Below are 279730 nucleotides of genomic sequence, written 5' to 3' on the forward strand. Positions count from 1 at the left end.
GGCCTTTGTCCCCTCCTGTCAATCTATTTTTGGGTGTGGGCTGTCTCTGGAAGGAGGTATGACCTTGGGCAAGGTGATTTTCTTCAGCCAATATAATTCCTGAAGAAGGTTGATAGTAGGGACAGTGTTTTGGGAGCAGACCCAGCTGTTGGGGGCATGAGCCCTTCATTCCTCAGGAAGGATCTGGGTGGCACATCACAGCACCCACCATGAAGGCATGTCATAATAGATTAGTTGGCTGAAGGATGGCTTGTCATATTTCATGATTTTCAAAATGAAGTTTAGCTTTGGAAGTTGTGGTGCTCTGTTCAGTTCACCTTTCCTCATCTATCTTAGAGATGAAGCAGGCTGTGACCCCCCCAGCCTGGAGCTTCTTCTGGGAGAGAGGTGGGCTGTTGGAGGGGTATCACTCAGTATCCAGACAGAAAGACAGAAACTGCTCTGGATGGTTTACATGGAGGGGGATGAATAGAGAAAAATTTTACAAAGAAACTAGAAGGGCTGGGGGCAGCACAAAAAGGAGCGAGTTGTTCCGCAGAGATCAGGATGCTGGTTTTGACTGGGGTTGGAGCCTGCAGGCCCACACTCTCTGCTGAGCTGCTGTTGCTGCTACAATTGTTGTTGGATCTGTGCTGTTCCCTCTGAACGGGAACCCAGGATGCCACATTTTGATGCTGCTGAGACCAGGGCTGACACTGCCAGAGCTCAGATTCAACTGGAAGCTTCTGGGCCCCATCGTTGCTGGTCCCCTTACTATTGTTGTTAATGGTACTGCCAGCAATGTGCAAAAAAGCCTCTTCTTCCCCATATCTTCTAGTTTCCCCTGTAGCAAGCAGACTGGCTCCCAGTCCCCTGCTGTAGAGAGGAGAGCATGGAAGAACAGGTAGGAGTCTGGGACATCAGACGATAGTCCTCTGTGGGGCCACTCTGAGGGACGCTGGTCAATCAATGGTGCTGAGAAGGAGGACCAGTGACTAGGAATGGAGCATCACAGAGAAATGGCCAGGAAGCTCCTTCCCAGGTCTGAGGAGGGGACCCATCCACAGAGTAGTGCACAACTTCAGAATTTGATTCATCTTCTTCTCACTACTGTCTATTTCCTGTTCCACATCTCTCTATTCCCCCTGAGGAGAAGAGAAGTTTCCCAACCTATCTCATGCCAAGGCCATCTTGGTAAAAAGGAGCTTTGTTTTGAGAGGTTATGTTAATTATGATCTTGTAGAAACCAAGGCTACTAGCTCTCAGCCAATATTCTCTTGACCACATCATGTCACTGCTGCAGCCTTGCTTTCCTTTTCCTTTCTTTCCAGTTCTTAATAGGAATGCTGGGTCACCATGAAGCACAATGTGACATTGACCACAGAAGTGCCTACTTGATCAACAAAACTACCCAGGCCCTTCAGTTAAATACCTAGGAAGGTAAGAATTTCTGGTTATTTGATTGTATTCACCAAATAAATGTTCTTTGGACACATTTATTTCTCTGGGACATTAATAAAATAATAGCATCTACCTTATCATAAATAAAATTTCTTGTGTTTATTGTCTATTAGCTTTTTCAAAGTGATTTTACATCATTCTCTCAGTAGCCTTATGATACATTCTAAGTTGCCCTTCATTCATCCATTTGTTTCTTCAGGAAATATTTCCTGGGTGCCAACTACGGGTAAGTGTTTATGTTACATATAGAAGAAGAATACAAAGAAAAAGAAGAGGAAGAAGGAGGAGGAGAGGAGAGGAAGGAGGATGAGGAAGGGGAAATATTTCCTGGGTGCCAACTACGGGTAAGTGTTTATGTTACATATAGAAGAAGAATACAAAGAAAAAGAAGAGGAAGAAGGAGGAGGAGAGGAGAGGAAGGAGGATGAGGAAGGGGAAGGAGAAGAAGAAATATCCTTATAAAAGCATCTATCTTTACAAAGAAGGAATCTGCTTTTACAAATAAAGCAACTAAATTTCAGAAAGAAAACTTGTCAATGATACCAAAATTTTAGATGGGCAAACCCAAGCCATTTGGATGAACAACTCCTATCTCATTGAAAACTAAGATGACATGTTCAGTAGCATTCAATTCCAAAGATTCTAGTTAATGTCTCTTATTATCTCAAATGTCATTGATTATAGATTGATATGTGCTTGGTATAAGGTTACTATGATGATTTTCATTTGTCCTCATGGAAGGTGACAGAGCAGGCTTGATGTTTTCCACATTGCTTCTCTCTGTAGATACAAAATAAGCAATATATTGTATTCCTTCTGCCTAAGCATGTGGTTGGTATAATTTTTCCACAGACAGCTGAACTCAACAGCCTGTGCGTGGTGGTTCAACAGGAGTACAAAATGGTAGGTGATAAAAGTTGTTAGAAAAGATTCCTGGGACTTCACTAGGCACTGCTACCAGAGCCACCCAGTCAGATTACATGGCAAGCTCAAAGGTGCTGCCAACTCTTACAGACCAGATTCTTCTCACCTAGAATTTAACCCACCAACCAGATCCCATATTGCTCCTGAATTTTAGAGACTTGGTGAGAATTTTATCAAGCCAACACTGCAGTTAGTAACCACCAAGAACATTATTTTAGCCAGCTAGCAATTTCTTTCAATCATGAGATATCTTTGAGTATTTCTTCAAATCATACTTCTGATTTCAAATAATAAGCTGAACACATTCTTCTCTCTTTTGAGCTATCAGTGCGCTCAGCAGAGGCACTGATGTTACCATGGTTTCCTTAGTGATGCAGGTGTTAGGAAGGGGAGAGAGAGTGTGGTTGGAGGAGGCAGAGAATGAGTAGAGAAAGGGACCTTGATATTCTTTGTCGGGGGTGCCAGCAAGATTGCACTCTGCATGTTGGGAATGAGGGTCCCACTGGTGAAAATCACCCTGGCAACGGAAGCTTTGTTCCGCTTACTTAAAAATTGTGAAGCATATTCTGTGAGGCAGGTATTTTTTTATTTTAACTCCTAGAATAGACAACTAATTTTTCCTGATACATCTGGGATGTTTCCTTAAGACCACAAAGAAGAGAAGGCAGTTTTGTGTTGCCACAGTTGTATATGGGTTTAATTTGAAACTATTAGTTTCATTAGTCTTTATATTCTAATTATATCTCTACATTTCACCCTGTAACACTTTATTGCTCAAACAATTTGGCTCAGAAAGTAATTGCCATGCTCTTGCATAGAGAATATACAAAACAAAGGATTATTGTGCCAGGGCTGGAAGGAGTGTTTTTTGATTAATTGTCATCCCCTTTGGTGTTTTCAGTAGGAGCCAGCCCCGAATGTTCAGGAAGGTATCTGAGTGTTTGGGAGCCATCAAGCAAGCCCTGCTAGGGTATGGGCTTCCCTGGACAGGTTTCTGACTAATCACCCACTCCTATCAGGACTTAAGGACAACATTTATTAAGGTTTTCTTAGGATGCTAGGAAATCTGTTGTCCCGACAGAATGAGAGAAGATATTTACAAATGACATATCAGATAAAGGGCTAGTATCCAAAATCTGTAAAGAACTTCTCAAACTCAACACCCAAAGAACAAATAATCCAATCACAAAATGGGCAGAAGATACGAACAGACGTTTCTGCAAAGAAGACATCCAAATGGCCAACAGACACATGAAAAAGTGCTTAACATCACCCGGCATCAGGGAAATACAAATCAAAACCACAATGAGATACCACCTTACACCAGTCAGAATGGCTAAAATTAACAAGTCGGGAAATGACAGTTGTTGGTGAGGATGGGGAGAAAGGGGAACTCTCCTATACTGTTGGTGGGAATGCAAGCTTGTGCAGCCACTCTGGAAAACAGTATGGAGGTTCCTCAAAAAGTTGGAAATAGAGCTACCTTACAACCTAGCAATTGCACTAATGGGTATTTACCCTAAATATACAAATGTTATGATCTGAGGGGCATGTGCACCCCAATGTTTGCAACAGCAATGTCCACAATAGCCAAACTATAGAAAGAGCTGAGATGTTCATTAACAGAAGAATGGATAAAGAAGATGTTTTATACACACACACACACACACACACACACACACACACACACACACAAATCATATGTAATTGTCTTTCTCTGATGCTAAGCAAACAAATCAATCAGAGAAAAACAGTTATCATATGATCTCACTGATATGAGGGATTTGAGAAAAAAGACAGAGGATCATAGGGGAAGGGAGGGAAAAATGAAACAAGAGAAAACCAGAGAGGGAGACAAACCATAAGAGACTCTTAATCTCAGAAAACAAACTGAGGGTTGCTGGAGTGGAGGAGGGTAGGAGGCATGGGGTTGCTGGGTGATGGACATTGGGGAGGGTATGTGCTATGGTGAGGACTGTGAATTGTGTAAGACTGATGAATCACAGACCTGTATCCCTTAAACAAGTAATATATTATGTGTTAATTTAAAAAAATCTGTTGTCTATTTCTGAGATATTCTTCCCTTGGTTGAAGTACCTAGATGTTGCCACAAGGTCCATGGAGTGTGAAGACCACCCGGAGATTTGACTTTCCTAATAGTCCCCTTTCATCTTGTAAGTCAGAGTAACTCTGCAATAATGTAATAAAATAATATTAAAATTAAATAAAATACACATAAGATTCACCATCTAACCTGTCCTTGGGTATACAGTTCAGTAAAATTCATTCACACCATTGAATACTTGATCTCCAGAACTCTTTTAATCTTGCAAAATGGAAACTCCTGAGCCATTAAACAGCAACAACCCATTTTTCTCTCCCACCAGTCCCTGGACACCAGCTTTCTACCTTCTGTCTCTATGAATTTGACCATTTTCATACAGTATTTTTTTTTTCTTTTGTGACTGGTTTATTTCACTTAGCCTAATGTCCTCAAGGTTCATCCATGTTGGAGCACGTCGGAGTATGTATCAGAATTCCCTTCCCTTTTTAGGCTAGATACAATATTCTGTTGTATGTATATGGCATATTTTGTTTATTTTATTTATCTGTTCACCCACTGATGGGCACTTGGGTTGCTTCTACTTTTTGGCTTTTGTGAATAATGCTGCTAGGGACATGGTGTACAAATACCTCTTCAAGACCCTGCTTTTAATTCTTTTGGCTATATACCCAGAAGTAGAATTGCTCGATCATGTGTCAGTCTTATTGTCAATTTTTGATTGTCGATTTTTGAGGAACCTCCATACTGTTCTCTATGGCAGCTATATAAGTAATTCCCACCAACCGGGCACAAAGCTTCCAATTTCTGTTCCTCCTTGTCAACACTTCTCTTCTGTTGGTTTGTGCTAGCCATCCTACTGAGTATGAGTGACCCTGGGTTGTATACTGAGCATGTGCATTTTCTCTCACGAGCTATAATTGTCTTTCTTTGTCATTTACGAAGGCATAGTGGAATACAGGGGCTTTTGAGTGACTTTGAAAGGCTGAGAACTTGAGTCTGCTCTAATTTGTCTTTTGTAAAGGAACTCATTCCCACATTTTGGTATTGTAAGTAACAACTTATTTGTGATATTCCTCATGAGTTATTGAGATGGAGCAGTCAGTCATGGCATCACAATTGAGAATCATTCCTCACTGAATTGAGTTTTTAATTCACCATGGATTCTTGTCATACACCCAAAGAAAACAGTACATTCTCCCTTAGATGGCTGCTACAAAAAGGGAGGGTGAAAGCAAAAGGACAAAAGGAAGCCCATCATGTAATGAGATTTTATTTCCCCCCAAGTGGTTTAATCAGGGACGCTTATTAGAAACAATGTCTCTCATCATCTACAGAAACTCTGAAGTCCAAGGTTTGGAACCCAAACCAGAACATCTATCACTTCTCTCATGTCAGTATTTAGTGATTATGTTTTTGAGAGTGAGTCCTACCTATCCAACTTGGTTATTCAGTAGCATCCAGAGAGAAAAAGTTATGATGATAAATTTTTTCCAAGGTTTGTTTTATTCAAACAGCCTTTGTTTAGTTGAGCAGAAATTTATGGGCTCCCCTCCACACCCCCCCAGCAAGGAATTTACATCTGAAGAGTGCTGCAGATCACTTAAATAGCATTCCAAATGCACAGTGGCTCTTCAGGCTCTGCAAAGACCACAAAAAGCCCAGGATGACAAATGTTAGAACGTAGCAAAAAGAAAAAAAAAAAAAAAATGGAAGAGCAAAAGGACAGGCACTTGGCTGGGGTATCTGGTGTAAACTTGTTTCCCAGCAATTTGCCTTCAAGGCCAAGGGGAAGAAGACAAGGTATGTAGGTAGGATGATGCCAGAAATGCCAACAAAATATTCCAGTGTGTTCTGTGACTGAATGATTTCCAGTATTGCTTTACCTAACTGCTTTAACTATAGTCAATGAGTCCTTAGGTAATTAAGGCAGAACACTTTTTTGTTTTGTTTTTTATTTTTGTCTTCAGCTGTAGTTTGCATTTTAAAGAAAGACTCAAGGATACTGGAAACTCAAGGCTGAGTGTTTTAAGGCAGGAGATAAGAATGCGAGACAATGACATCCCTGGGAAACCCTTCCTTTACTTATCCAGTACTCAGAACAAATTAAAGAACAGAGGGAAGTCCAGGATTCTGTGCTCGGCTTGTCCCATGATCCTGTGTGTGGAGCACAGCTAACCATCCAGTCCTACAGATAGGCTTCCAAGTAGAGGCCATCTTACTTGACCCTCCCACACTCACTTCTTTGTTCAGATTATTTCCCAAGACTGGCCTGACATCTCTCTCTCTACCTAGTTTTTTCTCTTTTTAAATGTGTAATTTTGCCTTTAGGAAACCTTGCAAGAGTAACAGTGAACACACACTCAAAACTCAAAAACTACTGTCCTGGAGAAGTGGTATAGGGTAGTGGTTACGTTGGGGGTTTCTGGGTCAGACCACATGTGCTCAAATCCTGGGTGTCCCATTTGCAAGCTATGTGAACTTGGGCAAGTCTTGTGAACCCTCTGGGCCACAAGTTTCACATCCATCAGAGAAGGATAGTGATACAGTCCTGTGCCCCTTTCCTCCCTACCCCCAGGGTTGCTGTGAGCACTGAATCATGAAAAACACTCACAAGAGCATCTGCATGTAGTATGTGTCATGCAAGTATCCGGTGTTATTGCCTCCTGGGCCCTCTGTTCCATTTCTTCCTGCTCGGTTGGTGCAGGGGAAAGTACAAAATCCAGCTTTGTGATCTCTACATAATTCACACTTTTAATCTCTTCGTATTCCATTGAGGTGAAGTCTGGGAATTTATTCACTTTTCAGGCTTTCAAAATATTAATGACCTGACTATGAAATGGCCTTTACTTACTCATGAGTTATTCTCCTCTTCTCCTCTTTCCTTTTTATTTTCCACTTTTTTCTTCTCCTTTTTTTTTTTTTTTTAATTTATTTGACACAGAGAGATGACAAGCAGGCAGAGAGGCAGGCAGAGAGAGAGGAGGAAGCAGGCTCCCTGCTGAGCAAAGAGCCTGATGCGGGGCTCGATCCCAGGACCCTGAGATCATGACCTGAGCTGAAGGCAGCGGCCTAACCCACTGAGCCACCCAGGTGCCCCTCTTCTCCCTTTTTTGATTTATCCTCATACCAGAAGATATTACAATCTTCCCCACCCCTCTATGCTCCAGAGGTGTGGAGGAAATAGAAGTTTAACTCCAGTATGTATGCTTTGCTTTACTCGAAAACTGGAGAAATTAATTTAGCTTGATTTTTGTTAAATATGCTAGGTTTAAAAAAAATTTTTCGTGTTTCTGTTATTGTTGCTGTTGTGGGTTTTTTGTTTTGTTTTGTTTTGTTTTGTTTTTTTGTCTCTAGGAAAGAAAAGGGAAGAGTGGCTGTTTTACAATGAGGGCACTACCCAGAGACACACACATCACACACATTCAAGTGTTTATTTTATCCTTATATAGAGTTGGCCCAACCTGAGAGCCAAAGGCAACCGTGGTGGCCCAAGAAGGTCCGGCAAGAGAAGAAGACTGATGATTCTTTCTGAGGAGGGCTTTAGGGAATGGCACTGCCTCTGGCATAACCTTCCAGAACCTCCAGAACATTCTCTGTTCCTCCTTGACCTACCTTTGGGGTCCTTCAGGCTCTGACGCCCTCTCAGCACCTCCCAGAATTTTCTAGAGATCCCACCACTCTACATGCCCACACGAGTATCAGTCCTGTGAGGATCCTACTTGTTGGCACTACCTCAATCACTGCCCACAGGCCTAGTGCCCAGTAACCATCCTCACAAATAGACCTGGATGGCCAGATAAGTCCTGGTGACAACAGCCTGCAGGCCGTGACAGGACCTCACCAGATGGGAGGCCATCCTTGTACACCCTGGTGCCCATTCCATATGGGAACCTGAATCCAGAAGAAGACCTGTTTGGTTGAGCTGGGGACAACGGAGACTCCGTCCCAGACAGCAACAGCAGGACACCCATCCCACCCCCACCCCAGGCTCCTGCTCCCTGCTTAGAAAGGAATGAGGGACTGGGGGGCTTCTCTGGGGATTCCCAGGCTGGGTAAGTGCAGAAGCATTCTGATGAGTCAGCTTTCTGGTTGTGGACTGGGAACCCTGCCTGGGAATTAAGCCCTTCGGTAATGATATGACAATTGTTCCCTTCTGTGACATGTTGGCTGTGTTGTCAGCACAACCGGGACACAAAGCTCTTGTACATATGTACTGTCTTGTTTAAAACAGGACACGCTGGGGATTGTTCTTATTATCACTCTACAATAAATTTAATTCTGCCCTGATTTTTAAGAGCCAAGGACATTAGATTCTGTATTCGTACCCTCAGAATGCAAGTTGGCCCTTGAAATACTGGACACATAGGATGCATCTTTTTGAAGCTTTAGTTCTTAATATGTAAGTAATATAAGATACTAGCCTTGGACTAACTGTCCAGGTGATGGGTTGCTTCTGTCTTTGGGAGAACTTGGTAGAAAAACATGAGAAGTGTTTTTGTGATTTGGTGACTAGTGACCTTGACTGTCTCTCTGGTTATTCTTGGAAGAGCAGTGATTTCTTGCGCACCCCATGCCCAGCAAAACTGGGAGGTAGGGTTTTGGAGAAAATGCCAATGAGATTCTAATCTGATAAAATTTCTGATACATGGTTATGTTATCAGAGCTATTCCCACTATGGTAGTCATTATTGCTCTGATGTAATAAAAGGACAGATGGCCCAGAAATGGTGATGAGATCACCTTGCCTATGCACTGAGAACCAGTGTTCTTCAACGTGGTTCTCTCCAGATTTTAATTTTTTCCAGTCAGCAGAGCATGTAAATTCACAAATATGAAAACAATTTTGTTCCAAAAATGTGTCTCAATTTACAATTATTTTGTGCCTGCATGCAACCATACTACACTCAGACTGTCTAATGAATGGTAACATTGATTACTTTGATCTTTATGTTTTTCTCAAGAGTCCAGGCAGGAAGGTTTGCACTGGGTACTAAGGAGCTGGTAACACACGGGGTGGTTCACATACCACATTAATAAGCTCTAGATACTTCTTCTGGACAGCAATATCAGCCAGTTATACATAGGTTCAGTTGGAGATTTTCACCTGCAGAGGAAAAGAATGCCACTGCTGTCCTTCAGTTGTCAGCAACTGGGAGGAGTGACAGGCATTTAAGTGCGGACACAGCCTTATTTTTCACACAGGTGGACATTGTGGTCAGTTTCTGCTGTTACACACCAAATACATAGTGGCAGCCTCTTCCCAGTCCTTATGCACCTAGCCAAGCTACAGCCCTGGGCAAGTAGCTCTCAGATAGAGAGAGGACACACATCGAGCTTCCAATTTTTTCTATCATTTACTACTGCATTTGACTTTGAGCAAGAAACTTCATTTCTTGGAGTATCAGTTTGTATAATGGTAAGATATGATATCAACTTTAAGAGATGATGATTATCTTTAAATGAGATCACATGTGTGTTATGGACTGAGCACAGAGCCTGGCATGTAGTAGGTGAACGAGAAACTCTAAGACCTCCATAGTGGGTAGCAGCAAAGAGGTTAACATTATTTTCTCGCTCTCCAAACAAGCATATAACCTCCCCTCCCCCACAACTCACAAATGCAGCCATGCAGAAGGCTGGATTCCAGCATATTCTGAAGACAGGAGAGAGTATCCTCTACACAGACACCCTGTGACTGGTCATCCCTCTTGTGCTGTCCCAGTGAGACACAAGGATCAGGCATTAGCATTCTGCTCATAGAGAATATGTCCATCTTTAAGCTGGTTAATAAGCCACAAGGAATTTAACTTACCCTGTGACATTGGCTAATACCAGTTTCTCTTTTAGACAAGACAGGCTGTTGCCTCTGTATCATCACTAATGAGGCCATTACCATCTGCATCTGAGAGGGACTGTGACTCTCTTCCGAAGCTCAGGCAGAGCTATAGGCCACACTGCCACGATTCATCTCCTGTTTAGTAATCTTGGCAACTCTCTTGGTTGGGCACTGCTGCCTCAGTGAAGGGAAGAGGCAGAGAAGAAGGGGGCGGAGGGGAGGATGATGGGACACTGGGATCCCTGCTGTATTCTGTAAAATTGTTAGTCTTCATTACCATGAGAGCACCTCCATTTCTGCACAATACTTTATACTCAATTAGTTCCTGGCGACATCACCAGAGATTGATGTGTGCCTACCAAATAAGCTTGGGAATTTTTAATGTTGTTATTTGTTTAGATCATATTTTTGCCGACAACACTACTATTTTAATTGTTGTCAGGCGCACAGAATAGCTGTGCTGAATAGCTATCCTGAAACTATAACTTTTTTTTTTTTTAATGAAGCCATTATTCTTTATTTGATTTGGTTCATTGCCACTGGCAATGGGGACCAAGAGCTGAGAATCCTACCTGAACAGATTTTTGTGGGTGAGACTTGGGAATGTTTACTCATTTTTAAGTTTCAACTTTTTTAGATCAAAAACTGGGATGAGAAATGACCACTAGAGAGTCTGAAACCTTTGAGATTGCCTGACGTGAAGACACCGTGGCCACATAAAACATGGCAGTGGGCACCCAAGTCCCCAGGCCCTTACTGATCCAGATGGCATCTGACCATTTAAATCCTTACTTGGTTTCAGTGCCCAGTTAATGTAGGAGTTTATATGTTTCATAAATTTGTATCAGACAGCTGTTGATTGCTGATATGGAATTCAAAGTGCCTGTGCCAAAGGGGCAGCCCAGGCCTCAGTTGCGGGATTCGTGTTCTCCCTGGAGGGTTAGAAGTACTTTCTATGTAGATGGGCCCACTATTCCTGCTGGGTGGGCACAAGTCCCTTCCCTCTGCATTAGCTGTTGGAATGACTGAACAGACAGATCTCGAGGTCTGCACAGAAACCAGTAACCTCCTCTCCAGCCAGTCTTTGGTAATGGGTTTTCGCTCCTTCGTCTCTTGCTCAGTTGCTAACATCAACTGTGCTTAGTGATGTGGAAGAAGGCACTGACTGGAGCACCACTGTGCTTAGTGGGGACCCTTTTCTTCCTCATCTGAAGGAGTCAGAAAACAAGCAGGTTTTCTCTCTGAGACTCTCTCAGTGTCATTCTGGGTCCTAATAAGGTATTGGGTTAGATTTCAGAAGAATTGTTTCATCCTTTGAGCAATTAGTACCTTTTAAAAATGCAGACATCTTCCAGACCCTGTCCCACATGCCCCCCTGAAATGCTTTGGTCAGGATGGCTCACCCGTCCTGGGTCATGTTCAGCTGCTCAGGCTGGCAGCAGAGAGAAAACACTTAGGTGTATGGTTCAGACACTACCTTTTTATCAGAGCAAAATCTATGTGAAAATACCTCAGTTTTTAAAAGTCAATCAGTGCATATGATGTCAGAATGTTTACTGTTTCTCTCCTGGGGACATTTTCTTGGCATCTCAGTCTGATCTAGGTGTGCCTTATTGTTCCAAAGGCACAGCTCTGTGAGTTTGATTTTGCCTGCAGAAAAAAAAAGAAAAAAGCCCTATTCCAACGTCAGGGAACAATCTTCAACTTCCCTCTCAGTTCTCACCTTTGAATTTCTATGAAGCCTCCGACTTTAAAGTCTTTTGGCGGCTAAGTATAAAAGCATCATTTCCCAGTCAGCCCCAGAGACTGACTTTCAGTATCTTTGAACTTGCCCTGAAGAACAAGGACCATTCAGAATTGGCCTCATCACTTGGACTTTTAAGCACGTTCATAACCCAGAGCTAAAAGGGAAAAAAAAAAGAGAGGGAAGAAAGGAAATTTTCGCTGATTTTTCTCTTTGTGGATGCTTACGTGACCCTTTCCTGAAGGCTTTTGTGGGGGCGTTGCAGCAAAAGATAGTTTTGCCTCAGACAGCAATTCTGTTGAAATACAACAGGCTCATTTTCCTGAAGCTGAAATAAGCATTTCAACATTGATGTTTAAGGCTCCCTCAGAGCCTGATCTCAGGGAAGCAGGAAGCTACTATTTTTAGCTGGGAAAAATATCAACATAAGATGAAGAGAATCGGGTCATGGCCAAGATTCTACTGTTTCTTCAGATTACTCAAGGTTAAAAGATACTTGCTGGGGTGCCTGGGTGGCTCGGTGGGTTAAAGCCTCTGCCTTCGGCTCGGGTCATGATCTCAGAGGGATGGAGCCCCACATCGGGCTTTCTGCTTAGCGGGGAGCCTGCTTCCCCCACTCTCTCTGCCTGCTTCTCTGCCTGTGATCCCTCTTTTTTTTTTTTTTTTTTTTTTTTTTTTTTTTTTTTTTTTTTTTTTTTAAGATACTTGCTAAGCAATAGGCTGTAACCCTCTGGTCAGTTTTTGGGACATGATTAGGTACTCAAGTAATGTAACAAAGCCAGCAAATTCCAGCCAGGGTAGACATATCTATGAAGAACCTTCCTCTTGAGAACTACCTTCTTAATGTAGGAGGCTACAGCCCCTCCCTGCTACCTCCCCATCCCCCGTGAAGAGTATTCAAGGTGTGTGAGCCTGGGAGGCTCTGCTCCAAGCGTTGGGGTTTCTATGGCTATCAATTCTTCCCACAGTGGCCTGGCCCAGTCTTCCTGCTTATAGAGAAGGCCTCTCTTCTTGCTTTGGAGAGTGCCCCCCAACATGGCTCTGACAGTCATTCAGCCACCAATCTTCCCTTACCAGCCCATTTGAATTGCTGTTGAAGCACTTATAAATAGTCCATTCTCAATGATCAACACTCACAGAAGAAAGCAGAGCAGTAAAACAGAAGACATGCCCAAACCTTCAAATTCCAAAACTTTTGCTTTTGAATAGCTATGCTTTCTACTGGCAGGGTATAATCTTTCTTACCATCAGCATAAATCCCGACCAAGCAGCCTTTTCTCATAATATCTAGTTTTTGCTAGATATTATTACCATTTTTGCAGATGTCAAAGCCAAAGAAGACCCTTAAAAAGGTTTACAGGGGTGCTGTGTCAGTTACAAGTAAAAAAAACTCAAAAAGGCTTAAGTGGGAAAGGGCATTTATGGATGAGAGGCAGTCAGGGTTCAGGAATGACAGACTTTAGTCTGGGGACTTAGTTGGGGTAATCAGGACTGCTATTGTCATCATCATGTTTTGGCTTATCTTTTTGTTAGCTTAAAACTCTCAATTCCGTGTGATCACATGCAACTAGGTTCAAATGCAGTAAGCAAGAAGAATGACAATCCCTCTGACAAACACCTCAGCAAAAATATCAAGATATCTCATAGACCCTTAGGATCATGTGCCCTTCCTAAGCCAATTATTGAGAAATGCAATGGTCCATTTGGATAACCTTCATCACATGTCACAATGAGCTTGGGGTAGAACCATCTTCCCCAGAACCCTATGGACTGAAAAGAGATGAGCAGGTTTCTAAATGGAAATGTGGCTGTTTCTACAAGAAGCAGAGTGGAAACTCAGTGTTTTGAAGAACACACAGGTCCACTATATGGACAGATACATCTAAGGAGCTATGCTCAGAAATGGTGCCAACTTCATGGCAGACACTGGACTAAGTCCGGGTGAAACGGAAAGAAGAGGCAGATAGGTGCCAAGATGAAGAAAGCAGAATCTTTGCCACTGAGGAACGCAGCATCTTAAATTTTGTTTAGGCCAGAAATAGCAAATTCATGGTTCAGGTGCCAACACTTCTTGTGGTGTCTGCCTCTTGTGCCCGTGGCAGACACCACTGGTGAGCCCTTCTTGTTGAGCCTGGGTACGGTTTTAGAATTCTTCACTCACTGCACTCCAGGTAGCCATTATAAATCAACAGTCACTGGCACCTGAGAAAATACTTTTTTGCAACCTTAGATTGATATTGAGTGACTTGGACCAAACGAACATTCACTATGGTTAGGTGAAGCGGGTTTGGTGGGAGCTAGAGTAGAATATAGCTGGTCAACAGTTGATCACCAGTTACCAGTTGTCTGGAAAACCCCAAAGCTGTGTGAGGATAATAGTAACTTGACTGTATTTCAAGGTTAGCAGATCTCTAGCTTCCTTCAAATAGGTCGATGCAGATCATGCTCATTCCTTTTCAAAGCATTTTAAATAATACTACATGAAAATAATGTGGATAACTAAGCTATTTTTTAATACACTTTTGTTGAGTGACATCTGTGTGGGATGTACAGGGAGTTCTCATTTTGCCTAACTATAGCAGAATTAATCTAGCTCTCTACTCTCAATATTTAGAAATCACATTCAGTTAGTCTGATTGGTGAGTCAAAGGCTAAATCTGTGATAGAGTGATATATAAAGCCAGGAAGAATACACTAGGTACACTGTAGGAACTCATGGTTGGAGGTATAAACACATTGGAGGGGCAGACGTTTTCAGAGCTCTGAGGACAACCATGAAACCATGTTAACTGGAAGAATATGAAATGATATCCTTAAATATGTCTTAAATGTTAGAGGTAAGCCCTTTTCAACTCATCTAGATAAGAAAGCAAATTGACAACCATTCATTGAGGTGTTACCATGTGCAAGTTATTCTTAAAGGCTTTGGGAGTTACAAAGAGAATAAATTTGTCTCTTTTCAAAGAAGAGGCAAGAAAAAATTGAAGACATAAGATTTACAAATATGAACTTAAAAAATTTAAAAATAAATAGTAATTGAAGAGATGTCAGTAGACAGTGTGTGGTAAATTAGCAAAGGAATTAGATTAATAATTATGGGAAATTTTTAGGATGGAGTGACTAGTTCAAACTAGAGAACGAGGAAACTCATTAAGTAAGGGGGAAATGATCTTAGTCCTAGGAGTCAGATTCGGGTTAGGAAAACAGTACTGGTGGGAAAAGCAACCTATGAAAAAGCAAGATGAATGAAAGGAGCAGACTGTATTTGGAAGAGAATGAGCAAATAGACGTGTCTATGGTTGATGTTTTGTGTAGAGGACTAGAATGGAGGGGAGGTTGTAAAAATATATTGGGACCAATTGTGAAGGCCTGACTGTAGGTTTTAGCGGGTAATCCAGTAAGCAATGAGGAGTCATGGAAGGTCTCTGAGAGACAGAGTGGCACTGGTCCAATCAAACTGTCTTGGGGATGAACAATTTGACATAGATGTGGGGAATAAAAATGGAAGTTAACAGAAACCAGAGCTAAGAAGACTGGAAGGGAGGTTGTTCAATAGTATTAGGAAAGGTAAAAGGGTCCATTTTGGGTGTGTTGGTGGTAGAACTGTAATCAGTATTGTGAAATAAAAGCAAGGTGTGGTCACTAACTAGATACTCTTTGTAGAGGAGGGAGGAAACATACAATTGAGATTTCAGTCTCAAGAGACTGGAATAATGGAGAAATCTGAAGAGAAGACCATTCTGGGGTCAGATGGTAAACTTAGGCCTAGATGTGGAGGCTTAAGTGAAGGCCCCAGTGACCAAGTACAGTGTCCAACACCTCACTGTGTTGATGGTCAGTCAAGTTTTGGCTGGAGCTTCAGGAGTCATCTGCACAGAGGAGATGCTTGAAATAATACTTCCCATCCAGTCTCAATAATTACTGTATCTGGTCAGTCTTGTTTCACCCACTCTGTCACTTATCCCCCCCACCCCACCATTTATTGTCTTGGATGAGGGAATATGCTGGCTGCCTTTTCTTATGACTCATTGAGGGTCAACCCTTTTCTTTCTAGCATAGAGCATATTGTTTAACATAAATTTGGGGTAAAAATGATGAAGGTGAGATTTAAGCAAGAAAAAACCATTATCTCCCTTTGGAATTTTTTGACTGTTTATAACTATCGCAAAATAAAGTAGTTGACATATCCTATTCTGGGGCCTTCCCCAGCTTCAGATCATGATGTCCCTAAGCTTAAGATGGTGTATGCATGTGGTATGAACTGCCACTTGGGAAACCCTCTGCTGAGGGCAGATAAGCATCCAGCCTTCTCCATTAACTCTGGCAGGACTGTGTGACAGGCATCTTCTTGCTGACAGTCACTAAATCAGAATCGAAGTGTGGAAAATGGGCAGAACGAATAGTTCTGGTCTCTGTGGAAAGCAGGAGTCAGAGTTAATTGACCTCTGCTCATCCTCCTTTTCTCTTTTACCATCCGAGGTATCCAAAGCCATAAAGAGAGTGAGATCTGCTCACAGGAGGTCACCATCAGTACAGTGACAGCAGTTACTGTGAGGTTTTCAGCAAGGCAGCAGAAACCTGGGTCTGCATCACAAGTCAGTTTTAATTTGTGCTTCTTGTCAGGGTTTGTGCTCCAGAAAGATTGAAAGAGGATAAATTTATTAATTGGTCATCTTCATTTTCAATGTCTCTTTTACCTTTTATAGAAGCATAACACGAAGAAAAATGTGGATGAATTTCCAAACTGAACACACCTGTGTCACCAGCACACAGGTCAGGAGGGAGCACGTCACCTGCCCCCAGGAGTGTCCCTGAGTCACTGCCCAGTCACCACTCAGGGGCAACTGTTCTCCTCACTTCTGGCAGCGTGCATCACCAGCAATGCTTTTTATAATAAAATGGTGGTGAAAAGGACCTTTTTTTTCAGGTCCCTTCCCCTCCCCACCTCTAAAAAGTAAGCCAACAATCCCAGCACTGTGGGAAGTGATCAGGTAGCAAGCAACAGACATTGGTTAAGAGCATTGCTATGATCTCTTCCTGAATCCATGGTGGAGTTTCACCTTAGCGGCTGCCTTTCTATTCGTGACTACCCCCCAGGCAACTCTCTGTAGAAGACTGCCGTCCCTGACTATAAAGAATGTATTCCTGATGCTTTGCAGCACTCCATAGAATATGCTGGAGTTATTCAATCTTCCATGCTTGATGGCAGAGGAGGAGACTTGGTGGGCTGAGCTGATTGTATGACAGTCACCCAACCTGAGGACATTTGCTTCTGAGTTTCCCTAAGTCCCCCATCAGCAGATGCACAGCCAGCTTCTGTGTGGTCCAAGTTTCTACCCACAAGGAAACAAACACAGGTAGGGTAGACACATGGGCAAACAGTTCTTGGTCTCTCTCCAGTCGAGGGTCCAAGAAGAACGGCAAAAAGGAGTAGAGGTGATGAGTGAGGGTGTTGGGCAGTCACTGGCTTCTGTCTTCTCTTACCTTGTGTATAATACAGGAACTTAATAATATCCACCTCAGAGGGTTGAGATGAGACTCAAACATGACCATGCATGTGAAGTGCTGGGCAGAGTACATGGCGTATGGTGAATGTTCCATGAACATGGGACTGAGTTACTGAGCATTCACTGAGTTACAAGAATCATTCTTCCAATAAAGAATAAGGCATTTTAGGTAGTCAGGATGCAACACTTCACAGTCTTTGGAATACCTCAAACAACTAATCAGAATTTAATTAGAGTGTTTCTATCCATACAAACCTCTGGGTCATGTTTCCAAAATTCAATTGTCATTTTACGGCACTAGTGTCTCAGAGGTACCACTCCCTGCACAAAGCTCTGAGACAATGGAGGCCTCCACGTGGGCAAAGATCTGCATTTTTAGGAATGGAAGACCCCCAAGGATGAGAAGAGGTTTTGGCCAAAATTATCAAGAAGAAAACCATGCTTTCCAAGTTTATAGTAAGAAGGGGAGACTGGATTGATTTTCCCTTTAGACCAGTTGTAAGTTAAAATGCAGCCTCTTGACCACAGAATAGTCAAAGTTGCATTGTCTTTTGGGCATGGACCTGGAATTCCTTTGGTTCTCTAACAGCACCAGGGGTACAAGTCTGTGAATCGCCATGTTTACACACCTCATAGCACATACTTTCCCCAATGTCCATAACCCTACCACCATCTCCCTACCCGCCTCCTCCTGGCAACCCTGTTTGTTTTGTAATATTAAGAGTCTGTTATGGTTTGTCTCTGCCCCCCCCCCCCCCGATCCCTTGTTTCATTTATTCTTATCCTACCCCTCAAACCCCCCATGTTGCCTCTCAACTTCTTGATATCAGGGGGATCATATCATAATTGTCTTTCTCTGATTGACTTATTTCGCTAAGCATAATACCCTCTAGTTCCATCCACGTCGTCACAAATGGCAAGATTTCATTTCTTTTGATGGCTGCATAGTATTCCATTATAGATATACCCCATCTTCTTTATCCATTCATCTGTTGATGGGACATCTAGGTTCTTTCCATAGTTTGGCTATTGTGGACATTGCTGCGATAAACATTTGGGTGCATGTGCCCCTTAGGTTCACTACATTTGTATCTTTAGGGTAAATACCCAGTAGTGCAATTTCTGGGTTGTAAGGTAGCTCTATTTTCAACTTTTTGAGGAACATCCATAGCATATTTCTTTTGATATTAAGTCATGTGGTTGCATGTATCAGTAGTTCATTCCTTTTTGTCATTGAGTGGTATATTGCACTATAGCCCAGTCTGTTTTTCCATTTACCAGTTGGTAGACATTTAGGTGGTTTCTACTCTTTGGCTATTATGAACAATGCCATTAAGAGCATTCATATATGAGTTTTTGCCCAGACATATGTTTTTATTTCACATGAGTAAGTATCTAGGAGGGAGGATGCTAGTTTGTAGAGTAAGTATGTTTAACTTTGGATGAAACCTTCAGTCTGTTTTGCAAAGTGGCTGAACCATTTTATATTCTCACCAGCAGATTTTGAGAGCTCCAGCTCCCCATTCTCAACCATATGGTTAATCTTCCTGATTTTAGCCATCCTGGGGGGTATATAGTTGTCTTGAGCTTTCAATTTTCATTTCCCAAGTGACTTTGGTGTTAAATACCTTTTCACATGCTTAGAGGCCACTTCTACATCTTCTTTGGGGAAAGATCTCTTAAATATTTTTCCCATTTACTTTTATCAGCATGTTTGTCTTATTATTGTATAATAAGACTTATTCATGTATTATAAATGTTCTTTAGTAGACATATGTCCTGCAACTACTTTTTCCTGGTCTATTCCTTGCCTTTTCATTTTCTTAACAGTATCTTTTGAAGAGCAGAAGTTTTTAATTTTGATGAAGTTCAATTTATCACTTTATTTATTTTTATTTATTTGACAGACAGAGATCACAAGTAGGCAGAGAGGCAGGCAGAGAAAGAGAGAGGAGGAAGCAGGCTCCCCACTGAGCAGAAAGCCCGATGCGGGGCTCGATCCCAGGACCCTGAGATCATTACCTAAGAGGAAGGCAGTGGCTTTAACCCACTGAGCCACCCAGGCGCCCCCAATTTATCACTTAAAAAATAGACTGTATTTTTTGTATTCCTCCTAAGAATCTGGTCCAACTAAGAATCTGTATTCCACCTAAGAATCAAGATCATATTTTCTCTCATGTTTTCTTGTAGAATTTTATGCGTTTTATGTGTTTTTAACTTTTAGGCCCAAGATTACTTTGAATGAATTATTTCCTAAGGTATGGCCAATAATGAGATTCATTTATTTGTACTTGTTTTTTTAAGCCAGCACCATTTGCTAAAGTCTACCTCTAAAGTACCTTGACATACCTGATAATTTTAAGAGCTGAAGTTTTCTTTTTTTCAGTTATGTCAGAATATCTTCTTCTAAAGGATGTGACAAATTTTTGTGTACCATTTTTAAAAATTAGAAAAGTATTGAAAATGTACCCAAAGTACAATGAATAATTGTACAGTACTGTTTATAATAGCAAAAACTGAAAGCTAAATATCTACCAGTAGAAAGTAAGTTAAATAAACTATGGCACATTCATATAGTATAATATTGCAGCCCCTAAGAACCCGAATGTTGATCTATATATATAAACAGGGAAAGATATTCACAATATGTTTTAAAGGAACACATATGGATCACAAATAGAATGTCTTATATTCTAATTTGCAAAAATGGAAGCAATAAAAATTATAATCATTTAAGGTAGGTAGAGAAATGAAGAATATAGAATATCCTTTAATAATATTGTGTGTTCACACTTAGTATATATACTGATTTTAGCAACTTTTCTGGAGGAAGAAAGAGTCAGGGGGAGAGGAAGAGAGAGTAATCTTAAGCAGGCTCAATATCCAGCACAGAGTCTGATGCAGGGCTCAATCCCATGACCCATAAGATCACGACTTGAGCTGAAACCAAGAGCTGGACGATTAACCAACTGAGTCACCCAGGCACCCCTTTATGTTTCTCTTTCCAATAATATAGATGACCTTTAAAATCAGGGAAAAACACTTCTTTACAAAAAAGAATCATGTACTTGTTGTGCCAAATTAAGAATTCCTCATACATGTGGCTTCACATATCAATGTATGATAGTCTCACCTGGAATGCATTTAGGTAGAAACCTAGACACCAGCTGAAATCTGGTTTGCTCAAGCTAGAGAGACCCACAAAAGGCTTACTGAAGAAAAGGAGGCATTTGAAGCTTCATTTCCATTAAAATGCAAATTGGAATTAAGGTTACCCATCTGGTGATGCATCTCATTTTCCCCCAATGCTCTTTCTAACCAAATAAGAGCTAATTTCTATTTTTGAATTCTTTAATGATGTAACTGCTCACAGTTATAAGAATATGTAATAGGCTCTATTTTTCTATCAATAGCCCAGATAGATGCATCTGATCACTCACATGGCCATATGGTGTGATGAGACACGAATCTACTTTTAAAAGTTTTATTTTCCCAGAATATATTCTGCCTTCAGCTGCATGTACATCATCACTCAGCTTTTTGGAGGTGTCTCTCAGAACTTTGGCTAAAGCCAGAACAAAGCTAGACCGGAATATTCCATGAAGATAAGGTTCTGTATCACCTAGCACTATGCCAGAGTCCCAGCAGCCACAATAAAATGTCTATTGAGAATATGAACTGGAGAAGAACAGAATTCTTGATTTAAGAACCAGGGTCATGTGTATACTGATGATCAAAGAAAAGAATGTCTTAACTTTGGGGGTCCTTTTATGATGTGAAAATTAGAATCCTTAGCATTATCTTATTTACCACATGACAGACCTTATGCCTCCTGTTTCCCCCCCCCCCAGAATATCTATCTATCTATCTATCTATCTATCTATTTATCATCTGTCTATCTAACATTGAGGTTAGTATTTCCTCCTGGTTTTCTGAATGTGAGGAAACTGACACCTGGGTAGAAAGTATCCGAATGTAGACTCTTCCCAGGTTTTCCTGGGTTTAAAGTCCTGTGCATTCACTTACCTCCTCCTTCCTGTAGGTCCTCAGCCCCAGGAGCTCACCATCTCCCACTCCAACCTTATTCCAAGAAAATAGCCAAGAAATGGCTTAATATGAAACTGTATATACATACAGTGCAATGGCCCAAAATGTTTTAATCACATTTTATAAAAAATAATGTGTAGAAAAATGTGTAGAAAGACCACAAAACTAAGGAAAGTGAATCTGGTCACTGCCTAATTGTAGGCAACTCAGAAAGAGCTTATACTACGAAGCAATTAGCTGATTCAATGAGTACTGATTGCATACTTACCATGTATCGGGCACATGGTAAATATATCACATTCGCACTTATACTCAGTGCAAGAAATTTGTTGGTGATGGCTTAAACACATATTGAGTTATTTGATGTCAAGAAACTTATGGGTAGATAAGAAGGCTCAGTTATTGCATATGAAAATACATGTAAAATAAGTAATATACTTATATTTTTCAAATGATGTATTCATCTGACTGGATTCACACAATATCTAGGATGAGAGAAACAGGTGTTGGCCTGTTTTCCCAACAAAGAAACTGAGGCTCAGAAGGTCAAGGACTGTTTCTAACTAATAAATATGTGGTCTTAATTTTCTGAATCTTAGGTGTTCCTGCAACTTATTTTAAGGCTTTGTTTGGACAAGTTCATATTCTTGTTTTAAGAGAGGTCGAATTATGTATGCCAAAACAGACAAGCAAATGAATAATGAGCTTGGCAGAATCTCCCTTTCTTAGAATGGGTGTAGCAAGCTATAACATACAGTGCTTGAGGGCCATGGCAAAGCAGCCACGTTGTGATTACCCCTGCTCAGAACTGTTGGGGGAAAGGCAGACAGACACCGGCCTGGCACATGGGAGGCCCTCTTTCTTAATTTGAAAACCTTATAAAAAACCCAAAGAGCTACGTCCAGTCTGATCCTTGCAAATGCCTACTCTGTTTATGAGTAGAAAGAGAACCCAGATGCTACAGCCCTGTTTGAGAATGGTTTTGGGGAAGTATCAGAGTGCTGTCATGCTTTGAGCCCAAGCAGTGGCTGGAATGACCAGTCAAAATGGATCCCATGGTGGACACTGTTGACCTAAGTTCCAAGAAGTTCATGGAGCTTCTGTTCTCTCATGGATGTCACAATTCAGGGGAAAAAGCAGGTGTAGGGGAATATATGGGAACTAGAAAGGTCAGGTAAGGTGGCACCAGGTGGACATCCTGCTAACAGAGTTGAACAGTTTGGGGAAGGGGTGAGAAGAGCTCTCCAGGAGTCATTAATAAAGATAAAAATTGTTTCTAGAGAAATGTTAATGTCAAGATATGATGACTAAGTATTAATAACATCATAACTCGATCTTGTGCCTCTTACCACCATTTTCTCTTTTTAAATTTTTGGTTATTTGCTTCCTCTCCAATGCTTAAATTCCAGAATACAGATTCATTTTGGCCAGTTGAACCAAAAACCCAATTTACTGGTGTGAAATCAGAAACAGAAGATCTTTTTTGAGAATAGTTTATTCAGGGTAGCAATATCTGCTCGTCTTTATGACCTTGCTTCCAATATTCTCCATTTATTCATCAGTCACGAAGACATAAGCACCAGGTGATGTGCTGAGCACCATGGGGGGGGATCCAAAGTGAATGAGAGCCAGCTGTCTGGTCCTCCCTAGGTTTGCAAATGAGCAGAACACACACATGACACAGGCTCTCATGATGAGTCAGGGACTGAGCCCAGTGCCAAGACTCTCCCTATTAAGAATAAGGGAAGAAAGGTACAGTGGTATGGAATTTGAGCTGAAACCTAAAGAATGGGAAAAATATGATAGTCTAAGGAATGGAGAAGGATTTTAGTTCAGGAAGTGGTCAAAAAGGATGGAGTTCTTTTCCCGAAGCAGTGAGTTTTCTGGTTTGGGTAAAGGTCTAGGAAAGGAAATGGCAAGACATAAGAGTAATGGGTAAGCTGCAGCCAAATTATGGATGGCTTCAGGTGTCAGGCTGAGGAATTTTACCAAGCAGTCCTTTTAAAAGCAAAGGACTTTTGCTGAAGGCAGATGCAAACAAGACTGGGTTTGTAACGATTAACTAGTATATTGGATGAATTGAAATGGAGGAATGTTGCAGGGAGAGGGACCAGTGAGGTGGGAGGATATTGCAATAGATCAGAGGAAAGATCACATGAGCCTGAGCTAAGAAAGGTGAGCTCATTAGCTATTGGAGAATTAAAATCAGTGGGCCTTGGGGGATGATAACATGCAGAGGATGACGGAGAAGGAAGAGTCACTGATCAGCCAAGAGGGAATAAGTCAGAAAAGGAGCATGTCTGGGAAACAGCACAGTGGTTTCAGCTTGGAACATGTGTTAATTTACCAGGGCTGCCATAACAAAATATCACCCAGGACGTGGCTTTAACAACAATTTTTTTTCCTGACAATTCTTCAAGCCATAAGTCCACGATCACAGAGTTGGGCAGGTTTGGTTTCTCCCGAGGCCTCTCTGCTTGGCTTGTAGATGGCTGCCTTCCGTCTGTGTCCTCACCTGGTCTCTCCTCTGTGAGTGTGCCCCTGGTATCTCTGTGTGTGTCCCAGTTTTCTCATCTTCTAAGGACACCAGAGTTAGATTGGATTAGGGCTCATCCTAATGGCCTCATTTTAAGTCAATCACTTCTTTAAAGCCTATGTCCCAATGCATTTTGAGGTTGGGCTCCTACCTAAGCAATTTGGGAGGAGAACTCAGTCCATAACAGGACCTGAAGTTTGAAGTGCCTGTGGATATTCCAGAGAAACTGTCTAGTAGACAGTTTGTAGTATCAACTGGAGCTCAAGGTAGAGGTCAAGGCTGGGGCCATAGAGGTGAGCAACATGAACCAAGATAGGAGCTGAGTTCAGGGGAGAAGATGAGAAGAGCTTGTTCTGGCGGTGATGGTAACAGAGATAATCATAAAGTAGCAATAGCTGCCGAATAGTACATTTTCCATATATTAGCACTGGGCTAGTTCTTCTGCATGCCTGGAACAACAATTCTGTAGGAGAGTGATTATTGTTGTTATCACTTCCCCTCATTTTACAGAAGACAAAGCTGAATCCTGGAAAGGTGAAGTGCTTTTCTAAGGTTTGTGAGCTATAAGTAGTAAAACAGAATAGAAACTTCAAGCAGGTCTGAATCTAAAGATGTGTGCCTGACTGTCTCCAGGGAGGGCGAGTAGAAGGGAAAGAGAAGCAAGTCAGGGGGCAGAATCAATATTTAGAAGCAAGGCAGAGGGAGAGGGAAAGGCTGGTCAGAAGACAGAGTAGCCAGGCAGAAATGGTGAGCTCAGAGACAATTTGGTTGTTGGGGCATAGACAATAAGGCCAAATGTGGCAGCAAGATGAGAAACAAAAGTATGCTGAGGGTGGGGACAGGGAGGTCGCCGGTAACCTTTGTGAGAGCTGGTTTTCTGGAGCGTTGGAGGCAGATGACAGATGGCCGTGTGTTGAGGAGAGAATGGGAAGTGAGAAGAGGAGGTGGCAAGCCTCGTCATCATGGGAAGGAACAGGAGAGAAAGTGCTCTGGTGGGAAGGGAAAGCGGAATCAAGAGAAAGTTGTTTTTAGAATGGGACAGAGAGATTGCAAAACCTTGGGAGGCGGAGAGTGGGGGGAGCATCCTTTGAAGATAGGAGAGAAGAAATACTTTAATGAGCAAGGCTCCGGAAGAAGTTGGGCTGGTAGGAATGGACTTAAGTTTGAAAATGGCTTTAAAAAGCAACAGGGACTCTTCCTCTGAGACAAGAGGGGTTAATTAAGGATGGGTGATGACATGGAGCCCCAAGGTTGGCTAAGTTAGAATGAGACAAGCCAAAATACAATAACTAGAATAGAAGCTGAAGAAAGTTATCAGCACAAAAGATGAGTTCCTAAGCTGCAAGCTGTATTAATGGAGAAAAGGTTCTCTTTTCTCCGTCTATGTCTTGGGCTAATTCTGAGACTAGGGCAAAGCTGAACCAGAGAGTGGACTGAAAGTGCTTTTGTTGAAAGAATTATTGGCCTAGGATCAATAAATATTTGCATGTAGACATTGAGAAACATTTCCAATGAGCTAATATTGATAGAATGGCCTCTCTGTGCAAAGCATGATAAATTCTTGGGAGAGTGATTTTACATAGGTTTCCCCAGCTTGGCTTCCTGTGTAAATTAATCCTGTTTTAGCCTCTGACATAACACAGAAGCAAATGTGGAACCTGGATTAGTTAGGAATGGTTCCATGCTGGTCCCTGGTCTTCTCAACACTGTCTTTACAGATATTTATAATTTGTCAGGGTTGGCAAATCCTATAGTAAAGGGACTCCACCTCTAGCAATCTGGCTTGGCAACATGAGAGCCAATTAATTAGGAGGTGATTTAATGACCTGCTTTTAAATCATCCACATGATGTAACAGAGGATTCTGGGCTTTTCAAAGTGATAGGTGTTGTCTGGGGTAAATGCAGGTATGAGTATTTAACCATGTGGGAGTGAGGAGGACGCAGATCTCCGCTGTTCTATGGCCCTTTCCCAGGCTCCCACAAGAGCAGTCACTAGTGGTTGGAGCATTGTTCTGGTCATGTTTGGGTGCTTGCTTTGTGGGCAACGAGAATGGCCTATTTCTTCCAAGGAAGTCTCCTGCTGGTGTGGGAAGAGATTGGCTTCAGTGGCCAGGTCTATACGAAGTGGATGTTCAGATGGTGAAGCAGAGGAAGGTTTGTACAGATGTCACAAAGTCGGGTGGACCACATAAAAAAACCAAAAGGGAGTCTGGCTAAGGCTGTCACGATTTTCCCCAGGGGCTGGCAATAGCTCACTGGCATTTGCTTCCTTGAGGGCATCTGAGAGTTGGCTTCTTAAGTACTTAGAAGCAAATTAGTGCTGTGGAACTTGGCTCAAGGATTCCTGGGTCTGGCATTCCAAGCTGCACCATAATTAACCCAGGGAAGACTTGACAGCCAAAACCTGAGCTTCCAGAGAAAACATCAGACATATTTCCCTCATCTTTCAGTCTCCACACACCTTTGGCAATTTTAAGTAGGCATTGTTTTAAAAGGACAAATGATACAACATGAATTTCAAGAAAATTCAGCATGGCTTCTCTGGGAGGTAGGGTGGGGAATGCAGGTACCTAGAGAAACATTCTCCAAAATAAGATCCTTATGGAATATACAATACACAGTTTAAAAGGAAAGTTCTGCTTTTTAAAAGGAAAGACCAGCGATATTTAGAGGCCATGATTCTCGCCCAGGTGAAAAGGAAGAAGAAACCAATTGCACGCCCCTGTGACCCTTTGTTCCCGAATAGCCCAGGCTTGGACAGAGGAGGAGCCCTGTCTGTGTTTGCTGAATGAAGGAGTGAATGAACTTCTCTCTCTTTCTCCCTTTCCTAATCACCAGTCCACCAGGTTGTCTGAACTGACTACTTGGCACATATTTTTGAAATGCCTTATATTAACAAACACAGGTTCAATATATCTGAAAGGCATTTAAATGAAAATTAAAACCTTATAGTCAATTAATATAGGGTGGGATAAGGTGGTGGCATCGGAGAGATAGTTACACCAGAAACTTAAGACTAAGGAATGCTACTAATATTGAATGCAAAACACAACTGAGTCACCTATCAGTCAAATTAAAAAAAAAAAAAAAGAAGAAGATGGATTCATGAGATCTTATTTTTAAGAAGTGTGCCATTTCACAAAGAGAAACATTTTCCAAGTACCAAGAGGAATTTGGTATAAGAATTATTATGTAACAACCAGCTATAAATATGGCTATTTTTAACTTTGCTTCTTAGTAAAAATGCTGAATATGCTCTTAGGTTACAGTGATGTGAAGGAACTTTAAAGGAAATTTAGTGGTAAAGTCTGATCTGTCTTTCAGGAGTGAGTGGCATTCCTTTAGGTGACATTTCTTCCAGGAATTAACCTGGGATGGCAGGGAGGACTAAGCCCCCAATGAACAGAGAGCACAACTAAGGACGCTCACTTTATCCCAATACGAGTTTGTGTATATGTGGGGGGTGGGCAACAATTTGAACTGTTCAACTGGTATCTTGAAATACTACTTGTTAAAACAAGCATGGGTATATTATGATATATGTTATTTAACAACAGCAACAGAGTCACAGTAGTATTTGTATGATGAAATCTCTACAGAAATTTCTTTACTTAACAGGACAAGTCAGGCTACACCCCCAGAACTTCTGATAATTATATTTATTCTCTGCTGACATTGGTAATGATTGGAAGGCAGAATCTGAAAACTCTCTCAAATATGTTTTTTTGTTTTGTTTTGTTTTGTTTTGACCTGAACTGTTAATAGGAACTATAAGGTCGACAATTCAAAATTAGAGGACCCCAAGTTGAAAAGCAGACATTGTACACTGAGAAAGGATCCCCAAGTCCTTTGTCCCAAGCAGACAGGCAGGAAAGATGAGATCTTGTTGTTAAATGGATGCATCCCTCATCATTGCTCCTAAGCAAAGAAGCTTTATTCTAACCAATGCACAGATGCTGGCAAACCGAAGCATGCCTAGATTGGGAAACAGATAAGCTGTGACTTAACAGTCACTATTCTAGTTTAAAATCTATGTGATTCTGTGAAGGGTTTTGAATTTGCCTATAATAGTCTTTGCTGTCATTTTAATCTTCACACTAAAAATGGGGCTTTACATTTAATTACTTTGAGCCATGGCCAGGGTTGAAGAAGAGAATAGGGTTTCAAGCAGGGCAGAGATTCCCTCTGTTTGGTATGGGAACATTCCATTTAAATCCGGGGATGTGGGAGCAGCAGATTCTGCTGCTTTTCATTATGGGAGTAGTCCCACACTTTCACAACTCTTTGGTTCAGACTGTTACTGGGTGTCCCTGCCCCAGGCTTGCTATTGGTAAGATCCTTGGAAAATGCCCATTCCATATGCAAAACTCCCCAACGGTTTCCCCTCACACACTTGGAATAAAATCTACAGGCTCGTCCATGGTCCACAAGGCCCCACAGGGTCTGGCTCATGGCCGCCTCTCTCCTCCCTTTGCCACCCACTCCTAGTTGGCTCCTCTTCAGCCACAGTGGCCAACAGCTCCTCAGATGAGCCAAGTTTCCTCCCTCTCTGGCTCAGCTTTCTATCCGGAGCACTCTTCCCAGCTATCGACATGTCTCCATCCCCCACCTACAAGTACTGACTCAATTTTCACTTCCTCACTGTACCTTTCCTGACTGCCTATCTCTTCCACCTCACCAAGACTTGCTTTCTCCTTCAAGGCACTGTAACTAACATATAATCCATCCGTTTGGTGATTTGATTCATTGCCTATCTCTTCCCACTAGAATGTAAACTCCCCAAGGGTAGGAAACTCTTCTGTTGGGTTCATCTTTATGCTCTCATTATCTAGACAAGTACCTGATCCAGAGTAGGTGCCAATAATTTATTTGGGAAAAAATAAGTCACTACCTGCTATCCTTGTTCATCTACGGATGATAAAAGGCAATAACAATCTGTGGGTTTTTCTCAACTATATTGAAGTCATGGGTAATGTCAATTAGAATATGAGGTCAAAATTAAAATAATGAGGATAATTATGTGACTCTGAGATAATTTCGTCTAAAAGCAAAGGCAGAGCTTGTACCTCCTCAGCTCTAACAATTAGATATCTCCACTGGACTCTCAAATTTTAAAAATTACTCAAGGGCCCTCATTAGCATCTAAAATATTGTGACTTGCCCAAGGTCATAGCAAGTTGTTGGTAAGTTATTGGCAATGTGTTTGGACTGGAATCCTGGGTGTCGTGCCTCCCATGTTGGTGCTCTGGATGGGATATGAACAGTTTCCCATGGAGTCTACTCACAAGCCAGCTCTGCCCATGTTATTTTCTTAGAGGCCGATAGATAGAGCTGTTATTTACTAAGCATGTACCACGTCTGTGTTGAGCAGTTTTCCTAAATGTGTTAAGATTCTTAAAACAGCCTTTGGGATGGGCACCGTTACCCTCATTTACTAAAGAAAAAGGGGTACAGAGAGTTTGAGTAACTTGCTCAAAAGCTCATGACTAGTGAGTGTGAGAGTTAGGATTTTCACCCATGTTTTCCTGCTTCAAAGACTATGTTCTTTGTCATACCTTACTGCCATGACACCCAGTGCCTTGTCTTGACTCATCTACTAAGAGACTATGACCTGGAGTGGTGGTCATTTAAAATTATTTCAATGATGGAACCTGTCCCCTAAGTAGGCTGGTTACAGAAAGCACTGCCTCTTCAATCCACTGCTTTCTAAACCCCAGGGAGGTCAGGAGACAATGTAGAAAAAAGATGCCTGGTAAGGTGGGAGAGCTCCTTTAGAGCAGGATGAACTCTTCAGCTCAAGTTATTTCTACAGTCACCCAAATCCCCTTAATTTTCCACAGCTTTTCTACCTCCTTCCTTTGTTCATCCTCCTCTTTTACACACACTATATATTATTTATGTCACAATGATCTGGAAGTCTTTCTAAGAATCACATTTTCTGGCTATTTTTAAGGACTACATGATCTTCTCTTTCACACAAGTTGCCTCTCTGAGGATTGGCAGATGGAGAACATTTCAAGCAGTGGTCACAAATGTTTAGAATCTATAAAGGTCATATCTATTGCCTAATGAATATTTGGTTTCTGATAATGGACTTGTGACAAACACCTATCATTTAAATACTAATTACTATGATTTATATTGAATTCTCATTGGCTGCCTCACCAGTTGATGTTCCAGAAAGTCCCTGCTGAGTGAAAGACACAGAATCATGTCTGGCATTGAGATGTTAAAAGGAAAACAGTACACTTTGTTCTTTTGGCGTATTCCCATTGAACTGACAAATCTGTTGAGCTGGAGAAGCTTTGTTTAAGTAAGGAATAAGGAATGATTTAGTTCCTGTGACAATCTAAATATGTTATTTCCAAGATGGGCCAGGAGGGAGATGTCTGACCTCTTTTTTCTAAAGGGAAGAAGTGTATCTTGGTGAGAACGGCATCAACTTTATGAGAAGAAAGAATTTTTAATTCCAGTGTCCCTGTTCATTATTATTATTGCTGTTGTAAGTAACAATAAAAAAATACTATAGCTTACATCACACTTATAACCAATATTCTAGATGCTTGCCCGAATTACCTTATTTAATCATTGCAACAATTCTATGATGTATTATCATTAGGTATTATTAGTCATCTCTATTTTATAAGTGAGAAGACCAAAGCATTGATTGTGGATCAGTCAGGGTCCTGGCAGACAGCAGAACCGAATTCAGATGGTTCCAATAAGGAACATTTAATAAAAAGACTTATTTCAGGGGTGGAGCAAGGATAAGAGAACCAACAATGGCGGATGTGGCACTGAAGACTGCAGCCTCTGTAAACTATTACCAACTCTAGTGCTGAAAGGGCAAAAGGAGGAGACAGGGAACACTAGCATGTGGAGGAGGGCTTTGTGGTGGGAGCTGATGTCACAGACGCATGCTGTGACAGCCAGAAATGGGCCATAACATCAAGGAGGAAGTAGGGAGGAGTGCCTCAAACTCTCTCTCTTCTTCCCCAGATCTCTCATCCATGCCTTGTGCTGATGAGATCCCATGGGAAGCCAGAGGGCAAGAGAGGAGGAGGAGGATGGTTTGCAGATCAGATTTCCTGGGCACAAACAACTTAGAGGATGAGGAAAATGAATTGAGGGTTGGACACCCTGAAGCAGAATAGACCGTACCTAAAATTCGGTTTGAATGTTAAGACTAATGATACCACATATATACTAAGAGGGTATGAAAAGGGTTAACTAATATAAGGAGGCTTTCTGGGAGAGCATGGGTGTCCCAAGCAGGTCCAAAAATGGCTTGAGAGAGCAGAGAAAGGAGATGAGCATGGTATTTTTATGGTTTGGTGGTGGGGCCAGAGTGAGGACCCCATGCGTGGTTTAAATTTCCAGCCAGTCCCACAGAAGACAGCACCCAGGCTTTCTGGTCATCTTGCCCAAATGTAGGGCAGAAGGAGAAGAGGGAGGGGGTGGAGTTTTAAAAGTTCAGATTCTTTGTTATAAGGCATCAGAAGTGATTAAACAACAGAGAGAAACTCAGTGTTGTGCCCTAAATCGCTTAACCAGTAAGTGACAAAGCTGGATTTTCAACCCAAGTCAGTCTTTGGCCAAAACCCATGCTATTTACTACCATGTTAACTGGCTTTGTTTTCTTGAGCCAATGTCTTCAGCCCTCTGAGCCTTGGTTTTCTCACCAATAAAATGGAAATCACATCTCTCTGTCTGTTCCATGGCAGGTGATCCATTAATGACAATGATTTATGTTAGCCCTTTTATTTCTGTTGGTGCTTGTTCTTGCTGACATTACTTCCCACTCATATCTTGCCTATCTCCATCAGAGTTGGATACCCTGGTATTCTAGTGTCTCTTTAAGAAAAGTCTGGCACATATTTTGCTCCTATTTCCCCAAGGAAAATATACTTGGGTACCAAACTATTACCTTTTTCTCAAGATAAAGCTGAGAAGAATCATCTTGCCGAGTGAATCAAAAGACCACTGTAACATCCATCTTCCTGGTGAGCTTCAGAAAGGAGGCCGCAAAGCTTCAGTTATTCAGACACCACAGCAATGGGACTGAGGAGCTGAGAAGGGAAAGGGACCCCAGTCTATCCTTGGCTATCCACTTTGAAATATTGTCTTTCTAAGATGTTAGGTAAGAAAAGGTGGGCAATTTTCCCCCAGTGATCCTAGAATATCATGTGATTCTAGAATTCTCTGTTTCTCTAATACTACTCCAGCTTACACATCTCATGGGCTATAAGGTGTTTTGCACATAATCACTTCTTAATTCATCTTTGTTGAATTAAAATGAACACAAAGACTGATTGTGAACCAATGTCCTATCAACTAAGCCACCAAGGGCTATGTGTTTTTTCTTTTGTTTTTGTTTTTTTACAATGAGTCTAACAAGATTAATTTTAAAAATAAAGGGTGTTTCAGAAAGTATTTTGCTAGCAGCCATCTTTTCACATGTGGGAACTGAAACAACTTCTGAAAAATTCCAGGTCCCTAGACTGAATGCATATGAATAATGTATTAATCAGGTGATGACATCACCCCATGGCCTAGAACTGGGTAGGTAAGGGGTCTGCAAATGCCCATTGTTTTCAGCCAAGGGCCTAAAGATGTAAGACAAAAATTATTCTCAAAAAGCTGTGATAGGAACTTTACTGGGAATTTTAAAAATCATTGGGGAAAAAAAAAAAAATCCTGGCCTTTGTGGTTTAGCCAGCAGCCCTGTTGTGGATGAGAACAGATGCTACTCCGGCTAAGTAAAAAGCACAACATGAGCCTTTTTCTTTCTGCTTTTTAAACCAGAAAACACCATCCATGGCAGGCCAAAACAAGACAGGTGGCATCCATTCGAATTGGAAATGAGGCACAGAGATAATAGATTGTGGGATCCACTGTGGCTGGCCTCAAGGGAGTGGCTCCGGTCAGAGGGCTCATTGTTTTTCTCTTTTAATGAGCAGACTCTATAAAATGTACAGCTCCTGATGCCACTTTGATTCCCTAAATTTTATTAATCATTCTTTTGTGTGCTCTCATTTGCACAATTTACTTTTGATGAACCACGAGTGTTCATCAGGACTGGACAGGGCAGCCTTTCACAGAGATCCTGGGTTTTCGGTGAAGCAACAAGGAAAGAAGCGGTTCTATGTGGGGTGATTCCCAAGGAGTCTGGGAAGTTCTGAAAGCACCTCTGTCACCTCCTTGGCACAGTCCCTTAGAGTCCAAGAACCTTTGGAGCTGGGGGAGTTGGCATTTACAGACAAAGAAAGCCAGAGGATCCTTAGCTGTCTTCCGACTGGGAAAAGCAGAACTGTGTAAAATTCGTGAGCAGGTGGTGGTCCTTTCCTAGCCTCCATCAATGACCTGTCTTCTTTCTGCCATCCTAGGTTGATGTCCACAGTAATGCCTTCCTGGTCTCTTGCTTCATGTGAAGTGGGGTGGGGAGAGTTGGGGGAACAAGTTCCAAGTTTCAAATTTCCACCCTTTAACATTGTTCCTCATCTTTATGTACACAACCCCAACAAATATACACCCACACTTGCTGGCGCTCTGAGTTCACAGAGGGGTTCCCCCGTTGAAGGAAAGCTTTCACTTAAAACATTAATGCCTCTTTATGGTGTCTGCTTTCTAGCCTTGGTAATGGTGACTCTGATATTTTCAGAGCATCCTCTGTGCTCATAACCAAAGCAGGGTGAAGTGGATTTTAGTTATCAAGAAAGAACAGGTTTTGAAACTATTTGGAAATAAGGAGTATCTTTCTGTTTCTCAGAGCCCCACAAATGAAGCCCTAAGGACTTGGTGTTAGACAGTGTGGCCCCTTGAAAGAAAAATGGGAGCTGCTATGTATTAAGAAGCTCAAGATTTTCATACTTTTGATCTCGTAGCTGTAGCTCTAAGTGATCTAGCCTGAAGAGGAAATATTCAGAAATGCAGACAAAGCTTTATGTGTAAATATGTTTGTTTCAATAGTGTTTTTCAACTAGGAAAATAATTATTCTAAGTGCTAGCAAATAATCCCTTTAAGAGAGAAAACTGCTTTTGGTTAGGGTCACAACTTCTGGGGTAGTTATGGATATAAAGATGAAGCCATCAGGTGATGGACAGCAATAGACCAAGAGGAACTCAACTTCTGTGCCTATGATGATTATGGGAATCCGGGGGTCAAGAAAAAGTGACAATAGAACAAAGAGGGGGAAGAAATGTGAATTAGGAACAGAGCATCTGAAGGGGGGGTGCAGAAGAGCTATGTAGACACATCTGGGCTTGGGTACCTGGCTGGCTCAGTCAGTGGAGCATGCGACTCTTGATCTTGGGGTTGTGAGTTTTAGCCCCATGTTGAATGTAGAGATTACTAAAAAAATAATAATCATAAATTAAAAAAAAAAAAAACAAAGAGGCAATGACCTGAGCCGAAATCAAGAGTCAGGCTTATGGGTTAAGTTGAGGGAATATGTAGCCATTAAGTATCAATCTGTATGTTGAAGGGGAGAGAAAGAAGGGGAAAAAGGAGACAAGTTGGATGGGGAAGATAAAAATATCTACCTGGGTTCCTCCTTGGGCAGAGCTCTAAGGCTTAAGCAGAACCGTGTTCACAGAGAACTTTTAGAGCCTTGCTACCCAAAGCATGTGCTGGGGTCATCAGCATCAGCCTCATCTAGGAGCATTTGGACCCATGCAAGACCTCATGAACCAAGATCTGCATTTTAACAAGATCCCAGGTTGATTTGTGTGCACACTGAAGTATGGGAAGTGCTGCCCTGAGAGACCCAGGGTATCCAAGAGAGTGAGAAAGAGCAGCATACCCCTACATCTGCCTAGAGTATTGCTCTGGGTTGGGACCCAGTACCAGAGGGGCCAACCAGGGCCTTGGATCTCATGAAGAGTGAACAGTAGAGCACAGTCCTCCAGTGATTTTTTAGAACCTGGAAACCCGTTAAATGGACTAAGAGAAAAATATGCAGAGAAGACTTCAGAACAAACATAAGGTATGCTGGGAGGTCTCAAAAATAATACTGAGCTTTGGAGAAAGGAAGGATCTTATGTCACATACAAAACCTCTTTGGGTTCATACTGTCAACAGGACCACTGGAAAGGCCTTGGGAAGACTGGGTGGCAGGTGCAGCTAGTATGATCTTCGTGAGAAGCCATATATGTAGACAAAGGAATATTATATTGCCTATAATATTGTTCTTAAAATATGCTCAGAAAAAAAGCTAGAAATGAAATGCTTGAATTTTTAAAAAGATTCATTTATTTATTTAAAGACTTATTATTTATAAATAATAAAGATTATTTATTATTTGAGAGAGAGAGAGTACACAAGCTGGGGGAGGGATAGAGGGAGAAGGAGAGAGAGAATCTCAACCAGACTCCCTGTTGAGCGCAGAGCCTCACTTGACGCCCCATCCCATGACCCTGAGGCAATGACCTGAGCCGAAATCAAGAGTCAAATGCTAACCACTGAGCCATCCAGGTGCCCCTTAGTTTCTAAAATTTTCTTTGGTAAATCTAGCTGCTATACTTCTGAGGTACTGGCAATCTTCTATCTTGTGATCATGGTTATTCTATTTTTTGACTGGGGTTCTTCATTTCTTTATGTACATACATGTTTTATATGCTCTTCTGGGTATGTTATCTTTCATAATAAATTTTTGTTTCAATGTTCTTACTTCTCAAACATGGTGAAACAGTTTTTACTAATTAAAAAAATCATCTATTTATCCTGTTCCTTCTTTTCCCTCCTCTCCCCCACAAATGTTATGATATGAGTAAAAAATGTATTCCAATTATGGGTGAAGCAATTAATGCTCAAAAGTTGAGTAACTTGTCCATGATTACAGACCTGGCAAGTGGTAAAACTGAGTTGAGCCGGAGTCTGCAGACCCTAATGTCTGTGGTCCTAACCACTGTAAAATGCCTGTAAAGACAAAAAAAACCTCCAAAAACAAAAAACCCAACAAAACTCCACCCCCCCCCAAAATCTAACCACAATCTGGACACTTACATAAATGGTTGTCCTTAGAGCAAGGGATGGTTGAATCACTCTGACAATGGAATAGTGAGCAAAAAGTTTTTTAAAAGAGAACAGAAGGAATCAATAGACACCAACACTGAGATGTCACATGTGTGGGGGAAATTATCTGACAAGGATTCTAAAGTAGCCATCACAAAAATGCTGTGAATTTGCTTGAAACAATGAAAAAGTCTCAGCAAGGAAAAAAAAAATGAACCAAATAAAAATTTTAGAAACCAAAATACAATTTAAAAAAACTGAAAATGTAACGGGGTTCAGTAGAATGGAGAGGGCAAAGAAGGAACCCATGAACTTGAAGATAGAATAGGAATGATCCAATCTGAGCAACAGAGAAAATATAGGCTAAAAAATGTAAAATGAACAGAACCTTTCAGGGTTCTGTGGGACTATTACAAAGGATCTGGCATTCATGTCATCAGAGTCTCAGTGAGGAGAAAGAGGGTAAGATGGAGGGTAAGATGGAAAAAATACCCAGAGAAATCATGGCTGAAAACTACCCCAAATTGACAAAAAATGAGAAACATCCAAAGAAATCAACACTAAGACATAATCAAACATCAGAAAACCAAAAGCAAAAACAAAGAATCTTGAAAAGCAACAAACGAGAAATGCCATTTTACCAATACAGGGAAAACAGTTTGAATGACAGTAGATTCCTCATCAGAAACAGGGGAGGGGGTAGGAAAGGGGCAGAAAGAAGTAGCAAAACATTTTTCAAGAACTGAAAGAAAAGAACTGTCAACCACAAATTTTATATCCTGTGAAATTATCCTTGAGGAAGAGAAGGATTCTTCGATGAAGGAAAACCAAGAGAATCTGTCGTTAACAAACCTACCTGGAAAACATGGCTAAAGAAAGTTCTTAAAACAGAAAGGAATAAATTCTAGAACATCTGGAAGGAAGAGAGAAAAAAGCAGGAGTAAAAATATGAATAAATAAAATAGACTTTCCTTTAGTTTTCTAAATTATATTTGTTAGTCAAAGCAAAAGGCATAACATTGTCTGAGGTGGATTGCAATGTATGTGGGGGAAATATTTGAGACAATTATATTGTAAATCATGGCAGTAGGTGGGGAGGACAAGGGGACTTAAAGGGAGGTAAGATTTCTACACTTCACTCAAACTGGTGATATACTGGTGCCAGGAGATCTTTGTGGTGATCCGTATCTTGATTGTGCTACTGCTTACAGGAATGTATACATATGATAAAATGGAACAAAACTATACATACAATGTATCAGTGTCAACTTCCTGGTTTTAATATCATGATAGAGTTAAGCAAGATGTAACAGCTGAGGTAATGAGGTCAAGGGTACATGGGAACTATCTGTCATATCTTTGCAATTGCTTGTGAATCTGCAACTACTTCAAAATACAAGGTCGAGAGAGAGAGAGAGAATGAGCAGAGGACTACAATTCTCATGTTTTTACAGTTGTAGTTGTTTGACTTTAGGCTGTCTAGGAAAAGCCCAAGTGCTTTTACAACGTCTGAGTTCAGTTCTGGCTGGACAGAGACTACACTACCCGAACTGAGACATCTGTGGTCAGCCTCAAACAAGAGGATGTTGTGCCTGAAACACATGTTGGTTTCCTGTGCCCTTTCAAGGGAATCAATACATTGATTTCCATTTACCCAGCCCTATGTGGTCAGGAGCTGGTTTATTGAGAGATGCCCATTCTTTCTCTGTATCAAAAGACAGGGAGGGGGCTGATTGGGAGGCGCACACAGTTTTCCTAGAGAACAGGTCACGAGACAGAGCCCTTTGGAATTTCCTCTTCCACTGTGCCCACCGTCTAGCCCACCCACCATCTAGCCCGTCTGGCTAATGTGCACAGACGTACGTAAGCTCAGACCCTCTGTAATCCGTCTCAGCTCTGCCTTCAAACTATACTTCGTGTTTCTACACTTCTTTGTCCATTGCCTTCTTCCTCATCTGAGTTACCTCGTTGTCCTTGTGAACCACTTCAATATTCCCTTCTCCATCTCCTTCTTCTGTCTTACACCCTTCAAGTGCATTCTCCGCATGTCAGAGTGAAATTCTGACAGCGTATGTCAGGTCATGCTGCACTCCTGCTGAGCACCTCTAACTGCTCCCCCTAGCACGTGGCATAAAGTGTGCACTTATTACACTAGCCTGCAGGATCCTGCATGACCTGGCCCCTGCCTCTTTTTCCGACTTTATCTCAGAGATTCATTTTGTCTTAGGTACAGTGGCCACTTTTCTGTTCCTTCACTGTCCAGCTATTCACATGAGAAGGCCTCACCCCTCTCCTTGGAATAGGTTTCTTGCTGTTTTTTATGCTGCTCGTCCTTTCTGAATGTGGGCACCCCAGCGGGAAAATCCCACATCTGAGTGGCCTTCCTTGACCTCCTGCCTACAGCAGCTTCCACCCCACTGACTGCCCATTGCATCAGCCTCGTCATTTTCTCCAAGCATTTCTTATGCTTTCTAGTGATCCTAGCTGTTTTCTTGTTTCTTGTCTGTCAGTCTCCCAGAAAGTCGGCTATATGAGGGCAGGGACTCTGCAATCCCAGTCACCGTAACAGCCCCAACTCAATACATATGGATCCAAAAAGTGAATGAATAAATGAATGAATGAAGAATGGCAGACTAGGAGACCTGGCAGGGTCCTTCTTTCCCCAAGACAAGAAACCCCCTGGGGACACATGGAAGATGCCATGGAGAGAAGATAATGACAGAAATCTGACCTGTGTCTATAGCACCTTGGAGTTTATAGAGTATTTTGAATTATCCTGCCCTCATTTAACTAATAAGAAGAAGTGCTTCCGGGGCACCTGGGTGGCTCAGTGGGTTAAGCCGCTGCCTTTGGCTCAGGTCATGATCTCAGAGTCCTGGGATCGAGTCCTGCATCGGGCTCTCTGCTCAGCGGAGAGCCTGCTTCCCTTTCTCTCTCTCTGCCTGCCTCTCCATCTACTTGTGATTTCTCTCTGTCAAATAAATAAATAAAATCTTTAAAAAAAAAAAAAAGAATCTCTAAAAAAAAAGAAGAAGTGCTTCCTGGGGGTCACACGGCTTGTAGCAGCCAAGAGCCTCGATTCTGGGAGTACAGTTTAGCTTGCCAGCACACAGGCGTCTGGCAGAGGGCTTTGGAACAAGTGTCCCCACCGCTGCCAACTGAGCAGTTGTCACTGCTCACCCAGCTACACCAACCCTGTCACCTGAATCTCTGGCAAACCTGAGGAAGAATTCCCCAGGGAGAGAAATGACCTCAAGAAGCAATGGAGACATGCTGGAGGGATGTGGAGAGAAGAGAGGAAGAAGCAGGAACATAGGTGGTAAATAAACAAATGGAAGCATTTTTAAAACTAAGCTTGGGTCCTGGAGGCTTCTCTGCACCAAGCCCTCACATGCGCTCATGCATTCCACAGAATAATCAGAGCAGGACCTGGTTTCTGCCCCTGGAGAGCCTCATGGTGCCAAGAACACAAAGGGGTGCCCATGGTGCTGGATGGTGCTCATATATGGTTCTCTGTTTCCTCTGTCCTTCTGCAAAGATTGCATAAGGGTGAAAGAACTTCAAAAGGGTCTCTTTGTTGTTGTTCTTCTCCTGTTTCAAAAGAGTCATAGTATTCAAGTGACTAACAATCCCAGTCTCCAAAAAGCATCCATTTGAGTGAGAATGTTACCACAGAAATTCCACTTGCATATACCTTTAATCATGTGGCAAATTACCTTATTAACCACCAGGGAGTCTAGTCTTATTACTTAATTAAACCATCTCTTTCTTTTTTTCTTATTAAAACCACATGGGTTGAAACTTCTGTGTGGTTTTAGACTCTTTTACTCGTTCTTGGGATGTCTGTGTAATAATGGCTGCATGAAAGAATTTCTGTTATTTTGTGTTGATAACTAAAGGGTTTGCTAGATGAACTAAAAGGGAGGGAGGCATGGTAGAGATAGTCTGGATAGGCTCACCCTGGCCAGTGATGTAACAGCCACTTGGGTGGTATGAAAGTCTGAGATGTGTACCCGTCACTTACTGCTTCTCTCGCCAAAACATCTGGAATACAAAATCCTGTCATTAGACAGCCCACATGTTAGAAAAACAAAAGAAGAGAGGAGGGGGAAAAAAAAAAAGAAAGAAAGAAAGAAAGAAAAAACCTCAGTCCCCCAAAATGGCTGGATAAAGCCTCATTATTACTGGTAGGAAATTAGACATTTAAGGTTATACTTCAAAGCAACTATTTTTATTACAAGAGGCTCAACATTTTGATTTATTGGGCAGCAGAACAAGATTGTGACAAATATTTCCACCTCAAAGAACAGACAAATCAGGCCTCTGAGAAGTCATATATTAAGTAGTTTAAAAATAAAGTTTGCTGCAACAATAGTCATAATGATGGAAACTGCATGCTTTTGGTCATAGCCCCAAATAAATGACTGCTTTAGCATACTTGCCAAGAAGAAGAAATAAGTTCATCTTGTGGAAATTTCCTTCTAATCAAAGGAAAGTACTAAAATTTTATAAAGCAAAACGGCTGAAATTGTGAGTAAGTCTGTGCTACCTTTCTTCTAGGGTCACCACCAAGTGGGCCTGTTTACAATCCTATATCTCTGTCTGAGCTGCACCATTCAAGAGAGATGTTAAGAATGTAGTTTGGGTTCTGAGGAATGTATAAAGATAATTAAAGAATAAAACATAGGGTTTTGAGACAAAGCTGAAAAATTTAGAATATTCAGCCTTGTTAAACACACACACACACACACACACACACACACACACACACACACACACAAAACCTAGAGGGTTAGGTTATTACCCATTTTAAGCAGAAGTGGTATGCTGCCTTGACCAGTGATCACCTTAATGTTACCTTCTCTGTCTGGAATATGACCTTTTTTCTTAAGACTTGGGCAGTTCTGAATAGTTAAGATAAAGTCAGAGGAAGGCTTCAGGCTGAGTGTGCACAACTGAAACTGGAAAATGAACTTCTTGGACAGGCTGTAAAGCTATCTTCTCTATAGGTCTCCGAATAAAGAAGCGCTTGTCTGCCCAGGTATGGAAACAGAGTTTCGTGGAAGGACCAGAGGCTGTAGATAAGAGGCTCATAGCTTGGGAGTCTAGTCTCAGCTCCTCTGTTAATGAACTCTGTGACTTCTGGCCAAATCACTGAACTTCTCTGGGTCTTGGTTTCTCAACCATAAAGTAAGACTGGACTAGGAAATCTAAAAGACTTCATGCATCAGATTTCAATTCTAAGAGGAAGGCAGAATGACCAGAGAAGAGCAAGAAGGTCCTTCTTTATTTTATTCTTATAACTCTACTTGCTTGGGAGGTAAGTTTAAGCATATGTGCACAGGTGTGTGTGTGTGTGTGTGTGTGTGTGTGTGTGTGTGTGTGTATGTTTGTGGGCGTGGTCGAAGTGGAGGAAAGGGAATGGAGACTGTATGCTCCATAAGTATGTTCATAAAACTGTAGGTGTAGTTTGAACTTAGGTAAATTACTTTCCCCTTTAAATGCTATGTAAAGAAATTCTAAAGATGAACACTTTGTAAATGGAATAATTACTGCCACATGTATTTGTTTTGTAAACACACATTTTTATTAGTTGGGGGCCTGCTGTAAGTCTGAATGCCATGGTGAGTTCCATCAATATGTGTATGAATTAGCTTCCAGGTGGCATCGCCCTGAACGCTTCCCCAATCCTTCCTAAGAAATGAGATGATGGAGCTTCAACAAAGTGGGCTGGAAATGCTGCTGGATTCTGATGTATATTTTAAGTCACCCAAAGATAAGTAAATCTTGCTCAGTACCCTCTTTCCCCTTCCTTTGAATGGCTCTTCACTGAGTACAGCATTGCTAGCACTTCATAAAGGCACAGAGAATCTTGAGGAGACAGTGTCCTGGGAGTGGGGAGAGAGGAGGAAAGCCGACCCAGTGCTATCGTGCCCTCCAATGGTTCCCCCAGACTCATCAGCTGACAATGACTGGGCTCCCAACTCCGGACTTGAAGACATTTGGAAAATGTTCATAAACATGTTCAGAATCCCATGGTGTAAGTAAAACATTTTTATAAGATTATAAAATAAAGAAAACTGGCACACATTTTGTTTGGACAAGTGTGCCGGCGATTTCTTTTCCTAAGGTGAGGGACTCTTAAACAAGTCTTAGTAATTGCTCTGAGGGAATTTGGCCTCTTAATTTTTGAAAACATAATAAAATACATGCAAATCTCTAAACCTTGTAGATGACAGATCCTAAACCTCAGGCATATGTGGAAAAAATCTGAACGAAAGAGGACCCTGATCATGTTATAGTTTGAGAAACAGAATTAAAACAGAGACAATGGGATTCTTGCTTTGATCCTTGCTTATAGGGAAACATGAGAATTTGGGAGGATTTCTTCATCCAGAGAACTCCCACAGACTCCTCTAGGAGGTAAGTAGGACTAATCATTCATAAACCAGTTGTTTCCAGAGGAATGAAGCATAAAATGTCATTGTTGGGGCTTAATTCATATTAATTGCCACTATTAAAAGTTCAAAGCTTAAAAGCAAAAAAGGGTGGGAAACAGAATTACTTTTTTGTGACTAGATACAATAGAAATTATACATAATTTCCCCCTTTCCCCTGTTTAAGAAATTTCCTAAAGCCCCAGGAAATGCCACCTCTGCTGGGATTCGCCCAAGGGCTGGGGAAGACAGCACGGAATTACCACTTGAGGAAGTTGTGGCTGGGACCTTCAGTTTTCCTCCTCTGGCTTTTGTTGACTAGTTTCAAAGGCATTCCTCTTAGTGGGGGCAACAACCCTGGTCTTGGAGCTCTTCTGAGGGAAGTTGGGAGAATGGGTGCTTTTCCTTCCAGGAAAAGAGAACAATAGGAGGAGATCAATTTAAGCGAGGAATAGTGGTACTCTGTTAACAGGCAGCCCTGGGTCTCTAGGTTTTCCTTTAATGACCAAGCCTGAGGAGGGGCAACAAGATCAAAGTTGCTTTAGGGCAAAATTGCTGACATTCCTGAAATAGCCCCATATTCCTCACATCTCAGTAAGCAAGAATCAAGTTCACTCACTTGTGAAGAGAACCCGCTATAGCCTTCAGTTCTTTTGTTACCTTGACTTTTAGCTCATTGTCCTGTCTGACCTCCTCTTAAATCAAAGAGTAATGATTGCTGATTTGACCACTGTTCTCTTCATATAAAGATGTCAGGGGTCAAGATGAGTAGCTACAGAGAATCCAACGTTCCAGGAGAACACTAAGAGATGGCTCTAAATATTTAGACATGTAACGACATGTAAAAGTAATGGGAAAGAAAAATCAAAGGAAGTGAGAATCATAATTATCCTACTAAGGTTTGAGAAGATTCAGAGATGACAATGCACGCATCATCTAAAAACCTAGAACTTTTTCAGGATACAGGTGGGAAGATGTGTTACCTAGCAATACTATGTACCAATTTAGAGTCTGCAGTCTCTTTTCTCATTCATTATAATATTAATGCCAATGGAAGAGCTCCATTTTATGTATTCTAGTTTTCCAAAAGAAACAGGAGTAAAAAACCAAGAAGTCCAGAGTTGCTCGTAAAATTATCTAAAGAACAATTTTAGCATTAAAAAAAATAACCAAATATTAACAAGATACCCCCCTACACTGGAAAGTGATTGTTATGAGCCTTTGTGCAGACACATGTTTTTTATTCACCTCAGGTGAACACGGAGGCATGGGATTGGGTTATATGTATGTGTATCAGAAACTGCCAAACTCCCCTCCAAAATGACGCTACCATTTTGCATTGCCAAGAGCAATGTATGCAAATTTCAGTTGCTCCACATCCTTGACAACCTTTGGTATTGTTAGTTTAAAATATTTAAAACAATTTTGATCTACTATTTTCTGCAGCTACAAATGAAATCACAACGGTATCTATAATTCTTAGTTCCTTTTTCCCCACTTGCTTATGAAGAATCTTGTTTTCCACCATTCAAGTGTTTTGTTCCTAGGTATTTCTTAGTAATCCTAAAGAGAAGTTCCCGTTTTGGGGGGGGGCAGCGTATGAGCCATAATCTGTCCCTCACTGTGAGCTGTGGACTCCCTCTGTGCCTCAGCTGCACCCACTGTCTGCTGTCCAACCATGTGCCCGGCTGTGTGAAAATGCTCATGTTCACATGAAGTGCTGTTTCCTCAGTGTTAAAGGGGCCAGGTTCCATGTAGCAATGGGGACACTGGCTTTCTTCTCAAATCAAGGACTCTGAGGCTTAAAGTAGCTTTGTCTTTGCCTAGAGTCTCACAAGTCTCTCAGAAATCCAGCTCTTTAACTTGCTGTTCTAACCCCAGTCTGCAGGTTGCTTAACAGCAGCAAAGGGTAGGGTTGAGGAACAGATAACGAGTGTTCCTCCATGTGACCTGTCTCTTCACGCTCTCTCAGAGCTGAAGGCACTGAAAAACTCAAATAAATGTACAAGCCCTCTCAATGTTCTTCCTCCACTTTCAGCCTCCAAAACAAAATACTCCATGCCTATCAACTCAAGGCAAATGAATGCTAATAATAATAATCATTATTAACATTATTGTTCCTTAAAAACAGTTATCCCAGCCTACCAGATCCGAATATTGAGTCTCCATATTTGGGAACAAGGGGAATTCTCTGTTTCTCATCTTATGGTCATGAACATGTAGACAGGAAGTGATTTTATTTGTGGTCATGTAACACAGAAGTGGTTGTTGGACTCAGGTATGGTGACCCTTAGGTCATCACCATGACAAGCCCCATAAATTGCTGATTTTCATATTCATTCAGTCAGTCAAAGGAAGATTCACCTCAGGGAGGCAATCATTAGTCCATTCTGATATTTGCATAAAGCAAATGATCAGCTTGCTCAAAATGGCCACACAGTGACCCCCAAAGTCTCTGTGTTGGAAGAGAAATGTTGCAAGACTTCTCGAATGTATTTCTTAATTTCTTAATAGTCATTTTGTGGCTTTGAGGTAACAATTTAGCAAGAGAGACTTTCATGTAACACTGGGAGACTTCTCAAAGGTATTTCTGGGACATTGCTTGGAAGGTTAATGAAAATATATGTATTTAGTTTTGTCAGAAGCATCCTGGTGTGTGCAGTAGGGGGTGTGCAATCCATCAAATCAAAGAATAATCAAAGGCATAATGTGAAGAAATATAATTATAACTTATACTTACTTTCACAGTCCAGACCTCACCCTTGCAACCTCCCACTTCAAACTCAAATGAAAATGAAAGCAAATCTGCTATCCTTCAGACAAAGCAGCATTAGACTTATGAGTGAGAATGTTGGTCGGGGGATGGGTCTGTGGGGAAGACTTAATTGTATAACTGAAGGACTCCACTGAGTAAACCACTCCAAGTATTATAGAATCCAGACCCAGTCCCTGTAAGGATAATGCTCCCACTGATTTCCAGACACATAATAATCCATTCAGGGAGAAAATGCTGTTCCACTCACTGAGACTATAGTCCTTATTGATTACAATTCAATAGCATTCTCACATACCCGGCAGATAAAGATAGAGGACACATTTATTCTCTCTCCTTTAGTCAATAGCAAATACTGTACTCTCTTTCTCTCTTTTTAAAAAATTTTAGGTCATCTTTATCCCCAACATGGGCTCAAACTCACAACCCTGATATTAAGAGTCACACTTCTACTGACTAAGCTGGCCAGGTGCATAAGCCAGGTACATAAACACTGTACTCTTAAGAAAATAAATCTCTGGGGACTGAAGCTCAGGTGCCCACTTTTAGGCCAGATTCTCTTTCTGCTCTCAAGGACTGGTTGAGGGCTATCAGAGATATGGTTTTTTCATAATCTTAGGGACCAGGTACCAAAAATCAAACTCTCAGAAACAAGGCTCAGGGGAAAGGGCAAGGAGTTGTGGCCAGGAGGAAAGAACATGCTTCACTGAAATCATACTTTAGGGTTCCTTAGAGGATAGAACTGCTGGGTGTTACCTAAAGTTATCACAAATCCTATTACCATCAAGTCTTCTGGACCCTGCTTACTTCCATCTTCTATAATTCTAGTAGGTCCTGGACCTTCCACTTCAGAAAGGTAAAGATGATTTGATACCCAAAGACCCCCTATCCCATGTCCTTTAATGGGGCCGTCAGAGAATCTACCACATGTCTGGAGTGAACATGTCTCAGGTGGAGAATTACCTCCTAGGAATCCTGAGAGCCCAGAACAACAGAATCTTGGTCTAAACATGAACTGCAACTCTGTTCCCCACTACTAGGTGTTTGGGCACAAAAACTGTCTTTCTGCCAAGCAGTTGCTTCAATGTACAGGTGGGCAGTCGGCTCTATTGTCATGGTGTATCTGTGGCTGCGATGGGCAAAGACTAGAGGCAGAGGCTGCTGCTGGCTAGTACCGTTATCTTCACAAGTGGAGAAGGCCAACTATGATGCTACAGGACCTAGATTCACTTCCTGGTGACCTCCAAATTAAGACCATGTCCCTACGGTGATTTTTTACTTGGCCTAGTAGAGATTTGTACCATGATTTTTCCAGGAATGACCGGGAGGGCCTTAGAGAGGCAGTAATTACTAAGAAAAGCTTAAAATGTTTTCTAAGTATACCTCCTGTCTGTACCCAGGCACTGCCACCCCTACCCCACTCCAAAACACACACACACACACACACACACACCCCAAAACCCACACACCAAAACCCGCACACCAGGTAGCAAGGCCAAGGAAAACCTTCCTGAAGCCAATCCTATTTGGGAAGATTGTCACCTGTATTCCTCATACCCAAGCTCTTCTCCTTTGCCAAGTATTGCCTTAATGAATTTTAAATATGCACCAGGAAATCATCTTGGAATTTTAAAGGCACCAGATCATTTGAATAGGGGCTAAGAGAAAAAGTGAAGAGAAGGAAGGAACAGAGTACTGAAGAAATCCCTGACCCACACAGTCAGAGTGGGCCAGGTTGCAATTTTCTCCTCAAAAATAGGCAAGACTAATTGCCTCCACCCAAAGTAATTTTCCAAGCAGCAAATTAAGAAGCTTAAAAAGAAATAAGCCTCACTCAGTATGGATTAGTAGATGAGCAACTTTGTAGTATGAGAGCCTGATTGATGGGATAGAGAGTTAAATGTGAGAGCTGGAGGCCAAGCTGATACTTTCTGAGAAATGATGAGGGAGCAGCCCCTCCCCCTGCAGTGAAAAGGAGCAATTCGGGGGTTTTCTGCAAGCCTCAGTAAGGAGGAGATTTATGTAAGTCCGAGGATTTTCTAGCCAGCCCAGCCATGCCACTTGAAATGCACCAGGGGCTGCTCCTAGAGACACTGTCATCCTGCAGATTTAGGTCAACAGCATTTAAGTAGAAAGCTTGGGATTCTGCCCATTGATCTTAAAGAAGGAGTTGCTCAGGTTTTCCTCAGAGGATCATTCTTCCTCCTCCTAAAGCAGTGTAGTAGGCAGAGAGATAAAGAAGTTCTATAAGGACTATCTCGATGGGCAAATTCCTCTGTGCTTTTCAGTCATTCCTGACCGGGTTCTTCTCTGTCCTCTAGATCCCATTAATGTCCTCAGAGTAATCAAGGCCAGCACTTACCCAACACTCATTTTGTGGCAGGATTTGTTTGGGCCTCACATTTACTTTGTTTATCTTTATAACCACACCAGGCAGTAAGTACTATGGTTATACCCATTTTACAGATGGGAAAACTAAGGTACCAGAGACCTAAGTAACCCACCCAAAGGTTTACAGCTACTAAGAGACAGAGAAGAGATTTAAGCAGAGCTTGAGGTCTTGACCATCATACATGTTTCTCTATCTGTATCCTTGCCCTCACAGTATTCTCATCTGCCTCCATGGAATCAAGCTGCTCTCTTTATGAACACCCAGCCAATCGTTAGCACTTTTCTTGGCCCTTCTGAGCTTCCGTTCTATGATTGTCTGCTGCCCAAGGTGTACTGAGGCTCACCCACCTAAATCCAGATATCTTTTTTTCCCTTAAACTTGCTTCCTATCTTTAAAACTTTCATTTTGCAATTTTTATGTGAGACTATATGATTAATAAAAGCTAACACCTGTTGGGTGCCTGTATGTGCCAGACACTGTTCCACACACTTCATATATACAAACTCATTCCACCCTCCTAACAACCTAATGAAGTAGGTGTTATTATTAATTCTATTTTACAGAGAATGAAACAGATTACAGCTAGTGGGCTGGGAAGCCAGGTTTGGGCTCAAACATTTTGGCTCAGGGCCCACACCTTAAAGACGGAGACTTCCCATCTCCCAATTTATCATCATCTACCCAGTCTCCCATGCTCAAGATCCTGGTGTCAGTCACTGACGTTTGTCTCTTTTTCTCTCACCAGCCATCAAATCCTTGTCTTACTTCATCCTAATACCTTCTTGCATACACCCAACTCTTTCATCCTGTGAGGTTAGAGACCCTCACTAGTATTTATGAGGCCTGTCCGGACCATCTCCTGACTGGCTGCCCCACTCTGATCTCCTTCCTTCCAGATGATCCTGAGTGCTGCTTCCACCTCAATTTTCCTAAAATTTTCCCTTCCTTAGAAACCCTAAATACATTGCTTCCCAAGTGAAGTTCTGGTTTTTTATAGAGGTCTCCACACTCTACCGAAAGTGTCAACTGTCGCCCATGGGCCATATTCACTCACTACCTGTTTTTGTTTACCTCATGAGCTCAGAAAGATTTTTGTAATTTTTAACAGCAGGAAAAAAAAATCGAAAGAATACTATCTTGTGACAACATGAAAATGACATAAAATCAAAAATCCAGGGTTCCAAAATAAAGTTTTATTGGCATACACTTACCCTCATGTTTCACTTCTGGTCTGTGGCTGCTTCTGAGCCGTAAGGGCAACATGGAAGAGCTGCAACAAGAGCGTCAGGCCCACAAAGCCCAAGATTATCATCTGACTCTTTCCAGAAAAAGTTTGCCAAGCTATGATTGAAATCCTGTTTTTCCACTCAGTCTCCACTACCTAGACAAACTAGTGTTCTTACCAGTATTTGAAGACATATCAGGTACTTTTCTCTCTTAGGCCTTTTTTTTTTCTTTTTCCCCTTCCTGCTTTTCTCATTCTTTGGCTTTGATTTGAGATGGGCCAAGTTTTTCTGTAAAGTTCCAGATGGCAAATCCAAATAGAACCCTCATGGTTTGCTAATTAGAGAATAAACTTGTACAAATACTTTGTGCACCCCTCAGCAATATCCACTAGAACCGAATGTAAATATACCTTATATAACAGAAATTACACCTCTAGAGATCACACCAACAGAAATTCTACCATAGGTGTGCCCAAAGATATGTCCTGGCAGCCTTATTTGTAAGAACCAGCAATTAGACCACATCTAGACCTAACATGCTCTCAAGAGTGAAAATGTAAATGTGCCAAGGTGTGTTTAAAGACTACTCAACCACACCAAAAAGAACAAACTACTTTTGTACAAAATGACGCCTGTGAATCCCATATACATGATGTTGAACAACAACAACAACAAAAACAGAAAAGAGTAGATGCTTCCGTTCATTATAAAGCTTGAAATCACATGGAACAATCCATGAAGTTGGAAGTTAGGCTAGTGGTATTGTAGCTTCAGTTGCCTAGGAAGCCCAGGTCTACGTGCCGGAAACTTTGTCGGGAGTGCTCTGGGGGTCAGTGCCTGTGAGGGAATGAAGGAAGGTGCCTAGGGCAGAGCAAGGAGATCATGATAATGCTGCCAACAAAGTCTTCAGCTAACCTGAAAAGGAGCTCTGAAACTGCTCTTTTGAATTGGATGGATGATGCCCTCAGGAGGGTGCGTGAACCTGAGTAAGGGTCCCTTTATCCTGAGGAAGTCTGCAGGGAGACTAAGCTGAGAGGATTTGGCCACCAACATTCCCAGTAGGTGGTTGGGAATGAATGCTTCATTTCTGGAGGTAACCCCACAGCATCCCCTATATGGGTGATGACTTCTCAGCAAGGGTAATGAGTGGAAGAGGGCACCAAGGTTAGGGTCTTCTATGATACTGGTGATGTTTTTTTTTATCATGTAGGCTTAGAAGGATGAACATCTATGAACTTGCATGATTTTTGCACTTTTGTACATTACATTCTATATCAATAAAAAAGATTAAGAATGAAAGGAAGGGGACGCCTGGGTGGCTCAGTTGGTTGGACGACTGCCTTCGGCTCAGGTCATGATCCTGGAGTCCCGGGATCGAGTCCCGCATCAGGCTCCCAGCTCCATGGGGAGTCTGCTTCTCTCTCTGACCTTCTTCTCGTTCATGCTCTCTCTCACTGTCTCTCTCTCAAGTAAATAAATAAAATCTTTAAAAAAAAAAAAAAACAGAATGAAAGGAAGGAGGGAGCAAGAATGTCAAGAGCTGCTGAGAGGTCAGGAAGGACAAGGACTGCAAACTATTCTTAGGGTTTTAAAGCAGGATGACCCTGCTCAGCCTTAAAAGGGCAGTTGTCTCCGGGTGGCAGTCAGCCTGGAAGGGTTGAGGAGAAGGGAAGGGATGGAGAGAGTACGGGGGTGACTCTTTCAAGGTGTTAGCCTGGAAAGGGGGGTGGTTGGAGGAGCCATTAGGGGGCAGTGAGGATTTTCTTTTAAATGGAAAGTACTTGAACATCTTTTTTTTTTTTTTTAAAGATTTTATTTATTTATTTGACAGAGAGAGAGAGAGAGATCACAAGTAGGCAGAGAGGCAGGCAGAGAGAGAGAGAGAGGAAGCAGGCTCCTTGTTGAGCAGAGAGCCCAATGCGGGGCTCGATCCCAGGACCCTGAGATCATGACCTGAGCCAAAGGCAGAGGCTTAACCCACTGAGCCACCCAGGCACCCCGGTACGTGAACATCTTAATCTGATCCAAAATATCCAAGGAGAGGAACTGATTGTATAGACGGGAGAGATAGGGGGTGGTTGGTGGGGGTTCTGAAGAATGTGGAAGAAAATGGAGTTCAAACAGAGGGTATTAGCTTTATACACAAGGAGGGCATTTCAAACACATGACTGCACCAACTATTCAGGCCCCTCGCTTGGTCTCTAGCCCTGGAAGCCTCATGTCCTTAGCTCTCTATTTACATGGAAGATTTTTATCTTTCAACAAAATCCTCTTGAGAACCATGACTGTGAGCCCTTGTGTCCCTATTGATTAGTTTGCACAATGCTTTGTACACTGGTGGTGTTCAACAAGGGTGCTGTGGTAGGAGATGAGGGCAATGATGGTTGAAATAAGAACAAAAAGGGAACTTAACCGTTTGCTCAGAGCTGACGTGGAACTTAAGGCAAGGTAGGTTAAGAAGAATTCCCTCTGAAAAAAAAAAAAGAAGAAGAAGAAGAATTCCCTCTGAAAAACTGACATTTTTCAAATGTTTGCTTTTATTTGTATAGCGTATGTATCTGAAGATGGGATGAAAGGGTCAGGGAGGTGACCAAAGTGAGCATCCCAATTCAGGCAGCTAGAAGTTGTAATTCACTGTCTCAGTTCCTTGCTTTGCTGCAAGACTCAAGAGTCTGGAGGAAGAGCTGACCAAAGCACATGAGAGACATAGCCCTTCCTCACTCTGTAAAGCGCCTTCACAATTCCACATGTTCTGAGAACTTTGGCCACTTGTCCCAGGCCACAGAGCTGTGGGTGGAAGCAGGCCTGGCATCCAGGTCGCTTTCCCCAGCAGCTCCATAGCCTGTCTGCCTCCACTGACCATGTGTTCCAGATGGACCGCACATGCTGGGGTGTGAACATGCTGGGCCAGGAAATCTACAATGTGTGTTTGATCAATGAAAGCGAGGGCTTGGTCCTTGATGAAAACCCACTTCTCCCTTGGACTTGTCTCTCCAGACATATTTGTATTATGATGACAATTAGTAATTATACGGAGTCTTTCAACCCTGAAGACCTCAAACCTTTTTTAGGTTGTAAATACACGCGTGCCTTCTGTTTGGCTTCATGAGTCACTCTGCAGGCCCAAGCCCCATGGAGGTGGCCAGCATATGGACATCCACGGCTGAAGCATGGGTAGAAAATCCAAAGCAGAGAAAGGAAAATCTGGAGGTGAAATCTTTATACCACTAATGTCTGAATTTATTGTCACAGATATTTCGGATCATAACATTTCAAACAACAGTATTCTACACAGTTTGATTACAGATTGCAGTTAATTTTCTCCTTGCCTTTTCTTTGTGTTGGTAATATTACAATTAAGTGAAAAATGAGTGCTTTGTATTTTCTCTGGTAACTGAATCAAACTGCAGCTTTCTTTGTTAACCCTTTCTTTCCTATTAACCTGGTATTGTTTGCCTTTTTCCTTTTGTTATCTAGTAAAGATGACTTCTGAGGAAGGCACCACAGCCTCAGATGACATGCCATTTGGGTTCCCCTACAGCTGAGGTGGACAGCTCCCCACCTCAAGCATGGAGACTCTATTAGGCTTCTTTCTGCCTGAGGGCTTTCTATGGCACCAAGTCCTCAATAATAAATAAGTGCAGGCCAAGGATAAGTAGCCCAGGGTTGCCCAGATGCCAAGTGGCTTTATTGAGAGGGAAATACAAGATGTCTGGTTTCAGAGTATATTCTCTTACACAGGACACTGTGACATGTCTCATACTCATGGGACTGGAAGACCAGGGGAAGCTTGGTGGAGAATGGGGCATTGACCTTGGAAAAATAGGTGGGAGTGGGATGTTTAGAAACAGGTGCAGGGCATTTCAGCTAAATGGTAGGAATATATTCTAGATGCTAATACACCTGAGACTCTGTCCTCTGTTTCTTTTGTATGACCTAATATTGCTAAGTGAGGGACTCAATTTCCATTTCAGAAAGGATAAATTAATAAAATCTACTGATTTTCCTAGTTTTCTTTTCTTTCTTTCTTTTTTTTCTTCTTCTCCATGACGCTTTGCTGCAAGACTCAAGAGTCTGGAGGAAGAGCTGACCAAAGGGCATGAGAGAACAGTATATTGTGGGAATGCAGGATTTCTTCCTTCAGACCTACTTCCAGTGGAAATCCCCGTGCAGATCCTGTCTTCCATCTGTCTGCTGGGATGCAAAGATCAATGCCACGACAGGAGGGAAAGGGAAATGTTTTTTAAAACATCAAAATGCTTGAAAGCAGAAAATCTTGTAGGGCTTAAAAAGACTTTTATCTCTCAGATTCATTTCTCCAGAGAGCATGAACCGCCCTCAGATTTAATATCACCCTTGAGTGACCAGGATGCAGCAACTGGTAAAACTATTTTCATGGTTTCTGCCAAGTCCCTGAAACACCAAGAGCCCAATTCCTCAAAAGAAAACATGCAAATGGCAATTAGGACACGTAGGGCAGCAAGGAAGGTGGGAAGCATGTTTTCTCTGGGTAAGAATCACAGGTGGATTTTACTGGCTTTGAGTTGATGCCTCAGAAGAGCAAGGTCTGAATGCTTCTCAGGTATCAAAGCTGTGTTCCATGCCACGGGACCCAGAAAGCATTCGTGTCATGCTTATCAGCTAAGACTTGGGACTCCAGGTTCCGAGCTGTGTTCACCAATTGCCTAATTACTTTTGCATGGCTCCTCTTGCTCCCTCCCTTCCAATTGTTGCAGCCGGGAATGATAACCCTGATTGTTCCAGGCTGTTTCTTGAACACTTATGGGTTTCCCTTAACTGGAAAAATACGGCGCGGCCGCCTCCCTTCTGGGACAGGGAAGAGGAGATATTTTGTAAGCTTGTCTCATCCTCTGAAACACACAGAGGGAACTCTTTCCCTGACCCTTCCCACACACTGTCCTCCTTCTCTGAATGCACAATCACTCCCTCCCAGTCCTACTCTCACCCCCAGAGCGAGAAAGAATGAAAACCTAGTCCCAGGATGAGTTTCCCTGCTGTGATGCCTCTCTTGAATTTTAACTATAGGACAAATGTATTCAGTTTTCCAGTTTCATAGAAACAACTGGCCCCTTACTCTGGATGTATATGAATCCAAGGTAGAAATGCACATTTTAATTCATCAAGAGTAAAATTCTGAGTTCCTATAAGGTAATTCTTCTTCTTCTTCTTCTTTTTTTTTTTTTTTTTTTGCAAAGACTGGTGTGAGCCAGGGCCAGGCATGGCCTGCCTTGCCATTCCAGTAGCCAGATGGCTAGTGGCCAAGCCTTCTGGTAGAGCACTGGGGAGCTGACCCTAGAGCAGGGGCCCCAGACTGGGAGAAGGCTGAGCGCTGCTTTCTGGGAACTCTTGACAAGCCTCCTCCTGCCACCCTCTGAGCAGCTGCTGGGGCACATTCATCCATCCAGAAACTGGGGCCCTGTATCATGCCTGCTTAACATTTATCTTCCTGACAAGCTCATCACGTAGGTTCAATGGGAGTAAATCCAGGCAGGGCCTCGTCCTGGTGACTGCCAACCAGTGACTTCAGTGTCTCTACCTTCGGAGAAGCCCGTGGAAACCTCCGTTTCCTTCCAAGACAAGGTTCATTTTTCTTCTTTCTAATGGGGATGAGTGGTGGTGAAAACGGATTCTTTTCTGCAGAAGTCACTTCATGTGACTGCGCCCTGGGAAACTCTGGTGTAGGTTTGGCTCTGATGCCATCATCTTTTTCTCTTCCACCCCTTCCCCTGCTTCTTAAAACAATAGGTATCCCTTGCATTTTCCCTGTCATTGTATTTTTGAGTGTGTATTACACAAACATTACAAAAGCATGAATCCAAGTCGAAGCAAAAGGCAAGAAAAGCCACCCACAGCCCCACCCCCACTGGCAGTCAAACTGCGCTCACATTTTCGTCACCCTATCCTATCCAGGGCCATATGAATATGGAACTTGACCGGCATAACTAGAGCAGAGATTCATTTTTGCATCCACTTTTTTTTTAATTGAACAGTATATGGTAGGCCTTTTTCCATGTCATCGCCAAGCATTTATATTTATCTTTCTATTCGCCATTCTGTTGGGTAAATATAATGTAATTGATTTAACCATTTTCCTACACTTCATCAATTCCAACAGTTTCCAGCTCCTTGCAGTTCCTTCAGGGAACTGTGAAAGCACTGTGCTTTTTCCCTTCAGGGCCTTTGCCTCAGGATAACTTCCTAAAAGTTTCTTCCCTATTTTGGTTTGGCCTCCAGAGGTAAGTGTTATTTTCCTGTTTATCATGTCTTCCTTGGTCTGACTGAAGCCTGGGAGTCTGGGTGGGAACTTTCTCCCCTGATGTCTTCAGCCATGGGACATGGGCAGGGGTGGAAGAGGGGGCACAGGCCTTAATCAGGAAGTGGAGAAAACTCAGTGTGCAGCTAATTAGAAAGTGCTATGAAGCAAGTCCAAACTTTACGGCTCTCCTCGAATTGATGACGGTGTCTGACCAGGCCTGTCTGTCCTCTTGCAGGTGTGTGCGCCCTCCAAGACCATATGGTTTTCGGCTACCCTGGGCCTCATTCTTTGTTCAGCCCAGGATCTTGTAACTGAATATCAGTTAATAACTTTTCATAATAATGTAGCTTGGATCAGCTTTGAGGTCCAGAAAGAGAGCCTGTACAGAGCTCTGTCTTTTCCAGACTCCTCCTGCCTCCTCTCCGGCACACCTGCCAGGAGATGTGGGCCCCACGGCTGTCCCCAAGGCAACAGTAACATCCTAAGTTCACAGAGGGCCAGCTGCATAGTCAGCAAGTAGAGACACCAGGGCACAGAGCTCATTCTTCGGCAGTAACTTGTCTCTGCTGGGATCTGCTAGGAAGGTTGGGGGTCCTATGACTTAAAGAAAACAAGGGCCAGAGCTTTTGATGGAAAGATATTTTAAAGCAGTTTACAATACACAGGCAGTCTCTGGCTCATGAACATTGATTTACAGGCACTCCCAAGAGGCCTGAGGTCACCTGGGATCTTGAGAATGGCTGTGTCAGCCGTGGAAAAAGGAATCCTCCAGTCTTCCCATTAGCTGTGGGATTTCATCTTCTTTTGTGCCCCCTCTCCCACCTCACCTTCTGCTTAAGGGGGTCCCACTGTCTTTCCTGCTGTTCCGTTTCCCCCGATTGGAGACTCCATCATGGATGTAATCTGCCTCCCCATTCCAGCACCTGAGTCTTCACCCTCCACCCAGATGTCTGGCAGTGCTCGCAGACTGCAGTGGCCAGCAGTCCCAGGAAGATGGGTGTCCCTTTGATCCTAATGGAAGCTGTCTGATCATCAGAATCACCCAGGAATTTTAGAAGAATACTCCTGCCTGAACCTCACTGCAGACACACTAAATTGAAATTTCTCAGGTGAGTGCCAGAGATGTCCTTGACTCACTATCTTCATAAGCTTGTGCTTTGATGCTTCATATAAAGCAAGGACAACATTATTTGACACACACCAATGTCTTTCCCTCGGTTTGGTAGTGGTGAGGGGCATGGCAAGGTTTTCATGACCATGGGAGTATGACCCTCCCACTGTTACCAAGCAGAAAAATGCCCTTGAAAACTGTCTGCCAGAGATGGGGACAAGGGGAAGCAGGAAACTCTTCAACTTGGCAGTCACCTGGAGAGGGAGAGATGGGCCAACTTGAAGGAATAGACAGATGGGCAGATATATCCTGAAGCCCTGTGTGGGAAACAAAGTGCTGGGAAATAATTCTGGGGTTTGGGGGTGTCTAGGATCCTGCCTGGCAGGATGTCCTCATCCCTTAAATGCTTTCCTTCACTTAGCTGGACCTATGCCAGCCAGACATCCCAGCACCCAGGGCCTGAGAGGCAGCTGAGCAAGGCGGGGAGTTTCCTAGATCTTTCATCTTCACTCATGCCACATGCCAGCAGCCAGCACAGAGCCTGGCCATGCTTAATCAAGACTCACTGGATATTAGACTCGGTATTTATTGAAGTATTGGCAGTGATCTAGGAACTGTACAAACCATTTTGCTTGTATTATCTCATCTAATCATCACCACAACCCTAGAGGGTAGATACTGTTTTTAGTCCCTGTGTCAGGGATGAAGCTCGGGAAAACTGAGATCAGGCAATTTACTCAAGGTCTGGGAAAAGAAGAGCTGGGATTAGATCCCAGGCCATGGGGTTCCTGCTTTCTCTGTGTCATGGCCATTTGGCTGGCAGGTTTTGTTCCAAGAATCAGCCCCTAAACTAAAAAACCTCATGAATCACACAGGTTTTTGTGAGTATCTTTGGTGTTTGACCACAGTGTGTGACATTGTTTTTACAGAAAAATGTTCTCATCATTCCAAACATAAGGCTTAAGAAAATCCTTCTGGAACCTAGCCAGTGGATAAAGGGTAAGCATAATTTGGGGTCCTCAGTATTACTAAACATGATCATCCTGGACGATAGTTCCAAGAAATAAAACTAAAAGGAAGCTTTGATTAACTACTGTACTGGTTCCTAAAACATCTACCTTCCCTTCCAACCCCCTTTTCTCTCCTTGTGACCACTCTAGGGACAACTCAGAGGTCAGACTGATTCTGGTTAAGACCTGGGTGTGATAGGACAGAGGTCAGATTACAAGGGAGGGATAGCTCAGCCTTCAGCAATAATTTAGAATAGGATGTGAAAGGAATGAATCTGAAAGTATGTATGTGGTGTGGGAAGGAGGGCAGGTTAAAAATTTGGGAAGGCATGGAGCCATTCGAAAGTTGGAAAGGGTAGACTTTCGCTCCCGAAGCAATGTCCCCAGAGGCAACAGTGACTTTCTGGCAATGCAATTTTCCTTTTCTATTCACCTAAAACCCCTTTCTTCTTTCTAGTTAGCAAATATAAGTGAATGCTAATAATTTCATGTTATATACCAGTCTAAACATATTGGAAGAGCCATTGGTTTATGGTGTAGACATGTAGAATCTTCAAAAAATGAGAAGCATGTGTGTGTAGTGTGTAGTGTCATAGTAGGTATTGTGTGTCTCCCTGGAAGGAAGACTTCTTGCTTCCACGTATTAGGTGAGACTGCACATTAAAGGTAAACAGCAAATATCCCTTAATATGATTCTTCTGGTACGTGTTTTCCATCACAGATGACGTCAAGCAGACATCATAAACTGGAGAAAATGCTAGATGACAAAGGTTTTTGGGATTTATTTTAAAGAAAATGATACCTATGTTCATCTTTAATTCCCTGGTAATAGGATTGGTGTTCTATGAAGACAGTAACATGTAATGATACACAGGAATCTGGACAAGGAGGACATTCTTAAGGACTGGCCAGCACACCTGTACCTGCTCTTCTCAATTTCAGCTCAGCTAGCCTGTGACATCACCATGGTGCTGCCCCATGACCTCCAACTGGTGTAGTTGGCAATAGGCTTCTGACCCCACTGGGGTAGGAGGTAAGGACTGACCTGCCCAAGGCAAGGTGGGGTTGCAGAAAGGGCAAAAGCAGGGTGCCTGGGTGGCTCAGTCATTAAGCGGCTACCTTCAGCTCAGGTCATGATCCCAGGGTCCTAGAATTGAGCCCCACATTGGGCTTCCTGTTCAGTGGGAAGCCTGCTTCTCCCTCTCCCACTCTCCCTGCTTCTGTTGCCTCTCTCGCTGTGTCTCTCTCTGTCAAAAAATTAAAAAGAAAGAAAGAAGGAAGGAAGGAAGGAAGGAAGGAAGGAAGGAAGGAAGGAAGGAAGGAAGGAAGGAAAAAAGAAAGAGCAGGCAAATGCTAGGAAGTGCTCACCAGTCCTACCCCATAGGTGGTTCCCCATCCTTCTGCCTAATCCTCTGTCAATATCCAACAACTTCATCTCTCCCATGGGTTTGTCTTTGGTTTTGTGTTAGGCTCTGGGATTCTCGATTTCCCTCTCACTTTCCAGTATTTTTAAGAACTGAGTTTACTCTGCCATATTGTTCAGAACAGTAAAGATTTTTTACTTTTGATTATTTATTTTAAAACCAGCCACATTATCGCATTACTGATCTATTTATCTGTCAAGATTGGGAGCCATTATTCGACTCCCTTAGTATAGGAAACTCTGATAATCTTATATATTTCCATTTTGAATGTAGTTCATTTTATATAGTATACCAAAATGTTTGTGGGGTTTCATAGTCTTTAAATGCAAATTGCAATGTCGATAGTATCACTAAAGCATACCTATGTGTGGAACTTTCTTTCTCAAATAATTTGTATCCTTTTGATTAGAAGTCTTGAGTCTTTCTACAAGGACATTATTACTTTTCTTTCCCAGAAGGAAAAAAAAAAAAAGTCTTCCTCTATTTGTCCTCTACATCTCTTATAGCTTGGTACATTGTGAATTTTCCTTATCCTTTCCCTGGGAATAGTGACAAATTTCTCATCTTATTATTCTCATTTATGAGTTTAGCATCTAGTTTGTTCTCTGTATTACCTGTCTTGTCTCCACTGAATCTTGAGTTTGCTAACTTTTAAAAAAATCTCAAAGCAATTTTTAATTATCTTAGATTATATCTTCTCAGATTTCAACTTGTGCATGGGTCTCATATTTTTTTAAGTGCTTTCTGTGATTTTTAGGAGTGGGAATCATATTTACTCCAGGTCTTAAGAATAGCCCTTTGTTTTGAACAACTTTAGTTTTTTTGCATTCCCAGTGATCTGTCTTCCTTCTTCCCTCCCTTCCGCCTTCCCTCCTTTCTTTCTCAACCAGAGGGAAGTTTATGCATGTCTAATATTAGATGCTGAGATAGATTTTATCAGGGTTTTTGTAGGTACTTATCCAAATATTTTAGTCCCGACTAAAGGGGAATATTGAAAGTTTAGACTTCCTCTAGTCTACTTTAATCAAACCAAGATTCTCATTGTCTATGAAGCATAGGGAGGGCACAAGATCAGAGGCAGCCACGGGCAGGACTCTGAGAAGCATTTCCTGGGCATACATGCTGTGGCACACTGAAATTAACTGCTCTTGTTTTTATCTTTTTTTTTTTTTTTTTTTTTTTAGATTTTATTTATTTATTTGACAGAGCTCACAAGCAGGCAGAGAGAGAGGAAGGGAAGCTAGCTCCCTGCTGAGCAGAGAGTCCAATGCAGGGCTAGATCCCAGGACCCCGGGATCATGACCTGAGCTGAAGGCAGAGGCTTTAACCCACTGTATCTGAGGCGAATACTCTCTTGAAGAGGTAGCTGAAACAATGTCCCATTTTTCCTGGTTCTTTACTACACATCAGGTGACATTTTAATGGAATCCCTGGGGTGAGCTGCTTCATATGTGGGGTAGGGATGTTTGCAAACCTTTTTGCCCTCACCTTAGCCCAACTCCTAGCCTCTGTTCCATTCACCTTGAAGGTAAATTCTGGCTACACTGTTAGTGATCACAGGCACTTCCTCCAATTGTGTTTTTCTGCATAAATTTGACAAATTGCATTTTCAAAATGGCCACAAGCCATCCTTGCCCGGAAGGATGCATCTCCTCATATCATAAAAGGACAAGCAGTCCCCTTCTCCTTGAGCATGACTGAGCCTCTAGGAATAGAATGTGGTGGAAGTGACACTGCATGACTTCATCAGCTAGAACAGAAAAGGTGACAGGGCTTCAGCCTGATTTTCTCTCTCCCTCTGTCTCCCCATACACCTTGGAAGAAGTCTGCTGCCCCAAAGCCTCAGTGCTGGAGCTACAGTATGGAGTGACCACAGAAACAAAGAGGTGTCCCAGGCCCCTCAAACTTCCCAGCAAGCACCCCTAAACCTGTGAGGGAGCAAGTCTTCAGAAGATTCCATGCTTCAGCCCTTAAGCTACCCCAGCTGATGTACATACAGGGGATCAGAGATAAGCTGATTCTGGCAAGCCTTGCACCACGTGCAGATCCATGAGTGAAAGAAATGCTGTACATTCACTAAGTTCAGGGTGTTTGGTCACACAGCAGTAGGTAAGTAACACATGTGAACTTGCAGGCAGGGACCTCTGCAGTCCCATCCCACTTCTATACATTGCAGACATTTTCCAAAGTGTTTGGCCTTTCATGCTTCCCTTTCCTGTTTCATATTGGTAAAGATATTATTTTATTTTCATATTTGTTATTTTATTTATGTAAAAAGACTTTATACCATTGTTATTTCTCATTGGTCATATCATTAAAATTATAGGTGAAGAGAAGATAAAAATATGGCCTCAAATTGCCACCTTGAACAGAAACTTGTGGTTCAGTTTCTAAGTAAGATGCTGGGTGACATCCATAAGTGCAAAACCTCTAATCATGGGTCAGGGTGACTGAGTTTAGTGGATGAGCTGTTGTCATTTAGCAAGCTCACTCTGTTGGACTCTCTAGTCCTGCCTGATGTTAATTTATAATTTAGGGGGACTTCTGCATGTTCCTCTCCTTGACAGTTGAATATATTGCCTCTAAATATTAATCCGTCAAGGTGGCTTGGCAGAAAATAACCAGAGTGGACTGTTATATAAGGATAAATAAAAGTAAAAATGCCCTTCTAATTTCATGTAGAATCAACAGTTCCACAATCACCAGAATCTGTTAACGGAATGTCAAAATGAAAAGATTAAAATCCCTGAAAAATTACAGTTGAGTTAAATTGGTAATCAACAGTTGGTCATCTTCCATCTGGATTGGCAGATGGTTTTTAATGTTTATTCTTGATCCTGCTGCATTACAGGTGCTTTTCACTGCCATCTTGTCCGGGTCGATGTCCAGAAGTTGAGCCCTTGGAACATTCTTTTCTCTTTCCTAATCAGTACTTCTTTCTTGTGTCCACCCCCCACTTTTTTAAAAGATTTTTTATTTATTTGACAGACAGAGATCACAAGTAGGCAGAGGCAGGCAGAAAAAGAGGGAGAAGCAGGCTCCCTGCTGAGCAGACAGCTGGATGTGGGGCTCAATCCCAGGACCCTGGGATCATGACCCGAGCTGAAGGCAGAGGTTTTAACCCACTGAGCCACCCAGGTGCCCTTGTGTTTCCCCTTTTTATGAGGACACCTGAACAAGATGTAGACCATCTCAGTGTTTGGGGGAAATAAGCTCTCCATAGTGAAGAGGAGAGATGGGTGTGGCAGAGAATCACCCGACAGGATGGAAAGGGCACAGATTCTGAGACTGGACCAGAACTAAGATCGGATCAAGGGTACTGCCTCTTACAGGTTTGTGATCTTGAGCTGTCTGTTTCCTTCCCTGAAGAGCAGGCATAATCAAATGCATTATTCATGGGCTGCATGACAGAGTACCACACACTGGGTAGATGAAACAACCGAAATTTATTTTCTTACAGATAGGGAGGCTAGAAGTCCAAGATCAAGGTGTTGGCAGGGTTAGTTTCTTCTAAGGCCTCTCTATACTTAGTGTGTAGACAGCTATTCTCCCCTGTTTCATCACAGCCTTCCCTCGGTGCATGTCTGTGTCCTAATCGCCCCTTACAAGGACCCCAGCCAGTCATGTTGGGTTAGGCCTTCCCATAATGACCTCATTTTAACTTGATTGCCTCTTAAAGACCCTTTAACTTGATTGCCTCTTTAAAGACCCTTTCTCCAAATGCAGTCACATTCTAAGGTTAGGGCTTCAACATATGAATTTTGGGGAGGATACAATTCAGCCCATAACATACATCTGTCCTAAACAGATATCAGAAATAAAGTTCCTGGTATACGATAAAGATGCTAAAAATGTTAGTTCTCTTTTGACCTTGGTGGTAGAAGAGAGTGCATTTCCTTTACCTTCAATCTAATTTCCCATCTTTTTCCTTTCTAAGAAATTATTTGTGAGAAATGATGGAAAGATGATCTTAGTATTTTTCTTTCTCAAAGATGCTACCTTATTAGTCTCAAATGGAATTCTAACCATTTCCCTCTTTTCTCAGAACATGGACACGAACTGTATTAGCTATCCTGACACTAGAAGGTGAGCTTGGGCATGGAAACCCCTCATAAGGTGCAGAAGTAAAAAACCGGTATGACAGCTGACTGCAGTTAGGAGCACTGCTGTGTAGGCACATGCACATCAATCCGTGTTCCGCAGGAGAGGGAGGAGCAGACAGGACTGGAGTAGACATGGAGGCAGGGCTAAGGGATAAAATAAGACCACTAGACAGGAGGTGGATCATGGACAGTTTACCAGTCCACTATAAGAATTTGAAAACTAATCTAACTGAAATGGACAGTCATGATCAAAATGCATTTTTCAAACCCTGGTATTGCTTAAAGAAAGCAAGTATTGTTGGGGGCAGCGCAAGTGTAGAGGAAGAAAGCCCATTTAGGAAACTCGTGACTTACTATAGGAAGGAGTCACTTGGACTAAAGTAGCAACAGCGCAGAGGGAAGAAATGTATTTTGGAGATAGAACCAACAAGATTTGTTGATTGGATGTAGCGTCTTGGGGGTAGGAAGGGTCAATGATGACATGCAATCATCTGGTTTTAATGATTAAGCAGATGGACGGTGTTAATTAAAGAGATGGGGATGGAAGAAGGAGAGCTGGGTACTTGGGGGACGGGGGGATGGGATGAAGTTTTAGTTATTTAAATTTTGGGGAGCTGACAATATACAAGTGTTAGTATTAACTAAGGAGTTGTCTATGAGTCTAGAACTCAGGGGAGAGGCTCAAGCCAGAAACATAAATTTTGGAGTCATTGCTGTGAAGCAACATCAGAAACCATGGGATTGGATAAGAACATCTAAGGAAACACATATGAACGGAGATGTTCTGCAATGAACCTTGATGAGCTCTAGTCTTTTAAAGGTGTCTGGCAAAGGAAGATTCAGGAAAATAGCCTGGTAAGAGTGGCCACTGAGGGAAAAGGGAAAATAAAAATGTGGTGTCCTGGAAGCCAAGGAAAGCTACAGAAGGCAATTCTTTAACAAGGGTAATGCTGTTGAGAGTAGAAGGATAGAGCAGTGAAGTGCTCACTGGGTTTGGCAAGATGGGGGTAGTCTCTGATGCTGACAAGACAGAGCGGGTCAGTGAGTGAATAGGAGGTGAGGAAGTGAAGGGAGTGTGCAAAGATACTTCTGAGTTTCCCTATAAAGGGAAGCAGCAAAATGGAGCTATAGCCAGAGGAAGATGTGGGATCAAAAAAGAATTTAAAAGTTGGCAAGATACTGAGCATTTTCATATGCTGATGGGATGTATCAAGGAGAGAGGGAGAGTGGTGATAAATGAGACAGAGGGAATAAAGGAGAGAATGAAATCCTCAGAGAGGCCAGAGTGCAAGTTTTAGACGGGCCATGATGGGAGAAGACACAGTGTTTTGTTTTGTTTCCTAAAACTACAGTAGATACTTTTCTTAGGAAAAATTGCCAAGGTCAAGACCATGGACATTTTTTAAGGTTCCTGACCCATTTGTCAATCTGCATCCAGAAAAGTTATTGCAATTAACATCTCATTGTTAACTTATGTCCTTTTGAATATTCTTTTGTGCAGTGTCTCTTGTACCTTTTAAAAACTGGAACATTGATGATTATTAAAGTATAAGTGTATAAGTTTTTATATGTTAATAATTGTTCCGTTTGCCATGTTTATGATAAACTTATTTCCCAGTTTGTTGTTTGCCTTTTAAATTTTTTTGCATGATGCTTTTCTATGAGTTTTTCCTTTGTGATTCCTTCTGTTGATTTTATCTTGAGTATTTTTTTTCCTTCTAAGGAACAATACTTTACAGTATGATTTTGAAAGTACAACAGTGTTGTGAATTACATTACCCTGTACCTCTTTACTAGGAACATGTGGCTCAGAAATGGAGCAGTCACCTAACCCCATTACATTTCTAGCCCTAGGAAAAGAAATATTCCCAGTGAAAATGTATTATATTTCATGTCTGCAAACAGCAAAACTCAAATAATCTACACCAAAACAATTGGCCATAGAAACCTTCGCAAATGAAATTTTTGCTACAGTAGAACCGAAGCCAAGTAACAACCAACCCACATCACAAAGCCCAAAATGCTGACTCAAGTTCTCATTTTGTGTGTGTGTGTGTAAACTTGCTTTCAGTTGTTTATCTGATGAAACACTACTTTGTTTCACCCAGAGAAACTTCGGGTCTGTGATCATAACCAACTAACTTCTTTCTTTCCTTCCCCCTCTTCCTTCCTTCCTTCCTTCCAGTGTGCAGCTCAGGAAGTTACGATGGATCTATAGTTATTATCAAAGGAAAATTAGGTGTTACTGGTCTGTAAGTAGTAACATTGGTGGAGGAATAAAACATGAATCGGGCATTGACACTCACTTTTCTCCACAGTGTGGATGGTGCTGCCAATCTAGAGGAAGAATCATAGCTTGATACCCAGAAGATTATCAGGTCCCTCAAGGTACAGTGAAAGTAAAAGCCACTTTTTGAAGGATATCTTCTGTCTTCATTACCTGCTACTTCTTCCCCTCTCTAACTTCCCTGACCCTTCCTCCTCTTTTCTATCTGGTACCATCCTTAGACTTTAGCAAGATGGTTCCAGCCCTGAAGCCATGAGTCAGGATACCAGCTCTTGTTTTCCTCCTCCTCCCGCCATGGGATAAAGAATCCACAGGCCAAGGGGTCATGCCCTATACCTTGCCTCTTTTCAAGACAAGAAGTAACCAGGCACAATTCCCTGCCTCAAAGACCTTCTGTCTATTTCCAGAGACTTTATGGGCATCTTTCCTGGGTCCAGCCTCTGAGGCTAAGGTATATGTCTTAACATCTGACTGACAGCCACAGGAAGCTATTTGGCAAGGGGTATGGATGGAGCTTGGATCTTGCTCCCATGCAGCATATGAATAAAAACCCTGGTGATATGGAGAGTGGGCCAGGACGGGGAGAGAAAGGGAGCAGATTGTAGAGAGAGACCAGGGCAGGTGAACACTCTCCTTGCCTTAATGCATTCTGAAACTCTGAGGGGTTAAAGAATAGTAAATTTACCAATCTTGGACTTCCTTTTTGCTATGTCAAGGAAAGAGGAGAGGACATATTTTACTTTCCTAAGTCTTTTCACTTCTTCTCTTGTTCTATTAAGTCTTTTATTTGATGTCCAATTGATTCATAACTTTAAAACATTTAGACATATAGTAAGTGGATCTTTACTTGTCCTCTTGCCCAGTCCTGGAAATATTGGGGTAGGTTTGTCCATGCCCACTCCTCCATTTATTTCTCATGTTCTCTGCTTCTCTTTGCTTTTCAACCAATTTTGTCTTCTCCTCTGAGCCACACCACTTGGACTTTGAGTTCCGAGACTGACCTTTAGGATTGGTGTATGTGTGGAGGGGGGTCTGTTTCTCTTTCTTAATCCTTGCCTGTCCTGGATCATTTCTCCACATTGCCAGTTTGGGAATCCTGTATATAGTAGTGACCATTTCTGCAGGATAAGCAGAAACCTTGCTATAGTACTGAAAATATTAATTAATAGATGAGTAAATGGGAACAGATGCTAACCACTACTCACACAGGTTCAGGTGTTTCAGGCTTTGTTCTTTTTGGTCTGGCCAAACCATTGCTTACCTCCATGTGCCCCTCCTTTCTTATATCATTCTGGGGGTGTGGTAGGTGGGAAATGGGACAGGCACACCTATTTAGCCACACATTGGTTTTTATAAGACTCTGAGATGATTTCCTTTATTCCCTCTGCCAGAGTTTCTAGAAGCCAGTGGTTCTCAGACTTCACCATGCTTCAGAATCACATGGAAGGCTTTCAAAAACACTGGGCCCAATCCTCCGAGTTTCTGAATCAATAAGCAGGAATGAGGTGGGGCCCAACAATTTGCATTTCTAACCACATCCCAGGTAATGCTGATGTTCCTAATCCAGGTCACACTCTGAGAACCACGACTATAGGTCATCAAGTTTTACTGGATTTTCCCTGTTTGGAATCTCTACTGTTAATGTGAAATCACTTCCAACTTGTGGTCCCTGAACAGTCTCTGACTGAGCTCAGAACATTGCACAGAGACAAGCAAACTGATCTGAGACTCTAGCTCCTAAGTCCGTATGCCCCTGCCATACGGACAGGGTGGCTGCCTCGTTAGCCATGGCGGGGGAATTCTCCCACAGAGGCAACTTGAGTCTCCACTTGGCAAAATATAAAACAGCCTTGGCTATACCCTTTCCTGTAAGCTTCTCTTTAATTGCAGAAACCTGGGTGGCCTTCACACAAGTTGTTTGCACAGCAAAGGAAAAAAGATAAGTTTTGTAACCTTGGAAGACCCAATCTCCTTTTTCCCAGCCTCCTGAGAAGCAGTGCCCAGAGGAACAAACACTGTGTGTGGGAAACCAGAGAGGGGCTCTGGAGGGTGGACTGGTGAGGCCAAAAAAGGGGTGGTGTCTCTTAAAAGTCAGCGTCTCTTGATCTGCCCAAAACTATGTCCTGCTGTGTGAGAGTTCATTAGCTGGAATTCCATAAATGACAGGAGTCCAAATTTCTGTAGCTCAACTCCAGGCCCTGATTCTTCTTACCAGGCTATGATCCCAAAGAAAAACAATCTTGGCTCTGACAGCTGGGTTACGGAATCCAGTCCAAAATATGGCTCTTCCAAAGTGACTCTCATAGGCATTTGCATCTTATAGGGGCAAAGAATTCTCTTCTCTGTCAACAACTAACCACACAGGCTTCAGGGCACTGACTCACGTGCCTTAAGCTCAGTCATCAGCTGGGGTACCTGGGATCTAGTCTCTACTCGCCCACTTTCTCTTGTGCAAATCTATAGGTCAATCATTTGCTTCGTTTTTCCAACCCCACCTTTTCCAGGTGACTTTTGTTGTAGGTTGCTGAGTCTATCCCAGATCCATCATGCTGTGAGAGCCTTCTTGCAATGAGATAGTTTCGATTTCATAATAACAATAACAGTAGTCAGAGGTTCTGGTTAGTGAACTCTGTACCAGGGCCCAGGCCACGCATTCTTACCCATGATCTAATATAGTTCCTACAATAATTCTAGGGTGTGATGTTTAATTGCCTCCAATCTACAGATGACAAAACTGAGGCTCAGAAGCTAGTTAAGTAACTTTCCCAAGACGACACAGCCTATAAGACGCAGCCTTGACAGACACCCAAACTGGTGCCAACATCCACACTTTTATATTTTATACTTGATAAATGTTCATTAATCTAGGTCAGTTAGCATATCTACATATGCATTAGGGAGAATTCCAGGGGCAGGTTCTAACCTCCTAAATTATTTAGAAACAGGAAACTCACTTAACCAAACACTCCATTTCCCAGCCCAAGTCACTTAACCTGAACTGTTAACAGTCTAATCAATACTCAATCACTTGCATCATGGGAAGCAGCATTAATGGAAATGGAAACTGTGGATAATCAATACGGCTGTATTTGAGAGGGGACTCAGCTGCTTAGTACATGAAAATGTGGTGTAAAGCATACATCAGGCTACCTGAGGGTTGGAGTCAGTGGGAGACGAACCCCTTTTCCTAGGAGAACTTGCGATGGGCATTTTATCAGCAACCCCTTCCCACAGGCGTAGGAGACTCCATGATAAGCTTCACTGCTTCCCGAAACAAAGCCCATGCTCTTGCCATCATCCTGCTGCTTTCACACTGGGAGTATGTGTGTGCATGTGTGTGTGTATGTGTGTGCGCACAGACAGATGAAAGTGTTTGTGATGAGACAAAATGATCTATATATGAGAAACAGCACCTATAAGCAGTTCTGTCTTCCTGCTACAGCCAAAAAAGGTGCAGGAATTACCAGGTTGGGTTAGATTCCCATTCACACGCTGTGAGACACAAGCTGCCTTCAAGCCAGATTCCGAAGGTCTATGTCAGTCTCTAGAATATCCTCATCTACTGCAGAGTTCCATCCCATACAGTTTTCTACAACCATCTTAGATGTATAGTTTTAGCCTGTAATAGTTTAGGGAGTGAAAATTTCCATGAGTTTACCTCTCTCCTTCCTTTGTTACTGTTCACTTTGACTAGGTCTTTGAACCTTATTGAGATGCTCTGAAAGAAATAGGGTAAAATGAGAAATTACCCTAGCTTTAGATTCATAATACCTAGATTTTAAACCTAGCCCTGTCACTTACTAGCTGAGAGGTACTTTCAGCCAAGATGGTATGAACTTCCATGGGAACCCCCTGACCCCAGTCTTCATGCATAATAATGCTTTAAAAACTCAAGTATTTGCAATACCTGGTTGAATTCAAAAGCAAGAAAGGGAAAGTTCAAGGACAAGAGATAAAGAGGGGACCCTTGTTTCCTAGTGGGAAGAAAGAATGTAGGCCACATTGTCCATATTGACAAAAAGAGCAGATGTGTGGTGTAGAGGAAAAGGTTTCCTAACTGACGTGAGAGCAGCTATCTGGCCTCATGAGTCAGAGGCAGCCAGACTCACTTCTCAGGACAAGGTGAGCACCAGGAAAGTCCTCATGAATAGGGACAAGAAGGTCTCTCTACTTCATCCCAAGAATAACAGACTTGGGCTCCTTGCCCTGGACCATGAACAGAGTGAAGGGAGAGAGTCAAACCCCAATGGCACATGATGGAGCCATGAGTTCCAAACGCTTCTATAACATGTGGTGTGGAAATCTTAGAGTGTGGGAACCCAGAGACCAATCTAAAAGTCTGTCCTGGACTGGCAGTCTGTGTGGGTTCCCGGCAGAGACAACCACAAGGACCCTTTTAACTAATCTCCTAATGAGCCCACAGACCCATGGGAGGGCAGCCTCATGAACACACAGGTGCTTGGGGAGAAACCTGCAGGGTCTTTGAGGATGTGCAGCAACTGCTTAGTGTCATTTATAGTTCTGTGGTCTTAGATCACTCCCTACCTTCTTCCTACCACTGCCAGGAAAATGGCCACAGCTCACTGGGAATCTCATTTTATTCCCGAGAGAAACCTGCTTTCTATTCTCTTTCTCAGAGGTATTAACAACTCTATTTAGAGATTCAATCCTTTGCTCCCAGAGTAGGAATGGCCACAGATATATATAGATAGATAGATCTATCTATCTATCTATATATCCCATAGATATATCTATGGGATATACATATCTATCTATCTATCTATCTATATATGGGATGGATGGAGATATATATATATATCACGGGAGGTCAAAGGCCAGCTTCCTCTGGGGCCAGTCACGGGAGGTACCATGCTCCAGCCATAGTTGTCAAGGCTCTGCAACCCAAACTATATCCACTCCACAATCCCACTAGCTTGCCCCAAAGTTATTTCTTTGGTTCTGCCTTTTATCATGATGGCCTTATTTATTGCCCATATGGAAGTAATATTTCCCTTCTCCCAAAGTCCCAGCCTCTTTATCTGTCCCTCTCTTAGGGCATTTGTCACTTCCTTGTGGAAAGAGTCTCTTTATACGCCTGCCTCATCTCTTTTCCCACAAAGGAGTTCCTTGATTCCAAGTCCAAAGAAAAGGAAAGCCACTGAGTTGTACTCCATCTTAAAGTTTTTATATTCTTTAGAGGTATAAAAACCACACAAATAAAAACTATACCTTTCCCCCTTTCCACTTTGAAATCACATTCTCTTGTTCCTTTTTTGGTACCTTAAGTCCCTTCTGAGACACTGTTTCTTCACAAATCATTCTGTTTCCTCTTCAGGAAAGACTTTTTTTTTTTTTTTTTTAATTAACTACCTACAATGGTTGGTTTAAGCACCACAGAGATTTGTTATCTATTAAAGCAGATAAATGTGTGTGTGTGTGTGTGTGTGTGTGTGTGTGTGTGTGTGTATCGAGGTCAATTTACATCAGTCTTCCTCTTGGAATGAAGGAATGGGGGCTGGGCCACAGGGATTCCCTGAGTTATTGCTCCAAATGTTACTGAAACCATCAAAGACCTACGTATGCAGATAAGAAAAGACAACCCATGTTTCAAAGCCAGTGGCGGTGCCCCACCTTCTTGTTTAGGGCAGGACAGAACTTTGATCTCTTCAGTGTTACTCAATATTTACTTCTCAAGTTTCTCTGTCTACCTCTTTTCTATCTCTTGTCAACAACCAACACAACTTCTACCAGTTAGGCACTCCATAAGGTTAAAAGTGATTGATGCCTCTGGGAGATGAGCAAAGGACAATGGTTAGCTCAAACTCAACTGTTTGAGTGGCCAGAGAGGGTTTTATCCAGGGAGCTTTTGGTTTCTGAGAATTGAAATCCTTTCATAGAAGCTCAAATGAGTAAGGGCATTTTATTATAGGATGCAGAGGGATACTACAGAAACACAAAGAAAGGACAGCAGGGCTTCCCAGGAATGGGAAAATTGTATCTCTCTTCCTTGTCTCCACAGGCTCATTTCATCTTTCTTTATTCACAGCCCTCTTCCTGATTCATTCATCTACCTGCAAACAGCTGTTCCATTCTCTGAGTCAATTGCCCAATTCCCCTCCCCAGAACTCCCCAATCTCTGGGTCTCACTCCAAGTCCCTGGTAGAGTAAATCTAATTGAGTTTGCTTGGATCAAGTGTCTATCCCTGTCTCATTCTGTGGCCAGAGATCGGGAAGCTGGGAAGATGAGAGAGGGGAGGAGAAAGTTCTGAGGTATATATACACATTGGATAATCTCTCTCTCTCTTTAAAGATTATTTATGTTAGCAGAAGAGAGGCAGAAAAAGGAGTAGAGAATGTCAGATAGACTCCCTGCTGAGCATGGAGCCCAACAGAGGGATCAATCCCAGGACCCTGAGATCATGACCTGAGATGAAACGGAGTCTGGTCTTCAATCGACAAAGCCACCAAGGTGCCCACATTGGATAATCTCTTAAAGAGATGCAGATGGGGGCACCTGTGTGGGCTCAGTGGGTTAAAGCCTCTGCCTTTGGCTCAGGTTATGATCCCAGGGTCCTAGGATCAAGCCCCGCATCAGGCTCTCTGCTCGGCAAGGAGCCTGCTTCCTCCTCTCTCTCTGCCTTCTTCTCTGCCTACTTGTGATCTCTGTCTGTCAAATAAATAAATAAAATCTTTATAAAAAAAAAAGAGATGTGGATGGTGGAAATTTGGATGGTAAGACACAAGGCCAGTATGCACACTGGACCAGTCTAAATATGAATCTAGCCTTTCAATGATCCTGACTGGCCCCAGATTCTACTTTTCAATTAAGTTTCTATATTGAGTGATGAACCACTGTGAATAAACAGAGAAGAATGAAGTCTTTGGAATGAGTCTCTCAGAAGTCTACTCTCAGATGGCCCCCACATCAAGGGTCTTAGCCTTCAAAGAGAACAATTTATTTCTGTGCATGATTCACAGATCCTCCATTTGTTAAAGTTTTGAATTACAGCTTTTCATTCAATTTAGGTTTAAGAACAGAGTTTGCATTTCTGAGAACCCTCACTTCCTAAAGCACGTTTCTTGAGGTTTAACAACAATTCTCTTAGTTTTGCAGGGGCGGATGACTGGTGAATGGACTTGCAAAGTTTTGACTGCCCCAAATCTGAAAAAGGAAGAGTTGCAGTGTTTGTGTTTGCCTGAGTGGTCTTTTGGACGATGAGCCCTTTGAAAGCAGTGTGAATGTCTTTCCCTCTGACGCCCTCCCAAAGAACCCGAATCACAGCACGCACCCAGTGATTGATCCAATCAGTGACAGAGTGAAGGCTGTGAGGTTCTTGTAACAGTAGTAGAAACAGCAATCACAGTAGCAATTGGTTTAGGAGCTACTTGTCACGACTCCCTCAGATGTTACATACATGACATCATTTAATCCTCCTACAAAACTTTGAATATGGCCTGAATACAGAGAGAAAAAACTCAGATGATGTGGTTATCCTTGTTCTTAACAAGACAGTGGACTCAAGTTTTATCTCTGCAATGTCCCCATGCCATTCAGAGCAAGGCAATTCGGTGAACCTATGCAAACCAACTGGATGATTTGTGGAAGAGTTATCTTTGCTTAAATAATCCAGGGATTATTTCCTCACTACAAGTATTTACAAACTAACACCTTCCTACTTCTGCACAAAGTGAAAGAGAGACTTCAAGGCTTGTTTTGTGCCACGTACCCGACCAGTTAATTCAAAACAATGCACAATGTTTAGTTCATTAAACCACAGGCATGGTCAGTGTCCCATAAGAACAAAAAAAGGGATAAAGGACTTTGTAGCCAATTATACATAAAAACCAGTGTGTGAGTTTCAATGAGTTACATAAAAACTTTTTATGCACTTATTTATTAAGGCTATTTATCTCCCCACAAAATGTAACAAAGACAGATCTTTAAGATGATCATTCCAAAGTGTTCAAGTCATTCTTTATGGGTTTAAATAACAAAGGAAAATAAATTTCTCACTGCTTGTAAAAATACTATTTATGATTGCCCACTCATGAAAGCTGCATTACTGATCACTGTGTTCTAGTAAATATTTTACATTTCATTAATATTTACAAGGGCAGGGGCACTGGTGGCTCAGTTGGTTTAGGGTCTGCCTTTGGCTCAGGTCATGATCCTGGCATCAAGTCTGACATGGGGCTCCTTGCTCAGCAGGGAGTCTGCTACTCCCTCTGCCTCTGTGCCTGCTTGTGCTCTCTCCGTGTCCTTCTCTCTCAAATAAATAAATACAATCTTTAAAAAATATATTTACAATGGCATTAACAACAATCTCCATATGAGATTGAGTTAGGAACATTTCATTGAGCACCACACTCATCTTTTTTTTTACTTTATTTTTAAAGATTTTATTTATTTATTTATTTGGAGAGATACAGAGCATGAATAGTCAGAGGGGCAGAGGAGAGAGAGAATCTCAAGCAGGATCCACGCCTGGCACAGAGCCCCATGTGGGGCTTGATCCACGACCCTGAGGTCACAACTTGGGCTGAAATCAAAGGAGTTGGATGCTCAACTGACTGAGCCAGCCACGTGTCCCTACACTCATCTTATTTTTAAATTTTCAAAGTCTACTGTCCATATTAGACCTCTCCAAAGTATCTAAATCAAGGTAGGTGATTATTGAACAAAAAAAGTAAGTTGGGAACTTGGTAGTATTTTGAGTTTTTACTGGTGTCACCTGGGATTTTTAGCAGAACCCTGATCTTCTGGCTTTCTGCTGTCTATAACTTTGAAATGTTATAAAACTTGTTTTCAAAATAATGAACTTTTATCTTTTCTTTCCCTATTACTACAAATGTTGTGGTAATCTCAATGTATGGGATGCATTCCTTTTCTTTACTTCATCAAAGTAGGAAGGCCAGGACGGGCACAGGGAGTTTGAGTCAGGTAGAGCTGGCTTTAAATGCAAGCCCATCCCTGGTCCCCTGGGTGGCTCAGTCTGTTAAGCATCTGACTTCGGCTTGGGTCATGATCCCGGGGACCTGGTACTGAGCCCCACATCAGGCTCCCTGCTTGGCAGAGGGCCCGTTTTTCTTTTCTCCTTCTGCTGTGTCCCCTGCCTGTGCTCTTTCTTTCAAATAAATAAATAAAATCTTAAAAAAAAAAAATCCAGTCCCATTCCTTACTAGTTTGTAACCTTAGTCAAAACACTTAGCCTTTTTGAGCTAAATTGTATACATCTATAAAATAAAGGTAATAATGATCTCCTAGGGAAGGAGTCTAAGCAAAACAGCATAACAGGCTCTCAGGAAATAGTTTCCTCCCCTATTAGGTCATGTAAAATGTTATAATCAACAGTTTGGAGGAAAAAAAAAACCCCTCCTGTTTCATGGAAATATTTCCAAAACATATGAAATATTACTGTTTTTCTTGGTTCATGTATAATGAACAGAGTAATACTTCTTTTTCCTATATTCTTTCTCTTCACTATTTTTCAAAATTTTCCACCAGATATATACAATTGTTCATTAAGCTTTGGGATATTTGAAAATAACTGATGCAGGGAGACAGGTGGGGGTAGGAGTATATCGACTGTAACAAATCAGAAAATTTAACTTTTTCTTTATTAAATAAATATGAAAGTAGATATAAAGTTTAAATGTCTAGGAGTCACTGGCATAAATCTGGGCAAGTAACCTGGATCAGAAGGGGGGGGGGCATTAATTTAAATCTCACACTTTAAAGAATGAGTCTTATTGTTTTTGGTCAGTTACCAGTGTCCTTTGGCTTCCAGGTTGGTGGGAAATTTTTGGTGCTGAGAGTCGAATTTTAAAGAGTGAGTGGAACAAAGAGGAGAGAAGTTGCTTTGATTTTTACTGTAGTAGCTGTCAAAGTTCATTATCATGACAGTAACCTCATAGAATTCCAGAGTCATCATTAGGACAAATATGATCCCCCTAGATATAGTTCCAGGTGATTTTCTTTATTAATGAATACATTCAAATGCCGCTGAGACATTCTGCAGATGACCCTACTGAAATTGATGAAGACTGTCTGGGAGAATAACTAAAATGGCCACCGGGAAGTGAAAGAATTCACCAGTGTGCACAGGTAAACCACACCCTTAACTGTATACGTCTATAGCCACTGTTCCTGAGAACTGGAAATGGCTTCACGGTTAAACAAAAGGGACTAAGAGGGAGTAGAAAAACTTTACTTCTTATTCATTCCTGTCCTACCAAACCAGGGCAATGGCTATCATGCTGTCCAGGTTAGAGATGGGCCAGCAGTGCCTTTGCTTAGGCCTTTAAGAATGTTCTGCCCTCCTTCTTTTGTGTTCTGGGAAAACAACTTTAAGGCATCTATGTTTAAAAGGACAGATCAATTCTCCTGTAACTGAGAACACTTTCAAGGCCATTCAAGTCACGAGGCTGGTTTTGGCTGAGACATGAGACAAAATAGTCCTCTTGTGGGAATTAGTTCTGTTGTTGTTCTTGCCTTTTAGAGTCATTAACAGCACACTAAATGTTAGGGAATGTCCTACCAGTGATTCAGTGAGGTTTCGTTGTTTTGTTTACTTGCATTTTCATCTCTAGCCTCTTTATATTTGCATTATTTAAAAGTCTTCTTCCCCCAAATTTAGATACTTCAGTTCAATAATTCAGTATGAGCAATTTAGAAAGTGTTTCTTTAATTTGGGCAAGATCCTTCTGAGCATTTGTCATTGCTCTTGTTTATCTATAAGTGGGCGTGTTTCTGTACATCGGGACACACACACATACATGATCCACTGGAACTGGAGGTTGATCACTACAAAAGCAGACATAGATTGTTTCTGAGATGACAGAAAACCTGGGAAAAGTCCACAGCCTTCCAAGTTTTGATGTCTGTCTTTGGTTCCTGAGAGTTGGGATCTATCAAGCTGTCAGGATGGGACAAATGGGCTGGGGGTGAGTGTTTGGAGACTCAAAGTGGAAAAAGTGGAAGAGCAGGAAAAAGCAGGACTCAAGTCATAAGGACTAGAGGGTTAGAAGTCCTAGACTCACCAGCCCTGTACAACCATTAATTCTTGGGATGAACTAGAACATGTCTCTGGAGTTCAGTGTCATTATTTGTGTGAAAGAGTTGGTCTAGATGGGGTGGTGGTGGGGATGTGTCAGCAACGATGGTCTGTGGGGCAAATGAACCCAGCAGCTGTTACTGTAAGTCCAGCTGCACTGGCACAGAGCCTGGCCATTTGGTCAGGTGATGTCTGTTGACTGTGACTGCTTTCCAACTGCAAAGGCAGAGACCTAATGACTGCAAAGCCCAAGATGTTTACTATCTGATCCATTGCTGAAAAATCTGTTCAACCCTGGTCTAAAGGATTTCTGTTCTTCATGCTCTAAACTCTGTAATTGCTCTGTATCTTAAACTAATCTTTTTCTCTAAGCACAGGAGGCTTACATGTTTCTCAGTGTCTCACAAATTGGATAACTACTTGTTTTCATTCTGAAGGCCAGGACACATGCCCTTGGCAGTAAATGAGACTTGAAGGCAAAGAAGCAGAGCCTCGTGGAAGAGGAAAACAAGATGGAAGATGATGGGAAAGATGAGGACTTGGAAGAGCTTGGTGAGAAGAGAGAGGAGTGCTCGGCACACATGGGCTGGGTTATGGCTGTGTGATGGGGATGTTCCCACTCAGCAGTGTTGGTGGAATGAGGCTGGACCAGCTGGTTGGCGGAGGGGGTTTCCCCTTTGGGAGATGGTACCGTGATTCACACATGTGGGTTGATGGCGAAGAGATTCTGAGTAGCGGGGAGGAGGGGAAAGGGAGAGAAAAAGAAGGAGGGAAGGGATACGCAAGTTAAGACACTGACATGTGTCTTAACTTGTAGTAAGTATTCACCATGACCAGTGGGTTGTGCTAGGCACCATGGGGGGTACAAAGGGGAATGAACATCATCTCCATATGGAGAAGCTAAGCTTTAAACTGGAGGCTGCTTCGGACTTCTGGTGGGATGGGAGAAAGTGCCATAAAGAAGGGCAGAGCAAGATGGATGGAATTAGTTCTCAAGAAAAAGGTATAAGAAAATGCTTAGACTATCCAAGTCTCACATTTCATATCTAAAATCCTAGGAAGATTTGGAAATGTTCATGATAAACACCCTGCTATAAACAGACATACTTTTATTTCTCAGCCTGGCAAACAAGGTCCTCCATGACTCTGTTTTACATGAACAGCTTCATCACTCACATTCGTACCACTCCTGGCCCAGGTTTCAGCCACATGGACCCTTTTCCATTTGCTTTCATGGACCACATTGATTCTTGCCTCAGGCCTTTGTCATGCTGAGCCTTCTGACTAGAATTCCCTCAACACTGAGGGAATTAGTCCCATTTCTTGTAGCCCTTCAGACCCCATTCAGCCCCTGCATCACCTCCTCTAGGAAGCCTTCTGTGACTTCCAAGGCTAGGTCAGCCTATAATATAATTATATTACATTTTTATAATATAATTATAAATATATATAGTATGTATTTATATATATGTTTATATATAAATATATATAATATAATTATAATATAATATAATATAAAATACCTGATAATAATATCAGATATTTTCCCTATTATAGTACACAATAATTTCCTGTGCATTTAAAACATTTGTTTAGGTTCCTTCAGAAGCAGATCCTGAGACAAGGATTTTGAGTGCAGATAGTTTAGTTAGGAGGTCATCCCAGATAAAACAAAACAAACCACAAAGTGTCAGGGCAATGGGGAAGTGAGACAGGAAAAGGAAGGTAGAAAAGAAAGGAGCCTTTATGAAGTAAGTTATCATGTGGGTTAGCAGAAACCAGGTCCCTTTGAGGAATCTAAGGTCCAGTTGAGAACATTCACAGCAGAGTTATCCCACCTGAGGGGGAGGGAACATGCATATTTACACACCATTAGCTATCAGCTGAAGGATACTCGAGTGAGGAGGATGAATTCCTTGGCACTGACATCCTGTGGGAATGGCTTGTAGATTGGGTTCTGGCAGTCAGAGAAAGCCCTTCAGCCCGGAAATGCAGGTGCTGGCAGTGCTCTGAAGTGGGAAGGCAAAGAAGTTTTGGGAGGGTCACAGATAGTACCGTATTTCATATCTCTTATTAGACTCTCAGATTTGAAAGGAGCTGGGCTGGAAAAACTAGGGGTGGGGATGGGAGAGCTGAGGCAGCTGGAGATTGCTTGTGCATCTCTCCCTTCATGGAGTTTTACTTCAGGTCTCTGACCCCCTGTGGTCTCTCCACCTGAGCTAGTTTGGGTTTTCAATCCTAGGACAACTTAAGAGCCCTCAGGCTTATTTGGACAACCAGGGATTTAAAGGCAGGTGTCTCAAGAGAAGCAGGAAGAAGCTATGTTGTCTTCTGATAATATAATCTCTAAAGTTACAACATTATTTCCCTGTAGTGTCCTAATTGGGGGAAATGGAACACAGACCTTCCTTCTCTATAGAAGGAGGGTCCAAGTTTGATCAGCAGAGCATGTGGGAAGGGAGATACTGTGGCTCTCCATAGAAAATACATTTTGTCACATAGATGTTTCAGGAATACTTAAGGGATACATTGTAAAGCTTTTCTTCAGTAAAATTATACTGTCTCTGGGTATCTCCGAGTACTGCTGAGCTTCTCAACACTCAGAATCTTTGTTCTAATTCTACCAGAAATTTCATGCCTTCTTCTGCCAGAACTATTTAGCACACCTAGCGTTCAACCCTGGCATCTGAACTGACTTTGTATTAGTTCATATCTCAACTGTGAGATGTGAGATATACCATATAATAAGTGATCTCAGTCAATAGTACAGCAAATGTCACCAATGGTAGAAATCTTAAAAAAAAAAAAAAAGGAATGCCAGATTTGACTAAGGTAAAATTAAAACTTCAGCATGTCAAAAATACTATAAATCAAATTGAGAAAAATTAAAACAGAAATTTTGCAACATTATGAAAGAGAAATAATTGGTATTCTTTTCATTTTTTTCTTAAAAATTGGCCTTCTTAATACATGCAGAAATTTTATAACTAAATTGAAAACATAAACAGTCCAAGAAGAAAAAAAAAAAAAAAAGATGGGAATGTAAACAGCTAATCCCCAAAGTAGAAACACAAGTTATTAAAAAAGAAAAAATGAAAAGTGTTTAGTTTGTCTAATAAAGTTTAATAAAAATGATTGCCATTTTATATTTGCCTGTCAAAGACAAGACACCATTTTATCTTTGCCTACCAAATTGGTGAAAATTAAAAAAGAATTACAAGCCCAGCACTGGCCAGGGTGTGGGGAAATGGGCTCTTGCACCCCGCTGTGGGGAAGATGAATTGTCAGTTTTTCTAAAGGGCAATTTGGCAATAGGCATGGAAAGCCTTTGAAAAGATATACCTTTGATCCAGCAATTCCTTATCTGAAGGTTACTGGACAAAATTGCATGGATAGGAATATTATTTCCAGTATTGTTTATATGAGAAAAATTTGGAATTGATAGTGGTGGTTAATACTAGAATACTCTACCACCTTAAAAATGATTTTGTATATATACATATCCATATACTGAAAGGGGTTAATAATATATTTTTAAAAGAAAAGGCATAAGCCAGTTCAAAAGAGTAAATATAAGATAGTATATATATATTATAAATACATATTTTAAAATATCGATTTTATTATTTATATTTTATAATTAAATACATAATTATATTCATATTTATTTATATAAGGTGATTTTTACATCTGTATATGTGTTTATGTATAGACCTTCAGGAAAAAAAGGAGGAAATGTTATATATTCAAGTATTATCAGATATTACCTCAGAAAAACGTGATTATGGATGGTCTGTAATAAAGTCTTTTTATCAGTGTATCCTAATGTTTCTTCAAAGTGAACATATTCATATTACTTTTTAAAATCCTGGATGTAAATTCGACATTTAACCTTTTAAAAATGCATTTTAGATTACCCAAGTGTACATAGATATATTCTAATTATATAAATTCAAGTAAGAGTGTAAATATAAGTAAATAGTACAATAATATAAATATAAATATCTCTAGATAATAAATATAAGTAAATAATCAAAATAGAAATATACACAATCTCTCTGTTCTCTCTCTCTACCTGTCTACCTACCTACCTTCTTACTTACCTACCTGATCTACATATCATTTCAGCTTAATGAGCGCAAATACAAGTCAGGATACCACAGAGTACCAGAAGAGGTAGGGCCTGGCTCACTCTGAGCACACATGAAGCCCTTGAAAGCCCAGGCTGGTCACATTTTAACCCGGAACCTTAGAGCTCCACCCAGAAAGGCACACTGTGGACAGAGCAGAAGGAAGATAATGTGGGCACAGAGACTGCCAACACAGATTAATCCTGGCACCAGAAGGCTGGCTGTGGTTCTGGAGGCCAAACCAAGAAGCACTGCTTAAATGGAAACCTTAAATCTGCTTCTCCTAAGGCTGCTGGGTGCAATATTCAAGTCAAATTTCACGTTACATTAGACCTGAGCTGTTTTTATAAAGCTCTAACAAAATCAGTGCTTTTTCCATAAGTAAGTAATGCTTCAAGAAAGCTTTCCTTTCCTTTCACATTTATGCCCCCTGCCTTCACATTTACAGAGCTTATGAAGGAAAAAGCCTGCCAGCATGAATTTCCCCTGAGTGCTTTCATTATTGCCTGTGGAAAGCATTTTAGGTTTGCTGATAAGAATCTGTTTGTGCAGATCTCCTCTTAGGAAACTTGGATTTTTTCCTGCCTACTGATTGCAAGGGGATGACTGGAATCCCAAAGAAGTCATTGGTTTGATAATCAGAATCCTCACCCTGTTTCTGTCCCTTGGCTCCTTAGTGCATATCTAGGACATATTCAATTTCTCCATGCTTCATTCTCCCGGAATATAAGATGAGTGCAGAAGAAGAAATACTCGAATGATAAGTACTGGGAAGAAAAGAACAATTTTCTAGATGTTTCTGTTACATTACACATTACTAAGAAACACTGGGGTCTCTTCAAAGGAATGAAGATATCCTGGGGTTTACAAGAATTCTGGGCAACAATAAACTATTAGGTGGAAAGAGCTGTAGAAGCATGAAGTGTTTTTATTGCGTTCTGCTAGTAGAAGGGGAAAAGTCTATTTTTGCTTAGAGCATTAGGCTCTTTAATTTGTTGCTTTAGCCAATGTCTTTTAGCACTACCTGCCAGACTCTAAGAGTTGCTTTCAAGAATCAACTAACTTTATGCATTTTAAGCAGCATCTACAGTAGATACATGTAAGCTCAGGCCAAAAAGAACATTCATTCTCCAGACCTGTCCACTGGTCTGTGTCTATCTAGATCAAGTCATATTTTTAAATGCTGAACTATCTGTCTGGCTCTCTCTGCAATGAGAAACAGTACAATGATGATAAGGAGCATGGCTTTGGAGCAAGAACTTGCATCTCGGGGCCAGCCCTGGTGCTGATGAGTTTTTTCCTTTTAACAAGTTCCCTGGCCTCTCTGAACCTGTTTTCTCATCGATGAAACAGGGATGGTGATAATGAAACCTATCTTGTGGACCTGTGTGAAGATTAAATAAACCCATACCTATAAAGTTCTCAGTCCAAGTCTAAATAGGTAGAGGCCATTTCATAAATAATGGGTCTTTAAACCTCTTCCCCACACTGGAAGTCAATGGCATCATCACTTCCCTGTTGTTTACATCAGTTTCCCCCTCCCACTCATCTTTGCTTCTTGCTATCTTCCTTTAGCTCTGGGAAATATTCCCTCAGCACATGATCTAGCCAGTAAATCTCCTCTCTTCAGTTTTGTCCTCTATTTTGTCCTCTATCCATCCCCTCCCCCCCGACAGTAAACCCCATGAAGGCAGGGGATTGTGTTTTCTTGGTACAGAGAAATATTGGGGAACATGCCCTATACTTCTGACACGACACAGAATGGGGGTGGGGGCACAAGGATCAGTTTTATATACACTTCAAAGGACAGGGAGGGAGAGTAAGTTTCCCCAGAACACAGTGCATCCTTTCGCTAAGGGTGGGACAGGTGTCCCTCTGGGCGGCTATGGAGTCCCATTTTGGCTCTCTGGTCCCTTCCTCGGCTGCTCCATCTGCTCCCACTGCTTGTCCTTCATCCATTTGGCCTACTTAATGGTTGGTGCTTAGCTGTATTTACATTCATCCCTGCTGTGGTATATGAGGTCTTCATAAGGGGGCCTGACCCTAGCCCATGGCTCCCAACAAAATGAGCCAGGTTTGTCATCTGGTGCCTGCATACTCCTTAAGTGACATGAAGCTAGATATGCAGTAAATTCTGCGACCAAGTTCCCCAGCCACGTAGATCCTGGAACGCGGTCAGCCCTTGGCAACTGCATGGCCTAGGCTTCTGCTTGATGCCACGTGGGTGCCATGTTGTTTGCCAGAATCCTGAATAAAGAAAGATCCAAGACCGCGTCTGAGACTGCCAGTCAGGGCTTAAACTTTCCATCCCGTATGGGAGGGCCTTGGTTTCACGTCTTTTTTAAATTAAAATAGTCAAGTGGTTAAATATTCATGCTTTGCTTATTTCAGTATATTTAATTTATTATGTATCACTTTTCTAGGGTTTTATATAAACTTGCCGGAGGACTTTTTTTTTCTTCTTCAGTTTCAATTCTGGCAGAATGTTCCCTTTTCTTGGCAGAGTGTTAATTAGTTAAAGAAAATTTAAAAGTCTGCCTAGTTAAGAAGATAATATCCTTTTTTTTTTTTAACAAATTGCCCTTGCACTTTAATAAAAATGATATTATAATTACTATCACCATCATTAATTAATCTTCAGTGATCACTGATGAGGTGCTTAAACACAAGCACCATTAAAACATCTGCTTCATTTTATTCCTGAGCCTGAGAAGCACTGCCTTCAGCTTTTCTACCTAGCATTATCTATCTTTTTAGGATGGTGATAACCAAACAGAGATTGGTTTCTCTCTTTTTTTTTTTTTTTTTACCCATTTCTTCCACTGGCAAAGTGGAATCAGAGCAGCCCCTTCTCTCTATCTTCTTGCAATGTGAGTCTTCGCCAAATTCTCTCTTGAAACTGTGTAAGTCTGGAAGATGCGATAGGAGGGCTGATTCTCAGACCTCAATAGTAGGCTAACTCTTCTCCTTCTAAAGCTTTTCTCATGCCTGGGTTTTGGAAAGCCAAAGTCTCAGGCAGAGATAAAGCATGACTGAGGCTGCAGGGAACCTCAGAACTCATTACTGATATAGAGAAGCATTTTCTCCCCATACCTAAAACAAAGGGTGACAATCATTGATTCAGAAATTCAAGAGGGTCTTTATAGAAGAGCTTCTATGTATGGCTCTTGGGAGACATTTTTCGCTTTTCAAAAAGTCCTAAGGCCCTCTTGCACGCAATTTCAAAATGTGAATAATGATCCCTTAATTATCAAGAGCTAATTAAAAATTACCAGCGTTGTTGTCCCTCTCATCCCCCGCCACACAAACCATAACTTGCACTGCCTCTTGCCACCACCCACATGGCATCTGCTAGAACCTAAAAATGAGTTTCAGTATTAGCTTAAGAAAATAACAAAACAAAGTTAGAAATTTAAATTAGCTGCCAAAGAAAAAAATCACATCACTCCTCTGCTGAAAAACATTATATAAGCCACAACAGAAGAAAGAAAAGAAAAAAAAAGGAGGAAAGCAGGGAGGCAAGGCGAAAGAGGGAGAGAAGGGGCGGAGGGCAGGCAGGCAAAATTAGGTAGGAACTCAAGAAATGTACAGGAACCATGTGATGGGACTTTTGAGAGTTATTGTAAGGACATATGGGTTTTAATAATAAGAGAATGGGAATTGTGACAAGTAATGTCTTCAAAAAGGTAATTTTTCTCCAAATTAATCTGTAAATTTAATGCGTTTAATCCTAAATGACATTTGTAGAGAACCGGAAAAGTAATTCTAAATCTTCTATTATCTGCTAGATTACATAGTTAAGAGTATTTTTTACCTAATAAGGGCATATTTGTATTTCCAGGTATGAAATTAAAAAGATATGATTAAAATAGTGTTTACTGGCACAAGAATAGATGAAAGGAATAAAAAACCCAGAAGCAGAGCGAGAGAGAGGACATTCAGACAAGGAAGCAAACCATGGATATTTATTGGTTTACGAAAACTATTTGGTGGAGTGGGGTGCAAGTTTCCTGTGGCTTCTGTAACCAATTATGACACACTTGGTGGCTTTGAACAACAGAAATATGTTCTGTCATGAATTTGGACGCTTACAGTTGGAAATCAGTTTCACTGAATCAAAATCCAGGTGTTGGCAGGGCCACCTTCCCTCTGGAAGCCCTGGGGAGGGTCTGTTCTCTATACCTCCCGGTTTCTGGTGGCTGCTGGCATTCCTTGGCTTATGGACACACTGCTTCACACTGGGTCTCTGTCTGCCCATTACCTTCTCTTATGGGTGCCAAATCTTCTTGTAGCTCTCTAAGGAACTTGTGACTGGATTTACAGAACACCCAGATAATCCAGAATAATCTTTCCGTGTCCAAACCCTTAAATTATTCACAACTGTGAAAATCCTTTTTACTTATAAACTAACACCAGTTCCAGGGATTAGGACATCATTTTTCCCCCCAAAGATTTTATTTATTTATTTGACAGAGAGAAACACAGCGAGAGCAGGAATACAAGCAGGGGCAGTGGGAGAGGGAAAAGAAGACTTCACACCGAGCAGGGAGCCTGATGCAGGGCTAAATCCCAGGACCCCGGGATCATGACCTCAGTCCAAGGCAGATGCTTAACAACTGAGCCACCCAGGCACCCTGGGACCTCATATCTTAAGATGGCCATTATTCAGCCTACTAAATAGGTAGTTTAGATTCTTATCTCATCTCATACATTAAATGTATTTGTAATGCACTATATATTTAAATTGAAGAATATGAAGGCAGATCGTTATCTGATTTCAGAGGGAGTGACCCTTTCAAGGCCAGAAGATAGATGCTTTTGCTCATGTAGAAATTAAAAAACTTATTTATGTCTAAAATTACCATAAATTACGAGAATGGACAAACTGTAAAAGCATTTGTAATGGACAAAAAGTTTATATCATTAATGTGTAAGTAACTTTTATAAATCAGAAAAAAGAAAAATCTCTTAATAGAAAAAGGGTCCCAGGGTGCCTGGGTGGCTCAGTGAGTTAAAGCCTCTGCCTTTGGGTCAGGTCATGATCCCAGGGTCTTGGGATCGAGGCCCGCATTGAGCTCTCTGCTTGGCCAGGAGCCTGCTGGCCTCTCTCTCCACCTGTCTCTCTGCCTACTTGTGATCTCTGTCTGTCAAATAAATAGATAAAATTAAAAAAAAAAAAAAAAGATAAATGGTCCCAGAACAGGAACAGGCATTTCACAAAAGAAGAAAAATCAAAAAGGTCGTTGAACACACAAAAAATTTACCCTTGTAGTACTGAAAGGCAAGGTAAATATTGATGATTGAGTAGTTTTGGCCAACAAATTGGCAAAAAACAAAAACTGCAAAGCCCAATAATGGCAAGAAAATGAGAAAATTTCCTCATTTAAGTTAATTCCTCATGCTGAGTTAGCAGTGCAATCTGTCTCAGGAGATATCTTGCAAAAATCTGAAAAGACTTAAAATGTGTATTTGCTTTGAATTTGAAATCATGATTTTAAGTTATGACAATAAATGAGCAACTGTACCAACAACTGCGCATGCATGCTCTTCGTAGCCTCATTAAAACACGGCATTATTACAAACGTCTCACATTGTATGATAGAAGATAGAAAATGTTCACAATATGTGGTTAAATGAAAAGAGCGAGACCATCTAACACATCTGGCTCCATGTGTGCACATGTCAACATGCGTGGACCTGAAATGATGAGTGAAAATGTTAACAGCTGTCTTCACTGGACTATGGGCTATGGGTGATTCTTCCATTACAATTTTTTAAAATTTTATAGTGGGTATGTGTTGTGTTATTTTTGTCATTTGGAAAGAAAAGAAATATGTATATTGTATACATACATATATTGTATACATTGAAGTTATCTAGAATAAAACCAGATCTTCAAAATGTGGCAGATATGTTTTAGTTCCAGCTACCTTGCCATTTTCACCTCCCTTCACTACCTGCCCAGTGTTGCTGTAGCAACAAGGAATCTCTTGGCCTTCTCGGGACTGGATGCTGTGTTCTCCTAAGGCTATGTCTTTATACATGTTATTCCCTCTGCTCAGAATCCCAAGAGAACCCCTACCACTCATGGAAAATCCAGGACTCTAAGGGGGGCAGAGAATCTTCATGATCTTCCCAGGGAGAATAAATCTCTTCCTTCTCTTTGCTGCCACAACTTAGTACCTTTCAGGACACTGTGATTTTTTTTTTTTTTTTTCTTATTCTGTTTTGATGTCATTGCTCTATTTCCCATACACTGGACTATGAGCTCAGTGTAGACAGAGTCAGAATAACACGGAAATCCAGCTCCCTACCACCAGGTGTGAGGTGGGGGGTTAGACTGGCCCCCAGAGAACCTCGAGAGGGTAAAGTTTCCCCCACCCAAAGTGCTAATAAGCCAAGTATGGGATGAGATGCCTAAACCTGAGGGTGAAAGATGATCTTTCTGGATTGGTCAAATGTGAATTTTTACATTGGACATTATGTCAACCCAGTGATCAATGCTGGTTGAAAAGAAATCAGTATGTTTCAAATTGGGTTTGACTTGCCTACTTATTCTGGATTTTTCAGTGTGAAGAATGCCGTTCTGTTGTTGCTGCTCTTTAACTTATAATTGGTGCGTTAAATGGTGCAATTTTGCTTAGCATATGCTGGTTGTGTTTCAAAACAGTCTCACCTTTTTACAAAATCAGATTCCTGAGTCGTGCTGACTCACTGGCGCTGGGTGTTTGAAGATAATTAGCAGCAGCTGGGGAGGAGGCATGGCCTCAGCACATACCTTTCCATAACAGGCAAAGAACAGGTGAGGAGCAGGAGTCAGTGTGGGGATTCATGGGCACTGGGGTTGATCAGGTCAGCTCCCAGTCAAAACCCTCTGTTTTTATTTAACAAGGGAAGGAGCTTCCATGAAATCTGCTTGATACCAGCTGCTGGTCCTAGGATCCTAGAAAGGAACAGGTGGATTCCTTTAAGGGGCAGGGGTAAGGTGGTGGCAATGCCGAGCACCAACCTGGAGGGGGCAAAGAAAAGATGCCGCTTACTTCCAGGATGTCACTGGACAAGACTAAGCAGACTAACTGTCTGAAAGAGATCCTGGCTGAGTTTAGAACTAAGTGAACAAATAAAGACAACCCAAATGTTTGCTCTAGGAGTTCAGATGAGGTGCTGGATGACTGTGCCTTTTGTCTTTCTAGCTTGCTGGTGGTATTCTCTGTAGTGTGGTAGCATTTGTGTATGAGATGAGTTGGTATAGAATTGCTTGTCCCTAGATTTTAGTTGTTGCTTTTATAGTCCCGAAGAAAGTCAAAATAGCCTGCTCCAAGACAGAGAACAGAGCCCAGAGATGGACTGGAAACATGTGCGTGTCCAGAAACAGGAATGTGTATGGAGAGACAGATGAACAGGGAGGCTGGCCCCTGTCGGGTGGGCGGCAGGGGGAGGGGTGCTGCCCGAAGAACTAAGAGGCTGGACCTTAGGCACAGCCCCCAGGCTGTGTAAGGGACCTGGACTAACTCATTGTTTTACAAACTTCATTTTAGCAGAGGAATCTTCTTTTTTCCCCAAGAAAGCCGTATACCGAATCCTGTTTTATCTCTGAAATAGATGTCTTCAATGGAGCGATGCTGGTTGAAAGGGACTTAGGCTCTATCTGCCCACCTCCTTCTCTATCTAGAGACCCCAGGGGAGCCTGGACCTGTGGGCGCGTATGGTGAAACTAGGCTCAGCCTTGGCTCCTGCTCCTTCAGCTCTAACGTCATGGAGTTTAAAAGGAAATGAAATCCTAGTAAAATTGCTTTGTGGCTTCTTGAGCACACGGTCTCATTTGAAGACCGTGGACATTCAATTCACCACCAAAACACAGCTTCTTAGTCTCCCCTGCCTTCACCCCCTCACCCAGAAGGCAGCTGCTTCCAAAGCCTTCGACTTAGTCTCTTCCACTACCTGCAGACCCCTCGGTTCAGCTCACCTGGCAGGCGTGTGTTTCTCTTCCTCTTCCCTGCTTCTTCCCCAACTCCTTATCAGCTCTGTCCTTCCCTTGCACAGCACCTCTCTATCCTGTCCAATGGGAATCTGCCAGCTTCTCAACCTTCTCAGTTTTATTTCATCTTGCCCTCTACAGACCTATTAACTCTGCAGCCCTTCCAGACAGCTAACAGCAATCCAGTGTAAGATCCCTGGACTTCTTTTTAGAATGGAGAGTAAGGAGGGCTTGAAGGACATGGCAACACTTACAGCCAAATTTCTTCTTTACAACTTCTCTCCTCACTAGTGACCCAGATTTCCCATTCCTAAAACTCCCTCTTCACCTCCTCTTTAACTCAAATCACTGCAAATGGACAGTATACCACTTGGTCAGAAGAACTGTGCAAGATTTGGATTCTGGGAGATGTTTTTCAGGCTCATTCCCCCTTTGTCGTATCTCTCTCTTGTTCTTTTCATTTTTCCTCATCACTAGCTATTGTTGGGGCCACTTCCCACTGCCCCAACCTTTCTGTGCCATGGCACATAGTCAAGAATGGAACATCTCCCTGGTTCCCCTGAGGCTCATAGTGCTCTTTAAGGAAGCCCTGGGATCTTTCTAAGTGAGCTGGCAGTAGGATTTGCCAGACTTTGTGTGGACACAGGTGCACCCCCCAAAGATGGCAGCTGTCCAGGGGGGGCCAGATCCTCATGGAGGCCTTCAAGTGTCATCTGGAAATGTGGCTCTGAGTCGACAAGGAGCCCACCTCTTCCCGCTATGTTCACTTACCTGTGTCACCTGTGACTGCGGCTTTCTGGGGCACAGTCAATATAAGCTTAAGTTCCTCTTGGCTACACATAAAAGAGAAACATGATCCCTGCCTCCACTTCAGAATGACTGTTTTCCTAATCACTGTACCTGTATTTCTTGCCTTTGATATGCATAGATCCGTTTCCTCATGTGTAACTCATTCCTCTGGTCCTGTATAGTCCTTGCTGTGACCCCCAAGCCTGCACACACACATTCGCACTCAGAGTCCTTGGGAGGAAACATCACATTGCCTGGTTTTTGACAATGCCAGAATCCCACAGAGTGGACCCTCTATTCACTGTTTGCCAATGAACTTGATCCTCTGGAAGCTGCAAACCAACCACAGATGTTTCATTGTATCTTTTTTTCTTTTTTGTCTCTCTACAGGCAGGGTCATTGGTAAAGGTGGGTAATGGAGTAAGTTCCAGCAGGCAGCAGGTGAGTGTGAATGTGTGAATGTGTGTGTCTGTGTGTGTCTGTGTCTGTGTGTGTCTCTCTCTGTGTGTGTGTGTGTGTGTGTGTGTGTACTGAGACACAGAGGAAGCAAATCCCCCAGGCACCACTCAGCTGGAACTGTATTTGTATAACTCATTAGTTTGCCTACCAAGTCACCAGGGCTGAGGAACCAGTTCTACCTCATTGTAGAACCAGGCACCTGCTGCAAATTGCATTCACCCAACATACTTTCTCCTGCCCTTTGTATGCTCCTCCCTTGGGCTGAAACCCAGGCCTTGCATTGACCGAAAAAGATGCGGAGGGAGCCCAGGATCTAGAGTCAGACCCTCTTGCCCAAATCTGGCGCTGCCAGGAGAGGTTGAGTGGATAATGGCATAGGGTCAGTGAACCCAGGTGTCTGGGTGGGAATCTTGAACCTGCCTCCTACCAGCTGTGTGACCTTGAAATAGTTACTTTATATCATCACAGTGCCTCAGTCTCTTAATTTGTGAAAAGGAGTGATGATACCAGTACCCCAGTACCCATTTCAGGGAGTTGTCGTGAGGGCTGAAATAGTTAATATAGTTTCCATTGCAGCAAGGACTTAAAAAGAACTTCCTCTTTGTTATTCACAGAAACAAGGGAAGTCATCTCATGCAGCTGCATAATGCCATGGCCCTGTTATTGCTGGTCCTGTGGGTTTGGGGTGAATTAGCCTCTCTGAACTTCTTTTTCTCCATCTGCAAAATGGGGTGAAATTAGATCTCCCTCGAGGCTATGCCTTATTATTGAGCACAACTTGTTTTTTGAAATGCAAATCTGTAGTTGATCAGGCATTTGCTACTGAGGATTCTGCCAGGCTCCACATGCCCAGCTCTATGAACTTTGAAGTTGTGAACGAAAACATCTCAAAAATTTAAGATCCAAGAAGGACCATAAAAATAAAGGAAAGCTATTACTCATTCCTTGGTGCCATATGTCTCGTATCCCAAAGAGTTGAGGAGGAGCTTGCCTCCTCTGAATCCATGCACATTTGCTTTTTTCCAAAGGGACTTCCTTTGACTCCATCAGGAGATATAAAGGGCCGGTTGTATTTTCAGGAGTGGAGGAATGCTCTAGGAATCTGGGATGTGTGATGGAGCAGAATGCACTGATTTTGTCATTTCTCATCCTGCCATTTCTCTGCCATGTAACCTTTGGCATGGTAACCTCTGAGTTTTTTGTTTTTTGTTTTTTTTTTTCTCAAAGGGAAGATTAAGTAGATATAAAAGAATGTGGCACAGAGTAGACAATCTCCAAATGTTCATTCCTTTCTCTTAGAATAAGAAATTAGACTCTGGGTTTATCAGGCCAAACTTTAGATCTGGGTTGGTGCTTGGAACATGCTTTATGAGACACAATATGTGAAAATGCCTTGTGATTAAAAGATTCCAAAGGTCCTTTTTATAAAATAATAACGTATTTTTAAAAAACCCGGTTGAATTGGTAGTCTTCTTTCTAGATCTGGACTTGATAACTCACCCACAGTTAAACAATTTGCTATTCAACCTACGAGTAGTCTAACATCTTAAAGCATGAAGCAAACTACTGGACATAGTAATCTCTACTATTTTAGATAAGATGACCACATATACGAAAAAGAACAGCCTTATCTGCATAGATGGGTGCTTATCTGCATAGCTTGAACAAAGCAAATAAAGAGAAATCCAAACCAACCCTAACAAACAGCCTGGAGATGAAGGCAAAGGTGCTCTGTTGTGGCATCTCCAGGGGTCTGGGAATTGAAGTGAGTATCTGGGTGGAGTCATGGGGAACCTGAAGCCTCTGATAAACTCTCATTTCCCAACCTTGGAAAGATTCCACCCTGGGAGATTTTTTTTTTTTTTTCTATTCTTGATTTATTGGAAACTTAAAATTCTTTTTTAATTTTTAAAATTTTTAAATAAACATATAATGTATTATTAGCCCCAGGGGCACAGGTCTGTGAATCGCCAGGTTTACACACTTCACAGCACTCACCATATCACATATCCTCCCCAATGTCCATAACCCCACCACCCTCTCTATCCCCACCCCCTGTCACCCTCAGTTTGTTTTGTAAGATTAAGAGTCTCTTAGGGTTTGTCTCCCTCCCAGTCCCATCTTGTTTTATTTATTCCTTTTCTACCCCCCAAACACCCACTCTGCCTCTCAACTTCCTCATATCAGGGAGATCATATGATAATTGTCTTTCTCTGATTGACTTATTTCGCTAAGCATAATACCCTCTAGTTCCATCCACACATGGCAAGATTTCATTTCTTTTGATGGCTGCATAGTATTCCATTGTATAGAGATACCACATCTTCTTTATCCATTCATCTGTTGATGGACATCTAGGTTCTTTCCATAGTTTGACTATTGTGGACATTGATGCTATACACATTCGGGTGCACGTGCCCCTTCGGATCACTACGTTTGTATCTTTAGGGTAAATATCCAGTAGTGCAATTGCTGGGTTATAAGGAAGCTCTATTTTCAACTTTTTGAGGAACCTCTATCTTGTTTTCCAGAGTAGCTGCACCAGCTTGCATTCCCACCAACAGTGTAGGAGGGTTCCCCTTTCTTTGGGAGATTTTTTTTTTTAATATTTTATTTATTTATCAGAGATCACAAGAAGGCAAAGAGGCAGGCAAAGAGAGAGGAAGGGAAGCAGTCTCCCCGCTGAGCAGAGAGCCCAATGCGGGGCTGGATCCCAGAACCCTGGGATCATGACCTGAGCCGAAGGCAGAGGCTTTAACCCACTGAGCCACCCAGGTGCCCCTCTGGGAGATATTTTTAAATGCTGGTCATTCTCCTTGAAAAGCTGCCTATTTGCCTTCTCCTTTTGGCTATCTGTATGGGTATCTCCAATCTAACAAATTCAAAAATCAAACTCCAGATCTCCCATCTCCAATCCAGGTCACTGATTTTATTCCAGATCTTAGTAAATGGCAATACACTGCCTGGTTTTGCTCCAGGCGAAAACCTTGGAGTCATCTTTAAACCCTATCATTCACACCCTGCTTCCAAACCTAAGCAAATCTCACTGGCTCTACCTTTCCACTGTTGTCTAAATCTAACCCCTTCTCACCACTTCCACACCAGTTTCCTGAACCAAGCCACTGTTCTATCTCCCTTGTGTTTTTGCATACTATCTCCTACATGATCTTCTTGCTTCTGCCCTTGATGTCCTGCTTGGAATCAACTGCTGACTTTCCATCTTTTTTTTTCTTTTAAGATTTTATTTATTTATTTGACAGAGAGAGAAACAGCTAGAGATGGAACAAAAGCAAGAGGAGAGACAGGCAGAAGGAGAAGCAGGTTTCCCAAGAGCAGGGAGCCTCATGTGGGGCTTGATCCCAGGACCTCGGGATCATGACCTGAACAAAGGCAGCCACCTAACAACTGAGCCACGCAAGTGTACCTGACTTTCCATCTTACAAGAGAACAGCTCAAAGCCAGTGCATTGGCCTAAAAGCCCTAATTAGTCTGGCTCCTGTAACCTCCCCTCTGTGTCTCTCTTAATCTTCCTTACGCCCTCACCCAGCCCCAATGGCTTCCTTTCTATTCTTCCAATAAGATGCCCATGCCCAGAATTCCAGATCATTCTCTCCTTAAGCCGAGCTCAGTGATTTTATTTTTACTGGACAAACTGGGTCCTAAAACTTGGAGATCATATTTTTAATAATCCCCTACTGAAGGGCTCAAATCCCATTCTCCCAGCTTATATGCCCTGTTCCTTTCTCTGAACTCCTAGCAAAACTTTTATTCTAGGAATCCTGTAATTTGATACCCTGACTCTACTGACCCTTACTCATAACCCATTTTAAGTTAGGTCACTTTTATTTTTATTATTGAATCATAAATTCTTTCTATAATCTAGACAGAAGCCCATTATTGTGTGATCTGCAAATATTTTCTTTCAGTCAATGGAGTCCCCTTAATGTTTATGATGGTATCATTTGAAGCCCAAAAGTTTTGAATTTTGACATTGTCCAGTTTATTTTTTTTTTCTTTTGTCACTTGTGCTTTTAATGTCATATCTACCAAGGTTTTGCCTAACTCAAGGTCACAAAGATTTTCTCCTAAAAGTTTTAAAACTTTACCTGTTAAATTTAGGTCAGTGATCTATTTTGAGTTAATTTTTGTGTGTGGTATTAAGACAGGGGTCTAAAATCATTCTTTTTGTATATGAATATCCAGGACTCTGTTGTAAAGACTATTCTTTTCTCATTGTCTTGGCACTCTTGTCAGAAACCAGTGAGCCATAAATGTGAAGGTGTTCTTCCTCTCAGTGCTATTCCATTGATGCCTACATCTATCCTTATACTACCACACTGTTTTTGACAACTGTAGCTTTGAAGCAAATTCTAAAATCAGAAAGTGTGAGCCCTCACACTAATTTCTTCTTTTTCAAGATTAATTTGACTGTTCTAGGTCCCTTGAATTTTAAGATCAGCCTGTCAATTTCTGCACAGAAACCAACTGGGATTTTGGCAGTGATTGCTCTGAATTTGTAGATGAGTTTGGGGATTGTTGCTATTTTAGCATTACGAAGTTTCTAGGTTCCTGAATATGAGGTGTCTTTCTATTTATTTAGGTTTCCTTTATTTAATTTCAATAATATTCAGAGTATAAGTTTTGTACTTCTTTTGTTAAATTTGTTGCTAAGTATTTTATTTTTTAATGCTATATTAGTGGCTTAAGGATTTTGATTTTATTTCAAAAGCAATGGCAATCATCAAAGAGTTCTCAACAGGAATGATCATGACCATGATTGAATTTTTGATGACCCTTTGGCTTCTATGTTGAGAATTCACTTTAGGGAGTAAGAGTGGATTTAAAAAGACCAATTAGGAAGCTGCTGCAGTAGTCTGAGTGAGAGATGACCATAGCTAGGTAAGCATGGTGAGAGTTAGACATGATAGAAAGTAGACAGACTCAAATATGCCTTTAGAAGAAACTCAATAGGATTTAGTGATGGACTGGATGGACTGGATTTAGAGGGTGGTGTGAGAGAGGGAAGTATCAAGGCCTGTATCTTGTGTAACAGGACGGATAGTGAGGCTATTCCTTGTGATAAGGAAAACTGGAAAAGAACTAATACATAATCTTTAAATACCACTTTACATTAGAGATAATTAAATCTAACCCACATATTATCTCAGGTGATTTTTCTAAGACTTTTATGAGGTAGGTAGGATAAGCGTTAATGTTTCCATGTGGTGGGTGATAAAACAGTGAGTGCAGGAAAAAAATTACAACCCAGAAAGCGTGGGATTGTGCCCATGCTACACTAAGAATTGCTGTTCCCTTGGTCCTATCTGTTACCTTCTCTAGCAGTCAGCTGCTTTATCTATTAAAGGTGGGACTTGGTGAAGTTATCCCTAAAACTCCCCTGGTTTGCCTTCTCTCACTATTACCATTCACTGAAAAATGCATGTGGGGTTGAGATCCATGTGCAAAGACACAAGTGATGATGGGGTCTGTTTGCAAACCCCGAGCTCCTAATTTCCAGTTTGCTGTTGGCTATACCCTGTAGCCTCCCATTTATTTCTTCCCGCTCACACTTTCTGAGAAAATGGATGTCTCCACCTTGCTCACAGATATTGTCTAGCTGGACCTACACTTGGGCAGTATGTATCCTTGCAAATTTTGGCAAAAGGGACACAGGAATTGAAAACCCCTCAGGTTTGTGATTGTGTTTATGACTGAATATCTTTAATATGTTTTAAATACTTGTGCTTCACGCATTCCTACTTGTACCCTGAAGCTCTTACCAAATTTAGAAATGTACTTTTGTCTTCTGTGGTGGCTACTCAGAAACTCTCTCAATCAAATATGACTCATGAGGCGCTGCCCACAGACCAGACTTTATGTATTCAATCTCAAGTGTACCAGGAGTAGTGCTTAATCTCTTAGGAAACGTGGTCTATGGGGGCAAAAGTCCATCTGTGGGGTGAGAAAAGTAAATACCAAAAAAGGGCCGTTTTACTCATAAGTTCTCCCAGAAGATGAAGAGTGAGATTATTACCCCAAAGCACTGGCAAGCCAGGTGCTCACCACCAACCAGGGGCTCCTGACTCCAAGAGGGTAAGGAGATCAGGCTTTGCTCTGGGCTTAGCTGGTCCAGGGCATGGGCTTCCTCCTCAGTGCCCTTGTAACCTGAATAAGGAAGGGGGAGGAGGGCTTCGCTTCAAGATCGGCCTTTGAATCCACCGCCTGAATGAAGGATCAGGACACACCTGATCTGGTTAGTCCCAGGCAGTTTCTTTCAAACAACAAACACACTCAAAGTTTACACTGTGTATATAAATTTCCATCACAATAGCTGTCCTGCTTTTATGGAACCGAGAACAATTTGATAGTTCAGATAAAGGGGGGACCCTTTGAAAGACGAAACCCTTCTGTCAAAGGGGCACGTTTCCTCTACACATGATCCCTTTGGATGAGTGTCACATCACAGAGAAATAGGAGAGCGACTCCAAATGGTCATTTCTGCACATTTGGATAATGAATTTGAAAGAGAGGACTTGCCCATGGGCTGGGCAGCAAGCCCCAGGCTTGGCTGTCCACAGTACAGAGCAGGGGAGACCTGCTGATGCCAGCACCCAGCTCCCTCTGGAGGGTAAACACAGGCTTCCAGAGAGTCTGAGAATCCACGAGTTCTAGCAAAACGAGAGCCAATTTCTGAATTGGGAAGAGAAGCTAATTATATTCTCCAGAGGAATGAGTCCCAAATTTGACTACATATTGGTATTGTCAGGCACGTGTGCGAGAATGTAAAATCTTAGGTACCATTCTGGACTCATAGAATCAGAATTGCCCTCATTTCCGTTCTCCTACATGGGTTCAGAACAGCTTGTACCCCAAGCATTCTGACGATCTGACCATGGCAGCTCCCCTTTGTGAGCCGTCCATCTACAGGGCTGCCTCGAAACCCAGCTCTTGCCACGGTCAGGAAGAGGCACTAATCAGCATTTGTCTGCTCCATGGTTTGTACTTGCTGTGAGGCAAAAATGTTCACAGTACAGTAGAAAGGCACTATTTCAGGTGAATGGAGCGGGCCATGTAAATGAGAGGATCCTGAACAATAACCTGAGTAGAGAACGGCCTCATTCTGCAGTCATTTTAACTTGAACTGCTTACCAGCTCTCTCTAAGGGAGCAATGCTAAGCCGGGCACAAGGGAGTCACTAATATTCGGGGGCCTAACTTCCTACTGGAGAAGTGATGAGACTTAAAAGTGGACACTAGAACAAACAAGGAGAGTTCTGCTTTCTCCTTGTGGGGATTCTGCCACCTTGGCATCTACGGCTTCTGACACTCTGGATAGGGCAGCAGAGCCAAAAGGAGAAAGTAGATCCGTGAAACCAGGGAATAATGAGATTTGGATACCAGGGGAAGAGAGCGACACAGGGCGAGGCGGACAGAAGGACAAAGAGACACCTTAGAAGAGATGAGTTTACCATGAGGGGAAAAGAGCTGGTGGCTTACTCTGTTCCGAAGGTGGTTTTCAGAGGGCTGAGAGTAGAGCTTAGACATGGACGGGATGCACGCTGGCCCCGTTCCTGCCTCCCAGCCCTTCAGATTTTATAGTAGGTGACAGGCACCAGAGACTATGACTCAGGGTTTGCTTGTCTGTAAGGAAACTGACAGGAAGTTCTGCTTTCAGTGAGGTCTCCCACACCAGCCAGAGCTCCTGCCTCTGCTCTAAATATACATTCCTACTGCACCTTAGGAGATTTTGCTTTTAGACTTGGAAATTTCCACTTCCCTTAGTAGATCAGGTAGTTAGGATGATAATATTTCATCTTTTTAAAGCTGACTGAAACGAGCTGCACTCTAGCCTGAGGGGCCTCTGTGATCTACGCTAATCCCTGCATTTACTCATCTGCCCCAGCCCCTCCACCCTTGCCTTGTATGTTTGGGCTCTTTCTGCCATTGGAGTGTAAGCTTCTGGAAGGCAGGGAGTTAGTCTTACCCATCTTTGGATCCCAGCACCTGGGACAGTGCTTCACACTCATTTGGGGCCTGGGGGGTGGGGTGGGGAGGGCAGTGATTTGCGCTGAGCCAAAAACTGAAATTAAGTGAATCTGATACAACCCTCTGGGGAAAAATACATTTGTCACCTCGTCAGCTGACAACTGAAAGATCTAGGTCAAGATTCTGTTCTGCAGACATTAAGGATGTATTTGAAATCATTTAGGAAAAATATACAGGATTAAGTGCAAGTTTGGAGACCACTGCCATAAATAATGTATAAGGCACTAGCATTCCCCTCAGACTGTCTGGCCCTCTAGCCTTGAGGTTGGAGGCAGAGCCTGGGTGTTAAGGCATACCCCCTGCGGTGGGTGTGGAGCCGGAGCTGCAAAGTTCTGGAGCCAGGCTGTGCCACGGGGGAGCCCCCGGCTGGAGCCTCTCCAGGCTGCAGCAGGACCCACTTTGTGCTGCCTTTTAACCCACGGCTCAGGCTCCTGCCTCAGCCTCTACTGATTCAAAGGTTCTATGCCTCATCTGGAATTATTCCCCCCAATCCCTGGGTCTATAGGGTGCTTCATCCTTTCATGTAGTCAGCCAACATTTACCGAACACATTACCTCCCCACACTTCCTGACAGTTCCTGAAGAGACTGGCTCATGGCCATTTGCACGGATATGGGACACCCTCCTTCTGAGACAGACATCTTGCTGGTTTTTCTTCTCTGTCTGGGAAGGCAGCTGTCCCATGGCTGTGTGTCATTACTCCTTTATCTGCAGCTTTCCCTGGAGTTGAGAGAAGCTCAGCCTTCCTTTCACGTTGTAGTTTCCAAAATGTTAACAAATAAAAATGCCACAGCAAGCCAGCAAAATTGTGGCATATTTGTATATTTATGTTTAAGAAAATGGTGCTTTTAATAAGAGGTGGCAGTTTGTTGATTTTCGTACAGAACAACAACAACAAAAAAAACCTGATTAAAAAATACCTGACTGATGTGAGATATCAAAAATTTTATGGCAACATAATGTAACTTTAAACATTAATAATCAGGACTATTATAAGAATATAATTACTATTACAATTCAAATGATAGCTTCATTCTATTCATATCTCTTCATAATCTATTGATAAAATTCTGAAAATAAATCAAATATGTCCCATCACAGAAGGAAGTGTCCCACAGTATGAATGTGCTAATTACAAGACAGGAACACAGAAATTAATTGATTTATAGTGCATTCAGGACAGTCTGGATCTGTGAATTTAAAATTGAATGATGACATCTTTCCATTCCCTCATTTTATCTCTGCTATCAGCACAAGCTTAAAATTGAGGTTCTTTGTAGCCATGGGGCATTGGTAGAAACAGATTTTTCCCCTTTCCCTGCGGCAGCATTGGAACAGACCCTGCCAGTGCCCAGCCCAGAGCGTTATGGTGCTGTAGCCAAGGCCCAACAGGGCCGCCACCAGAGGCAGAAGACCCACAGCTTTGTAACTATGTCCCCAACAAGGGTATGTCTCCACAGAGAGGCATGGACTCCACACCATTCCTGGATCCCTTTACCATTTGCAAGCACTGGCTCTCAGTCTGCGCTCTTACCAGCGGCCAGCCCCTCTATCTTTGTTCTCCTTCAGATTACTGGAACAATGCGCCAGCAGAGCAGAAGGATACCTGGGAGTTTACCTCCCCCTGGGGGCTGCCCTTAGCAGGAAACTGACTGGGTCAGGCGTATACTCTGCTCTCTCATCTCTGACCAGACAGACTCTAATACTGTCTTTAGAGCTCACTTTCAAGACCTTCCTGACACTGCTCCTTTCATTGGTCTACTTCCCTTCCCTTCTTGGTCCCACTTTGCCAGCTCCTTACCACTTTTCCTGGGAACTTCTCTTAATGAAGCGCTTTCACGAGCAACTTTGTCTTGCTGCTCTTTGGAATCTCCACTTGTGACTGGAAGGTAGACTCCTATTTGAACCTATTTCTTTATATGCAAAATTGAGGTAGACACACCAACTTCCAAGGGCCACTGGAAGCATTCAATAAAATATCTGGCAGAGTCGGTTGCAGTCAAGTCAGTTGTGATGAGCTATTTCCCCAAGGCCATAGTCTTACCCACCCCTGCCGGTGGCAAGCTTCTCTCTGGCAAGCAGGGACTGTAAGAGCTGGGACAGAGAAACAAGTCCACTTATTTGTGCTAGGATTGAGCTCATGGCCCCTTCAATGTAAATGGGTCTGAGTAATTGATCTTCGAGCTTTTCAAAATCCTTTGCCCAGAATCAGGATATAAGAACATAATTAGAGGCGTGGGCACTAGGAGAGGATTCGGGATTTGATCTTAATTACTCTCAGGGCTGTATCCTAACCATGGAAATTTTGAGGGTGTTTGGTCTTGTTTTGTTTTGTTTTAATGGTGTTCACTCTGACAATCTGACAAGAGAGACCCTGCCTCATTCAGGTCCAATGCTATGTTCTGAAGTCTACTTGAGGCTTAGGAGTCAGTGCCAAGCTCTCGAGGCCAGGATTCCCATGAGGGAAGCTGGGCCAGAACGAGAATCAAATCACCTGCAGGAAGCAACCAGAATTTTTCACGTTATGTGCAATATCCGGTAGTGATTCGTTTCCTCCTTCTCACGCCAAAGTGATAGGGATTTGATGCTGTAAGACTTGGCCTCCTGCTTCTGTCCCCAGCCATGGCATTTTCCGACTCCTTCATTTCCCTCATTTCATTCTTCTTACACAGAGAACATAATTCTCTTAGGTCAACTGCCCAAAGCATCTATTCTCGGAGGTCTTAACCACCTGCTTTAGGGTTCTACCTCAACTGCCAAAGAATTCCCTTTCGCTGTTAATTGTCAATGCAGATGGTATGGTTACTAAGTTAAAAATGAGCTGGAGGTGGCCTGCTCAAGTCACAGGCATTGGGCAGACACGATGGTGCTCAGGTTGTGGGAGAGGGTTGTGTGGGTATGAGGAATGAGGGTGGCCAGGCGGCATGCCTGAGAGCAGGGAGCAGTCTCGGCTTCCTTCTAGTAGCACGTTTGCAGAACGCACCACACAGCATGTTGCCTTGAATACAAAGGTTAAGAACAACAGCCCTTGCTGGCAAGGCAGCAGGAAGAAGAAAAAGTATAGGGACTCGTCTGACCCTAAGGCGATTGCCATGAACAAGCACTCATGGCCAGGTCATGGTCCTCTTTCTAGAACATAGCTCTGTGTTTTAGCAGCAGAAGCCTCCTGGCAGGAAATCCCTTAAGTAAACAGGAGTTGGGATGGACGGGTACACTGGGCTCTTCCATCAGGAATTCTCCTTTCAAAGAGAGCTGAGGGGTTGTAACCTCCATACTGGGAGCCCTCAAATTCCCCTTGCCTAGAGAGGTGGCGCTGCTATCTTCTGAGGGAGGGTGTGCCACATAATCCCTCATGACAGAGGGCAGGTGCCCTTTCCTCAGAGCATGGGTTTAGAGCTTCCTTCCCGAGGCAAAGCAGGTGGTGGCCGAGAGCATGCACACAGCACTGGGAGCCTCAGCCCCCCACATTCTGCACTGGCTTGAGCCCTAGAGAGAGGTTACAGACCTACAGCGTGACTTCTTCTTCATCGTTCTTCAAGGATGAGGCAGTTAGGTTTCAGGTCACAGCTGTGAAATAGCACCTGCGACATGCACCACCTTGCCAGGACTGACGCAGGGCAAAGGGTTCACGAGAGCAGTCAAAACCAGGAGAAGGTTTGTATTTCCTCCAAGGACATTCATAAAGGGAGCACCATTGCCAAAGGACAGAACCACGAATGCCCGTCAGGCCTAGAAGGACATCTCACGTTACTAACCCTGGGGCAGGAGGGAAGCCACTGTCTCCCTCTCTGCCACCGTGTATACACAACACTGACTGCACCTGTCAATCCCCTTGTTTGCCCGAAACAGGAATTGGCCCTTCCTGGGTTCCTCCTAATCACCACTAATCCTCAGTATTGCAGATGGATTTTCAGGCCCCACCCTACTTTATTTCTTGAGGCACCTATATGTTGTTAGAAAATCGTGTTTTCTTCATGGAAACGTGACATGCGGGGGAGCAGGGAACAATCTGCTGCCCAAACTTTCAGGCACCCACTCCAACAGCATTGGTTCTGCTCTGAATCTTCTTTTTCTTCCTCATGTGAAGTTGCCAGTTTGGTTAAGAGCGTGTCTAGGCAAACAATTCCTATCCATTAACTAAGCATTTATAGATAAACCCTGTGTTGTCCTCACACTGAGGGGCTGGTTTCTTTTAGGAGGGGTGTACGACTGCCAAACAACAGGATGCTATTAAAAGAGGCCCAATTGTTTACTTTATGCCCAGGTCGACAGTGAGCAGGAAGTTGGCCCAGTACTGTTGTGTGGAATCAGGGTCTCCATGATTCCACACAATGAGGAGGAGGCTGCTCATGGGTGGGGTTTCTTGTTGGGGCATCCTCTGGGGAAGGCCCAGGATCTCTCCAACACTTACTGGAATGTGGAGCTCAGGGTAGAAAATGGACTTCTTTGCTCCAGACTGGCCTCCATGAGCACCATCCTCCAGCTGCTGGTCAAAAGCCAATGCTATTTTATGGATTACTTGGGGGAAATAATTAGAGATGCCTGGTATGTATTCTGAGACATCAGAGTGAGCTCAGTTCAGAGCAAATACAATCTCAGAACTGCGTGGCCTCCTTCTCTAAGTGTGTCCGTAGCAGACTTTTCTGGTGATATTGGGTCTTGACATCGATATGGAATTGACTGGCTATGTGAAATTTTTCCACCTCTTTTCTGCTGACTGCTGACTATCATTGTGGGATAGGTTTGAGGAATTTGTCCAGGGCCTTGTGTGGCCCTTCCTTGGCCACTTTGTGACAGTCCTACTCTTGGTTTACAGAAACCAAACAGGGGCAAATAAAGGAAGTTGCTGTGTGAAGATGTGGGGCCAGGACTCTGTGGCCATAGCCACTGTTTCCTGGGAACTTACACTGTGGAATTTCAGCTCTGGCAGTGATGTCAATGAAACAGGGCTCGAGGGTGCCTGTAGCGTCTTGTCAAGCCCACACTAAAGCCTTTAGGAAACAAATACAGTGTGTGCTTTATACCTAGAAGTAGTATCACAAAACACCCTATTATCAGATGATCAAATAGAAATTAATTTCTCCATAGGAACAGTTTTATATTGAGAGTTATGTCCCTAGATAAAAACTTGGATGAAACACAACTCTCATGACTTGTCTTTCAAGCCTCTTTGAAACTGGCACTCATTGACTCTTAGTGCCATTTTACTACTTTCTCTGCTGCACTGGACACCATTAACTGACCTGCCCCCCCACCCCCATTTTCTTTTTTTTATGGATTCTGGTGACTCATGACTTTGGTTTACTCTGGTGTCTCTTTCAGATGGTTCGTATTACCTTGGGACTTATGTTTTTGCTTCCTCCATGTTTCTTCACATAGTTATTTACCTTCTACTACCAACACCCCCAACCCTGTCTGTCTCTGTCTCTTGAGTCCAGATGCTCCCAGAGAGAGAACTGTATTGGAACAGTTAACCATCATTATTCCTCTTGGCCATCCCGAGTTTACAGACTGTTAGCCAATTTAAGGTTTGCTGTTAGCTGTTCTCAGATCAGGCACTTGTTTCAGATTTAACAACTACTAGTCAAAACAGTAGGGTTCACTTGGACTGGTTTTACTGAAGTAACCCTTTGGAAGGGTTTTATGGACATGCCAGGCTTTCTGAAGGTTTGGTGTCACCCATATACTAATTCTTCTCTTCCAAAGCTTGACTTGAAGCCCTATTTACATAATTTTTGCAAAGTACACACTTCACTGTAAATTGATACAATCAAATCACCCTTAGCAAGTACTGTTATGGGACACAATGGCTAAGACAGGCACAGTTTCCTAGGGCATGATTAAACAATAGAACTGAGGATGTGAACCATGGCAAACTAGCAGAAGGTAGGCAGTTAAATCCTATTTGTAACTCAAGTGTTCCAGCTCTCTATTATTACCTAACAAATCATCCCCAAAGTGAGGAGCAACAACCATCTTATGATATGCACAGATTCTGTGGGGCAGGAAGTTGGATACAACACAATGGGCATGGCTTGTGTCTACTCTACAATATCTGGGATTTCATCTGAGACTGACTACAACAGCTGGCATCACGTGGAGATTTCTTCATGCAAAAATGACTGATTCCTTGGGCTGGGGTGACTGTGAGGGTGAGTCCAGCTGGGAATGTTAACTAGAGCACCTACACATGGCCTCTCTGCATGGCTCAGAATTCCAAGAGTAAGCCAGTAAGTAAGGCAGAGCTCCCATGATCTTGCATGACCTAATCTTCAAAGTCATAGATCACTTTCACCACACTCCATTGGTCAAAGCAACTCAAGCACACTGTGATTCATGGGAAGGAGACATAAACCCCATTTCTCAATAGGAGTAACATCAAGACATTGGTGGCCTTGTCTTAAAAAAGGTCACACCAAGGATCAATTTTCTCTTTCCCTTAAAGATAGCTTTCCTCTGGTATACTTGGGAAAGGGAGGTTAGATCAACTCAAATTGTCCCCCAACAGCTACTTTCATCTCAATAAGTGTGTCTTTTCTAGCTTCACTGAGGGTCATCACTCCCCTTGTTAAAGATCTTGGGTTTGGATAATGGATTGGTGTTTCAATGTTGTAATTCTGCTAACTCCACAGGGTCTTCATGGAGAGAGTGGGGAATACAGAGTAGGCTCCATTTTTTACTCCCTTAACAAAAGCATGATCCACATTTGTGTGGATTCACCAAATTCTGTGAAAGACTGGGAACAGGAGGAAATAAAAATATGTGAAGAAATGCATTTAAGACTACATTATGGGCATGATTCTGTCCAGATTCCAAATGAAGAGTCTCCAAGGAGTTAACAAGGAATAGATAACTTAGGTCTACCCTGGGCCCATCTCTTAGAGAACCTCCATGATGAAATCTGCTTGTTAATCTTCATTCACTTTTTGGAAAATCTTTCTTGAAGTGTGTATTTCCTTAACTTTGTGTTGTTCAATCCATACTGAGGCTTGAGGGGTATTTAAGCTGCATAGTGTCTGATGGGCTTGGGCACTCCGGATTCCTTACATCTTTCCAGAGGGAAGCTTTGTGTTTTAAGTTTCATAGACTCATTCAGAAATCACTCATCTGGGCTACATGGAGGTATCCCCCCACCAATGTAAGCAAGATCCATAGCTTTCTGATTTTCTATATAGCTACTAATGGTTTTAACACACACAAACAGGCCTTTCAAGATTGTACATTCATTCTTAAATGCAGTAGAGGTTAAAAGAGGCTAAAAGAGGAAGTATTTTCCTAGAATTCTTCCTAGGCAGGAAGTATTTCCTGCCTAGAATTTGCATGACCTCTTCTCTGCAAGTAGGAATTAGATTTCATTCCCTATTCTCTCCTTATTCTTTTTTCCAAGTTATGTTCTTCAAACCTGAAGGAAATAGAAATTGATCTGTTGCTGACCATGCGCAGTTTAATAATACAAGACCTCACTGAAACTTTGAAATGAGCCTTTGAAAGCCTCAAACTCTTAGAAAAGGGCAATCTTCTCCCTTGGTCTGTGTCAGGAAGTTGGGGGTGTCATGGGTTAGAGATGGGGGTGGCTTCACTCCTTAAGTTTGCTGTCCAGGCCTACAGTGTGAACCAGCTGGTGGCAACAGATTTCTGCCCAGATTTACAGCCTGTCCTTGGAAAAGTCAGCTCTGCTCTATGTGAGGCCATCAGGCTGAGTAGATTCAGAAATATTGACTTTACGCAGCACCAAAACAAGAGCAGAGCTCCACCAAGACTACTGTTTAGGATGGTCGTTTGAGTCCTCCTAACCCTATACTTTGGTCCCTCAGGTGCCACTGACCCCAAGCTCCCAAATGAAAACCCCTCCTCTTTCTCAGTGTCTGCCCAGAGACAGTCACTGGCCAAAGCAATTTGGTGTCTTCCTTCTTCATTACTGCCTCCTTCCAGGTCCCCTCTCCTTTCTCTGTCCCCTCCCCTTTCCTTATCTATTCCCTTCACAATCTTGTCAAACTCTGTTCTCATTTCCCACTGGTCTCCTTCACTTCCATTTTCTAAAATATAACTTCTGTATTTTCAGGTTGCTGCAATTCCATTCTTCTAATATTTAAGCCAATACTTTTCCAATTCTCCAAACTTCTCCCCTTCCATCCACACTTTCAGACTCATGTGTTCTTTAGGTTTTAGTATACTTACCACATAATGATCAATAAGTTATTATTCACTTATTAAGAGTGTAAAGTTTCTATTTTGCTATTAAACAAACATGCTATTAAAAGCATGAACACAAGCAGGCAAAAGTAACTACATAATTATTGAGATGCCCATAGTAGCCCAAGTAAGAATTCCTAACTTGTTAGGTTTTAAGACCAATACTGACTTTGAAGGCCTTAACACTAGGTTCAAGGCAAACCTCCTGATACTGACTTATTTTCATTTCATGCTTAAAGTATAAATAAGGTCTTAGAGAACCACATCTTTATAGGTAGCACCTTTAAAATGAAATAGTTTTCATCTTCAGTGAGTTAGACATCCATCTGAGTTAAAAATGTGAGCTTTCATAAAATTTTTTAAATTATTTTTTCTTTTATTTGAGAGAGGGAGAGAATAAGCATGAGCAGGGGGAGGCATAGAGGGAGCAGGGGAAGCAGACTCACCACTGAGCAGGGAGCCCAGGTTGGGCTTAATCCCAGGACCCTGGGATCATGACCTAAGCCAAAGGCAGACACTTAACCAGCTGGGCCTAAAATTTTTGACAGGGGCAAAAAAATTATATTTTTATTTATTTATTTTTTAACATAACAGTCTCATTTTTATCATTAGGCATAGTAAAAATAAACATCCCCCAAATAAGTTGGAATAAATATTCTTCAGCGAATCTCTTTCAAAGTCTGAATTATGCTGAGGTATTGGTTGGTTCTAGGTTCCGAAAGAGTGTATTCCTCTCTGGAGATTGCTCTTCCCTTCCCCCTTTGCCTGATCAGGTCCTGATGATCTCCCAGGATTCAGCATATATCTGATATATCGGATTTTGACTCACCCCTGCTCCTCTCCGCAGGCTTGATTTTAGAATACTAATTATGATTGTAATTTAACATGAGGGCAGGGACTAGGCCTGCTTCTGTTCATCACTGTATCCCCAGTGCCTATACCAGTACCCGAAAAAACCAGCAAAAAATATTTGAGTGACTGAGTTGGCTGATTAAATGAATGAGTTGATATTTGAATGAATGAGTGCATACAGTTATAAGAAACATCATGGTTTAAATGCAGTCTCACTGAAAACATGTCAATCTTCTTTGCTTCACATAAGCATTAAAATAAACATCACTTGGTTTTTTTTTTTTTTTTAAAGCACATTTGGTTTATAACTTATATAACTTTTAACTTGTAGCACTGTGTCTTCATCTTTAGACTAAACAGCAGTTAGTGTCCCATACAATACAGAATCAAGACCAAACTTCCCCACTGGCCTTTGAAAACCCAGATTGCTACTTGTATTTCTACCTATGTGGATACAAACCTCTGTCCTCTATGTGGGGGATAAAAAGGTCCTGGGTGAAGCTCCAGGCCTTGGTGTCTGGAGCTGATTTAATGGCTGCTCTTTCCCAGGTCAGTGGTGTTTCTGCTAATGGATTTCTGCTGGCCTAACATCCACTCCCAGGCCCTTCCCCAACAACTGCCTCATTCTAACAAAGGGAAAAGCTAAATACTTGCTTTTTCAGCTGCCCTCAAAGCTAGGCTTTGCCATGAGGCCGAGCTGGAGAGAATGGGATACAAGCAGAAGACCTTCTGTTAGTTGTTGGCACTCCTGATAAAAGAGACAGATGGTGCTAATGTCAACATCTCCTATTTTTCAGGCCTGGAGTGTGGATGTGATGGGTTGGAGACGTGGAGCCATCTTACAATAGTGAAGCAATCATCTGATGCCCCAAGAATGGCAGAGCAGATGGTAAAAAGAGCCCGTGTTCTCATTAACATAGCAACCAGCTCTGGACATGGCCTATGTTAGAAATCCCTATTATGTGGGTAAAGTAGACCCTTACTTGTTAAAGCCTGCAATATCTGGGCTTGCTTTTTGTTGCAGCCCAAAGCATTCCTACCTGATAGAACTAAATAAGCTATTTTTAACCTGCTTCTTAATCTAAATCTAATTATCTCCTTAATCTAAATCTAATTAGACACTAAATAAATTTTCAATCTAAATAGGAATCTAACCTTCATCTAAATATGAACACTTTAAGAAGGGGGCCCAAAAACTTAAGGAGAAACAGTCTTTCCTGTTTGCATATGTTTGTTTATCTGATGAGACCACAAATAGCCATTTATAAGGATGCTAATTCAGATATTTAAAAATCTAAGAGTAACTTGCTCTTCCATCATACTTCATGGCAAAAAAATAAACCTCATGTAGTGCTTCTCAGATTTTATCACATAAAAAGCTCTCAAGAACGTGACTCATTTTTCAGAGAAGTAGAAATATCCTTTTTTCCGAACTTCTAGTTGGTCTGAGACATATACATTATCCTCAAGTTAATGTCAAAGCTATTTCTGAATTAACTAATTAATAACATACTATATCAGCAAACACTGTTTAACATTCAGGCTACACTGTGATTATATATCTATAACAAATGAGATGGGCAGAACAATAGGCTTTTGGCTCATCATCCAACTTCAAATGAAATTGTTTAGACTATGGATATTAAATGCTAAATGAAAATGCAGAAGTACATCCAAATTCACTTTAAGCAAAACCTCTGAAATGCTTAGCTCTTTTCATCTCTAGGAATTAGAGGAACCTAAAGCTTTGACTAAAACCACGAATTGAGCCTTCTACTCTGTCTCTCCTCCTTTCTCCTTGCCTTTTTCCTCCAAACCCAATGTTAATAAGTTTCACATGCTGCTAACTGAACCTCCATCCTCCCCAAAGTCAACACTGCCAAGACGTCCTGACTTTCAGCGTGTCTCACCAGTTCCTGGCTTTGGTTTCATGAGTTCTGAAGCACTCTCACATGAAACCAGGAAGATCTGCAGTGCAGCACTGTGGAAAATGTGAAACATCAGGCATACGATGTCTTTTTCAAATCTGGACTCTGTAACCGAAACTTGGCTTGTTTGCCGTCTGGCTGATAAGGGTGAATGAGAGATGAAGACTCTGCTTTGCTATCTCCCCAGCCGAATCTGAGTGCTGATCTTAAAAGGGGCATTTAAGAGGAAAGCAGCAATTAAGCTGGTCAGTCTTTTGTTTTCTACCTACTGGTCATCACTGCGAATAGTGGAGCTTCCTGGACATTTGGACAGACCTGGAGCTACAGATGGGGAGGAGGCAAAAGTGCTGAGTGACCTGATCCCAGCCTCTGAATGGTCACGGCCTTGGGGGAAGGACTGGTTGCATTCTATCTGTGACAGAGAAATGTGCCTGTTCTGGGGGCTGTCTCCTTAGACAGGGAAGGGGGTGTTCCAGTTGAAAAATGGCCTCATCTGTCTGGAGCAAGCCTACTGTTTTGAGGCACTCACAGCTGGTTTTTTGTAGGGGGAAAAAATCTCTCTTTTGACCTTTCAAGACGGGTAGGATTGCTCAGGGTATTTTCATTAGTTCATGGTGCGTCTGCTTTGCCTCTGCAGAGGCAAGATGTCATATCTGTCATGTCTGTTCAGGGTTTTACAGTCTCTTATTAATTACTCTTTACAGACCCCAGGAGAGAACCAGGATCTAGAAGCATGAACTGGCAAGTGCACGCTTATTTAGCTCACCTGAGTGCATTGGGGTTTCTTTGCTCTTGACATTCTTTCTTTTGCTTTGTGTGGAGGTAGCTGTTCTCCCAAAATATGTTTGGTGGGCCACTCACTTTTAATGATATTATGGAAATCACGAATCTTGACCATGATCCTCAAAAAGAATAATATTTATGTCACAACCTAGCACATCTTCTAAACTTTTTTATGTGCCATGTTCTTCTGATCATTTCTACTTTGTTTTATTAAAAGAAAATGTTGGTCATGACAACTAAATTCATTTCATGACTTACTAAGGAGTTACAATCCACAGTTTAATAAATACAGGGTTGTTGCTACTGAGTTCAAAAAACAAGTAGTACTTTTGAATTAGAAAATGTTCCTACCTACTAAAAGTCATGGTGTCAATCTACGTTTGTTGTTGTTTAAAATTATCCATGGGATTTGTGGCAGACTTCTTGGAACGCCCCCTTATGATTCCTGCCTCTTGGTTTTCACACCCTTGACTATGTCCTTCTTTTTAAATACAGACAAGGCCTGTTGACTCACTACTAATGAATAAAATACAATAAAAATGATGGGATGCCATTTTTGTTACTGGTTTACAAAAGACTGTGACTAGCATCTTGCTTACATTATCTTGCTAACGCTCTTTTTTTGGATTTCTCACAAGTTTTCTCTGATCAGTTAAGCCGGAGAGGCCCATGAGTCAAGGAGCTGAGGTGGCTTTTAACCAATTTTACATCATTCTCCTTCTGACCACTGTTCTAACCAATACCTTGATTATAGTTTGTGGGAGACCCTGAGTCAGAGAATCTAGCTGAACCATGCTTAGATTTCTGACCTATAAGAACTATGAGGAAACGAACAGTTGTTTTAAGCAACTAAGTTCTGGGGACAATTTGTTATGCAGCAATAGACAATTAATACACTATCTCCTACTGAAACACAAAATTGGCATTTGCAATCCTGGCTTTGGGCAGTGCCCCTTGCCTTCATATACACAACAGAAAATATGTTTGGATGTGTGTCTTTGTTTGGCTATGTGGCATTAGCCTAGTCACTGCCAAAGAAGCTTTTGGAAATTGCTTCTGAAAGTCAGTGACTAAAGACTCCTTCAGCACAAAGGAGATGGAAGACCTCAGAGTTATCTACAATTTTAGTGTTAAGCACTATTTCATTAGAGGAGCACTTCAGATGAGAATATGTGAAGAAAGACAATGTTAGATTACTTGATTTGAAAAATGTGGTTTTCTGAACCATACAGACTTGAGACATTTATGAATAGCACAACTGTCCAGAGTGGCATCTTTATATACTTGCCAATGCCACAGGGGGCAGCCCTTGAATGGCTCTTTTCCACTACATTCACTACCTGAGTTCTCAGTCAGTCTCATGGGTCTAAATATCATCCAAATGCTGAGTAAAGCCTAAAACTATGAGACAAATCTGGACTTTTCCCTTGAATTCCAGATTTGTCTCTCCAACTACCTACTCAACATTTCCATTTGGATGTCTAATAAGCATCTCAAGCCTAACACATCAATCTTCAAATCCTCACCACCCCCCACTCTCTTATCTTAAAAAATTACAATTCCATCCTTTTGTGCTCAAGCCAAAAAATCTTGGGGTTATTCTTGACTCCTGTCTTTCTTTCACACTCCTACATCTAATCCATTAGCAAGTCTCATGAATTCTTCCTTCAATGATTCAGGATCTGGCTGCTTCTCAGACCTCTGGTCCAAACTTTGAACATCCTTCTTTGGTCTCCTTGCTTCTGCCATTGTCCCCATTCAGCCCATTCCCAACACAGCATCTTGGGATCTTATTTAAAATCCAAAGTCAAATCCTGTCATCTCTACTTACAATATGGCAATGGCTCTATCTCACTCAGAATAAAAGCCCGAGTCCTTACAAATGGTCCATGATGCCCAATTTATACCATCCCTCTCTCCTCCCTGACCTTAAATGCTTTAACTCTGACTTCTCCATTCCTCTGGATGTGCTGGCCTCTTCTTTGGGGTTTCTATGGCAGCTATGGATGCTTTTCCCCTTTAGATATCCACAAGGATCATTCATTGCATTCTTTCAGGTCTTTGCTCAGATACTAGTGGGGTTCCCTTGGCCATCTTGTTATAAATTGTAGTCACCTGTCTTCTGCTCCCAGAACTTTCTATCCCTCTTCTTCATTGTATTTTTCTCCTCTATCTCTTCTACTTGCCATAGCATACACTTTACAACAAAACACCATAAACATACATTTATCATCTGTTTCCCAACACTACAATGAGCTCAACAAAGGCAAGTATTTTTGTATGTATCCTCAGTGCCTAGAATAGTACTTGGTCCAGACTAGACATTGCTAACTATTTGCTGACTGCATGGACGATTCTCTTTTCTCATCAGGCTTACTTGGCTTTTCCATTCCATTTCATATGGTAGTCCCTGGTTACCCAAAACTCAAGAAAATCCAGCAGAGACTGGTCATGAAACATAGTTACATATGTTGTGCTTAATTGCAAATCACAATTATGTAAAGTCTGATTTCCTTTAGTCATGTCCTTACTTCCTTCAGCTTCTTCCTTATATGGTGATAATTTAAGCAACTGCAGGAAAGAATAATGTCTGGGGTCTCAGTGTTCTGAAAAAATTGGAAGAATATGGAACTCAATGGAGATCTAGCTCATGATTAACAAGAGCAGTATTTCTGCATGCAGGAGACATGAGTATGCATGTTAGGAGTTAGTCAAAATAAGTAATAATAAACCCTTGAGAACCAGGTTTCAGAATCTTTTTTAGACCCGATCCATCTTTAGACTTTGAAAAAACTCAAAACACTCTGTTGTTAGCATGTAGTGACTGTCTTAAAATATATATGCGCCTTTTCCCCTAGACAGGACTGTTTATGAATACTACTAAATTGATTAATATCAAAAGACTTCCCGAATAATGGAAAGGAATGCTACAGAGAGAAGCCAAAAGCCATGGACACTGAAGCTCACATTCTTTTCTGAAGGCATCATGCTTTAGGGAAGGAACAAAGGCCCGCTCACTGAATTAGAGATGGGGTGGCAATCAGAACTTTGAATTTCTTGGCATTTGTGAGTTTGAGGCTTAGCCTTCTGAATACTTGAATGTAATTACATGTGGTTTCTTAAAAGAGCCTCAAACAAAGCTAATCATTTAAGGAATGTCCTAAAAGACATATCATTTAGAGAAAATATGCTTTTAGTCTCTCCAGACCTGAATATACCTTTAAACAGATTTTCTCATGAACTGCTGGAATTTTCAATAGTGCAAAGGAGAGTAAGCCTGTGAACTCAAATTTCTCCTGACTCATGGTATCCAAACTACCCAAAATGTTCCTTACTAACAATCCTCTTAAATGCATAATTTCAAGGCAAAAATCAGCTTTGAAAACATGTAACCAGACCTCTTTTACCATGGAACCTGAGAGAAAGCAAGGGGTGGGTGGAAGCAGTGGGTACTGGGATGGTGAGCATATTTTAGGAAAGATGTTTTAATGAAAGGAGATATATAATAGAAGAGTACTGACTTTCATTATGTAATCACTTGCAAAGAGGTGAGTTTGGGTGTTTTAAAATGTACAGATTTTCTTTTCTGACCTGTGCCTTCTGAAAATAGTATTAATATCTAGTAACCATTGAGCATTTCCTAGACCATTCCATTTCATTGGTGCTAGACCAAGTTTTTTACATAGTTTCCTTCACTAATTCTCACACCAGCTCTACCAGATAGACATTATCACTCTTATTTCACATCAAGAAAATGGGGGTAGTAAGATTAAGTAATTTGCCTGAGTAGGTCCACTTTGTACAGTGTGGAGCTAGCCTCAATCTGTTCTATATGATTTGAGTTCCAACAAGCCCCATTCAGCCCACCACCCTCCCCAGGCATCTGAGATAATTGCATGGAGCTACTAATGGCATTTCTGCTGCTCCCTACCTCCCAGGAGGCTGTGGATGTAGCCAATTCTATGAGGTCCCACTGTCTGGAGATGGTTTGTGGCCCAACTCCAAGTGCATTTGTTTGCTTATGCCTTTAACCTAATGACCCAGAATACACAGACTGGAGTTGTTCCTCCCTAAATGACCAGCAGATGACTTTAATAAGTAGAGATGGATTCCACACTTGTCGGAGACCTATATGGTTTTCGAATAATGTTTTCAAGGATGAGATTAGATCCTTAAGGATTTATTTTAATACTTTTCATTCCCAAAGCACAGGCTTGTGGTTTGATATCCCTTTCTACTTCCCTAGAGCCCATTTCGTTTCCCACTCTTATTCTGACCCACAAGGGTTATTGGTTGACTCTAAGGCTTAGAATAGTAGTGGAAGACCACATTGATGGGGGCTGGCCTGGTAAAATGTCCCAAGGCAGTCGCTATGGCCCCATTAATGGCCCATCCTCACCCACAGAGGAGAGATCAGTGCTGGCAAGCCTATATGAGTGTGTATAGGTGGGCATGTGCATGTTTGTGTGTGTGTGTGGTGGGGGTAGTGTTGATATGCATCTTAGTTGTAAAAACTGCATTATTTTTAAGGGAGAAAGAGTTCATAAAGCATAGGCATGCACACCAATGTTACCGTAAGCAGTAAGTTGATTAAATATTAAGTACCTGCTGCACGTTAGACATGGGTTAAAATGGAGGGGACGAAATTGTCAGCAGACAGACACAGGTCCAGGATTCCTTAGGTGAACCAGGCTACTGAAAGAAAGACAGAGTAAAGGAAAGCTGTAACTGTTGCTTGGGCTCTTGAAAGAGAGGCCCCTCTTGCAATGACAATTATGGGGAGCTGAGCCTGGTCTGGCCAGATTTTGTTTGTTTTTTTGTTTTGTTTTTTAAGATTTTATTTATTTATTTGAAAGAGAGAAAGAGAGAGTAAGAGCAAGTCGGGGGAAGGAGAGAGACAAGCACTGAACCTGGAGCCCAGTCTCAGGACCCTGAGATCATGACCTGAAATGAAATTGAAAGTCCAACATTTAACCCAAGACTGCACAACCCAGGCACCCCCAGGAGAAGGTTTCTTGAGAGCTTCAGGCTTGAGCTGAGGTATGAGGGAGGAGAAGTGAAACAGACAAAGGGAATAGGCAATCTGTCTAGGCCAGACTCCAAAGCCTTTCAGGGCTATATGGCTGGACTGAGTGGGGCATGAATCTGACTAATAGGAAGCAGGAGTACAAAGTGGCTTTCTGCTTCGGGTGGCACCCCCTAGGCCCACACCCTTTCCAGAGCTGTCATTTACATGTGGGTTTTTTTGTTTGTTTTTGCTTTTTTTTTTTTTCTCCTCTCTGAAGTTGTGGCCTGAGTGTAGGGAAGAGCTGCCAACAGGAGCCCAACAATTTAGCAAAGCCAATTCTATCTCCTCCAGAAAATTAGCTCCTGGCAGTTTCAAAACTGCACCCCCACTCTTCTATAGCTTCTGATTACTCCCAAATGTCTCTTCCAACCAGCTTTAAGAAATGCATTGACTTTCAAGTCATGATTCCTGGAGAGAAACCCTTTTGCTTTTGCAAAAGCAGCAGCCAGGCCCTGGTTTTCTCTTGAGAGCTCATTCTAGCCTTTACCCCCACTTCAGACAGGATGGAGGTCAGCAGCACTCCCTGGGAGAATTGCAGGGCCCTGGTGTGGGGCCTGGTGGGTCAGCCTCTCTCCCTGTGATGCGGAGAGTTGCGAGGAGGGCCTCATGCAATTCTTTGTGATGACTCCATGCGAGGTAGACAGCCTTGACATGGCAGATGGAAAAAACACTTCTCACTCAAATTTTCTATTCAGATAAGTTAGAAGGAAGTACCCCCCAGAAACAAAAGGTATGTGAGAAAACACAACTCCTTTCCCCAATCAACCTTGGGTGGGTTACTACCACACTCCAGGTGCCAACATTCCCACATGTAAAGCAAGGATGGAAGGACACCCTCTCTCTTCATTCACAAGGCTGGAGAGGCCCCAGGGTTAAAGAGAACTGATTCATAAAGGCAGTGGGATTAGGCGCTTCCTCAGGAATCCTTTGAGCACTCAACAGCCTATCTCCCAATGATGGGGCTTAAATGCAATTCAGAAGTAAAGGCTGCAATCCACAGACTTCCATACATGGCTCCTTTCACATCTGAGACATGAACTGATTTTGTGTTCACTGAGATCCCACATCGGGAGGAAGGGCATCTTGGAGGTAAGGCTCAGACCACACACCTAAGAGCCAAGCCAGCTTCAGACCATCTCTTGCTAAGCTAGAAGAACTACCTTTCAAGGAGAATCAGGTCCTGAAGACACTGAAATGTGGGGAACAGAAGCCCAGTTGGCTGGGGCAGCCCCAGAAGGCATAAAGGATGTGACAGATAGGCCTGAACTCCTCAACTTCCAGAAGAGAAAAACCACTTGCAACTGATGTCATAAAAGAAACATACTCCAACCCATCAACGTCAAAGGTGACATTATGTCCTCCTATGTATTCTCAAGAGAAGAGAGGAGACTTCTATTACAGTACCCGTGAGCTCTGCAACCTGTCCCCTCAGTCAGTGGGGCGCTGGGACATGATGGAAAGTATGTGGAGCTCCATAAAGCTCCTCTCCTCTCAGACTCCCAGAGAGGATGACACAAACTCTTGCCTCTACACGTATGACTGACTTTAGACTCAAGTTCTCCAACGTCCACTTCTCCTTTCCTCCTTTTTAGCAGAAACTCTTGGGCCTCTCTCTTCTTGCTTAACAAATTCCACATTCCCCTTTCACCCCAGTCCCTGCCCTTCAACTGAAGGCAGGCTGTGCAGATTTTTTGAGTGTTGTGGTTCCACAACAGACTAAAGGACCCTGTCTGGGCAGCCTCAGTGTCCCTCAGCAGGGCCAGGTCCCTTTATGGCTGGAAGCTTCTCCCCTGTGAGGGCAGCTGGCTGGTGGTTGGGAGGAAGGGGGCTGCACTCAAGGGAAGAGACACAATCTTTCTGGGTTTCTACTTCATTGCCTTGGGTGAAGAAGCGTGTTACTGGTTTTCAACCCAGACCGAGCATTAGAGTTACATGGGGAGTGTTTAAGAGCTACTCTGGCCCGAGCCCTAGCCCAGCTCAGCCCAGCCCTTTTAAATCAGAGTATCTGGAGCTGCAAGGGGAAAGTCATTTTTTTTTTTTTAAACGCTCTCCAGGTGATTCTAATGTGCAGCCAGCATTGAGAACCAATGATTTACCCTCCCCTAGTCCACACCCTCTGCCCTAAATCTGTTAGGACACAGGGGTCAATATTACTCATCCACTCTCTGGCTTCAGATGATAAAATAAGTAATAAATTTACCAAGGTGAATCCCAGCCAGGAGAGACAGAAAGGTGGGAGGGGCGACAGAATTATGCTCCAACAGCTTCACCCTCCCCTGGGCAGACCTACTTATCTAAGAGATCCTGCTCCTGTAAGCATTTTCTTTTATCCTGGAAATATCCAGCATTGCTAGGATGCCTTCCAACCTTGGTTCTCCCTGTAAAACCTTTGGGGGGGGGGGGGAATCAAGCTTCTTTAAAAAAAAAGTAATCCCACTTAGACTAGCTTTTTTTTTTTTTTTTTGACAATCTTCTTAGCCTATGATCCATCTAGACAGGCAGGTGCTTATGAATTCAAGGGGCTGGGCTGTTCTATAAGATGTCAACAGGCTCTTCCAACACCAATCACATGTATCCCTTTGGTCACAGACTGCTTGGACCAAACAGGCTCTCCCAGGAGACATCCAGTCCAGCCAAAGGGAGGGATCAGCCACAGTCCCTGGAGGTCTGTGACATCTCCCAAGTGTCTCCAACCTAGCTAACATAAGGTAGCAATGAATCCTTGTTTTATTTTATTTTTTTAAGATTTTATTTATTTATTTGACAGATAGAGATCACAAGTAGGCAGAGAGGCAGGCAGAGAGAGAGGGAGGAATAGGCTCCCTGCGGAGCAGAGAGCCCGATGTGGGGCTCGATCCCAGAACCCTGGGATCATGACCTGAGCCGAAGGCAGAGGCATTAACCCACTGAGCCATCCAGGCGCCCCTGAATCCTTGTTTTAAATAGCATAAGAGGCACAGTGAGAAACTGGTTCCATTTAGATAATGGAAAGAATCAAATTGGTTGAAACTCAGATCAAAGCTCATTTAACTTGCTCTGATTCTTAGACAACCACAAAGAACATCAAAGAAATGTTGCTTATTTTTTTTTTCCTTCTTGCCCATCCTCCCCTATCCCTGAGACAATTGTTCACATAAGATCATATTCTTTTTGGGATGGAGAAATTAGATGCTGGTTGCATTTTAAAAGTCCCTCCAGATCTTTTGAATGGTCCCAGTTAATCTGGCCTTGTGGTTTCAGGATGAGTTCAGGTGACATCACAGCAAACTTCATTTTGAATTCTGTGATCTGCTCATTCTGTGGGGCATCCGCTTCCAATAAAGCTCACCATTTTCCTCCCCAGTGATGCTGGTGCCAGATCACAGCAATTATGGGCAAATGTCAGTTTCCAAGTCTGCCACTGGTGGTTAAATTGTACATGGTCTAAAATAACAGTGAGGCGTCGGCTCTGTCCCTTGGGCCGGGGACCCACATGCGGAGGCATCAGCAGCTACCAAGAAGGAGGTACGGCCTGATGGGGTCTGACTCTGGAAATGCCCACCAGTGAAAATGTCACAAGAGCCATGGGCCAATACACCCACTTGTGGCAAGTGCTCTCACTCAAACGTTTTTCTGAAAGGACGATTTCACGAATTTAAGAAGGGACAGTGTGTTAGTCTGTAAGGGCTGCCAGAACAAAGGATCACAGACTGGGTAGCCTTCACAACAGACATGTAATGTTTCTGGAGCTCGGGAGACCAGAAGTCCAAGACTGCCGGCAGCATTGTTTCTTTCCCAGGGCCATGAGTGAAGGATCTGCTCCAGGCCTCTCTCCTTGGCTTATAGATGGCTGTCTTCTCCCTCTGTCTCTTCACTTTGTCCCTCCTCTATGGGTGTCTGTCTCCCCCTTTTCTAAGGAACCAGTCATATTGGATTAGGGATCACCCTTGTAACGTCTTTTGGACTTGATGACCTCTGTAAAGATTCCATCAGATTCCATCACATTCTGATGTGCTGGGATTAATGCTACAACCTATCTTTTTGCAGGGGGAGCACAATACAACCCATAATAGCTGACAACCAAAATGACACTTAATAATAAAAGTCAGCCCTCTTTTAGCATTTCTGCTCTGAATTTGGCATTACTCTGAGTGCTTTACATGGATTAATTTAACACAACCCTATGAAGACAATATCGTTATTATCCAAATTTTAGAAATGAAGAAATTGGGTCATGGTGAGGTTAAATACTTGCCTGAGGTCACACTGTGGGTAAGAGCAGAGCCCAAACTCAAAAGCAGGCAGCCTGAATCCAGAGTGGATTCTGTCCACTACTATTCTACACAGCCTGCCATAGTCAATGTTTGTGGCAGTCAGGGGAATGGGCCTCACAGACCTTCAGCTATGGGGAAATTAAGTGAGGACAGGCCCAGCTGCTACAGTCTGAAATGTATCACCTTGTCTGCATTAAGGGCACACTTCCTTCCCACAGGTGACTCTGGCCAATGCCTAAGAAAAGGCAGGTGGTTCCTAGGAGTCCTGGGGCTCCTCTGGTAGCCAGTGTTTGGCTTGTGGACCCCTGACAGTTGTGCCCAGCCTTCCTTGCCTTGCAGGGCAGTCTAAGATGTTTCCACCCTCCCTTCTTGCCCTGCCTGTCCAGCCCGCTCTCCTGCCCTCAGGGTCAGACCTGTATCACAGTCTGATGGCAGGTGTCCAGCCTTCTCTAGTTTCCTCGTTTTCTTGCATTTCTTCTACTAAATCCTCGCATGTTTAATCACATCCCAATGTCTACATCTTGGAGGTCCTAAACGAATATTCTATTTCATACAAAAGTTTCAAGAACCATGTAATTTCATTTCAATTCAAATTCATTTAGTTCATTAATGTTTTAAAAACTGCAACACCAAATAACTGCGTTTTCAGGAGGTATGGGTGAGTGACTTTTTTTTTAGTGTCCAGGAAATTGAGGTAGTTTATGCCAGCTTTAAGGCTGTTTCATTTTGTTCTTGCTCAACTCTGATGAGTTGCCAAAACCCAGCATATAACCAGCCCTCACCAATGATGATTAAAGGGCTGGAAGACCATCTTTTCCTGTGATATTCTCTAAAATAAGCTTGTCTGGAGGAGAGAGGCAGTTTCTTGTGAGGGTGGAAGGAAAGAGGAAAAGCAAGACCAGGTTGATGATGAGGTCCTAGTTAAGAGTATTAACCTGGACACATGCCCGCCTCATAAAGACTGAGAGTGCTATCTCAGTGTGTCTGGTTCTGCATTTGGAGAGATGGGAGAGGTTCTCAGATTCAGAAAGAGATCAGTCATGTCTTAGAGGCAAGAACACTGGTCTCTGGTAACTTTTAGGCTAGGTGGTTTTATATTGTTAAAACAAACCACTAATTACACCCCTTTCCTCTTTTCTTTTACCACTTGAACCTTCACCCTGGTGGTGATGCTTTCATACTTAGACAGGCCCTTTGGTCCAAAGCTCAGCTCTTGCTAGTTAGCTATCCAGAGGCAACTAACTTATTTAGGCCTCAGACTGCCCTTTCATAGTTCAGCTGAATTCCAAAATGAGGGGTTGAGATGATTGATCTCTGAGGTCCTTCTCTGTGCTAATATTCTCTGAAATGTCCAAGAGGATGGCACGGATACTCATCAGCCCATATAAATTCACGGGGTATCAGGATAGGATAGAGAATGTCTTTTAGCAGTATTCCATTTCTGCTATGTTCTATCTACTGTGGAAAAGCCACATGGTGATCCTTCTCTCTCTCTGGAGTATTCCCATCACCCGTGGAAGGTTTGATCAAGAGAAGAAAAGGAATATCCACTTTTTTACAAGTTCTGCAGCTTTCACTTTTTGGGTCAGTTGTATTAATCCAACTACTTACCAGAAATCATATTTTTATTATTTTTCAAAAATTTCAGTAGAAACGGTTTGACCAGAGGTGCATCTGAATCTCTAAAATAACATGCTCTGTTATCATGGTGTCCTTCTGATCTTCCCTCATGTTTAAAAATAAGGCTCAGTTCACAAGACCATCTCAGAAATGTTTAAAGCAGGGCACAAAGCTGATGGAAACTGGCTCCCCCAAGCAGCATGAACATATGTGGGGCAGCTTTGATGTGACTGATGGGATAGTGTTTGCTGATAGGGCCTGCTAATAATCCAGCGAGATGATGTCATTCTTGGCAGGGCTCAGAAAGAGCAGCAAGAGGCCAACAACCCTCCTTGGCTGATATAGCCCTTTAGCAGGCTTCTCGACTTTACTGTTGCTAAGCAGATGAGATTGGAAAGTTCTGTGAGCCCAGCTGAGCCATCTTGCCTCCTGGGGATGGAGGCTTTGCCAAGAAACTTTGGGTCACTAGCTGGTTTACATAAATCCCTTAGGAAGGTTTACACTGCCTTTGAAACTACTCCCTGGAATGGAGATTTATAATAAACCAGGGGAGAATTAACTCCTGGGAAGAGAATCCTTTGCACTGGACTTGCCTCACCCCACAGGGCTGAGTTTGAAGCACTTCTCATCCCCTGAGTCTGTTCTGACTTCAGATGGCCAAGGAAGAGGTAGGAACAGACTCAGGGACAAGAGCAGGACAACTCATGGTACTTTTGACTCTAGGATTAGAAAATACTCTATGCTCTCTAATAAAATGCATCTTTTAAAACATTTCTTGGCTTTTGCTTAAGGACACAGGGTGTCCTCCTATTTCCAAGTGGAGACATTAACTGGCAGTTATTTCCCAACACATTCTGGTCCTGGCAGTTTGTGTCATGGAGTCAGCAGACCTCTCCCCAGCTGGTCTGTCACCCACTCTGTGCCTGCATCTCTGACTGTTACGCCTTAGGGCAGATGCTTGTTCTGATGAAGAACCCTATAGAGCCCTCTCTGTGCTAGCTTGGGAAATCCAGAAGACTAACTCATTTCCTTAATGAAAAGCACTCACTATAGAAATGTAGGACCTATCCTGCAAGGAACTTTGTGAAAGCTGGGATACTTAACCATGATATTGCAAGCTGTTGGACTTTCTTCAAGGAGGTAGTTATTTTTACATTAGCTCCAAAAAGTGCATTATTTACCAAATCACCTGGGAATGCAGGCCATTTGTATAATGACAATTTTTTTTTTTTTTTTAAGAATCGTTGCCGAATAAGGGAGTTTTATGTGGCTCGAGATAGTCTTTGTGATTATTCTACGAAAATTTCACAAAGAGATCTATTTCTTGATTTATGGAATAGATGCTGTCTAGCAGGCTTGGAAATAGAGCAAATGTTGGTAGAGCAGATGATATTTTCCAGTTGACTTTTATGATAATAAGAGCTCTGTTGCCATGGAAAAAATCCATCAGTATGCTAAGTTGAAAACATTTGGGAAGAAGGCTGATGGTTCTTTCCAATTCTAGAGAGAGCAACATTCATCCATTCCATAGATACTCATGGAAAGGCAACTATGTGCCCCACAGTTTATTCTAAACAACATGGCTCTTTATTTTGCACTTTGTTTATTTGTTGCATAACTCTGAGGGGACAGATAGGGTGGCTTTCCCTGTCTGGTGGAGGCAGAAGGTTGTGGGCATCCTGAACAGAGAGCAAGAAAGAGGATCCTGGAGCACAGCCAGTACTTGTAGAGCACAATTGTGGCAGTTAAAGAAAGTGCCTGGGAGGAGGAGGATGACAGGAACAACCTGCTATTTTTCCTATGGTCAAAAAGTTGCCACTTACTTCTTTCCTGAATGCTATAATTTACAAATATTTGGATGAATCCTACTAGATGATGGGATAAAATCTGGATACAAATCAGGCATTTTGGGAGAGGCATAAGTGATTTCTGGTTACTGGGCACTGAGTGCTTGATACCATTCAGGCAGGAGCCAGCAGGAGAGATGAGCAGAAACTCATCTGTTGCAGAAACTCCTATTCTTGGAGCAGCCCAGGTGTGGGAAAGAAGTTATGCAATCTGATCTTTAACTGCAGATGGGTAGGTGAGGGGACTAGGTAGGACTTCAGCAGCAGGAGGTTTGAAATTGGGGAGGGAGGAAGTGGGGGAAGCAGTGGGGGGAAATTGGCTTCAGCCTGCCACATCCAACTCCTACCCTCTGAAACCAGTAACTCACCTACAGTTGTCTTGAATAGTCCTATGGGAGGCCACAGAGTCTGAAGAGTTGAGTTCTAGACCTAACTTTGATATTCTCTAACTCTGCGGGCTCTCTTCCCCTCTTGCCTTCCATTTTGCAAAAGCAAGTTGCCTAACAAAAGGTTGCTAAGATCTTTCAGCTGAACACTCTACGATACTATGGCATTCTTCCCCAGGGTCACCAGAATTAGTTTGCTGAAATGAAGTTGGAGGAAAAGGAATCAGAAAGGGTGGGTAATTTTGCAAAAGCTGGGGTGGGAGGCCAAGGAGTGAGACTTCATGTAACTTCAGCCTCTCTGTCACAGCAGATGTTTGATTAGATCATTTCTTTGACATCTCTTTCTTTAGCTCTAGTTCTATTCGGGAAAGAACTCAGGAAGGGGATCCAAGCCATGCTGGGAAATGAAGTCCTCTTCCTTTCTTGCCTCTTATTAAAACCTACATCCAGGTAACATTTGGCTCTACTTGCACAGCTGACTCAGACCTCGAACCCACATATCCTCGCCCAGCCTAGTTTTGGAATGTGTCACCCCCATTTTAAAGATCAATGATCCAAGTCCTCAGAAAGTTGAAATTATCTTGCCCATGTTTACAAATAGCACCCACTATTTTACCCAGAAACCACAATCAAACAAAAACAATCCAGAATGATAGAAAGGCAAACATACTAGAAAAAGTAATGGCACCCTTCTTAAACAGCCTTTTTGAAAACTCTTCAGCTTATAAATAGTGACTAATTTAACTCCACAAAAATAAATTGGCTCTGGGTCAGATCATTTGTATCTGCTTGCAGGAAGATGAATTGCATAATAGATCCAGCCAAATACTGTAGCCTAAATATTGGCCCTATTCAAACTGTTGAGCTGAATTTTTCAGAACAAAATTCATAACATTCCTCCCCCCTGCGTTTTTCACTACATGTAAAGTACCTTTCTTCCCCCTCTGTTTTTATACTCCGAAAGAGAACCCCCCAGAGCAATCTAACCCTCCTTGACATAGGCAGTTCTCTGATTTATGGCGATCATGAAAGATGACTATACTCCATCTGAATGAAGGTCGTCACTGTGAAAACCTCACAGAGACCATAAACATGGACACTTGGCTGCAAGCGAGCCTTCCAGCTTTTGAAAAGAGACATTCAGCACACAGGCAGCAGAGTGGGCATACCTTGAACGGGGTGAGCTTGTTTTTGCTAGGAAACTTTTATGGATTAGGGAACTCTTCTGGATTCTGTGTAAAGGTTCACTGTAAACATTTGCTTAGCCTCTGTATGATACACATTTACAAGGTCTCAGAGTTGAGCATGGGGAACTGAGCAGAGAAAGTCCAGGAGAGGAAGCAACAGGAGGCTATTAGCAGTCCCAGTCACTGCTGTGACTTTAACAGCTCAGCTGGAGTTGTCTGGGCTCTCAGTGGCTTGCTCACACAAGAGACACCAGAGCCAGAACTGGTCCACACCCCAGTTGGACCATGGCTGGAGTCATGGCAAATAAAGGTTTGGACAGAGACCAAACAAGTGTGTATAGACATGAGGTGTGTTTCCTTGGATGAAATGTTTGGTTCTCACTGGTGACTTCTGCCTTGTGGAGAGAGATGGAGGAAAAGAGTTTTCTCCCCAGCCTTCCTTTGTTGTCTCGCCCTCGCTCTGCTGAGCCTGGAGAATGGAGGGAAAGTAAGAAAGCAGTATGGAGCAGTGGTTCAGAGCTCACACTGTGAGTCTGGCAAGGCCTACACTTTATTCTACGTCCACCATAGCTTAATGAGCTTTCGTGGTCACGGGCAATGAACACTCTTAGCCTTCCTGGGCTAGAGCCTAGACTCAAGTGGAACAAGAGAATTTACTTATTTTTCTTACTAAACTAACAGAACTTTGGCTTTTCCAGACAGTCCAAGACAGGTGACAATGTAAAGTAGAGAAGAAACTTCTCAGGAGAGAGAAGATTTACATACGGAAGATAAGCTTAAAATTAGGATGATTCACTTGAGGTTTTGGTAAATGTTTGACTCTTCTTTCTCTTGGACTTTCTTCTGCATTGTAATTCTCTTCTTCACATTTAGAACTCTCCAGGATACCTTACTGAGTGGTGTCTTGAGGGATAAAGAAGAGTAGCAGGGTCCAGAGTTGGGAGAAGTGGTAGCAAGCTAGGAGAGCAGACATAGGAACTAAGAATGGTGTCTGGGAACAGGAGACAGCAGGCCATGGTATGAACTATTCCAGGACTTAATAGGATAGCAGCCCCCTTCTAGAAAGAATACTAGAGAAAAGAAGGAAGGAAGTGTAGGGTGGATGGATTTGGGCTGCCCATACTATATTACATGAACAAAGATCAAGCCATTATATTTGAACTGGGACGTTATTCAGAAGGCAGGCATGAACTATTAGCATATAACCTGATGATTAGGCATCCTTAGGGCTTTTCTCCTCAGATGTCACGCAAAGGGTATGGAATTTCCTTAAATCTCCTAAGTGCCTTTTTGAGTAAGGACAAGGGCCTCTGACATATATGTAAAACCCTGTCAGATCCTCAGGGACACTTACGATGTCAGAAGCCATGATGAGCTACCACCAGCCACCTCCTCCTCACTTTTCCCACAGCAACTCAACCACCGTCATCTTTTCCTTAAGCCACTGTGGCTAAACAGGATTCCATAATACACAAAATGGAGCCAACCCTAAGTCAATGTCAGCAGGACATGTTGCAGCCAACAGAATTACCATTTCTATACCTCAGTCCAACTCCCAAATCGTCCATAGCATTTTGAACCTCTAACCATTTCCTACTCCATGACTGTACTTCCTAAGACAAAGCATGAAATGGATCAAGGGAAAGGTGTATGAAGCAAAAAAAATAAGCTCCCTTAGGGAGATTTCACTTCTAAAACTCTACCTGTGTTATCCTGACCTCTTCACTTGGGGATGGGAGAAATATCCAGCACCTGAGATGGGTCTAGGGGACCTCTGGATGTCCCTCAGGTTGTATTCATGGTTCTCCTTGGGAGGTAAGGATGGTTAGAAACTGCCAAGGTGATGGTCCATCTGCTCCCTGTCCTGTGGTCTGCAGCAGCGAAGGTCAGCCGTGGTGAGGAGAAGCTAGGTGGTCCCTAGGAGCTATCTGCTTCACTCTACACTTCCACGGCCTAGATCTGCTCCCGGAAAATATGGTAATCACCCAGAGAGAAGGGGCCCTGCAATGACCCAGAGGGAAAATGAAGGCCAGCTGGAACAACCAACAATAGTCTAGTCTGAATGATTATTATACAGGATCTACCTCCAAGGAGCTCCAGGCTACTTGCTGGAGTTAGAATGGACAACAAGACTATAAGCTGCAGACTTATTTAAGACGTAGACAAGAACTGGCAGAGGTCTTCACCTCATCTTCCTTCTGTATTTGTTATTTTTAACATCAAAAAATAGTGCCATTCTCTGGAAAAACAAGAGTAGCTTATCCATAGTGTTTAGCTTGCCTGGTTGACACCCAGGTTGGCAATTTTGTAAATTTACTTGAAAAATTGCTTTCTCTTTCTTAACTTTTTATTAAGAATAGTGTTACAACAGGACTGTTCAATGTAGAGTCACTCTTTGAAATGGCTCAAAAAAGAAACCCCCCTTTTGTGCTTTTTTACAATTACTTGATGGAAACTTAAAAGGGACACATCTTCTAGGAAAGCTCCAGAACAATCTGTGATGACAGACTGACAGCAGCAGTGCCCTGTAGCATCACACTCTGGGCTCCACTTTCCCTGCTGATGTATAAAATGTGTGCAAAATAGCACATAAAATGGGCTGTCAGCCTGGATGTGACAAGCTTTGTGTTGTAGGCAATACATTTTATTTGCTAAGTTTGTAAGCATAACCAGGGTTCCCCAGAACATGAAATCATCTCAAATTCCCTCACACTCAACCATTTATCCATCAGCAGACTCTAGTCTTTGCCTTCAGAACAGCCCCAGTCAGTATCATCATTACTCTGACTCCTGCAAAAGCCTTCTTGCCTCCTCTATTCTTGTCCCAGCTCCCCTGCCATAGCCTTCAGATTACCCAGTAGGAGCCAGAGTAAACTTTGAAAATAGAAATCAAACCATTTACTTCTTCTGTTCAAAACCTGCCACAATCCTTCCATCTCACCCAGAATAAAAGCCAAAGTTCTTAGCTGGGCCCACAGGGCCCAGTGAACTCTCTGACCTTATCACTTACTACTCTCCCATTCTTTTCTCTGTTCTGGCCTCACTGGCTTCCTTACTAGTCCTTAAATATAAATAAATTAGTACCCTAGGACCTTTGCATTGGCCATGCTTGCTCATCAGAATGCTCCCTTCTCACAACTTGCTTCATTAATTCCTTACAGTCTCTGATAAAATACTATTTGGTCATTGAGGCCCTTGATACCCCCCCCCCCATCACTCCTTATCCATGCTCCCCTACTTTAGTTTCCTTTATATTATTATTTATCATCACTTGACAGATTGCATATAAAGTTGTTCATTGTTTATTTTCAGTCTTTTTGGGTAAGCAGGGACTTTCTTTTGCTCACTACAATATCCCCAGTGCTTAAAACAATTCCTGATACAGAGCTGGAGCTCGCTAAATATTCACAGGATGGCTGAACGAATTACTGAATCCTAATGCTTTGTACCATCAGCTGGCAACAATGCCAGATAAGGCTGTGAGTGATGAAGCGTTTGCTAACAAAAAGAAATTATCAAGATAGGGGTTTTTAGAGAATAAGCAAATGTAGGAGAAACATTTAAAAATTAAGGGGAATAAAAAAGTAAGCAGAAAGTGATCCTGGTTCTCGTTCACCCATTCACTGAACCAAAGCCAGGCAAGATTTGTTCTCTTCAGTTGCTGAAATCTGGTTCTTGTCACAAACCAACCTAGACATCTATTTTGATACACATATTATATGTCTCTTGGCATGCAGAGGACGCATATCACTTACCAGATTTATTGAAATTATGAAAAGCGGTGTGAAATGCCTCCTGCCATCTGGGAAAGAGGTGAAAAATGCTGACATTTGGCCCTGATCCAGTTTCACAAAAGTTTAGAGTTTCAGAGTGTTTTCTCCTCCTGGGTGTGGTGGCTTTTTCTTATCACCCTTCTATTCTTTGAGTAGCCCTAAAGGCATCTCTGGGTATCTGGTGGTATTTTAATACTCAAAAACACCATCTTCTGACATGTATCAAAATGGACATTTTGGCCCAGCTGTTCCAAGAAGAACGGAAAAGGCTTTCTTTGCCCTGTTAATTGTCTATCTTTCCTATCTCACTTTCTTTAGCTTACTTTATCTTTTTATTAGTTGTGGGGCTCTCTGTTTTTGCATCTGGGGATGGAGACCCAGCAGTGCCTCATGCATGGGACTGCGAAGATTAGATGAGATGGTCCATTTAGGCCCTTGAGTGCGGTGCTAGCGTGGAACTTCTTCAAGTTTTCCCAGGGATTAGCATTACCTGTTATGAGGACTATAGCTCACGCTCTAGGAGGCCCCTTATATTGGGAGTTAACAGATCTCTTCCCCCTAGATGCACTGCTTTTCTAGATCCTACTTTTTTTTTTTTTTTAAGATTTTATTTATTTACTTGACAGACAGAGATCACAAGTTTGCAGAGAGGCGGGGAGAGAGAGAGGGGGAAGCAGGCTCCCCGCAGAGCAGAAAGCCCAATGCGGGGCTCGATCCCAGGACTCTAGGATCATGACCTGAGCCGAAGGCAGAGGCTTTAACCCACTGAGCCACCCAGGTGCCCTAGATCCTACTTTTGATGAAACTGAGTCACTTTGTCTAGGGAAGTAGGCATTGTGAATTGCCATGTTATGGACGTTTGGAGGTGGAGCTTGTACCTAACGCTGGCTGGCAGGATGCTCTGTGAACTCTTCCCAGTGTAATGTTGTACAATTGCCCTGTTATCCATAAACACAGCTTTTGTTGGTACTGGCTCTAAAACACCTTTATCCCCAAACTGTCTTACAAATACTGTCAGAAGGTCAGATCCATGGAAATAAACAACTACTCCTCAAACCTGCATGTCACCTCAGTCCCCAAACGCAGCTCAGATGTCCTGTAGGAAGCATGATCTCAGTCCCCAGGATTGTGAGTGTGCACGCGTGCGTGCAGGGCTGAGGAAAAAGACCTGGTGAATGAATTCTTGTGGTCCTCTTTCAAGGGGACCTTCATTTCAGTTGTTCTAACCTGCCATTAGACCTTCATCCCAAACTCACCGACTAGTATTTCCATGAGGCCATGCAAAGTTTTAGGTAGTTTCTTCAGAAATGGCCACTCTTAATCCATCCAATATGAAAAAGCTCACAGAACTGGTCTGCCTGAGACTCCAACTCTAACCCGCACCCTTCCAAACAAACTGGGAAAGAAATTCACCTTTATCTAGTCTTGCCTCTATTTATTGAGGACCTATGATATACTAAGGACACGCGTGTTTGCTGCCACCCTGGGAGCATGGACATGAGTACAACTTTCACTCCCAAAAGGGACCCTCAGTCCATTCCTGACAGGCCTTCCAGGTGGTAACTGCACACATGGTTTCTCTTCCTTTGCCTCGCTCCCCCTCAGGTGGAGGTGTACATTTGTTTACTCCTTGGCAGAGACTTCCAGCATTCTTCTCTTTGGTAACTGAGGGGTAACTGTGCTCAGAAGGAAAATGCTATTATCACAAGCAAAGAGCAAGGGCCTGCAATTTTTCCAGAAAAGACTTCTGTTAATCTTCAAAGTTATATGTAACTAGGACCACATACTCATCGCTCAACTGAAATGACTACAGTTTGCCAAAGATAATCATTTATCAAGAATGAAGCAGAGAAAGAAAGAAAGAAAGAAAGAACGAACAGATGACATCAATGAGTGATAAAGTTTCCGATTTAGATGTGATGTTAGGTTGTCCTGAGAACAAAATATTCAAGTCCAAAATGCTCCTCTTGACTATATTTTTGCAAAATAATTTCATAGATGTATTTCATATTACTTGCTACTTTAAATCTGGTGACTGAATGCATTTCAACCTCTCCTTGATGACTCAGAGTCATCGCCAGGAGTGTGCAGGGCCTTTTGAGTTATGAGCTGTGGTAGAAAATTTCCTAGGTAAATGTCTCAGGGTCTTAGATTTATTGAACTCTGACAATTTTTCTAATTCTTCCCTGGATGTCAGACTTCTACTTGTTACTTTCTTGCTGTATTGTTCTCTAGAAATCTTCCACACCACCCCCCACACACCCCATCCTTTCATTCAAGGACTGACTTTGGGTATTCCCAATGTACCAGAGAGTACAGCACAATCAGGACCAGGGGTGAGGGCCTGCCTGTGCACAGCAGGCCTAATGGGAGAGGTAAATGAACAATAACCAAGGTCACAATTAAACAAGTAAATTCTAATTTTCTTTGATCTAGGAGAGTGAATACTCACACTTGAGAGTTATACATAAATAAGGACAAATAGGATTTCAGAAGCTTGCATGATCAGACTCTATTTCTGTTTACTTATGAATAATTCCCCAGCAATGAGACTGTTGGCTTCACAGTGCTCTCAAAATGTGCAGCCTCTGTATTACCATGGGATACAGAGCATACTACTGAAAATGGCTTGATACCATCCAATCTGGGTTTCTTATATTCTGCTAAATGGCCCTGTACCTACAACTTAAAATTGAGAACAACATGGCACCTGAGAGTCTAGAGATTCCAAATTCACATCTTTTTTTTTTTAAGATTTTGTTTATTTATCCGACAGACAGAGATCACAAGTAGGCAGAGAGGCAGGCAGAGAGAGAGAGAGGAGGAAGCAGGCTCCCTACTGAGCAGAGAGCCCGATGTGGGGCTCGATCCCAGGACCCTGGGATCATGACCCAAGCCGAAGGCAGCGGCTTAACCACTGAGCCACCCAGGCGCCTCCCAAATTCACATCTTTTAGGCCTCATTTCCCTTCACCTCCATATCTGTGCATCTAACTGCCAAGTCCCCCTCTCCAGGTGAATATCTTGTGGCATTGGAAATTTTTTTTTTTTAGATTTATTTATTTATTTGAGAGAGCTCATGAGTGGGTGGAGGCACAGAGGGAGCGAGAGAATCCCAAGCAGACTTCCCTGAGCATGGAGCCCAACACAGGGCTCCATCCCACAACCCAGAGATCATGACCAGAGCCGAAATCAAGAGTCTGACTTAACCAACTGAGCCACCCAGGTGCCCCTGAAGTTTAACTTCTGATTCCACCCCTCACCATGGCCTTCACCCTATGTTACCTTCCTCAGCCTTTCCTGTCTTAGCAAATGGTGCTATAATCTTCCCCAAAGGAATTTTTCTCAAGTTTTCTCCTTCCCTCATCCCTCACACTCTCTAGCCTTATCCCAAATCCAATTCATTGGCCAAGCCCGAGGATTTCGATCTCAAACACAGATCCCAAATCTGAATCAGATCATGATTCCTCCCTGCCTGAGATCTACCCAGGGCCCTGCTTTGCTCCTGAAGAAAAATCCAAGCTCCCAGTAGTGGCTTCAATGTGCTACAGGATTAGTCTCCAGGTAATAGATTCCACTGCTTATCTCACCCTGTGGTCCTCTCCTGTTAAGTTCCAACCTTTGAGACCTCCCTATTCTTCCCCACGTATGTCCTAGGCCCACACTATATTTCCTGTGATTTGTCCTTCCCCTAACCAGCCAAATGTCTGGCTCTTTCTTGTTATCACTGAGGGCTTAATCTTAATGCCAGATCTTATCCTTACAGAGAGGACTTCTAAGCCAGTACCTCTTACTACTCTGTAGTGCACATGCCAATCACTGGGAAGCAGATTCTGATGCAGCAGGGCTGGGCTGGGGCCTGAAATACTCCAACTCCAACAAGTTCCCAGGTGAGGCCCATGCTGCTGGTCTGTGGACCATACTGAATCCTAGTAGGCAGCCAATAAATATTTTTTTGGTGAGTATGTTTTTTACTCTTCCCAGCCCTCAGGGGTATGAAATAGCCAAGTCTCTAGCTTTATGTAAGAGCAAGTCAACTAGTATGGGGAGGTATTACTGATTCAAACATTGAGGTTTGAGGAGATTTCATCCTTTATCACGATGCCAAACAATGATAATAAAGTTTATCTGCAAGGACTGATTACAAAATCAGTTACTGGTTTCAAGTGCAGTTTTATTTGTTTTTAAAATTGTTCTGATTGGGAGTTCACATCATTCCCTGAAGTAAAACTTCTCAAATACAGCACTGGATGGAATTGAGAGGTACAAGGGCTTCCCAACTAACTCTTTATTTATGGAAGATACCTTCCCCATAAATGCAAGCAGCAACACACTGAGAATATGTCAGCGAGAGTTCAAACACTGCAAATGTGCGATGGTTTTTCAGCTCCCTGGTTTGTAAATTGGAGTGAACAACTAAACACAGATCATAGCCCATGACACAGCTCTCTTTAGGAATGAAGCAGAGACTTTACCTTCAATTTAGGAAGTGCCTTCACACCATTCTCACCATCAACCAACTGACCAACGAATCCTTGATGTGTGCCTACTATATACCAAATATTCTGTACAAAGATTTTAAGACCTGGCCCCAGCCTTTTGAAGTTTTTAAAATCTTGGTGAAAGATACAGATACCCATAGAAATGTGATCAGGCAAAGCAACATAAAATGAATAACTTATGCTTCTGGAGGCAAGGACCCAGAGCATCGGAATTCCTGAGGATCTTTCCCAGTCCATGATCTGCCATTCCGTATTCAGCACTAAATAAATGGTAAACATCAGTGCATATGTGACCTTAAGGTGAAAAGAATGCCCTTGCTAAATATAAAGTCAGATTCAGTGGGCCTGGTGGGAGCCCTAGAACTTGTACTTCTAACAGGCTCCCAAGTGATGACAGTGCTGGTGGTGTGAAGGCCACACTTTCTGTTGTAAGCAGAGAAAACACTGTTATTCAGTGTGGTCACCAAAGTTACAGGCACATCCCCAGACCTAATGAATCTGAATTCATAGGGTTGGGGCTCGAGAATGTGCTCTCACTCCTCAGATAATTTGTACATATTCTAAAGATTCAGAAGCACTGACATTAGTCGGTTGCTAGGGGCCAGCTGTGTTGAATTCAGGACACATGTCTTTCCCCCAGCAATTAGCCACTAGATCGATATCAGGCTTCCGAATGAATTTTCAGGGATGTCAATTCAGTACTGAGTGGCCTGGTTCACTTTACCAACATAAGCAGGTCTAAGGCTGCCCAGGACCCTCAATGAGAGACTGACACACCCAAAATGTTTGTTTGGCACAGACTGGATCAGACCAGAGAATGGTGGCCAGGAAGGAACTCTGATTTAGCCAGATAGGTGGTTATTCTTTTTGTAATACTCATGAGGAACAGAGACTATAATGGCTTTAGCAGATGTGGACATCCTAATGCCAAGAGGCGCTCTGCCTAAAAGGTATCTATAATCATCCAATACATTACCCCATCCTCTGGCCTGAGATTGAGTTGTCACAGGCTCCCAGACACTGCTCCAGGCACCCCAGATGGTACTGGCTGTCATACTTCGAGCATGTCATTATGCACACATGCAAACCACATGAGGGCAACTAGCTTCTGGAGACTAAATGCAGAACACTACCCTTTCCCCCAAGGTCCCCAGACACTGCTGGGAGGAAGAGAGATAAATGGGACCTCAGGTGCTAGGAGGTCTTAGGAAAATGAGGACCCATGGGAAATCCTTTGGCAAAGGTGCTAGGCAGACACAAAGAAATTCCATGATAACAATGAGTTCATGTGAGAGCAAAATATATTGATGTTTTGGCATTTTCCTCTCTTCTGATTTCAACAGGGTCTTACTGTTTGGTTTAGGAAGTATTATTTTGGACTCAGGGTAGAAGTGTTAACTTTTCATTCTAGCAGAGAACTAAAACAATGATTTTTTTTAAATTTATTTAGCCATTTAGCAATGATGATTCTGTCCAGCTAGTAAAAATAAAACAAAGGTAAATACTAACTTGAAATCAATAAAGTCTTTAGATAATTATCTTCTATCTAATTGATTTCAGAAATTTAAGAAGCCCACTGATGAGGACTCATCACTGACCCTGACTTTAGAAAAAGAGCCCCCCCCCACAATCTGCTTCTGTAAGAATCCCAATAAGCATGTCCACACCAGGCTAGAATTATCCTGACTCATTGGACTGAAGAATGGGATCTACTGTCCCCAAACTCTCAACACACAGAGAAGAGTCAGGCTTACAGATTCCACTCTTGGAACTTCTGTATGATGCTTTGAATTCCAGTAAGATTCAACTAGCCCTAGAAGGGGTAATACCTTTAAATGTCCCCCAAAGTGGAGCATTTTGCCAGAAAGAAGTGAGAAATCACAAGGGCCTGAGGGAGGCCATACAGCAGGCAGCAAGACAGAAGAATCTCAGAAGTCTTGAGATAAACCTAGTTTTTTTGTTTTGTTTTGTTTTTGTTTTTACTTTTCAGACTGTTGCTTAGGAAGGTGTATGCTTAAGAAATTTATTTAATGCCCTGTAGGAATGAAGTTTCTCCTATAACTGATCTCCTGTGACTTACCATATGTCGTACCCTCCTCTCAAGACCACTGAGAAAATAGAAATAATAGATTTGAAAGTATTCTGAAAAGCTGCAACTTTTAAAAATATGAGCTATTATTTTCCAAGGTAATGTCCTTGCAACTCCCTGAAATCCTGGAATAAGACACTTACCTCCAGGTCGGCTACTCCCTCTGAGAAACCACCTGCTATCGAATGGGGCTTAATACAAGGCCAATGTGGCAAAGGCTGGCTTGGTAGATGACTTTGAGAAGAAGTTTAATGCCCTGAAGTTTCCTGTGCCAGAGGATAAATATACTGTTCAGGTGGATGCTGAAGAAAAAGAAGATGTGAACAGTTGTGCTGAGTTTTTGTCTCTCTTCAAGACCAGGGTTGAAGAATGTGAAAAAGAGTTGGAGAAGATGAGGAACATCATTCCATTTGATCAGATGACCATTGAGGACCTGAATGAAGTCTTCCCAGAAACCAAATTAGTCAAGAAGAAGCAGATCTGACTTTTTGAGGAAGATCAAGTCCCAACCAGTTAATTGGAAGGGAAGGCAAGTGATGATTTTAAAAGGAAGTGTATTTCCTATAAACAGTGTAGGCATTCTTATCTCCTTTGAGATACAACAAGACTTAGTAGTTAAACTTCCTGATAGTAATCAAGGAAGCTGCAGGGCTCTGTGTTTGCAGAAGAGAGGTGCTTAAGGTAGAAAACTCTCGATGGTACAATCACAGCAGCCTGAACCAAACCACTGATAGCCCTGAGTTATTTTGGTTTGTTTGGACCTTGGATTTCATGGGATCTTAACTGGCTTCCTTTCCAGGACTTCACTGTAGCAATTGAAAGCAAAAAAGGTTTTGCTTTCGATTGTTTATTGAATTATGTCTCGTGTCAGAATTAGAGAGAGGCAGCACTGGAAATGATAAAGATTAGAAAGAAAAGTCACTGAAAGTGTTGGCCATCGATCCCCAGAGTTTGTGAAGATGAATTTATTAGACTCCAAACTCCCCCAGTCAGGCCATGGATTATCTGGACAACTGGAGAACTGTGGGTGAATAGTACAAATGCATGTCTAACAGAAAGATGTTTCCACCTGGAAGAATGGCTCAGTTCCAGCCCGATTCCTTGTGGATTTGTTAATTGGATTTGTTCTTGCAGTTAAGGCAAATCAGCATACATGCTAGTTAGTGGTTTCAGGCCCTGCACAATTGGAATTCTGCTCAAGGAAAGGTTGGCCAAGAAATAAAAGCACTTTCTCAAGAGGTTTACTCCTACTGGACTCAAAGAAAATGTACATGTTAAGCAGAGCCAGAAAGCAAAGTCAAAGTTCTGTATGTCTAAGTTTCACTACTTAGGAGGGAAGATTCAGATGTGATATTGTTAAGCCTTCCCATACATGAAAAAGGCATTGGGTTAGGGAGCATTTTGGAAAAAATACATGCATTCAAAGTTGTGTGGCCACGAACCCAGAATCTAATGTCCCATCAAACACTAAGTCGTATAATAACTTCATAGATGAATAACAGTGCTGTCCTCCTTACAAGAAGGGGCCACTGGCACTGCCATCAGTAAGCACAGGTGTGCCTAAAAGACCTCTGTAACAAAGAGTTCTTTCTACAGGGTATGGGTGGAGCTTGTTCAATTCACAGATGCAGCCAGTCACTGTCCAGGCAGGGCTGCAGGTACAATTAAAATGTGTCTGGGGTTGCTGTACTTGGAAGGAGTCCTCTGGCCCCAGAGGGTCTGAAAGAACTTTAGGAAGAGCCAAAGAAAGGATGCATGCAGAGGATGGCTGAGGTCTGCTGTGCTAGACAAGGGATGGTAAGCTCCAAAGGCTAAAGAGCTAAAAGCAATGTGGAATCCCAGATTGGATCCTGGAACAACAAAAGGACATTAGTGGATGAAATGGTGAAATCTGAATAAATCCCTCAGTCCAATTAGCAGTCATACACCGATGTCAACATCTTGATTTTGATGAATGCACCACAGTGTTGGAAGATGTTACACCAGGGGAGCTGAGTGAAGAGTTTATGGAAAATCTCTGAGTGATCATTGCAATTTCTCTATAAATCCCAAATTACTGTAAAATTTAGGAAATCAATTTGTTAAAGAAGTTTATGGGGCTTGCATGTAACATAGAGGAATTAAATGAGCCAGGCTAGGGCAATTGCCAAATGGTAGCCCTTTCCCTGTCTACAGAATACCCACTTCTCACTGATGGCCAGCTATTGCCATGTGGAAATGCAAGCTTCCATTTACAGATTTTCTGAGTTTTCAAGAGAATGAGAAACTACTTATGTGTGTATCCTGTTGTTGCTTTTTTTGGTTGTTGTTAAGATTTGTATTTTATTTATTTGACAGAGAGAGAGAATGTGAGAGAGGGAATACAAGCAGGGGTAGTGGGAGAGAGAGAGAGACAGGCTCTCCACTGAGCAGAGAACCCCATACGGGACTTGATCCCGGGACCCCAGGATCATGACCTGAGCTGAAGGCAGACACTTAACAACTGAGCCACCCAGGTGCCCTGTTATCCTGGTTTTAAAACAATGGCTCAAAATGTGCAAAAACATATTATGGACAGAGATAATACAGCTGCTCTGTGAGGACAAGTGGCTCAAATATGTGACTTCTCTTGTGGACACCAGAGTGCTAAGTGTGCAAAGATGATCCCAGAAGCTTTAACAATGTAGATTCCTCGGTCCCAGCATGAGAGGTTCTGATTAGGTAGATTTAGGTCCAAACCTCAGATCCCACAATTTTATTGATGATACGTATCCCACATGCTTTTGACACAGGAAGTTCATAAAAACACTGAGAAACATTGCTTTCAGGAATGAGATCCCATTTTCCTTAGCTTCTTCACATCCTTTAATTCAACTTCTTATTCTTTCTCTGACTGTCACTGACACAGCTTCAAGGCCAATATTAAAATACAGGTCCAGAAGTGTTCAGTCCAGTAAGCAATTAAAATCTGGGGCTCTAAGTGGAAAATTACAGGTCCAGTAAGCAATTAAAATCTGGGGCTCTAAGTGGAAAATACACAGAGGATTTTAAGGACTTATTACAAATTCTAAAAAGTAAAGTATCTTATTAATAAGTGTTTATTATTGATAAATGTTGAAATGGTAATATTTTAGATATACTGGGTAAAATAAAATATATTAAAATGAATTTCACCTATTACTAGGAAACTTAATGCCTCCTATGTAATGAGGCTTACATTTGTAACTCATATTATATTCCTTTGGATGGTGCTGGTCTAGGAATCTAAGGTAAAGAGGGTTGTTTGCTCTTCAGCCTTGGTGTATAGAAGACAGGCTTAGTGTTCATATATCTATGGTTCTGCCCAAATAACCAGGATTTCACATTTGAGGACAAAGCTCTTAGGCAAACAAAGTTCGTGTCTTAGCATCCCTCCCTAGAGAGACAACAGTAAGAAACTGGCTGAGACTTGGGACCCTTGGGTCCTGGCCATCTCTGCCATCAGAGGCATGACTAAAACCCATTCACATAATTAATATATCACAGAAGGATGGGACAAGTACACTTCATTGTTGGTACCATTTCCAGGAGATAAAAAGGAAAGCTACAGATTCTGCTAGGTATTAAACTGGGTGCAGATTAAGACAATACCCCGATCTGATCTCAGATTAAGAAATAATTTTTTTCAGGGGTGCCTGGCTGGCTAAGTTGGTAGAGCATCCAGCTCTCAATCTCGGGGTTATGAGTTCAAGCCCCACATTGGTTGTAGAGATGATAGATAGATAGATAGATAGATAGATAGACAATTTTTAAAAAAGAAAAAAAAATATTTTCAGAAGACACCTACGAAGAGATTTTTAGAAACTGTACAGGCTGATGTTAGAATCATTTGGTGAAGAAAAGTTAACAAAACATAGACATAGGAGGGATAAAAATCTTACCATGAAAATGAGCAAATACAATATCCCATTAGTGGTTTGGGTTGAACAGAACATCTCAAGTTCTCTTTACTATCTCATTCATTCAATAGATATGCAAATGCATATTCATCACTTTCAATTCTTAATTCTTTAAAAATGTCTATGTGCTTCAAGATAAATTTTATCCATGTGTTTCTGATCCACTTATATTTAACTAATCCAAATCCCATTTTGTAAGAACTATTTGATGTTCTAAAATACTTTTTTGAGAGAGAGAGAGGGAGAGAGAGAATCTTTTTTTTTTTTAATTAAATTTATTTATTTATTTTTTAAATAAACATATAATGTATTTTTATCCCCAGGGGTTGAGAGAGAGAGAATCTTAAGCAGGCTCCATGCCCTGTGAAGAGCCTGACACAGGGCTTGATCTCATGACCTGAGCCAAAATCAAGAGTTGTCCAGACACTTAACTGACTGAACTACTCAGACACCCCTGATACCTTGGTCTCCATTAATAATCCTGTTTTCTTTCAACATAAGGGTCTTCTTGTGTCTCTACACAAACCTGGATTCAGGTCTAAAGTCAGAACCCACACAGTCCACGCACATCAGAGACCTCAGTTAAAGGGAGTTGCAAATGTGAGCACCAAGTGAAGCTCTATGCCTCAAAACAGTCAGATGAAAAGGAGAGATGCTGAGTTTTATAGTTTTCAGTATCTGATCAAGGAAGTTCAGGAGTTCTTTGGTAGGGACTGGTTTTCTCCGGACAGTAAATTCTTGGAGCTTTCTGTTGAATTGATTTTTATATAAATGACAATATAGACTAAAAGTGGCTTACAGAAGTTGTAGAAATGATTTTCTTATAGCCACTTTTTACACTGACCTGCAATAAACACTGAGGGAAGCCTGTTTATTAAATCATAACTCAGTGAAGATATTTCTTTGGGGAGTTTAGCTAATGTGCTCCAGACCCATAACTTTCTAGAGATTTATCTTGACATACAGAGAGAGCTCAGATGGCCTGGAGGAATGGAGGGTTAGTATGATTCAAAGACACTCGCTCTCAAGAACGCATTATTTTTTGTTGATCCTTAGGCAGAACCTGGAGACTGGTCCACATGTTAGAAAGTAAAGCCAGCCATATGCTCTGATGCGCGGGTGTCAGTGCTGAAGTTTGATCAGAAGATAATCATTTCTTCAACTTCAAGGTGGGAGTAGCCTGACTTTCCCTGGTTTTAGGCTAAGATTCCCACCTACTTATATAGTCTGGGCCCAACTTATTTGGTCAAACAATTATTTGACTAAGGATCCCACTGAAGCTTGAAATTTCTCACATAAAATAAGGTTGGGACAAATTTGGCTTGTAAACTTTTAAAGGCAGGTATCTTTTCCAATCATAAAATAACCTTCCTATGTTCTTCTTCTGACAGACTACAGTGTACTGTCATTTATTTATGTGTCTTTTGCATGGAGACCTCATGGGCTCCAGAAATGATAGAGAAAAACCAGTCTGCATGGTTCATTGATGGGAAATTACACAAAATAATGTCTTTCCTTTGAAATCATGGCCCAGAAGAAAGGGTAAGCTTTAAGGAGAGTTTTGTAGTTATGGTTTTAGGTCATAAAGATTCTGATCCCTGGGTAGTGAGCCTGATACAGGGTATTGGTCATTGGCAACCCTGTGCAGACTCCCCTTCTTGTGCATGGATGTGTTGGCTAAGTTGACGACAGCCCACCAGCAGGCTGCACCCTAGAAGACATCCTCCAACAATGGCAACTATCACCAGGTTCAGAAGAGAGGTGGCCCTGTCATGTCAGCATGCCACTGTAGAATCTTGAAGTTGGTTCCCTCTTTACCAGGGCCCAGCTTGATAACCAAGCTGACGGGAGGTAGGCTGGGATCCCATGACTACAGCAGACAGGGAGTGACAAAATGAAAATGGACTCTGAATTCCCTGCAGTTGAGAACTTTGAGATCCGCATGATTTTAAAAAGATAGAGAGAGATAGAAGACAAGAGGACCACATCAGTGAGTGAAATCTGTGCACAGCTCAGGTTAGAGAGCGGAATATTTTTACACAGTTGTAAATTACGCTTTAAACTAGTTATCATAAACTAGTTGCATTTGAAGATTGCAAAGACAAAAACTGAAAGTTGCCTGTGTCCCTGAGTCCCTCCTTGGAAGAGAACTGTCCACCAATTAAGAATACTTGGTTTAAAATTTATCTGATCAAGAGAGAAATTCTCATGAGTAGTCACTATTAGTTGGGGGTTTATCTATTATAGCAAGTTATCATATCCCTACATCGAGTTCTTCTCTGGTCATCTGCTTGGTTTCTCCAAGTCCCTGAGAACAAGCAACCTGCACTGCTCTTATTAGTGATCTTCTCCTCCTTCCCTTCCCTGATCCCCATCTGAGAGACCTGTGCCCTGACATCTCCTGTCTCCATGCTAAGCCCCCATCTGGCCTGTGGAGGATGTCTTGCTTTTGGATTTCCTCATCACTAGACTGAGCTGCCCTGGCAGACGAGAGACCTGTGCTTCTCTGCCTTCTAAGCAGACTTCCTGTCCCACCTCACTACCTATAAACCTGACCTCTCCCATCAGTTTGTGTCCCTTCACTCTCTTGGTCTATCTATATCCTGGCTCTGACTCCTCCCAGTCTGCTTCCTTTGACCACTCTTAGATTCCTCCTGCCCAAGCTCTAGGTCGGTGGCTCTCAAAGTGTGGCTGCTGGACCCATAGCATCAGAATCACCTTGGAACTTGGTGGAAATTCAAATCCTGAGGCCCCAACCTCTCTCCACATTTACCAGTTCTCTTGTCTAAGCCATCCTCAAAGGGTGGAGAAACTGTTGTCTCTGGGCCATAATGATCCCTGACAACTACTGATCTCTTTACTGTCTCCATAGTTTTGCCTTTTCCACAATGACCTAAAGTTGGAATGATACTCTATGTAGACTTTTCAGAAGGCCTTCTCTCGCTTAGTAATATGCATTTAATATGCATTTCTTTTTATAGATTGATAGTTCATCTCCTTCTAGCACTAATAATCTGTTGTCTGATGGTATGTACAGCAGCTCGTTTGTCCATTTACTTACTAAAGGACATCTTGATTGCTTTTAAGTTTTAGCAATTATGAATGACACTGCTATAAATGGTTTTGTGGCCTTCATAAATGATTCTTAATTATTTTTGATGCAATACACATAGAAGTTTGCATTCATAATGGGCTATGAGCCGGGGCATAAAGTTCCACTATAAGAAAGGAACCCCAGAGTAACAATGGCTTCTGAGGAAGAATATCCCTCCATCATGACCTAGAGCTCTACATCTAATTCTAAAGTTCAGGGCTAGAATAAAGTACCATGGCCATCACTAATCCAGAGTCAATCTCTCGTTACCCTCTCCCATTCTGAAGTGTGTTTTCTACTCTAAGGTCAGCTCATGATAAGGTGGAGAACCAACCACTGCATCCATAGTGTAGACAACAGGAAGAAGGAATCCAAAGTAAGACACAAAGGTTCCTTCCCAGTTAAGTCAGCTCCCTTTAAGTAAATTTTCTAGAAGTCCTAGACACTATTTCCCTTCTATTTCATTAGCCAGAAGTTAGCCACAAGGCCATACTTAGCTGGAAAAAAAGGCTGGGCATACTGCTACCCTAAATAAAACAGAAGTTTTGCCTGAAAGAGAGAGGAGATTGGAGGAGGGCAGCTAGGTCTGTTTCAGTGAGGCTTATATTGGCATACCTGATTTTAATGCATTTTGCTTAACTGTACTTTGTAGATATTGTATTTTTATAAATTGAAGGTTTGTGGCAACCCTGCCTTGAGCAAATCTATTGGTACCATTTTTACACTAGCATCTGCTCATTTCATGTCTCAGTATCCCATTTTGGTAATTCCCTCAATATTTCAAACTTTTTTAATTACTATTACTGTGATACTTATTATGGTGATCTGTGATTTTACTATTGTAATTGTATTGAGGTAACACGAGTCCCATCAATAAAAGATGGTGAACTTAATAAGTGTTGTGTGTGTTCTGAGTGCTCTACCAACTGGCCATTTCCCCATCTCTTTCCATCTGTTTGGGCCTCCCTATTCCCTAAGACACAACAATATTGAAATTGGGCCAGTTGATAGCCCTACAATGGCCCCTAAGTGTTCAAGTGAAAGGAAGAGTCACACATCTCTCACATTAAATCAAAAGCTAGAGATGATTAGACTTAATGAGGAAAGCATGTCAAAAGCCAAGACAAGCTGAAAGCCAGCCTCTGGCATCAAATAGTCAAGCTGTGAATGCAAAAGAAGAGCTCTTGAAAGAAATGAAAATTGTTCCTCCAATGAACACAGAATTCTTAAAGTATAACAGCCTTATTGCTGATTAGGAGAAAGTTTTAATGGTTTGGATAGAAAATCCATTCCCTTAATCCAAAGCTTAATCCAGAGCAAGGGCCTCACTCTCTTCAATTCTGTAAAGGCTGAGAAAGGTGAGGAAACTGCAGAAGACAAGACTGAAGCTAGCAGAAGGTGGTTCATGAGGTTTAAGGAAAGATACCAACTCCATAACATACAAGTACAAGGTGAAGCAGCAAATGCTGATGTAGAAGCTACAGCAAGTTCTCCAGAAAATCGAGCTCAGATCATTCATGACAGTGGCTACATTAGACAACAGATTTTCAAATTTTCCATTTTCAACAGCTTTCTATTGGAAAATGTCATCTTCTATTTCAAAGCTTAGAGAGGAGAAGTCAAAGCCTAGCTTTAGTGATTCAAAGGACTTCTGTTAGGGGCTAATGCAGGTAGTGACTTTAAGTTGATGTCAATGAAAATCCTGGGGCCCTTAAGAATTATGTTAAATTTACTCCACCTATGCTTTACAAATGAGACAGCAAGCCTAGATGATAGCACATCTGTTTATAACGTGGTTTACTGAATATTTTAAGCCCACTCCTGAGACCTACTATTCAAGCAAAGATTCCTTTCAAAATATGCCTGCTTGTTCACAATGCACCTGGTCACCCGAGAGTTTTCATGGAGATGTACATCAAAATGCATGTTGTTTTCACGACTACTAACACCACATCCATTCTGTAGCCCACAGATCAAATTTAAACTTTTCAGTCTTATTTTTTAAGAACGATATCTCATAAGGCTACAGCTGCCATAGAAAGTGATTCCTCTAATGGATCTGGGCAGTCAATTGACAATCTTCTGGAACGGATTCACCCTTCTAGATGCCATTCAGAACATTTGCAATTAATGGGAAGAGGTCAAAATAGCAACATGCACAGAAGTTTGGAAGAAGTTGATTCCAGCCCTCATGGAGAACTTTCAAAGGTTCAAGACTTCAGTGGAGGAAATAACTGCGGATGTGGTTGAAATGACAAGAGAACTAGAATTTGAAGTGGAGCCTGAAGATGGGACTGAACTGCAATTTCATGGTCAAATATGAATGGAAAAGGAGGTGGTTCTTTTGGATGAGCAAAGAAATGGTTTCCTGAGATGAAAACTACTTTTGTTGACAATGCTGTGAAGATGTTGAAATGACAACAAGGGATTTAGAATATTACATAAACTTAGTTGATAAAGCAAGGGGAGGAGGCTTTGAGAGGACTGACTACATTTTTTAAAGAATTTCTACTTTGGGTATAATACTATCAAACAGCATCACATACTATAGAGAAACCATTCATGCAAGGAAGAGTCTGTTGATATAGCAAACTTATTTGTCTTATTTAAGAAATTGCCACACTCACTCCAGCCTTTAGCAACCACCACTCTAATTAGTCAGCCGCCATCAACATGAAGGCCAGTCCTCCCCACCAGCAAAAAGAATACAAGTTGCAGGGGCACCTAGGTGGCTCAGTGGGTTAAAGCCTCTGCCTTCCACTCAGGTCATAATCCTAGGATTCTGGGATCAAGGCCCACCTCCCCCCTCTCTCACTGGGCTCTCTGCTCAGCGGGGAGCCTGCTTCACTTCTTCTCTCTGCCTGCCTCTCTACTTGTGATCTCTGTGTGTCAAATAAATAAAAATCTTTTTTTAAAAAAAGTACAAGTTGATGAAAGTTCAGGTGATGATTAGTAATTTTTAGCAATAACATATTTCTTTACAAGACCAGTGCTCTAACCCCTGAACTATAGGGCCTCGTAACATATTTCTTTAAATATACACATTGGGGTGTTTTAGCCATAATGCCATTGTACCCTTCACAGATGACAGTAAGTACAAACATAACTTTCATATGAACTGAGAAACCAACAAATTCACTTGACTCACTTTATTGTAATATTTGCTTTATTGCAGTGGTCCAGAACCAAGCCCACAGTATCTCCCAGGTATGTATGTATGTATGTATGTATGTGTGTGTGTGTGTGTGTGTGTATATATATATATATATATATATATATAATACCAGAGTACCAATGCCAACTCTTTTTTTTTTCTTTTCTCTTCCCCTCAGATAAGTAGACAAATCTGAGAGGGACATTATTATAGGGCCAAACTTGACTCTGCTTTAGCTGACAGTTTAAAAATAAACCAGATGCAAAGTTGAGGGCTTTGTACTATTTTGTGGATGTACCTCAAAACTCACTGAACTTTACCAAGGTATTGTGACATTAAGACTGAGAACACTGCCTAATATAAAGTAGGTGGCTGTGTCTTTGAAAAGACTGGGATGTGAGAAAAAACTGACAGGCTCCATTTTATGGCCAGATATGTATCTTTTATTAAAAAAAAAAGAAAAAAATGATAAGTAAAAAAATAATTTAGAGGCTTCTTCTAGGAATGTCAGCACTATGGTTGTGGTGGTTTTAATGGAGAGTTCCTAGATAAATACACTTGGTTTTGGAGGCTCTCCCAGGTATGGAATGGCACCAGCCATGGCCATCAGTTACTTCAGGAACCCACAGCAGACCATACCTCCTGGAATTGATGCCTTTGAGTCATCCTCTCCCTTGATTCTGGGCTGCCCTGTGACCACTTTAACCAGAAGTGAAACTGTGCCAGTGCCCTAATTTTAAAAGGCCTGAAAGTTTCTATTTTTGCTTCTTGAATATCCTCAACTGCCAAGTAAGCTGTCTGGCTACACTGCTGGACTAACCATGTGGGGAGATTCGAGGGAGAAGCCACACAGAGAAGGAAAAGACCTGTGCTACACAAAGAGGGACAGTGAGTCCAGGAGTCCCAGCTTTCAGCTAAGTCCAGACTTTGGCCTCCCTGCCAGCAGAATGCAACCGCATCATGACCACTAGCAAAACCATATCAAAAAATTATGAGGAATGAAATAATTATTGTTTTAAGCCACTACATTTTGGGGCTGTTTGTCCATAGAAGTGAGCAAACATCATCACTTTCCCAAACACTCTACGAACTTGAGCTGGAACCCTGGCCAATATGGCTACCCCAGCTTGTGACCAACTGTCATGGCTGCCGAAATAGCCCTCGCTGGCCTCGGCTACCCCAGCCAAGGGAGTCAGTGTCCTCTAGACTCCTCCAACCTCCCATCAGGATGACCCCCTAACTCCACAGCCCTGAAATCCTCCCTCTTCCAGGTCCCTCCTCCTGACTCAGGCCAACTGGAAGAATTTCTGACAGGAGCATCCCTTCCCTTCCTCCTCATCTGGTCTCCCAGCAGGAATTCATGCCACTTCATCTTTGGAACTTCATCAGAAGAGCTCATGCAGTGTGTGGTGTGCATGCGTGTATCGGGGGAGCCTTAACTGCAAATGGATCAAGTCTTATTCTAGAACTGTGGCCAGAAAAATGAGTTCCTGGCATCTCCTATTGGAATCTGGAACAGATTTTCCCATAAAAAGCAATATTATAGGTAATTTTAGGTTCTGTGGTACTATTAGAACTATAGTTCTGCTACACTGCTGGTTAAATGGATGTTTAGGAGCTGCTCTGGGAACATAATTACCTTTTATAACATTGTCCTAATGAGAAACAAGATCCAAATAACTGCCTTAAGAATGAACCTTTGGAAGGAACCTGACTGTAAGTTGGAAACTATCTTTCTCTATTGAGCACCATTTATATAGTAGATGCTGTGGGGTAAGTAGAAGGAAAAACTAATATTATGACCTCTTCCCCAAACATTGCAGTTTCTTTGGGAGGCCTAACTATGAGAAAAAACATCAAGCAAAGTGGCCTATAAGCAATTCTAAACTTGTGTGGGACGGACCAGTCAATGACTCTCAAGCCTGCTACAGTTATCTTAGTGGCTGTTTACTTACATCCGCTTCCAGATGCCTGTTTCAAGAGGGCTTGTGGACACCTACTGTTCAAAAGAGCACAGGAGCTGTTCCCTGTTAACAGGAAAGGAGTACATAGGAGGCACCTGTATTCAGGTGGCTATTTAGTAATGACCATAGGAGGGTTCTGGAGCTTGGGAATCAACTCTAGGAGTGCCACAGCCTGATGCCTGGACAGAAACCCAGGGGGGTCCTTACCACTGGCCTCATAAAGGGCCACCAAAGAAGCCCACCACTATGCTTCTCAACATGCGGTCTGGGAATACCTTTATTAGGATCACATAGTGGGGCCACTTCCTAAAAATGCTGAATCTTTGACCACAACCCAGATCTCAGAGTGAGGCTTGGGAAGCTACACTATTGATAAATTCCCCAGATGACTGTTATATGATGCCAGTTTGACATCACTATTTTAAATAAAGCCACCCTAGAGATGCAAGAGCCCCACCAAGATCCTCAGGAGTATTTTCCCCTGGAAAACTAGGCAGGGAAATCTAGATGTAGGTCTTAGTCCCTTAAATGCTCCACTTTGGTAACCTTGCTGATGCCAGCCAAGTTCCTAGAGGAAAACAAACATGTTCCAATTGCTGGGCATGGAATGGGGGCTTTTGCACACTCTCCCAGCACTTTTTGGCTCTCCTTCCATTCCTGGCAAAGTACTGTGCATACACTGCAAACACTTCTAAGGCATCTGGACTGAAACCCAGCATCTGTTGTAAGAAAAATGAGATTTTCAAGCAGGACCTCTTTGGAAGTAAGGTGCCAAGTGAGATAGGGCCTCCCAGGTAGACTCCATCACATTTCCCCGGGACTAGAGAATGTGCTTTGAATAATACTCTATGGCTCCTACAAGAATATGTTGTACTCCTTGCTTGGGTCTCTTGCCATCAAGGCCATCCTGCTTCCCTGCAGGACATTTGGGCTCCTTACCATCAATCTGCAAATTACTCAAATGCAAATACTGTAGCATACTGGGCATTGCACTGGTTTTTCATTATTCAGGGTAAAATAATTTTAGGATTGATTTTGAGAGGGGTACCTGGTTGGCTCAGTTGATTGGGTGTTTGCCCTGGGCTTGGGTCATGATCCCAGGGTCCTGGGATCGAGTCCCACATCAGACTCCCTGCTCGGCGGGAAACCTGCTTCTCCCTCTCCCTCTGTTTCTCTTCCTTGCTTGTGCTTTCTCTCACTCTATCTAAATAAAATCTTATACCCACCTCTGCAACCGTATAAGCACTCACACATTTTGTGTCTTTTGCCTCTGGGAAGGGACACTGCTGCCCAATCAGGGACAACAAAAGTGCCAAACTCTCGGCTTCTAAACTGATGCCCAAGGCATAAACAGAGGATTTGGTCAATATGGAATTCAAGTTACTTCCCATTCCTTCTGGCACCACTCCTTACCCCCATGCTAGGAAAAGTTGTCCAGACTGAAGCAAGAAAGATCCAGTGTACCTGGACCACTGCAAGGGTCCCTTCCCCACCACTGGTCAAATCCCAACTGAGTTTGAGAATCTTAGTGAACATGGGCATGGTGAGGCCCAGGGAACACAAAACAAATAATGAAGGGCCTTGAGTAGCCCCATCATCTTCTTAGGTCTCCAAATATTGTGGGAGAACAGTCAAATATGTCCAGGGGCTGGAAAGGGTTAAGAAGCAAACTGTTTGGAATGGGTCTCAGGGGTTTGCACGGGACAGCACATATCGCAGAGAATGTCAACCTGAAAAGATGACAGACTCACTTCTCCTTCCCTCAGCACCATAGAACTGTGACCACCTGGGATTTGGACACAACCCTGGGAAGGGAAACAGGAAACCTGAACAGACTGAAATTTGGGTTTTGTCACTCACTGTAATGAGGGCTCAAAATAGAAAAGCTAAGGTAGGTAGGTTCAAAAAGGTTGAACAACTTTCTCCCCTGTCTACCTTTCTGTGCATTATGACAGCTTTAGAAAGTTTCCGAAAGCCCACAGGTGATGGTGACATCACCAAAGTGACAAAGCCAAAGTACTGAGGGCCTGAGGTCCTCAAGGGCCCCTAAGGGGCAGAGCCCTAAGCGGCCCATTCAGTTGTTAGAAAAGGAGCCAGGGCTGTGCCCTTCAGACTTTGGAGGATTTGACATATCGTGGCACAGCGGATTTGCTGAACAACTCTGGATGAAGTAAATAACTCTTCTAAACCTTCTCCCCATCAGAAAGGGACTCACAGAACCTGGCTAATGTGAATATGGAATGGCCTTGTCCTACACAAAGTGTGTTTTCATCATGGACTGCAAAATGGCATGAAAGGACTTTGGAAGTAGAAAACAGTAGAAATATGCTGTCAAGTGACTTACTGGAGCCTGAATAGGATTTCAAAGCTATTCACCAATTAAAGCCTAGAATTTGCTATTTCCTATTAAAATCCAATTGAAATCCACCTACTTCTGACCTCCTTTACCTGGGTCACTCCTTCTAGCATCCTGAACCTCCCTCTTCACACCCCCCTCATGCCCCACAACACAGATACCTATTATCTCCCCTTTGCCCAACCAAGTCTCTCCTATCCCTCCCCTGTAGAGGATATGACTGTCAGGCACAACATTCTCCTACTGCTATCTATCTAGGGAACATGCTCAAAAGCCCCTTTCAAGCCATTCATTGGGCCAGTGACCTTCCTTTCTTCCCACCCTGGGACAATTCAGAGCCCATTTTTGCTTCCAATGATCAGAATTTTTCCACAGTGGCATTCTGATGTTTCTTCCCTCTTCTGTGTATAACTCTGTGTATGTGTGTGTGGTTGAGTGCACTGGTTTCAAATTTTTCTGAAAGATTTCTTTGGAAAAAAACCAAAAAACAAAAAACCACGTTTATCCTGGCAAAGTCTATCGGCCTCAGCGGGCCCTTTGTACTATTTCCCCCTGATCCTTTCACTCTCCTGCTCTCTGAGATGGCACACAACTCCACCATCCTTCCTCTCGGTTGATGAGCTTGCTTCCTAAGTGACCAAGCACAGGGAAACAAGCAGAACAGAACTCCGGTGACTCTTACCACCACATCCATCCACCTCCTTCTGTCCTTCCGGCTCACATAACCCTCCCCCCCACTGGTCACTCTGGAGGACACCTGCATGCTCTGGGTAAGCTGACCCTTTACTGGGCACTTTATCTCATTTTCCCAACCTCCTCAAGAGACACTGCTCCTCCAAACTCGATCTCCTGCCTCTGTGCCGGATTGGTTCCAACACCATAAAACTATAGTATTACAGCTTCCAGGCTTAAAAAGAAAAAAAAAAAAAAAAAAAGCCATTAACCTCCCTCTCCCCCCTAGATAGTGTCCGCTTTTTCCCTTTGAAGGGAAACTCCTCCTGAGACCTAATTTTGCCATCGTTCCACCCTCACCCCCCTTAACACCGTAGAGTCATCCAGTCAGGCTTGTTTCTACCCACAGTTCCATCAAAACTACTCCACCCGCAGACAAGACAAATGACCTCACGTGGTTCAGTCTACTGGACAGCGTTCAGGAGCACGGACACCACAGGTTACTCTTTTGCACACAACACATTACTAGCTTAGTTTCCAACATGCCGCAGGCTCTGGTGTTCTTCCTCCTTTTTGGTTGGTTGTGATCAGACTTCTCCTATCTCCGTAACTGCTAAACCACTGTTTTTCAATATTTAGCAGGCAAAAGAATCACCTGGGAGGCTTGTTAAAAAAACAGAAAACAGGGGCCCCTGGGTGGCTCAGTCTTTAAGCATCTGCCTTCAGCTCAGGTCATGATCCCAGCATCCGGGCTCCCAGCTCAGTGGGAAGCCTGCTTGTCCCTCTCCCACTCCCCCGTGGTTGTGTTCCCTCTTTCTCTATCCCTCTCTCCATCATAAATAAATAAAATTTAAAAAGCAAAAAAACAAAAAACCTCACTATGAAGGACTCCCCCCACCCCAGCCCCAAGTTTCTGATTCAGTAGGTATGGGCTGACCCAAGAATCTGTAGATCTATTAAGTTCTCAGGTGATGTTGATGTTGATCTGTGGGTCACATTTTGAGGGACAGGGCCTGAATTTTTCAATTATTATTCACTTCAGTGATGATATTATGCACTTTCAGTTTCAATATTTTTATATGTTAAAAACTACTAAGTTTATATCTCCAGGCAGGTCCTCTGCCCTGACACCAGAGTCACATATCCAGCTGCCTAATTTACCTCCTGAATGGGATGGCTAATAAGCAACTCAGCGTGAATGCATTCAACTTAAGCTCCTCTGAGTCCCTCCCAGACCCAGCCCCTTCCATGGTTCTCTCCTTAGTCAGTAGTACTTTTAGCCCTCTCATTGCTGAAATAAAAGACCTGGGAATCATTCAGGATTTCTCTTTACTTTTATACTCCACCTCAATCGTTCAAATAACCATATTGACTCTAAAGCAAAAACATATCTGGAGTTCCTTCAGTTCAGCAAGCATGATTTCTTTATTGGGTTATTATAATAATTTCCTTTTTTTCTTACAAACATTATTCATTAATCTGAAAACCACCACATGAAGCTGATTATTATAATAATTTCTTAAGTGGTCTTTCCCCCCACCACATTCTTTATAATTTTTTTTTTCCTTGAGGGAGAGAGAGTACACCCACGCAAGTGGCCGGGGTGGGGGGGGCGGTGCTGGAGGGGCAGAGAGAGGGAGAGAGCATCTTAAGCAGGCTCCATGCTCAGCTTGGAGCCTAACATGGGGCTCAATCTGAGGACCCTGAGATCATGACCTGAGCTGAGATGAAGAGTCAGATGCTTAACCAACTGAGCCACCGAGGCGCCCCTACAATCTGTTCTTAATAAAGCAATTAGAATGATCTGGCTGGCCCCGAACACTTTGTCTCCAGTAAAGCATCCAGTGGTGCTTCTGGGGTAAGGGGAGATGCTTTCTGGTGCCACCACTGCAGGAAACATTTCTGTGGCCTGGCTTAAGCTTTTGAAACTTCATTTGCATATAATGGGTTTTGGTTTGGTGTTTTTTTTCTATATAACAAATGACTGTCAGATGAATAATGTATTGGGTATAAATAACAAATTCAGTTGTGAAAGGAGAAGCAAAGCCTAGTTCCTATGTCATAGTGGTTGTGCTTAGAAATACTTTAGGTTTTTCTTTAAGTGAAACCTCTTTACTATCATAGAATTTAAACTTGGGCCTAGTAGTTAAGAATGTGTGCTCTAAAGACAGACTGGAGGGTTCATATCTTTGCTCTCTGTAGAGAGCAAAATGGACTTTCTCATGTCAAGCAAGGTCCTATGTCAAGCAATGATCCAAGCAGTTAAGGTATTGCCACTAGGAGATCTCGCCAGGACCAAGCTGACCCCCCCAGAACTGATATTGAGCCGAACCAAAGGAGGTCTGCTGAGGCTGAAAACTGATGAAATCCCTTTAAAAGGGAAGGATTTGGGCAGCAAACTGTCAAACTTGTCAAATCCTTTTTTAAATGGCCCGACATCAAGGGTTTGGGCCATTTAAAAAAGGCAACTGCCGCTGAAGGTTCTGCCCGATGGCTCTCCAAACAGAACCAAGAGCCTTCCCTGCTTGAACGTCAGAAGCAGTAAGTGCTGAGAGCTGACCAGACCAGACCCAGGACTTATCTCAACTGTGCGCCCACATACTGACTTCGCGTTTGGTTCCTTCCCTTACTGAGCCCTTCTGTTATCTTGTGCGTTGTGTGACTTGTCTTCTGTCCTGCTCTGTGTGTAGTGTAAGAAGCCAAATTTAATCATAAGGCGAAATGTCATGAGTTCAGAATCCTGGACCGCTTTATAATTGTGATTTAACTTGGCTGTATGATTGAATAAAGCTGACGTTGTAAAAAGACACAACTCCTGTGTGTGCCCTTGGAGCTGAGCTCATGACACTCTCCCGTTACCTTGGTCGAGTGACTCTAAGCTAGTTTCCTCATCTGGTTGTAAGGTTGTGAAGTTATATAAAGGACATAAAGCAGTACCTGGCCCATAACTGGCCATACTCAGTTACAGTTATGATACTGTTTAGCCCATGATACTAAGACAGGGAAACTAAAGGGACCTCATGAAAAATTGCTTTTGCTCCTTTTCCTGCATCGTTTCTTCTGAGGACCTGCACCCTCACCTTACACACACCTTATAGAACAGATATTGTCTGCCCACCTAATGAAGGTCAAGGAGTTAATGATTTCTTTGGAGTCTCCCAGTGCAATTGATAACATCTAAGGAATGATGATGGGCGGAGTCATCATGAAAATTTTCCAGGACTACTGACTCATCAAGACCCCTGGTTCCTGGGCGTAAGTCACCTATGGAGAAGACCTAAACACTCTTTGATCCTGGCTGCCTGAGAGGACACACAGATTGAACCACAATCCTCATTAAAAACACCAGACCCCAGGGGGCACCTGGGTGGCTCAGTGGGTTAAGCCTCTGCCTTCGGCTCAGGTCATGATCTCGGGGTCCTGGGATCGAGCCCCACATCGGGCTCCCCGCTAGGTGGAGAGCCTGCTTTCCCCCCTCTCTCTGCCTGCCTCTCTGCCTACTTGTGATCTCTCTCTCTGTCAAATAAATAAATAAATTAATTAATTAAAAAAAAAAAAAAACACACACACCAGACCCCAAACAAGGATAAGGCTCACTCTTCTTTCCTTTCTGAGTTTTTCAGATGCTCTGTCTGGATCTGTACTCTCTTTAGGTCTTCAGTCAACTCTGCTCTCACTTCCTCTCAACTTGTGTTTGATTTCTATCCTGCATGGAGCCAAGAGCCCTCTTGGCTGGTCCTGTGGGACCCACACTGGTCCTCAGACCCAGCCACTCTGCATCAACACTGCAGAATGACTTGTGCACCATTTTACTCTCACCGATTTGCAGACCAGATTTTTTTGGCCTCCCTTAGTCATAAGGGAGCATTGTAGTTGAATTTAGCTATGGAAATGTTAACTCTCTAAAAAGAGGGAGCTTGCAGGCCAAAAAATTATTTTTAAATGAATTACTGGGTAGGAAAACAACAGGCTTCCCTCTCATTTGATACTTTCCTATGCATTTTCAAAGGGAGATGCTTGGTGTTTCACACATTTTCTTCTCTAACAGTTCCTTTTATGGCAGTCTAATTTCTCAGTGTGGAAGACCATCCCTCTGTCTGAGTGATAGCCTTCACTTTATATCCTAGGCCATGTTCAAGGAGCCTATGCAAACATACCCAGCAGACTCATCACAATCTGTGTGAATCTGTATGCACAGAAAGGAAGGACTGGCTTTCACAATGGGTGCTACTGCTTAAGTGACGCATGTGAGAGCATGAGAACTCAGGGCCAGAAAAAGCCTGACTCCTTCAAGGAACCCGGCCTTCAGAGTCTGGGGGCTTTGATGATGCATGGCTAGCACCTCACCTGGGCTCACTTTGTTTCCAGCAAAAGTCTGATTGACACTTAGTGCCAATATGGTTACCAAAGCATGTGTCTGTTAGACATTCTAGACATTCTAAAGTAGTTCAAACTTACTTTGGCCAGCAATGCCAAATGATGCTGCAGATACAAACAGGAAGACACCAAAAAGACTTTGCTCAGTCTCATGATTACTAGATCTTTATCTCATCACTGTTTTCTCAAGTGTGAGCAGAGGTTGCACTGAACTGCACTGAATTGAACTGAACTGAATGTTCCATTTTTCGACTTGGTGATATCCAGGTGCAGCATATAAAATTCGAGCTCCACATGCAGATTAAGGAAGATGTTGAGACCCTCTCTGGAGATCTGTTGATGGAGGCAGGAAGCTTGTTACTTGTGCTGCTTGCTTTCCACACCCTTCATTGGAAAAGCATGGGGGAGAAGGAAGGAGAGGAGGCAAGAAGAAAGACTGGCTCCATCTGTGCCATCTAAGCACAAGGAGAATTTGCTTTTGGAGAGATTCTGTGAAACGGGACCAAAGCTAAGTTAATGGGTAGGGCTGCCTTCCCTCAGAAAAGATAAATTCAGCATGCTTTGAGCTTCTGTTTACTAAGCATTTAACAAAATGTAACGTTGATAATCAAATCTCTTAGCAAACTAAGAATAGGAGGAAACTGCTTCAATCCAAAAAAGCATTACAAAAAAAAAAAAAAAAAAAAAACTAGAGTTAACATTATATATATATTTTTTAATTTTTTATTTTTTATAAACATATATTTTTATCCCCAGGGGTACAGGTCTGTGAATCACCAGGTTTACACACTTCACAGCACTCTCCAAAGCACATACCCTCCCCATTGTCCATAATCACACCCCCTTCTCCCAAACCCCCTCCCCCCAGCAACCCTCAGTTTGTTTTGTGAGATTAAGAGTCACTTATGGTTTCTCTACCTCCCAATCCCATCTTGTTTCATTGATTCTTCTCCTACCCACTTAAGCCCCCATGTTGCATCACCACTTCCTCATATCAGGGAGATCATATGATAGTTGTCTTTCTCTGCTTGACTTATTTCGCTAAGCATGATACGCTCTAGTTCCATCCATGTTGTCACAAATGGCAAGATTTCATTTCTTTTGATGGCTGCATAGTATTCCATTGTGTATATATACCACATCTTCTTGATCCATTCATCTGTTGATGGACATCTAGGTTCTTGCCATAGTTTGGCTATTGTGGACATTGCTGCTATAAACATTCGGGTGCACGTGCCCCTTTGGATCACTACATTTGTATCTTTAGGGTAAATACCCAATAGTGCAATTGCTGGGTCATAGGGCAGTTCTATTTTCAACATTTTGAGGAACCTCCATGCTGTTTTCCAGAGTGGCTGCACCAGCTTGCATTCCCACCAACAGTGTAGGAGGGTTCCCCTTTCTCCGCATCCTCACCAGCATCTGTCATTTCCTGACTTGTTGATTTTAGCCATTCTGACTGGTGTGAGGTGATATCTCATTGTGGTTTTGATTTGTATTTCCCTGATGCCAAGTGATATGGAGCACTTTTTCATGTGTCTGTTGGCCATCTGGATGTCTTCTTTGCAGAAATGTCTGTTCATGTCCTCTGCCCATTTCTTGATTGGATTATTTGTTCTTTGGGTGTTGAGTTTGCTAAGTTCTTTATAGATTCTGGACACTAGTCCTTTATCTGATATGTCGTTTGCAAATATCTTCTCCCATTCTATCAGTTGTCTTTTGATTTTGTTAACTGTTTCCTTTGCTGTGCAAAAGCTTTTGATCTTGATGAAATCCCAATAGTTCATTTTTGCCCTTGCTTCCCTTGCCTTTGGCGTTGTTCCAGGAAGATGAGGCTGTGGCTGAGGTCAAAGAGGTTGCTGCCTGTGTTCTCCTCAAGGATTCTGATGGATTCCTTTCGCACATTGAGGTCCTTCATCCATTTTGAGTCTATTTTTGTGTGTGGTGTAAGGAAATGGTCCAATTTCATTTTTCTGCATGTGGCTGTCCAATTTTCCCAGCACCATTTATTGAAGAGGCTGTCTTTTTTCCATTGGACATTCTTTCCTGCTTTGTCGAAGATAAGTTGACTGTAGAGTTGAGGGTCTATTTCTGGGCTCTCTGTTCTGTTCCATTGATCTATGTGTCTGTTTTTGTGCCAGTACCATGCTGTCTTGATGATGACAGCTTTGTAATAGAGCTTGAAGTCCGGAATTGTGATGCCACCAATGTTGGCTTTCTTTTTCAATATCCCTTTGGCTATTTGAGGTCTTCTCTGGTTCCATATAAATTTTAGAATTATTTGTTCCATTTCTTTGAAAAAGATGGATGGTACTTTGATAGGAATCACATTAAATGTGTAGATTGCTTTAGGTAGCATAGACATTTTCACAATATTTATTCTTCCAATCCAGGAGCATGGAACATTTTTCCATTTCTTTGTGTCTTCCTCAATTTCTTTCATGAGTACTTTATAGTTTTCTGAGTATAGATTCTGTGCCTCTTTGGTTAGGTTTATTCCTAGGTATCTTATGGTTTTGGGTGCAATTGTAAATGGGATTGACTCCTTAATTTCTCTTTCTTCTGTCTTGTTGATGTAGAGAAATGCAACTGATTTCTGTGCATTGATTTTATATCCTGACACTTTACTGAATTCCTGTATAAGTTCTAGCAGTTTTGGAGTGGAGTCTTTTGGGTTTTCCACATATAGTATCATATCATCTGCAAAGAGTGATAATTTGACTTCTTCTTTGCCGATTTGGATGCCTTTAATTTCCTTTTGTTGTCTGATTGCTGAGGCTAGGACCTCTAGTACTATGTTGAATAGCAGTGGTGATAATGGACATCCCTGCCATGTTCCTGACCTTAGCGGAAAAGCTTTCTGTTTTTCTCCATTGAGAATGATATTTGCGGTGGATTTTTCATAGATGGCTTTGATGATATTGAGGTATGTGCCCTCTATCCCTACACTTTGAAGAGTTTTGATCAGGAAGGGATGCTGTGCTTTGTCAAATGCTTTTTCAGCATCTATTGAGAGTATCATATGGTTCTTGTTCTTTCTTTTATTGATGTGTTGTATCACACTGACTGATTTGCAGATGTTGAACCAACCTTGCAGCCCTGGAATAAATCCCACTTGGTCATGGTGAATAATCCTTTTAATGTACTGTTGAATCCTGTTGGCTAGTATTTTGTTGAGTATTTTCGCATCTGTGTTCATCAAGGATATTGGTCTATAGCTCTCTTTTTTGATGGGATCCTTGTCTGGTTTTGGGATCAAGGTGATGCTGGCCTCATAAAATGAGTTTGGAAGTTTTCCTTCCATTTCTATTTTTTGGGACAGTTTCAGGAGAATAGGAATTAGTTCTTCTTTACATGTTTGGTAGAATTCCCCTGGGAAGCCGTCTGGCCCTGGGCTTTTGTTTGTTTGGAGATTTTTAATGACTTTTTCAATCTCCTTACTGGTTATGGGTCTGTTCAGGCTTTCTATTTCTTCCTGGTTCAGTTGTGGTAGTTTATATGTTTCTAGGAATGCATCCATTTCTTCCAGATTGTCAAATTTATTGGCGTAGAGTTGCTCATAGTATGTTCTTATAGTAGTTTGTATTTCTTTGGTGTTAGTTGTGATCTCTCCTCTTTCATTCATGATTTTATTTATTTGGGTCCTTTCTCTTTTCTTTTTGATAAGTCGGGCCAGGGGTTTATCAATTTTATTAATTCTTTCAAAGAACCAGCTCCTAGTTTCGTTTATTTGATCTATTGTTTTTTTGGTTTCTATTTCATTGATTTCTGCTCTGATCTTTATGATTTCTCTTCTCCTGCTGGGCTTAGGGTTTCTTTCTTGTTCTTTCTCCAGCTCCTTTAGGTGTAGGGTTAGGTTGTGTACCTGAGACCTTCCTTGTTTCTTGAGAAAGGCTTGTACCGCTATATATTTTCCTCTCAGGACTGCCTTTGTTGTGTCCCACAGATTTTGAACCGTTGTATTTTCATTATCATTTGTTTCCATGATTTTTTTCAATTCTTCTTTAATTTCCCGGTTGACCCATTCATTCTTTAGAAGGATGCTGTTTAGTCTCCATGTATTTGGGTTCTTTCCAAACTTCCTTTTGTGGTTGAGTTCTAGCTTTAGAGCATTGTGGTCTGAAAATATGCAGGGAATAATCCCAATCTTTTGATACCGGTTGAGTCCTGATTTAGGACCGAGGATGTGATCTATTCTGGAGAATGTTCCATGTGCACTAGAGAAGAATGTGTATTCTGTTGCTTTGGGATGAAATATTCTGAATATATCTGTGATGTCCATCTGGTCCAGTGTGTCGTTTAAGGCCTTTATTTCCTTGCTGATCTTTTGCTTGGTTGACCTGTCCATTTCAGTGAGGGGAGTGTTAAAGTCCCCTACTATTATTGTATTATTGTTGATGTGTTTCTTTGATTTTGTTATTAATTGGTTTATATAGTTGGCTGCTCCCACGTTGGGGGCATAGATATTTAAAATTGTTAGATCTTCTTGTTGGACAGACCCTTTGAGTATGATATAGTGTCCTTCCTCATCTCTTATTATAGTCTTTGGCTTAAAATCTAATTGATCTGATATAAGGATTGCCACTCCTGCTTTCTTCTGATGTCCATTAGCATGGTAAATTCTTTTCCACCCCCTCACTTTAAATCTGGAGGTGTCTTCAGGCTTAAAATGAGTTTCTTGGAGGCAACCTATAGATGGGTTTTGTTTTTTTATCCATTCTGATACCCTGTGTCTTTTGACAGGGGCATTTAGCCTATTAACATTCAGGGTAACTATGGAGAGATATGAATTTAGTGCCATTGTATTGCCTGTAAGGTGACTGTTTCTGTGTATGGTCTCTGTTCCTTTCTGATCTACCACTTGTAGGCTCTCTCTTTGCTTAGAGGACCCCTTTCAATATTTCCTGTAGAGCTGGTTTGGTGTTTGCAAATTCTTTCAGTTTTTGTTTGTCCTGGAAGCTTTTAATCTCTCCTTCTATTTTCAATGATAGCCTAGCTGGATATAGTATTCTTGGCTGCATGTTTTTCTCGTTTAGTGCTCTGAAAATATCATGCCAGCTCTTTCTGGCCTGCCAGGTCTCTGTGGATAAGTCAGCTGCCAATCTAATATTTTTACCATTGTATGTTACAGACTTCTTTTCCTGGGCTGCTTTCAGGATTTTCTCTTTGTCACTGAGACTTGTAAATTTTACTATTAGGTGACGGGGTGTGGGCCTATTCTTATTGATTTTGAGGGGCGTTCTCTGAACCTCCTGAATTTTGATGCTCGTTCCCTTTGCCATATTGGGGAAATTCTCCCCAATAATTCTCTCCAGTATACCTTCTGCTCCCCTCTCTCTTTCTTCTTCTTCTGGAATCCCAATTATTCTAATGTTGTTTCGTCTTATGGTGTCACTTATCTCTCGAATTCTCCCCTCGTGGTCCAGTAGCTGTTTGTCCCTCTTTTGCTCAGCTTCTTTATTCTCTATCATTTGGTCTTCTATATTACTAATTCTTTCTTCTGCCTCATTTATCCTAGCAGTGAGAGCCTCCATTTTTGATTGCACCTCATTAATAGCTTTCTGGATTTCAACTTGGTTAGATTTTAGTTCTTTTATTTCTCCAGAAAGGGCTTTTATATCTCTCGAGAGGGTTTCTCTAATATCTTCCATGCCTTTTTCGAGCCTGGCTAGAACCTTGAGAATTGTCATTCTGAACTCTAGATCTGACATATTACCAATGTCTGTATTGATTAGGTCCCTAGCCTTCGGTACTGCCTCTTGTTCTTTTTTTTTGTGTTGAATTCTTCTGTCTTGTCATTTTGTCCAGATAAGAGTATATGAAGGAGCAAGTAAAATACTAAAAGGGTGGCAACAACCCCAGGAAAATATGCTTTAACCAAATTAGAAGAGATCCCAAATCGTGAGGGGGGGGGGGAAAGGGGATAAAAAGAGGTTCAAAAAGGAAGAAAGAAAAAAAAAGAAAAAAGAAAAGAATTAAAAAAAGAAAACAAATAAGAAAAATATAAAAAAGAAAAAATATATATATTAGATAAACTAGTTAAAAAACGTTAAAAAAGAAAAAGGTAACAGTTAAAAAAAAATTTAACCAGAAGGCGAGATAAAAAACAAAAAATGAAAAAGAAAAAAATTAAATTAACTGCAAGACTAAAAAAATATCACAGGGAAAAAGCCATGAGTTCCGTGCTTGGCTTTCTCCTCCTCTGGAATTCTGCTGCTCTCCTTGGTATTGAAACCGCACTCCTTGTAGGTGAACTTGGTCTCGGCTGGATTTCTTGTTGATCTTCTGGGGGAGGGGCCTGTTGTAGTGATTCTCAAGTGTCTTTGCCCCAGGCGGAATTGCACCGCCCTTATCAGCGGCTGGGGTGAGTAATCCGCTCAGGTTTGCTTTCAGGAGCTTTTGTTCCCTGAGCGCTTTCCGTAGAGTTCCGGAGGACGGGAATACAAATGGCGGCCTCCTGGTCTCCAGCCTGGAGGAGCAGAGAGCCCAGGGCCCCACTCCTCAGTGCGCCCTCAGAGAACAGCGCCCAGTTACTCCCGTCTGCCTGACCTCCGGCGGCGCTCCGAGCTCACCGAGCCTTCGACCGGTTCAAGGTAACACCGAGCTGTGAGCTTACTGTCAGCTCTGTCTCTGTAGCCGGCTTTCCCGTTCCAATACCCGCAAGCTCTGCGACACTCAAACACCCCCGATCCTTCTGTGACCCTGCGGGACCTGAGGCCACGCTGACCCCGCGTGGGCTTCGCCCCGGTTTAGCCTCTGGAGCGATGTCCGTCAGCGGAACAGACTTTTAAAAGTCCTGATTTTGTGCGCCGTTGCTCCGCCGCTTGCCGGGAGCCGGCCCCTCCCCCCGGGGTCTATCTTCCCGTCGCTTTGGATTCACTTCTCCGCCGGTCCTACCTTTCAGAAAGTGGTTGTTTTTGTTTCCAGAATTGCTGTTCTTCTTCTCTTCGATCTGCCGATGGATTTTCAGGTGTTTGCAATCTTTAGATAAGCTATCTGCTCATCTCCGGCTAGCTGAAGTAGTCTCAGCCTGCTACTTCTCCGCCATCTTGACTCCTTCCCATCTAGAGTTAACATTATATTTAAGAATGACATTGAATGCTTCCCTTGAAGATCCAGACCAAAGCAAAGATGTTCATCTTCATGAATTCTATTCAAAATCGTACTTCAGATCCCCTCAACACACAAAAAAATATAAGACACATGGGTCAGAAAGGAAAATGTAAAACTACCTTTCTTTGCAGATCACATCATTGTGTATATAGAAAATCCCAGGTTATCTTTGAAACACCCACTAGAAACTAATTAGGGAATTTAGCAGATTGCAAAAGATTGAAATGCAAGAATCAATTGTATTTCTACATCATAGTAAGAAACAAAATAAAATTTCATTTCAATCACATCAAAAAATTAAATACATAAAATTTAGCAAAAGACACGCAATATCTTTATGCTGAAAACTATGAAATATTGCTACAGAAATTAAAGAAGGCCTAAAGAAGTAGAGAGGTTTAATATTTTCATGGATTGAAGGACTCAGTGATTTGAGAACTGTCCTCATATTATTCTGTAGATTCAATGCAATTCAAATCAAAATCCCACAAGACTTTTTATAAAAATGGAAACGTCTTTTTAAAATCTATATGTAAGTACAAAAGACCTAGAATAGCCAAAGAAATCTTAAAGTAGAAAAACCAGATTGAAAGACCTGCACTGCATGATTTCTAGACTTGCAATAAGTCTACAATAATCAAGATAGTCTGGTGCTGGCCTCAGGGTAGCCCAACAGATTAATAGAACAGAATAAAAAATTTAGAATTAAGTCTGCATGTGTATATACGATTTTTACAAAGTTGCCATAGCAAGTGTATGGGGAGGCTATGTTTGCAATGATGGAAAGCCCTCAGCAGACATGTCCTGGGAACATGGAGCTCAAACTTGCAGCACTGAGTAGAATATGTGGAATTGTGATCTTCAACCATGGCCTTTCTCCCGTGTTCCTCTTTGCTGGTTGTCCCCAGGGGTCTGGATCTGCATGTCAAATGCTCACCAAATCTTCTGTTTCTTTGACTGCTCACATTACCCCTGCCCCAGTCAAGGAGAGCAGTTTTGGTGCCTCCTTTTTCCAGCCCCAGGTACAGGTAGTCCCCAGGTCACCCCTTTCTCCTTCACAAATACCTCTGCCCTCTGTCTAATTGGACACAAGGAAAAAGCTCTGAAAACTGAGCTGTCTTTTCATTCAAGTGTTATCACTGTCTTGCAGCATTTCCTCTCTTCAGTGAAAATCCCTTATCACCCTTCAGCAGTATTTCCCAGTTATATGGACTTATGTACTCAAAGGGCACAAATGTGGGAGGTACGAGGTGAAGAATGGGAAAGTATTTAAACTGACCCTTTCAATTAAAGCTTCACGTTTACTGATGGTTCCAGGGTTCAAATGTGGAAGCAAAGCTTGTCCCATCTCACCCTGCTCAGTGTGCTGCTGTAAAGTAGCTGAGCCATCAGCCTCCTCATTCTCAAAAGCTCAGACACGGTGGGAGGCCCCTTTCCTGCCCTTCCATGTAGGGTAGGCCCAGATAAAAGTCACTGCCCTACTACATTATGGGTATTTATCATTGACAGCTTAGTTGTATTTGCAGAAAAGTACTAGATCCTTTCTCTTCCAAAGCCCCTGTAAAAAGTCGCATATTTTGTACTAACAAGATGGCTTATGAATTCAAAAGCTACCCAGGGGTTTTCTGCATCCCTCCTGACCAAAGCAGTGAATGCCTCTCAGCAACTTAGTTGCTGAGGGGAAAAAATAGTTTCCCCAATCCCTTCCACTCCCCTCCCCTTACCATAATTAAAACTTCAAATTCTCAGATTGTAGGATTAAACTGCCTATTTTCTGGGCAACTGAAGTGATCATTTTTAATTACTCACAGGTAAATGGTTAAGAGAAATAGAATGTCATATCTGGTTTCAAAAATATTTTCAAAGAGTTTTGGTTTTTGCCTCTGTCCCTGAGAGTGTGTGAGCTTCACTACTTTTGACTTTTTAGATGTTTGCTCTCTTCTGAGTCCTTAGATTGCTTTTTTAACTCCTGTCTGAAATCAACAGTATCTCCTTGAAAACAACAACCATCAGTCAAGTTTCTTCCACGGGTGTGGGATTGCCCAGGGGGCCCAAAAACCAGAGAGTAGTTCTCTCAAAAATAAAGCACATCCAGAGTTTCCTGGTTGGAATCCTTCTATGGAAATTCTGGCTCCACTCTCTCTACACGTGTTGGAGGACAATTTATGGCAGTCAGTAAAGCAGCCAGAGAAAGATTCAGGTTTTCTCTCTCCCGTTCACATAGCATGATCACTTGGATTAATTGAAGACTATTTTTTTTTTTTTTCCATTTGGCCAAACTTGAACACATGGAAAAACCAAACAAATCTGGGGGGCCGGAGGAACAGTGACCAAGTCAGCAAAGAAAAACAGCCTTCAGGTGGCAGGTTGGCAGGCGGCCCTGTGCCGGGCGCCAAATCTGGAGGCACTAACCAGGTGGTAGCTGCTGGGCCGTTTCTTAAACTGGGACGAGCTAAAGAGTAAGGTTTTGTCTTAGACTGTGATTTTTCTTGTCTCAGCTGCAGTGCAGGCATCGCTGGGGTGGGGCTGGAAGGTGGCTTTTGGTTTGTTAATGTGTGTACATTAGGATTCCATTTGAGAATCAATGCTCAGTACCAAACCCACTCAGAACACACCAGCAGAACCAGTTGCAGTACGTCCTACAAGTTCTTTTGAATCTTGAGCAAAACTTCATAGGACCCTTTATATAATGTATCACTGTCCTTTTCCACCAGGCAAGAGAGGGAAATGGTTCTCTCAGAAAGTCTATTTATCTGAATCAAATAAAATGGCATTTATCCAGAGACTATTGTCTCATAAGTCAAACCATCTGGCCCACTGGTGAGAAACCAGAAGTGAAAGTTTTCACTACCTAAAAGTTCATATTGCACAGTCCATGCACTGAACTGCATAAGGTGAGTCATGGACTAGACCTTCACATCTTTGTTCAGGGTTTGCTTGCTGATGCTGTAAACATACGTCTATTTAGTTATAAGTTTTATTGGCTTGGAAGATGAGAAGAGGACAAGGAGATGAGAGAAAACTAGAGAAGACAAGCAGGCATTATCTGCCCAAAGACAAGCTCCAGAAGGGAGAGAGGTGGACTCTTTTATTCATTGTTGAAGTCCCAGGACCTAGAATTGTTGTAGGTGTAGAGTAGGTGCTTATAAATACTTGCCAAGTTAGTTAATGGAAGCAATGGAAAGCACTGGTTTTTAGGACAGTCTGCTAGGGAATAGGAATAAGAACAAGAAGAGAAGGAGAGGTAGAGGAAGAAGAAGGAGGAGGAGGAGGAGGGAGAGGATGAGGAGGGGAGGGGGAGGAGAAGAGGAGGAAGTGGGGACGAAGGAGAAGAAGGGGAGGAGGTGGTGGAGGAGGAGAGGGGAGGAGGAAGAATGGGAAGAGGAAGAAGAAGATGATAATGATGATGATGGGAGAGAAGACAGGGAGACCTCATAAAGCTACTAGTTGGGGACTCTCAAAAATTTCTGCATACTTTGAAAGTTCTTGAGAACATCATCGCCTTATAGCCTAGATGATGAAGATGATGTTGATGATGACGGCGGTATCATGGATATTTATTATAACCCTAAATCATCAAGATGTCAAAATAAATAGAAAGGAAAATGTCTTCATTATCCCCTTTTCAAGGCACAGAAAAGCACAAAATATCTGAAAAAATATTTTCCAAAAATATGCTTGTATATAATTTGAAATTATATTAATATTAATATTAATTAATATTAATTTAAAATTTCTAAAATTTCAAATTTTCAATTTTAAACTTCTATACTCACAAATGTAGAATACAAGTTACTACTACGACAATATAGAAACAAAACTGATAGAGAAGTTACTGTATTACCAGAAGCACACAGAGTCTCTGTCACTCTGTTGTCATCCTGCTTGCATATAATGAAAAGGATCCCATCCTCTTGCATTCACACACCCCTGGCATTCTGTAGTTGTAAAGGTCAACATAATTTGGCTGACTTCTCTAAGAGAAGCTAGCACCACTGGGACCCACTATAACATGTAGGACTGAAAGTTTCTCTGAGCTTTGCATATAGAGAGCAACTTTCCAAACATTTTTTAAACCAGTATGAGAAATCATGTGGTTTCAAAGGCCAGGGCCTTAAAAATGGGGGAATCTACCCAAAGTTAAGCCACAGGTTTGGCTGGTTTTATGATTACTCTGGGCTTTGCTTTCTCTGAGAAATGCAGAGATAGTTGAAAGGAATTTCAAGAGAAAAAAAAAGAATGTTAAAAAAAAAATCTAGGGATGATTTTCAATCTCTGGAAAGAGTAAGCAGAAATCCTAAAAAAAAAAAAAAAAAAAAAAAACCCAAAACAGGATCCTTCTAGCACAGGGAGGGGCAAATACCCTAATGAGTACATTGTTCTTGGCTTACCAACAGGTTTCTCTTCTGACTTTCCAAGAGTTTGGTGTCTCTTAGAAAGGGTCATGGGGCAATATAAAACACTAATTTCCTAACCAGCAACTTTATATGGATTTACCTTATGGACATTTATTTTTAACCTAAAAATATCCTTTGAAAAAAATCTTAGGAATCAAGTGCTTACCGAATTGTCTGAAATGGAACTTGAAGAATAAGAGGGCCCCTGTGGGCTTTGGTACTGACATGATAGAGAGGCAGAGAGTGAGTGGGAATCATCTATGTAGGAACCTGGAAGGCTAAAACAGAAGGACAAAAGTGATTCTAGGGGCCTTAGAAGTGAGATCCTGTCACCTGACTCTGAAAGCTGGGAGGGAAGAAGCAGGTGCTTGGTACCAGGAGAACCACAAGAAGGGTCGGATGTATTGTAGGTCTCTTTTGCTTTGGTCTGCCAGCACCTTCGTTCCTGGCTAAGAGTGTCTGTCACATTCCACATGGTCCAGGAGGGGCTCTTCATGGGTTCTTTCTGTCTTAGTTTGAGCTACCTAGAAGCAGACCCTGAGACAAGAATTGGAGTTTAAGCAGCTTATTTTGCAAGGCAATACCAGCAGACAATGGTTAAGAAAATAAGAATCTGAGGCAGGAGAAGAAAGGAATCCAATAAAGGCCGTGTCTTCAAGCTAGTGGCCACTGCAGGACTGGAGCTTACACTTGCTGGGGAACTCTGGGGGAGCAGCAAGGAGCACGAGCCTCAAAGTTAGCCCACGCGAAGGGCAAGAGCACTGGGGTCTTTATACACCTGAGAGCAGATCCCATGCACTTCTTGATGACCTTGCATAAAAGCCAGGCAAGCCTTCAGGCCAAGAGAAACAGGGACTGATGCTTGGATGTGTGGCAAAGGCAATAAAGATGGGTTACTGACAGCTGCCATTCTATCCTCCCTCCTCCCTTGCTATAAGTCAAGTCCCTCAGAGCACATGGGATTTGTCTGCCTGGGGTGCAGTGCCAAGGCAAGTCCTTCTCTCATTTCTGTGCATGGAAAGACAGATGCTCCCTTTCCACTGGAGTTGCACAGTGAGACTGAATCGGCCTAGAGTTGCCATTTAGACACCTTTCTTGGCACCATAGGAAAGCTCATCTACAGGAGGAAACAACGAGGCCAACAGACTGAAGGAAGAGATAGAAAATGAGAAACAGAGAGAAATCACTAACATTTTCATGTGAACCCTTGGATGCAGCTTGATCTGAAGCCAGCTTCATTTCTAGACATCTTAAATAGGAACCAATGCATTCCCTTTGTTTTCTTGCTTAAGTCAGTTATGGTTTGTAATCATAGAGTTTTGTCTCATATAAGAAAAAATAAATGTCTTTTGCCTTTTTTTTTTTTTTTGGCCTTTTTCTTTCCCTATAATACACACACAGGGTGTATATCACTGAATTATATATCTGCTAAAAAGCTGAGCTTGTTAACAACGTTAAAGAGAGTTAAAGGTCTTTCATGTCATTTGGGAGTGGCTAAGCAGTGTACCCAAATTGAAAAAAGGGGGTTGGGGGGATGGGGGCAGCACCATGACAATGAGTATCCCAAACAAGGTAAAGGATGCCTTGGAAGAAAACCCAGAGAATGAAAGATTCCATCGTGTTTCTCCTTACAGAGCATAACACTTAAGAGCCAAAGGAGAAAAAGACCATTACTTCCAATTCTGTAATTGTTGAGAGGACAGACCTATGATGCAAGAGGAGGTGAGCTTTTTGAGTTAGGCAGCAGAGGTGGGACAAGGCGGGCCTGGCAGTGGGGGAGATTGGTGTGTTTGCAGTACAGATGCACATTTGTAGGCTGGGGAGATTCAGGGAAGAGTCAGGCACCTACACCAATGGAGCAACTGAGAGGGCCCCACCCACAAGGTACAGGGTTTAGTCCCTGCAAGTTGTCTCTGTGCTTATAGGTGGAGGCCACCCAAGGACCAGCAGTGGTGGAGAACACTGATGGTGTGCTCAGTATGGGCAGGGGCTGCACACAAGCTGCAAGTAGGAGTGAGTGCCGAGGTGAAGGGTCAGAGAACACTGCTATACTGAAATCCGTTCTTTTTTTAATTATTATTCTTTTAAGATTTTGTTTATTTATTAACAGAGACAGAGCGCGAGAGAGAGAGCACAGAGGGAGAGGGAGAAGCAGACTCTCTGCTGAGCAAAGAGCCCAATGAGGGGCTCAATCCCAAGACCCTGAGATCATGACCTGAGCTGAAGGAAGAGGCTCAATGACTGAGCCAACCAGTTCTTACCAGCTCCCAGAGGCTAACTGCAACATTTCCAGAAATTGTGAGACAACCATTCAATGTAGCAGTTATTACAATTAAAGGATTACTTAATGAGTTTATTAAAAGCAAAGGTAAAAAATATATTCTCAAAACTCATTTCCTAATTGCCTTGCTATCTTCTACGATAGCTATGTTCTTGAGGTTACTCCATGCTTTTGTATTTGTGTGGTGGAAATACGAACCATGGTGTACCACTGAACATCTTTGAACCCTTGTGTTAAGGGGCATCCATGTTGCTAGCTTCCAGTCTGCCAGGACAAGAGCAGAAACTGCATAGGCTACAGATCAAACCTTAACTTGCTTCTTTGTTAATTGCTTAAACAATTAACATGAAAAGTGTTAATCATGTAAATTAAGTTTAGCTATTACATTGTGAATAGCCACATAACACTGAAGGGATATACCCCCTATGCTGGAAAGCCATGACTCAGCAAAGAAGGCTCTCACAAAACTGAGCAGAGTGAAGTTCAATGTGTCTTTCTGGTTTCACTTTCATCAGAGTCCACAGGAATGAAGATAACTGTCAAAAATTCTGTGGAAACTATTATATATTAATTGCAAGCAATTGAAAATTGGTTACAGCTAGAGGTTCATAGATATGAAAATTCAGCAAAAAACAAAAAGCACCTTTTTTGTGTGGGAGCCCCGGGTGGCTCAGGGTGGCTCAATCAATTAAGAATATGACTCTAGAAGATGGCGGAGAAGTAGCAAGCTGAGACTGCTTCAGCTAGCCTGAGATCAGCTAGATAGCTTATCTAAAGATTGCAAACACCTGAAAATCCATCGGCAGATCGAAGAGAAGAAGAACAGCAATTCTGGAAACAGAAAATCAACCACTTTCTGAAAGGTAGGACTGGTGGAGAAGTGAATCCAAAGCGACGGGAAGATAGACCCCGGGGGGAGGGGCCGTCTCCCGGCAAGCGGCGGAGCAACGGCGCACAAAATCAGGACTTTTAAAAGTCTGTTCCACTGAGGGACATCGCTCCAGAGGCTAAACCGGGGCGAAGCCCACGCGGGGTCAGCGTGGCCTCAGGTCCCGCAGGGTCACAGAAGGATCGGGGGTGTCTGAGTGTCGCAGAGCTTGCGGGTATTGGAACGGGAAAGCCGGCTGCAGAGACAGAGCCGACAGTAAGCTCACAGCTCGGTGTTACCTTGAACCGGTCGCAGGCTCCGTGAGCTCGGAGCACGGCCAGAGGTCAGGCAGACGGGAGTAACTGGGCGCTGTTCTCTGAGGGCGCACTGAGGAGTGGGGCCCTGGGCTCTCGGCTCCTCCGGGCCGGAGACCAGGAGGCCGCCATTTATTCCCGTCCTCCGGAACTCTACGGAAAGCGCTCAAGGAACAAAAGCTCCTGAAAGCTAACCCAAGCGGATTACTCACCCCAGCCCCAGGTAAGGGCAGTGTAATTCCGCCTGGGGCAAAGACACTTGAGAATCACTACAACAGGCCCCTCCCCCAGAAGATCAACAAGAAATCTAGCCTAGACCAAGTTCACCTACCAAGGAGTGCGGTTTCAATACCAAGGAGAGCAGCAGAATTCCAGAGGAGGAGAAAGCCAAGCACGGAACTCATGGCTTTTTCCCTGTGATTTTTTTTAGTCTTGCAGTTAAGTTAATTTTTTCTTTTTAATTTTTTTTTTTTTCTTCTCGCCTTCGGGTAAAAATTTTATTTTTTAACTGTTACCTTTTTCTTTTTTAACGATTTTTTACTGGTTTATCTAATATATATATTATTTCTTTTTTACATTTTTCTTAGGTGTTTTCTTGTTTTAAAAATTCTTTTCTTTTCTTTTCTTTTTTTCTTTTCTTTTTTCTTTCTTCCTTTTTGAACCTCTTTTTATCCCCTTTCTCCCCACTCACGATTTTGGATCTCTTCTAATTTGGTTAAAGCATATTTTCCTGGGGTTGTTGCCACCCTTTTAGTATTTTACTTGCCCCTTCATTTACTCTTATCTGGACAAAATGACAAGACGTAAAAATTCAACACAAAAAAAAGAACAAGAGGCAGTACCGAAGGCTAGGGACCTAATCAATATAGCATCGGTAATATGTCAGATCTAGAGTTCAGAATGACAATTCTCAAGGTTCTAGCCGGGTTCGAAAAAGGCATGGAAGATATTAGAGAAACCCTCTCGAGAGATATAAAAGCCCTTTCTGGAGAAATAAAAGAATTAAAAGTTAACCAAGTTGAAATCAAAAAAGCTATTAATGAGGTGCAATCAAAAATGGAGGCTCTCACTGCTAGGATAAATGAGGCAGAAGAAAGAATTAGTAATATAGAAGACCAAATGACAGAGAATAAAGAAGCTGAGCAAAAGAGAGACAAACAGCTACTGGACCACGAGGGGAGAATTCGAGAGATAAGTGACACCATAAGACGAAACAACATTAGAATAATTGGGATTCCAGAAGAAAGAGAGAGGGGAGCAGAAGGTATACTGGAGAGAATTATTGGGGAGAATTTCCCCAATATGGCAAAGGGAACGAGCATCAAAATTCAGGAGGTTCAGAGAACGCCCCTCAAAATCAATAAGAATAGGCCCACACCCCGTCACCTAATAGTAAAATTTACAAGTCTCAGTGACAAAGAGAAAATCCTGAAAGCAGCCCAGGAAAAGAAGTCTGTAACATACAATGGTAAAAATATTAGATTGGCAGCTGACTTATCCACAGAGACCTGGCAGGCCAGAAAGAGCTGGCATGATATTTTCAGAGCACTAAACGAGAAAAACATGCAGCCAAGAATACTATATCCAGCTAGGCTATCATTGAAAATAGAAGGAGAGATTAAAAGCTTCCAGGACAAACAAAAACTGAAAGAATTTGCAAACACCAAACCAGCTCTACAGGAAATATTGAAAGGGGTCCTCTAAGCAAAGAGAGAGCCTACAAGTGGTAGATCAGAAAGGAACAGAGACCATATACAGAAACAGTCACCTTACAGACAATACAATGGCACTAAATTCATATCTCTCCATAGTTACCGTGAATGTGAATGGGCTAAATGCCCCTGTCAAAAGACACAGGGTATCAGAATGGATAAAAAAACAAAACCCATCTATATGTTGCCTCCAAGAAACTCATTTTAGCCCGAAGACAACTCCAGATTTAAAGTGAGGGGGTGGAAAAGAATTTACCATGCTAATGGACATCAGAAGAAAGCAGGAGTGGCAATCCTTATATCAGATCAATTAGATTTTAAGCCAAAGACTATAATAAGAGATGAGGAAGGACACTATATCATACTCAAAGGGTCTGTCCAACAAGAAGATCTAACAATTTTAAATATCTATGCCCCCAACGTGGGAGCAGCCAACTATATAAACCAATTAATAACAAAATCAAAGAAACACATCAACAATAATACAATAATAGTAGTAGGGGACTTTAACACTCCCCTCACTGAAATGGACAGGTCATCCAAGCAAAAGATCAGCAAGGAAATAAAGGCCTTAAATGACACACTGGACCAGATGGACATCACAGATATATTCAGAATATTTCATCCCAAAGCAACAGAATACACATTCTTCTCTAGTGCACATGGAACATTCTCCAGAATAGATCACATCCTCGGTCCTAAATCAGGACTCAACCGGTATCAAAAGATTGGGATTATTCCCTGCATATTTTCAGACCACAATGCTCTAAAGCTAGAACTCAACCACAAAAGGAAGTTTGGAAAGAACCCAAATACATGGAGACTAAATAGTATCCTTCTAAAGAATGAATGGGTCAACCGGGAAATTAAAGAAGAATTGAAAAAAATCATGGAAACAAATGATAATGAAAATACAACGGTTCAAAATCTGTGGGACACAACAAAGGCAGTCCTGAGAGGAAAATATATAGCGGTACAAGCCCTTCTCAAGAAACAAGAAAGGTCTCAGGTACACAACCTAACCCTACACCTAAAGGAGCTGGAGAAAGAACAAGAAAGAAACCCTAAGCCCAGCAGGAGAAGAGAAATCATAAAGATCAGAGCAGAAATCAATGAAATAGAAACCAAAAAAACAATAGAACAAATCAACAAAACTAGGAGCTGGTTCTTTGAAAGAATTAATAAAATTGATAAACCCCTGGCCCGACTTATCAAAAAGAAAAGAGAAAGGACCCAAATAAATAAAATCATGAATGAAAGAGGAGAGATCACAACTAACACCAAAGAAATACAAACTATTATAAGAACATACTATGAGCAACTCTACGCCAATAAATTTGACAATCTGGAAGAAATGGATGCATTCCTAGAAACATATAAACTACCACAACTGAACCAGGAAGAAATAGAAAGCCTGAACAGACCCATAACCAGTAAGGAAATTGAAACAGTCATTAAAAATCTCCAAACAAACAAAATCCCAGGGCCAGACGGCTTCCCGGCGGAATTCTACCAAACATGTAAAGAAGAACTAATTCCTATTCTCCTGAAACTGTTCCAAAAAATAGAAATGGAAGGAAAACTTCCAAACTCATTTTATGAGGCCAGCATCACCTTGATCCCAAAACCAGACAAGGATCCCACCAAAAAAGAGCTATAGACCGATATCCTTGATGAACACAGATGCGAAAATACTCAACAAAATACTAGCTAATAGGATTCAACCGTACATTAAAAAGATTGTTCACCACGACCAAGTGGGATTTATTCCAGGGCTGCAAGGTTGGTTCAACATCTGCAAATCAGTCAATGTGATACAAACATCAATAAAAGAAAGAACAAGAATCATATGATACTCTCAATAGATGCTGAAAAAGCATTTGACAAAGTACAGCATCCCTTCCTGATCAAAACTCTTCAAAGTGTAGGGATAGAGGGCACATACCTCAATATCATCAAAGCCATCTATGAAAAACCCACCGCAAATATCATTCTCAATGGAGAAAAACTGAAAGCTTTTCCGCTAAGGTCAGGAACACGGCAGGGATGTCCATTATCACCACTGCTATTCAACATAATACTAGAGGTCCTAGCCTCAGCAATCAGACAACAAAAGGAAATTAAAGGCATCCAAATCGGCAAAGAAGAAGTCAAATTATCACTCTTTGCAGATGATATGATACTATATGTGGAAAACCCAAAAGACTCCACTCCAAAACTGCTAGAACTTATACAGGAATTCAGTAAAGTGTCAGGATATAAAATCAATGCACAGAAATCAGTTGCATTTCTCTACACCAACAGCAAGACAGAAGAAAGAGATATTAAGGAGTCAATCCCATTTACAATTGCATCCAAAACCATAAGATACCCAGGAATAAACCTAACCAAAGAGACACAGAATCTATACTCAGAAAACTATAAAGTAGTCATGAAAGAAATTGAGGAAGACACAAAGAAATGGAAAAATGTTCCATGCTCCTGGATTGGAAGAATAAATATTGTGAAAATGTCTATGCTACCTAAAGCAATCTACACATTTAATGCAATTCCTATCAAAGTACCATCCATCTTTTTCAAAGAAATGGAACAAATAATGCTAAAATTTATATGGAACCAGAAAAGACCTCGAATAGCCAAAGGGATATTGAAAAAGAAAGCCAACGTTGGTGGCATCACAATTCCGGATTTCAAGCTCTATTACAAAGCTGTCATCATCAAGACAGCATGGTACTGGCACAAAAACAGACACATAGATCAATGGAACAGAATAGAGAGCCCAGAAATCGACCCTCAAATCTATGGTCAACTAATCTTTGACAAAGCAGGAAAGAATGTCCAATGGAAAAAAGACAGCCTCTTCAATAAATGGTGCTGGGAAAATTGGACAGCCACATGCAGAAAAATGAAATTGGACCATTTCCTTACACCACACACAAAAATAGACTCAAAATGGATGAAGGACCTCAATGTGCGAAAGGAATCCATCAAAATCCTTGAGGAGAACACGGGCAGCAACCTCTTCGACCTCTGCCGCAGCAACATCTTCCTAGGAACAACGCAAAAGGCAAGGGAAGCAAGGGCAAAAATGAACTATTGGGATTTCATCAAGATCAAAAGCTTTTGCACAGCAAAGGAAACAGTTAACAAAATCAAAAGACAACTGACAGAATGGGAGAAGATATTTGCAAACGACATATCAGATAAAGGACTAGTGTCCAGAATCTATAAAGAACTTAGCAAACTCAACACCCAAAGAACAAATAATCCAATCAAGAAATGGGCAGACGGGGCACCTGGGTGGCTCAGTGGGTTAAGCCGCTGCCTTCGGCTCAGGTCATGATCTCAGGGTCCTGGGATCGAGTCCCACATCAGGCTCTCTGCTCAGCAGGGAGCCTGCTTCCTCCTCTCTCTCTGCCTGCCTCTCTGCCTACTTGTGATCTCTGTCTGTCAAATGGATAAATAAAATCTTTAAAAAAAAAAAAAAAAAAAAAGAAATGGGCAGAGGACATGAACACACATCTGCAAAGAAGACATCCAGATGGCCAACAGACACATGAAAAAGTGCTCCATATCACTTGGCATCAGGGAAATACAAATCAAAACCACAATGAGATATCACCTCACACCAGTCAGAATGGCTAAAATCAACAAGTCAGGAAATGACAGATGCTGGCGAGGATGCGGAGAAAGGGGAACCCTCCTACACTGTTGGTGGGAATGCAAGCTGGTGCAGCCACTCTGGAAAACAGCATGGAGGTTCCTCAAAATGTTGAAAATAGAACTGCCCTATGACCCAGCAATTGCACTATTGGGTATTTACCTAAAGATACAAATGTAGTGATCCAAAGGGGCACGTGCACCCGAATGTTTATAGCAGCAATGTCCACAATAGCCAAACTATGGCAAGAACCTAGATGTCCATCAACAGATGAATGGATCAAGATGATGTGGTATATATACACAATGGAATACTATGCAGCCATCAAAAGAAATGAAATCTTGCCATTTGCGACAACATGGATGGAACTAGAGCGTATCATGCTTAGCGAAATAAGTCAAGCAGAGAAAGACAACTATCATATGATCTCCCTGATATGAGGAAGTGGTGATGCAACATGGAGGCTTAAGTGGGTAGGAGAAGAATAAATGAAACAAGATGGGATTGGGAGGGAGACAAACCATAAGTGACTCTTAATCTCACAAAACAAACTTAGGGTTGCTGGGGGGAGGGGGTTTGGGAGAAGGGGGTGGGATTATGGACATTGGGGAGGGTATGTGCTTTGGTGAGTGCTGTGAAGTGTGTAAACCTGGTGATTCACAGACCTGTACCCCTGGGGATAAAAATATATGTTTATAAAAAATAAAAAATTAAAAAAAAAAAAAGTAAGAAAGAAAGAAAGAAACCAATGTGGCCAACACCTTGATTTGGACTTTCAGCCTCCAGAACTATGAGACAATAAATTTCTGTTGTTTAAATAAAAAAAAAAAAAAAGAATATGACTCTAGATTTCGGCTCAGGTCAGTCTATGGATGGTGAAATCAAGTCCTACTTCTGGCTCTGCACCAAGCATGGAGCCTGCTTAAGATTCTCTCACTTCCCATCTCTCTCTCCCCTCCCTCCCACACTTGTACCCTCTCTGACTCTCTCTCGTCCTCGCTCTCTCTAAAAAAAAAAAAGTAAGATAAAAAAAATAAAATAAATACAAACCAAAAAGCATTCTGTGAGAATCAATTGACTCAATGGAATTTAGAAAACCAGGATATTACACATTTATTCTTCTTCTTAAATGATATTCTACATATCTTTCATATCAGTCAAATTTAGAATAAATTTACCTATGTTTTTACACACACATACATTTTTTTCGAGAGAGCCAATTGGTAACCATTTACCAGCACGCCAGTGGGGCTGGGACACCATATTCTTCTCTATCTGGTCCTCCCAGAAAGCCAACAAAAGCAAAGGAGGTTGCTTGAAAAGGGAGCTCCAGGGGCGCCTGGGTGGCTCAATGGGTTAAAGCCTCTGCTTTTGGCTCAGGTCATGATTCCAGGGTCCTGGGATGGAGCCCCGCATAGGGCTCTCTGCTCAGTGGGAAGCCTGCTTCCCTCTCTCTCTGCCTCCCTCTGCCTGCTTGTGATCTCTCTCTATCAAATAAATAAATAAAATCTTAAAAAAAGAAAGAAAGAAAGAAAGAAAGAAAGAAAGAAAGAAAGAAAGAAAGAAAGAAAGAAAAAGGCGCTCCATTTCTGCCCAGCATGTAGTATATGTGTTCGTGGAAGACTCAGATTCTTTCGAACACATTTATGAAGACCATGATAGGTGAGAGACCCCTGCCAATGCAGGATTAATTGCGGTAAAGACTGGTCCCCCAAACCCTTACCCCATATTTGCACATACTCTATCCCCTGGTTCTTTCCTTTGTGCTTTAATTCAAGTCACATGTGTAACTTGAGAACCTATAAATTACAAAGAGCCTTTCAAACAAGGTTAGTATGTAAATATAAAATATAACATTAAATTCCCATCATTAATATTGAAGAGTAAGTCAATATTTGATAAAAATCACCTCAGGGGAGTGTGCCTTTCTGCCCGGTTTTATGCCTTGCAGACTTAATCAATTATTATTTAATTACCCGGTTAAATGTCATGGCTTACAAAGCAGGGATTATATTGTGAGGATAATAATGTGAGGTTTATTTTAAGCCAACCCCATACATTAGATAGAGCTGATTTTGTTTTACCATCTCACAGAGCACAGAATTGACATTATTCTTCTGCACCTGGTTTTGAATGAATTGCTTCTATTTAAGCTTCCCCCCCTTTTAAAAAAAATCATCCTCCTATATTTGTCATATTTTTCCAGTCTCTCAGCTATTCTCCACCACACCTCTTCTTCCCCACTGTGGGAGTCCTAATTCTATCGTAAATCAAATGCCTAAACAAAGGATTGTGCCTGAAACACAGTAACACAAGATAGACGCTGGGTCACAGAGAACAATCTAGTTTCAAAGGAAGGTGGTGCGCCACACAGAGCAGTTTCCGAGCCAACACCTCCTGACTGAATGGTTTGCTGTTTAATTGTCTCTATAAAGTTGCTATAGCAACCATTCTATCAGAAGGATTTGTTGGCACCTAGATGGACTTTATTTCTCTGACATTCAAAGAGGAGGGTGAGGACAAAGTCTAATGAGAGGGCTGAAGGACAATAAATCTCTCCCCTTTCAGCTTGACCATACTGGACCAACACTTGGGGTGTTTTCAGCATGGCCCTTTGTCCATGAGAGTGGTAAAGGCACTCTCTGGAGGGGAGTAGAGAGCAGGGAAGGCACAGACCCAGGAGGCTTGGGGAGAAGGCTAGAGGGACAGCTGAAATGTGGTGGGCCATGCAGACCTTTTGTTCTCTGCCATCTGTGTGCTGTGGTTTTGGGAGTGGAGCCAAAGGAACGTTACCTGTATTGTGCCTCTCGGAGCTGGGGTGTGGCCACCAGTCCTGCTTCAGACACAAGGGCCTCACATACAATGACAGGGCCATAATAGCCTGGCAAATAAACTATTGGAACATTTGGCTTTATGAATATTGAGTAAAATTCTTCAAATAAATTAGGAAAATGAATCTAAGTGGAGAGACATCTGAATCCCATTGCAAGCCTAGGGGCACTGATTTGTAATGCTAAGTATATTAATAATTGTATAAATGAGGAATACTTTGCAAAAATAACTGGTGAGCTTGAAAAATTGGTGCACTAAAAGGAGTCCTAATTGTGACTGCTCTTAAGGAACACCAGTGCCTATGATGTCTAGTCACAGAGCTGAATGGAACATATGCAAAACACATGTACAGGTAGTGCCTTCTCAGATACTGAAAATAAAAATTAGATTATGCAGCCTTGAAAAATTATAATTTACGAAGTATCATATAGCCTTAAAGGAAGTCAGTTTGACAGTAGATACCAAATCCTTAAAATTTCGAGTAACTTTAGACTCAGTCGTTCCACCTCTAATAATCTGTCCTAAAGTAACAACTGCAGGTATATCTGAAGTCATAGCAATAAGAAAGCCAGCTATAGTGGGCTTAATCACTTACTCTCAATGTATAACCATAGGAAACTGGTTAACATACATTATGGTATATCCATGTAACAGAGTACTTTGTAGCTATTCCAAATGAGGCTGAAGGATATTTGGTAAAATGTAAACAGTAACAATAATATACTACTAAAGGAAAAAAAAATAGGTTGCAATGGAATATATACGGCTGCTTTCATTTTTAAGAGCATCTATACATTACAAAATTATTGGGATACAATACAACATTGATGACTGTTCATGAAGTAAAATTATGGGTGATTTTATGGTTTTTATTATGCTTACTTATGTTTTCTGGTGTTTCAACAATAAATATGTTTTCCTACTGTACTAAAAGAAAGAAAATGTACTCTTTTTACATTGCTGTCCATTAATCACTTAGGTAATTCTTATTCAAGTTATTTTAAGAGAAGGAAAATCCTGGCCAGACATTCCAGCCTCATGTGTCCTGATAAGCTCAGGACATCCACTCTGGGAATTAATGGGACACAGATGTCCAGGTTCTCCCAAATACAGTCTTCTATACTGCTAAGTGCTGGTTCTGAGATCTGTTGTTCAGGGGCTCCCCTGTGTTCTGGAAGAACTAAGTTGCTAGAAGTAGTGACCCAGAAAGGCAGGGGCAAGGAAAAATGGAAGTATTTTTGCAGGGCAGAAAGTGTTATAAATGTAGTGCAGTTATGAAATAAGAAGATTGGTTTTATTGCTGGCTTATAGAAAACAGCATCTTTATTCTATAGTCAAACCTAAGACAATGCAGAAAGAGCCCACTGAAACCCACCAGGGCCTCACCTTAGGACAGGACGACCTGAGGACAATCTTGCTTCACCTCTTTCTGGGCATCCCCAGGAATCAGGAGTATGACAAAGAGTGCCTGTCATCTTCTCTCAACTCCCTCTCACCCCAGTGTAGGCAAGCATCAGCAACCAAACAATCAATCAGTCATTTGAAGTTTGCATTTGAGCTGGGACCCTTATGCCATTCCTGGCCACAACAAATCTTCTCGAGTATCATTACAAAGGACCATACTATCAACTTGCCAGTCTTGCTCTCCACTGTGACAACTACAATACATAGAGTTGGGAACACCATTACAATTCAGATATTTTAACACCCAATAAAGGCAATGCATTCATTGTATTTTATGTTTTTGCAATAAAAAGTCATGTAAGATGTTTATTCTAAGGTCCTACAACCCCTGAATCAGGAAATAATATGTATCAAGTATTTTTAATGGTTGCTAGTTTGTTAAATTTGCTTATATTAACCTTGGCAGCACTTGCATAAACTTATTACATTAATAGGGTTACATAAATTTGATTTTAGAAAAAATGATCCATCCTTGGAAAGGGAGTGTCATCACCTTCATGTAAATAGTGTTCCTCTGCAAACAATGCCCTTTATTTTGGCAACCTGTCTTTCCTGCCATCTGCCTCCCAATGCAGTTGCCAGAGTTGCAATAATAATTGAGTTACAGAGGGAATTAAGTGTAATGGAGGGGAAGGAAATTGATTGCTTAATTTTTATTAACAGAAAGGGAGAAAATTATGGCGCCCTGCTATGAACAGAAATGAAACAAAGAGGAAAGATGCAGAGAGATGACTCCAGGTGGAAGGAATGTTCCTGCACAAACATTAGAAATCCTGTGGGGAGGCTGAGAAGAGGCCAGTGCTGATGGCTGAGCAGAGAAACCTGAAAGGAAGTGAGAGGGAACTAGTAGCTGGGGGGCTGAAGTGATCCAGCTCTCTACACCAAAAAAAAGGGATGCAGACGCCTGAGATACCACCGGCTTCTGCTGGAAAAGTTGTTTAACTCTTACTGCTCTCTGTCTGTCCACATGTCAAGGGTACATATCATGGCCAGGTTGAGGCTAAACCCTGGGGTGTGTGGAGGCATATGTGAAGAATGAGAGACTCCCTCCCCCGAGGAGACTACAGCACGTAAACCACTGGATAGATGCACTGAGACTTGCCTACATCCTCTGAACGATGTGTTGTGGGCAGCAAATTAGCATGATTTGAGGCTGCCTGAATGGAGTTGTGCCCCCTTCCCATCTTAGACAGAGACCCATTCCACCTTCCTGGGAAGTGAGTTTCTTTTCTCTGTCAGGGGCAGGTGCAGGGTCACTAACCTGCCTGTGACTCCCTGGAACCACTTCAAATCTGGGCATCAGTTTCAAATGTTGGGTCCATGGGTGGTAGGAAGGAAGTGGATCTTTTGGGTGTTGGGTGAGAGAAGCTTAAATGAGAATATGATAGTGTCATTGTCAGTAATGCATTACCCCATTCATTCTATGCCACGCTGTCAACAGGATGAGGCAGCATTTGGTGTCTCCTGGAAGAGATGCTCAGGCTTGAGAGGGGCAGGATCAACGAGGTATTGCATCCGGTCCCTCAGAATACCAAACTCTGACCCCCTCATGGCTGACATCTTGATTCTGAGTAGCAAGTTCATGGGCTTTTTAACTGAGAACTCTAGTAGATGGCTTCTCAGCACGTTTGAGAGCAGACATGTTTGCTAAAGAAAAGCCACGGATCACAATTCTGACTCCTTCAGAGAAAACAGGAAAGAAGGCATACAGCTATACTAACTAATGGGAGTAATTTTCTTATGTTTAAATTATAAAGTAGAACACAGAGTGCAGAAAGGTAAGTAATACTGTCACCCATATGGGGTTGGGAAGAAGTTAAATAAATTTGACACATCCACATGATAGACATAGATGATGCTTTTCAAATCTAATTAAATAGTATGTGAATATATTCAGATATAAAAGCAAATTTTTAAAGGGGAATTAAACTGCTATCATCCAGGATGAACTCAGTTATAGAGGAGAACCAAGACTATGGTGGTAAGTATACCAAAATGTTAACAGAAGCTAACTGTGAATCACAGGATAATGGGTGCTTTTTTATTTTATTCTTTATACACCCAATTTTGCTAAAACGATCATATGTTAAGAGTGAGAAAACAAATATTTAAAGCCATTAGACATTTTTTAAATGCCATTAGAAATCTTGTATCCCTTATGAGGAAGTGGTTATGCAACATGGGGGCTTAAGTGGGTAGGAGAAGAATCAATGAAACAAGATGGGATTGGGAGGGAGACAAACCATAAGTGACTCTTAATCTCACAAAACAAACTGAGGGTTTCTGGGGGGAGGGGAGTTGGAAGAAGGGGGGTGGGGTTATGGACATTGGGGAGGGTATGTGCTTTGGTGAGTGCTGTGAAGTGTGTAAACCTGGCGATTCACAGACCTGTACCCCTGGGGATAAAAATATATGTTTATAAAAAATAAAAAATTAAAAAAAAATCAGATGATTGGCACCAGATTCCATGTACTGATTATGGGGGGGGAGGGGAATTACGAGGTTTCGTGGGTCCACAGGCCAGCAGCTCCCTGGCACAGACCTTAGAGTCCAGGTGCTTGTGGGACCCGAGGTGTGTTTAAGTATTTATTAAAAAAAAAAAAATCATGTCTACATTTGTACTTAAGCACTATTCTCTTTTGCACAGCTGAATATTTGCAATTATGTTTCATGTCGGGCATTCTGCTGCAAAACCATAAAAAAACGGGACACAGAAAAAAAAAAGAAAGAAATCTTGTATCCCTTTATCACTTTTGTGAAAACACATGGAGATCAGGGAAGAAAAGTTAATTTATGAAACCTCAGTAATTTAAAATATGTATTTCTGTTTCAGATAGTTGTGTCCATTATTGAGAGTGTTATCAGGCATCCTAGAGCCTTATATCCCCATCATCTGCTATTATTAGATTCTCTAGCTCTGTTGTTCTTTTTTGCCTTTTTTCCTTTTTTGCTCTGCTTTTCTAAACACAGCCAGGTTATGTAACTGGATATTTCCCAAAGACAAATGACATTTAGAACACACTTTATTTCTGTAGTTCTTACTTACAAGCTATGTCACACCATAAAATATGTACTTTAAAATGCTGGGCATTCAAGGTTGCCTACCGCTAAGCCTTCCCTGAAATGTTCACTGCAAAGAACACTGAATTTGTGGTCACAGAATCTTTTTTTTTTTTTTAGAAAAAAACTTTTTTTAAGATTTTATTTATTTGACAGAGAGAGAGAAATCACAAGTAGGCAGAGAGGCAGGCAGAGAGAGAGAGGGGAGGAAGCAGGCTCCCTGCGGAGCAGAGAGCCCGATGTGGAGCTCGATCCCAGGGATCATACCCTGGGATCATGACCTAAGCCGAAGGCAGAGGCTTTAACCCACTGAGCCACCCAGGCGCCTCTGTGGTCACAGAATCTTACCTCAAAATGTAATCTATGGATCCCAAGATCCCCATCTTCCAACTGTGTCATGAAATTTGAGTGATCCAGACCATTAATTATAATGTTCCTAATTGTCTCAAAGACTTTTGGTTGTAATGCAGTCTTCCCAATGGGGCAGAGACCAGCAGGACTCTTGGCCACCAGAAGACACTGGGTTCCCCCAATATTTTTGGTTGCATGTCAGGGCATAAGCTGGCCCATATTCCTTCCAATCCAGGACTCTTAATGCAGTAGCTCTCTGAAATAAAGTAGCCCTATAGGCTTCCCAGTACTCACTGACTTCACCTGCTAACCCAGGTATGCTAGGAAGTTTTGTTATTTATTTATAAAGATTTTAATTATTCATTTGAGCGAGAGAGCAAGCATGAGCTGGGGAAAGACAAGGAGAGAAGTTAGACTCCCTGCTGAGCAGGGAGTCTAAAGTGGGGCTCATCCCAGGACTCCTAGAAATCATGACCTGAGCTGAAGGCAGACGCTTAACTGACTGAGCCACCCAGGCACCCCACCTGGAAGTTCTAAATCAAAGGACTTTCCCAGGGTAGAAAGGCATGGATCAGGTGAACCCACAGTCTCTGCAGGAAAGCTTCACTGACCAAGGTGAGGCTGAGCGCTCACGCGGCAAGAGGGGCAGGTCTAAGCCCAGCAGCCAGCTCTGCTTTGTGAGAAGAACTGAGATCAGAGGTGATCATTCTGAAATCCTAATTACTTAGCACTTAGGGCGAGACCTGATAAAATACTTTTTTAAAACTTAAGGCAAAGAACTACTCACAGTAGCCCCCAAACGGAAAGCCCAACGTACATCAACTGAAGAACGGGGTAAAAAAATTGCTGTGAACAAACCCAGCAGGGCATACCCACAGGTGCTACATAAAGAGAGCAACTGTAGAACAAGATTTTGTGTAGCCTTTCTGGGCCACGGTCGGGGGAGGGGGGGTGTTCTGAAGGGTAGGTATCAGCCCTCACCATAAGGAGCTTCCCTCCTGGTTTTTTACCTAGACTCAGCCTAATTTAAATTCCAGTTTTGCCACTTAAGACCTTTGTGGTCTTCAGAAAGGCAATTCTTTCCATCTCTAGTTCTCTCATCTCTAAGACGGTAATTATCATAGGCATGACTGACCCATAAGATGCTAAGTCTGAGAGATGCTCAAACAATAGTATGCTTACTACTATTACTATCTGCATTCCCTTTTCCCATCAGAAACTGATAGCTCCCATCCAAACAGCCAAGTATTTGGCCCCACAGGATTGTGGGCTATCGAGAGACCAGCATCTTCCTTTGGAGAGGCCATGAGGGATGTAAAATCTCTGTGGAATGACCTAGAGACTTCTCCCTCAGAAACTCAGAGCCCAGGGAAAGCAGCATCTGGGACAATAGCCCTAGACTTGCAAATCACTTTCTGGAGCTTCTCCCTTTTGGATGTGTTTAAGAGAAACAATGGTACATTATGAGTGGCTCCAAGAGACAACCATAAGCATTGTCAGGGTGCTTGCATCTGTGCTGAGGAGGGTGGAAGCAAGCCCCTAGCATTTTTGGAGAACAGTTGGGTAATTATGCTATAGTTAGATGCTACCTACACAGCTGCACATTTGCCTGAGAGGAGAATGGAGAGAGACCTTTGCTGAAAAGAACTCTTGGGGCTGAATGCTAGGCCAGGCAGCCATGGCATGAGCTCACTCTCTTTGGCAACCGTCAGACACCATGCTCCAAGAGCAACAGCTGCCAGGAAGCTCTGCAGGAAGCAGCACCACCCACAGCATCTGGATGAAGCCAAGAGGTTCAGGATGGACCCAGGATGGGATGCTCAACCTTGGGGCATTCGAGATGCTCTCTGATTGCTTGCCTTTCATTTCCTTTGGCTCTAAAGATGCCCAGAGTGGCACTCTACTGTCACTTACTGATGGGTCAAAACTCACATGATGTTATATAATTATGAAGAACATTCTAAAATTAAAATCTCTTCTAATTTAGTAAGATTTAGGGTCGCCAAAAAGGGCTGTCTCTTCTCTCCAAAAGCATTAACCATGGAGTGTTTGCACTGGAAGGGAACGCTGAGATGGTTCCAATCTGATCCTGCATTGGAGCGATGTGGGAATGAGGGCTGGAAAGGAATGGAGAGGAATGAAAGCTGGATGCTTTGTACCCAGTCACCTAACAGTGAGGGCAGGGAAGGGACTTAAAGCCTAAGCTGATACTGGTCCAGTTTATATTCTATTATCCCCCACTGCTTCTTTCTCACTTAACAAATAAAACGCCCGCAATTAAACCTCAGTTTTAAGGAGGAAAAAGTCTTCGTACAAATGAAACCTTGGAGTAGGGCGGGTCACAAGAGAAACAGAGCTGACTCAGCCACCTACTTTCAGTCCCGGTTGGGGCACGTTATTTCACCTCTTGGTGCCTTGACTGGAAAGCCAATATGCCCTTGAACCGTAGAGGAATAACTCGAGGATTAATAAGCTAAGGCGGAGGGCGATGAACGCTGCTGCATGGTGTGTGGCTTTGTAAGTGAGCTAAATCGACCTCAGCAGGCACCACAACCGCGGAACATGAACCCTGATGAGATAATTTCCTTCTTCACGGAGAAGGCCCTCCAACCTAATGAAAAGCTATATATCCCTCCTGGAGACAGCACAGTCCACAAAAATGCCACAGCACTTATAAAATTTGTAGTGACTATGTACACATTTACTAAGAACGTTCCTTGCCTACCCCCACTCCCTTTTTCAGAAGAGGAGGTCATATTTATTAAGTGCTATTATGCGTCAGGCAGCACCCTAAGGGAATCACAAGCATTATCTCATCTAATCCTCCCAACAGCACTGTGACGGAGGTAGTCTTTTTATAGCCATTGTAAAAATAATAAGATGGAGGGTCAGGAAGAGTAAGCAATGTCTCAAGGTCATTGAGCTGATAAGTGGTGACCTGAATGTGAGCCCAGGTGAAGGCTGAGTTCCCAACCATGACTTTGCATTGCTTGCTGTTCTGTTCCCTTCCAAAACCTGTAGTTAATGAAATAGAAGCCCCATCGCATTACAGTCCTCATCCAGAGTAATGACCACCCAGCAGAAAGGCTGAGACCCCAAATCCAATAGGAAGAGTTTGCAAATGACCTTAAGGCTTTTATGTTTTAAAGAAAAGCTGAATGGGAGATCAAGAGGGAAGATCAGCTAAATAAAATAATGACAAGACAAAAGGACATGGAAGGACAGTGCTAAGGGATAGCTCAGGAGTTTTGAAATTCATATCCTGTCTAAAATCAATGTACTACAAGCATTTTTCATGGTATTAAAGCTATAGAACATAAAGTTCAATCACTCTTACAGACAATTGAATGAAATGAATAAAAACACAGCATATTCCCTGAACAAACATTCCCCACATGGTGTGGTTCCTGAGGAAACAATAAAAATAATCCAATTTAGTTATTCAGGGTTCACCTTCCCCTGCCTGTAATTAGTGCTGCTTCAATGGGGGAAGTGGAGAATTGCCAACACAGAATTACTAGTCCCGATGAGGACCAATGATCTCTCTTATCTACAATTTTCAAATCCCATCTCTTATTATAGATATTTATCCTCCCTACCAAGATCCCTCACAATTAACTCTGTGATTCCTTTTCTTTTCTTTCTATCATCTAGTGCATGAAATAATAGATGCTTAAAGTATATTTGCTAATTGATCTGACCTGTTTTTCTTTGTTTGTTAATTCATAAGAGGACTTTGTCCGGGAATTATGGCTGAGGCCTAAAGCTGAAAAGAAGAGGTTCTGAGGATGCCTACATTCTGGTGAGAGCTTCTCATATGGGTAGGCACCTTCCTGCAGGTTTTACTGATTAAGAGCTAGCAGAGCGAGCCCCGCTACCACCATCAAGAATCCCTCCACTAGGGGTGCCTGGGTGGCTCAGTGGGTTAAAACTTCTGCCTTTGGCTCATGATCCCAGTGTCCTGGGATCGAGCCCCGCATGGGGCTCTCTGCTTAGCAAGGAGACTGCTTCCTCCTCTCTCTGCCCGCCTCTCTGCCTACTTGTGATCTCTGTCTGTCAAATAAATAAATAAATAGTATCTTAAAAAAAAAAAAAAAAGAATCCCTCCACTAACCGCATAAAGAGACCAGAAGAGAGAGTTGCCAGAAAACTAAATTTAGCGGGGCATGAATGTTTGACAGGGGTATTATTTCCCTTCCTTAATCAAAGTGGGGGGATAGGGCAGCCCCAAGAGAATTATTTGTAAAGTCTTTGAAGTATCGATAAGAAGAAGTGATTGGCATTTCATGTCCCAGGTTAGACATCAGCTTGGTCAATGGGCTGAATGCCCTGCCCTGTGTCATCATGAGAGGTACAGAAAATTGGGAGGAAAGGCTGTTGGCAGAGTTCTCTCCATTCTCACATGTGTCCTGGGGGTGTCAGGGACACAGAGGGAGGGACCTAGACTTGATCTGCATTGTCCATTTCCCACCTCTGAGGACTAGCTTCTCTCCAGGGTATTCCAGCAGCAAAAGGCTAATGGGCAGGCTGCTGGTGTGGACAGTCTGAGGATATGGGAGTGCCAAGCTGGAGCTACATCTTCCATGTCATAGAAAGGCCTCACAGGGGGCACCTGGGTGGCTCAGGGGGTTAAAGCCTCTGCCTTTGGCTCAGGTCATGATCCCAGGACCTTGGGATCGAGCCTGCCCTGCATCGGGCTCTCTTCTCAGCAGGGAGCCTGCTTTCTCCTCTCTCTCTCTGCCTGCCTCTCTGCCTACTTGTGATCTCTGTCTGTCAAATAAATAAATAAAAACTAAAAAAAAAAAAAAAAAGAAAGAAAGAAAGAAAAAGAAAGGCCTCACAGGCTTCTGTTGAACTAAGTGCAAAGCTCCATGACAGAACCAGCCACTGGACACCGGCCATGGAGCTTGGTGCCAAAGCAGTTGTTCTCTTTCCACCACACTGGGGGTGTACTGCTCTCCTGTTTGGATACCAACCACCCAGAGTTAACATCAGACTTCACAGGTGTAAGGAGATGGTCCTCAACTAGATTGTCCTTGCTTCACATACCTGCTGCATATGGGATCCCCAGGCCACTTATAATTTTGACTGACTGGCAGCCAATTCAGGAGTTCCCATAACGCCCTCAGGTTGAATGAGTCACTGGAAAGGCTTACAGAACTCAAGAAGGCACTGTAGTTACAATTGCAGTTTTATTACAAAGGATCCACTTAGAGTAAGGTTTGGGAGGGACTGGAGAGCCTCCATGGGATCAGGATCCTGCATGCTATCAGGTTATAGCACCCTGCCAGCTTCTGCGTAGAAGTAGGACACATCACCCTACCAGCTCATCAATGTGTTCACTGATCAGGAAACTCCACTGAGCATTGTACGTAGGGTTTTTACTGGGCTTCCTTACCAAGCTATGACTGATTGACTTATTTGCCACAATCCAGCTCCAGCTCCTCTTTCCTCCCCAGAGGTCCGGCTGACCAAAAGTTCCAACCCTCTAATGTGACTGGTCTTTGAGGTGACCAGCCTCCATTCCGAAGCTATTTAGGAGCCCACCAGATAATGAAGTAGCATAGCAAGCTATTCCTATCACTTAGAAAATTGCAAGGATTTTGAAGTTTGCTGTGCCAGGATCTAGACATAAAGATCAGATAAATTCTCCATTACATCTCACCAGGGATAGGCAGAGAAGAAGCCACAACCACCAGGAGATGATTATGTGCTTACAGAACTAGTTAGCAAGCCATTTAAAAACTGTGCCCCTCTTCCCTGCCCCCAAACCAGAACCAGAACCTCCAAAAGGGAGGAGAGGGTGCTCTGCAAAGACGACCATGGGCCTCTCCACTCTATGCCTCTGAAGCCATAGGACTTGTCTGGCCTGGAGGAGGAGAAGAGGTCTGAAGCAGAGAGAAACCTGAAATTTTAACCTGAACCAAACAAAATGTTAATAACCAAAAAGAACCTTAAAGATACGGGATTTTCCCTAGATACCATTAAAGTGATGGAAAAGTGGGATTTGGCAGTATAGTTGAAATCAGGGCTAGAAAAAAATTGTTTCATGATTTAAACCTCACAGACCTTAAATACTCATTGATAGCCATTTATAGCCAGTAGGAAGGCTAATATGAAAAAGATGGAAAATACCAAGTGTTGGCAAGGAAGTGGAGCCATCAGAACTCTCATATACTTTTGAGGAGTGTAAATTGCTCAACTGCTTAGGAAAAATATTTGGCAGCATCTCTTAAAGCTAAATGTAAGCATACCATATGACGTCACCATTCTACCAAGAGGGACTTACTCAACAAAAACTCATTCACATGTTTATCAGAAGACATGTACTGCAATGTTACTAGTAGTACTATCCATGATAACCTGAAACTGAAGATTCCCCAAATGTCCATCAATAGATTTAGAAAATACATATTTAAAAAACAGATTAGAAGAATAGATAAAAAAGTTGTGGAATGTTCAGAAATGGAATACTATGTAGCAAGAAGAATAAATAATCCCAAACTATATGCAACACTGCGGATGAATCTCACAAACATAATAACAGTACAGAAATCAGTCTTGGAAGATAGAGAAAAATGTCTCCCTTTGGAGCAAAGGGCAGATTTGCTTGCAGTCCACTGTAATGATCCAGGCTCCTTCAGCTCAAGATTCCTCCCTTGCAATACAAACCACTAAATGTGCCAGTGTTCCCTGACCTTCCCCATGTAACCCCAGTAGGACGTAGACTCAGGGAACTAACAAGGAAATGATGATACTCTAGCCATAGCAATTGCTGTTAAGTAGTCAAGCATCTTTTGTCTCTGATCCAGGAGTCTCCATATCCTTTACCAGGATGCCTGAAACTGACAGGCTAATTTGATAGCTCGTAAATAGGGTAAAATCTCAGACTCCTCACATCATCATGCTTCCATGTGGATTCATTTGAAAAATAATGCTTCTCAGGGTGTGTCTATTGATTCTATCTATAGATAATACTGGAGTTCCTATGGAGTTGCCAAAACCCCACTTAACAGCCTTTTTTCCTTTGGCTTAGGAGTATTTCATGTATTTTCAATTATTTCCATGCATCAGTATCTTAAATGTTTTGTAGTGTCAGTTGCTTTCACCAGATCACCCCCAGGTGAGGTCCGCACAGCCAAGCTACAATTCACCCTGCTGTGCCTTCCACCCGCACCTGCCAGGGCAGGCAACAGTGTTGGTATGTTGTTACTACTCGCCATACTTTCACACTTTCCTCAGAGCCCCACCCACTGGGGCTTATTTTCTTCTTCATTAACTTTTTCCAGTTTGTCTCTTTGCCCCCTCAATGGGTTGGTTTCCCTCTCCTCTAATATCTCATACTTAAGCTGCATTTAACCTTTCACTGTACAAGTCCCTCTCTTTCCAGCTGTCCGCAGAGAGGCACACTGCATTCTTCTCTTGCTGTTTCATGGGCTTTGTAGGCTTCCACTGAATTCTCCCCTCCAGGTGACACCACAACCCTGGTGTCACCCTGATTAGCTTTAATCTTCAGCCATGTGCTCCCACTTCTTTATGAGGCTGTCACAAGACCAAAGAGTCATCATCACATTTCACATGACAGCTTAGTGTGAAATTATACCGATGGAAAATAGGTGATATCTTCCCTAAATCCTGGGCCCCTATTTTGTTGACGATTTTTTTTTGTTGTTGTACATTATTTCCCAAGAGCAATGTTTCAGATTATTTTTCAGTGCCTTGCTGGTTACTGGAGTTCTTTTCCATATAACTTTTTTTTCTGCCCCAACTACAATTCTACTCTTGAATTTCCCAACCTACAAGAAAAGTAAAAATATCAGAATGGTGAATTATGCTTCTCTCAATAAAAGTGACTATTTAATCTAATTACATTTCATAAGAGCCAGCCTAATGCTTCTGAAATAGTTTGGGGTTGAACATTTTCTTAGGCTGAGTCAGATAAACATAATTCTCTCCTTTAACAGATTTCTCCAATAAAAGATAAAAATTTGATAGAATTTCTGTGTTCTAGTTATGAGTTGTGTTATTGTATTAAAGAAATGTGTGTTTATCAAATTTTAAATTATAGCAGACTTTAGAAAAGATACAACCCTTTCTTTTGCCTACCATCTCAGTAGCATTTCACTTACATCTATTACAAGACCCCCATGCATTTGAAATTCTCCCTTCAGGAAGTGAGATTAATTAGCTGGTGGGCTTAAGGGACCTGGCTACGGTGCATGGTGGGGTTCAGGCAAGTTGAGTCTGAGCTGAGCTCCAGAGTCCTGCAGTCAGTGTGCTGGACTAATTTATACTCAAGGGTAAAAATTAGGTCTCATTCTTGGTAGCTGGCCAGACTGCTGCACAGGGTTAAAGCTGGGGATACAGCTTGCAAACTGAAATATGCTTAATATGCTCTTCCCCTTCATGCTGTGTGGTATGGAAATTGTTTCCGGGGCCTCTCACTGGCACACTTGTCTCAACTGCACTTATGTGACTTTTCAGCAAAAGGTACATTCATTAAAACAAGTATAAGTGACTATTGAGTTGGGAGTCCAGATTAATAGAAGCTTATTTCTTCCCTAAGTTACAGGTTTCAATACTATTCTGTTATCCCATTTCTCTGTAAGGCCTATCTTTAACGAAAATTGCTAGTAATTACTTTTCACTATAACTTAACAGTACCTCAGATCCCATGAAAACAAACTGCATCTCAAAGTAACCAAGCATCTATCCTGAGAGAAGGGTGGAAGAATTTTCTTTTCTCAAGCTTCTTTGAACCTTTCTTGTGTCTGGGTTTTGGCATCCAACATCTCCTATAAATGTTTCTTCCTCTCTCCATTTACACTTGAGTTATAGGAAAGCCCTGTGCGATGTCTTTGCTGGAAAGTTCTATGGATGCACAAAGAACCTCACTGAAGCCAGGCTTTGTAGATGTGAATTGCAAGGACACAGAGTCACATGCAGCAGCATGATGCCGTGATATCCCATCATGCAGGGATGCCATGACATTAGCACTGTGCTTCCTTAGCTCCCTTTTCAGCTGGTAGTTTAATTGGTTAGAGTCTCTTGTCATTTATAGATCATACATCCTTCTACAGCTCTGGACAACCCTGGTGACTGCTGAGGTAGATTGGGAGAGCTGACATGAAAACATCATCCCTGGGATATGCCCAGGCCACACACCACAAACAAAGGAATTATCTTATTTCTCCATGACAGGACAAGATATCCAACAAAAGTATTCTTAATAAATGGATCTAACTCATTTGAAAGAAAAATAAAAGGTCATCCAGTTGGTGATTTAGTTGCTATCCTTGATATGTTCTTCTGAAGTGTTTTCAGGAATAGAAAAAAAATGAGTAGTGTTATTAGATTATGCTATGTTAAGTATGAAGAATCTTAACTAGTCATGAGAAAAGATGTCATTTTGTGAAAGTTCATACACTAACAAGGATTTCAGAGTAAGAATTTCATTTTCCATCACTAGAAATATTGAGAAATAGGGCGTCTGGGTGGCTCAGCGGGTTAAAGCCTCTGCCTTCAGCCCAGGTCATGATCCCTGGGTCATAGGATCAAGCCCCGAATCCGGCTCTCTTCTCAGCAGGGAGCCTGCTTCCTCCTCTCCCTCTCTGCCTGCCCCTCTGCCTACTTGTGATCCCTGTCTGTCAATAAAAATAAATAAAATCTTTAAAATAAAAAAAGAAATATTGAGAAATAGTTGAGTAAGGAATGTAAATGTCATAGCTTGGGAATATATCTGGCCTAGAGTATACAGTCAACAAATATTTGTTGAATAAATCTAGAATGGGGGAAGTAAACAGATGTCATCAATTATGACAGCAAGTCACAACTACTGATCTTGTTAAGGACTAATTTCCACACAAAAGTTTTGGCCCTGTCCCTAGGATTTTCATTGAGAAAGGACACCAAGGACTTTCCCTCAAGCACTGAGTTTTGCACAATGAAGAGAAGAGGCCATTCCAAAGAATTTTTTGAGAAACAATAGTGGTAAGTTTTGAACATAAGAAAGATCAAGAAGAAGCTCAAGTAGAGCAGATGGCTGTATTCTCACATGGTGGTCTTGACAGTGAGTCTTGTCTCTATCAGTTTTAGTCAGAGAGAAAGGAGTTTGTGACCACACACTGACTTGCGTCATGCCAGAAAGGTGAATCTTGGCAAACTCTGGGCATTTTGTTTTTAACTCTAATTTCTACTAAAACCACATATCAATTTGACCCAAGTGCCATAGGTCATAACCCCATGGTTGTGGCATTCTTCCCTTATGTGGACTGATTCTAGCATGTAATTAGTGGCTGTCTTATGAGTTGTAACTGGACATATTTCATAGCCTTCACCATTTTACACAAATCAATGTTAGAAAGTATAAATAAGCTAACCAGACCAAAGACAATACCGTTCTGCTTGCAACTGTGTTTTTAAATTATTTATTCAAGATGATGATGGGTTTGCATCCTTATACAGGTTCACTTTCTAACCTCTTCTTTCCTTATGATAAGCAGTTAGTTGGCTTAGCTTAATGGTATTTTCTGTGATGATAATATGTAAATGGTCCATGTCACACTTGATCTCATTATCTGCTCCTCCTGAGGATAATGTTTGACCCAACCAAAAACGTGGGCCAAAAGAAGCAGTCGAACCTTGTCTCTACCAAAGATTCCAGGTAATAATTAAGTAGACCAGTGAAATACATAGCTCCCAATTCTCAGTGGCTGAGGTATAACCTGGAGAATAACTGTCATAGTTAATTCCATAATTCAATTTTAGTTTCAAGGGCTATCTTTTTAATCCATTGGATCAAGAGCTAAGGTATTGGCCAGTGCTGTGGCTCCCTGTGGTTCTCCTGCCCTTTGGATGAAGCATCTATGAACAACAAACAGAAAGATCAGGAATGGAGTAATGGTAAAGCAGAAAACTTGCTTTTGAAAATTATTCAAACTTTGAATAAACCAATGTTGATTTTTCATTTGAAGCACCTGCAGCAGAAACACTCCACATCTTTCTTTGAAAGTGTGTCATTTGTAAGGGCTGCTGCATTCCACTTCTGCCCTTCAGCAGGGATCATGCATTCAGAGCCCAGATTGACAAAACATGGGACTGGCTGAGGTGGCTGAGGGAGGGAGGGCTGTGGCAAACTGCAGAACTCACTTGCCAAAGAGGCAGCCTGGCTTCCCCTCCCGCCAGTGGCTGTCATGCCACAACTGGGAAGACTATAGCCAGATTTTCTACTCAACAAGAGAAACCAGAAATCTTAAGTTGTTGTTGTTGTTGTTGTTTTTAGATTGATTTATTTACTTAAGAAAGAGAGAGAGCCTGTGAGCAGGAGGGCAGGAGAGAGAGAATCCTCAGTCTTCCCTGCTCAGCAGGGAGCTCCACCTGTGGCTTGATCCCACAACCCTGAAATCATAACCTGAGCTGAAATCAAGAGTCAGTGCTCAAATGACTGAGCTGCCCAGTTACCCTGTAGAAATCTTAAACTTTTGATTACATCAATTGATTGTGAAATTCTGGAAAATAACTCAAAAATATTTTGAAGGCTCTCTGGGCCAAATAAAACACGAGTACAGAAGATTCAGTGATAGGGCCACAAGCTTGCTAACTCTACTTTTAACATGTCCTTGAATCTTTTTTTCACACCATACGATTTAATTCAAAATGCATCATAGACCTAAATGTAAGCGTTAAAACCAAAAACTCTTAAAGGAAAACAGGAGTAAGCCCTCATGACATTGGGTCAGGAAATAATTTCTTAAATATAACACCAAAAATGTCCTTGAATTTTTGCTGACACCCATGTTTCACATTCCTTATTTTTTAGAATTGCTATAATGTTGCTATTTAGGGTAAAGAAAACAAAACCTATTGTTATGATGGTAGCCTCAGCATTTTCATTGAGTACAGATTATTTGTATTTAAACATTATTAGCTAATATGGAATTCGATGAGTTCAAAACAGATCAAATTACTACTTTTTTCAGGAAAAGCAAGCTATTCTGTTTTAATCCTATCCAGCATAGAATCAGTCTTAGAAACATTTTTGATTCAATAAAGTCAGAAACCCTATCTCTAAGCATTACCCCTTTAATTTTAAAACCTGTGTACTTCTAAAGGAAATGCAATATATCCATTCTGGTTCATTTACATTAAATCATTAAAATGTTTCTTATATCCCTTTTGATGTCTAAGATGCTTTTGGAAGTCATTCAAAAAATGTTCTAATCCTTTTCTCCCTGTAGTCACATTTTTTACCAAAATAAACAAGTTCAAACACCAGACGATTCTACTTCTAGGCTAGAACCCAAAAGAAAAAGGAATGATTTTTTTCCTAATTAGCACCATCTCCATTTATTCCATCCCCTAGAAACAATGAAATAAACTCCTCAAGCAAAGAATTCCCATTTCACAATTGCAAGATACAGAATCTAACAGTTTTAAGTATGACTCTGAGCTGAAGTCAAACCCTTAGATTCTTAAAATAACATGAACTTGATCATGCAGCTCAAAGCTACTGCTTGCTATTCATCTGAATACACACATAACAAGGGCTGAAAAGATATGCCATATGGGAAAGGGATATATATTTATGAGATGATTCTTTATGCAGAGAGGACATACTTCGCTTTATATTCACATTCAAGCAGACAGAATAGATCTTCTGTGAGAAATGGAACTATCCCCACATTATCAAGAGCTGTCACTTTAAATACAATTTTGATTAATATCATTTTCAAATTGAATACTGACTTGGTTCCTTTCCTTCCAACAGGAAATGCAATTCTATAGGGATAGAGGCAGAGAACATATGTAACCTCTGGGGAATGGACAATGATGAAATGACCCAAAACATGATTATTCCTGCTACTTCCTGAAATCTGTTCCTCAAATCCCCAAACTAACAGTTCTCTGAATTTATGGTTCACAAAAGTGTTCGAGGGTTTTCAGACTACTCACCCAGTTCCACAAAAAGTGCAGAAGGGAGGGAATTCAAAGATGTGCACAAATGGGTCAGCCAAGGTTCATTCCTTGAGATCTTCCAGATATTTATTAGGGTTCGTGGGAGGGGATGTTCATTTCTGTAGACATAGGATGGATTTTCTGAAACATAAAGTGCAGGTACTTTTAAGTCTGTGGCTAGACTGAGATAAGCTTGTCTGCTGATGATGGGACTGTTCAAATGTAGCATGTCCAGATTACTCAGGGGCCACCAAGCAAAGCAGGAGGGAAAGTGGGAGGTATGCCAGGAAGTTTTAAAATACAAGGGACTTTCCCAGGCTGGAGAGGCAACAATCAGGTGAACCCACAGTCTCTGTAGCAAAGCTGAGCTGATCAATGTGAGGCTGAGCGAACCTTAGAGAGGGGTAGCTCTAAGCCCAGCAGCCAGTTCTGCAGGGTGGGCAGAAGTCCAATCCCAGGAATCTTGTGAAATAAACGTGCAATTTCATGCAACCATATTGGCTTCCTTTAGCTTTAATGGGGCCCAGTCTCCTTTTTAAGGCTCAGTCACAAAATTAGCAAATATTTACATGCTATTATCCATGCAAAACATTATACTGAGCACCAAGGCAGCCTGACTAGTGTTTTCTTTCTTCTCCTTCCGCTACTTGTCCTGGTGCATATGTGTCTCTCCACACGTAACCCCATACCTCCCCCACCAAAGAAGCAAATATGTGTCCTCTTCTTTTCCAGATTCCTTTGTTGATGGCCCTTCCCCAAGGCAATCAGAAGTATACACATTTCTTGGAGAAGAATTAAAATCATTATAAGGAAAGAAAGGAGAGAAGTATCTAATGTTTATCTTTTAAATTTCCCAAATACGGTCTTTTTCTTTTCTTATTAAGTTGAGGTATAACATGTCTACAATAAATGCACTCATCTCAAGTACATGAATGAATTCTTATAAATGTATATATACAACTAACCACCACCACATCAAGCCATAAACATTCTCACAAACTCCAGAAGTCTCTTTGGGTCCCTTTCCAGACCATGACCACTCTCTCTCAAGAGGTAACTTCTTTTTTTTTTTTTTTTAAAGATTTTATTTATTTATCAGAGAGAGAGAGAGAGGGAGAGAGCGAGCACAGGCAGACAGAATGGCAGGCAGAGCAAGGAGCCTGATGTAGGGCTCGATCCCAGGACGCTGGGATCATGACCTGAGCCAAAGGCAGCTGCTTAACCAACTGAGCCACCCAGGCGTCCCATCAAGAGGCAACTTCTGTACTAATTTCTATTACCATGACTTGTTTGCCTGTTCCTGAACTTCACATAAATATAGTCTTTTTGTTGGTTTCTTTCACTCAGCATAATGTCTCTAAGATTTTTCTACGTGGTTCACATTTATATACACAAAATCAATTTCGGTTCACTTACATTAAATCATTAAAATGTTCTACATAATCATTTGATGTCTTGTGATTTTATTTATATATACACATACATATATATACATATATAATTTATTTACTCATTCTATTGTTGATGATATTTGTTATTTCCAGTTTCTGATTGTTATAAGCAAAGCTTCTGTGCACATTCTTGTGAAAATTTTTGAGGGACGTAAACACATTTCTTTTGGTCATATATCTAGGAAAACAATGTATACTTAGATTGTCAAGTACTTTCCAAAGCGATTGTACCATTTTATATTCCCAGCAGGAATGTATAAGCTCTGCATGGTGGGGAGTACTCACATGTTTACCAACAGGTGGTTTTGTTCATCTTTTAAAAATTTTAGTATTCCAGAAGTTGTACAATGATATTTCAATGTGATTTCAATTTGTATTATCCTGATGACTAAAAGTGTTGAACACTTTCCATGTAGTTACGGGCCCTTTTTATATTCTCTTTTATGTAGTGCCTGCTCAAGTTGCTATATGTATTTTTAAATTCAGTTATTTTCTTTTCATTGTTGATTCACAGGAATTCCTTATATATTATGGATGCCAACCTTTTGTCAGACATATATATTGTGCAAATCTTCTTCTAGCCTGTGGCTTACATTTTCACCCTCCTAGTGGTGCCTTTTAAAGGACATAAGTTCTTAACTTTAAGTAAGTTCAATTTTTTAGCTTTTTCTTTTGTAATTAGTCCTTTTTGTGTCCTGATTTTTAAAAACTGTTGCCTGTACCAAGGTCATGAAGAGGCTCTCCTATGTTTTCTTTTAGAATATTTATTAATCTAGTTCACACTTAAGACAATCGTTCATCCTGAATTAGTACTTTAGTGTGAGGCAGGGGGTCAAGGTTAATTTTTTCATATAGATATCTAATTGTTCCGATACAACTTTTGGTAAAGTTCAGGTCATTCCTCATTGAATTGTGACTCTGTCATAAATCAAGTGACTATATATGTGTGTCTGTTTCTGGAAATAATTTTAAAGAACAATATTTGATATGCAGTTTCTGACTTCCAAAGTAAGCTCTTGCAACCCATATCAGAAAGAACAGTTTTGAAAGCCAACATTTTTTATTTGTTAGACTCAGGTTTGGTCCAAAGAGGAAAAGCTCTCGAGAAGTTAAAGGAAATTGGGCATTGTGTTAGCTTGAAATTGGAAAAAAGAGAGGGACCCTGGCTAATGGCCGCTATCCCTACATGCTTCCATTAGACTGGGATGGGAGGAAGGCAGAGAGTGGTATGGGACACAGGCACCTAAGATGAGGGGAATGGTCCAAAGCACCTAAGGAGGAAAGAGTCAATCTGAAAAGAGATCAGTATGAATTGCATGAGGATCAAGGGCTTGTTTCCTGATGGCCATTCCAGAGACTATGACCATGTGAGCAGTACAGTATGAGAGCTTCCCTCTGACTGCTACTTGCAAATCACCCACATATGTATCATCTACTACAAGCAAAAACATCCCAAATGCCAAGATCTTCTGAGACTCAGATGGATATCCACTTTCATGTGGGCTACACTGTCTAAAAGCAGTATCTCATATAGTATCTGTAGGTCCCCTAAACAGTATCTGTATGTCATTAAGATAGTGACAAAGGAAGAACATTCAGCTCTTTTACTTTGATGGGACTAAAAAATGGTGACACCTATCTCCATTAAACAATATTTAGTCTCCTAGACCTGAGGAAGAGAATCATCTCCATCATTAGGCATTTTATAGCTGAATGGGAGGAGAACCATATCGTATTTATTGAGACTTAGCAATGTCCTTGCCCTCTAAGCTTATTCTCTGTATCACAGAGTTAGAAGGCTAGAAACTACACTTCCCAGACTCCTTTGCCAGCACAGTTCTGGTTCCAGATATAGTCAATGAAAGACACTGCTATGAGGTTTCAATGGCAGAAGAGAATTAGTCATTACTCTCCCTCTGCAAGCTGTAGGTAAACATGTGGAAAGACAGGAGTAAGGTTTGCAGTGGCTTCCAGGTGAATTCCTATTGTTTGCCTATTGTAGAACTGCCAGAAACACTCCATGATTTCCTAAAAGTAGCAGAGGGTCTCTGTAACTTTCACCCCCTTACCCCTTATAATAGTTTTATAGATATGTGGTTCCTTGCATTAAGTCCCTTCTTGCTAAAATATTTAGAATGATTTTCTGATTTTCTGACCAAACCCTGACTGATTTAGGAGATCTCCTTCTTAAGAAACTTTCTTGAAATAGGAAGTTGATTCAATCTATTATTCAACTTTATAATAATTAAATGTTATACATATGAGGAGTATAACTCTTGAATAAATGATCATAAATCAGTTTGTCTGCTTGAATCTTTCCATTGGTGGCCATTTCTATATTTCATTCAATTTTATTTCACCTGTTCCAATACCAACTCAATATCAACAAACACTGACTGAACTGATCAATAAAAACTGAGACAGTCTGATAGAGCAGAAAATTATGAAATTTAGAATCAAAAGGCCTTAAATTTAAGTTTTGATTCTGTACTTACAAACTCTGTGATCTTAGACAAGTTATTAAGATTCTCTGAGCTTCCTCTATTAGGTCTAACAAAAACTTTTGCTTTTGTCTATTTAACAGGATTTAGTGAAATAGTGAAGTCACTCCCTTAAAATTATAAAGTGTTTAAAAAACATTAACTACTGTTAATAAACACCTGTCTTAGAAATGACAGAATGTTGATTGTGGTATGGATCACTGCTGTGATATGTTTTTAATAATAACATCACTTTTAGTGATAAAAATTCTAAGAGGTAGCATTTATTTTAGGTCATGCACTATTCTAAGTTCTTTACAGAAATCAATTCATTTAATTCCTATAATAATCCTATGAGATAAGTACTCTTATTATTCCCTTTTACTAAACAAGAAAATTGAGGCACAAAGAGGTTAATTTGTCTAATTTTACACAGCTTGTAAAATAGTGGAGATAGGATTTGAAACCAAATAGCCCAGCTACAGGGCTTTCAGCCACTAAGAAATTTGGAAGATGGAAGAATAATATAAATATAAAAAGAAAAGTAAGGGTGGAAGTTCAGCTGCCTCTGAATATGCTCCATTCAACAAGAAAACAGAGACGGTCAGTGTCAGCTATCAGTCCACATTCTTCCTCTTGACAATGGTGTGGAAAGAGACCATGGAAAAGGGCTGTGAGCAGCAGCAGCTGTGGCTTTCCACTTGGGTGTAAATGGGTAGGAAAAGCAAAGCATGGCCAGAGGAAGACCAGAAAGCACAGAATGTGCTCGAACTTCAACAGAATGTTCAGGGCCATCCAGATAGAGTACCAGGCCAAAGCTGGTCTAGAAGCAAAACCCCAAGACAAACACTGCAGCAGCTGTGCATGATGACATCATCTGCATTCTCAGGGCCCATTTGCAAGTGCCCACACCGGGTAGAGACTCTGCTTCACATCCAGGAGAAGGGTCACACCCACATCCTGCTCCCCTGGGATGCTGAGAATGTGGACCAATGGCTTTATACTGGTGACAGCATTCTGGAATGCCATCTGGCACTGGAATCCTTGCCCACTCACCATTAGCCAACAGACATGGCCGCTTCCTTCCTTCATACTTCCTCTCGCAGCCACCATGTTTATCTGTTTATAGCACAGCTTTGTTCCTTCCCTCAGAAGGCAATAAGAGAAGTGGAAACACTTCCACTGCAGTGCTAGGGGGAAAAAACCCCAACATTAAAAAAAAAAAAAAACCTCCAGTCCTCTGAAAAATATTTAAAGCCTCCTGGTCCTTTGAAGAGTTTTCATACAGTAACAAAAATTACAAAATAGAATGACTGAAGTGCACAAATCTGGAAACAGACCTAGTTTGGGAACAAAGAATGAATGAATCTAGTTTGACCTTGTATTTCTGATGGAAGAGGAAAGGACCGCTAGGTGTGGCTCTGGAGAGATACATACCCAGGGATGAACAGAGATCGGGGGTGAAGATAGGAATCAAAGCATCGTTTTTATAGAGGTGATAGTTGAAATCATGAGAGAAGGTACAGTCTGGAAGGCAACCCATAGCTGGGAAAAACCAAAGACACAAAGGCAAGGTCCAGTAACTTTTCCCAGCTTTCTTTGGGGGAGGTGAGAAGGGGCAGAAAAGGCGCTCAAGGACTTGAACCAAAAATGTTCTAGTCTCTCACTAATTATTTTTCCAGATCTCTTGGAATGTTCTCTAAATAAAGAGTTGGGAAATTTGAGTAAACTTGAAATTAAGAACCTTTAGAAAAACACAGAGACCTGTTATATTATTGTATTGACATATTCTATTATTCACTCTCTGGGCTTTGGAATTATTTGTAATAAACAGTAATCTCATGTGCAAGTGCTTGTCATTCCTCATAAGTTTTAGTTTAAAAAAATTAACATTACCTCCATGGACAATATGCACCTTAAGTTTTCAAAATATTATCCCAACACACTTCTGTTTTTTCTATTAGTGCTCCTCCTAGGTTAGAAGTTTATTAAGTAGACAAACCTTGGAAGTACATGACCTCATCGATGTAGACTAATTGAAGAAAATTCAAAAAAGAATTCTTACAGAACAAGGGTCTTGGCTAGGTAAAATCTGGGATTACTAAATATATATTTGATTGTGGGATGGGCGTGATACCACCTTACACTTTTTTGTCCACATCCCACCCCTTCTACCCCCCAATCTATCTGTAGCTATGGAAATAACATGGCAGGAGGAGGGGGGTGAATGGCTGTCTGAATGATATCTTCTATGGGGTCCAAACGTGTGTAGACATATTTGGAGTAGTGAGGTAGTGGGGGATGTGGAGACAGGGGTACACAGAGCAGGTTTCTCAAGGGAGAAGTCACTATATGGAATAAAAAGATAAATAGGGCCCAGGGTCTGCCTGTGATTCAGAGTGGAACAGATGTTCCTGGAATACACAGCAAAGTTTGTGGAACATGGGATCCCCCCATCCTGCTGTCCTGGTGGCATCTGTCTGGTTTTGTTTTGTTTTGTTTTGTTTTAAATTGGATCGGGTTGTGTAAACTGACAGGTGTGGCAATAAAACTAGCAATAATCTGAGGCCCAAGGAACCCTACTGTGTGACACACCCACCACCACCCTCCATCCTCCCCAATCTGAAGGTAACATAGAGGGAGGCTTACAGGAGGCTGAGAAGCTGTCATGGGCCCATGGTGACTGATAGCACTGGTGGCAGCCAGGGTGAATTAGGTGAATGTTGGCCAGGCGGAGGTCTGGTGGAAGGGGTCCAGGTCAAAGGCAGGAATGTGGCTCTGGGAGGCAGCTGCAGCTGCAGCTGCAAATGGTGCAGGCCAGTGCGGGATGGCTAAGGTCAGAGCAGTGGGTGGCAGGGGTCCTTGGAAGCTGACCATGAATAACAGAGGCAGTGAGAGGCAATGTCCCTAAGCTGATTCATGGATGGACAGAAGAATCTGTTTGGGAAGTCATGTAGATAGGTGGGACCATGGAATGTACTATATGAACAACTAGGAGTGAGACGGTCAAAGACATTGGCAGCAGCAGTCATGGCATTCATTCAAACCCCCAGGCTGGGATGCTGAGGGGGTTGAATAGAAATGAAACCTGTGGCTCATAGAACAGGTAAAAAGCGGCAGCTTTTATTTTTTTTTTCATAAGCGTCATACATAAATATATAGAGGTCAAGAAAGAATGGCCTTGGAGATAGGTATGATAAATTTTTAGATTCATTAATTTTAAATTACTTAAGGATTAATGGATGATTTTAAGATGCTTGCATACAGTTAATCCTTGGGCATTTTAACATTTCAACCCATTCCTTGTTTTCCTCTAATCTTATTTACACTGGTAATTTGCTTAGCAAATATTCTCTAGCTAATGTCATGTCTATAAGTGCCCCTGACTTATGTAACTGTGGGGACTCACGCTTTGCTCCAGGGTAAACACCAGACACCTGGAGACCAGGGGAATAAGGCCATCTGGCCCCATGGAGTTTGTTGTTTCTTGGAAGAGACATCTGATAGACACTGGCAAGGCACTTGGTTAAATAAGGATACAGCCCTGGTGGGAAGGAATGGGACCGTCTTGAGCATCCAAGAGCCTTTAGTCTGAAGTTGTCCTGACTGTACATCAGAACCACTGGGAAGCATTCATATGTCTGGTCCTGTTTCAGAACGTCCGTGACCGTCCTGCTAGATCAGCTACAAAGTTAGAATGTCTCCTTCCCCTGTGGACATGCAGTTTTGGAATCCTGCCAACAGGAGCACATGGTACTGTGTGCTTGGACTGTTCTGTGGCTGCGAGATCATTTAAGTACAGTGAGAGAAGGTGAAGGAACGAAATCAGCATGCATTCTTCACTCTTTACATCTTGCGCATCCACACAAGAATTGTGGCATGCTGGCCATTTTGTAATCTTTCTGTTTATAAAAAACATCAGCCTGCCTCTCAGTGCCAAATGGGAAGGGAGGCGTTGCAACTGGGTGTCATCTCAGCCAGCCATCTTCGTTATTGATAATGGAGGCTGGTCACCTTGTAGAGAGGAAAACTGTGTTTAGACTGTGTCCACAGAGCACGGCCTTGAAGGACCTGTTTCTCTGAGAACCCACTTGGGAGGGAGGATTATCCAGATCTGCTGTGACCTTTGAAATTATTCAAGCAAAGTATCTTATCAGCGGAAGACTGGGCAATTTTAGCTCATGGTGTCTTAAGTGGGAATGTGATCTAAGAGAATCTGAAACTCTCTTCTACCTGATACCTGTTTCTTGGAATTCTGAATCTCTGCACTACTACCTAATAAGAATCTGTTAATTCGGGGTCTGGCAAAGACCAGGGAGTATCCCCAGGTCTTAAGCCAAGAGTTCCTTTAAAACAGGTCCTTCCCTGTTCCAGGAAGACTAGAGTAATTCACGGTCCTAAGCTATGAAAATGGTATTAAAAAATCAACAAAGGGTCATGCTGTGTTTCAGATTTGAAACGGTCTGAAGCACTTATTTTGTATTAAATACTGTGTTAGTGTGTCACCTGCATATCTAATTGAATCCCCCAACACTCTCATTTTACCAGCTCAGGAACTGAGAGTAGTTTGCAAACTGCCTGAAATCAACAGCTGTAAGGGGTTTAGATGGGAGTCCAACCTAGAAGGCTGGAACCCTTCCCAAGACCAGGCATGTCACCGCTCCTTAATCACCTCACCCTCCTCCCATCACCTGCTATGCGTTGTGACACTGCCATGTTTCAAACACTGTGCTGGCGCATTCCAAAAAGAATTGACCTTTTCATTCTTAGAGAAATCCTCCGCAGGGGCTCTATGTACCAATTTAAGGGTTGGAAAAGGGAAGCAAAGCTGGCCTTTAAATGTAGGTCTTTGTGACTCCAACATCTGCAGTTAAGATCTCTGCTCAAAATCAGGGCCCAGAAGTCACACATGACACCTGACAGTCCTGTTGTCCCCTCCATCTGTATTATACCATGTGCTTGGCTCAAAATGACATAACTGCAGAGGAAACCAGGAAAGTTTAAGTCAGCAGGAGTAACTCTTCCTAGAGACCCTCACAGGAGCCTCAGAATCTTCTTGTAGGTGTAAACTGATGGGACAGGACAAAAATCATCACTACTATCAACATACATTTAAATATTTATATCTATCCATCCACTTCTGTGATAGTTAATTCTATGTGTCAACTTGACTGGGCCACAGGGCACCCAGGTATTTGGTCAAACATTATTCTGCCTGCATCTGTGAGGGCATTTCTAAATGAGATTTACATGTGAATTGGTAGACTTAGTAAAAGAGATTGCCCTTCCCAATGTGGGTGGGCCTTGCTTAATCAGTTGAAGACCTGACAGGAACAAAAAGATTCAGTGAGAGGGAACTCCTCCTGCCTGACTGCTAAGACACTGATCTTTTCCTGCTTTTGGACTAAAACTGAAAAACTGGCTCTTTTTTGGGTTCTTGAGTCTATGGCTTTAGGACTGGATTTCTATCTCAGTTCTTAAGCCATTAGATTCAGGGCTGGAACTTAGACCATTTGCTCTACTAGGTCTCCAGCTTGCAGAATGCAGATTTGGGGACATCTCAGGCTCCATAATAATGTGAACCAATTCCACATATCTTATTAATTCTGTTTTCCTGGAGCATCCTGACTAATACCATATGGATATGGATATGTACATCCATATCTATATCTATACCCTCTCTTCTCTCTTCTCAAGAGAATTCTGATTCTGTTCATAGAGATTCTTATCTCAGTGTCCTTCAAGGAATTTTTTTTTTTCTCTGTAAGGCTGGATCTTTTGGCCTTTTATGGCACAGAATTAAGAGTTAACTGGGGAGGAATTCAAAAAGGCTGGAAAGTTGAGGCTAGTGGATGACTGAGGTGCATTTGCATCAAAAAGAAGGGAACTGGTATATATGAGAAAATGAATAAAGCAAAAGTTTTGCTTGTTTTCTTTGTTCTAAAATATTGTTGGATTCTGTTATTTCTCCCATTGTGAAGAAATTCATGTACAGAACTTGAGGACCTTTTGGTGGCTGGACTGTGCTTTATTGGCTGCAACTCTCTGTTAAGACTGGTCCACTGAGGTCTAGCTTTATGAGAAGCTCCTCTGAATGTCCTCCAACTAAATAATCCAGGCATTCTATAGATTTCTGTGTTTTTCCAATCAGGTATTTATTTAGCCCTCAAGGAGAGCTAAACTACAATGCAAGCAATTATTTCAGATCCCTTTTTCCATGGAAGGAGAAAGAAGAAAAGGAGGGAGCAAGAAAGAGAGAGAGGAAGAGACAGAGAAATCAAACCATGCAATGGTGACTTCCAATAATTCTTGAAATAAGACAGTAACACAGCCAGCAGGAAATCAGGGTTCTGGGAAAAAATTAAGTTTGAATTCCCTAAAGCATCCACTATACATAATCAATCAACTTATTCCTATGCATATGATTTAGTACAAATTACACACCATCCTTGGGAAAGTTGAGAAAAAAGTCACCCAGAACTTTTTCTGTGTTCTGCTGTTCAGATGAGAAAAGTGGTTGAGAAAGGCTAGATCAGTCTCTCAACAAGGGCACTATTAACAACTCAGGCCAGGTTATTCTTTGTTGTGGGTGCTGCTCTGCACATTGTAGGATGAAGGGCAGTGCCCCACCCATCTGTTAGATGCCAGTAGCACTCCTGCCCACCACCCCTGTTTCAAAAGCTACTATAGCTAAACCACCAAAAATGTCTCTAGACATTGCCAAATCTCCAGGTGACAAAACCATCCCTGGTTGAGAACCACCAGTTTAAATCCTTCTTCTTCAATGCATAGTAATATGAGTGCCACCCAGAAGCTCGTTCAAATTGTAGGATCTCAAGGCTCATCTACACCTCATGAATGTTTGCATCTCAGTGTTTTAAGAAGATCCCCATGTGATCTGTCTGTGCACCAAGGTCTGAGAGCTACTTCCATCTTGCTGAGGTCAGCTTAGGCAAAACACTACTAGTCATCTACCAATAGCAAGATGGTGTACCTTGCCCTGGAATAAACTGATAAATGAAATAACATAATCCCAGTCTCACTGACTACCTTGTTCTTACTGTTTAGCTAAGCTAAGTGTATTATACCATTATTCTCATACACATCTATAAAATCAAATACATAGCCAAGAATTATGATGTGGATCTACATTTATTTACATGGATTGATGTTTATAATGTATCTTGTTAAGTAAAAAAGCAAACTGCAAAATAGTATAGGCTGTGCAGTCTGTTTTGTGAACACAAATTAATTTAAATTACATGCACATAAGAAATCCATCAGAGTATATAAACAAGAAAAATTTTAGCATCTCAGAAAAAAAGATGATGGACATTTTTTATCTTCTTACTTAAAATATTTCAGGATTCTTCTGAATCTTTACAATGAGCACATATTATAATTAGCTAAGAGAAAAATCCTTTTTTTAGTTGTGCAAAAGATGACCTTAATAGCTACATCCGCTCAGCCTCATAGACTGTCCTCACACGAGGAAGTCCAATATCCATCAAATATGTCCATGTTATGCCTCTTCTGGCTGAAATTCATCCTTTCATTCTCCCAGCGACCACAGTTGGTACAGATTGGACATGACTCTAACAAGCCACATGCCAGAGGGAAGTAGGGAAGAGGTGAGTTAGAATGAAGTGTTAGGCAAGGCAGAGACCAGCTCCTGGTTCACTGGTCCATTTCCTCTTACCCCTTTGCTTCTTAAGATTAAAGGAATGTGAGCAGAAGGGAGATGTGATGTTCTGGGCCTGACCTCAGACCCATGCCAGCTGTGAGTTGCTGAACCTTTCCTCCTGAAGCTGGATAGGTATAAAGGGGACAGGTGAGACAGATGGCAGAATTAGCTTGCATCCTAGCATCACATATTGAAGCAGAACAGGCCACCAACTAGGAGCATTTTTTGGACTACTTTGTATAAGCAAGAAATAATAAACCTTTATCCCATTTGAACTGCTATATATGTTGGGATTTCCTGCTACAGAATTTTTACAGTAGGTTTTTAATGAGGTACTACTGGTGTACAGAGGAAAGAAAAGCAATAAGGATTTAAAATGGGAGTAGTAGCCCTCCAAAGGAGGACTAGTTTGAATAAACTGGATCACTGTTGAGTTGAGTCTCACATCTAGGCTTACTCGGGAAGCACTTACCAGCACAGATGATATAAATGGAAGAACCCAGATAGTTGGGCCTTGCCTGATAAGTAAATGATGAAGAGTGAGTTAAAAAGCACTATGTCTTCTTTAGAAAGATGGTCTAAGGCAGGAATCTGAGTTTACTGGTCACAAAGCAGAGCTACACTGTCATTATATGAGCAAGCTGTAGGTGAAGGGCTATCGAGCAATTCCATCAGAAGCCTGAGCCTTCTTGCTTCCTTGAACATAACAGCTCCTCCATTAAAAATTGCATTAAGTTAAAATCTGGCACCAGGCTTGTCAGCCCAGATGTGAAATTTTATTGTCAAACACACAGCCCAAAAATGTTAAAAAAGAGATCCCAGGTTGTTGTGGTTTACTGGGAAATTGAGACAAGAGTTAGAAATTTCTATTCAAAATGTAAAATTTTGCAAAGAGTTACTGCTTTAAAAAAATATTTCATTATGTTCACTTGCCAGAGCCTTTGGAATAGCAGCCAATAACAAAAGAAAACAAATCACTGATTAATAAACTGTTTGGGTGGCCATGTGTACGTTCTTTTCCCCATCCCTCTACTAAAATGAAAACTTGATTCTGAATAACAAACCTTGACCTACAGATAACTTTATTTTTCATGGTTTCCTTTCTTGGTCTTTTACTAGGCAGGAAAGTAGCACTGTCTGGATGATATATTGACAACTAACACCTGCTTTTAGAGGAGAAAAACAACTGTTATTAAAGGAGGACGTAACCTCTGAACACTGCCCCACCTAGTCACAGAGCTCAAATTTGGCATCACAGGGTATTGTGTTAAGTCAAAGCCAGGAAGAACCAGAGAAGCTGCCCCTTTAGAGTAAAGGGCTACTTTGTCAGAAGGAGGGGGCACTCAGGCCACCTAACACCTTCAATAACTTAGCATTGTAGAAAAGATTCACGGGTAGACATGGAAAATGTCACAAGAAGAAATAAGAATAGTACCAAAGCATGGCAAACTGCCAGAAGAAGGAGTCTAAGTAAATTACAACTCTCTTCTGGAACATAATCAGAGACAATATTCTTGATTAAACGTGACTACTCCACACCAATCCCTACGTAGACCCCTGGAAGTCTACACAGACCACCAGGGAGGCCTGGACCACCCCTGAAGGACCACTGAGCTGGTGGGTAACTCTGGGAACACAGAGACAACACTCTCTGTGGCCATGGCTCCTTTTACTGCCTGAAAGGTACAACGATACTTACAACCCATGCTGGGAGTCTGTAGGGCTTAATAAGTTCATATGCATAGGCACTGAGAAGCTTGGAGAAAAGACTGAAATTATATTATTCCTGGCTGGAATGTTCCCTTTAAAATTCCTTGTAATTACAGTGCCACCCTTGTAGACACAGACCACTGTGAGGTCCCGAGCTATATCATAAACTTATTCCCACCTAATAAACCTCCCCTCTTGGCATTTACCTCTCTGAAATGTTTGCTTTTACCCCAAAGCCTTCTCTGCCCTAGCCTACCAGCTTCAATGGGAATATGAGGAGGCTAAAACTGGATGAGAACAAATAGAGCCTCAAGTATAATCACACTGTGTTACTGAGAAACTGAGAGACTGACTGAGAAGGAACCCTCATGGAGTTTGAATGCTGAAAATACTCACCAAGTCACCTGAATGACTCTCAGACTCAGCTATCTCCTAGAGCTTTCCGACCCGGCTATTCCAAGCGCTGGGCCTGCCATACACGGACAGTCCACAGCAACTCAATTTCTTTCTGTCTCTTTCTCCCTCCCAACCTCCTTGCCTCTCTCCCTCTCTGTCTCTCTCCTGCATGCACATGCGTATACATACACAGAGTTAATGAGTTGAATTTCCTTCCCTGTGAGAAGTCTGTGTGTGCTCACACATATGTGCTTAAATTCTAGTGTCTACAAATCCTTGCTGGGGTGAGAATCCAATATGTTTATCACTTAGCAAAATCACAGTACTCAGTTATTCTAATAGATCAATGACTCCCAGGTTTCCACAAAGAACACTGTGTCTTCCTAGTACTCTGCCATCAGAGCATGAGCAATGGTGTCTGTGCTCCAGGCATGCTCTGCCTGGGTGTGGACTTACAGGAAGTGAATATCCAGCTGAATGTGAAGCAGAGATGTTTTGAGACTCAGGACTGTAAGTGCTACTTTTGGGTCAGGTTCCATAATAACAGTGGCTATGGGGCCATTCTCCTGATCTCACAGAAACCAGCTTAGTATGGGGCCCCTCAGGGCTGAAAACTGGGAGAATAGAGTCATTGTCTTCATTGTCCTAAAAGGCACCAGTAACAGCAGCAACAGTTGGGGGAGCCCCCAACAACCGCTCGTATGTTAGAAGTTGACAAAAACAAAGCTCTGGCAGATGATAAAAGTCACCCAGGGTGGCTTTGGACCCACTAGCAGAAGGGTTCAAGATCTATAGAAGCTAGTCTTTGAGAAATTCAAGAAGTGTTTGTGCAGGCGTGGTGGATGTGGAGTAAGTAGAGTGGTGGCTGGCTTGTTTTAAGAAAAGAGATGCATAAGAGGCTGTAGACTCGGACAAAAATAGGGGCTTTGGGTCATGGCTGTTAACTACAGCTCATTGGTAGTCCCTGGCTGGGTTGGCGAAGCCAGGAACATGCAAGTAGCGCAGAGTTAACACTTCCATCTGGGATCATAGCCTCTGGTTAGTGTAGAATAGTATACCAAGGACTGAAAGTGTTAGGAACAGTTCATCCATACAGGCCCAGCTTATAGAAAAGAGTGACCTGAGCTCCAAGATACTTTTAGTCAACTGATGTATGCAAAAGCAGTATTTTGGAATAATTAGAAAAACTGGGTTTGAACTCTAGCTTCTCTTACTGTATGATTTAGGCCAAATTACACATGGTAAATATTCTACCCTCTGATCCTCAATTTACATTACAATTTTAAATGGGCATAATAATATCAACTCACAGGATTTATGGCTGGATAATTTGTTTACTTCATCAAAAAATATTTACTGGGACGAGCTATGAGTCAGATAATAGAGACAGAATGATGAATAAGTGGGGCACGTATATGGCTCAGTTGATAAGTGTCTACCTTCGATTCAAGTCATGATCTCAGGGTCCTGGGATTGAGCCCTGCATTGGGCTCCCTGCTCAGTGGAGAGCCTGCTTCTCCCTCTCCTTCTACCCCTCCCCCTGCTTATGTTCCCTCTCATTGTCTCACTCTCTATTAAATAAATAAATAAATAAATAAGCAAATAAAATCATTAAAAAAATCACACACACAAAAAAAGGAATGATGAATAAGAAACACAATCCTAGAAGAAGAAGGGGGAGTGGGGGGAGAGAGAGGAAGAAGAAGAAGTGGGGGGAGGAGGAAGAGGAGGAGGAGGAGAAACAGCTTCATCATCTGGTAGAATGTGAGAAATAATGTATCAAAAAATGTATCAAAACCACATTAACCCAGTAGAATCAAAGGCACAGAACAGACACTTTTATCACTAGTTTCCATTGCTAGTCTTTCCACAGGGCTTTCCTGCCTACAGACAGAAGGCCCAAAATAGTAAGGAATTTTATTTATTTTGTGCATTGCTACATAGCACATAGTAGGCAACCAGGAAACATTTGCTAAGCGAGCAAGTCCAAATATTTCTCATAGCTTTTAACAAACCTTTGTACTTCTTGTAGAAGTAAACATGTTTTGGAAACAAATTCACATATTCCCCCACATGCTGCACAGAGCTGATTTGTTAAAATTATACTTGTGTCTTAAGTTTCTTCCTTAAAAGGTGTATACACACATAAACTTATTTACATAGCCACACTTAACACCAGCTTGACAATTGTTACTATGTATTTTCCCTAAGTTCTGAGAACAAGCTTAGGCTGCACATCTAAGCAGAACCCTCCAGGCAGACTCCTGGGTCCTCTCAGCCGGCATATGTGCTCTCCCCTACACTCCTGAATTGAGGGTGTCATGTAATAGGTGCCATTTGGTCAACTGCGATCTCTCTTTCAGCCATTCATCCTGTGTTCTGGGGGATCCCATATGGCTGCCCGAAGACATACAAGTGCTAGAGCCAAGAGCTGCTAAGTGAAGGCAAAGAGTACTTGCACCTGATGGTAAAATTCAAGTTCTATGGAAGTCCAGGGTGCCTTCAAAGCAATGATGCTAAGAAGTGGAGAGGAAATCACAAGGCTGTCAAGAGCCTGGGACAAATTCTTAGACAATTGCAAGAGAGATATCATAGCAGTTGGGAGGTCTGACCAGGTATCTTCGGCCACCCTGGCCAGAGTCATGCTATGCCTTCAAGAGATCTGAGGCACAGAAGAACTATTACTAATGATGAGAGTTGAGAAAGGACTCAAACTGACTTAAACCAATAAAGAACATATGCCACAAAGTTTCCAAAAACTGAAGGGTAAGCGAGCAGCAGACCTCAAAATAAAGGAGATTCTGAGGTGAAAACCATAAGGAATCTGATTCTTCTATCTTTCCTCATGGTGATGCACTTTCTTTTCTTTCTTTACCCTGGCTTTCTCTGCTTCTACAGACAGCACCATAGAAAAACATAACTAATAATGGTGTCTATTAAAAGACTGACTTTCTTCACTTCATTCCATATTCCTAAGAAGTAGTATTTCTATTGGCCCAAGCTGGGTGTGGTATCCACCCCTGGAACTTTGGCCAGGGGCTGAGTCATATTGTATGAACATAGCCACCAAGAGCCATGGTGGTGGGCATGTGGGGAGGAGCAGTTCCCAAAAAGAGCTGGAGGTGGAAAAGGGGTGACTTGCTGTGCACACAATCCAATAGGTTTCCACCAAACTCCTGACTCAGAACATATAAATGTGCCAACATGTAGTTTAAAATCAGGTCATAGGCTTTTAGTTGGATGCAGGATGATATAGACTGAAGTTGGCCTCATGGTTGGAAACCTGGTTTCTTCATTTTGCTTTGTGGTCTAAGGCAAAGTCCCTCCTCTGGACAGTAGTTTCTTCTTATAAAAAATAAAGAAACTTCCTTAGGCAAGTGCTATATAAATAGCTATATCAAAAATACATATTTTTTAATTCTAACGTTTATCACCCATTGACAATAAGGCTGCTTACGTTAAACTGAATTAGAGCAAGCTTTACCTTTTATTGAAGTTATGGCAACCGATTTCTCTGATGAGAAGTCCTAATGGGGTGAAATTAGTATGTCTGAAAATTAAAAAGCAGGGAGAGGGAATTCATTACTAATTCATAAATGCATTTTCTTTGGCTAACCCCTTCAAAATAGAATCCATCTGAAATGAATAACAAGGATGGCTATCATTTTCCTGGCTTTCTGTTTGTCAGACGGTGCTAAGATTTCTTTGGATATTATTATAATATTATTATATGTTATATATAATATGTTATATAATATATATCAATATTACTTATTATTATATTATTATACTGATATTATATTATTATGATATTATTAGCTAAGTACTATTTTTAGTCCTTATTCTACACATAAACTGAGCTCTGGCTTAAAAAGGTGTTCCAGGAAAAATATGTCAAAATCAGGTTTCAAAGCCAAAAGATTCACAACTATTGCATTAGCTGATCTTTGTCCCTAAAGTTAAAATTAAAGGCAGTAGAATTAATACATTATATAATAGGAATGTGTGTGTATTCTACATATGTCATAGATGGGCCTTTCATCTCTGATATTCCACACTTCTATGCATGTGTCAGAAAGGTGTAGGTGCATATGAACGTTTAAATAGAACCTATTCCCTTGTCTGAAAGTCCTGACAGCATTTCAATCACAGAGCCAGGCACGTGGGGGTTACTTCCCAAGCACAAGCTCAACTATGTGAGGGCGCAAAGTTGAGTTTTTATTGGCCTGGGTAGGGTGATTCAAGCCTTGATGTTTTACTGCTTGGGCCATATGGTTTGGAAGGTGCTGTTGTAGGGTGTGTGTGTCTGTGAGTGCTCATGTGTGCACACGTGTGTGTGCATGGTTGGGTGTTTTCCAGAGTGGAACAAGAAGGATTAACTTTCAGCATTTGGCTTATTCTAACCTAGAGCAGATGGGCACTGGCTTGAACTTCTCATAAAGTTAACCCCAGGAGACTTGTTAAATAATTTATCCTCAACTTTTGAAGAGCAAAGGAATAAGGTGATTAAGAAAAATGGAAAGCCACATGAAAATGTGCCATTGATGGAGTGGGCTTGTCTTTCACCGTGGTAGATGGTGGGTGTAGTCGTGACTGGATTTGAAGGGGTTGGGGAAAGAGAGTGTTAGGTCTGGTTCAGGGGAGCCCTTGCAGCAGACAGCTCCTGACTTTATCCCAGCAGCTGTGGCAGAGAAAGTGAGAAAAGCCTACATTTTCTACTCAGGGAAGGGCCTCAACTCTAAAACATACTGAACTATGCTAATTTTAAGGCCTCCCAATATAACCATTTTATTTCATCCAGCTGTGGGGCTAACTGACTTTGGCTAGAAAGGAGAGCCAGAGCAAGAGGGAGGGCAGAGCTGGAAAAATAAATCTACAGGATGCCTGTCAGTACCTGCTTTTAACTTACGGGTGTGGGAGCTGTAACAGAAGTCACACAGGTGATTTAACATAGACCACCACCCCCTGCTGACTATAAATGACCTCCTTTCCTGTCCCCACTGCCAGCAGCTGGAGAAGCCTCAGTCCTGTAAGCCTCAGTCACGAAGCTTTCACATTCATGCTCCTTTTTTTTTTTTTAAGATATTATTTATTTATTTGACAGACAGAGATCTCAAGTAGGTGGAGAGGCAGGCAGAGAAAGAGAGAGAGAGAGGAGGAAGCAGGCTTCCCACTGAGCAGAGAGCCCGATGTGGGGCTCGATCCCAGGACCCTGAGATCATGACCTGAGCCGAAGGCAGAGGTTTAATCCATTGAGCCACCCAGGTGTCCCTTTATGCTCCTTTTTAATAAGATGCCATGAGCATAGCTCACTGCAAATACTCACACTCCCCCTCCCCCCCCCCCCATTGAGACAACTTTAAGGAGACAGGGTTGGTCAGGATCTGTGGTTGCAAACAACAGAAACTATTCCTAGCTAGCTGAAGCAGAAAAGAAATTTTTTGGAAGGAGATTGGATAACTTGCAAAATCGATGAGTGGGGCCCACGTAGAACTAGTCTTAGATGTAGATGGTATACAGGTGCCAAGGGAAGCCAGGTTCTGGAAGCACAACCAATGTCATTGCCAGAAGGGTCTGGATGTCACAGCAGCTCCCTAGGAGGTCTCCAGCACTTAGCAGCTCCTAACGTTGCTGGGACTTCCAGAACTCACCTGTAAGTACCCCCATATTTCTCTGTATCACTCACTAGAGATTCAAAAGCCAGAGCAGTTGCATCCAACCCCACATGCCAGGAGCTGAAAGAACGACTAACTGAACCACTTCTGGTCTGACATCAGTGGCAAGCCCTGCCTCCAACATAGCTAGGAGGATCCAGAGGCTAGGAAGAAAATTTCCAGATACTTACAACAGAGCTTTCTCTAAAATCGGGAATACCCTCATCCCAGAGACGGATCAAGAATGAGTCCCCAGTATCACAAGGGACACAAAGACTGGAAAAGGTGGTTCACGTTTTATACTTTCTAGGCAGTTTAGATTTCTCTGACCTTGGTTCAAAGAAGAATTGGTTTTGAGGCTGTATGTCCAGGAAAGTTAACATGAAGGTCTTTGGGAACCTAGAGGTATAGGCCCTGTTGCTATGACATCCTTTGAAGCAGAGAAAGGAGCAAGACCTGGAGAAGTTACCTGCCTATAAAACGATGGTCCCCTTTTTATAAGTTGCCTGAGTGATCTGATCCTCCAAAGAAAGTGTTCGTTTCTTTAAGCTCCTCACCAGACAGCCGTGTTAGGCTGGAGATTTAAGGACTAAGCCCAGGGTGCAGGCTCTACTCAGCAACTATTTCTACTGAATCCACAGCAAACAAGACAGACCCACTAACTACTGCTTCCACTACTTTGTCTAGGAGGTGGAGGGCATGGGGGATATTTCCCAGATGTTCATCTGCTTTGTCTGTTACCATCTTATGGGAAGCACTGAGGATAAGGGGGAAAACTGCTCTAGGAAAGGCAGATCCTGCCTCAAGTGAGCAGCGTGATCCCAGCACATCACCAGACCTTTTTGGACCTTGGTTGGAGAGCAAGGAGGAGAAATAATACTTCCAGTCTTAAAATTAATCAAAGGACTATGAAATAGGTTCTCAGTGACTGAAGAACTGGCAGCTCTAAAGGAATAAGGAAAAAATGTACTCTAAGAGCACTGCCCTTTTGAGCTCTGAAGTTTCCCATCTCTAGGATAAACTTGAATCCGGTCTCCCTTGGGGAAGTTTGTCTGACGTGGCAAGTGCCCCCAGTGACAATCAGCCGAGGCCAATGATGAATTCGGTGGAGGCACTTCTCCTCCAGCTGCGGCTGCTCAATCATAAGCATGCTGAGCGTGGCCTGGATTGAATCACAAGGATGACAATGTGGGAAGGAAGAGGAAGAGTTCAGCGAGATAAGTGAGCTTCACTTGTGACTGTGTGCAAGACAAAGTAAGCATAGCTCAGGTGTCAGCCAGAAGGGCAGCAAACAGTGAATAAGAACAGGCCTCCTTCCTAACTGTCCACTCCCCTACCCAAGTGCTACTGCCACTGCCACCAGTCCTCTCCAAGTCAGTCCATCTGCTTGTTCAGAAATGTACCTAGCACTGACCGACTGGAATGGATCAACCAAGAACACTCATGGCTTACCTTATGTTTAGCAATATAACCAAATAAGCTGGATATTTGACTTAAGTGTTCAATTCTCATGTCCTGTGGCTAAGTCAACTTCAAGTTCTTTCCTGACCTGTTATAAGAAAAGAGAGAGGCAGAAAAACAGCATTTGAACATATAATGTGTTTTGCAGAACCTGTCCTTGGAGGCACTCAAGGCCATGGCAGAGATCTTCTCCTGGATAAGAGGCTGGGATTCTTGTCTGGGCCTCCTCTACGCTCTGGGAAGATGGGATGACTGGGAGTGACTCGGGCAGGCTGTGAAAGCACTGGTGGATCATGCTCCAGCTGATCTCTGGAGACACGTTCTCCTCAGCCCTGAGTCAGGATGAGCCCTGCGGGCAGTGCTGCCTATCTCACCACTGTTCTTGGACCTCTTGGACCAGTTCTGATTTTTCTGCTCTATTCCTTGAACTTTAAAGAAACTTATAATTACGCATCCTGACTTCTTTTTTTTTTTTTTAAAGATTATTTATTTATTTACTTGACAGAGAGAGATGACAAGCAGGCAGAGAGGCAGGCAGAGAGAGAGGAGGAAGCAGGCTCCCTGCTGAGCAGAGAGCCCGATGCGGGGTTCGATCCCAGGACCATGGGATCATGACCTGAGCTGAAGGCAGCGGCTTAACCCACTGAGCCACCCAGGCGCCCCCCGCATCCTGACTTCTGATTTAAGGAGTAGGGCCACTGATCCATTCAGGTGGCAGACTCTTTCTTCTTTTCCTCCTCTCCTGTTAGTTGTTAACCAGATATTACTTATGAAAAAATATTGGTGGGGTTCTCTTCCTGCCAGTGTAGCAGACTATATATTCTGAAAACCCCACCTACTGCCAAACACCTAGAAATGCTAGGAAATGATAACAAACAGGAAAGTATAGGAAACCCTGGGGGTGCCAAAAATGAAGGAGGGAGGCCACAATCCAGAGTGGAAAGTAAATGTTAAGGCAGGTGGTGATGAGGAGGTTGGACAAATTTGGTGCCCTTGGGTTTTAACAATGACACAGGGGACCAGGTCTGTGCCAGATGGGGAGCTAGAACTAGACTCCTGTCAAAATCTGAGACTTGTAAAGTCAAAGTATAGATTAAGGGGGAGAAATGGTGTACCGGCAAAAGGAGATGACAAGGAAATATGCATGACTTGATCTGGGTTCTGAGCTGTGAAAAAAAGATTTCCTAGAGAATTCGCAGCCTCGTTCATACTTGTCATTCTGTGGGTGTGCGGTTTGAATTTACACCACCTGCATGGTTGAGAACACCCTAAGAAGAAAAGTTAGCTTAAAAGTTTTCCCAGTAAATTATCGGGGACATCTGGTTGAAACCCATGCAAGTCCTCTTTGGAGAATGGAATCTCCTAGGTCTTAGAAGAGTCTCACCAAAGTAAAAACTAGAATTAATGCTAATGAAAACAGGGGACACAGAGTATCATTTGGTCTGGCCTATGCAGCACCCACCCTCCCATACACTACACATCTTCCTGGGGGGGGGGCATTGATATTCAGGAAACAATCATTCCTTATAGTTCTTTGAGAAAATCGACTACTGACATTTTACAGGTAGCAAGAGTCAGACAAGGACCCGTTGTCTTTAGTTAAGACTTCCTTTCTAAGGAAGTTCAAGTTAGTTCTAGTGGCTATTTAACATGTTTATAGTCCAGTTTAGAGCTGGGCTCCAAAGTCAGATAGATCTCACTTGACTTCAACTCACCTTATGTCACACGACACTCTTAGCCTCAGAGAAGGAAGCGTCATAAAAATATCTACTCCATATGATTGCACAGAATTTTTTAAAAGGTAATGCATGCCAAGTGTTTAACATAATTTCCCGACACATAATAAATAGTCACAATGGGAAAGTCTTATTATTATTTCATAATTGTTTATTATTGTAATTTTATTCAATTTCATTCTGAGGCTACAGAGCTAGTTTTATGGAAGTCTACACCACAAATACAGCAATTGCTTTACATAGAATGGCCAGAATCTTACTTTTATTTGCTGAAGCTTCACCTGGATAATAATATTTTATATGTGACCAGCACTGTATAGTCTAGAAAACCATTTTGCATGCATTTTCTTATTTTTCCCCATTATTTCATTAGTAGAATGGGATAGATTGAATCCATTTTGTGATTAAAAACAAACAGGTTTAGAGAGACTGAGCACCCAGTCCTGTTAATTGCTAGAACAGAAATTCCACAAGTGTTTTAAGTCTTAGTCCAGTGACCTTTCCAATATGGCAAACCCCTCCGTTCCTAGACAAGCAACCTTAGATTTCTTTCTAGGAGGCAGGGCTATAGGCTGAGGATGCTGAGTTGCTCTGGATACAGTCAGAACCTACATGGGGGGAATACCTCACTCAGAAATGTGAAAATCCGAAAAGACTTCCCAAGATCCAGGGGTCTCACACTGACCTCCAGCGATGACAGGCCATGATAGCTCCTCCAGATCTCTCTCCCAAAGCACCACAGCCCAAAACTGACCCCTTCGCTTCCCCTACATGATGTCACCCTTACTGTTGTTAACTCAGGAACAGGAATTTTGGTGTTCTGATTTAAGTAAATCACAAAGGCCAGTAATTCCCCCATTATTGGGTGTTTGCCTGAGCAGGGATGAGTTGTTGCTTGAATTTCCAAAAGCTGAAATAAAGGATAGACCGGGGTGGGGGAGGAGAGAATATGGGCACAGCTACACCCAACTCCTCCCTCTCTTGTGCCCATATTAGACTCTCCAGGTGACACAAGAAACTGTGGATACCATGTGATGTCATCTCCAATGGGAGAAGAAAATGTTGAAGATGTTTCTTTCTTTCTTTCTTTCTTTCTTTCTTTCTTTCTTTCTTTCTTTCTTTTTTAACAGAATTGTATTTGTTTATTTGACGTATAAAGACACAGTGAGAGAGGGAGCACAAGCAGGGAGAGAGGGAGAGGGAGAAGCAGGCTTCCTGCTGAACAGGGAGCCCGATGTGGGGCTCCCTCCCAGGACCCTGAGATCATGACCTGAGCCAAAGGCAGATGCTTAACGACTGAGCCACCCAGGTACCCTGAAGATCTTTCCAAAGAAATTAAGTTTGTGTTGAATGCCTTCTTTCTTCCTCTCTGAATCCTGTCTTATCTCCCAGCCTCCCACTCCACCCACCCAGTGGAGATATTTCATGGGCAAAGAGAAATAAATTAGGGCCAACGTGGAAAATAGGGAGGAGGGGATAGGGGTAGTTAAAAGAGGAAGAGGTGCCCATTCCTTTTCCTACCCCACCCATCCGGCCATCCCCAGCAAACCCCAGAACCGTTCCAGGTTCTCCAGACCTTCAGTTCCTCCAAGAGCTTACTGCCAAGAGAACTAGGTAAGTATCCACAAATGTTAATGGTTTACTTTGCAATTTGGAGCTGTAAAATGACACATACTGCAGTTTCATTGATGTGTAATTTTTGAGTAAATATTTTTAATAGAACTATTTAAATCTATTTCAGTGTTTGGGTTTAAATCATCTCTTAAAACTAAATATACATAATAAATTATAGTCACAATTCCCCCAATTTTCCATAAGCTTAATGTTTCTAGTTATAAGGTTTTAAGTTACGGGACATTTCAGCACTGCTTGAAGTTGGAATGCGATTTCATTTTACAGCTTGAGAAACATTTCATATAGTAAATACACTTCAAATAAATCTATGGAATGAATGGATATTGGAAAAGCAAGGAGAGTTTTAAAAAGCAGGTGCAGTGGGGCAGGAGAAGAGGGAGGTAAAGACTAAATGGGACGCAGACATTTCAGGGGACATGTGAAAACAAAACGAAACCTGGTGGGACAGACAGTCTTAGTCTATCTGGGCTACTATAACAGAACATCATAGACAGGGCGATTTCTACAACAGTTTCAGAGTCTGGGAAGTCCAAGATCAAGGTGGTGGCAGATTCTGTGTCTGGTGAGGGCCCTGCTTCTAGTTTGCAGGTGGCCAACTCTCTGTTGTATAATCACACAGCAAAGAGTAGAGATAGCGATCTTAAAAGGGCACTAATCCCATTCATGGGGGCTCTAATCTCATGAGCTAATCACCTCAAAAGGTCCCCACCTTCAATGATACCACACTGGGAATTAGGATTTCAACATATGAATTGAGGTACAGGAAGAAGATACACACATTCAGTCCACAGCACAGACCCTAGGAGGCTAAATTTCCTGAGAGAGAAGCTTTGAGGACAGAAGCCAGCTACAACCAGTGAGACCTAAAGGAAAGCCTCAACCATGCACAGTGAGACCGTCACCTATTTCTGCTCCTGGTGCAGCACTTTTGTACTCCATATGGGACTCAGTGGAGAGCAGCATGGGTAGGAAATAAGAGGAAACCTTCCTCTAAAACTCTGGAAAATATATAATAGGGAGGGGGGCAGTCCTGCTATGAGAATGCTCCAACTGAGTGTGATAGAGAATGGAAAGTAAGAGAAAACATGGCGTGCCACTGTTCTGTGTATGTGGCCCCCAGGGGAGAGGCCTGGCACAGGAAGAAGGTGGTACCCAGTGGAAAATGGCAGAGAAGTAGCTATACCTATTGACACAGATCAAAATATTGGAGGGGCATTCAATAGGAACTGGACCCCTCATGGACAAGTGTGATCAAGAGGCTGCAGGCCTGATGGCATTTTGTTAATCTGCCCTCAGGCTGGGGAGACTTGCGTTACACAGGTAACTGCTAACTGAAACTCCAAACCCCTGTGTCTAATGCTTACTCCCATTCTGCTTTAGCCCGTGTCCAACAGCTATCACTTAAGTTGACTTTATTTACCAGAATCACACACAGACAAAGCTTATTAATATGCAGGTCGTAAGTGTATTCAAACCAAGAGCTCTCTGAAGTTAAAGAGTGTATACTGGGGCGCCTGGGTGGCTCAGTGAGTTAAGCCGCTGCCTTCGGCTCAGGTCATGATCCCAGGGTCCTGGGATCGAGCCCTGCATCGGGCTCTCTGCTCAGCAGGGAGCCTGCTTCCTCCCCTCTCTCTGCCTGCCTCTCTGCCTGCTTGTCATCTCTCTCTGTCAAATAAATAAATAAAAAATCTTTAAAAAAAAAAAAAAAAGAGTGTATACTAACAAAGCCCTGAAGAATGGGGACAGATCACCACAGCATAGAGCTTTGCGATAATTTTAAACACTCTGTTACACACATTTCATTTGGTCCACATGATTAGCCAGCAAGGGGAATAACGTGCCAGAGAGCTTCATGCAAAACTAAATTGTACAGCTGTGTAGCTGAAACTCGGTGTGTACAGAGATCTCAGGCTCTCACTATCTACCAACTACTTAGCAAAGCAAGGCCTCCATACCTCTGTGAGCCAGGCTGATGGGGTTGTTTGAGATCTTACTAGTCCTGGAAGGGGAAGAAATGAAATTCACATGGTCTTCTGGAAAAGATCAGGTACTTTGTCTTCTACTTGGGGATTTGATTCTTCTCGACAAGGGGATGGGCTTCATGAGCTAATGTAAGGAACTGGTTCTTAGAAACTTGGGTTTGTTTTGAATTGTATTTGTGAGGTTTGTTTTAAGATGTGTCTACCTGTCACAGTGATATACACCAGTGTACATGTGCTGAAGCAGCTCTTTTAAGAACACTACACCACAAAAAGAGGCCTGAAAACTTTGTAGTTAATCTCTGCCCTTACAGATAAAGACCTTCTACTCTGTGTGCCTCTAGTCACACCACCAACTGTCATAGTCCTGATGTTTTAATAGGTATGGCAGAAGCTCCAAAGGACAGGATCCTTTAACCCTCAGAAGACTCTTGAAACCTATGGGCCTCAACCTTCCACTTCTGAAGCAAAAGGGAGTGAATTCCATGATTTCTAATGTCCCTTCCTCACATTAATTCTGTCATCCAATGGAGCTGGGTCTTTACCAGATATCTAAGGAAAAGTCCCTTTGGGCAAAGAAGGAGATGCTGAAAATCTCCGGAAGCCCAGAGATTCATTCCTCTTTTTATTATAGCCACATTTAGTGAATGTCTTTGTGTGTCAATGGGCTATGACTATGGACCCATTTTGTGATTTGGGGGCTCTATTTGTGACTTCAGTTCACAGGTTTGGCTGCATCTCTTACTCATTTATTCACATACTCATGCATTCACTCAGTAAATATTTTTTCATGTAACTGTATTCCATGTGCTATTACTACCTGGATGCTAATATGTAAGATGTGCAGTTAAATGGCAGCTACAATGTTAAGCAACATGCACATTTCACCTCATACTCTTCCCAACAAGTCATAAGGCAGTTATTATTAATATCCCCTTTTTATAGTTGAGAAATGGAGGCTGAAGTTAAAAGACACACTAGAGCAGCTTTCCCACATTAGACAGGCTGACTCCAAAGACCAAGATGTTTACCATAGTAGCATGATACTGCCTCTGGAAAATTCAAAGGTGAGTCAGGCATGGCCCATACCTTCACAGTTCAGAAGAAGAGGCAGAACTGTAAAATAAGCACAGGAAACTAAATGTTATAACTAAAGGAATGTGCTTTTAAAATAGCACGAGAGGAAGGAGCATCTTAGCCTCCCTGTTGGAGAGTATGGGAATCAGGGAGATCACCATTGTATCACAGGAAAATGAGCATTCAAGCTAGGATACAGATTTCAATTATTCAAACATTCTTTAATACAAAATAATACATGGCTGAAATCACTGTCAATAGGCTTGTATCTCTTATGGAATAGGTCAGCCCTCATTGGCAAGAGAGATATGAGATGCTTCCTGATAAAGTATAAATGAGGGAAACTTAGCCCTCAGAGAGTTAAAGTATCAGCTATACAAATCTGAAAAGTGTCTCACTCCGCTTGTACTTTTATGACAAAATGTTACAGATGGAGTGACTTATAAACAATAAAAATTTGGTTCTAATCATTCTGGAGCCTGGGAAGTCAAGATCTAGTCACAGGCACATTGGGTATCCGGTGAAGGCCCACTTCCTGGTTCATAGATGGCCATCTTTTTGCTATAACTTGACATGTCAGAAGGAGTGATGGAGCTCTCAAGAGTCTCCTTTCTGAGGGCACTAATCCCATTCATGACACCTCTACCCTCATGGCCTAATCAGTTGCCAAAGGCCCCACCTCCTAATACCATCACTTCAGGGGTAGGATACCAAAATGAATTTGGATGGAGCGCACAGATATTCAGTGTATAATAAATAAAAATATACAATGTCCATGAGGCTCTAGCTCCCTTGCAGAGTAAACCTATCTGAAAGTGTTAATATAGGTAAATAAAAATCACTCCTAGGGCACCTTGGTGGCTCAGTCAGTTAAGTGTCTGCCTTTGGCTCAGGTCATGATGATACTGGGATCAAGTCCCATGTCAGGCTCCCTGTCCAGAAGGGAGTCTGTTCTCTCTCCCTGCCTGCCCCTCTACCTGGCTCATGCTCTCTGTCTCACTCACTCTCTTTTAAATAAATAAATAAACAAACAAACAAACAAATTAAAAAAAAAAAAAAGACACACTCCCATCAGAAAGAATGATCAGCCATGTTTGGTGGTCTTCAACAAAGACAGATTCAAAATTATGGACTTGTGCCACCCCTCTTGGCACTGTTTAGGAGAGAGTATGCCCTTTTAAGCCAAAGCTAGCAACCCAGTGAGTCCACCCACATCTGGATGTCAATTCCTGATGACCACACTAAACATCCCCATCTTAGAATAAACTCCCCTATTTCTGATCCTATAAATTTGCTTCCCCAGGATCTTGTCTATATAGAGAAAATACTTTGGTCATCCAATTTTTACATCTTCTTGGGCTTGATAATAACATTTCTCAATATAAAATAATAAATAAGCATCCTACCTTTTGTATAAAATAATAAATTAGCCCCTCAGCTAGGTGAGAAAATTGAGACAGTTACCACAAATTCAAGAATTCTCTCAGTAACTCTTCTTAAATTATTATCATCAAAGTAAGACAACACCACAGGCAGGGTACTCACCAGACTGCATGAAGACCTTATCTACTAAGCAATTTGATTAAAAAATAGATTACAATATTCATGGGCTCCTGTGAGGTACAGTGATTTAGCAATGGAGATTTGAAATAACAGGTAGAAGGGGTGCCTGGGTCGCTCAGTGGGTTAAAGCCTGTGCCTTTGGCTCAGGTCATGATCCCAGGGTCCTGGGATCAAGCCCGGCATCGGGCTCTCTGCTCAGCGGGGAGCCTGCTTCCTCCTCTCTCTCTCTGCCTGCCTCTCTGCCTACTTGTGATCCCTGTCTGTCAAATAAATAAATAAAATCTTTAAAAAAAAAATAACAGGTAGAAATTATGCATTTGTTTATTGCTCAGTCAGAGCATATGAAGATTCTTCCAAGTGTCTAAGCACCAAGAAGAGCTAACATCTACTTTCTTTTTGTATTCTTTATTATCAAATGCACTGTTTCTGCCAAATTTCATATCTGTCACCACAAGAAAAATGTAGTAATGTCGGTATTACTGATGATGCCTTGACTCTTCAGAACCTGTTTCTATTGAAACAATTTAGATGTCTGCCTTTGCCATTCCTCATACTGCTAATTTAATGCTGGTGAAATCTTCATTCATGACCCTGCCTCATTTATCTATTTCTGAATATTGCCTTCCAATGACACTCTCAAATAGTTATTGGGGTTCACTGATGATGACCACAAATGCAAGTCTTCCTAAAAGTATGTAGGAATGTACCAGCAATAATTCATTTTCTGGTTGTGGTGAATTTATCATTGGAAATTTTACAGCATCAACATAAAAGAGCATATCTTCCAAGTATGTCTTCTTTTGACCTCCTTAGGCTACAACAGTGTCTTTATAGATTGTGATCTCTTTCCATATTGATTGTACTCCTGCCTTCTACACACCTCCATTAACAGGGTATGTGGTTGAGGGGCCTGGGCAGCTAGAATATTGGTCTCATTCACACATAGAATGTTCACTATTTATCTCACAGGTATTCAGACCCACCCAGGATAGCATGAGGTCATTAACTGAAAAAGTCTGGTTAGCATTGGGGTATCTGGGTGGCTCAGTGGGTTAAGCCTCTGCCTTCAGCTCAGGTCATGATCCCAGGGTCCTGGGATCGAGCCCCGCATTGGGCTCTCTGTTTGGAGAGAAGCCTGCTTTCCCCTCTCTCTCTGCCTGCCTCTCTGCCTACTTGTGATCTCTCTCTCTCTGTCAAATAAATAAATAAAATCTTAAAAAAAAGAAAAAAAGTCTGTTAGCATCATGGAACCAAAGCTTTAAAAGCCCTATAGACACAGGTGTGGCCATTGTGGAGAACTACCTGACATGTGGCATGGAGGCTTTGGAGTGTTGGGGTGACTGTCCAGTGTACCAGTAGGAAGCCAGATTGTACCCCTGCCACCTTTGGATGTTGCAGCCCAGAGGCAGCCTCATGATCAGAACACAGATGGGTCAGAGCAGAAGCATGAGCCCACCATGCAGCTAGAGGCCAAGAGTTGATGGTGGAGCTCTGTCAGTCCAGAGCCCTGAATTCAATCTGTGTCAAACATGAATAAGCACCACCCAAATTCAGTATGTCAGCCCCATCCTAGAGGCTCAGTGCCAAGAAAGGAATCACATGCTGGCCAAAGGGAATATTCCACATACTGGGGCACCTTGGTAGGCATTAGTATTAGGGACAAACTATGAATTTGTGTCTCCAAATTCACAAGTTGAAATCCTAACTCTCAATGTGGTGGTATTGGGAATTGGGCCTTTGAGAGGTGATTAGGTCATGAGGATAAAGCCCTCACAACTGGAATTAGTGCCCTTGTAAGAAGAAACACCGGTGTTTATTCTCAGTCTCTGTCCTCCACCATGTGAGGAAACAAGAAGATGGTCATCTATGAAACAGGAAGTGTGGTCAAACTGGGCATTAGATCTGCTGATGCGTTGGTCCTGGAACTTCTAGTTTCCAGAACTCTGAGATATAATTTCTATCATTTAAGCCACCCCGTCTATGGTAGTTTGTTATAGCAATCTGGGTGACTAAGCCAGGTATGTTATATAAATACAAACCTTGAAGATCTTAAAATTTCATTCTTAAATCAACTGCCTCTGGTCTAAGAGTTAGGAGGCCTGATTTTTTCTTTAAAGATTTTATTGATTTATTTTTCAGAGAGAGAGAGAGAGTACATGCACGTGCATGAGTGGGGTGAGGGACAGAGGAAGAAGCAGGCTCCGTGCTGAGTAAAAAGCCCAATGTAGGACTTGATCCCAGGACCCTGGGATCATAACATGAGCTGAAGGCAGATGCTTAGCCTTCTGAATTACCCAGGCATTCCTGATTTTTTCTCATGTTACTCTTTCTTTTGATACCATTTTAAATTTATAGAGAAGTTACAAAACTAGTACATAGAACACTATAAATCCTTTATATAGATTTGCTAGAAGTTTGCATTTTGTGTCATTAGCTTTATCATTTCATCTATAAAATATAATATATACACGTATGTATATGTAGATAAATATTCATAAATACATTCATTTTTATATATACACTGTATGGATATATACATATATATGTATATATCCATGTATTTTTCCCTTAAACCATTTGAGAATGATAGAGACTCTAAATGTTTGCCCCTAAATATATTACAGTGTATTTTTTCCTAAAAAAAAAAAGACATTTTCTTACACACAGTATAATTACCAAATTTTTAAAAATTAATATTGAAAGAATATAATTATCTAAGACACAGTCTATTTAAAGTTTTTGTCAATTATCTCAACAGCTGATGAAATCCTTAGACTCTATAGCTTGTTTCTCATCAAGACTTCTCACCAACTTCAGCATCTATTTGCAATTTTTTAGATCAATCAGTTCTTCTGTATTTATTATCATTCTAGTTAAAAAAGAACTTTCCTTTCTTCCCCAGTTTATTTATTTACATCAGTATAGAATTAGAGTTTTTATTCCTCTCGATGGGTTATAATGTTCTACACTTATCTTAATGTTCAAATTGTCCCAGGTTTAAGAACATGGGTTTTAATTCCTCTTTTGACCCTAAGAAGCTAAGAAGCTATGTGAACTGGGGCAAGTCACTTTGCCTTTTGAGTTCCAGTTTCCATTTGGCATGACAAGGGAGCCACGCTAGAAAATCACTACCTTTTCTTTAAAAGGTAATAATACCTCAACCAAGATACCTCATTTTCCTTCTCTTCCTTTCCAGAGGCTTTTTATTGTTGTTGTTTCTGTTTTGAGAGTATTTTTTTAGTCCACTTACATTTTAAAAATCATCTAAATAACTATAATAGTAGATCATCAGCCGAAAGCAACACATTAGCTAGTTCATTTATTTCTTAGCATGAGGGGAAGGAGGAGTAGAGTATGGCCTTTTGTATCAAAAGGATGGAATAAATTGAAGACCTCTGACCCTCAGCAGGAAATATTTGCAGCTTCCTCTGACAATGGCAGCTCTTCTCAGATGCGGCATTGTTATTGGAACTAATGGCCAGAGAAGAAGCAATTCTCACCCACCTCTTCATCTTCCCTCACTTCCCCACCATTTCCCCACCTGCTGAGATGCCTAACACCCTAAGCTCTACGGTTCTACCTTTCCCTTACATGCTTTATGACCAGGGTGGGTTTGGCTTTTTGGCTTTATTAATGAGAACTGGCAGGGTAATTTGGAGAGGAAGTGACCTGTGAGGTCCCTTTTGTGCTCTCCAATGACTCTATTACAGGCAAACAGGAGTAAGGCTTCTGTTCACAACTGCATGTTTAGGCCGTCATGTATGTTTTGTGTGTGTGTGTGTGCACATGCGCATGTGTGTGCATGTAAAAATGCCCATATACATATTCTGCAAGAAACACCAATTAATACCTAATTTTTCATTTCTGCTTTAAAAAAAAAACAGATATTGTGAGATGTACATGGTTATTTAACTGAGTTATAATTTTATTCTTTATTAAAATGCTGATGAAACCAATAAGGACCATTTTTCATTAAAATGAAGGCCAAAGATATTTGAGAGGCAACGTGGAGGGTTTGGAGGGTAAGGAAGAAAAAAATGAAATAAGGTGGGATCAGCAGGGAGAAAAACCATAAGAGACTCTTAATCTCACAAAACAAACTGAGGGTTGCTGGGGGAAGGGGATAGGGAGAGGGTGGTGGGATTATGGACATTGGGGATGGTATGTGCTATGATGAATGCTGTGAAGTGTGTAAACCTAGCGATTCACAGACCTGTACCCCTGGGGCTAATAATACATTATATGTTAATAAAAAATTAAAAATTAAAAAGAAAAGAATTAAGGCCAAAGGAAAAAAGTTTAACAAAAAAGAAAAAAATGAGGAGCATATATATGATAAAATATTTCCTTTGGTCATTAACTACCTGGGGTTTCTGGCAGTTTTGCTTTCTCATTCTTCTAGCTTACATCCAGGTCAATAATGGAGCAGACTAAAGAGAAAGAGTTTGTTCTTTGCTTCTTTGTTTTAAATATTCCTATCAGCTTCCTAGTGTACTGTTGATCTCACTATGAAAACAGTTCTTACCTCACCTTTCCAAAGACTATGATTTGGGGAGAAGATGGAGAAATTATTTATAGACATTTAAATTTTGTTTGCAGGCAAAATTAAGCCCTGGAAATAAGTTCCCTATGACCAGATTCCCTGTCATTTGAAAATACAGACTTTTTTTTTTTTTTTTGGATTGCTAACATCCCTAGATGTTCCTTTTTTTTTTTTTTTTTTTTTTTTTGAGGAAATACATGCAGAAACCTATGTTAGTCTAAATACCAATTATACACAAGTTTAGGTGAGCTTCACTACAAATCAGAAACCAAACAATGTCTTGAAAAAGGCTAAGAATATGGCGAACACAGCTTTTATTCCATCCGCTCAGCATGTTAGTTAACATACCTTTTGACTCTGCCAGAAATCTGCAGAAACCTTTCTGAATGGAGGAGCTTCTAGAATCTAATGACTCTGAGAAAATGAGTTATTCTTGTTATCAATTGGGGACAGTTGCCATTCATGCTAACAGAAGAAAGCAGATCTATTGCAGGGCATGAAATTAAATTTTCCAGGTAGCCGCAAGTAATTGATACCGTGGGGTGACCTTTGCCCAAGGCAGCCAATTTCAATCTGCAGAGAACAGCAATAGGGCCAACTACCCTGTCTGACCCCGACAAGCTGAGCTTGAAAAACAAGACATTCGAGTAACTTCAATTTCTCTCTCATAAATGCTCCCCATTTTTGTTACCTTTGTTCTCTGAACTTTTGTTCTAATTTGTATTTCCAGATGGTCTTATACATTTGCCATGAAATTATTAACTCAACCACCTAAGACACTAAGTGAGAATCAGATTTATCAACTTACCCTGTGGTTCAGAGTTTTAGGGGTTTTGTTTGTTTGTTTCCTTGCTTTTGGGTTTTTGTGGAGTTTTTTGAGGGGTGTTTTTGTTTGTTTGTTTTGCAATATAGCAATTTTTCCAGGTCTTCAGATCCTATCTTTAAAAATTTATCATCAGAAAGGTTTTTGGAAAATAGAAAAATGGAAACCTAGGTAAACCACATCACATCTTTTTTCCTATGGAACACTCACTTACATATTCAAAGTTAATTGGTTTCTTTTGCATTGTATCAGAGAATCTATCACTGAAAATGAGTTTTGGGGTGAGTACTAAATTTATTTGAAGATGAAGTCTGAAGAGAAAAAGCAACCAACAGAAAAGAAAGTATGTGCTTGTCTTTGGGAATTGTTTTAAAACTAAATTGGAAATTCATTCTATAACCTATTGCTAATCTTGAAATTTTTAACATGGAGTAATCCAATAGCTAACAAATTAGGATTATTTGGTTCAAAGCTCCAGACCATTTTAAAACCCTTAGGTTAGGAAAATGGACTGAAAGCCCTAATGTAGCAATTTAGGGCATAAATTATGTAAGTGCAAAAAGCAAACCAGAAGATCACAGCAACTTGAGCCAATTTAGATTTTAATCAGATTTTTCATTCCAACCTAAATTAAAGTGTTTGACTTAGAAAAATGGCTATTAGAAAAACAGACTGCCAGGAAAGCAAAAGAGAAAAATTAATTGGAAAAAAATGTGCCCTGACTGCTCTGAAGATTCATAGCATATATTAGAAAGGGTGCAGAAGAATGCTTTAATGAACTATTCTAATGTACAGTAGTATTTCTCTCTAGACATACAGAAAAATGTGTGTTGTTTTTCTCCTTCCATGCTGACATAAGTAAAAATAATAGAAAATTCCTTTTTAAAAAATTTATACTCTAATGATACCCCCAAACTAATAGGTTAAAGCTTATCATTAACTTCCTCTGCCTGGTTTGGTCAGGCTACATTCTGTAGCAATGAATCAATCAACTAATATTTGTTGGGTCTTTACTGGCCCAGGTTCTAGGAGGATTCTTAAAGAAGTACTAAACATGGTTCCTGCTTTTGGAAATCTTGCAGTCTTACTGAAGAAAGAGATGGGGAAAGCTTAGCACACTCAGATCTCAAGCCTGAAAAACTGGATGGCACATTTCTGATGCTTATAAAAGCTGAGATATGTGGGAATCCATCTAGTTACAACAACTCCACTGGTACCTGTGAAGGTGGGAGGGAAGGATGGACAGAATCTGGGTAGGTACAGAGATGTTCCAAGTTACTCTAACGCAGGGAGCAGTTATTTTTTGTTTTTCGTTTTTTTGAGGGGACTATGGAGAAAGCACATATGCAAGCAGGGGATGGGCAGAAGGAGAGAGAATGTTAAGCAGGCCTCGTGCTCAACAGAGCCTGACCCGGGCTCCATTTCACTACCCTGAGATAATGACCTGAGCTGAAACCAAGAGTCTAAACTGCCGGAGCCACCCAGGTGCCTATTTATTTATTTATTTTCAGAATGGAGAGGTTTTTTTTTTTTTTAAGATTTTTTTTTATTTATTTGACAGAGAGAGATCACAAGTATGCAGAGAGGCAGGCAGAGAGAGAGAGGAGGAAGCAGGCTCCCTGCTGAGCAGAGAGCCCGATGCGGGACTCGATCCCAGGACCCTGAGATCATGACCTGAGCTGAAGGCAGCGGCTTAACCCACTGAGCCACCCAGGCGCCCCAGAATGGAGAGTTTGTATAGCAGAATGGAGGTACAGGAGTTCAGTTGATTTGGACCCTGAATACCAGACAAGGACATGTATATCAGATAGGATATATCTCACATTCATTAGGTGCCATTACTGTCTGTCTAGGCTTTGAGCATTTATATTATTTCTATTATAATATCCCTTTTCTATAGGTGCTAGAGATCTAGGGAGAAGAGGATGCAACTTCTAGGAAGAACAGTCTGGTGGTTTATGAAGACTGAATTGTCAGGAGATTGGCCACAGGGAAGCTAAGAGGTCACTGTCCTGCCCAGGGAAGAGGTGGGCCTACCTGGGCTGAGACGGATAAAAAAATGATGAATGCAAAAAGGAGAATGTGAACCACCGTCACTCAGCAAAATTTTTTTAACACTTTCTATGGGCCATCCTGGAGGTAAAAAATCAGTAACAGTTGGTGGGGGAGGGGGAAGCTCGTGGTCATGTTGGGTCCAACCAGCAAGACCACACTGCCAGTACTCTAGGAAGCACAGTTGCAGGCTCTATTACACCTGGCTGGAGATGGCAGAGAGTGGCATGGCAGGTGTGTGTAGAAGTGTCAAGAAAGGCTTAACCTGGAAGATGACGTTTAGATGGGCTGGGAAGGAAAAGCCAGATTTTGCCAGGTAGAGAAGAAAGAAAACACAAAAGCAGAGGATCAAAATTAATTGGGAAGATAGCAAGCATTAAAGACAGAAATTTTATTTTATTTTATTTTAAAGTTTTCACTAATTTATTTGACAGAGAGAGGGGGAACATTAGCAGGGGGAGAAGGAAAGGGAGAAGCAGGCTTCCTGCTAAGCATAGAGCCCGAAGTGGGGCTCAATCCCAGGATCCTGGGATCATGACCTGAGCTGAAGGCAGACGCTTAATGACTCAGCCACCCAGGCGCCCCCAGAAATTTTTAAAATTGAATGAAAGAGGTGCCACCATCTTCTTTAGTCTTATGCATCCTTTCCCTGGGACTCTCTGAACTAAAAAATTTTAAAAATTAAAAAAATAAATAAATAAAGGAGGAAGAAGGGATCCCATACTCTGGCAAACCCCCACACACTTAGAAATAAAGGGGCCAACTACTTCAACCTGTGGGGCAAGGCTTCAGTGTTCATGCCCCATTGTGAAGGAAGAATAATTACGGGAAGCAAGGCAAGAATGGCAGCCAAGGCGAAGGCATGCATTTCTGCAAAGATTGCTGTATCACAATAAGCCACGAAGTGACAAGGCCAACGGCTGGATGGGGGCAGGATGTCTCCAGACAAGCTGTATGAAAAACTGTATCTCAGAACAATACATCAGAGGGAGAGAGAAAGTCCCCTTCCTGCCTCCCTCCTGCCTCCTCTTTCCTGTTTATCAAACACATGGGAGTTCTCTTCCTATATTTCTGGGTTGGGTCATCTGGCCTCTTTTGGCAACAGACCTCTTTTAAGGAAGCAGATCTGGTAACCTATGGTATGGCATTTTATGGGATTAGAAGTGGAGGAAAAGCTGAAGACCACATGGAAGCAGGCATGAGATCCAACATGAAGTCTTTTGTTTCGACTGCCAGTCCAGGGGCCAAGGGTCCAGGGGACAGGTGAGGCCAGGAGAATCTGACCCCGAGGCCAGGAGGATGTGTGCTAATACGAGACACCTTATTACCACACATATATCTCATGGTTATTGTGATCAGTCCTTCCCTTGTGCCAAGAAATTTCCAGACCCACTGCTTTTTTGAATTCTCCTTTCTGTCTCCTCGATGTGCCCAATTATTTAGCTCTTTTACAAGGGCAACTTGAAACAAGGAAAAGCAAAACCCATGTCAGTTAATGCTGTCATTTGGAAGCTCACTGACAAAACTGGTTAAGCAAGATAAAGATGAATAAGGACAAATAGCATTAAATAAAAAGATGGGAGAGAAGTAGGTTCCAGATGATATTTTCTTAAGCTTAGTTTTCAGCAAAATCTTTTCTCATTTTTAAATGTGGGGCAGTGGAGGACTGTGTCCATTTCTTTGAAACTTGATCCTCTTCTCAGGAGAAAAGCAAGGACAGGGGGTGAACCTGACCAGGAAGGAGAGGCACAGGTACTCTGACATGCAAACATTTGCAGTCAATGCTACTGAGAAACACGGATAAGGCTGCCATGAGACATGCAGAGCTGGAATATTAACAACTACTTCCTTCACAGCTTGGTCTGACATATTCATAAACTTGTTAACTATTTTAGGACAAAGCCTTTAAAACAAAAAAATTGGACAACAAAAAAACAATGCTTTGAGTCCATAGACATCAATGGTTTATCTGGCAACCAGCCCATGGCAACGATCACAAGCCTTCTCTGGAAGGTTGCTCTTAAACTTGAAAATGATGACATTACCACCAATTGAGTGGAAGCCTCATGTCCATCTGAACTGTGGCTCTGCTGGTTCCCTCCTAATTAACCTCTGTCCCGCTGACTCTCTAATTCAGCAGAGACCTGCTGACGCTCCTCTTTTAAGTTGACTCAAGCTGTCTGCTCATTCAAGCTAAATCCTTACAGTGCTTTGCAAAGAATGAAAAGGAAAAGATTAGCTGTACCTGAAGCTACAAATGGGAAGGCTAAGTGGATGGAAGAAGAGGAGCCATTATTTTTCCCTTTTGTCTGTGTGAGCCCCCTGTTTTTGAAGCTGTCCAATACAACTAATTAGAAGAGAGAATTCTGAATACACCATCTTGCCACAAAGTTAAACAACCCATATAATTACTCTTTTTGTCTAAAATTTGGTATCATGTGAAATTTTACCTGAAATTTTAAAAAGATGTGTTACATCCCTTTTTCAAAATTCATTTTCATACCACCTTAACAATTTTTGCTTTATCTCCAAAACCACTTTTAAATTTACTTACTTGGAAGAAAGTATATAGCTCTTCAGCCTTATCTGAGCAGTAATATGGTAAAATTTCAATTTTGATATGCTCTGTATGTACGTGCATTTGTGCCTGTATCCTTTTTAAAATGTGTAATCTCATCTCATCCAAATTTTCTAGGGCCTTGCAGAATAACAAAGTATGGAGTGGCACTCTTTAATTAAAGCACTGAAACAACAAAATGGAACAGAAAAACAGAATCAGGAAACCTCTCCATTCCTAGACCGCGTGGGAGTCTGAACTGATGCGTTTGTTTGTAAAAGGGAAACACAGCAGTATCTGCTACCTGACCTGAATCTTTAATCTATCTGTACACTAAGAAATACTCTCTCTAAATCTATATCTATATTTCTACATCTTGTTCATCTTTCTAGTTTTTTTCTAGTAAATCTATAAATAACCAACTAAAAAATGTTAGTCATATACTATATAAAATCATCCCATGTTCGACAATTCGTTAAAAAATGGCTTGTGAATTCAGCTGGTTAATTGGGGAGGTTGTGGGGAGCTCTTTGACATGTGGATTGCTATCATGGAGTCTCCAGCCTTATGACTTCTTGATTCCTGGAAATGCAGTCACTGAACATGGCACACTAGGCAGATCAGTTATGTCAATCCATCAGAATCATCTGATGGACCCATTGCAGAGCCTGCCCTCAGACCTCCTGTCACTTTTTTTCTACAAGGAATCTGGCCCCAGGTCACCCTCCTTAGAGAGAGTCATAGAGAAAAGCCGATGTAGACAGACTCTTCAATTCCAGCGCGTTCATGAAAATAAAGTATGGTTTAGATTGAAAGCAGGAAAACAGAAGGAGTTCCACTTTCAGAAGAGTGGTATGAGAAGCTCCACTAAATCATTCCCCAGCAACCGTAACTAGTGAAAACTATTTTTAAAAGCAATCATGTAGTCTCTGGAAATCATCCTAAGGGCAAACACCAATTAAAAAACATTAATTCAAGAAACTCTACTAAATCTTAGAACAGTAATATTCTGTGGCCCTTAAGGTATGGCCACAAGCCATGCTCTCTCTCCTCCTCCTTTCTAGCAGCTCAGAGAGCTGGAAGCTCCACTCTGCACAAGTGTGGCCAAGAAGAAGAGGGTCCCTCTTCCCTTTTCTCCCAGTCGAGAGATATAGTATCTCATTGAGAGAGAATGGCCAGCAGCATTTCTCAATGACTTGCAGAGAATAAGTTCCTGGCAAGTGAGGACAAGATGTTGCCTCTTCCTTCCCCCAACCCTCTATTCATAAAGGAGAGGTTCTCCATCAGGCACATCAGTGCAAGAACAGTGAAGCTCTGATCACCCTTGCTGATCTCAGCTTGCTCTTATGCTGGGAGAAACACACTGAGACAGACCAAAGGCCCTTGTCTAGCACCTGCTCATAAGGCATGGCTGTCACCCTTGTCCCACCTCTGGAGCAGTGGCTCAGAGATTTCGCCAAGAAGTAAGGTGGGTCCCAAGAACAGAGAGCTCTGAAGCTCATGCCAAAGGAACTGGCTTTATTTGAAACAGTGCCGGCAAGTTCAAGACTAAGGATTCTCTCAAAAACATCAGAGATATTGGTGGCAAACAATGAAGAGGCAGCTGGTAGCTCTCTGAGAACAAAAAACCAAAACTATAGGGCAGGTAGTTTATGAGAGACAACAAAGGAAAGAGGTAAGGAAAGCCCTTTCTGGGATCAGAACACCCCTCAAAGACTGCTCCTGCAAAAGGTGCTGGATTGAATAGGATCAGACTGAGAAGCCATTCATACACCAGGCACTGTCAAAAACAGTACTGCATTATGCCAGCAGTTAGGGGAAACTATCAGTTTGGTGGGATACCAAGTGAGACAGACACCTTAACAGAAAAACCAAGAATAAAAGCAGTCAAAGGGGGCTGAAACCACTGTCATCCCAGGGTAATGGCTTGGGCGTGACCAAAGGCTCCACCTTCTGAGAAGCAGTACCATAAGATCATACTACCAGAGAAACAGATTTCACCAAAATGAGCCAGCCCAATCAACAAGTAAATCCCATCAAAAACAATCCACAGACCAGGGAAGGAGATCAGTATCTCAAGTTGCACAATATATTATCTAAAAATGTCCAGTTTTCAACAAAAAACCATGAGACATGAAGCAAATAAGAAAGTATGACTAATACACAAAGAGCAAGGCAAGAAACAGGAGCTGTCAGGGGGCACACATACTGGATTTAACAAAGACTTCAAAATAAAAAAGGAAACTGTTCTTTAAATCATAAAGAAGGTATGAGGACAATGTTTCATCAACAGACAGTGTTAATAAATATTTTTGAATTAATTTGCAACTGAACTTTCTCGTTTTTCTCCATTTGTTTATTTACTCATTTACATCAGTGAGAACTCAGATTTTTATTTCGTAACTTGGGTTATAATCCAATACTCCTTCACTTTGTTGCTTCACTTTTTCCAGTTTTGTCCACTGGGAGCTCTCTGGGTTGGCTCCTTTGCTATACCCCCACAAAAGCAGGATTTGGTGGGTTTTGGTGTTTTGTTTGTTTTAGCACTTCTCTACTTTCTGGCACTAAGCAATGGCTCCAGAATCTTCAGATATCCTGTCCAGTCCTTGAATTTTCCCAAGGAATTCTGATTCTTTTTATAGGAAAATGGTGCCATAAACCATGACCTGAAATCTAGGTTTCTTCTCTGAGTAATGAAGATGTTCTAAATTTAACCGTGGTGATGGTTACATAACTTTGTGAATATACTAAAGAACACTGAACTGTACTCTTTAAGTGGGTGAATTGTATGATATGCAAATCTCAATAAAGTTCTCATTAAAGGGAAGAAGAAGCAAAATTAGTCGGGGGGGGGGGTGCTACTCTATTTTACAGAGCAAAGAAAAACCATATAGACAAAAACGGTAAATAATAAATCCTTTGCAACTAGAATCAAGTGTGTGGCCCAAGGGTGACAGTCACGAAGGAATACATTTGGAATATCAACTACACATCAGGAATTACTGCCTGCAAGTAAGAAAGTCTCAAAAATTTCCGAGCACTTTTTAAAAGAAGTTCGACCATCCCAAATCACTTGTATTACCCTTTCTTAGGACCTCGGGGAGTATTACAAGCGGTATTGTCTAATTAGAGCTCCAAAACAACAGGATACAAAGAATAAGATCAAAAACTCCTATATTCCTGGAAATACTTGGGAGTGTAACTAGTTTGTCTTTAATGGAAAACACTGCAGCAGTTTCAAGGTGCATTCATGAACCTTGAATGCACGCTGCCTGGTTAAGGGGCTCCCCCCACCATACTCAACCTGGGGCCATCCTGTGCCTCTAAAGCTGACAGGGAACAGCTGGTGTGAGTGCTGCTTGTTTCCTGAACGCACTCAGGAGCCCAAGTCTCCCTTAGTCCATATGAGGGAGACTATTTGGTGATATAGAAAAGGGTGGGAGAAAGAAAAGGAGATGAGAATTCAGATCCAAGCATTTGTTCAGCCGCCTCTGGTGTTTATTATTACAGCTCCCAGAGAGATGCTCTGTTGACCTCCTTTCCTGTCCTCACTTTATAACTTGTTCAAGAGCCAATGCATACTTTTGACTGCAAGCACATATGTGTAGACAAAAGCACAAATACATGTAAAGAGTTGGAAGAGGACATACACATGCACATATGTGGTGAGAGATTGTGATGAAATGGGTGAGTGCCTCTCTAGAGTGAGACTTAGTGGGTCCAAATTCTGGCTCTGCCATGTACCAGCCTAGGACCATCAGTATGGTCCCTCTGTGCCTTAGTTTCCTCATCTATAAAGTGGGGGAGAAAATAATAGCTACCACTGAGATCATTAAAACTATTAGATGAGATACTGAGTAGAGTGTTTGGCATGTAGCAAGAAACATAATGTTAGCTACTAATATTATAAAGACAAGTATACACAAAAGTATTATTCCCTGCAATTTGGATTCTATTTCTCCATTTAAAATTTTAAACACAAATAAAAACTCTACGTAGTCATACAGAATGACAGAATTCATGTAACTAACGTTCTGTTTCTTTGACTTTACAACCACTATGCTTCTGTTGTTTGTTTCAAATCTACAAGCATGTGTGGTGCACAGGGGTAGGTTGGAGATAAAAACTGTGCTCTGAAGGCTGTTGAAAAATTTCGAAACATAAGGGGCTTGTTCTCAAAACACATGTAGCTGAGTGTGATTGTGTAGGAGAATGACTATATAACTGGGAGAATTGGACTTTAGTTCCATGTAAAATGCAATGATTAGTAAAGGATAGATAATAAAACTCTCCATGTGCTAAAGCTTACATGTATATTGTTAAAAATCAAGAGTAACAGCTCAGTAACTGTTCAGTGGCTAGACCAACAAAAAGATATTTTGGGGGGACAAGTATTTTATAACTAATGTTGTTTAAAATTGTTAGTATATGTTAATAATAAAAAGAAAATTGACTTATAGTCAGTTTTGCTATTGCTAATAAATTACTTCAGACAATGCCCCCACCCCCTTATCGCTTGCACTCAGGATGACCACTCTGTCCCCCATCCTTGGTTCACCACTGCCACCAAGAAATTAAAAAAGTTCTAGTTCCATATCCTTATAAACATTTGGTATCATCAATCTTTTTCTTTTTTTAAAGATTTTGTTTATTTGACAGACTGAGATCATAGGTAGGCAGAGAGGCAGGTGGGGGAGGTGGGGGGGGGTGGAAGCAAGCTCCCTGCTGAGCAGAGAGCCCAATGCAGGGCTCCTGGGGATCACGACCTGAGCCACCAGGGGCTCCTGGTATCATCAATCTTTAAAAATTTTAGACAGTCTAGGGCGCCTGGGTGGCTCAGTCGGTTAAGCGTCTGCCTTCAGCTCAGGTCATGGTCTCAGGGTCCTGGGACTGACCTCTGCATCAGGCTCCCTGCTCAGGGGAGAGTCCGCTTCTCCCTCTCCCTCTGCTCCTCTGTGTGTCTCAAATAAATAAATAAAATCTTAATAAAAAAATAAAAATTTTAGGCAATCTAGTGGGTATGCAGTAACTAATCTGTAGCTTTAATTTTAATTTCCCTGGGATTAATGACACTGAACACTTTTTCATGTACTTTTGGCCATGCATGTTTATTCCTTTGAGAATTGTGTTGAGTTTTTATTGGAGCTCTTTAGCTTTTCATTCTTGGCTAGTAAGAGTTCTTTATATACCCTGAGTTCAAGTCCTTTGTCATATATATATTTTACAAATATTGTTTCCCAGATTGTGGCTTCCCTATTCACTTTCTTAATGTTATCTCTAAACAGTAAGTGTTATCTAGTAATTTCCCCTCTTTCAGGAACCTCTTACACTGTTGGTGGGAATGCAAGCTGGTATAGCCACTCTGGAAAGCAGTATGGAGAGTCCTCAAGAAGTTAAAAATAGAGCTACTCTACGATCCAGCAATTGTACTGCTAGAGATTTACCCCAAAGATACAGATGTAGTAATCTTAAGGGGCGTGTGCACCCCAATGTTTATAGGAGCAACAGCCAAACTACGGAAAGAGCTGAGATGTCCATCGACAGAGGAATGGATAAAGAAGTGAGGTACACACATACACATACACACACACACACACCATGGAATATTACTTGGCCATCAGAAAAGATGAATACTTACCATTTACTTTAGTGTGGATGGAATTGGAAAGTATCATGCAGAGCAAAATAACTCAGTCAGAAAAAAACAATTATCATATCATTTCACTCACATGTGGAATACCAGAAACAGCACAGAGCATCATAAAAGAAGGGAGGGGAAACTGAACAGAAAATAATCAGAGAAGGAGACAAACAGTGAAGGATTCTTAACTCCAGGAAACAAAATGAGGGTTGCTGGAGGGGAGGTGGGGAAGATGAAATAATTAGATGATAGGCATTAAGGAGGGCACACGAGGGCACTCGATGTGATAAGCACTGGGTGTTACCTGCAACTGATGAATTATTCACCTCTACATCTGAAATTAATGATATACTTTATGTTGGCTAATTGAATTTAAATTAAAAAAATTTCTCCCCTTTTATCTGTATTTGGGATCTACTTAATTCTTTTTTTGTCATTCCTTCTAGAGTCTGTCAATATTAGGAATACTCTTAAAGAAACAATTGAGCTTGGTCAACCTCTATTTCTCATTTGTGAGTGTAAGAGTATACATTTTCTTTTACTAGTGCTAGTATTTTATTCATTCCTGTATCTTTATTTTCTCCTTCCTTGAGTGTTCTATTACCATTTTTGCCACTTGTAGTTAAACCCTTAGCTAGGTTTTTCTTTCAACCATTCTTATTTTCTGATAAATATACTTAAAGCTATATATACCTAAGACCTGCTTTATGTGTGTCTCCTTAAACTCTTAGAAAGAAGCAGCGTGATTAGAAGGCAGTTTTTTGAATATGGAAATTCACCAGATTGGGGGATTTGAAAAGTGAGGGACAGAAGAATAAATGTCCTTTCATTACCTGCTCTTCCTAGTCAGGTTTTTGCTACCCTTATATTATTGGGAGAGTGGTGGCCTGAGTAATGGGCTTATTTCTATGGTCCTGGGGCAGGTAGAGAATTACCCTGAGACCACGTAGGAAAGCAACACTTAGTTTCATCAACCTATCCTCTCCCAACTGCCCCCTGAATGCCCTGTGTCTTGCCTATAACCAACACAAGCCACCCCCACAATGCTCCATTCCCAACACACACACACACACACACACACACACACACACACACACACACAGTTCAGTCTCCCAAGGGTTTCTCACTTTTTTCCTTTTAGTTCTAGAAATCCCTATTTTCTTCTTACTCTAGTAGTTTCTTTATGGTCAATGCTACAGAGTAAAACCAGCAGGCTGTGCTAACCTACCACCTTGGCAGGAGTCAGAAATGCTCTTCATCCTCAACATTTTCTTAGCTATTCTTCACTCTTTATGCCTGTAGATTACCTTAAAAATAACTTTTTCAGTTTCTTCCTGAAAACCTCTCTGGGATTTTAATCATAATTCTCTTACAACTGTAAGTGAGTTTGTGAAGAACTAACATGCTTATATTAGGCAATATTGCCATTCAGTCATCTAGTGTGTGACTTGGGATATTCAAATATTGTTTTATGTCTCTCAAAAATTTTTATTTTATTCATATAGGTTCACACCTTTCTTGTTAAAGTTTTCTAACCATTTTATGCCTTTTACTATTAGTGTGAGTGGGATTATTTTTCCATCTTACTTTGTAACTTGCTATTGCTGACCTATAGAAAAGTATACTGATATTTGTAGACATATTAGCAATTTGATGACTCTACTGTTTTTTCCTAAAAAGTTCTAATAATTAGGAAGAAATTAGTTTTAAAATATTCCCTCAAAAATAAAAATTATCACACTTTCTTTTCATAGTAAGGAGAATGAAAGCTCATATTTGTATTTATTTGGGGGTTTATAGTTTCTCTGAGAATACATAGATCATTTATATTTAATATTTTTCTCATAATAAAAGTAACATATGGTAGAAACTCTAGAGGAAAGTTTAAAAGTTTAATTAGATCAAAAGGCAGCAGAGTATTCAGCAATATCCCATGTTTATATAAAAATATAAACACACACATACACACACACCCCTCCATATACTGGTCTATGTCTAGATAGTGTTCATAATTAAATTTCAGACGTGACTAGACATGTCCAGTAGCCTAGTAAACAGCAGGCAACCAAAACAAATGAGTGCTTTTACAGTCATTTGTGAACACACACAGAACAGAGCAAAATCTGAGTCACCCGACAAACATGATCCCACCTGAGGTCAGTTGAGACAACACCGCACCTTCTTACTTCAGCTCATGCAGTGATGACCAGAGAATGGAGAAGTAAGGGACAATACAGTATAGTGCAGAAAGCATAGGCTCTGGGGTCAGTTGAGCAGGGTTTAAAATCCCAACTCTGGTTACTTAGTGGAGTGGCTCAGGCAAGTCACTTAAATACTTCTGAATTTCATTTTCTCTTCTATATAATCAGGAAAATAGAATCTACCAGAGGAGGGAGCTGTTTTCAGAATTTAAGATTATAATCTACTTGGAGTGTGTGGGGTGGGTGTGGGTATGGGTGTATGTTTATTTTCCTTAGGAGCAATGGTTCAGTATTTGCTAACTAAGTTCACTGAAAACTTTAAAGACAATGTAACTACTGAGAATAAAAAGAATCAACCATCTTTAAATGTTATATTGTTTTATTTGCTTGATTCGGGCTTTAGAAAAATGGCATCATATTGTATGGAATCCTATAAAACCTGGATTTTTTTCCTTTTTCACTAAATATGATTTGTGAGCGTCTGCATTAGATATATACTAGTTCTAATTCATTTATTCTCACTGCTGTATAATACTCCACTATTTTTTATAATTTATACTTTAAAAAAAATTTAATATGTGTGTGTGTGTTCCAAAATTCATTGTTTATGCACCACACCAAGTGCTTCATGCAATACGTGTCCTCCTTAATACCCACCACCAGGCTCACCCAACCCCCCACACCTCTCCCCTCCAAAGCCCTCAGTTTGTTTCTCAGAGTCCGCAGTCTCCCATGGTTTGTCTCCCACTCTGATTTCCCCCAACTCACTTCTCCTCTTCTTCTCCCAATGTCCTCCATGTTATTCCTTATGTTCCACAAGTAAGTGAAACCATATGATACTTGACTTTCTCTGCTTGACTTAATTCACTCAGCATAATCTCTTCCAGTCCCATCCATGTTGCTATAAAAGTTGGGTATTCATCCTTTCTGATGGAGACATAATACTCCATTGTATATATGGATCACATCATCTTTATCCATTCATAACGCTGAAGGACATCTTGGTTCTTTCCACAGTTTGGTGACTGTGGGTATTGCTGCTATGAACATCGGAGTACAGAAGGCCCTTATTTTCACTATATCTGTATTTTGGGGGTAAATTTTCACTATCTATTCTTAAAGTTACCTATTGATGACCTTTGGTTTGGATAATTTTTTTCTTAGTGTGCAACTTGTAGATGCACCAGAAATTACTGAGGGGCTATGTCCAGGAATAGAATTACTAGATGAGTCAATAAAATCAGATTATCTTCCAGTGTTGTGGTACCAATCCACACACACTCCAGAGTGTATAAGCAATCTTATCCTCTACACTTATATCAGCACTTGAGACTCTGAGATTTCTCAACTGTTCACTAATCTGGTGTTATAAATTAGGTTCTCATTTGGGTTTAATTTCCATTTCCTTCCTACTAGTGAAATCAAGCATTTTGTCCCATGTATATCTATCATTTGTCTTTTCTTTACCATAGAATATTTATTTCTGTCACTTACCTAATTTTTCTATTGGGTTGCATTTCTATTGGGTTGGGTTTATTGATTTTATACCTTTATTAATTCTTTATTCTCAATACTAAACATTTATTGGCTTATCTCTCTGCAAGTTTGAATCTTACCTTTTTGCTTTCTTTATGGTCTCATTTGATAACCAGAAATTTTTAATTTTAGTTTCATTATTTTTTATTTCTATGGTCCCAGCAATTTATCCCATTGTGCTTTTTGCAGGTAATTACAACACAGAAATGGCAACAAAGACCAATATTTCTACCTCTATGGTGTTCCCCAGGAGCAAACTTGAAGATAGCTCTCCAGTGAGAAGACCACCAGATTCTCACTGGTTACAGGGAAGAAAAACATACTTGGCTCCAACTTAACCAAAGCCACAGAAAAAATATGTTTTACTGCAAAAAAATTTAAAATCAGACTAGCAAAGGTAGTCAAGGTAGGTCATGCCTACCTTTCATGACCCCCAAGCCATCTTGCCGGAGTCACCTAATTCAGAGTCCCCTGCCTGGTTTTCCCATTCAGATTGCCCCCTGCCACTCTCTGCCTGTTTGCCCACTACCATAAATCTTTTTCTTTAGGGCTTTACTGATGAGGAATAAATGTGGTAAATCTGGCTCTTTTCACTTTGTAAAGTTCTTTATCATTGTCATACCCATAAGCATATCACCATTGTTTCCCAGTTTTGAGAAAAAAGATCAACATTCTTTTTCACACTTACATAAATCTAATTTCCAGTTATTCTTCACATGTATGTGTTAAAAGAGGAAATCAGATTATTTTTCCATCGACTTGGCTTAAGGGTTTCCTAGAAGTTATGAGTAAGCTGCCCTAAAAGAGAATAAAAGGGAGCTGAGAAGGTAGGCAGAAAAGCAGGAATGATTCCCTCCCCCCCAAAAAAAGAAAAAGAAAAGAAAGCACCTGACTTTTTATGATCCACCTCTTTCCTTCTCAGTGCAGCAAAGGGAACTGTGGAGCCTGGTTTAAGACTATTTCCTGTACGTTATCTCTATCACAAGCCGGGTGGATAAGTCAGCCTTAGAAAGTCCCTTAGTATTCCTGGACTTTCAGTGATTTTGTACATAGTAACAAGGATGCTGAGAAAGGAAAAAAAAAAAAAAAAAATGAAAACCCTTCCTTTTCTGGAAGAAAACATGCCATCTGAGAGGGTGCTCCTTTCTAGTTGGTCTGTGAGCTTATGTTTTTAGAGGCACAGCCCTTGTTTTCCACAAGAAGAGACCATGCCCAGTTCCCTACAATCCTCTCTCTTTGCAATTCTTACTTATGGTCTGAAGTGTTGAAACAATAAACACAGGAGCATGCCTGGGAGTCTGAGGGTCAGGTGGGGGGTGGAGGCTGGGAAAGGGGTTTCCCAGCTTTGTGTGAGAAGTGAAAATGAGGTGGCAGCTTTAGCAGACAATTCTGGGCCCTTTTCTTCCTACCGGAGTACAAGTGCCAGCTGAGGCCCCATACCTCGTTTCATTGTGTGAAGACAGGCAAGAGATCTCTCAATTATCTTCAAATTAACTGCCTCTTGCCATTATCTGTTCCCTGAGGACCAATCAGAGATAGTGTTTGAAAAAGCGGGGAGTCAGCCTACCACTTCACCTAGTCTCTGGGATCCCTTCCCTCCTACCCCCTCCCACACACATGCCCAGCCAAAATCATCTGTGGCTGCCATTTCTCATGACAAACTTTAATGCTTTAATTAGGAAGCATCTGTGTGTCCACTCTCCACAAACACCATATGGTGCTCAGTACAAAATATGTTTCATTTTCATGAAGGCAAAGCCTTAGGAAAGGGCAGTATTTTGAATATCAATTGTTGTTTTCACATTAGGTGAAGAATAAATTTGCTGTGCTTCTAAGAGATGGCAGTGTTTGAAGGAAGCATTTTGTCTACCTGGTGTAGGGAAGAAAAAAATGTTCCCGTCTTACTTTCTAGGCTCTTTGGCTAATCTAATAATAGCTGTAAGAGAGATAAACAGGAGAAAAATATATTTAATTACATACCTATAGGAGCACTGTAAAGATATGAAAACCCCAAAGGCAGCCAGGTATTTGAGTCTTATATAACATCCTCAGCTAAGAAACTGGGCAGAGGTCTGGAACTCAAAGTGGGAGAAAAGCTACTCACAGGAAGGCAGAGGAAATGTTTGGAAACAAATGTTGTCCTCTTATGCAGATATACTTCTTAGGTAAAAAGTATCTCCAGTAATAGCTGTGTTTCTGGTACAGGCCCTCTTTCCATTGTAAATTTAGGCAGCCGAGGGGGAGGTAAAAAGCTTTTCCTGAATCTGCCCAGTTTTGATTGCTATTAGCTCAAAATAATCTTTATGCCAAAGAGACATATTTTGGGGTAGCAAATCTGCTCCCTTTTGCTGGCAAAACTTGGAGGAAAAGATGTCTTATATTAGAACAAAAAGCAGAATTCTACTTTCCAGGCTCAGAAACTGAAAGCCCTTTAGAAGTATATTCCACGAATCCTCTAAACAGTCTAAAGATTTAGGATAGAAGGTGTCTTGTCCTAACAATTCAACTTTTAAACAGAACGGTAAAATAGCCATCTCTTACATGTTCCATATAGATAATATGGAATCCAGTCTTAGAATGTTGAAGAGGCACCTACTTACCAAAGCAGTCTACCTATTCTGCCCAGGAGAACGCTTTTTTCCAAGGGCATACTGCATGGGGAAAATCAACTACTTTGCTTCTTTGACAGCTATAAACTGACTTGGGAAATATGGCCTTATGGGATATGGTCTTTGGATTTGTTTTCCTTTCAAATATTGTATCCTTAAAATAACAAATCTAAGCTTTCCAAAGTTCACATTTCTCTAAAATTAAAGAGCTTACACCAGGCCAAGTTTCGAGATCTTTTCTCCAATGAGGAATAGGAGGAGATACAGGCCAAATTCCAACATGGGACTTTTCCTGCTTTTATGCAAATCACTCAACATGCAAATGATTAAATAATTAAACCATGATGGTGTTTAAATAAGCCATGTCTATTTTCTTCACTGCCCAGGTCAGCTACCATTCTTTTGTTGGAGGCAATAAGAAAGGGTTAGGGAAAGTCTCTCTGGAGGGTAAGGGATTGGACTGGGAAGGGCTGTAATTACTCATTTTCGTTTTAAAATAAATAAAGGAGTGGATGCTGTGGAGTGAACACCATACCCCTGTTCCCAAATGAGGGAACTGGTTTCTTTCTGCCTGGTCACCAGGGCCCTTGTTTCTTACTCCAGTCCATGTGTCAGTCACCTCAGGTCCCTCTCAGACTCGACTACATAATTATGAGCTACCACATGTGGCTTCTGAGACACAACTTTAATTATCCAAACTCAGAGCACACAACAGAGTCTGAATTGACTGAACAAAAGCCTATTAGAAGGTGATCCCCTGTGGTCACACTGCAATTATTATCAAGGGCCATGGCGGCTATGGAATTATCTCTGCAATATCTCACTAACCTTCAATGCTAGAGTCATGTGAACGATGATTTGTGCCATAATCTCATTTCCTGTAATGGTGTGACAGCAAAAATAAAGGGGGGGGTTGCTGCCTGGCTCTGGCCTGAAACTCAATTCAGAAGGCCACCGCAGATGTGCAAACACAGCACATCCAGCAATTATTGCTGATAGCTTCTATCTTTACACCCAGCAAGCTTGGAGCTGGGAACGGAGGGGTTTTACCACTCTCAGAGTTTGCCGGAGAGGCACCCAGCAAGTGCAGCAGAAGGCCCTGTAAATGCAAATAAACAGGAACCACTCAGCAGAGTGACCCAATGTGTCTTTTTCCAAAGAAGATTTTCATCTAAGCATAAGGAGTTATTCTACTGCAGTCGTAAGTGTTGAAATATAGGGTATTAGTGGGATGCTCATGGGCCTTTTCTTTGCTATAACTAGGAATACTTGGCCCACACGAGATGTTCATTTTCATCCTTTGGACTCCTTGAGTGATAAATAATGCAAATCAGCACAGATCTTTTTCACTTCTTAACAATGTGAGGTTGACTATTCAGCTTCTGTTTGGAAACCTCAGGTCAGCTTGATCACATAACTTTTAATGTAACATAAAGAAAAAGTTTAACATTCTAAAACCACTACTATTTTAACTGCTTATTTAACAAAACTGCCTTAATGGCTTTCTTCGTATTTTTACTGGCTAGACAGATATCATGATTTAATCACATCATAGATTCCTATATTATAAGCATAAGAATATCCTGATTTGTCAAAGAACCTGAAGACAAGTCATATCATATTATCACAAACCCCTTTTCTTCCCTATAATTCCAATCTTTTCCTTAGACGCATTATGTTTTGGGAGATGTGTTAAAACAAATCTATTTTATGGCCCCTGTACCAAGCCAGCTTTTCCTCATGATTTATCTGTATTATCACTTCCAAATTAGCAAACCCAGGCATTCAAGGATCCGTATAACATAGACTTAGTGTATGAATCTCATTTATTTTCCCTTACTTACCTACACATGACATGTAAGCTATCCAAACCAAATTCTTCAAATATTCATGATCTCCCACCTTGCTGTGTTTGTTTACTCTGTTCCCTCAGGCTAGAATGTCCTCACTTATTTCCTGTCCCACCTCTGACTATGACAGCCAATCCATCCTCCTGGATAATTTCAATTACTACTTACTCTTAGCTTATTTTCTCAGGAGGTGCCATGCTCACCCAAACATCAACAGTGTTGTTTTTAAAATTTTATTTTAAGCAGGCTCACCTCTAATGGCATTTACCTCATTCCAGCATGTATTAAAATAATTTATGTGCTTCTTTATGCTTTTTTTCCAGTGTGTAATCTCTTCAAGGTCAATGATTAGGAATTACTCCTCTAGGAACTCATATATTCATTCACTCAACTACCTATTCATTTACAGTTATTTGTCCATTATTGATTCAATAACACTATCAAGCATCTACTAAACATTGGAGAATGTTTCAGGCATCGAGTGTCTAAGGACAAGAGAGATAAAATAAGACACCATTCTCTGAGTCCCTACCATCAAGGAACTTAGTGTTTCACAGAAAGAAAGAAGTAGTCCATGAATCACTGCTCACAGGAGTGGCCTTCAAAGCATGCCTAGAACAGTGACAAATGTATGGCAGTTGCTCAAGTTGTATTTGTTGAATTTAAAGTCAGGAGAGAGGAAAAACTAAAGGAGAAGAAATCAGAGAGGAAGACAAACCATGAGAGACTCTGGACTCTGGAAAACAAAACAGGATTTCAGAAGAGAAGGCAGTGAAGGGAATGGGGTAGCCAAGTGATGGCTATTAAGGAAGGCATGGTTGGGATGAGCACTGGGTGTTATATGCAATGAATGAACCATTGAACACTACATCAAAAACTAATGATGTACTATGTTAGCTAATGCAACATAATAAAAAAAATAAAGTGAAATAAAAAAAATTAAGCCAGTAGTAAAATGAGTAGACACAGTTCCCCTTAAATTCATTTTAGAGTAAGGATAATTTTACCTTTACCTAAATGTGCTAAAATGTGTAATCTATAATGATTCCTAAGTATACATTTTTGCTTCCAGCGATTCAAAAGGTAAAGGACCCAAAGCAAATTCTTCATCCATGAAACTCTCAGAGATGTTTTCTGAAAGTCCATTAGCTAACAGAGAGTGGTGGGTGGCAAGAAATGAGGTAAGGGAAGCTGTAATCATGCACCTTGAACACTCGTGCCCCTTTCCTTCTTTTAGCTAGATGTGAGTATCTGTTGGTACCAGGAAATACAACACATAAAGTGTTAGAAAAGTTTGTTCTCCAGAGTGAACACTAACTACTGGCGTGAGGTTGGGGAAGTCTTCATAAAGAAATACACTTTGAACTGGCTTGAATGATAAAAGCTCATCCGAGTGTCCATCCTGAGATGATGTCATCACTTTGCCTCTTGCATCCTTTATTCCTATCCTTCCTCTCTCCAAGATGTGAGTTATCTTCTGTTTTTAAATTACGTTCGAGAAGAGTTTTACTATTTTGCTTTTTACACAATCTTCTTGAATTTTTTTAACTCAATGAAAAATCTAGGGTTTTGTTAATAATAATGTACCAGTGTTAATTTCCTAGTTTTGGCAAATGTACCATGTTTATATAAGGGGGAAATCTAGCATGGGTACATAAGAATTCTTGGTACTATCTTTGCAACTTTTCTGCAAATCTAAAATTATCCCAAAATTAAAATATATTTGAACAATAAACAAACAAACACACCTCTAAAGTAGTGAATGATAAACAGGACTATCATTTGGGAGCAGAAACAAATATGCCTCACCCTTGCCCATATCAATCTCTATTTATGCTCTCCTGTATCTTTTTCTCAAGCTGACATGATGGTGCAAAGCTTGGATCCACTCACCCCCATCTATAACCTCTTGAGCTCTTGAACTCTGAATACAATTATAGGTCAACATTTTCTTGACTGGATTGGATGAAGTGGCCCAAGTGACATTTTGCCTTCAGGCTTTAATGGTGACATAGGCTATCCCTAGGGTTCTGACCACAGCTCTGTCATTAGCCAGCTAAGATTGTTTTGTTAATCTAATGAATGGTTCCATAGGAAATAACAGAGTAAAGGCTTATTAAAGGTGAAGGCTTCATCCATTAAAATGCCCTTTGTCCTTAATGAAGGTCAGTAGAAGACTGATTATAGCAGGAAATCTTGCTTTATGCTCAGCCATATGTCTTAATTAATCATCACGTCAAGCAAGTCGTCAGACTAGATTTGTGTTTGCCTTTATTCTTTGAAAATTTCTGGAGCGGGGATTACTGAAACAACCTTAGTATGTTCTGCCTTCAGAGAACTGTGTGTGACATACAGCATTACCCAAATTATTTGAGTTTCTTTTCTGAGATGAAATATTTTCAAATATGTATTTTTTTAATCTCTAATCTCAATAAAACTTTGAGATTTGCAATGTACATACAGTACAGTAACCACTAGTCACATGTGGTTACTGAGTACTTAAAACCTAGCTAGTATGAATAGAGATGTACTCTAAGTATAGAATGCACAACACCGGGGGGCAAAAACCTACACTGCAAAAACAAATGTAAAATATCTCTTTGATAACTTTTATATTGATTATATGTTGAAATAATATTTCTAAGGTGTTGAGTTATATAAAATGCAGTGTAAATTTTATTTTACCTACTTCTTTTTCCTTTTTTTAATGTGGCCACCAGAAAATCTGAAATTATATATGTGGCTCAAATTACAATCCTATCAGACAGTGCTACTTTAAGGTTTCCAGAAAAATATGTTCAGTGACTGCCTGAGCATATTGTTTCCTTAAGCGTAGTTTAGATCTGTCTTTCAGGCAGTGAGGACATGATGAAAAATGTTATTTTCTTTTACCCTCCTTGATATAATGAACTAATCAAGTTAGGTCTAGCTGCTCCACTTGGCTCAAAATTTTAAAAAAAAATACAATTATTAAACTTGGTGCCACTAAACCCTTATCAAGAACAAGAGCTAGAGAGCTACTTGCCTCAGGCACTGGGATATACACTTGAGACACCCTGTTGGCAATCTCTTCCTATTCCTGCTTGATGCTTTCTTCCTCTGTGATGTCTGCTTACAAGTCTCACCTCCACAGTTAGTCGCCATCTAATTTGACAGCTTCCTCCTAAGTCTTTCCAAATTATCCTTAACTTAGAGCTGCTGGCTTTTAACTTATTAACAGCCCCATTGTGTGCCATCGATATTTATCAAATGAGTAATAACAAGAATAAAGCATATTGAACACTAATAATATGCCTGATGGTTTTTCTAAATGCTTTTCCTATCATCTCTCATGAAACCCTCTTTAGAAATCCTCCAAGGTAAATACCAAAATTACCTACATTTTACAGATAAGGAAACCAAGATACAGAGGGCCTATGAAACAAGACACACAGGTGGTAAGTGATGGAGCTAAACTGAAATGAAGGCAAGATGTACAGTCAGAGAGAGGTGGCATCTAGCAGTTTGAAAACAGACTTGGAAAGCTTGGAGACGCCATGTTGAGCCTGAAGTGAAAGTGAAAAGAGAATGAGACAGGCTGTGGTGTCTCCTTCAAACAAGAGCCCTGGTCCCTAAAACAAGGCCATGTCCCAGCCTTTCCATCTGCTCCTCTGATTGTGGGGAGAGGATCAGATGAACACTACATAATTTTAGTTTCGGTAACTATCTGTCCCCTACAACCAGATATTGTTGGCACATTGTGGTGGAGCCCCTTAACGTGGTAGCCCCATGTTCTGTGATAAGGACAGGCAGAGGCCTGCAGCCATTCTTTTGTCCAAAGTGCTGGTTGGCCAGGTCAGTCAGGGAGCTCAAATCCTCCTCAGTTCTCCTGAAAGGGGAGCATCATGCCACTGTTTTTCAGGGAGCATGACAACTTGAGCCTTTCCTTAAAGCTATAGGTTGATGCTTCCACAATCTATCTGACACTTTGGAAGAACATTTGGGAAAGGTCAATGAGAATAGATACAGGGCACTGAAGAAACATTCCCTCTTTTTTTTAATGTTAAAGAATTATAGGAGCACCTGAGTGGTGCAGCCAGTTAAGCCTCCAACTCTTTGTTTCAGCTCAGGTGGCAGTCTCAAGGTCCTGAGACTGAGCCTAGTGTCCAGCTCAGTGCAGAATCTGCTTAAGACTCTCTCTCTCTCCCCTCTCCCTCTGCTCCTCTCTGCCCTGCTCTCTCTCTCTCTCTCAAATGAATATTTTTTTTTTTTTGAAAAAAGAATTATAGTGCATCTGAGTGGCTCAGTTGGTTAAGCATCTGCCTTTGGCTCAGGTCATGATCCTAGGGCCCTGGGAACAAGTCCCATATCAGGTTCCTTGCTCAGTGGGGAGCCTGCTTCTCCCTCTGCCTCTGCCTGCTGTTCCCCCTGCTTATGCTCTCTTTCTCTGTCAAATAAATATATAAAATCTAAAAAAAAAAAATAATAATTACAGGTAAGATGTGGGTAATAGTGGAGGCTAGAAGATATTGAAGGAATGTCTGATAAGAGGCAGACAAGGAGCATCAAGAGGAAATGGTGAAACACCTGCTGGTGTCACAGGTTACTGTGATTCATTTTCTGACTCTGATATTAACTAGAGAATATTAACTCTTTTATGACCTCAAGCAATTCACCTTACCTCAAGTACTCAGTTTATTTATCATCAAATAAATGAAAAGGTTTGGCTCCTAGAGTTCATCAAACAAAACAGTGGCATTTTAAAATGGTGTAAACATGCTTCCATTTTTTAAAAATGGGAAGTTCGTAAATTGGATTTAGCTCTGCCAAACCCCTCCCTATAAATGGTATAGGGAGGAAGTTAGTGCCAGGGAAACTCATTAGAGGTTTAGACCAAGTAGTGTATACATGTTTATACTTCAAGCAACCATCCTAAGACACTAACACAATAGCTGGTTCAAGCTTATAAACTATGGAAATGGTTTCTTCATTGCTCTTGAGTGAAAGTGTGAAACAGTCTCCTAAAATGGCTCTAGACTTCTAAGAGCTAGGCTTGTCACTCACAATACAAGCTTTTGAAAATTTTTTCCTCTAGTTAGCAATTAAATTTCATACTGTGAATCTTTTATGGGATATTTTCTTTTCATTGCTGATCATAAAACACAAAAGACTCTGTCATTAGATAGGAAATAAAAATAGAAGGCAGTTGTCCCAAATTTTATAAAAATTGCTTGTAAGTGGCATATACACAGTATTTTTTCCTGTCTACATAAACCTTCAATATATATTTTTTGTAGAATGTACGTTTCTAGGCCTTCTGAGAGTGAAGATGAGTTTGGGGAACATATAATAGGAAGCACTACATCTGACTTGTCTGGGATATGCAGAGTTCTTTCACAAAGCATTGCTATTTATAGATGTTTGCATCTATCTAATTTTAGACTTGTCTGTCTAATTTTATACACTAAACCCTTTAGGCAACAACCGTGACTAATTGTATGTTTTGAAGGGTACTTAGCGCATGGTTGGTGCTCAATAAATGTTAAATAGTTGAAAATGTTAACAATAATCATATTTGTAAGCACATTGAGCAAGACTGTTCCTAAATATGTTTTAGCGGAGAGCTCAATGCATTGTTGGCAGGCAAACAACATGGAATGATAATAACACCAAATGGCCCTCTTGTTTTTTTCCAGAAAAGAAGGAAAATTCAGTGACAACTGACTTTAGGGTCTGCAATAGGCAGAATAGCCCATTAAAATGTCTGTGTCTTAGTCTCCTGGAGCCTGTGGCAAAGGGAAACTTGGGTTGCTAATCTGCTGACCTTTATTTGGAAAGAGTACCCTAGATATCCAGATGAGTCCAAATAAAATCACAAGCTCCCTTATAAATGCAGTGGGTAGAGGGTAGTAACAGGAGAATCACAAAGAGAGGTGTAAAAATACATCACTGCTGGCTTTGAAGATGAAGTGGTATTTGGTGGGGGCAGTGGTCGGGGAGGCCAAGGCATGAGTCAAGGAATACAGGCAGTCTCTAGAAGCTGAAAAAGAAGGCTGGTCTTCCCCTAGAACCTCCAGAATGAATGTAATCCTGCCAACCTCTGATTTTAGGACATCTGACCTCCAGAATCCTATGATAATAAATATGTGTTGTTCTGATCCAACCCATGATAATAAATGTGTGTTGCTCTCATCCACGGATTTTTTTTTTAAAAGATTTTATTTATTTATTTGACAGAGAGAGATCACAAGTAGGCAGAAAGGGAGGCAGAGGGGAAGGGGGAAGCAGGTCTCCTGCTGAGCAGAGCAGGACCCTGAGATCATGACCTGAGCGGAAGGCAGAGGCTTAACCCACGGAGCCACCCAGGTGCCCCAATCCATAGATTTTGTGATAATTTGTTACAGAAGGAATTCAAACTAATAAAGTGTTTTAACAGAGAAATGTGGGCCAACCACTGGTGATAAATGGCTCATACATGCTTTGGGTACTACCCTCAATGTTATCCAACATTATTCGAAGAAAAAACAAACACAGAAAAAAAAAACAGCAGAACACAAATCTCTGGATTGACCAAGACCACCATCATAAAAGCATGTATATAGTATATGCAGAACTGAAAACCATAAGGGAAGGTTGATAATTGTTTTATATAAGGCCAGTAAAACAATGATTTTTTTTTAAATTCACTTTAATGCTACCCTAGTAACTTTAATAATATTTTTAAAAGTAAGTCTATGCCCAATGTGGGGCTCAAACTTATGACCTTGGGATTAAGAGTTGCATATTCCACCAACTGAGTGATCTAGGCACCCTTTTAATAATTTTTTTAAAGAAAGAAAGGAGAATCCCTGTTTTATAAACAAACATGTATACTAGTGATTTTCAGACAGAAACACACACTTTCCAAGGGCTGTGTGATCACATGTAGTTCTAAGGGATTTTTTTCCCCCAGATCCTCAACTTTTGCCTCTATTTTTTCCTAAAATTAATCTAGTCTGAGAATGAGAATGTGCCTATGTTTCCAAAAGTTCCATGGTCTATGTGAAAGAAAGACAACCTCTCATGCATCTCAAATCTAACTCTGATATCTTACCACAGGACTCTCCAAGACATCAAAGGGGACACATCCTCTGAGCGCCAGAAACTGATAGAGCTGTAGTCTTTCCCAGTCCCAGGGGCATTCTAGCCAGGTCTGGGTGTTCTGACCTCCAATCCATGGTGGAACGGGTTGGTGGAACAATGGCTGCTTTTGTCAATTCTCTCCTTACATCCACTAAAGATTGTCAGAATACCTGCCTCTTGAAGAAGAATTCCAAGGAACCAAACCAAGGAGAGCAGAAAAACATGAATCCCTGAAAACAGTTTTTCCCTTACATATTTAAATAAAAGTTATAATGTTTGGCTATTCTCCAAGTCTTCTCTGGAACATATTACTATTTGGAAAGAAATAAATAGTCAAATAGTATAGACTCTAATGATGATTCTTTGAAATAGAAATGGAGTATTTTCTGGGATTAATGCATCTTTAAAGATCCATTAGAAGAAATCTTTTGGATAAATTTTTGTAATGATTTCTTTCAAATTTGGTATATATTATTAGATATCTAAAATCTATTTTTTTCAAATTATATAATGAGCTATATTTCCCAACTCTGGTCAATTCTTAACTAATTTCATTTAATAAAATGTTTATTTGCCACCACCAATTTTCAAAAATTTTATTATATTCTAACTGCCAAATAATTAGCATTTATAAACATAAACCTTTCACTTTCAGTAATTACAAGGGGAAAGGTCTAACGAAATTAATATCTAATTAAATTAAGGGACTTTTTATTTCTACATCTAAAACAAAACACCAGAGTTTTATACACACACATGCATATAAGGTTAATAAAAAATTACCATGCCAATTACTAATTACCAAAATATTTGTCAAACTCCTTGCTTTATATATAACTTATCTTATAACATATCACCTTGTATTAGTTACAAATTAGAGAAAAGAGCTTATTCATTTACCATTCTGCACTTGCAACATTATAAAAATAACCTAATTATATTTGTCATCACTTTAGTCCTGACCTGATCTACCTTACAAAATGCATTCCATAATTTATTTCTCTCTGGATCTTGCAATATTTCTCAAAACTTATCAACATACTAATTTCATTTGTAAATTAAAGTCACAGTTTTCCTATCACGGAGTAACTGTAATTTGACTAATTTGTTTGAAAATTAAGCTAGGCTTCTCTGCTTTGGGTTTAAAGCCATTATTTTTCAGGTAAATAAGTTAAAATCTTCAGCTTCTGAAAAAATATAATTTATAATATATAATAAGAAAAAAAGCATTTAGCACAATATATTTTTTATTGGCAAGGTATGGTAAAATTAGCAATATTTTTAATCTATTTTGAGTATATCAGGTTAGATACAGTGCTTTTGTTGTAAGAGTAAAAAGTATAATTGATAATAACTTCACAAGTCTTGATATGTTTTTTGTATACTTTTCAGAAATTGAGAAAGTAGATGACTGTAATGCAAAATTATTTTACAAGTCAATTGGTTTCTAATCCTTTGATTCAAACAGAAACAAAGAACTGTGTAATTAGGTTATGAATTGAAAGATTCTTAAATATAAATTTAGATGGCAGATCATTATCTGATTTTTGGCTCATAAACTCCTAAGTTCAAAGAAATGAGCAACAATGCTATCATAAAACTTCCCATTTTCATCTAGTTATTTGTGTGAAGAAAATTTCTCAATGCTTCCATCTACAAAATTTAACCATTAGTGACAGAACTGACACTTCAGTTCACCCAGTTCATTCTAGCAATAAGTTGCAGAACACAAAAACTATTAAAAAAGAAAGCCACTCCTTTTGTTTGACTAAGACACATATACTTAAATGTTTCCTCTTGTTTAATTATTTATAAAAATGTTATACATTTAGGTTGTTTTAATCAAATGAGTATTTATAATAAGTATAATGATAAATGAATTAGGAAAAAACTTTTAACTTTCAGGTCAGCTCTGTCCAATGGAACCTTCTATGACAAGAGAAGTATTCTCTATGTGCACTACTAATATGGGAGCCACAAATTAGCCACTTGTGGCTATTGAGTACTTGTGGCTGAGATAATGTGGGAACTGAAATTTTAATTTCATTTAGTTTTAATTAATTTAAACTTAAATAGCCACTAGGGATTATCATATTGGATAGTACAGACTTAAAGTCTATGAATACAGGGAATAAAATAAATTTTTAGTTTTTAGGTAGATTTTTCTTGTGGAATAGTATTCTGGTAGGATAATCAATAAAAGACTTTCGTATATTTTTATAAAGGAATACATTAACATGTGGATAAAATTCTGTATAGGTAATAGAATGGAAATATAGAATCAAGGGGTTTGGGGGGTAGATATAGAATTTCCATATGTTAAAAAAGTTCTTGCTCATCTACATTTTTAACAGGACCATCGTAGATAGCAAACTCTTATAGTGCTTAGATTCTTTGGATACATTTAAAAGAGGAATGTAACAGTTTTATTTTTAAAGGTTAATATTTATAATATGTTGCAAAAGGTATTATATCCTTGGTAATGGCCCCATTTCAATGTGAGTGAAATTCACATTGGATTCCAAAGTGAATTAGAATTTACATTCTAAGAATGTGAAGAATATTACTTTCTAAGAGATACATTTTTCCACATTTTTAACATCTCTGAAATTGGGATGCATCTTACAATGATGGTGGGTCATAGTTTGATAGCATTTTTTCTTTCTTAGCTATACATAATCTAATATAAGTAAGTATGAAGCATAATACCTTGAAATCAATGATTTTTTAGATTCTATGATACATGTTATTTAAACTGAAGATAAAAATTTTAGATGTCCACTTGAAAATGTATGGGGATACATAGTTTTTGACAATTCTGCAGCTATGTGATCAAAAAAACATTTGTAGACCACTGATGGTCTTTCCTGCTGAAGGTCAGTTTCAATCACAGCTTCTTTATATGCACAGAACAGAGAGGATTGCTTAAGCTAGTCAAGGAAGGAGTTGGGAATTGGAGACTGTTAGTGCAAGAATCTGGAGCTCTCAGGGATTCAAGCACAGAGTTCTTCAGGCTGGTCTCAGGAACTGGAAAAGTCATTTTCCCAAGCCTCCCACCATTTCTTTTTTCCTCTCATATCTGCCCCACTTTCCTATTTCTCTTAGCAGAAAATCTTTCTCTATCTACCCATCAGGGCTTGGATAATATCTCAGATCTCTATCTATACAAATTTTAGCTCAACAACCCACAGTTTATTGACTCAAATTCTCAGTATTCCCAAACCAAGGAATGAGTTCTGATTTATCCAGCTCAGAGAAGATGTCTATACCTGATCCAAACAACTATAACTTGGATGGATGATCCATTTGTATAATACAAAATAATACAAAAGTCACTAGGGGAGAAGAGGTAGTGGGTGAAGGCAATTCCCAAAAATGTGGTCTATGAGCAGGCAGCCACAAATGCACCATTGAGAGTCTGCAACAATCAGAGCTAACACAAAGTTCTTATAATTGCCAGGTACCATACTAACTGCTTCAAATACATTAATGAATCCTCATTTAAGTTAATCCTCATTTAATCCCCAAGGCAATGCTAGATATTGATAACCACATTTTACAGAGGAAACTGAGGCAGGGAGAGCTTAAGTAAACTGCCCAAGCTTACACATGTGCTAACTGGCAGAGCTTGGATTCAAACCCATTGGAGTTAACTGCCTCAGCACTTTCATCTCTGTATCTGGACTTGCTTATGGCAGCACTAGGCACAGAATTTTCTGTGTCAGAAAGTAGTAACTAATAGAAAAATGGTGACGACTGATATTATAACATGAGCAAAAACCACAAGATATTTTCAGACTTAGAAGAGACAAAGAGAGAGGAACTATAGCATTTTTAAAACTACTTCATTCTAGGGGTGCTGGGTGGCTCAGTCGGTTAAGTGTCTGCGTTCAGCTCAGACCATTATCCCAGGGTCCTGGGATCAAACCCCATAACAAACTACTTCTTTTTCTCTCTCTCTCTCCCTTTGCTTTTCCCCCTGCTTGTTCTCTCTCTCTCTCTCTCTCTGCCAAATAAATAAAACCTTTTTAAAAAAGAAAAAAAAAAACCTACTTGATTCCAGGCACTTTGCATACACTGTTATTATATATGCACCATAATTTATAAAAAAGTAAGTATTAAAATCCCATTTTACTGTTGGAGAAACTCAAGTTCTAAAGCATGAGTAGGTTGCTCAAGGTTTTACCACTACTAGGTAACAAAGCCAGCATCCTCTCCCAGGCCTGACACCTGCAGCCTTTCCTTTACATCCCTCTCCCAGGTTAGTGTTGAAACAATTAAGGTGATGTGCAAGGTAGAGGGTAATTCAGTCAATCATGAAACAACCCAAATTAAAGTCAACTTCCTCAAATCAAAGTCATTTTTAAAAATTCACTTACAAATATATGTTTGATTAATACAATTAAACATAATTACTCCCTATTTCCTTTTGCCTGTATAAGCATTAATGTAGCTGTCCCCGACTGTCTGTTGCAGTTGTTGAAGTTTCTGCAGAAACAAGGAAAATCCCTGGCCAGTGCTTTGCCTAAGATACAATTGCATGATGGCTTATTTTTCCTTGCTTTTCCTTGTAACTAATTCTTCGTTTGTTGACTTAAAGTGAATTTTCAGGGGCTCATAGTATAAAAGGAATTTTAACTCTTCAAAGGCAAACCCCCAAGGCAAGGACAAATCTCCATAAAGTATACTGGAGAACATTTTGGTATGCTGTGAGAGGCCGACAATGGCAAGGAGGTCCAATGACAAATGCCCTCTTCAGCACTAAGAAACCATCTATATTATATTATAATCTATATTATATTATATTCAGCCTATTAGTAACAACAAAAATAACACATCATCCTTGAATGGAATGGCACAAGCCATCTGAGCTCAGGGTCCCCTGAAAGCATTTTAGCTTTACTTCCATGTTGTTTTTGTTTGTGCCACCTCTCATTCACCCACTTCACAGTACCTCTGTTCAACTGCCACTGAGGAGATAGGTCACCAATAAAAGCAGGATGGGGATTCAGACACTGGGCTTAAATGTAAAATCAGAAAGTGACTGGGCATATTTGTGGGAAGGAGCCAGGGTAGAGACGGCTTTTGATCAGCTAGGCTCTATCTGAACCAACAGCCTGGAACTGCCTTCAAGGGGGAAGAGAGCTGATGTGTACGAGACTAACTGCATGCCAAATGCCACACCGGGGTCTTTACCTGTATCATCTCATTGAATGTCCCCTGGAGGAAGGCCTTATTAGGTCACATGCTTCTGATTAGGATGCTGAGGCTAAGGGAAGCTCAGTAAACTGCCTGAGGGGTCACACAGCTGGAAGAGGACTCGCTACAAGTTAAAATCAGTCCTGAACAATTCCAAAGGCCACACTCCCCACTTTACCATGAGACTTCCTACCAGTACAACCCTAATAGACTGCACAGAGTAACAAGCTACTATGAATTATTAATTAGGGCTTCCTAGAAGAACCTCCCTGTGATTTGTCAAACTGCATTTCACAGCTAAGCTGCATCTCATTTCTGGTCTCCCTCCTTCCAGGCTTACATTCACAAACCCATCTTCTTCATAGTTACCAGAGTATTCCTCCCCAAAGGCGTTGTTGCTGTGCTACTGCCCTAATAAGACTCAATCACCTAGAAGATAGTGTCCTAGAAACTTCCCCTGCATAGGAGAGGAAGGAGATTAAGAAGGCTTGATGGAGAATCATTGAGGGTACAAGGCACTGTGGGAAGTTAAGAAAGGTCAAACTAAAGGTTAATTTTCACAGGAGTGAAATCAACCTGAGAAAGGAGAGGGGAACTTCTTTCTGAGATACGAAGGAAAGATGAGAAAACAAATTTAAAGCTAGACTCTTAGAGGTGGAGTGTTCTTAGAAGGGAATCTCATAGGAGAGATAAAAATATGTGAAAACCTCCCTCACATGAGATCTTTGGGCATCTGCCAAGAGTCATAAAAGAAAATCTGGCTCAAGAGAGGAAAGTAACATCCTGTGATCATGAAAATACTCCCGATGCTGGGCTTCCATGCTGCCAAAACTCTCATTCTACAGTAATGTTCATATGGCAAACACAGTGATACACCATTTAGATTGCCCTGAGATAAAGGACCTGTTGTCCCAGCTTCTGAGGGTCTGTCAGTGGACAGCTTTCAGCAGTCAGCCCCATCAGGGAATGCATCTCAGCTGCAATGAGCCTTCTCACCCAAAGCCTCTTACCAAGCAGCCCATTTCTAGAGGTTGAGTCATTGTGGAATATGAAGATCTGACTATCTGCCTCAACTCAGGACAACCTGAATGGCAGCTCAAATGCTCTCCCTGGGGCTCACCAAGGTTCCTGCTGGCCCTCAATCACATCTCCACTTCTTCTATCCAGCCCTCTCTCTTCCACCAGTGTGGGTCCCAAGGACACTCCTTAATAAATGTCCTGCATATGTCCCACATAAATACAATCTCAGAGCTTGCTCTGCAACAACCCAATGCACAATGGGACTTTTATGAGCAATGAGCCAAGAACAACACAGAAAACTGGTTGTCATACCCTAACTCCATTGAGACTATCACAAAACAATACAAAATTTCTCATCTTGAGGCACGGATAACTGCTCAAGCAGCTCTGTTGGTTAGCAGAATTATTACCAAAATAGTGTCCCATTCTATAATCTTAATTTCAAAGAACTCACAATAATTTATTATTATTCATAAAGCTTAATGAGGTTAGGTAGTTTTATCTTTGCCATGTACATATTCACTCAAATGAGGACTTGTTAAATACCTGTCCAGGCACTACAGTAGGAACAAATTTGCAAAGATGAAAAGAAAAGTCCCAGCTGTTACAGGTGAATAGAGGGCACCAGCTCTGAAACAATGTGAAGAGAGCTACAGTAGAGGCACAGACACAATCTTTTTCCAGTCCAGATGAGGGTGTGATTGGACCAAAATGGCACAAAGGTGAGTGGCCAGAAAAACACATGGAAACTGTAGACTTTATCACAATCAACCATAACAGTGGGGAATGCAGACCTGAGTCAGACCAAGTGAGTCTGAATCTTGCATTCATCACATTTGAGTTCTTACTAGGTAAATTACTTAATCTCTCTTGATCTCAAGGTTCTCCTACATAGCAATGGCTGGATTAGCTAGCCTGGGCTACCATAACAAAATGTCACAGACTTGCAGGCTTAAAGAACAGGGATTACTTCTCACAGTTCTGGAGGTTGGGAAATCCAAGATCAACATGGTGGCTAAACTGGTTCTCTGCTGAGGACTCTTTCCCTGGCTTGCAGAGGCCACCTATTTGCTGTGCCCTCACATGCAAGAGAGAAAGGGGAAGTAAGCTCTCTGGTGCCTCTTTCCATAAGGGCACTAATCCCATCATGAGGACCCCACCCAAATTACATCATTTAAATCTAATTACTTTGAAATTTCGACTTCCATAAACTATCACATTGAGGGTTAGAGTTTCAACATATGAATTTGGGGGAAAAGCAATTCAGCCCGTAGCAGTGGTACAAAGAGTGATTTCCCCATAGAATTGATGTAAAGATGAAATGAGCCAATATGTGAAGTGTGCCTAGACCAGTGGCTGCCCCATCTTAATTAAGCTCTATTTGTAAGTGGTAGCTGTTATAATTAAAGTCACAGAGGCTAAGTCAAAAAGAGGGAAGTGTACATCAAGACTTTCCTTGTGGAGCTCTGTTTCTTTGGGCATATTATCTCTCAAAGAGAGAAAATGAACTTCTTGAGAATTAAGAATGGGGCTCTTTTCATGTAAATATTGGCATGGAGAGTCCCTTCACCGTAAACTATTACTAAGGTGGAAATTTCTACCTATTTTCCTTACTCCCATACCTTTCTCTCCTTTCTCTTACGATCAAATGGCCAACACTATCAGAAACATGTCCACTTAAGGGATTACTCTTGTTAAAGAGTATTTAGCTTTTAATCCCACAGGGCACAAGCAGGTTGAAATATAAGACATCATAGAAAAAGAAGAATTTAGCAGGGTTAATCTAGAGGTGAGAGGTGAAAAAGGGTGAAATGGAATCCGAAGCAACCCTGGCTCAATGAAAATACTAGTCAGCTCTATGAGAGGCCAGCAATGGTTCGTTTCTCAACCTGAATACCAGTAGCTCTGGGACTGTGTTCAAAAAATAATACTTTTTATTTGGCTTTCATACTTTATCTCCATAGGGCTTCAGTATATTTTCTATTGACAGGCTGTTGGATTCAGTTCTGCATGAAAGAGATGTGGCATTAATGGCCTTAGTTAAGTAAACAAGTGGAGATTTCAAAACCGTTTAGGCTGAGTGAGATAGGTCCCTCATCCTTTTTGGAATTCTTAAGTCTCATTCCTATGTGGTTGTTGAATTCACCCGCAATTGTTGACAACTTGATTATTTTGATTGTTGCCATCTTGGTCATCTCCATTGTTGTTAGACTATAAAGTTGACAACCCAAATCCTTAGATCCTGCCTGGCCCTTCAGATCTTTCTTTTTATTTCTTGATTCTTCCTCCTCTTTTAGGAAGAATGGAGCAGGATTGTTATAATTAGAATGAATGATGGTACAATAGTGTGAGCAGACACTGTCAAGTCTGGGGAAAACAGGCACCCTCTTACATTCTTTTAAATGGTAGCTTTATTGAGGTATAATTTACATATTATAAAATTCATCCTTTTTAAAGTGTACCATCCAGTGAGTTTTAGTACATTCATAGTCTTGCAATCATCACCATTACCTAAGTTTAGAATATTTTCATCACCCCCAAAAGAAACCTTGTACCTATTAGCAGTGACTCCCTAATCTCCCCTGTCCCCAGCCCCTGGCAACCACTATCTACTTTCTATCCCTATAGATTTGCCTATTCTGAATACTCCATTATGAGTGGAATTATAGATATGAGGCCTCTTGGTAACCTGCCTCTTTCACTTAACATAATATTTTCAAGGTTTCATACATTCTTGATAAGGTGTAAATTGGCTCAATGTCTAGAGGATAATGTGTCCGTATCAAGGAAAATTTAAAACGCATGTACTCTCAGAAATTTTACGTCTGAGAATTAATCCCTCAGAAATATTTCATATACATAAAGACAATTGCAAATACATTCACTGAAGCACTGACAAGAGTTGGAAAAAAATCTAAAGTCTATCCTTTAGGGGCCTGGTTGAATACATCACAGTTTCATGCAGTCTTTCACAGAGTCAGTCAGTCCTGTCTGGAGTGGTGTGGAGTGACCTCTGGAAACTATTGACAAGAAAACACAGGAACACAGTGAGATGGAGAATAGTGTATTATTTGACTTCCACCTGTGTGAAAAGAAGGGTGTACAGGGGGGTGAGGGAGAAGATGGAGGAGAAAGAGGAGAAGATGACAAAGGAGGAGGAGATCTATCTCTGGTAGGATATTTAAAAATGGCTAATGGTGACTGTCTCCAGGGAGGGGAAATGGGAAAGGGGATCTAGGGCACAGGAAAGGGAAGAGAAAGAGAGATTGATTCTTCCTTGTATACCTTTACCAAAAGGCATAAATTGTTTGAATTTTATTGTCTCTCTCTCTCTCTCTACATACACACACAAACACACACACACACAAAACCTCAAAAAGTAAAATGGAGATGATGGTGATAAATTTTATTAAGTTGCTGCATTGGCATATGAGAATCTTGGGACGACATAACCACAGCCCCTGCCTTTAGGGCTTTGTGGTCAGTCGCAGCTGGGACTGACACCCAAGTAAAGAGGACAGGTTTCAGTGAAGCATAAAGATCAATGATGTGAAGCTCAACAATTTCAGTTCTTATCTTCCCAGAGGCTTGCTGTCACCTGCACAGCACTTTTACCTGCCAATTAAGGCAGACACATGCTTTGATGTCAATGACTGACTAGAAGAGTAACATGAGACCTGTTCAATGAACCCCTCACCTCACCCTCCACGTTGTCTCTCTCCCAAGGGCTCCTGACCTCACTGTGCCTTTTGGGAAGTTTTGAGTCCAAGTTTTGAGTCCATATTTACACAACTGAACTTCGGGCTGTCAGCATGGGGTCTGGGATGCAGTTCATTATCTTAATCTTCCCTTGACCTTTGGTGGAAGCAGTGCCATTTCCTGTCCTGTTTCTGCAGCTTCTCTCTCATCTACCAAAACACTGACTCCAAGTAGAAGACAAGACACAGTTAAGTTCTTCTCCTCGAAACAATGGCTCTCTGAAAAATCAAAGTCACTTTCAAGTTTGATTCCAAGTAGAGCTCATTTCCCCCCGAACTAGTGGTGGAAGGAAAGTTAAAGATGAAGTGAAAGACATATTGTACAGCTTTTATTTTTAAAGGGAGTGTTTAATTATGGAAGGCATGATTAATATTTCAATACTGTTTATAATGGCTTCACTTATTTTTTTCAGCCAACAAGAAGTGAGAAATCCTGTGTCCATAGCCAAAATCTGATATAATCTCTCCTCAGCTATACAAAAGTCTCTCTGTAGTTATCTAGAATAAAAATGTCAATGTATTAAAATTAACCTGTATTTACTTGACACCTTTTAAGATCTGTCTCCAAATTGCCTCAGTAACCTCTAGCATCAAAGCCTGGTGAGAATATGTGGAATTTTACTTCCTGTTTGAGTAACACCCATTAAGGGTAGTAATTAAAAGCAAATCATAATTTTTAAACCTTAAGGGAAACTATTGTCATGTTGCTGGCAACATTCAGATACTAGAATGTTAGCTAACACCTATATATACTGCAATTAGTAACGAACAGCAAATTCCAGCAAGTTTTAAAACAAAACCTCTCCTAAAAAAAAAATATCATCATGGAAGTAAGAGTCCCATTCACACATGTATATACAATGTCATCCTTTCTCGGCACATTGCAACTCCCTGCTTGGCCAGCACTACCGAGTGCTAACTGCTCACAGGCAGGGTATTAAGAAGATGGGCAATTTGTTCCTGGAGCCTGCTGTACTCCAGGTGTGTGGAGAATGATGCAGTCTCCAATCCCACAATGCTAGCTGCAGCAGAGAGAAATCAATCGAGACCACTTTCCAGTGTCCCTGCATTCCCCAGCAATAACCTTGACCTGAAAGCGACATAGGATGAATGGGAACCCACTAAAGCCAGCTTCATGGTTGTCTTAGTTTTAATAACATTTTCTGGGATCTCACCCATGAAACATAAAATCTTCCTCTTCTTTCAAATGCCACTGCCCTAGAAAGTGTTGGTCCTATCTCTGGCTGCACATTTTCATCACCTGGTATGGGATGGCAGAAGTTAAAATACACCAGTGTCAAGGACCCATGCCAGAGACTTTAAATGAATTAGTCTGTCTCATGCCATAATGGAATAGTAATTTTTTTAAAAAGATTTTATTTATTTATTTGACAGACAGAGATCACAAGTAGGCAGAGAGGCAGGCAGAGAGAGAGAGAGGAGGAAGCGGGCTCCCTGCAGAGCAGAGAGCCCAATGTAGGGCTTGATCCTAGGACCCTGGGATCATGACCTGAGCTGAAGGCAGAGGCTTTAACCCACTGAGCCACCCAGGTGCCCTGGAATAGTAATTTTTAATATCTCCCTAGGCGATTCTGAAGTACAATCATTGTTGGAGACCACTAGAGTCCAGCATAAGCCTTTCCCACTTCTTACCTGGATTATGGCAAAGGCTTGCCAAATGCCCTTGCCTTAGTCTTTTGCACCTGAACTGATCATCTTAATGGGTTACAATAACCAATTCATTTTTCCTAGTCATCCCTATCTGATGAAAAACATAAGAATAAAAGATGGGCAGAATGAGAAAATACCAGCTACAATCAGAAATAACATTTAATATTTTGCTTTCTCCCACATTTTATCTTCTGTATATGTACATAAAATATGTGTTTATAAAACTGAGATCCCGCTATGATAGTTTTCCATCATCTTCTATTCCCCTTTAAAAATATATCATTGGTAGGGCACCTGTCTGGCTCTGTCGGGAGAGCGGGTGACTCAATCTCTGGGTGCTGAGTTCAAGCCCACATTAGATATGGAGCCTACTTAAAATAAAATTAAATAAATATACATAGCATGGGCAAATTTCCACATCAATAAATAGTTACAGAATCTTAGTCATACAGAATCTGAGGGTGTGGTTGGGTCATTGTGTTTTTAATCAACCCTTTATTTTAGGGTGGGGCATTTACACTGTTTCCTTATAGGGTGCGTTGTTGTTATTTCTGTTTTTGTTTGTTTTAGTTTTATTTTGTTTTTATAAACAACATTGGAATAAACCATTCGGAACAAAGATTGTTATGAATGGACCCATTTCCTCAGGATATATTTCTAAAAATAAATCTGGTGAGTCAGTGTGTCTACTCATTCTGATACATATTACAAATTGCTCTTCCAAACCACACTTAGACCACTAGTGCTTTCAAGTGTTACTCCAGGCCCTCACTAACACCCATTACCAGTAAAAAAAAAAAAAAGAAAAGAAAAAAAAAATCTTCGTTCAATCTGATAAATAAATAATAGTATCTACCAGCTTTAATATGTTTAAATTACTAGTACATTTGAACATTTTCATCTTTTCTTCAATATCTGAATATCTTCTTTTGCCCATTTTCTATGAGGTGTTCCTTTTCTTATTATTTGTAAGAGCCATTTATATAAGAAGACTATTAAATTTTCCCCATTTTTAAAGATTTTATTTATTTATTTGACAGAGATCACAAGCAGGCAGAGAGGCAGGCAGAGAGGGAGAGAGAGAGAGAGAGGAGGAAGCAAGCTCCCGGCTGAGCAGAGAGCCCAATGCAGGGCTCCATCCCAGGATCCTGGGATCATGACCTGAGCTAAAGGCAGAAGCTTTAACCAACTCACTGAGCTACCCAGGCATCCCCCACACCCCACCCAAGTTTGTTCTTTTTAACTTTTTTTTTAAAAGTTCTCTTATTTTTAACTTTTATCCTTTTAATTTTTAATAGTGATTGGGTGGTATACAACTTTTACATCTTTACTTAGTCAAATCTTTTTCTGTATAGTTTTAACTTTTTTATATCACACATTAAAAGCTTTTCCTCAAGTTACCATTATATAAATATTAATGTATATTTTTTCCCTAGTACTTTTATGGCTTTATTTTTTATATAATTACATATTTGTGGCTAATTAACTTTGAAAGCACAAATCAGATCATGCCACTCCCCTCCTTAAATCCTTCCCTGCCCCTCCAATGCCTCTAGGATTAAGTTCAAGTTCCTTCATGCCCCTCACATTATCTAGTCACCCTTTAGTTCTATGCTGCTTTCATCTTTGCTAAGTTTTTTTTTCCCCCTCCTTCAAATATACTCTAGAAGTCTCCTTCTTCGTCTGCAGATAGCCTATTGCTTCAAATTCTGTGCGAACAGTGACCAGGACTGTTTTAATCATGCCAGCACCAAACACCATGTCTGGAAGAAAATAGATATTCATTAACTATTTGCTGAAAGAAGTAACAAAACAAATACTACCTTCCTTGGGAAGCCTCTTCCCATGCCTCTGAGCAGAATCTGCTCTTCTATTGTGTTTCTAAAACAGGTCATTCTGATCACTGTTTTGTACTATCATACTGTGTCATTACATTGTGTTGTAAGTCTCTGGACCCACAGCTATTTATCCATCAGGTCCAACTTCCATCTTATCCCTTGCTCCTCAACAAGGGTGGGACATGCTGTAGGTCCTCAACACATGCTGTTGATTCAGATAAATGAATTCTGATGAGATATCCCTGGCTTGCAGTTCTACCTTCCACGTACCCAAATGTGTCCTTGTATTTAGAAGTAGAGACCCCGACAGTCTTTTAAAAAAGACAACTAAATGATTAGGTGACAGTGTACCCTCCCAGATACAAGCTGTGATCATGGATACAGGACCAAACAGGCTACCATGAAGACAGTGTCTCAGAGGAACAGAGACGGTATGGTAGTAATGCCTTCTTGGCACCCCCTCCTGGGCACTATCTAGCCTTGTCACTAAGGATCAGAGAACATTACTGATCACCCCTGGGTGAATTAAAAAAACAAAACAAAACAAATTTTAAAACTCTGGAATGGGTGAGAAATAATCATAAGCTCATCATCTATTCTCTAAAATGTATCTGAAAAATTAAATATATTTAACAGATAATGAAATTGAATTACTCATATTGCTCCCCTTAGCTGCCTTTAACTTAGCAGTTTGATATGGTTATTCCCTATCCTTCCACATATTTTCTTTCTTTTTTAGTATTTTAAGCTTTATTACATGCTACTACTCATTATAAGCCACTGTAAATCCCTTCAGACAATTAGTGGAGTACCCATTATAAAAAATAAAAAAAAATTTTTCATACTCTTTCTTGTACTTCAATTCCTTCTGCCCAGAGGGCTTCATGCATGAACTATATATACTGAGGCTTCTACCAGGAAATAGCATTGAAGACCTTTAAGAAAACTATATTACTAATTGGTTTCACTTAATAGCTTAGACAGAATTAGAATTTTCTTTGGATGGCATCCATGATTATAATCTCTGACATTACACTGACCTTGGGCATGGTGTTCTACCACTTTAAGGTTCAGTTTTCTTATCTGCAAAGCAATAATACAGGTGGGTCTATATGATCTCTAAGGTCCCTTCCTACTCCAGAACTATATCTAATCATCTTTTTTAGGAAGATAGGAAAAAGAGACCACCCAGGCAGAGAAGAGAGAGCTCTCTCACCTCGGGTCTGACTCTGTAACCCTATCTTCTGTCAGTCACCCCTCTACAGATAAGGAGAAGGGGAGTAAATTCCCAGCTCAGGCACACAAACACAGCAGGACTGCTAAGGTCACCTGTGTTGTGCCATCCACACCAGCTTCCCCTGACAAAGGAGCCAGACTATGAGCCAGCTAAGGGTCAGCTAACTGGATAGACAGTGTGATGGACTGCTTGTTAATGACATTGTATTTTCATTTATATACCCAAGAGGCTACTAGCAATGGGTTAATTTGGTGGTCCAATTTAGGAAAGCCTTTTCTTTTCAAACTGTAACTGGAGTTTCAATTGTCAGATATGAGGCTTTAAAGCAGAAGTGTTTTGGGGCTGGGAGTCTGTTTACCCTGCCCTTACCCAAGGGAACAACCCAGGCTAGATCCCACTAAAGACATTTTTCTATTCCCAAGAACACTGCATGCCCTCCAGGCTTCACAAGTGCCTGGTTACCTTAAGTCCACCAAAGAGACAAAAAAGAATTTGTTAACAGGACTGGAACCATAACTCCCCTGGCTTTCCCTAAGGAATCCAAGGCCTGGCCTGAGGAGTGGTTGCTGAAGTGGAGGGAAGGGGCATGGGCCAGGCTTCTCTTCCCACCAGACAAGGCAACACAAGAAACCTGAGCAAGGGAAGAATGGAAGTGAGCATCCTAGTGGTTATTTAGCTCTCTTTCCACCTTCCAGGTAAGTTGTGACACACACTGTATGGCTCACATCCTATATGCTAAGGTTTTCATAGAGCTCCAGGAACAGGCTTACCCTGCCTGGCTGTACTTGGGGCAAAGGACATAGCTCAGCAAGCGCTGAAGCAGACATAAGGTACAAATAGACAAGTAAGTAGTTAGCCTCATGGCTAAGAGCCCAGGCTGTCGCTCTAGACTGCATATGAGCTTGGGTAAATTGCTTCAACTTTTCCTGCACCAATTTTCTCATTAAAAAATAGGGCTGCTGTGACAATGAGTAAATGTAGAGAACACTGCCCTAGCACAGAATATGCACTCCAAAGTGACTGACATTATATACAGCAAATAAGCCTGAACCACTACCTTTGTCCCCCTAGATGAAACTAATAGAATAATTGGTACTTATGTCTATGTTCAATTCTTTCAATTTTTATTCTCCTTTCCAGACTTCCTTTGGTGGTGTTCATTTTGGTGGTATCTACTAGAATAATAATGCTGGCAGCAGGTGGGGTTAGGAGGGCAGGTAGTGAGGGCAGGAGAGATAAGAGCCATTGGGTCCCTTAGATATATCTTTGAAAGAACATTATGAATATTGAACAATGATTAGAGTTTACTAACACACAGATTTTTTGTATTAATTTTTAATTTTTTATAAACATATAATATATTTTTATCCCCAGGGGTACAGGTCTATGAATCGACAGGTTTACACACTTCACAGCACTCACCATAGCACATACCCTCCCCAATGTCCATAACCCCACCCCCCTTCCCCCAGCAACCCTCAGTTTGTTTGATGAGATTAAGAGTCACTTATGGTTTGTCTCCCTCCCAATCCCATCTTGTTTCATTTATTCTTCTCCTACCCCCTTAACCCCCCATGTTGCATCTCCACTTCCTCATATCAGGGAGATCATATGATAGTTGTCTTTCTCTGCTTGACTTATTTCGCTAAGCATGATACCCTCTAGTTCCATCCACGTTGTCGCAAATGGCAAGATTTCATTTCTTTTGATGGCTGCATAGTAACATACAGATTTTTAAACACACAATATTGCTTCATACCATTTTTGCCTCAAGGCAAGATAAGCTTAATCATCAGGCTTAAAAGTAAAACCATTATAGAAAAATCAGGCTACTAAATTTTGGGGCTTTTGTGTGATTGCTTATTTTCACATGTATCTGACCCAACTCATGTGTTATTTCAAATTATAGGAAATTTGCATATGCTTGTAAATTGAATAACAATATGCAAAACTAATGTGTTTTTTCCTAGCAGAAACCATTATCTACCAGTGCAGATCTGTTGCTAGTCCTGTCTCTTTCTTTCTTTCTTTCTTTCTTTTTTTTTAATTGAGAATTTTGGATAAACTTGGTGATTGGGAAGGGGTGGCTTAACTAGGTCTTGAACCATGAATACATGAACTTTAATTTGCAACCCCCTCTCTCCATAGCTAACCATGTTTAGGGATATTATGCAAGTTGAGTAAAGTCCCACACTAATAAGGAAGAAAGGCTTTTACATGAGGATGCTACTTAGTAAATTAACCATTGTGGAGTTCTTCCTCGCATTCAGTTTGGGCAGATTAATGTCTAATCACAAAGCTACCTGCTGCTTTCTATACCCTAGAGCCACCCTGTTCAAGAGACACATGGAAACACAAAGCACTAGAAATGAAGGGGCATCTGGGGACTCAGTTGGTTAGGGGTCTTCCTTCAGCTCAGGTCATGGCCCTGGGGTCCTGGGATTGAGCCCCACTTTAGCTTCCTGCTCAGCGGGGAGTCTGCTTCTCCATCTCCCTCTGCTGCCACCACTTGTAATCTCTTGCTCTCTCTCAAGTAAATAAATAAAATCTTTAAATAAATAAAAGAAAAGAAATGTAGCTAGTGCCCCTGAGGGTCTGAACTCTCAATCTGGTTTAATTGTAATTAGTTTAAATTAATATAACACATGTGACTAATGGCTACCATATTATACAATGTAGATATAAGAACACTTCCACTCAAATCTCCATGACAATATAAAAGGATGGAGCTAATCTTGGAAGATGTAATAGTCAAAAGTTCCAAATAACTATAGTTCAACAGTCCTGCCATTAATCTTTATCAGATTTCCTTGTCTTTTTTAAATAGGCGGCAAGCTTATCACCCAAGAAACTCTAGTCTTCAATCGCTCCTTCAAGGCCATAAACACGTTGAGGAAAGTGATAAGTTCAGGAGAGAATTTTTCCTTTATTTTCAAGTACTACAATTTTCTGATATTAGACAGACTCCTCCATAAACTGGCTTTTAGATCGGAAGTGTCCAAAACTGAACATGCAAAATACATTGTCAGTGACTTCAACTCAAGAAGAAGGTGCAGCAGAATCTGAATGACATGGAAGAATACTTTGCACATAGGCCATTCCATATCTCACCCTTTTATGCTGTAAGAGCTGTGAATCCCCTGAACAATATGTGAGTGACTCACAGTTCTGAACATTTTGCTGCTGAACTACTTTGAAGGGCGTAAGATGGGTCTGTGGCAAGAACGGACTGCAGTTGGGAGGAATAGCTAATATATGCCTTGTTTGCAACCTTTCCTTTCAGTAGTTTAAAAAGCAATTAAGGAAAGGAATGAGGGTCCTGACTAGGTAGAATTCAATTCTCCCCTTCTAATGGATTTGGAGTGTGAGGAGCATAAGGGTAATCCATCATTGCATTACTGCCAACAACAGAGTTGTCAGTGTTTCAGAAAGTGTTCATTTCCTTCCCTGGGAGGACACAGACCTCTGTGTGCTGATTTGGATGTCAAGAAATACAAAAAAGATGAAAGAAGGGAACTGGAAACAACAACACTAAGATCAGCACTGGAAAATGTCTGCTCTGTGTTCCATGGCTCTCTGCTTCTTGTGAGTGCAGACACCTGTCCCTGGGCTAGGAGGCTGTGGGTGGCCCTATCCATAGGATTTCCACACTTATCTGACACCAGATAAACCTTGGTACTTTTTAAGGGTCAGTTTAGGTGCTGAACTGAATGGTAAGAAAAATTGTTTTCTAAATAATTAAGTCAGAGTCCTTTGATGCTATAAAAGTATGGTTGGAGTTTATTGAGGCTCTATCATGAGGAACTCTCTATCATCAATGCAATGTGGCAAACCATTCTTAAACTGCTTACAAAGAGTCAAACAGTCAATAAGATGGATTTGTAGCTGAGGTTATAAGTCATTAATCTGGATGTCAGGTAGAGGCCAGTGCTGAGCTCTCGAAGACACAGATAAAAAGAGCATATTTATCAATATGGACTTTAAGATAATTCTACAAAATAATAGCAACCATTTATTGAACACTCAGTGTGCTTTCCACACATTACCTCTAGTCCATGCCTGAACAACTTTTGATGGGTTCCTCCATTATTTTCCTTCTTTTCCAGATGAAGGAATTAAATAAAGCCCAGAAAGAAAAACACCTCAGCCAAGGTGACATAGCTAGAAAGTGACCAAGCCAAAACTGGAATTCAGACTATGCTGCCCCCAGTGCAGCAGTTCTTCTGTTTCTCTAAGACAGATCACACACAGAGTGCAACATACTTCAGATGTTTGGGTCCAAGGGCAAGAGGAAGAACTTTAAGGATATGTCTAGCTTCCTTGCCTTGAAGCCCTCATGGAAAGGAAAGAAAGTGAAAGCCAAAACTATGAGCCCCGTAGGCATCTGCTGCTGTGAGTGGCCATGGGGCCAATCTGGTACTTACTCAAACCACAGATGGAAATCAGCTGGGGTCCTGATGAGCTGAGTGTGACCTTGGCAAACCAACTCTTAAACCACAGTACAAGAAAGTGTTCTGAATCTCATTTTGGTCTCATCAAAACTTCAGGTGTTAGCCACAAAAAAATATAAGCACATCTACATTTTTTCTTAGCAATTCTCCTTTCAGCAGTTTAACCTACATAGATAGACTTGTATATGTGCTAAAGAATGAATGTACAAGATTCCTCCTTACAGCAATTCATAATAATGAAAAGTAGAACAAACCAAATTTTCATCAGTAGGGCATTGAGTCAGTAAATTACAGGACATCCATCTAATGGATGTCTAAATTCTAAATAACTGTAAAAAAGGAGGAGAAAGCTCCCTATAACTTGATATGGAAAGATCTCTAGCATGTAGAGCTAAAAGGAAAGTATCCAATGATATTTATATATGCTAACGTTTGTGCAAAAGCTGGAAGAAGAAAAGAATCTCATATTTCCTCAAAGAACATGAAGACCAAGGGTCACATGCTCTTTCGACTGAGTCAGGCAGGCACCCCAGGGGCTGTGTTTTTTTCTCTAATAAAAAAGAACACCCGACTCTCGGGCAAATGGCCAGAGTACAAATGTTGATTTTCCCAATTCTTAACTGGATTAAGTTTTCTGAACCTCAATTTTCTCTTTTAAAATAAAAAAGGAAGGAAATAACAATATCACCATCTTGAGGGTTGGCCAGGATAATGTGCAAAGTTAACTCCAAAAGAGTCTCAATGCATCATACTTGTTGCCTTTCCAGGCAAGGGCTTAGGGCCTTGCTAAATATCACAGACCTGAGCTCCAGAATACCCTCTTTCTCCCTCTTTTGGCTTTCAATTTCACTTTAGGTAAGAAGTCTTGCCAGAATGGACTTGAGACACTTAGAAGTGCTTCTCCTAGACCTCCCATCCTAGTGATGCAGCCAGACTTACTGTTTCACCTCCAGAGGAAGCCATCTCTACTCTTGGCCATTGCTTTTACTTTGTCATGTGAGTGATCTTGGTAGTAAAGCAAATGGGTGTCAGATTCTAAGTCCCAGGAAACCAGATTTTTGCTTACACACTGGTACCTCAAACTTCTGCTATAAATGGTATTGACAAAAAGGTGGCCTTTTCGTTAACACCATTTGATGAAAAAGCCAGTGGTGCTGTTGATGAAATGGACATAATACAAAGGCAGGTCTCCATCTCCTGACCTTGAGACATTACATGGAAGAGAGCTTTCTCAACACTGCATGTGGATTTACGAAACTGAAATTCCCAGGCTCACCTGCCTGTTCCATCACTTCCTGCACTCACTGCCACCTAGGACTCGTGGCACCACTCCTTTGGAGGGCTGTTCTCCTGAAACATGGCCCCCTTAGCAATGGCTTTTCTCCTATAGCAACACACAACAGAAGGGAATAGTGCCTGCCTTTCAACACAGATGAACAGCTAGGACTTAAGCTTCAATCAGAATGCTCTCTCTGTCTGCCATCCTAAATCTAGATAATTCTTTTCTCACTCACGCTATGCAAGAAGGGTCATGACTTTGCGATAGCTAAAGCTCCCTTCCTCTCCTCTTTCTTCCTTGAGCTTTCCCTCTTCCTTCCCAATGTTGAGAGGCGTTTCTCTCTGCCTTGGAGATTTGAACACAATAACACTTCAGGTCTGGCGACCCCCCAACAACTGAACCTCAGGGTCCAACCTACCTCCTATATCTCAAGAAATGAGCAAGAACTGAACTATTTCTGCTTCCAAGTCACTGCTGTTTCATCTTTCCTCCTCTTTTGTCCCTCTTTCCCCGTTACAGCCCTCGGATCTGAAACCTCAGACGACTGAGACTCCACCCGCTCCTAAGCTATAGATTGGGCCTGGCATTCCCTCATTGTGCTTATGTGTCTTCGATCCTTGCCCTGACCACTTCCTGACACCTCTCATATTTGCTTTTTTTTAGGTACAGCCATTAAAACAAAAAAGTCTTAGAGATGATTGTGGAAGTGTTTATTTTTGTTTTGATGACAAATCTGCAAGTAACTCAATTCTAAACAATAAAGTCTCCAGTTCATAGACCTGATTTAGACCCCAAAAATGTGATTATTTTCAATCCCTAATAGTTGTTCATATTTATCGAATGAGTACTCAGTGCCAAGAGTCTTTTTATTTTTTTTTTAAGATTTTATTTATTTATCTGACAGAGATCACAAGTAGGCAGAGAGGCAGGCAGAGAGAGGAAAGGAAGCAGGCTCTGTGCTGAGCAGAGAGCCCGATTCAGGGCTCAATCCAGAACCTTGGGATCATGACCTGAGCCGAAGGCAGAGGCTTTAACCCACTGAGCCATCCCAGGCACTGCCACCAAGAGTCTTTAAAGTACTGGTCTCAGGTCAAGCTTCCCAGCAAAGTCTGAGATGGGGATTGCTGTACAAGCCAAAGAGTACTTATACTGAGGAGAAACCAGTAAATGACTGAGAGGAGCAGGGCAAGGAAAGAAGATAGGCAAAGCATGCTTTCTAGAGAAGTCTAGCCCTAGCATGATTCTACCAGAGCTCTGGGCAGTGAATTATATCCCAGCACTGATCCCTTCCAGAAGCAATGATGCCAGCCCTTATATCCCTGAACCAGTTAGTAATTGGCTATGGGCCACCTCTGGTGGGGTAAGGTGGGGAAAACACAAAACAAGGTCACCAACAAGACAGGTCTGAGTTATTAGCACCCCAAACCTGCAGCAGAGGGGACAGGTGTGGGTGCCTATGAAAGGATGTGCTTGGAGGAGGAAAGGGATCTATTACAGCACTTCAGGAAGATTATTTATTCTCCACACTCTTTGAGCTAGGGCACTATTATTACTATCCCTATTTTATAGAAGAGGAATCTTAAGACACAGAGATCAAGGGAAGATTGCAGAGAATCACAACTCAAACCAAGATAGTCCCACTCTAACAGCCCAGCCAGCCTCCATATGAAGTTACTCTTCACATGGGAAGATTTGCAGCAGTCCAAGTAGGCATGTTCTTGTCCTTACATACTCATCATGTCACTTACATTAGCTGTTACATCCACTCATGCAAAATGACTAATTTCATGAAGAATCAGTAAATATTTTTCATTACTGCAACATGAAGATTGACCAATACTTCCAAAAAGGGGATAAAGATTTGTTAGCAATACTATTGCACCAAAAGCATGCATCTCCCATACAAGAATCTATATTTCTTACTCCATTTTTTAAAGATTTATTTATTTATATTTAAGAGTGAGAGACAGAGACAAGAGAGAGCAAGCGGGGGTAGGACCAGAGAGAGAGGGAAAGATTCTCAAGCAGACTCCCTGCAGAGCACAGAGCCCAATGCTAGGTTCCATCCCAGGACCCGAGATCATGACCTGAGCCAAAACCAAGAGTCGACCACTTAACAGATGAGCCACCCCAGCAGCCCTTCTTACTCCATTTTTAATTCTAAAGCATGGCTCACTCTATTTTACTAAATCTGTATTTCTCACAATTTTAATCAGTAGATTAGTTGTAAAGCCTAAAACAAAAATTAAAAACAGTAGGAAATAAACTTTTTGTACATGTTTTATAACAATGGTCTTTAAATGTCTTGGAGCAGAAGTTCATGTCCCACTTGCTACATTTCTAATCACGTTTTCCTTCTTTAGTTGTGTAAATGGTATGGAACACAACTTGATCAAAAAAATGTTTTAAGAACACAGATTAATGTACATATATGAAGGGTGAAGAACATGTTTCTGTCACTGATATTAATGATGTGCCCCTAAAAAGCTCAGCATGTGGAGCAAGGCCAAGGTGAGTTAGCCACTCCTTCCAGGCAAACAAAAGGGAAAAATGCCTTTGGTAATACTGTTTCACCAAACAGCTCCTTGCTTCTCTCACAATTAATAATGCTATAATACTACCTGAAAATAGTAGAAACAGATATATTTCACCTATTTCTCATGCTTAGTTAGAAAGCTCCCAACATTTTTTTTTTAGGAAAAAAAGAAAGTTTTAAAAATAAGACCCTTAAGCCTCCTACTACAGACAACTTTGTATTCTGTTTTCCATTATTCTTTGAGATCTAGACAATCTCTCCGGGAACCCCAGCCCATGTGTTTCCTGCAGTGTCTTGGCTGAGCTCAGCAAAGCCTTGGATTTCACTAGGTGTTAGGTAGCAAGATCTACTGTGACAGTGTAGACTTCCCCTCTGGGGATCTATTAGTAGATCAGAATACCTAGCAAACCTTCCTAAAAATGGCCCCAGAGGACCCAAGAAGGCTAACCCACAATCATTGTGGCTATGAGGGACCAGCTGAAATAAATCACCTGAAAGCTCCCTGGGGGCTCTTAGCTTAGATAAGCAAAAGTTAGGAATGAAGCAGAGAAATGAGGTCTATTTTCTGACTCTCAGAAGGGAGAGAGGAAGTTGGCTAATTAAATTTGGAACCCAGGTGAGAGAAAAGACTCCATGATTTGGCTAACCCAGGAAGGAAATATATTTGTTGGAAAATTAGAGGAATGAAAACTCTAGTCTAACTTTTGTTCCTTTTTGAATGCTTGAAAGTGGAGAGATTGGTTTTGAAATAAAGCAGACACCTCTGTTTTTGAGATTCTCTAGGCTGCATGGGTGCCGCCATGCTCTTTGCTTCAGTAAAAGGAGAGTCTTGCTTGGATCATATCCAAGGCAGTCTGGTTGCCACACACCCAGAAGACTTTGCTATGAAGTGGTCCTTTGTCCCAGAGCTTTCCATCCCATCCTCTCATCTCCTCCCCGATCCTGCTGTATCAATCATCTCCTCTCATCTTTTCTCTTTAATCCTTCCCTTTCCACTGTCTGCTTCCCCTTGGCCTGTACACTCTGGTCCTCCAGATCCTAAGACAATGACAAAACCCTCCCATGGATTTGTTTCCCTCTCAAGTTACTGTCCCATTTTCTTCCTTTCACCACTCAACACCTGCTGCCTCTACTTCCTCGCTCCTATTTATTCCTTGACTCCGACTGAAAACTGTTCCACTTTGGGAACAATATGAATCACTCCTTTCCTAAAACCTTCTTCGTCAGTTTTCAGTGCTATCACTGGTAGCATTCAGCTGCCTCTCCAGTGACTCCCAGAATGCAATTTCTGAATCTTCTTTGCGGGCTCTTTTTCAACCAACCACCTCATGTAGACATTCCCTGAAGTTCTGTTGCTTACATCCTTGTCTCCTCATTATCTGTGTTCTACCTTGTTGAAATCATCTACTCTCCTATTGTCCTCAAACTTCCATATATGCCATACAGATATATATGCTCAGATCCACCCTCTCTTCTGAACCAGCTTGCAGTACAAAATAGTAGATAACTTGGGTACCTCAAATTCAACAGGTACAGAACCAAAGTCCTTATCTTCCTTGTTAAATCTTTATTCTTTCTAAAGCCTGTAACTCTATAGTCATTGATACTGAGGCTCTATTCCTTAGGGCTATCTTTGACTTGTTCCTCTCCCTCATCTGCCACATGCAATTTATATATGTATGTATAAATGTATGTATTTACTTATTTATTTAAAATTCAAATTAGTTAACATATAGTATAGTATTGGTTTCAAGAGAATTCAGTGATTTGTCACTTACATATAACACCCAGTGCTCATCACAAGTGCCCTCCTTAAACCCATCACCCATTTAGCCCACCCCCCAACCACCTCTCTTCCAGCAACCTTCAGTTTGTTCTCTATAGTTAAGAGTCTCTTCTGATTTGCCCCCACCCCATTTTTATTTATTTTATTTTTCCTTCTCATCCCCTGTTTTCATGCTTTGTTCCTTAAATTCCACATATGAGAGAAATTATTATATTTGTCTTTTTCTGACTGATCCATTTCATTCAGCATACCCTCTACTTCCATCCACATCACAGTAAATGGCAGGTTTCATTCATTTTTGATGGCTGTGTAATATTCCAGCACACATATATATATCACATCCTGTTTATCCATTCATCAATTGATGGACACTTGGGCTCTTTGCATAACTTGGCTATCATTGATAATGCTACTATAAACATGGAGGTGCATGTTACCACATGCAATTTAATTTTAAATCTTTAGGATAATCCCTCCACTTTATCTTTCGTATTCAAATCTTTCTTTCCATTTCCACTGTCCTAGTTTAGACTTCCAGACCACCTCCTCATCAACTAAAGAATAAAAATACCCACCAGGCAACTGGTCT

General features: G+C 41.5%; 2 long non-coding RNA genes across 2 annotated transcripts in view; one reads left to right on the top strand and one right to left on the bottom strand.

Annotated features, from left to right (window-relative positions):
- The window catches only part of LOC309861760, a 3939-nt gene extending 2203 nt beyond the window's left edge, over positions 1–1736 (top strand). Inside the window, exons 2-3 of the long non-coding RNA XR_014310182.1 lie at positions 1311–1419; positions 1640–1736. This is a non-coding gene — a long non-coding RNA (uncharacterized lncRNA). The remainder of the gene's footprint in view (positions 1–1310; positions 1420–1639) is intronic.
- Positions 1737–43992: 42256 nt separating this feature from the next.
- LOC309861758 lies at positions 43993–241379 on the bottom strand. The gene is made up of 5 exons (XR_014310180.1): positions 241221–241379; positions 215455–215551; positions 194625–194768; positions 48926–48984; positions 43993–45004 (listed from the first exon to the last, which is right to left on the bottom strand). It is a non-coding gene; the product is annotated as an uncharacterized lncRNA (long non-coding RNA).
- Between the last annotated feature and the right edge of the window lie 38351 nt (positions 241380–279730).

This window comes from Mustela nivalis, assembly GCF_964662115.1.
Source record: "Mustela nivalis genome assembly, chromosome: 3".
Classification (NCBI taxonomy): Eukaryota; Metazoa; Chordata; class Mammalia; order Carnivora; family Mustelidae; genus Mustela; species Mustela nivalis.